We start from the raw sequence: 288,358 nt of genomic DNA on the forward strand, positions 1-288,358 counted from the left end.
TGTGTTTTGTGTTTCCCAGCTTGGCCCCAACCCCTATACTCGAATGGCTCTTCCGTCCCAGCCTCCCAAGTCCCTGGGACTATAGGCACACATAAGTACAGCAGCTCTTTTGGTCTTTGATGTGACCTAGCCTAGGCCAATATTTGTCCCAGATTCACACTATTCAAAAATGGGGGAAAACTGCCAGGGTCTGTGAGGTTCTATACCGGATGAAGCAGCTGCGGTGAGTGTGTGCACCAGCAAATACGACCTGCGCTGGAATTGCGCGGCCCATCTTCCTGAGCAACATCACACCGGTGTCTGCTCACCGAACAGTGTGTTTCCTCCATTCTGTGTGGTTTCCTCTGGGCACAGTTTCTTCTTTTCCTCATGAGACGCTGCTTCTGATCCTGCAGCTGCAGAGGGTGGACTTGGCTCATTGGCAGAACCGCAGCGTAGCGTCAGCAAAGGGGGGCTGTCTCCTGCCAGGGCACCAAGGAAATATTCCTGTCAGCTTGTGTTTGGAGTGCTCTGATTGCTGCCGGGCGAGGCAGCGTTTCAACTAGGGGCGGATTTCCAATTTTGCCGAATAGACATCTGGGTTTATTTTTAAGCCCAATCAATGGGTGCAAGCTGCACGATTTCCACAGAACCACAGCAAGGTTCCTTCTTTCACTCCTGTGGAGGGGGAGAGAAGTTACCCCCATAAAGTCTCGCTAACACGACTGCCCAAATGTGAGCTGAACAAATGGGACACCAAAAGATGTTTCGAACTGGATGGGGAAAAGCCTGTGAGACCTCAGCTCTTCACAAAGAACCATAGGCAACCCGGGAAAGCTGAGATGCAGAGAGGTGGCCCTCCCTAGGGAAGAGCACACCAATCGGTTGTCTAGTGCCTAATGGTCAGCCCTAAAAACAAACCTACAAGGAACACTATGTGGACACACAGGTTAGATTTAGGGATATACATGCATATACACATACATATATGCATGCAATAACAATGAGAAAAGAAGGCATGATTTGGAGAAGAATGGGGAGGGGTGCATACATGGGAGGGCTTGGGTGGGGGAAAGGGGAGGGAGGGATGTTGTGATCACATAATCTCAAAAACAAGTTGGGTGTGGCCAAAGCACCACCTGGAACCCCAGTGCTGGGTGGTGGGAGACAGAGACAGGAATCACTTGGTTTCTAGCCTAGTTCCTGGTGCGGTGAGAGCCCTGTAACAAAGGGGGTGATGGAGCAGGACGCCCAGCAGCAACCTCTGGCATCTGCACGCATGTGCACATGTGCACACATGTATGTGCAATTCCGCCTCCCCAGAAACCCACCCCCCACTCCCATAGATACAAAATTAAGAGCGTTCTCTTGTGGAGACTGCTGAGTCACCTCTGTGACTTTGTGGTTGCCACCGTCTGTGGGCAGGAGGTGCTTCTTACTGGTACTAAAGGTCCTGGGGCCAATAGAGTTTAGGGTAGTCTTTCTTTCTTTCTTTCTTTCTTCCTTCCTTCCTTCCTTTCTTTCTTTCTCTCTTTCTTTTTTCTTCCTTCCTTCCTTCCTTCCTTCCTTCCTTTCTTTCTTTCTCTCTTTCTCTCTTTCTTTTTTTCTGTGTGTAACAGCCCTAGAACTAGCTCTTATAGACCAGGTTGGCCTTGAACTCACAGAGATCCACCTACCTCTGCCTCCCAGCACTCAGGAGGCAGAGGCAAGCAGATCTCTGAATTCTAGGTCATCCTGGTCTACAAAGTGAATTCTAGGACAGTCAGGGCTTCAGAGGAACCCTTTGTTAAAAAACCCCAGTAAATAACAAGAACAATAATAATAATGTAACATACCCAGGCCCACAATGGAATATGTCCCCATTAATTCAAGAAGCTGACAGTTCTGGCCAAATTAAATGCCCTGGTTGCATGCTAAACCTCTTCGGTTTCTCATTTCTGATACAGATTCTGACTGGAACAGACCAACTCAGGTCCTCCCTGGGATTCCTGAGGCAGGCAGAATATCGGTGGGGAACAGATCTCTCCCAGCTTCCTGCTCCTGGGGAGCCAGAAAGGTCAAACAATTGGTTCCCACTTATCTGGGCTGCTGCTGCACAACCCAAGACCCCTTTTGTGGAACCTACCCTCCATGGGCTATGGTGGGGTAGGTGGTGGCTCAGAGCTGCTCTCCTCTGAACCAACAGGAAGCAAAGTTACCTGGGAGGCAACATCAGGGCCTCCTCTCCTGCTGGCCCACGGCCCACAGAGGATTTGGCAGGCCGCAGGACATGCTCCTCATTTCCCCTGTGCAGCTGAGCAGCAGCAGGCTCCAGCCGTACAGGCCTTAGACCTGGCAGCCACTGCGCTGCACTGTTCTCTCGGGGACCCGAGGGTCATGGGGGTCATCCAGGCAGACCGTGTTCTTGGAGTAGTTGGGCTCTTACTCAGGGTGTTGGGCTGGCTGCCTGGTACAGTCATCCCTCACAGAATTCACACTGGGGCTCACTTGGAAAGTCATCCAGGGACACAATGTCCTTCGCGGTACAGATCATGAGCAGAAACTGTATGTATTTCACAATGGAGGAGTCCAAGTTTGGGCCAGAATCCATCCTGGCCACCGAGCAGCGGACAAAATGGAAACAAGGGTTAGATACCGTTTTAGGGTGTCTATTGCTGTGAAGAGACACCGTGACCATGGCAACTCTTATAAAGGAAAACATTCAATTGGGATGGCTCATAGGTCAGAGGTTCAGTCCGTTATCATCATGGGGCAACATGTCAGCATGAAGGCAGAGATGGTGCTGGAAAAGTAGCTGAGGGGCTGGAGAGATGGCTCAGAGGTTAAGAGCTCTGCCTGCTCTTCCAGAGGACCTGAGTTCAATTCCCAGCAACTATCTGTAATGGCTCACAACCATCTGTAATGAGATCTAGGCCCTCTTCTGGTGTGTGGGCATACATGCCAGCAGCACATTGTATGCATAATAAATAAATAAATCTTTAAAAAAGAAAAAGAAGTCACGCGGGAGACTGGGGTTCGATTCCACGATGGGGAGCCAAAAAAAAAAAAAAAAAACAAAAACAAAAATAAAAGAAAAGTAGCTGAGGGTCCTAATCTTGCAGGCAACAGGCAGTGGACTGCCTCACCGGGCGTGGCTTGAGCATATGTGAGACAGCAAAGCCCGCCCCCACAGTGACACACTTCCTCCAACAAGGCCACACCCACTCCAACAAAGCTGCACCTCCTAATAGTGCCATTTCCTTTTGTAATTTTTTTTTCACTTTTTGGCTCTTTACTCTTTTGGGAAACCTGCCACCCAGCTCCCAAATAAATACATGAAGATTTATTCTTTCTTTTGAATGCCTGGTCTTAGTTTGGCTTATTTCTAGCCAGCTTTTCTTAACTTACATTAACCCATCTACCTTTGGCCTCTGGGTTTTTTCCTTTTCTTACTTCTGTATCTCTAACTTCCACTCTTACTCTGGGGCTGGCTGGGCGGCTGGTCCCTTCTTTTCTCGCTCCTTGATCCCTCTTGCTTTCTTATCCCTCTTTTCCTTCTATTTATTCTCTCTCCCTGCCAGCCCCACCTATCCCTCTCCTGCCCAGCTATTGGCCATTCCACTCTTTATTAGACCAATCAGATGTTTTAGACAGGCAAAGTGACACAGCTTCACAGAGTCAAACAAATGCAAGATAAAAGAATACAGTACATCTTTGCATCTCATTAAAACAAATGTAACACATCTTTACTGTTCTACAACACTCTTTGGGGGCCATTTTCTTTCAAATCACCACAGATTCCTCAAGAGCAAACTCAGATTCCCTAAATCCCAACATGGGGTGCAGCTGCACGGTCAGTTCACCTCAGGTTGTTTCTCCCCCTTATGGTATTGGCTCCCTGCCACACCTCTGTGGAGGACAGCTGGAAAGAAGACAGTCTTTGTGGCTGGATTCTCTGAGACAGTACAGACAGAACTCTGCAACCTCCCTGGTTGTCAATTGCTTTCATTCTTTGCTCTTTTGGCTCTTTGCTTTTTACTCTTTTGGGGGGCCTGCCACCCGGTTCCCAAATCATGACATAAGGAGGCTTATTCTTTTTTTTTTTGGAGGGGTGTTATTTGGCTTACACTTCCATATCACACTGTTCATCATCCAAGGAAGTCAGGACAGGAACTCAAACAGGGTAAGAACTTAGAGGCAGGAGCTGATGCAGAGGCCATGACGGTTGCTTCTTACTGGCTTGTTCTTCATGTCTTGCTCAGCCTGCATTATTACAGGGTGCAGGACCAGCGGCCCAGGGATGGCACCACCTTCAGTGGGCGGGTCCTATCCCATCAGTCATTAGTTAAGAACATGTTCTAAAGGCTTACCTACACCTCAACTAGGTGTATCAGTCTTACTGATTTTCTCAAAGAACCAACCCTCTGTTTCACTGATTCTTTGTGTTACTGTTTTTTGCTTCTGCCTTATTGATTACAGAGGCTTATTCTTCATTATAAATGCCTGGCCTTAGCTTGGCTTGTTTCTTGCCAACTTTATTTTTCTTTCTTTCTTTTTCTTTCTTTTCTGAACTTAAATTATCCCAACTACCTTTTGCCTCTGGGCTTTTTTTCCTTTTCTTCCTTCTCTATATCTTACTTTCTACTCTTACTCCATGGCTGGCTGAGTGGTTGGCCCCTAGTTTCCTCCTATCCTTATTCTCTTGTTCTTCCCCCCCCTTCCTCATTTCTTCTCTTATTAATTCTCTCTGCCTGCCAGCCCCACCCATCCTTTCCTCTGCTTGCTATTGGCCGTTCAGCTCTCTATTAGACCAAGCAGGTGTTTTAGGCAAAGAATCACAGCCTCACAGATTTAAACGAATGAAACATAAAAAAAACCAGCAATACATCTTTGAATCATCAAAACAAACATTCTACAGCATAAACAAATGTAACATGCCTTAAAATAATATTCCACAGTATTCCCTACTCTGTGCCTCAAAGACATTTGACTTCCTGGGTGTGATCCCTGCTGGCCACTCTAACGCTGAGGGGATCAGCCTGGAAATGACTTGAGGCATCCTGAGATGTAGGAAGGGAACAGGGTGCCAAGACATCCAGGATGGGCCAGGGACAGCAAAGACAGCTGCCAGCTTGCCAGGGCCGGGCTCCCTGCCAAGCACTTGGTTTAATCCTCAAAGTTAGTTCCCACCCTCAGCAGTTCACAGATGAGGGAATATGTTAATTTCAGAGTTCAGGGTGAATCTAGATCTCTGGGCTCCAAGCTCAAGGTTCATCTTGTGACGTGCAGCACATTAAACTCTTGTTGGAGGCCAGAGCCCTGAGGCTCCAACGCAGGGCAGAAACGGCCAACGCACTGCTGGAGGTAGGCACCTCTGGCCTGCTTCTGGACACCCAGAGGAAGAAAAGGCAGAGGAAATGGGTTGGGGGCAAGAAAGGAGCCACTGAAAAGGACAGAGGCATCAAAATGGATAAAATCCTTTCCCTTCATCGAGGCTGAGTATCAGCTCTGGTCCAATCCCAGTCTTGTTCAAGGTAAACATTTATTTTATGACCAAGGGGGTCCAGGGCCCAGAATGTTGGCATTGGATCTCTGTTAGATAAGCAAGCTTTGAAGACCCTGGGGTAGTAAGATTTCCTATTGGAAAATGAATAATATAAAATAGTATACAGTTAGGGGAAATAAGGGAAATCTCTGCTCTCTGTATTCTTAACCTCCCCGTTTTATTCTGCATATGTAGTGGTTGCTGGTTAAAGGTCAGGTGTAGAGTGCACACCTGTAATTCCAGTACTGATGTGGAGGCGGGAGGATCGGACATTTAAGGTCATCCTCAGCTACACAGCAGGTTCAAAGTCAGCCTGGACTAGATGAGACCCATTTCTCCAACCCTAATAGAAAAGGAAGTTTCCCAAGAGCAGTGGGTACCCCGACTTCAATCTCTCCTTTTCCAGATGTCCGAAAGAGCCAGTGGGTGCCTCTGTGTGAGAAGTATCTTTTGTGTATGTGATAAAGGGCATTAATTATTAAACAGACGTTATTAATCCCGTCGCGTAGGTTTAATGTTTAGTTTCGGGACTAAATATGAAAGTGTTGTTTCTCAACTTGGCTTGTGTTGCTTGGATGGGAAGGAAGGAAGGAAGGAAGGAGGGAGGGAGGGAGGGAGGGAGGGAGGGAAATGGTGGAAGTTTGGTTTGCTTTCATGACTGTATGATGCTTAGACCTGAGTCACCCCATTTGTGACAGACACTGCTCCCTATATTTCCCAGTTTCGGAAGATGAGTTGTTGATCCTTGAGAAGAGGAAGCTGAGTGAGAGACAGCGTGTAAACAAATCACCAGAATGGCTGGCAGAGGAGCAGGGAAAAACGGGGACAACCAAGGTGGCTTCCTGGAGGAGGCAGTCAGAAGCAAGGCCGAGGAGAGGTCAGTGTGGGAAAGGACAGCAGACAGAGGGCCTGGCCTTGAGTGGGCCTGGTTCTCCATCTCCTTCCCCACACCCCGAAACGGGGCTGGAGTCCCCGCCTCAGCTGTGGCCTGAGCTCTGGGGAGGTCCAACCTACTGCAGCTTTGAACTCTGCCCAGGAACAGGTCAAAGCCCAGGCAGGTTGGCCTCAGCCCTCCCCACAGCAGCCTGTCCTTCAGCCAGCTTTCCCGACACTACCTGCTCACAACAAACCCGTGAGTAGCCCAGGCTCCTCTCCCCTCTTCTCCGCAGCTGTGCGCCTGCCTGGGCGTGCCCAGGTAGCAGGCATCCCCCAGCTCTCCAAACAGGCTCCACAAGCTGCCCCCCCCCCAACCTTGCAGAGAGTGTGTCTGGGGAGATCCACTTAACCATCAGGTGTTTGGACAGAGTAGGAGACCTCTAAGGCTCGGAGAAGAGAGGGAACTGCAATGGGGAAAAGCGGATTCGGGGGGCTTTTATTTTCAGATGAGCTAAAATCGAAAAGCAGCATCACCGAAAAGGTGGATGTTGGGCTTGGAATGGGGAAGCCCAGGGGTAGGACTGGATTCAGCTATGTTTGCATCCAGGGGCTGGAACCAGGTGTTCAGGATGGATGAAATGAACACTTCATTCGCTGGCAATGGTTTTCACCTGTTGCAGGAAGCGATGGCCATTAGGGCCTCTTTTTGGGACAGTGTCCGTACCAGGTCCAGAAACCATTCCTTCTTTTCCTTCCTGGGACAGTTTACCATTTCTCCAGGAATACCCGGAACTTGCAAGGAGTTGCCTGTCAGAGGATCAGGCGTGAGGGCAGGAAGGGGGTCTCTCCCTCTCTCTGGTTCTTCTTGTCTCATTGGGCCCTCCCTTCAGCTTTGGAACCTTCCTGACGTCTTTGTGTTTCAGCTGAAGAGGCTGTCTCATGGCAGACGACACACCGAGGCAGAGAGAGTCCTTCTCTCTCACACCTGTGATGCACGGCCTGGAGAACATGGGGGCTGAGTTCTTGGAAAGGATGGTCTGTCCCCTCTCCCCATAGCACCTCCTCGGCTTGACCACCACTGATGGGTGGGGGGGCCTTGGTCTGCCTGCTTCCTTCCTTCTGCCCTGCTCACCTCACCCCCTCCCGGCACAGAGCACATCCTTGATTTCACTTCTCCACTGTGTCCTGAGTACCCACTGTGTGCTGCCCTGTCTGTCCTCACCCGAAAGGTTAGCAAAGGTCCCAGGAGGGGAGAACATCTGATCTACAAGAAGAGAGGGGCCAATGATAGAGTGGGGTGTCTGAGGGAGCCCCAGCTTACAAACAAGGCAGTCTTGCCTTGGTTCTCCAAAGGCCAAGCTGAGGACCACAGCTCCAACTGTGAAGCCTATTACAATACCCTCCATTGCCCCCCCCCCCACCCTTCCTAACCAGGCTCCCTCTCCTTTACTAAATGGCTTCCCACTCCCACAAATGACAACCTAGACAAGAGGCACCTTGGAGTGACGTGGTGGGTGAGTTGCCTGGGACTTTCCTTAGGTATTTCCTTCTGGCCTCCAGGAAGCCACAGTGTGTCTGTACATAGTAGATGCTCAATTCATGCTTACAGAGTTTAATTAAGTAGCCCCCATTGCGCATGGAGAAGTCCAGTCTCTACCCCTGTCCGCTCGTGAGGGTGCCTGTGCATGCACAGGGCAGGAGACAGGCAGTCTTTCCTATCTCCATGCTCTGGTGGCTGTCTCTGGTGGGAAGACTGGCCCTGACTGTACCTTGTTGGTTTTAGGAGGAAGGCCAGCTCCCCAGTAACTCAAGCCCTGTGGAGGATGGGGGCAGCAAGAATCAAGTAGCGTCAGAGCCCGGCTCCAGATGGTAGGTGATCTTCAGGAAAAGAGAATCAAGTCCATCCAAGGGAGGAGAAGGGGAAGCGAGGTTTGCAGGCCTCTGCCTCAGGGGCCAGGCAGGAAGGAAGCAGCCAGGAAGTTATGCCAGGAGGAAGCCCAATGCGTGCGTGCGTGGGGCTTCTTAGGCCTCTGCCACCTCCTTCTTCTGCTTACTCCATTCAGTTACGGAGCCATTTTGGGGACTCCAAGACTCCAAGTATTAATCTGTAATACTCCTGGCCTGGGCTAGACTTCCTGCTTTACTCAGAGTGGAAGGGACCAACCCACAGGGTCTGGTGTGAGCCTAGAGGGTCCTGGGTGGCCAAATTCAGCTCTGAACAGAGCAGGAAGGACAGCCCAAGGACAGGGTGTGGCAGTGAAGGGGGGGGGATCCTCTTGTTTCTTGAGGAAACTGGAGAAGACACCTTGTGTCCCCCCCCCCCCCCCCGGGTGGGGAACTCTTGCAACAGCAGTAGAGGGTTGAATTTTATGAGCAACGAGGTGCTTGGCTAACCTAGAGGGCCCTAGAGGAGATTTGGGTAGCAGCTGTTCCTCCAGGGACAGACAAGTGACCAATTGACCAGAGGACCAGTGTCCATTCTGGATGCCCAAGGCGGTGAGGGCGGCTGACTGTGTTTTTCCATGTCCTGTATCTGGAATAGGCACTGAGGACCCAGACAATAAATGTCCCTGTCCCAGGGGAACCGATACAGAGCTGAGAACCTCTCCGTCTCGCTCACTGAGCAGGGGGAAGCAGGAGGAGGTTGGGAAGTCATGGCTGTGCTTTTCTGAGTGCCCCAAAACCTCTGCCTATGGGTTGGTTCCCTCCATCATCCAAGAGCAGGGGTGGCCTTGAGTGGCCCCAAGTCTCCATATGTGCAGAACCATGGCTTGTGTCTTTAGACTGTGGTGGCTTTTCAGCCTGGTTGGGTAGCAAGGCCGGCCTGGGCTTCTCCCATGATTGCACTGGGCATATACCGGAGTAGCTTCTTCCTGTGGGTTTGGGGGCTCTCTGGTGGGGCGGAAGTTGGGGGCCACTTATGAACACTAGCGGTCCTCTCCTCAGGAGGAGTCTGCAGCTGACCGTGCGAGCAAGAAGCTTCTACAGGGAGCACAAGCAGCTGTTTGGATGGATCCTCACAGGCCTGCTCTGTACCGGTGGGTGGGGACCCAGTCTGCCCCATTGAGGGGACAGTCACTGCCCCTCTAGTCTCAACGTCACAAAGTGGGCTCATTCACTCAACCCATCAACTAATAAGGCTTGTGGAGCATCAGCTTGGCCAGCTCAAGATAGGAGCTCAGGTCTCCGTCAAGCCCAACTAGATCCTAGTCCCAAGTCCTTCCCCAGGAACAATGGGGAGGCCCATTGCTCATACAGGGCAACAAGCCACCTGGGAGGACGGTAGCCTTCAGGGCTATGGTCTTGACCAGCTAGGTAGAGGGGAGGGTAACAAGGGCTGAGACCCTCCCATACCCCACCCCTCAAAGAGCAAAGGTCAGGGAGCAAAGGCGAACAGCAGCAGGGTGTGGGCTTTGATAGTCTAAAGCGTGGCCAGAGGGTAAAGTTTCTGCAGGGTGTCCAGCCTGGGTCTCCCGAGGCTGGAGGACTCTGAAGGATGCTGCGGTTAGTAGCGAGGAAGGGAGTTGATCATTCAGGAACTTGAATTTGATTCTGAGGTCCAGAGACAGGCACAGAAGGATTTAAACTGATAGGTGTGCAGATGGATCTCACGCGGGGAGACCGGAAATGGCTACAGGAGAGACAGAGGACAGTGAGGCTTGAGTGTGGGTGAGGAGGAAGGAAAGGCAGATGGGGATGATTTGAGAATCCAGACGGTGATTGGTGCTTGCTGAACCTGGGACATAACCGTGTGTGCAGGGTGGAGGTGGTATCAGGTTAAGGCTGCCTTAGTTTCCTGCTTGGATGATGGACACACACACATACAAACACACACACAAATATACAAACACACACACACATACAAACACACACATATATAAACACACAGATACACACGACGGACACAGGGGTTCCTTCCACAGAGCACAGGGGGATGGGGTGATCTGTACGGGGAGGGAGAGATAGGAACCGTTTGCTAGGGTAGCACTCCTAAGCCATGGGCAGATGAAGTCATTTCCAGAGGATCTTTTTGTTTTGTTTTGTTTTGTTTTGTTTTGTTTTGTTTTGTTTTTTGAGACAGGGTTTCTCTGTAGCTTTGGTGCCCGTCCTGGAACTAGCTCTTGTAGACCAGGCTGGCCTTGAACTCCCAGAGATCCGCCTGCCTCTGCCTCCGGAGTGCTGGAATTAAAGGCGTGCGCCACCACCGCCCGGCCTCCAGAGGATCTTTGCAGAACGATTTGAGAAACGAGTTAGGGACAGAAAGTCTGGGACCAGCTACATAGAAAGTGCTTGCAGAAGCCAGGGGCTTCAAAGAGAGGAAAAACCAATGGTAATGTCTACAGAGGGTCAGCTATAAGGGCTGAGCAGTGTCCACTGAATTAGGGACAGCAATGGAAAGGTGGCTTTAGGGTTGTGGCGTGTACCTCTAATTCTAACCCTCAGAAAGCAGAGGCAGGCAGCTCTCTGTGAGTTCAAGGCCAGTCTGGCCTATGGAGTGAGTTCTAAGTCAGTCAGAGCTACACAGTGAGACCCTGCAGTGAAGAATAGGAATGGACAAGAGATCAGGCGAGAAAGACAGGAAGTACAGATGACCGGCTCTTTGGAGAAATATTTTTGTCTGTTTGTTTTTTAAGATAGAGTCTCACTTCGTAGCTTAGGCTAGCCTCCAGTTCACCATTTAGCACAGGCTAACCTTGAACTCACAGCAATCCTCCTGCCTTAGACTCCTGATAGCTGAAATTCTAGGCTTGAGACAGCATTCCCTGCTGAGAGAAAGAAGGAAGTACTAGAGGTCAGGGTGTGACCAAAGATTGAAGACAGCCAGGTGTGTGTGTCATCGACGATGTTGTGTCTTCTTCTTCTTCTTCTTCTTCTTCTTCTTCTTCTTCTTCTTCTTCTTCTTCTTCTTCTTCTTCTTCTTCTTCTTCTTCTTCTTCTTCTTCTTCTTCTTCTTCCTCCTCCTCCTCCTCCTCCTCCTCCTCCTCCTCCTCTTCCTCTTCTTCTCCTCCTCCCCCTCCTCCTCCTCTATCTTTATTTTTTTTTCAAGACAGTGTTTCTCTGTGTAACCCTGGTTGTCCTGGAACTAGCTCTGTAGACCGGGCTGGCATTGAACTCACAGAGATTGGGATTAAAGGTGTGCGCCACCCCTGCCCAGCTCAACCAAGTGTTCTTGACGGAAGACACTTTGAACCTATTTCTGAGCTAAGGAGACTTTTTAGAAAGAAGTTGGAAAAAAGCCATGCTGGTGCCTTAGAGTACTGGGAGGAAAGACCAACTCCATCTACATAGTGAATTGGAGGCCATTCTGGGCTACATTAGCCCCTTTGTCTCCAAAAATAGCTTGGTCAGGGAGATGGTGGCTCAGTGGCCAAACACACATGTCACACATGTCTGGGGACTTGAGTTATCTGTCTAACACCCAGGTAGGTGTCCAGGGAAAGCGCAGGCTCTCAAAAGTTGTCCTGACCTCCACACTGTGCCGTGGCACCTGCCTGGTACCACACGATAAATTCCAGTTTTCTTTTGAAGTGGTCTGGGGTTGCAGCTCACTTGGTAGGGAATCTCACCAGTGTGAGCAGAAGCCTGTGTTCAGTCCCAGCACTGCACAAAGCTGGGAATTGGTACGTCCTGGACTCTCAGCCCTCCAGAGGTGGAGGAGGCCAGGTCAGAATTCAAGGTCATCTTTGGCTGCGAGGTGAATTGTTTGCCCCCAAGGGCTATGAGGTCCTGGGCTTGTTGTTTGGGTTATAATTCAAGGTTGTCTTGAGTCTAGGAGGGAGAGAGGGAGGCAGGCTTGGCAGCTGGAAGGGGTGAGGAGAATCCTGCACTGTATGAGCTCCCTGGGGGAGAGGAACGAAGCTTCATTTGTACATTTTCTTGACATAAACTTCAATTCTGTTAACCCTTGAGTGACCGGAGCTTGATTTGGTGACTCTGGACTGTTCCCTCAGAACCCGTTCACCAGCAGGTCCTCATCACTACCGTTCACCCATCTCCTTCTGTGGCTGTCCTGGCTTCTCTCAGGGCAGGTGACTCTGGTGTCCCCTCCCCCCAGTGTGCACCTGCCCTGGCTCCCAACTCCCCCCATTTCTGCTGGGGTCTTTTCCAGAGCCCCTCTGTTTGCTGCAGTGTGCAGTACTCACGGGTTCTGCCTACCTAGACTCCACACCCAGCGTTCCTTGCGGAAGGCCTATGCCCTGTGGGACTCCTCTCAGGAAGCGAGGCCTGGGGTCCCTCCCTTTGCCATTGCCACAAAACCCTGGGCTTGGGCCAGTTTGTGAGGTCCACACCTCCATCTTCCCTCGGCCCAGAACGCTTGCTGTGTGGTAGATGAGGTGAGACTCATATTTGAACTGATTCACCTCACATTTATATCAGTGGCTAAGTCTTTTCCACTCTTCAAGAGCCCTGGATCTTGAAACTCAAAAACCAGGGAGAAGCATTCCCTTTCTGCTGTCGCCAGGTTCCTTTTCTGAGGTAAACACTCAGACTGGCTCAGTGGCCCACAGGAGAGCAAGGCTGAGGAAGAGGGGACTCCAGGAGCACAGTGTCATGGGTGAGGCTGGGAGATGTCTCCATCAGTAAAGTTCTTGACACATAAGCACAGGTCCCCAACATCCATGTGAAGAACTCCATCGTAGGAGATGTATTAGTAGCAAGTGATATGGGGTATGGTATTCACCAGAGAAGAGAACCTGTGTGCTCGGACATGGGTTCAAGCCAATAGAAAGTCTTTATTAGCCGGACAGCAACTACTCTGGGTGTTCGGGATCCCAGTGTAGCATTGAGCCTTTCTCAGAGTGAGCACAAAAACCGTGCCCTGGTTGACATACTCAGTTAGCAAGAACAGTTAGCCAGAAGTAGAACCAGAGAAGCCAAAAAGCAAGGCTAGTGCATTTTGAGACTTTCCCAGAACTTTGATGGATTGGGTCTTTGTTTCCATTTTGGCAGTGGTACTGTCTACTCGCTGAGTTTTATGGCCTGACATCATAGTGTCATTTCTTCATGAAGTCTGCTGTGCTAAGGTCTGGGGCTCTGTTCCAGTGGAGTTCTCAATACCGCGAGCAGGCGGCGTGGCAGGGACTGGATGAGTTCAGGCCCAGGAGACAGAGCAGTGGTTCTCAGCCTTCCTAATGCTGCTTCCTATCCGGTTCCTCATGTTGTGGCGACCCCCAACCAGAACATCGTTTTGTTGCTACTTCATAACTGTCATCTTGCTGCCGTTCTGAATCGTAATGTAAACATCTGATACGCGGGGTGTTGATGACCCACGGCTTGAGAACCACTGTCATAAGGGTTTCAGAGAGAGGAGGACAGTCACGAGCCGTAGTTAATGAGTAGTCAATGAAACGTGTCTGTAGTCAGGTTGCCTGGGCAGCTGGAGAAGGCGGAAGCTATCCTCCTTAGCCGCTGCAGGGTCACAGCAGGGGGCTTATCAGGTTCCCAGAGCCCAGTAACCCGAGCTTGCTGAACTCCTAGAAAGGAAGGTTACGGCCCCGCGGACCTAGTAGGGTGCCTGCCATCTCTTTCACAGCCCCAGTGAGGGCAGAGAGGAGGCTGTTACAGATCGCGCGCGCGCGCGCACACACACACACACACACACACACACACACACACGCACCCTTGGAGGGAGGAAAGCAGGGAGGGAGATCATTGATCAACAGTATTGGGTGGAGGGATAATCTACAGTCAAGGAGACACTGAGTCATCTTGCCTGGTCCTCTGCAGACCTAACATGGCTCAAGCCAGGAGCTCTGTTGACGCCACTATACTGTTTCTGCCACCATTTTCTAACAACGTGCAAGGGCCTTTTTCACACATTTGCCAGGGCCCTGGGCACGCCGGGCAAGCCTCCGCCACTGAGGTGGGCCCCCAGTCCCCTAATAACCTTTTGACACAGTAGGGGCAGGCGTTTTCGCTTCTAGATATGGAACGCAAGGCTGAACTGAGTTACTTTCCTGCCCCTAATGCTCTGGGTGAGCAAGGCAGAGCCAGGGTTTAGAGCAGTGGTCTCGCCCTGCTGATCCTGCCAATGACTCCTCCGGCAGCGTACGGTGCCTTCTTGATCATCGCCTGCCTCCGGAACTTCCAGAGGGCCCTGGCGCTGTTGGTCATCACCTGTGTGGTCCTCGTCTTCCTGGCCTATGATCTGCTGAAGAGGCTTCTGGGGCCCAGGCTGAGGAGGTGTGTGAAGTTTCAAGGCCATTCTCGCCTGAACCTCTGGCTGAAAAGGTGAGTGACCCCTCAGCCTCCGGCCTCCTGGAGGAATGTGCCCCACTCTGCTTGTCTCCTGGAGCCCTGGGCAGAGGTGCTGGGTGGCCTCAAAGCATTGGCCAGCTCTTGTGATACAACAGGTAGCTGAGGGCTAAAGCCAGGCTGGTGAGAGAGGTTTCCATATTCAAGAGCCTGGCCACTAAGCGTGGAGGCCTTTCCATGATGTTTCGTTAGGTGGATCACCTGGGGCTAGCTTATCATCCAGCTGCAGAGACCACAGATGCCTGGGAACACGCCCGGAGCCCAGTTCAAAAGGCTAGTAGCTTGGGCCAGGTGCCAACAGTTTAAATTAGCCCTCAGGGCATTCTGATATAATTAGCCATGTCCCTGAATTATAGTTTGGTGTTTGGTCCCTGGAGCCTGTGGTGGAAGGAGAGAACTCCCAAAAGTTGTCCTTTGACGTCCACATGTACACACACACACACACACACACACCAGTAATAAATCTTGTTGTATTTAGTATTTGTGTGGGTGTATGTGCGTGTGTATGCATATGAATAGTCATGCGTGGATGTGCTTGTGTGGAGGTCAAAAGATAACTTTTGGGAGTTGGTTCTCTCTTTCCACCATGGGGGGTTGAATTCAGGTCGTCAAGCTGGTGTGGCAAGCAATTTTATCTGATGCACCATCTTGCCAGCTCAAGATCTTAAATCTTCAGATTCCAGAATCACTTTTCACTCCTCCGTGTGCTGTCTCCTGGGCACCCTGGGGTGGCTGGACAGCTCAGCCCTGTGGCTCTGCTGGGCTCAGTCGACGGGGCTGTTCCCATGGGTCGGAACTGTACATGAATGTCTGTGTCTTTCCCAGGCTAAGGTTCTATGTTGCTCCTGGAGCCACTGTTCTGGGGCCTCCAGAGTGGTCTTATTTCTGCCATAGTCCTCTATACCTGCACCCCCTAGACTGCTCCCAGCATCCTTTGTAGTCTACTGGAAGAAGCAGGCCTTACAGTTCTTGCATCCTGCGTATCTGCAGAAGCAGTGCCATGTGGACAGCTTGGATTGGGTCAAGGTTATTATCTGTGCCTTCTACAGTGGTGGCACATTAAATGGAAATGCGGCAGTTACCCAGAGAGAAAACTCCAGAGAGCTACAAGATTTCTCTGGCATATCCAGATGAGTTCGGATTAGTGAATGCCTCTGATGAAACTATTCCAATGAACCACCCCAAAGCTGGGAGCAATTTGGTCTGGAATTGCCAAGAACCAGGAAGAGGGCCTGTTCCCAGCTGTCAGAATAAAGAACCGGCAACACACAGGACATTGTGAGGAGTACTAAGGAGGCTCTCTCTTTCCCTGGGTCCCTAAGGGTGTGTTTGTATATACGTGTGCAAATGTGTGAGCGTGTGTGTGCATGTGTGTGTGATGCTAAAGCTGATGGCTTTTTATCTCTCTCTCTCCTGCAGAGGTCTTGCCCTTGCTGCAGGCCTGGGCCTGATCTTGTGGCTATCTCTGGACACCGCCCAGCGGCCGGAACAGCTGGTGTCCTTCGCGGGGATCTGCGTGTTCCTTGTCCTTCTCTTTGCTGGTTCTAAGCATCACCGGGCTGTAAGTGTTCAGCGGGCTACTCAGGCTGGAAGCCAGTGGATGCTCCCTGTGGTCTGGGGCTGGAGCTGGGGCGAGATGGATGCTCCCGTTGGGAGAACACCTGAGGCTCAGCTGGGGAGGAACAATGTGTGCTGGGACACGTTCCCCATGCAGTTGTTGACTGGAGACCCAAAGTGAAAAGTTATCTAAGAAGTCCTTGAATCCCCCAGGGGACAGAAAACTCTCTGGGAGAGACGGCTGACCTCTCTCCAAACTCACAGACCACTGGGGGTATTTATTTCCTTAGTGACATGTTCCTCAGGTCTGTGGGCTCAGGAATCACTCTGCCCCAGAAATAGGGGACCCAAGCTTCCGGTTCTGTGGGAGAATCCAAGGGTATTCTGAAATCATTAGCTTACTGGGAAGGTCTCCTTCCCAGTCCAGGGGCCATAGTATCATCTCCTTGGAATGCATTAGAAAGACTAAATCTTAGGCTTGACGCCTTGACTATTGAGCTAAAAACTCCGCAGCAAGGCTGGCCCTCCAGGTGACTGGTACACAAAGGTCCCCGCTATCCTGATGGGTGGGCTCTTCTCTCATCGTCTCCACAGCGAAGCAGCCACGCCCCAGAATCTGGACCCCTGTGCCCTTCAGAGCATGGCTGCAAAAGTGTCTGAGGGAGGTGTCAAGGAGTCTTTCTGTGCTGAGTGGGAAAGCAGCCCTAAGGCCTGGCTCTCTTCTGTCGCATGGGCCATCAAGAGACCTGAGGTCAGGGTGCTGAGATCCCACAGAGGGTAGATGATGGCGGTCCAAGCAGACAGAAATCATACGCTAAGCTGGAGAGAAGCTGAGTCTGGACAGGCTCCTGCCTATATCCTAAGGCCAAAGTCTGAGAACTGAACTATGTCACGCTCGAGACCAGGCAAACTGCACATCAGTTTATAGACTATTGTACTTGCCCTGTCTCCCCGCTGCCAAGAGCCTGGCCTAGTCTGAATCCCGTGTGACCGTTGACAGCAACTGCAGGCAGGACAAAGCTCATGGTGTCCTCCCCACGGCCCTGCCACCACCCTGCACCCTGCCCTGGACCTGCGGATTCCCCAAGCTTCTGAGCTCACTGGGACCTTTCTGTTGGCTGACAGGTGTCATGGCGGACTGTGGCCTGGGGCCTGGGGCTACAGTTTGTGCTTGGCCTCTTTGTCATCAGAACAGAGCCGGGGTTTGTAGCGTTCCAGTGGCTAGGGGATCAGATCCAGGTGTGTATGTCGGGCCCTGCTTCCAGGGAGGTGGGGAGAGGCCATGTGATTTGGGGGAAGACAGATGTGGAAGTCCCAGAGATGGTTTGGGATCAGGAAGACGAGGGCCCCGTAGCTGGGGTGGGGATGGGGGTGCTGGCTAGGTGCTCGCAGGAGTCACCAGCCCAAGGACTTCTCATCCTTTCAGAGGCTGGGTCTGGTATTCAATGAATTTCCAGATGGTGAGGTTCTCAAGGTGTGCAGATGCCGGGCCATGCGACCTGCAGGGGTTTTCAGTGGCTTAGGATATGTATGAGTTCAAATTGCTAACAACAGAAATTACCCACTTGGCACTTGGGCTTAGAAATAATGTTTATTATGCCGGGTAGTGGTGGTGCACTCCTTTAATCCCAGCACTCAGGAGGCAGAGGCAGGCGGATCTCTGGGAGTTCGAGGCCACCCTGGTCTACAAGAGCTAGTTCCAGGACAGACTCCAAAGCTACAAAGAAACACTGTCTCAAAAAAAAAAAAAGTTTATTGAAGTCAAACTTGGTTTCATTTTTATTTTCTTTTCTGTTGCCTCTTTTTTTTTTTTCTATTTAGACAGGCTCTCATTATGTAGCCTTTGATGGTTTGAATCTCGCTCTGTAGACCAGGCTGGCTTCAGATTCACAAAGATCTGCCTACCTCTGCCTCCCAAGTGCCGGAATTCAAAGCGTGTGCCGTCTTGCCTGGCTTATATCATCTGGCTTTTTACTGTTTTGAGCTGTTCCATGTAAAAATTCTTGGAGCTGGCCTGGTTTAGCTTGTGTATGTGTGTATGCATGTCCTCGTGGTGTGTAGTTACAAGTGTACACGTATGTAAAGATCAGAGGACAGTCTTGGGTGTCCTCAGGCAGCATCTCTTGTGAGATAGCGTCTCTCACTGGCCTGCAGGTTGCCAAGTAAGACGGTGATCTGGAGATACTGAGGGCCCTGTGTCCACTTCCCCAGCACCGGGTTATAAGCACTTGCCCCAACACCTGGCTTTTTTAAAACTGTAGATTCTGGGGATCAAAGCCTAGGCCCTCGTTCCTACGAGCAAGCACTGTACCAAGTGAGTTCTCCCCTTCAACTTTAGGTTTGTTATTTGCTTGTTTTAGTTTTTGAGACAATCTCACTATGTAGGCCAGGCTGGCCTTGAACACCTGGCAATCCCCCTGCCTCAGTTTCCCAGCTGAGATTACAGGCATGAAATAATCTGTTTTGCTTTGACAGTGTCTCATGCTGTTCAGGTTAGCCTCGAATCCACTATGATAAAGTATATATAACATAAAACTTACCATTTTCGCTCTTCTATGCTTCAGTAAGTTAAATTAAACACTGTTGTGGGAGGCCGCACGGTGGGACTGTGCCCCAGGCTGGCACATCTCGAGGCAGGAAGGCCTGTGGCACCTGGGCTGGACCTACTCACTCCAGCCTGGTTTCCGGCCATGGTTCTCCCCCCATCTGTTCCTAGCCCCATCCCTGTGCTTGTGTTCCCTCTAGGTCTTCCTGAGCTACACGGAGGCTGGCTCCAGCTTTGTCTTCGGGGAGGCCCTGGTCAAGGATGTCTTTGCCTTTCAGGTCAGTGGACTCTTGGTCCAGCATGGGTGGGCAGTTGCTGTTCGGGTCCCGGCTGCGGGAGCCAGCTGGGCGGAGAGGCCTTGAACTCAGGTGATGAGGGCTCCAGTGTGCACAGGCTGGTCCCTAGGATGCGAATGAAGCCGAAACTCAGGGTGGGAAAGAACCCAGCAACCTGTTTAATGATATTTGGGCTACATTTTGTAAAATTTGGGGAAGTTTGCTGTTTCTGCATTGTCTCTCTGTCTTTCCTTCCTTCCTTCCTATCTTTGTTTTTTTGAGACAGGGTTTATCTGTGTATCTCTGGCTGTCCTGGAGCTCACTCTGTAGGCCAGGCTGGCCTCAAACTCACAGAGATCTGCCTGCCTCTGCCTCCCCAGTGCTGTGAGTTGTGCACCACCACTGCCCGGCTGCGTCATTTTTCTTAAGCACTAATCACAGAACTGCTAGAAGGCCGAGGGCAGGAAGTAGGGACCGAGAGATAGAGAGATAGCTCCCAGCTTGCTGTGGGGACACTGGCTCCATAGATGCAGTTTCCTGTCAGGCCCTCCTCCCCACCCCTCATGGCCAGCCTCCTCCACAGAAGCCTCCCACTCCTATTCCAGCCATAGACTGCAGCTCCCTCCTCTCCTTCCTCTTTCTTCCCCCCCTTCTCTCTCTCTCCCCTTCTTCTCCTTCCCTCTCAACATTTTATTGTACATCTATAGTCATGAAAAATATTATAGTAAAAATTAAGATTAAAGTTACTCTTCTGTTTTTAAGACTCCATTGTCTCATGGCAGAGGCCGTGACTAGAAAAACACAGAGCAGTTCCTGCTGGGGCCATTGCTAATGCAGTCCTCCTTGCTGTTCTGGAAGGAGCTGTTAATGTGTTTCTTTTCCCTCTGGTAACCTGGCCAAGCCTCTGAAATGCCTTGGTTAGCGAGGACTTTGGTATGATTCCCCCTTTGGTATAGCCTGGTTTACAGCCAAACTGTTCGGAGGTCAAGAAGCTGACTCCAGACTTACACTGCATTGCCAAAAGCCGGGCAGAGAGAGTGACAGTCTGGCCCCAGGGTTCTGCCTCTGGTGCCATAGCAACAAGGAGATGAATCATTGTTGCCTGTCTAGACCGCTAAGCCCCATGGAGGGGCTGCATAGATGATGTCAGTAGCTTCTGGAGTTGATGCCTTTGATAGCTGTTCCTGGAGCCTTTCTACACAGCTGGGGATGTTGAACCCAGGGGCTTCTAGCCTCACCTAGATTTCTGGGCTTGTGGTGAGCTAAAGTCCAGCCCTTTCTTCTAGGCCTGAACCCTGACCTTTTACCATTTTTCCTTGGGGCTCAGGGTCTGTTGTGCCAGTGACCCTGTGAGGAAGACCCAGCCTGTCCAAATAGTTTGAACGATGCAGGGTTACAAGGAAAGGGAGGGTCCCAGGTTCCTAGAGTCTGCCCGACCCTGGGCAGATTTGCCCCTTGAGATCCATTTTGTATAAAGACATTGGGAAAGCCTTGGCCATTCAACAATCTCACCTGAATACCATTCCTGTAGGGTGTGGAGACTGTTCTCTTCATATCTGCACAACCAAGTAGGGGGCACCCAAAGTTCCAGGGGAAGAGGTGAAGATCTGGTGCAGGTCACTTCTAGAAGGCACCTCGTGGTACAGCCCTGACAGCTTCTCAGCTCCAAACAACATATGATGGCCCTACCTACCTCAAGTGTGTGTGGTTCAAGTGACTGAGACAGTTGCAGGAGGGAGAATTTGTCACTAGGGATGCTGAGTGAGACTCTCTGAGGATATGGCGGAGTCCCGGGACACAGAAGATTGGGAGTTGGAAGCAGGAAGATTAAAGTAGTGTGGGTAGAGGCTAGAATGGAAGCTGAGAGGGAGCTGGGGCATCTGAGGTACAGGGCAAGGCATGGAAACATCTGGAGGGAAGCTTGAGACGGTCTTCAGTGAGTTCAGTGGGACTCTGGCTCGAAGGGTCTGAATGCCAGGCGGAGGCATCTGGGGATCTTTTGTTGAGATGTTACCCAAACTGGCCTCAAGCTTGCGATCCTTCTGAGTTCTGGGTTTGCAAGCCCATGCCACCATGCGTGCCTTGCGTCTGGGTTTTCTCCACTAACTGAGGAACCGTTAAAGAGTTCTGAGCAGTCCTGACTACGTTGGTTGGTTAACAAGTATGTCAACAGCAGATAAGACAGTAGGCAGGATGCTGGTGTGTGCGCCGGGAAGGGGCCCAGCAAAGACGATGCATTATTGCCTAGGGATGCCAGGTTGGGGACATGCATTGTTCCTCCCTCAGCTCCACATGCTGCTGTCGCAATAGCATTGGTCATTTGAGGACAGGGCTTGCTCTTACTTTGCATCCTTCATTCAGCCTTAAGCCTCACAAAGCCATGACCAGGGGCTCTGCTGTTTGCTGAATGAGGTCCTGGGAAGTCCCTCTGGGCCTGCTAGGAAGGTTGTGCAAGGGCACCAAGTCCCAGTGGCCGCGTGGCCCTGGAGTCATTTCCCTGTGGTCTAAGACAAATGGCTGAACTTCCTTTGTTTTTCAAGATAGGACTTCTCTGTGTATCCCTGGTTGTCCTGGAACTCTCTGTAGAGCAAAGTGGCCTCGAACTCACAGAGATCTGTCTGCCTCTGCCTCCCAAGTGCTGGTATAGGGTCTCATGTAGCCCAGGCTAGCCTTGACCTCATCACAGAGCTGAGTGTGAATTTAAATTCATGATCCTTCTACCAATACTGTGAAGCAACACTATGCCAGAGTCAAGGACCCTCCTCTCTAACTCCAGCAGGGCAGCCCAGGGCTTATCCCTCAAGGGCCAAACCCAGACTCTGAAGCAGTCCAGGGTTATTACAAACCACTCTGTCCCACCCAAGGCCGGATAATTCTAGTGGAAGAAAAAAAGAAAAGCTGAGGGGCGGGGGGTGGGACAGGGGTGGGGTGGGAGAAAGTCCTAATAGCTGCTCCAACTTACAGAGAGGAGATGATGTGGCTGGACAACGTCTTTTCTGTCTCACACCAACCCTTCAGAGAGAATGCAATCGTCCCCTTTATAGATGAGGGACCTGAGGCTCCATGTGGCTGTCGCTTGTGCAAAGTCAGAGGCCAGTGAGTTAAGATTGGAGCTCCAGCCCAGCGTTCTTGCTTTATAGTTTCTGTGCCCTGACATTGGAGCCCCTTTCTTAGGTGGCAAGAGCTCCCGGTCCTCCCGGCTTGTAAGAAATAGCATTCTTTGGGATTGTTGGTTGAGTGGGACAGAAATCACCACCCCCCCCCCAGCTTGCACCTCACTTCCCAGAGAGGAGGGGGGCTGGGCTGCTTCTTGGCTCACTGACTAGAAGGGCAGGTGGAGCAGGCAAAGGCCAGAATAGTAAGTGGCTCACCATTGAACAGCCTCAGCAGTTTGCAGTCCAGTTCTAGAAACTTCCTGGACTCTGGGAGGTCAGTCCTACACATAAATTCCTGGTCAGTGTGTTAGCCAATGGCAACCTTAGCAAGGTCAGGCCACAAACACACATACATAGACACACACATAGACACACACACACACACACCTTTCAACGTTGAGAGGACACACACACACCTTTCAACGTTGAGAGGACACACACACAGCTTTCAACATTGAGAGGACACACACACCTTTCAACACTGAGAGGACACGCGCACACGCACACGCACACACACACCTTTCAACATTGAGAGGACACACACACACACACACACACACACACGCATTTCAACACTGAGACTTGCCCTCAAGGTACGGTGGTTCTGTTGGATACTGAACGGAATTTGAGGCTCTTCCCATGAGCCTCCCAAATCTAGCCTAAGTCTCTGGCCAGTGTCCACTCCAGAGAAGCCTTCCCTGAGTGCCTGCAGATTTTTAGAACCCAGGCTGTCTCCTGCTGGGACCTTGTCCAAACGGTCTTGTGTCCAGGAAGTAGAATCACCCTGGGACCTCTTCAGCCTCCAGCTTCTCTGGGGCCCAGAGTTCTGCACGGTCCACGTGGTGTCCTGCTCCTGGCTGCATGTGCTTGCTTAGTCACCCTCTCACCCCGGTCCCCACCCCTGCTTTGGCTCCATCTCCCTTCTAGTAACTTTCCACCCAATCCCCCTGTTCCCCCCTCCTCACGTCCCCGGTTCCTGCTGGGTCTGGCTGACCCAAGATCATACACCCTCTCTCTCACACAGTGGATGGCTCCAGCCTCTGGCACAGGCCCCACCTCCTCTGCTAAGCAGTGTCTGTCCTTCAACGGCTCCCCCTGAGGAGCCCCTGAGGTGAAAGAGACTTTTTATCTCCCCAGAGTTTGAGGGTATCTGCCTAATGCAGACGCTAATCCCCTCAGGTTTTCAGAGAGGGGTTGGGATGAGAGCCAGGGACTGAAGGTCAGAAGGCTGAAAGGAAGGACGTGGGATGGCTGAGAAAAAACAGCCAGTTTGAACAGGTTTGACTTCCCAGCAGGATGAAGTTGGTTCCAAGGGTGTGGGCCTCTGGAGCAATGGTTCTCAGGGTATGGGATGCTGTGATTAAAAACTATAGGCAGGCTGGCTCACAGACAACAGGAATTCACTCTGTAATCCAGAGGCCAGGGAGGTGAGCAGAGTGCTCCCGTGGTCACGTCCTGATGAGGACTCTCTCTTCCTGGTCATAGTCACATGGTGGAAGACGGGGAACACTCCAGAGCCCTCTTGTATGTGGGGTGGCTGACTGCATCCATGAGAGCTACACCCGTGACCCAGTCACCTCCTTGGCCCTTCTAATCCTGTCGTCACCCAGGCTTTGGTCTTATGATGTGAGTCTGGGAGACTCAGGCTATCGCGGGGACATGGACTGCCCCTGAACACGGAGAGGCAAGCTTTCCCAGGGCAGATCCCTCAGCCGTGCAGGACTTTGGCAGCCTTCCTGGCAGAAGGCGGCCTCTGCCCGTTCTCAATTGTGTGACCTCAGACAGGCGGCTCACACCGCAGAGCCTCAGTGTACCCACTGGTTAGGCAGAGATGGCTACAAACATCTCAGTTGCTTTGAGGATCCACGAGCCACCATGTATCAGTGGATATCTGGCTCGTAGTAGGACTTCCCATCAGGCACATAGTAGGAGTTAATAGTTCTTCCTTCATCCTTCCTGATTGTCTGCCATCCCAGGCACTGTAGGTCCAAAGGTGGTTTTTGGGCTGTGAGGTCATGCTGGACATAGGGACATTATTACATACCCTACTTTAGAAAATCGGAGCCTGTCTGCCTTCCCCCTCCCCATCCTCTCCCCTTCTTTCTCCTCTCCTCTCCTCCCCCTCCCTTCCCCTCTTCTTCCCTTCTCTCCCCTTTATGCTTTTCTTCTATTATTTCTAGTGCTGGGGCTCCTTGGGTTCCAACCCAGGACCTCAAATGCTAGGCAAATGCTTTATCACTAAGCTACCCAAAGGCCACCCCTCTTCTCTTCCATTTCCCTTTCCCCCTTCCCTCTTTCTCCATTCACCACGTCACCCCAAAGGTGGCTTCTCTGTCACCAACAGCCCCCATCTGTAGTGAGAACAGGCCTTCTGATGCCCACTCTGCCAATCCTGGACGCATTTTCCTGCCTTGAGCCTGGGGTTGTAGCCAGCCTGTTAGCTGCCCTGGAGTCCCTCACATGACCATTCACACAGGCTGACTAGACAGTTGAAGATCTGGCTCCTGGGAGAGCAGAATGACGTCACCACCCTGGGCTATGGCTAGTTCAGCTCCATGCATTGGTAAGGTGGAGTTATAGGGCAGTACCTACGTTCCCTGCTGGGTTACAGCCCCAGCAGCAAGCATGCCAAAGTGTCGGAGAGGAAGAAGTCCAGAGAAGGCCAGTGATGCTGGTTGGGATGGGGGAGGGGAGCCCTCCGCCAGACTCCTCTTTCATCCCCAGCTGGGCTGCAGGAGCAGATCTTTGCTGCCACCTATGACCATCTGCTTGCTTTGGGAGATTGTGCAAGACTCTCGCCTTTCAAAACATAAATAACCAGCTCCTGCCCTTCAGCCTTCCCTGCCAGCTTGGCCTCCTGGAAATGCTGCCTGTCCTGGCCATCTCTGGGTGTCTTGTTCCTTCTCAGTGTTACTTGGCATCTGGTCTGTGTACATCCTTTCTCCGACACTGCTCGCCCCTAGCTAGGCTTCTTGCTAGTTTGACAGTCTGTCTTATCTTGGCTCCCTCCCAGTTGACTGGCCGGGCCTGGTTTTGGCCACCCTGCCTCTGAACGACCTCAGGTTCCTAGGCTCTTTATTCTCCTCTCACTTAGCAATGCAGACTCCAGGATTGGGCTCTGCCTCCTTCAGTCTGTGAGTGGCGTTTGCTCTGTCACGTCAGCTGGACCTCATCATCCTTTTTCCTTTTAAAATAACTTTTAATTAATTAATTGGGTATGTGTGTGTGTGTGTGTGTGTGTGCCACGTGTATGTGGAAGTCAGAGAACATCTCTCCTTCTGCATGTGGTTATTAGACTTGATGACAAGCCTTTACCTGCTGAGCCATCCTGAAGGCCTCAACTGAATTTCTTATGGACCAAGTCCCAAGTCTAGTCCTAGAGCAGGCTTTTTCTCTTGGGCTAACAACCAGCTCTCAAATCACGACATAGACTTCTTATTAGTTATGAGCGCTTGTATGTGGAGACTGTTCTTTAGTTTTCTGGCCACCCTGACCCAAACAATCACACAGAAACTGTATTAATTACAGCACTGTTTGGTCAATGGCTTAGGCGTATTCCTAGCTAGCTCTTACATCTTAAATTAACCCATTTCTATTATTTTATATTTTACCACAAGACTTGTGGTTTGTTATCTCTCGCTTCTTGGGCAGCTACACAGATGGCTACATGGCATCTGCCTGACTCCACCTTCTTTCTCCCTGCCTTCAGTTTAGTTTTCCTGCCTAGCTATATTCTGCCCTGCCATAGGCCAAAGCAGCTTCTTTATTAACCAATGGTAATAAAACATATTCATAGTATACAGAGGGGAATCCCACATCAAATGCTCGACCTAGGTTAGACTCATTTCTAGCTAGTCCTTTTAACTCAACCTGTTTCTTATTACCTACGTTTTGTCCTGGGGGCTTTCTACCTTTTCTTCCTGCATATCTTACTCTCCTGTTTTCTCTATGCCTGGCTGGTGGCTGCCTGACTTCTGGCCCTGGGCATCTCCTATGTCCTCTGCTCTCTTCTTTCTGGCCTCCTCCTCCTATTTATTCTCTCTGCCTGCCAGCTCTGCCTATACTTCTCCTGCCTAGCTACTGGCCACTCAGCTTGTTATTAAACCAATCAGGTGCCTTAGGCAGGCAAGGTAAAAAAACCTGCAACATATCTTTACATAATTAAACACACATTGTTACATCATTAAATAAATGCAGCATAACCAAATACAAGACATCTTTGTGCAGTTAAAGTAATATTCCACGGCATAAACAAATGTAATACATCTTTGCCAAGTTAAAACAATATTCCACAATAGTCCCCATCCAGTGTTCCTGCTCAGTCCTGGACCCTTTAACTAGTGGGCCATTCCACTTAGAGATTCTGGGGACCTCTCAAACACACCAAGTTCAAAAGTTTTTGTCTTTGGAGACAGGGTTCTCTGTGTAACAGTCCTGGTTGTTCTGTCTGTGTGGATTGCAGTGACAAGACGCAGTGATAAGCACCCTTTCTGGCTGAGCCATCTTGCTGGCTCCCTTCCCATGTCCATGTTTTAATATTCCAACTTTCCCACCTTTTGTTTTGTTTTTCAAGACAGGGTTTCTCTGTGTAGCCCTGGCTGTCCTGGAACTCACTCTGTAGACCAGGCTAGCTGCAAACCCAGAGACCTGCCTGCCTCTGCCTCCTGAGCGCTGGGATTAAAGGTGTGCGCCACCACTGTCCAGCTGACTTTCCCATTTTTTAATGAGAGTGTTCCCATATCATTAGTGTTATGATTTTTGCTGCGAGTCCCGACGTAGCTTGCTGCAGGGTCCCACAAACCAAGGTGGCTAGCCCCAGCCATGCGGCAGTGGGCAGATCCTGCAGACAGTGAGTCCCCTGGAAAGTGCAAGTTTCCAGCAGTGAGTGGTGTGGCGTGTGGGAGGCACACAGACAGACACACCGTACAGAATAGAATTGGATATTTATTAGTTGAATTATGGAATGGGAAGGAAAGAGGGGAGAGAGAAAGGGAAGAGAAAGAAGAGGACAGAGCAAGGGGGGGTGAGCAGGGAAAGGAACAGAGAGAAGCAAGATGGCGATGGAGGGAGGGCCTGCAGGGAGTGGGTGTGGCTTGTCTCTTAAAGTGACAATCATAACAATTAGCAACTCTGCAGGACTTTTGAACTCTTTGAAAAAGAAATTCAAGCCGGGTGGTGGTGGTGCTTGCCTTTAATCCCAGCACTCGGGAGGCAGAGGCAGGTGGATCTCTGTGAGTTCGAGACCAGCCTGGTCTACAAGAGCTAGTTCCAGGACAGGCTCCAAAACCACAGAGAAACCCTGTCTCGAAAAACCAAAAAAAAAAAAAAAAAAAAAAAGTTAAAAAAAAAAAGAAATTCATGGGTAGGACAAACACTTCAATGGGAACAAGAACCTAAGAGGTGCATGTCCCCTTGGCCACTTCCTTTCAGATGTCCCCTGCCACTGGTCAACCCTTTGAATGGTCCACATACACTTCTTGCCTTTCCATCCTGTAATAATACATTATAGGCCCATAGTAAGCCTCTCCTTTTCTCATTTAACAGCCTGGTTTTTGTTTGTTTTTCCAAGATAAGGTTTCCTGGCTGTCCTGAAACTTGCTGCACAGGATCCGCCCTGCCTCTGCCCCTCCTACGCTGGGACTAAAGGTGTGCGCCACCAAGCTCAGCTTGATAACCTGCCTTGAGAAGCCTCTCCCAAGCTCCCAGAGGGACTTCCTCCTACTCTCCTATTCCCCAGTTTTATTCTTAGCAGGAGCATTGAGGGAGCAAGAAGGGCTTAGGAAAAGACCATATACTCAAGATGTGGGTGCTAGCTTCTCAAGGGACTCCCAGAGCGTCCCCGTTCTCATTTCCTGACATTTAGTTCACTCTATGTGGCCATGCTGTGGACTATGAAGTCAGGCCTCTGTTCAAAGACATGCAAGTTCTGTTACTATAAATGGGTGGAAGTGGGGCTGGAGAGACGGCTTAGCAGCGAAGAACGCATGCAAGTTTGGTTCCTAGTACCTGCGTCAGGCATTTCACAGCCATCTGTGATTCCCGCCCCAGGGCATCTGATACCCGCTCTTGGCTTCTGCAGGCGCCCACACTCATGCACACGTACCACGTCCCCCCATCTACTATCATTAAAACAATAAAATAAATCTTTAAAAATAAATAAAAGAGCTGTAGCATGAGAGCCCCGGGGTGGGGCTGTGGACCTGGAAGGGAAGGAATGGATGTGAGGACCCTGGCATGACCAAAGAGGAAGCAGGGTGGCAGGATGAGGTGCTAATTGCAGGGCCAGGAGAAGTCTGCTCCAAGTTTGACGACCCTGAACAGAAGCAGAAAGCCACAATAAGGAGGGTTCCGCCATTCAGGCCCACAGTGCAGGTGGCCAATTGGGCCATGGACCAGAACTGAGCTCACAAAGAAGTAGGAGAGTCCATCAGAGTGCTAGAGCTGAGCCAGCACCTTTACCCCTCATGGCAATCCCAAGGATTCATCCTCGAGATGGAGATAAAGAAACGGGTGGTAAAAGCAGTCCCTACCCCCACAGCCCAGCACAGGCTCGGGTTGGGGAGAAGTGGGGGTCTTCGGTGGCCTTACTCAGAACGGGAGACAGGGACCTGAAATAAGCCCCTCCAGGGGTCATCTGGGACACCCACATTGACTTCAAGGCTTCTCCCTGCACCCGGAGGACCCCTGGGGGGCCAGGCTTTGGGGGTGTGGACCAGGGCCCCCACTGCGCACCTAACCGGGACCCCTGAGAGACAAGGCTTTGGGGGAGTGGACCAGGGCCCCCACCGCGCACCTAACTGGGACCCCTGAGAGACAAGGCTTTGGGGGAGTGGACCAGGGCCCCCGCCGTGCACCTAACCGGGACCCCTGAGAGACAAGGCTTTGGGGGAGTGGACCAGGGCCCCGCCGTGCACCTAACCGGGACCCCTGAAAGACAAGGCTTTGGGGGAGTGGACCAGGGCCCCGCCGTGCACCTAACCGGGACCCCTGAGAGACAAGGCTTTGGGGGAGTGGACCAGGGCCCCGCCGTGCACCTCTAAGCAGGGGCTTCTCCGTTTCCCCGTAGGTTCTGCCCATCATCGTCTTCTTCAGCTGCGTCATGTCGGTTCTCTACTACGTGGGCCTCATGCAGTGGGTGATTCTGAAGGTGAGTCCTCAGGCCTGTGCTTGGTTCTTCCGAGAGACCGGCTCTCAGGTTTACACCCTTCTAGAATCCTGTCATCCCAGGATGCCCCTGCCCTCAGCATAACGTACTCTCCCAGAATCCCATGGCTCAAGGTCTACCTCCCTACCCTAGAATTCCTTGCTTTCTGGATCTATACCTTCCCAGAATCCTCTGCTCCCAGGGTCCATACCCTCCCAGAATCTCTTGCTTTTGGAGGCCACGCCTTCCCAGAATCCTCTGTGCCCACATTTCACATTCTCTCCGAATCTATTGCTAATCAAACATCCCTTCAGAAGGTCTTTTGCCCTAACACTGGGGAAAAAATGGCATCAAAATTCAACGCAGTCTCTATGGGAAGGAGGGTGGGGAGTCTGTGAGGCAATACAGGCTTTAGAAGAAAATTTTGTTTATACCAAAATGATGTTGAGCGATGATAACATTAGGCCACGTTGGCCTTAGCTGGTATAAATGTGCTTACTTAGAAAAGCCTATTACATTTGTTACTTGTTTGTTTACTGCGTGTGCGCATATGCACATGCAGGCACGTATACATACCAGGCTACGCATGTGGAGGTCAGAAGACGCTTTGCAGGAGTTGATTTTCTCCTTCTGCCATACGGGACCTGGAGTTCAAACTCAGGCTGTCAGGCTTGGCAGCAAGCACCTTTACCTGCTGAGCCATCTTGGCAGCCCAAACGCGCTTAGGTTTGTGAGATCTGTATCACACCAGGATGCTGGAAATGCCTTGCACAGTGTCAGACCTGACAGAAAGTGCTGAGGGTTTAGCCGACAGAGCTCAGAATAAGTCAGCGCCTTTGGAGGGCAGCAAGAATAAAAAGTGACCTGTGGTTATGTCAAGAGCACAGCCGGCAGAATCCAGGGAGGGGACAATCCCTGAACCTGGAGAATGTGTTCAAGCGTGGACTTGGACACATGGTGCTGCTATGAGCCGCAAAGTGCAAGGCTTGAATCCATAGCAGCAGGGTCGGAGGGCCCGAGAATGATGGGCCTGGAAAAGAGGAAGAGAGGAGGGGATTTATTTCCAAACGCTTATGACAAGAGTCTGAACAAGGACAGGCTGCGAGGTGGCAGCAGAGCAGAAACGTTCTAAGGAAGAATTTTCTATACAGTGTGTCCCAAACCCCTTTCCACAGAGCTCTAGACCATGGCATGCTACCAAACACTACTTGGAAAAGGAAGTCTCTAATGAAGTAACTGAGGAAAGCTAGGCTAGACACTATGGTGAAGAAATTTAAATGTTATTTTGGAGACAGGGTCTTCCTATGTGGCTCCGGCAGCCCTAGAACTCGCTGTGTGGACGAGGCTGGCCTTGAACTCAGAGATCTGCCTGCCTCTGCCTCTTGAGTGCTAAAATTAAAAATGTGTGCCACCAAGCCCAACTAACAGTTTTTTTTTAATTATTTATCTGGGGGCTGTAGAGATGGATCAGCAACTAAGAATATGTCCTGTTCGTGCAGAGGACCTAGTAGGGTTCCCAGTGTTCACCTTGGCAGATCACAGCTCCCTGTAACTCCAGCCCCAGCAGATCTGATGCCTTTTCTGTAAGCCTCAGGCACATGCAGGCACATAAAACAAATACAAAAATAAAATCTCTGTTTTGTGTGTGTGTATGTGCCATAGACTTGTATAGTAGTCAGAGGAGGAGTTGGTTCTCTCTTTCCACTGTGTGGGACCTGGGGATCAACCTCGGTCATCAGGCTTGGTGACCAATGCCCTTACCTGATGTGCTAGTTGGCTGAGCCTTCCCCTTATTTTCTGAGGCAGGATCTCTCGCTGAACCTGGAGCTCACCAATGTGGCTAGGCTGGTTGGTTGGTGAGTCCCAGGGATCCCCCAGTCTCCGTCTTCCCAGCACTGGGATTCCAGGCGCATACGTTTTACACGGCAGCTGGAAGTCTGTACCTGACTGACTGAGCCATCATCTCCCCAGCTCCCTGCTCACCTCTTAATACTACCCCAGTGCTAATTAAATTTCAACATGAGTTTTGGAGAGGCCATTCAAACCACAGCAGGGCCCTGAGCTGGAAGGAAGACTTCTAAGTTACCTTTGTCCTCCAGTTCTTTGTGAGTCTGCGCTTGCCAATGTCCACTCACGAGCACTCTGTTTTCTTCCAGATTGCCTGGCTGATGCAGGTCACCATGGGCACCTCAGCCACTGAGACCCTGAGTGTGGCAGGAAACATCTTTGTGAGCCAGGTGGGTGCTGCAGCTACCCAAACCAGTCTGGAGGTGGGGCAGGGAGCCAATTTAATTCAAGGGAGAGCCATTTGAATCTGTCTCCAGGTCATCAGAGGCTCCTGCCCAGGGATGCTCAGTTTGGTGGCTGCATGCCCTGCCTGTGTCATGCCAAACCCAAACATGGCCCTTTCGGCACCTCTGCCACTCCATCCTAGGCTGTTGCCATCAGCTTAGAGACTCTCAGGCTTTAGATGGGGAAACTAAGGCCAGCAAGGTATGAATGGTTCAGCCGAGATACCCCAGAGATAAGTGACGACAACATTTAGCTTTTTTTTTGTTGTTGTTGTTTCCTGAGCAGGCTTCTTTCCACCATATCTTTTCTCTCCGCTTTCCTCTGTCTAAAATGTATTTTCAGAATAACTATGGCTCTGTAGGCACCAGGACTCCCAACTCTCTTCAGGCCCAACCTCCATGAGAAAGAAAACTGTGCAAGTCAGGGAGTCCCTGAGAGACAGCCATATCAAGCGGTTTAGGAAAATGCTGGCCTTTTTTTTTATTATGGTGCAAGCATGCTAATTTCAAAGGGTTTCATAGTTTGCATGTTTGGTGTTGCAGACAGATGTGGTTGCAGACAAGTTGTTCCCAAAACAAACTCCCACACACACACACTCTCTCTATCCGTCTCTGTCTCTCTTTTTAGGCTTTTGTTTGTTTTGTTTTGTATTTTGAGACAGGGTTTCCCGGTGCAGCCCCGGCTGTCCTGGAACTCCCTCTGTAGACCAAGCTGACCTTGAACTCAGAGATCCACCCGCCTCTTCCTTCTGAGTGCTGGGCTAAAGGCCTTCAGGGGCTGATCCTCTTGCTTTTATCTCTAGTTTGTATTCATCCTGGGCCCCAGCCTGTTGGATAATGCTGTCCACTTTCAGGTTTGGTGGGTCATCCCTCCTCAGTTAGAACTCTCTGAAAGCATCCTTACGGATGCCCCAAGAGGTGTGTTTCCATGGTGATTCTGAAGATTAGCCGTCATTCTCTTTATCTCCCTACCCTGCAGAGCAGTACTGAGACCCCAGTGGCTCCATAGCTGTACTGCACAGAGTGGCCCCAGACTTCCCCACAGGTCCCAGAGCAAATGCCCGTTGCTTACCCAGCTCCTCTCTTAGTGGTACTCCCCTTGGCATCCACAGACGTTCAGGCTTCTGTTTGCTCCCCTGGAAAAGGAGGGTCTTTTCTGTCTCAGATAGGAAGCCACGAGGAGGTGCCTGGGTTTGAGGCACATGGTATGTGTCAACACAGGGAGCATTGTGGTGTGGCGGTTCTTCCACAGAGCTGGGAGGACAGTGAGGTCCAGAGAGACCCAGCTGAATAGGACCCCACCCTTCTGTCTCATCCTCTGAGATTCCTCGTCGTGCACCGTGACCACCCCTTCAGGGGCAGGGGCGGTGAGGACGGGGCCCAGCCACCCCTGCTCATTGTCTTTGTCTGTCTTGTTTATAGACTGAAGCTCCCCTGCTCATCCGGCCCTACCTGGCAGACATGACACTCTCCGAAGTTCACGTTGTCATGACTGGAGGCTACGCCACTATTGCCGGCAGCCTCCTGGGCGCCTATATCTCTTTTGGGGTAGGTAGAACCTTCTGTTGTTTGGTTATGCCAAAGCCCTAGAATTGCCTTTCTAACACCCCCACACAGTCACAGCAGCTCGGGTTGTCCCCCCTCTGTCTCAAAGCCCAGCTTTTCCTGAGCAAGGAAGGCTTGTTGGGCTGAACCACTTGCTCAGGCTTTTCACATGGCTTTTGGGGCAGATTCCCAGAATTCCCTTCGCTAAGCTCTTCTGTTTGGGCACTATGCTGGTCTCTCTAATATCCCTATTTTCTAGATAAGCAAATTGAGGCTTTTGTGTGTCATGGAGGGAGGGGGTCATGTCTTTCCTTTGCTCCTAAATGATGATATATATCATAACGCTTTCATGGGTCAACCCAGTGGTGTGAATTGGGCCCTAGTTCACAGTGCGATAGCACGGGCAGAGAGGAGCTTCTGTCCCTGAGAGAGCACCTGACACTGATGCTCAGAGAAATGCAGTGAGCCTGCTTGTGATTTCACACTCAGCGCTCCGGTCTGATATCTTTTTCCCTTTGTAACTATCACAGTTATCTTTGTGTGTTGTGGGAGTAAACGAAGCATTTGTTGTGGGTTTGATGAATTTTGTTGTCGTTTGAGACAGCTCCTTGGCTGGCCTGGAGCTCACTCTGTAGACCAGGCTGGTCTCGAACTCACAGAGATCCGCCTGCTTCAGTTCTCTCAGTGTTGGGACTAAAGGTGTGCACCACCATACCCAGCTTGGTTTGATGTTTTGTTTGCTTGTTTTGAGACAGGATCTTTCTATTGTAGTCCTGGCTGTCCTGGAACTCGCTTTGTAGACCAGGCTAGCCTAGAACTCACAGAGATCAGCCTGCCTCTGCCTCCCAAGTGTTGAGATTGAAAGCGTGTATCATCCCCTCCCACCCTATCCCCATACATTTTTTAAAGAGCTGTAATCTTAGCACGTGTGAGGTACAGGCAAGAGGACCAGAAGTTCCAGGTCATTAGCTACATATAGATCTGGAGGTTATCCTGCCTCAAAAATCAAACACAGAAAAAACAAAACACAAAAACTGAAACCCCAAACTTTGTTCGTGGAACTGTTTCTCATAGCGACATATTGGACATACTATTTTCACAGGTGAAGGTCTTGAAATGTCTTACCTTGGCTCTGGGCGTCATGGTCAGTGTTAGGAATCAGTCCCATGTTCTTTCCAGCCACGTGAGCTTTGCAGAGGCCTCCAGTCGTTAGCTAGGACTTAAGAGACAAGAGATCTATCTCACAAGTAGCGTTTGCCGACATCTGAAAAGCCCTGAGTTCCACACTAAAAAAATAAAATACACCTATAATCACGACACTCCAGAAACTGAGACAGGAGGATTAAAAGTTCAGCGCCAGCCATGGTCACATAGTGAAACCCCACTTCAATAAAATAAAACAAAAAGAAAACTTAAGGACAGTTGGCTGTATTGGACTATGCCCAGTAAACACATCTACAAATGTATCGTAAGATGAAAATACATGGAATATGTCTACTCTGCTCCATTGGAGACATTATACTGTCAGCACCAAGCCTTCCCCCCGCCTGAATGTAGGGGCAGACCTGGATCTGGGGCTTGGCTGGCTGCTGCCACCAGCATTACCAGAAAGCATCCCACCACATTTGCTTAGCCTAGAAAAGATGACGATTCAAAATGCCAGGTGCAATTTCTACAAAAACGCTTATCACTCTAAGACGACCTCCATGTAAAAATGATCTGTTTGAGCCATTAAGGCAAAGACCATCCACACGGGAAGACCTTTATCCCTTTCCACCATCTGGCTTAAAACTCAGTTCCTTCCTCTCTTTTTCAGTCTCGAGTCCAGGTCTGTCTGGCCCCGGGGGACATTTTTCCTCCCAGCTGACAGCCTGGCTACCCCCTCCTCTGTAGCCCTACAGATGTGTGGGGGTTGCCACAGGGCTCCCCAGGGAAAGCCCCAGGCTGCAACCATAACAGGGGGAGGGAAAGGATGTAGCTGACCTTCTCCCTTCCCTCCCTCCCCCTCCTTTCCTCTTCCCTGCTCCACTCCTCCCCCTCCTTTCCTCTTCCCCCGCTCCACTCCTCCCCTCCAGGGCAGCAGAGAAGCTCTCTTCTGCCCCCACCTGCCCTTAGCAGGTCATTGCCTGGCCTCCTGCCCTATCCATGGAGACTCCCCCTTTTTGTCCAGCTGGGTTTCAAACGTGCCAGGCAAGTTGTTGAGCTACACTCCCAGTTCACAAATTCTTTTTTTTTTTTTTTTGCTGCTGTTATTGTTTGTGTATGAGCACAGGGACGCACATGTCAAAGGCATGTACATGGAGGAGGAAGACAACTTTGGGAGCTGGTTCTCTCCTTCCACCATGGGCTCTGGGCATTGAACTAAGGCTTGTTTTTTTTTGTTTGTTTGTTTTGTTTTTTAATTATTTATTTATTATGTATACAGTGTTCTGTCTGCATGCATGCCTGCAGGCCAGAAGAGGACACCAGATTCTCATAGATGGTTGTGAGCTACCATGTGGTTGCTGGGAATTGAACTCATGACCTCTGGAAGAGCAGTCAGTGCTCTTAACCGCTGAGCCAGCGCTCCAGCCCCCACTTTTTTTCTAAGGCTTGTTAAGACAAGTGCTCTCACCTGCTGAGCTGTCTCCCCGCAGTTCACACATTGTTCTTTGTGGCTCAGCTTCTGACCCTTCGCCCACATCCTTCCCATTGCAGGTATCTGGCTAGTTCTAGGACCTGGCCAACACGGTAGCTGGGAGCTGCTGAGCACTTGAAAACATGGCTGGTTTCCAAAGAGGTGTGCAAGAGGCTTTGCACAGAAAAAATTAAGATGTTTTATTAAATAAGTTTATTTTATTATGTGGGTGGAAAGAAAGACTTTGGAGATACACTGGGTTAATTAAAACACATTACAAATGAACTAGACCTCTCTCTCTCTCTCCTCCTCTTTCATTCTTTCTTCTGTGCTGTAGAGCGAACCCAGGGCCTCTATCCCAAATGCTAGGCAAATGCTGTACCACTGAGCTAAGGTTTCTTCCTTCCTTCCTTCCTTTGTTTTTTTTAAATAGTGTCTCACTAAGTTACTTTGACTGGCCTGGCCTGATGACCTCCTGCCTCAGCTTCCCAACTAGTGTTACCAACTTGCTCCTCCCAGGCCTGGTTTCCTTAGCACTTTAAAAGATGTGGCTGCTGGCCACAGTAAATGTGTCGGTGACGTCACATGTCTTAGAGGCCCGGCACCGGGGAGGTAGAGGAGAAAGATCACAAGTTCAAGGTTATCATCAACCGCACAGCAACTTTCGAGAGGAGCCTGAGGTACACGAGATCCTATGGAAAAGACACGGGACAGGTGTAAGAGTGTATTTGTGTTCTCCGTCATGTTTGTATTGGACAGCGGTGGCCTAGGTCTTCTCTTTGTCACACACTTGGATCATTCTACTGCAACCGCCACATCCATTTCTAACTGTGCCATTGTTCCAAAGGCTCTAGAGTAGATGCCAGCTTTTACTGCAGATCCAAGCAGGCGGGTCTCTTGGCGCAGGGGCCTCTGAACCCAAGCTGGTCGGGGGAACATTCAGGAGATGGCCACTCATGTTTCGTACTGAATTGTCCCCAAGTGGAACAGGGTCTTCAAGATCCTGAGTGGGCAACGTGACTCTGACGTTTCATCTCCACTCCTATAAAATGGGCAGCTGGACTTGCCGCCTGACCGCCGTAGGTGGACTGAAGATGGGCAGAAAACACGTAGCATGGTGCCGAAAAGGTGGTCAGCGTAAGATGGGAAACCTGCCCGGTAACTGGCTCCTTTGTTTCCTTTCTGAAAGGGGGTGTTGCCCTTGTCCCCTCTTTCCACGGGGGACACCGGGTAGAAGGCATTCTTGATTGAGCTCCTAGAGACAGGGCTGGGGGCAAGAGGCTCAGTAGGCTGGTGTGGGATGAAGCAGGGCCAGCTTCCTGACCTGCATGCAGGTCTCCGCCTCTGTGAAGAGCGGGAATGGTCACTGTGGGATTTGAGGCTGGGACTTCAATGCCTCTGGAATATGTGATCCCCACTAAGATCGAAGCTTGCCAACCGGTGGGCTCTTCAAGCTGAAGAATAGGTCAGGATCCATGCTGGCGAACAGAGAAGCCCCAGACTGCAGGTGTAATATTGTCTACACTGGAGCTGGGCAGTCAGGGAGGAGACCAGTGAATCCCTGAAAGTTCAAATCGCCCTTTCTTGGGGAAGGATTGGGGTCCTGGGCCTGCCATCCAGTGCTGGTGGCAGAGGAGTTGGGGCCGTCGCAGGTTCGTTTCATGGTGTGTGAGTGGGTTTTCTGTTTCTATGAAAAAGCACCCCAGAGAAACCCTGAAAATGAAGATTTAGCCTTTCAATTATCACGCCTGAAGAGGTTTCCGCTCATACTCACTGCGGGCTTGTGTGGAGATGGAACGACATGGCTGAGGTGCGGTAGAACAATACCCGGCCTACCTCCTGGCAGCCAGGGAAGCAGAGAGACAGAGAGGAGGCGTCTGGGCGCAAGATGTACCCTTAAAGGTGTGTCCCAGTGACCCACTCTTCCAACCAGGCTTTCCCTCGGATTCAGTGTGTTGATGGATTAGCCTGCTGGAGAAGCCAGCCCCTCCCTGCTATAAGTCAGTGGCTCCTTTGTTGCATCGGCTGAGGACCAAGCCTCAACACTTGAGCCTTTGTGAGCGACACTTCGTTTTCACACTCCGTGTGGTTTCTGCTTCTGGCTAAGGAGAAGCAAGCGGTTTGGAAAAAAGAAGGAGGATTTCGGAGCCTGCAGAGACCCTGAAGATCTTCAGGCCTTCTTCTGCCCCAGCACTTCCTGGCTGTTCCCTCAGAACTTCTGCCGTCTGCTTTAATTGGCCCATGCAAACTCACCCATCTCCTTCTCTCATCTCCTCTTCCTTCTCCATCTTTTGAGACAGGCTCTCATCATGTAGCTCCGACTGGTCTGGAATTTACTACATAGACCAGGCTGGTCTTGAACTCACCGAGGTCTACCTGCCTCTGCTGGGACTAAAGGCCAAGAAAAGGCCATAAGTTTTGAGCTGTCTGATGAGGGACTGGGAACTGAACTCAAGTCCTCTGTAAGAGCAGCAAACATTCTTAACAGTGGAAGCATCTTTCCAACCCATCATCCCCAGAGTACTAACATTACAGGACCACACCACCGTTTCCAGCTGGCCTGGTGCCAGGAAAGGAACCAGTGTATCATTTGTGTGCACATATGTGCGTGCGGGTGGAAGGCAGAGGACAACGTGCAGCAGTCGGTTCTCTTCCGCCATGTCCTTTCCAGGGATTGGACTCAGGTTTTCAGGCTTGACAGCAAGCGCCTTTACCTGCTCAGCCACCCCGTGGGCCCTTGCAGAAGTACTGGGAAAGCCTCAGAGCATAAAAGGGATTATTAATGACCGTGCCAGCAGTGAGATCATACTAATGGGGTAACTTTAGAACTTGTCCCTCTGCCACGTTTGTTCTGCCTGTCCCGCATAACCTCACGTCGTTTATTTATTTGTTTATATTTTGAGACAGGTTCTCAGGGAAACCTTGAACTCCACTGTGCAGCTGAGGATGACCTTGGCTTTCTGACCTTCCTCTTCCTACTTCCCGAGTGCTGGGATTACAGGCCTGCAACTCCACGTCTGGTTCTGTGATTCTAGAGATCAAATCCAGGGCTCTGTGCATGCTAGCCAGAGACTCTACTATTACCAGCCCTGGCTCACACTCTTGGTTGTTTCTGCAGATCGATGCCGCCTCCTTAATTGCTGCCTCCGTGATGGCGGCCCCTTGCGCTTTGGCCCTCTCCAAGCTGGTCTACCCCGAGGTGGAGGAGTCCAAGTTCCGGAGTGAGGAAGGGGTGAAGCTGACTTATGGGTGAGAGCAGCAGGGGGGCTATCGCAGAGGGCACGGGTGCTGGGTCGCAGATCAGGGGTAGCGAGGAACATGCTGTCCTTGCCTCATTTCCATCTCCCACGGAGCTCTCTCTCCCATCACTACCTTGGCTTCACATGCAAAAACAGACTCTTTTTTAAAAGAACTAATTGATTTATTTACTATGTATGAGCATTTGCTTGCATGCCTGTATCTGTACCGTGAGCTTGAGGAGGCCAGAAGAGGGTATGGAATCCCCTGGAACCGGAACCTCCATGTGGCTTAGGTTATGAGCCTCCATATGGGTTGGTTATGAGCCTCCATTCGGGTCCTGGAATTGAACTCGGGTCCTCTGGAAGTGCAGCCAGTTACTTCTAACCTGTGACCCATCTCTCCAACCCGAACACAGACTTGTTGAATGAGGTAGGAAAATGGCCAGCCTAACTACATAGCAAAGTCTGAACCAGCTTGGGCTCCATAGTGAGACTCATATCAACAGGACAAAACTAAGAAAAAAAAAACAAGTACTGAATGCATTTTTCAAGTCATAATCTGCTTCTGACCAGGAAGAAAAGAAGGACTGGTCAAGGTTCACGGAGTTCAAGCTCAGTTCAGAGTGGGGCTCAGTTCTTGATGAGGGCCAGTGTTGCTCCTTGCTACCGTCTCTGCACGCCTGAGCTCTGACCACCAGGTGGCAGCCTTACATTGACAAGTGGCGTGTCAGGTCCTAACAGGCCGTTGTCAGGGTCTTAGCCATCACCATTAGCCAATCCTTTAAAACTGGTGAAAAGACTCTGGGTGTGGTATCTTATGTCCGTGATCCCAGCACCTGGGAGATGGAAGCATTCCCGGCTAGCCTAGGCTCTGTGAGGCCCTGTCTCAACCCTCAGAAGTGTAAAAGACCCACGTGTGAATTACCTAAACTTTTTGTGTGTTATTCACACATCTTGAGGCTTTGGGGCTGCTCTCTCCTGGGAAATAGATTGTAACTTACCTCTATCATCCCCCCTCTTCCTCTTTCTCTTTCTCTTTCTCTTTTTCCTCTTCTCTTCTTCCTCCTGTCCATATGCCCCCCCCCCCTTTTGAGACGAGGTCTCAAGTACCCCATCTAGTCTCAAACTGGCTAGGTATCTGAGGATAACCTTGAACTTCTGACCTTTTGCCTCTAATGCCTGCATGTTGGGATTATAGGTGTACTATCACATCCAATTTATGGGGTGTTGGAGAATCGAACCCAGAGTCTTGTACCTGCTAGGCAAGCACTCTACCAGCTGAATTACATGCCTAACTTTTTTTATATATATTTTCTAGTAAACATCTTTATACACATGCATATTTACTGGCTTTTTTCTTTTTCTTTTATGTATATTATTGGTTTTGCCTGCATGTAAGTGTACTGCATGCATTCCTGGTGTCCTTGGAGAGCAGAAGGAAACAGATCCCCCAGTTAGCTAGAGTTAGGGACAGTTGTAAGCTGTCAGGGTCTGGGAACTAAACCTGAGTCCTCTATAAGCAGCAAGATCGATCTCCTCACCGTTGAGCCGTCTCTCCAGCCCCTTGACACCTTCTAACTGCATTTCCGTTATTGATCGTGTGTGTGCATGAGTGTGTTCATGTGTGTCACAGCACTTGTGTGGAGGCTCCGCGACATTCAGAGCACCCTCAGAGAAAGAAAAGAACCTCAAGAGGGAAAGGGGGCTGCTGGTCACAGAACCGAGACAAGATCAGGTTTCTGCAAAGGCAGAGTTGATAGCTCCATGTATCTCTAGCCTCTTGAAAGCAGGCTGGTCCCTGCCAACTCCCATGGGAGTTAACGCTCTGCTTCTACCATGTGGGTCCCAAGCATCAGACCCAGGTCATCAGCCTTGGCAGCAAGCATCTTTTTTAGACGTAGCTGGCTCGGAACTCACTATGTAGACCAAGCTGGCCTCAAACTTACAGAGATCTGCTGGGATTAAAGGTGTGTGCCCTCAAGCCTGGCTTCTGGTCGCTTTTTAAAAATAAAAAGAAACAGATGTTCTTAATAAGATATTTTGCTCTAACCAATATATCAAAAATATTTTCATTCCATCAGGTGACCCATAAAAATAATAAGAGACCAGGCATGGTGGTGCAGGTCTTTAATCTCAGCACTTGAGAGGCAAGTGGATCTCTATGAGTTCTAGGCCAGCTTGGTCTACATCATGAGTTCCAGGATAACCAGGGCTACATAGAGAGACCTTGTCTCAACAAAATAAAACAAAAGCTAAAATATTTTTTGCCTCCCTACCTTGTCTCAGATTCTCAAAATGTGAGTGGAATATTGAATTTACAGCACAGTGTGGTTGGGGCCAGCCTGCTTGCAAGTGACCAAAGGCACTGAATTATCAACTGTCCTGCACTGCAGCCCAGAACCTGGGCGTTTTCCTCATTCTTTTTTTTTTTTTTTTTTTTGGAGGGACATTTTATTTATTTATTTATTTATTTATTTATTTATTTATTTATTTATTTATTTTTGTTTTCCTCATTCCTTGACAGCAGTTTCCCCTTTCCTTCTCTTATTTCTGTGTTGAAGTTCTTTTCTCTCCCGGTCTCGGGTCTCGGAAAGAAAACAAGCCTCCTTGGTTCTGAAGCCCTCTGTCCAAGGTCCCTCTTTGGACCTATAACGTGGGTGGGGGAGCTTTCCTGTTTCTGGGGAATACTAGTAATGACACCTATTGATCCCAACGGTAGAGACGCTCGGAACCTCGTGGAAGCAGCCAGCTCTGGGGCTGCCATCTCAGTGAAGGTCGTCGCCAACATTGCTGCCAACCTGATTGCCATCCTGGCTGTCCTGGCCTTCATCAACGCTGCCCTTTCCTGGCTGGGGGACATGGTGGATATCCAGGGACTCAGCTTCCAGGTGTGCCTGTGGTGGAGGGGAGGGTCTCGGGATAGGAAACGACGGATGGAGACCCTGTCTGACCCAGATCTCTTTATCCGCAGCTCATCTGCTCCTACATCCTGCGGCCTGTGGCCTTCTTGATGGGCGTGGCCTGGGAGGACTGTCCGGTGGTGGCTGAGCTGCTGGGCGTCAAACTGTTTCTGAATGAGTTTGTGGCCTATCAGGAGCTTTCCCAGTACAAACAGCGCCGCCTGGCAGGGGCTGAGGAGTGGATCGGTGACCAGAAACAGTGGATCTCTGTGAGTGCCCCATTCCTTCCTGGCAGCACGGGGATGGCCCAGCATTCCCTGGGGCCCCTGGCAACTGTTTTTGTGTTTCTCTGGGCCTGCCTGAGACACACTGGGGTGACGCTTAAGCACCCATATCCTGCTCTCCTGGAAGACCAGACAGACATCGGGGCTGCACTGTGAGCTCCCAAAAGAGATTTGTCTGAGACCAAATTCCAGATGGGCCACTGCTAGCTTTGGCCTTGGGTGAGCTGCTGTGTTGTGCCTCTCTTTTGGAAAACAGGGATGTAACGCCTGCCACCTCTCCTCCAAAGGGGCATGTGGGATTCCCCAGTGAGCTAAAGAACGAGTGAGCTGGGAGACCCTCCACCTCAGTCCCTGGTGATACACACGGTGTAGGGCTTGGCTTATTTCCTTGGCATTTATTCTAAAAACACCACCATGAACAAAATGACACAAGACCTATGACAGCCTTTCTGCAAGAATACAAAGTCAGAACATAATGTTGGGAATTACAGGTACGAGCCTCCACGAGAACATCTTTTTTTTTCTCCTAAGACAGAATTCACAGTTACTATAGGCCTACAGCGTAGCCAGCTTTCTCCCTCATCTTTAAGACGTATGTAGATTTTTATTTTCTTTGTAGTAATATGGAGCTGCGGCGGGGCTGCGTCCCCAACACCCCAGCCGCCTGCTCGGCTAGCTTATGCCCCGAAATAATTACACAGACACTGTATTCTTTTAATCACTGCTTGGCCCTTAGCTCTAGCCCTTACTGGCTAATTCTGATATCCCAATCAACCCATCTCTAAAAATCTGTGAGCACCAGTCTTACCGGGAAGATTCTAGGTCAGAGCTTCATCGCGTGTGTCTGCCCGGGATCGGGGCATGGCGCCTCTGCTGAGGCGTCTGCTCCCGAGAGGAGAGCTGTCGAGTCTGACCTCACTTCCTCTTCCTCCCAGCGTTTTGTTCTGTTTACTCCTCCCACCTATCTTCTAACCAATGAAATGGGCCAACGCAGTTCCTTTATTAGCCAATGACCTTCCTCCATCAATTTTCAGTGTTGGAGATGGAACCAGGCCCTTGTTGTGCATACTAAACACTGAGTTACACATTTGAAATTTATGTCCCCTCCCCCGTTTTTTTTTTTAAGAGACAGGTCTTTTCTGTGTAGCCTTGGCTGTTCTGAAATTCCCCCTGTAGACCAGGCTAGTCTTATAGTCTTTGCCTCCTGAGTGCTGAGATTAAAGGTATTTGCCACCATGCCCTGATCCAAAATTCCATGTATCTTTAAATTATTTGATACTAGTTATTTCAGTGTGTGTGTGTGTGTGTGTGTTGCACACATGGAAGCCAGGGAACAACTTGGAGGAGTTGATTGACAGTTGACTGTCAGCCTTAACAGCAAGCATTTCCCCCTAGCATTTCCCATCTCACAGGCTCAAATGTGAGGGTCTCACCATCTTTACCGGTCTTGTGCTGTTGGGTCATTCATTTGAACTCCTTATTTGGCTGTGTGTATGGCAATGTTGAAATGACTCTCAGTGTGTAGAACTGTCCCTGCCCCCTGGGTCATTTCTTCAGGAGCTTCCTCAGAGGTCGGGGAGCAGGATTCCACACAGAGCAACTTTCCTAACTAGTGGTTAAACGCCGCCTCATCGGGCTCACTGCTGTCACCACTGGAAAGAAAGCAGCAGCGTTGGAAGTCTGTACTTCAGAGCAAGCTTGGGGGCTGAGGGTGTAGCTCAGTTGGTAGAATGCTTGCCTGGCCATACACAAAGCCCAGGGTTCCATCCCCAGCACCATACAAACTGGGCGTGGTAGTGTATGTTGGTTAGGAGTTCAAGGTCATCCTCAGTTATAATTATCTTGAGACCAGTTTAAGACTATTTGAAGCCCTGTCTCCCAAACCAAAGGTGGGCACTTAGGACACAGGCCGAAGGACAGCTGAGAGAGGGGTTGGGTCTTTGAGGCAGTAAAGTGTGAGCTCCCTTAAAGTGGGAGAATGAGACTAGCAAAGGAGCCTCCTGAAGGGCCCCAAGGCCATAAAGGAATTGAGTGAATTAAAATTAGGGAGGGAGAGATGGTTCAGTGGCTAAGAGCACTGGCTGCACTTCCAGAGGTCCTGAGTTCAATTCCCAGCACCCACCTGGTGGCTCACAACCATCTGTAATGGGATCTGAGGCCCTCTCCTGGCACAAAGGTGTACATGCAAAAAGAGCATGCATAAACATAAAATAAATAAATCTTTTTTTTTTTAAAGGACTAGGGAGGCTTCATCACCTGGGGTGAGGCCTCTTTGTAATCTGTATTTCCAGGTTAGAGCAGAAGTCCTGACGACGTACGCCCTCTGCGGATTCTCCAACTTGAGCTCCATCGGCATCATGCTCGGAGGCTTGGGTGAGTCCCTGGCCTTGAAGCAGCCAGGAGCCAGGAGGACTCATAAGGGGTGGCTGGAAAGGGTTGATGGGGACAGTGGGCAGTGTAAAGGGAGGAAGGGTATAGGTCGATGACGGACACCCTCACCCTGGCCCCTTCCTGCTCCCCCACTTTCTTCCCTCTCAGTGTGAGTCTTCTGGCTCATCTCTGCTTCACACCGTGCCCTCACAGCCTGGGAGAGGAAGGCCTCTCATGAGTGTGGCTCAGCTCAGATGGGCACAGCTGCCTTCAGGGTGCAGTTGGCCTGGCTTAGAGACAGTAAAACTTTGCGTTGGAGAAGTGAAGTGATCATCAGGGAATGGCTGGGCCTGTGTTTAGTCAGTATGCTGCCACACCCCAAACCCATCTTCCTAGCTGGGCATGGTAGCATACATCTATAATCCCAGCATTCAGGAGGCTGAAACTGGAGAATCATGACTTCAAACCCAGCCTCAGCTGTATGAAACCTTGTCACAAAACAAAACAAACGACAACATACATACCCAAGGGCTGGTGATGTCGCTCAGTTGCTAGAGTGCTTACTTTGCATGCTGGAGACTGTGTTTAACCTCCAGTACCAGATCAGTGGGGTACAGTGGCTCATGCCTGAAATCTCTACATTGGGGAGCCAGGAAGATCAGGAGTTCAAGGCCAGTCTGGGCTGTGTGAGACCCTGTCTCATAAAAAGAGAAAGAGAAACCAACTTCTTTCCCTCCTCCTGCTACAGTGCATGGGGTGAAGGGGACATTATTATTTTTGTTTTTCGAGACAGGGTTTCTCTGTGGCTTTGGAGCCTGTCCTGGGAACTAGCTCTGTAGACCAGGCTGGTCTCGAACTCACAGAGATCCGCCTGCCTCTGCCTCCCGAGTGCTGGGATTAAAGGCGTGCGCCACCATCGCCCGGCTTGAATTGGACATTATTGAAAGCTTCTTGATAGGTCAGGGGACAATGAAGGGCCACATCTGCCCTCTTCTACTCAGCAGAGGAGGACGGTGCCAGAGCTTCAGGAGGTGGGCAGAGGGGTGGGGTGGGTGGCTTCCTTGGCTCTCTTGCCCCTCTGCAGGCTCTCTGGTGCCCCAGCGGAGGAGTGACTTCTCCCAGATTGTTGTCAGGGCACTGATCACCGGGGGCTTTGTGTCCCTGGTGAATGCCTGTGTAGCAGGTGAGTGCTGCGGGTCCACCTGGCTCAGAACCCTGCTTCCGGTTTCTACTAGGAGGACAGGGTGGGCGACAGGGCCACGCCTTCAAGCTGTTTCCCTACACAGGGATCCTCTACGTGCCCAGAGGGCTCGAGGTGGACTGTGTATCTCTTCTGAACGAGACCCTCAGCAGCAGCAGCTTTGAGGTGTACCAGTGCTGTGGCCAGGTCTTCCAGGGGTGAGCGCCTGGGCTGTGGGTGATGGCTAATCTGGGCTTTCCAGTCACAGAGCCCAAGACTGAAGCAGCCTCCGTGCTTTCGTGCTTTCGGCACTAGGGGGCGGGGTAGGAGGACTGTTCGGGCTGCAGCTGTTGTGACCGGCGGGAGTGGCGGGGTGGAGTGCGTGGGGCGTGGGCGGGAGCAGGGAATGAAGGCTTAAAGACCAAGGCTGTGGTGGAAAGGTGGACCAGAGATATGGAGCGACTTTTTCAGGGCTGCACAGTCTATGAACTGCCGCAGAAGTGGCCTGGATGTCCTACTGTGGCTTTCGCTTTCTTCTCAGCACCAGCTTGGAGTTCGGCCCAGAGGCCCTGGACAACTGCTGTCGGTTTTACAATCGCACGATCTGCACATAGCTGGAACTGAACATCTTCCTACCCTCAGGGGTCATTCAGCCCGGGAAGTGTCTGTCCTCAAGGAGGCCGTGGGACTCATCAGTACTTCCAGTCTACAACCGGGCAAGAGTGCCAGCAAATGAACCCTCCCTCACCCCCCTCACCCCCAGCCCCACCCCCACTCCCGGTCACATCACTGCTCCTCCATGCCCTGCCTCTTCAAGTGTGAGTTCCCGATGTTTCTTCTGCTCCCGTGTGCTCTGTGGGCTAACATTCAGGTACTCTCTACCCCTCTTTTCTTAGTGTCCTCATGTGCACCTGCCCCAGGCCTCCTCCCTGCTCCCTCCCAAGCCTCAGACTTCAGTTCCCAGAGCGCTTTCCAAACCCGCGTCCTGTGAGACAACACTGCAGCAGGTGCGATGGTCCCAGGGTCCCGAGACCCACTAAGTTTGGAGCGCTGAGCTAAATAAAGTTAGACAGGGTTAGTTTGTTTTGGTTTTTAGGTGGGGTCTCATGTAGCTCATTCTGTAGCTGGGAATCCCGATCCTCCTGCTGTCCAGTACAGGTGTGCCCACCATACCCGACCCTTAAGAACTTGTTATTTGAGCTGTCAAGAGGCCTCAGCTGGTAAAGGCATCTGCTGCTAAACTCGATGGAACTGATTCCCGTAGTAAAAGAGAATGACTTAGGCGTGTTGTCCTCTGACCGCGACGTGTGTGCTATGGCAATGCCCCCACACCCTCCCGACTAAAAATAACAAAATGCAGTCGGGCAGTGGTGGTGCACACCTTTAATCCCAGCACTCAGGAGGCAGAGGCAGGTGGAGCTCTGAGTTTGAGGCCAGGCTGGTCCCACAGAGAGTTTCAGGAGAGTCAAGGGTACACAGAGAAACCTATCTTGGAAAACCAATAATAATAATAATATATAATTTTAAAACTTTATTATTTGTGTGTGTGTGTGTGTGTGTGTGTGTGTGTGTGTGCACATGCCACCGCACACACGGGAGACCAGAGAGCAACCTTTGAGAGTTGGTCTTTTCCTTCCACCTTTGTATGTTATGGATTCTGAGGATCAAACTCGAGTCTTGTCTTCAGACTTGCATGGCAGGCTCTTTACCTGAGGAGCCATCTGTCAGCCCAAGAAGTTTCTTTGTTTTGTTCTTTTTTGCTTGTCTGTTTGTTTGTGACAGGTTCTTACTGTGCAGCCCTGGTTGTCCTGGAACTCACTGTATAGATCAAGCTGGCCTCGAACTTGCTTAATTACCCCCACCTGTCTCCTGAATGCTGGGATTAAAGGCGGGTACCACCACTCTCAGCTCCGGGAACTTTTCTTGAAGGGAGTATCTTTTTGAAGGTGTCACAGAATACAGTTGGGCAAATACCTCAGAGTAATTGCTTTATTTTCCCTCATTGTGGTACTGGCAAATGCTCGCACAGACTGGGATCAGGCAGGACTCTCAGTGCTTTATAGGGTTTTCTTTAAGTCCTTGCGCCAATCCTGTGAGGTTGGCACTATTGTTATTCCTAGTTGGCAAGTCAGAGCCCCAGAGAGGTTAAGTAACTTGCCCAATGAAACATAGTTGGAAAGAAAGAGAGGCAGGCTTTAAACCCAGGGCATTAGAAAGTTCTGTCAGCAGTGATGTGTTTACTTCTCTGCGAGGCCACCAGTGTTGGCAGCACTCTGCTGGGTAACTAGATAGCTCCTTCCTGCTTCTTTTCCTCATGCCCTGCCCTGAGCCCATTAGGTCAGGTTTTGATGTTTGTTTCCAAATATCCAAAGACCCCTGAGCTGGTTAGTCTATGCCTCCGCTGGCCTGTGGGCAAGTCTGTGGATCATTCTCCTGATTTTGTGTTGATATGGGAGGGCCCAGCCCACTATGGGCGGTGCTACCCCTAGGCAGGTGGTCCTGGGTTGTATTTGAAACCAAACTGAACAAGACTTGAACAAGTCTGTAAGCCTCGTTCCTCTGTGGTCCCTACTTCAGCTCCTGCCTCAGCTTCCATAGGTAATGGCCTATGCTTGAGATATGTAAATCAAATAAATTCTTTCCTCCTGAGCTGGTTTTGGTCAGTTTTATCACAGCGGTGAAAGGAAACTCATGAGATTGGGACCGGAGAGAAGAGTTTTATGGGTTTTGGAGAGGATTGTGGATGCCCTTGGGACTTTGGAAACATTTTTTGAGTGCTTAAAACTTAATGGGCTGTTCTGTGGGAACTTGGAAGACAAGAATCCTGAGAGAAATGCAGATGATGGAGAGCTGGCTTATGAAGCTTCAGAGCCCCTCAAAGACTAGCAAGGCTACTTGTATGAAATTTTGAGTCCATGGAAGTGAAACCTTTAGTTTATTGGGACAATCAATGCTGGTGAGCTGGCATGAGAAATTAGCTGTGATTAACATGAACCCAGAATTATTGAGGCAAAAATCTTCTGGGAAGCATTTCCTCAAGATCAGCATACAGAAAGGGTGGCCTGCTGGCATGTCAAGGCCATGCATCAAGCTGGCAGCAGAATATGGCAACCTGAAAGAGACTGGCACGTCGTACTGGTATTGAAGGCCTGAAGGGGTCATGGAGAACAGCAAGGAGTCCCTGAGGCTTGGCACGGTGTAGAACTAGGAGGGACCATTGGTGAAGGTGCTCTCAGTTCCAGTGGCAACTCTAGGACTGCAGGGGTCATGGAGAGAAGCTGAGGCACAGCACCATGTGCCAGGGTCAGCGCTCCTGAAGATTCCAGGAGAGGACACTGGCATAGGTGTGGCCTCAGCTGCAGTGAAGACCCCAGCATATGGGAGATGCCAGGACTGTGGGATGACCACCCAGAACAGCAGTAGGGATGGAGTGGAGCTGGCCTGAGTCTATGAGACTAGCTGTGCGTGTTAGAAATGGCGGAGCTGGGAAAATGGGACCCTCAAACCCTTTGGAGCCCAGAAGATCATGAGTGAGTCCCAGAGATTTGCAAACTGTTGAGTTTGATATGGTTGTGATTGTGCCCTGGTTCTTCCTTTTGGAACAAGAAAGTATATAATTTATTTTGGATTTTATAGGAATCTGCAGTTAAGAGACTTAGAATATTTAAATTTGTTTATTTTTATTGCATTTGTGTGTAAGGTGTATGTTTGTGGGCACACATATTTACTACAGTGTGTGTGTGTGTGTGCACATGTGTATGCCTACCAACAGACAACCTTGTGCAGTCTGTTTTCTCCTTTCACCTTTATGTGTGTTCCAGGGATTGAACTCAGGTCATCAGACCTACATGCCAAGCTCTTTATCCATGGAGCCATTTTACTGGCTTTGACTTTGGTTGTGTTTAAAATAATTTATTTTTATCTTACGTGTACCAGTGTTTATGTGCATGTATTATGTGTACTATGAATGTGTCTGGTGCCCTCAGAGGTCAGAAGAGGGTGTCAGATCCTTTGTAACTGGAGTTAGAGACAGCTGTGGATGCTGGGAACCTAGGTCCTCTATAAGAACAGCGAGTACTTTTAACCTCTGAGCCATCTCTCCAGCCCCAAGTTTATTTTAAAGAGATATTGAACTTTTAAGTGATAGAATTTTTTAAAGATTTTGGAACTTAGGGGAGAGAGGGGGACTGTGGTTTGTATGTAAAATGAATAAAAAAATCAGAAAAAGAATGTGGGACTTTTAAAAGTTGGACCACACTTTTTTTTTTATCGTAATATTTGCATGAGATCTTGGAAACAAAAAAACCTTAAAGGTTCTGGCTTAATAGTGATGTATTTATGTGTCAGGTTGACCAGGGGTCATTTGTGTTGACTGGTCTTTATCAACTTGACACAATTTAGAGTAACCAGGGACAAGAACCTCAGCCGAGGAATTATCATCAGATTAGTCTGTGGGAATGTCTTTAGGGCATTTTCTTGATTGCTAACTGATATGGAAGGGCTAAGCCCACTGTGGGCAGCACCAGCCCTAGGCAAGCAGTCTTGGGCTGTATAAAAATACAAGATGAACAAGCAAATAAGCAGAATTCCTCCATGGCCTTTGCTACAGCTCCTGCCTTGGGTTCTGGCTGGACCCATCAACCATGGACTGTGTTTGGGACATGTAAACCAAGCAAACCCTTTCTTCCCCACGCTGATCTTGGCAGTGTCTTCTCACAGCAGGAAGAGCAGCCTGGAACACCTGCCCTTGCTTCTGCAGTTCGTCTCAGGTGCACCCTCCCCTGTCCCTCCTTTCTAGGCTCCTCTCTCAATATTCATTGGCTTCAGGGACCTTCATGCACCTGCTTCTTCACCTCTACCTGCCACCTCCAACCTCCTTCCCAGTACAGACTGTACTTGCCTGAGGCAGAGGGAACTTGGAGCCCTGTGTGGCAGCTACTGGCTCTACCACAATGATCTGGGTCCTGTTGTCTTGGCCATGTATTTTTGTTCCAAGGGCACCTTCCTTACCCTGTAGGCCCCCTAGCAGACCTGAGTCCCAGTCCTCTGCAGCCTTAGCTATGCAGTGTGGAAGCTTAGCTTGACTCTTGTACCCCGTGGCTATGGCCCTGGCCTTTTCTAACTCCAAAACCCTCCTCCCACAGCCCTTGAACTATTAGCGGGACTCCGCTGAAGTTGTGTGCACAGCTGCCTTCCAAGGTCAAACCTCCACCCCTTTCTCACTTCTCTGAGGGGTCTAACTGTCCTTGTCCTGATGTTCTGGGCTCACTACATGGCGAGTGATGTTCCTGAGGAAATGGCAATTCCTTGGACATGGGCTTCACAGTGTTTCTGGTTTTCTCCCAAAGTAACGAGCATGGTGCTGGACGTAGGTTTGTGGAAATGAGTAACAATTCACTGAGAGTCCTTTGTGGAGACAGCACTGCTGATCTGATCTGGGCTTGAGCACAGGATTCAGGGCTTCATGGTCACAGAGCAGTGGGCTTTTGTCATCTGGCACTCACAGAAGCTAGGTGTCCCTTAAGGATGGGGCTACACGTATGTATTGCTTAGAGGAGTCATGATTGTTGGCACCCACTGTCCGTGTTTCACGGCATTCTAGGCAAAAGCTTCTCGGCAGAGTATGACGGTCTGTGCCTATGATACCAGCTTTTGGGAGCAGGAAGCAGAAAGGTCAGGAATTCGGGTATATAATGAGTTAAATGCCAGCCTAGGCTACACAAGTTCCTGTCTCAAAAAACCAGAACAACAACAACAAAACCAAACGAAAAATAGATAACATCTTTTAAGCCAGGGTGGCACAGGTGCCTCCACCTGCCCCTCCAACAGACAGGACAGGCATTGCTAATCGATCTCAGCTCTTCTCTCACCCTTCTAGAAGGCTCACTGCTACAAGAGCCCACCACCAAGTAGTTCAAAGTTCCATTTCAGAAGAAAAAAAATGTTTTACCTCAGTGCAAAAATAAAAAATAAAACAACAACTAAAACTTGCCACCAAGGATGTGGAATTTTAGCAAAGAATCTAGAAATTACAGGCAACCTAAAAAGGGGGCTTCCTACAAAAGAAGGGGTCCACGTAGGTGATCTGTCTATGCCACACCAATGAATTGTGTGTCCTATAGATATGTTGACATTGTAACCTCTGAGGTGACATTAGGAGATGGGGCCTTAGGAGGTGATAAAGTCATGAGGGTGGAACCCTCATAAAATAGACTCCCCTTGTTGTGAGATTAGGGTCAGAAGTTAGCATTCTGTGAGCCAGAGTGGGGTCCTTATGAGAATTCAGCAGTGCTGGCACCTTCCAGTCTCAAAACCTGTGTGAAATGAATTCCTGTTGTATATAAACCACCCTGGTCATAGTGTTTGTAATGGAGACTGATGTAAGTAAGACAGAGGAGCCCCACCCTCATGATCTCATCTGAACCTAATGACCATCGACAAGCCCAAAATCCATCACACTGGGAGCCAGGGCTTCATCACAAGAGCTGACGGGATAGAACCCTGTGCACAGCGCCTGTTATGCACCCGACTCTGAGCAGAGCTCATGGGAACAGCAGGGCCCAGACCCTACAGGAAGCCAAAGGACTGGATTCTTCCTTAGAGAGGAGGGAGTTGCCTCCACCTCCCTCCCAAGTGCTTGGTTTACAGATGTGTGCCACTAGGCCTTGAGCCAATGCCAAGCTTTTTCTTGTTGTTGATTTGAGACAAGGTTTCTCTGTGTAGCTCTGACCATCCTGAAGACCCGCCTGCCTCTGCCTCCCAAGTGTTGGGATTAAAGGCGTGCGTGCACCACCACCACTACCACCCAGCTCATACTCTAATTTTGTTTTTAATTAATTTTATGTGTATGGTGTCTGAATGTATGTCTGTGCTCCACTTGAGTGCCTGGTGTCTGCAGGGTCCAGAAGACGGCATTGGATCCCCTGGAACTGGAGTTACAGATGACTGTGAGCCACCAGGTGGGTGCTGGGACTCAAACCCTGTTCTTCTGGAAGACCAGCCAGTGCTCTTAACTGCTAAGATATCGCTCCAGCCCGGGCACACTTATTTATTTTTTTGAGACTGTTTCTCCATTACAAAGAAGAAATAATATCAAATGGGTTGTTTGAATTCATTTATATCAAGGGCTATCTATTTTGTTGTTGTTATTGCTGTTTTCAAGACAGGATTTCTCTGTGTAACAGCTCTGGTTGAGCTGGAATTTGTTCTGTAGACCAGGCGGCCTTGAACTCACAGAGATCTGCCTGCCTTTGCCTCCTGAGTGCTGGGATTAGAGGCATATGCCCAGCTTAGGCTACAACATTTGTATGTCTGTGGTTCTGGGGATCCCTGGCTCTGTGGCTGTGAGGCAAGCACTCCTGCTAACTGAGCTACAGCCCCTTTCATGCGAGAAAACCGAGCAGAATTTCAAAGACAATGGGAGACATCTGAATCATTTATACAAACATGTCTCCTGGGGACAGTAGCTTGACTGCCGTCTCTTTAAGCGTGGGAGACACTTAGAGATGTGGTTCCACAGAGCACAGAGTGGAGATAGAGGAAGTAAGAAAGGAAGTTTGCAGGAGAGAGGCCTCCTAGGTATGGTTAACACCAGCAGAGAGGGGCCTGGTGGCACCCACTCTGGGAGCGGGGCTGAGAATGACCCTTCTCCTCTGTGGTCTCGCTCCCTCAACCTAGAACCTCAAGTCTAAACACAGGGAAAACATTGAACAAACTCAAACCATGACATACTCTACAAAGTATTTAACCACGATGCCACAGAATTGTCAGAGCCTTCGCCCACAAGGAAAACCTGCCCAGTGGAACCTAAGGAGACGGGGGTGACTAAGTGTGATATTGTAGTGGTTAAATTGTGTTCTTCCCCCACCCCACCGCCAGAGCTCAAGCCCTAATCCCCAGCAGCTATGAGCTCACCCTTATTTGGAAGCAGAGTGCTGTAGTTCCAGTCTAGAGTATCCCCCAAAGGTGATGTGTTAGAGGCTTGGTCCCCAGGCTGGGAGATGCTGAGGATGGGCCTAGTGGAAAGAAGGTAGTTCCTTGGGGAGATATTTCCCTGGAGAAGAGATCAGAACCCTACTTCCTTTCTGTTTCTCTTCTTTGCTTCCTGATCACCTTGCATTGACCTAAACAACAGAGCCAAATGACCACAGACCAAAACCTCTACAGCCATGGTCCAAAGGAGGCCTTGTTCCTAACAAGTGGGTTATCCCAGACGGTGCTGTCATCGTGACAGGAAACTGACTAACGCATTGGTCCTGCAGGTGTAAATTAGGGATCCAGGATGAGATCGTCCTGGATTTCGGTATGACAGGGGATGGCAGGTAGAAGAAGAAGGACAGGGACATCTGAGACTCTCAGACCCAGAGATGCACACAGAAGAAAGCCATGTGAAAATTGAAGGAGATGAGAGTCCTGCTCCTACAAACTGGGAAGGACGGAGCCAGCAGGAGCTGCGGGTGGAGAAGGAGCCTCCCTTCCCTATGGAGCTTAGCTGGGCCTGACAGACACAGCTGCCAACATCTGCGCTCCAGACCCCTGAGGATAAATCTCTGTTGTAGGCCAACAACTTTATGGCACTCAGTTAAGGCAGCCTCAGGAGATGGATATGAACATCTTGGGAAGAAAAAGGACCTCAGTGTAGGGGGGGTCCCTGCGACCAACATAGCAGTGATCAAAGGGAGGTTCGACCAAGTAGCCAGTGTTGGTTCAAATTTCAGGAGACTGACTCTGAGAAGTTCATTTTAGGCATGTTTAAGCACAGCGCAATTTGGTGAAAGATTTCCTGGTGATAATTAACTCAATCCCATGTGCACAGTAAAGTTTAAGATGTAGCCAGGTAGTGGTGGCACACACCTTTAATTCCAGTGCTTGGGAGGCAGAGGCAAGTGGATCTCTGTGAGTTTGAGACCAGCCTGGTCTACAAGAGCTAGTTCCAGGACAGGCTCCAAAGCCACAGAGAAACCCTGTCTCGAAAAACCAAAAAAAAAAAAAAAAAAAAATCCACGTGATTCCTTCTATAAGATGGGTTCTATAGACTGACAAGCTCACAACAAGAGTCTGTGGAAGGATAGTGCAAAGGTCACCACACTATTGGTCGCCTCGGTTTTGGGGCAGATAACAGGTTATGCATCCCTCCCTTTGAAAGGACAAGCCTGTCTGTTTCCTCTAGTGCTTATCTATGACCACAAGGACCTGAACATCCGGGAAATAATGAAGTCCAAATCAAATATGGAGTTTGGCTCTCAGAGCATCGTTGTTCCAATGAACCACACGGTCTCGTTCTCCTTGGGACACCATAACAAAACAAACACAAACCGCATGGCTCAGTTTTCTCTCACCGTTCTGGAGACTGAAATCCAAGATCAGATCCAGCATCCTGCTGTGTCCTTGCATGGTAGAAAAAGCCAGAGTCTAACTCAGGCCTCTTATAAGCTCTTGTAGACCAGGCTGGCCTCGAACTCACAGAGATCTGCCTGCCTCTGCCTCCCGAGTGCTGGGATTAAAGGCGTGCGCCACCACCGCCTGGCTCAGGCCTCTTATAAGGACATCAACCCATTTATGGAGCATCTGCCTCCATAAATTACGTGACCACCTCCCAAAGGCCCCGCTCTGACATGATCACCTTGGAGGCATAAAATGCAGTCCAGGACATAGTAGAGCCTGACACTAACAATGGGGGAAACTGGGTGTGGGGCGCATGGGAACTCTGGATTATTTCCAAAACCTTTCTGTCAATATAAACGTCTAAAATGTAAAAGCTTGGGCTGGAGAGATGGCTCAGAGGTTAAGAGCACTGACTGTTCTTCCAGAGGTCCTGAGTTCAATTCCCAGCAACCACATGGTGGCTCACAGCCATCTGTAATGAGATCTGGTGCCCTCTTCTGGCCAGCAAGCATACAGACAGACAGAACACTATATACATAATAAATAAATCTTTAAAAAAAAAAAATAAAATGTAAAAGCTTGCTTTACTGAATCTTTTTTGACATTTTGTTTTGTATGTGCACGTGTATGGGTGCAGGTGCCTGAAGGTCAGAGGGCATCTTGCTGAAGTCAATCGGTTCTTTCCTTCTACGGTGTGGGTCCCATACATCAAACTCAGGTCCTCGGGCATGGTGGCCAGTTTTTAGACCTGCTGAGCCATCTTGCTGGCCTCTATTTTATATGCTTGAGAGACTCTCACTGTCCAGTCCAGACTTCAAACTCAATCCTTTTGTCTTGCCTTCCTGAGTGCTGGGTTTGCAGCTGTGTGTCACCATTCCCAGCTCCTAAAAGTCCATTAAAAAAAAAAAGAGTTGTGGAAGGGAACCCCAGTGTGGACAACTTGTAATTTAGCCTGGAGTATCTCTGCCCCTGACAGTGATACTCCGGGTCAGCATCGGGGTCTTTCTGTCCTTCTTCCTAGAGCCCTGTTCTCACCTCTGCTTCCCCTCACTGACTCTGCCTTCAGCCGAATATGAGTGAGATCTGACCTCTTTCCAACCATGTGGCAAACATCATCGGCATGACATTACCCATGAGTCACAACTAGTGAGCCCCAAGTTTTTAGACAGGACCTTAAACATCATTTTGAGGGTGACCACACCCCCTCCCTTGCCTCCAAGTATTTCTGAGAAATTTTACACCCGTGACATGGAGGGTGTCTGTCACCACACTTTGTTTTTGGTTTTGTTTTGTATGTTAATGGTAAGACTCCACTCCTAGGAGTGATTCACTGATGGAGCAGGACTGAACGCCTGACCCAGGAAGAGCCAAATCCATATTTTTGCCAATGGCCTTTCAGATTTGTGAAAAAGAATATGAATTATAAAACCCAGAGGCAGAGCTGGGAGCTGAGTCACCACCACGGGGCTGTCTGTGAGCTGAGCTCACCCCTATCCTGCTGCACGGGGGCTATCTGTGAGCTGAGCTCACCCCTATCCTGCTGCATGGGGGGCTGTCTGTAAGCTGAGCTCACCCCTATCCTGCTGCACGGGGGCTGTCTGTGAGCTGAGCTCACCCCTATCCTGCTGCAGGGGCTGTCTGTGAGCTGAGCTCACCCTATCCTGCTGCACGGGGGCTGTCTGTGAGCTGAGCTCACCCCTATCCTGCTGCACGGGGGCTGTCTGTGAGCTGAGCTCACTCCATCCTTCCTGCAGTTCACTTGCTCAGCTTTGCTTTGAGGGTGAGGAGAGCCGAATTGTTGCTTAGGTTTTGTTTTTGAGACAAATTCTCCCTTTCTATCTAACCTGGAAGGCTGAAGTCTCTACAGAAATTCCCTTTAAGCTGGGTAAATGGGAGAAGACTTTGTAATGGGAAGGGCATTGCTTAGAGCATTTGCTTGATTAGTCGTCCCTTGTGCTGCTGGGAACCACAGGGCTACCTAGTCTTTCCTTGAATCCCATCAGAGACAAGCCCCTCTAGGCGCAGCCCGTTCCACACTGGAGAACTCTGCGTCTTAAGACATTCTGGGGTTTTGATTTCTCATCAAGAAATGTTCTGTTTTGATCTGTCTTGCTGTTCTGGTTTTCTCAAGAGGGAGTTTCATCTCCTGGCTGTAACTAATGTTCTTTTTATCTAGTTCCCAAAGTAAAAGTTTGTTCATTAATCTGTTTTGTATAATTTTTTTCATTTAAATTTTTAAAATTTCCTGTTACTTGCCTGTGTGTGAGGGTGTGTGTAAGGCACACGTGGAGGCCAGAAGACAACTTGTAGGAGATGGTCGTCTCCTTCCACCACGTGGATCCCAGGGACATCAAGTCATCAGGCATGGCAGCAGGCAGAGCTTAGCCATCTCGTCGCTGAGTCCCCTCCAACCATTTAAAGAGGGTGACCATCCAGGTTTCCCTTCTCTGAGGCAGGGATCTTTAGTTCTTTCAATTCTTCCTCAAGCAACGCATGGACAATGTGATTTTAGCTGTCCTGCGTCCCAATGCAGGCAGCCTATGAGTCACGAGCACATGAGGATGAAGCCAGGGCATAGCGTGGTAAAGATGGCCTCATGGGTGTAACCAAGATGATGTAATGGGGCTAACGACTGGATACAGCCTTAGCAGGGTTCTCAAAAGAGTTGGCTTCTTAGGAAGGGTGCAGGTTGAGAGGCTGGGATAGCTTCTGAAATTCTCAACCCTGGGGGCTTGCATGTTGAAGGGGAAACTCAGGAAGGACTATCACTGTAGGATAAAGTTCCGGCTTAGCTTATACAGGGGGCTGGAGATACGACGGTGCAGGAATGGAGTGGATGGAACCTTATATATCAGGATGTTCTGCTGGCTTGGCTACCATTCCAGACCATAACCAATACCTAATTTACCTGGTCGTCACTTTAAGCTCCCAGAGGTGACTGTCACTTTGGACAAGTTCTGATGACGATGTGGAACAGTTTTATTCTTGATTCCGATTATGCATGTATGTGTGTCTGTGTACGGATATGGGAACATGGAGGCATGTGCCTGCAAATGCCAGAAGAGGGCTTTGAGTCCACTGGCGCTGGTGCTATGGGCACTTTGAGTCACCTGATCTGGTTTCTGGGCACTGAAAACTCAAGTCCCCTGCAAGAGCGGTGAATGAATTGCTGAGCCACCCTTCCCCGAGCCCCCAAGGGAGACTCAAGGCCTGGAGAAAGAGGAGAGACCAGCATAGGGAGGTCCTTACTCCATGCTTGAGAATACAGCTTTCGCGGAGGACATTGGAAGAGAAGCCCCTCAGCAGCGTTCCTCTGTGGTCTCTTTCCAGGTTCCTGGAAAGTCTAAGATGAAATAAACTCTTTCCTCCCCAAGTTGCTTTTGGTTAGAAGAGTTAACCAGAGCAACAGAGAAGCTCACCAGGCAACCAATCAAATATCTGTCATCTCCTGGCAGGGATCAGCAAGATGTCACCAGGAGGAGAGGCTCAGTTCCCTCAAGAATCCCTCCCACCTGCCAGCCCGTGCAAATTACGTTCAGAGCCACGAGAACAACAAAGAGAAAGACAGCTCCCCGAGAACTGTTTGGAACAGGGTTCAAATCCCCACACAGTCATTCTGTTGTCCGACTCCACACAAACACCTTTCCTGTCTTTGCAAGGTAGGACTCCTCATTTCTCCTTCGCACGTAAGACAGGTGCTGTCCACAGATCAGGGCTGCTCCTTGCCGCACCCGAAGCTGCAGACTCCAGGAAATACCTGGCGTACAATGACTCAGCCTGGGCAAACAAATGAGTGTGGTCCCCAGGTGAGAGAGCCTCCCTCAGACTGTTCGGGCCGCTCAGCTCCAGCTGACGTCAAGATGGTTTCCCCTGCACAGTTTCTTTTTCTTTCCTGGAAAGACAGAAGTGCTTTAGGAGCGGAAATCGGAGCCTGACGTGGAAGTTCATGCCCGCAACCCCGGCACTCAGGAAGCTGAGTCCGCAGGCCAGTTTAAACTCTCTATTGTGCAGGCTATGGTGTGTGAAACCATCTAAAAACAAGGAGAGGGTTCCCACCTCTGGGCCTGAAGCTGAGTTTGATGTGAGGACTGCCTTGGTGGAGGAAGGAATCTGTTCGTGGGGGGGGGGGACTGTCCTTAACTTCCTCATTTGCGCGGTGAGTTTGGCTTTTATTTCTTGAGACGCCTGCCTGTCTTACTAAGATCCTGTTGTACTTTTAGAGGAAGCACTTGTTTTTATTCTCACCCAGCTTTGTTTTGTTTTGTTTGTTTTTCAAGACAGGGTTTCTCTGTGTAACTGGTCTGGCTGTCCTGGATGGGTAGACCAGGCTGGCCTTGAACTCAGAGACCCACCTGCCTCTGCTTCCCAAGTGCTGGGATTAACAGCGTGCGCCACCACAGCCCGGCTCTCACCCAATTTTCTTTTTACTTTTTTTTTTTTTTTTTGCCAGTGGGCTCAATTAGAGAAGAAACACACTGTATCAAAGCGTGCTACTTCCAAGGGAGCTGCTCTTGGGCAGTGCCTGGAGGGCAGAGAGCTCTAATCTGCTGTGTTTGTGCCTTCATTTTCACAGCAACTGCCCTGAGCCAGAGTGTGGCCCTAGGGTATGAACAGAAGCCAGAGGTTAGGGTCTGTGACTGCGGGGTATGGAAGAAGCTAGCGAACAGTTCGCCAGTCCGCTAAAGCAGGAATGAGTTTGCAGAAGTTTGGTTCGGTAGCTTTGACCATGCTAGAGGGTGTCACTAGTTAGAATGGGGTCACAGGTCATTCATTGTCTTCCTTATGAGAAGAGCAGGCTGTGCCCTGCCCTGTCACTCCAGGTCATAGAGATCAGCAGCCATTAAGCCATGCCTTGCCCTGTGAGATACTAGTTTACAAACAAGTTTGCTCCATCCTGAGGGCAAGAGCCAAGGTGCAAGGACTTTGCATGTAGATTTTGTAATTAAACATTTGTAATTAAATGTTCAATTTTGTAATTAAACATTTCTTCAGCACAGCCACAAGGCCCAGATCCTAACTTAGTTATACAAATAAAAATTACCAAGTTAAATAAGATACGTGCACCATATCGAATGCATGAGGGCTTAGACTCCATCCTAGCACTGCAAGGCAAACAAAAATGCTTGCTTATAGCTAGGCGGTGGCGGCTATAAGCCTGTACTTGGGAGGCAGAGGCAGGCAGATCTCTGTGAGTTCGAGGCCAGTCTCGTCTACAGAGCGAGTTCCAAGGCAGTCAAGGCTACACAAAGAGACCCTGTCTCGAAAACCAAAAACAAAACAAACAAAAAAATGTTTGCTCGCAGAAAGCAATCCTCCAGCCTCAGTCTTTGTGGCCTTCCCCTCCACTACTCTTTTGTTTAATTGGTTTGATTTCATCAGCTCTTCATGCTGGGCACCTTCTTCAAATGTGCAGTGACATTTTGGTTTTGTATATATCCAACAATGCGTCCCTGGGGGTTGTTGGGGTCCTGGGGGGTGCAGCATGGAGAAGGGTAAGGTTCAGTGACTAGTTACTAGTGAATCTCCCTATCAGGGTAATTGGGCTGGGACCATTCCTTTCACCAGAGAGGAGGGGTCCCCCTGATGCCAACACCTATAGGTGTCTTTTGTAGGGTTCTTTTGTTTCTTCAGCGGAAGAGTCTTCCACTTGAGTGGAAACTTAGGGAGGAGAGATTTCGGACTCTTTAAAATGTATTACATTTATTTGTGTGTGTGTGCGCGCGTGTGTGTGCACGTGTGTGTGAGCATATACACTCACACACTAGTGCAGTACAGGCACACGCACAGATGTCAGAGGACAACATTAGGGGTTGGTTTCTTCCTTCTACCATGTGGACCCTAGGGACTGAACGTGGCAGCAAGCACCTTTACCTGTTGAGGCATCTTGCCAGCCTCAAGCATTGATTATTAATCCCTTGCATAGGAAACAGAAACAGTCCTCCAAGGGCCTTCTGTCCCCTACTATATAGCTGATTCCCTTGAGGTCTGATGCCTAGCTGTCACCCCGGCTCTTGAAATGCATTGGAAGGAGGATGTAGTGGCCTGCAGGGTCCGTCACCTCTGCCTGGAGCCCTCTCAAGAACGCACAGTCCGGGGCTGGAGAGATGGCTCAGTGGTTAAGAGCGCTGGCTGCTCTTCCAGAGGTCCTGAGTTCAAATCCCAGAAACCACATGGTGGCTCACAACCATCTGTAATGAGATCTGGCGCCCTCCTCTGGCGTGTGGGCATACATGGAGGCAGAACGTTGTATACATAATAAAGAAATAAATCTAAAAAAAAAAAAAAAAAAAAAAAAAAAGAACGCACAGTCCTCTCCGCCACCGCCAGGCATCTCTGCTTCCACCCCTACAGGAAAGACACTGCAGTTTCCTGCTGGAGACAGGAAGACAGAGCCAGGCAGTTACCTGGCATGGGGGGGTGTGTGCTCTCAGCTGAGCTGTTTCTAGCATTCCTTGGGCAGTAAGCAGCAACAGTTACCTCCATTTCGGAGCTGCGGCGTTCGGCTTTCTCAGCTCTGCCTCCTCCCGGCTCTTTCCATCTCTCAGAGTGTTACCGCGTCTAACCTGCACCATCAGCTCTTCTTCTCTTTGCCTTTACTGGTTTATGAATTTTTGTCTTTAATCTTTTTTTAAAGTGGGGTGTTGAGAGACAATATTTAGGCTAAATGTTTATGTTTGATTTGCTGTTAAACTGGCAGGCCCAGAATCTCCCTTGCAGGAATAGAAGAGAGGGGGAGGGAATGAGGTTCAGAGCCAGATGGAGCTAGGTTGTATGAACTGATGGCCTGGCCACTTCATGGTATGGTTAAGGGAAGGTTTTTATTGTAGATATGACAGAGAGAACATCCAGGGGCATCTGGAGGAGTCCAGAGCAGAGGAAGAAAGTAGACTGGGCGTGGACAACAAACTGGACCTGGCCATGAGGAGCAGAGCAGAGAGAGACACAGAGAGAAAATAGCCAATATAGCAGGGTTACAGGGAGAATGAGTTGTGGGATACTTGGATCTCACTCTGACACTCCAAGGCTGCCAATAAAGTTAAACCTTGAATCAGAGGGCAGAGTCAACATTCCGCGGGCCATAATTAACCATAGAGCTTTTGGCCTATCCAGATTAGACTAGAGAGACCCAGGAAGGAATAGGGAGGGGCTTAGAAAGACTCGATGGCCTTTTCCATCTGGGAAGATGGAGAGATAGGGTCTCGGTTGCTCTGTGGATCTATCAGGTTTATACCCCAATAGCTGACTTCTGAGGTTTATTTAATAATAGAACAATAAAAGTAATCCCTTCATTGAGTCGCTGGGGGTGGGAAGCCCATGAGCAGGAGGGATATTAGGGTAGGGGAGGAGGTGAGAAGAACCAGGCCAGCACTTGCTTTAGTATGCTAATAGGCACCACCACAGCCATTCATCCCTCCACCTTTGGAATTTGGGGGAATGGACTTTCTTTGGGACCTGACAGAGGTGAGCTCCAGTCTTACTTGCTTCTGTATATCATTGGGTAAGAACATGAACTCTGAGCCTCCCCTCTAAATTGGGGGGACTACTACCTTCAAAGGTGCTGCCACATGGGCTCTGGTAAAGCAGGAGGATTTTCTCAGCTTAATCAGTGCAAGGCCATGTTCTGCATCATCAACCGAATCCGCTTCAAAGACCAGCATGGCTCCCAAAGATGCTGCGCTACCCTCCTTCTGAATCCAAGGACAAAGGTAAGGTGTCCAACACAGTCGCAGCCACCCTGGCTGACTTAGGTTGTTCGTGAGATTGCATGGCTTTGACAGTGAAAGTTGACCACAGTCTGCTACTCCGGGAAGACGCCTGGGGTGAGAAAGTCCCAAGGCCACCAGGTGACTTTGACGGGTGAGAGTGCCAGGAAGTGTATGAGTTGACTACAGATCCTGTGACATTACGAGACACTTCCTTCGTCCCATGGCAGAGGCAAGATGACTTATGGAGACACTAACTGGTTCTCAAATGCTTCCTAATTCTTCTTCCCCCAGCTCTTGTCAGCGGAGTCAATCCCTAGGTATTTCCTTTCCTTGCTTATTTTCTGTGGCCAGAAACCACAATTGGTGAATCTTTCTGACTTCAGTAACAACCCCGACTCTATGTTCTATGAGGTGTCCCCGAGGGAGAAAGACCAAAGTGTGGTCTTTGAGAGCAGCAAGAGGGAGTGAGATTTTGCCACCGGAGAAGGAAGGATAGAGAGCGACTCTAGCTGGAAACGAAAGGAGAAGCTTCCGGCCTCTGCTTCTAGGCAGGGTCGGAAAGAAAGGCCTGTGTGGTCCACCTTCAGAGGTTGGACTTCAGCAAGGAGTTTGTGTCCTCCTCTGGAATTCCCACATCTCTAGGAGGACTCCAGGTCGGGGAACCACGTCCTTCTCGAGGGTGACCAACTTGTTCCACTTTGCCTGGGACTTTGTTGGTTTTAGCACAGAAAGGCCTGAAGGCTGGGAAGTTGTTCATTCCTGGGCAAATCAGCTGACTTGGTCACATTCATCTCTTCTGGCTAAACTGGGCATGTGCTAGACACTATCTGGGCTCCACGAAGTGGAAGCCACGTGTCACGGTCTCTGTGGGTGTGGTACACAAGTATATGTGAGTATCGTTCATTCTGATTGTTTCTATGCAGATCTCCAATTACGTTGCTTATCTATATAAAACTAAGCCTGTGGAAGCTTCTGTCATTCAGAGTGTCTACCACAAGTTGCTGTCATGGTTCCTGGTTCACACAGAAGTGTCATTAAATCCTGCCCAGGTTGGGTGCTGGGGTGCTTGGGTGCTCTGATCCTGGGATACTGGGCTGCTTGGATGCTGGGGTGCTTGGATGCTGGGGTGCTTGGGTATTGGAGTGCTGGGGTGTTTGAATGCTAGGGTGCTGGTATGCTTGGATGATGGGGTGCTGGGGTGCTTGGGTGTTGGGGTACTGGGGTGTTTGAATGCTGGGGTGTTCAGGTACTAGGATGTTGGGGTGCTGTATACTTGGGTGCTGGGTTACTTGAGTGCTGGGATTTGCCTTGTTATGCTTTGAGTTAGGTATGTTTGGGGAGAAGGTGTTAGTCTTGAAATTATAACTCTTTTACAGTGTTACCTTGAGGGACTGCACTCCAGGGCATCTTGGGGCTGACATTATGGTTTGGTTTCTGCCTTCACCTGGCCAAAGGTTTAGCTGCTGTGTTGAACACTGGGCAGAATGTTTGCTGTAATGTAATTTCAAAGTTCCGGGCTCTTGGGCTGGAGAGATGGTTCAGAGGTTAGAGCACTGACTGTTCTTACAGAGGTCCTGAGTTCAATTCCCAGTAACTACATGGTGGCTCACAACCATCTATTATGAGATCTGATGCCAGCACTATATACATAATAAATAAATAAAAATAAAAAAATTTAAAAAAAAGTTTCTGGCTCTTAAAGGGATGGCAAGGGCTCTGACATTTCCTTCCCAGCAACTCAGCTACTTCCTGATTGTTTATGTCTGAACTACACACAAAGCACCAGACAAATGGCAAAATGATGGACACAAAGTCCAGAGAGAAAGAGGAAGTTAAATCCTAGAAACAGTTGCATAAGCCTAACTCCCTAAGAGACCTGGTACCAGACAGCGTAGCTGGCAGCGGTAGGGTATAAGTCTTGCTGCTATGGGAACTTCTCTCCGAGCCACTCCAGTGGGGAACCTACAAGACCCAGGGGTGTTACATCATGCCCCAAGGGGCTGTTCTTTCTAACAAAGCGTCCCTGTTCCTGGAAATACTGGGCCCAGGTGCACCTGGGAAACTCAAGAGCTCTTGGGTTTATGGATGAGTGTGCATGGGGGTAGGGAGGGGAGGGCTGCCAGATCTGGGCATGAGTCTGGGGTCAGAGGTCTGTGCTGAAGGGAGGCGGAGTTCAGTGAGCCTGGGAGGCAGCACTTCCTATTGGCCCTGGTGTCATGTGGCAGGAGGTCCAAATAGCACATACCAAATGAGGGTGAGGACCCAGAGCAACTAGCAACTAGCATAGACCAAGAAGAAGCGCTCTCTCTCTCTCTCTCTCTCTCTCTCTCTCTCCCTCCCTCCTCCTCCCTCTCTTTCCCTCCTCCTCTCCTCTCCCTCTCTCCCCTCCCTCCATCTCCGAACAGGGTCTCATGTAGCCCAGGCTAGCCTCAAGCTCATTATGTAGCTGAGGATGTCTTTGAACTCACGATTCTCCTGATTCCCCTTCTAAGTGCAGGGATTACATGCCGCTGTCTAGTGCAGGGGATCAGCGTTACAGTCCTAGCTTAGCTTAATAAGGGGGTTTCTGAAGTACACAGCCTCAGGGGCTTCCATTACTGCAAATCTTGGTTCACTGCAAATCTTGGTAGGAAGCTTCAGTTTCTATACCCGTGTCTCTGTCATGCGGTGGCTGCTTCCACCAGAGCGTGGGAGAGGGAGAGGACGGGGTGAAAGCCACAGGCCTTCTGTGCCCTACCCATCTTGTGGACTACCACATTCACGACCGTGATAGCTGCTGAACATCTGGTGCAGATGTTCAGAATTCTCAGAAGTCCTCTGTATAGCAACACATGTAGCCCTTGGTATCCTGATACTTCCTTCTGGAAAGTTCCTTCTCTTACTAAAGTAGCTGAATATGGGTTCCGTTTGACATAGACACTAAGCCCCTAACAGATCAGTGGGGGAATCCCAGACTGTCTGCCTTCTTAAGAGACAAGGGAAAGGGGCCTCCTAGCCTGAACCTCGCAAACAGAACCCTGTCTTTTAGGGTTTAAGAGCAAGCACTGTGAGGAAAAGGAGTATTTTATATGTAGTGATATTATTTCATTTGTATTTTAATAAATAAAGATTATTATCTGAAGATCAGAACACAAAACAGCCACACTAGTCAGTCATACAGGCCGGGCAGTGGTGGCACACACCTTTAATCCCAGCAGCCACACTAGCTTGCCTTATAGGCCAGGTGATGGTGGTGCACGCCTTTAATCCCAGCACTAGAGAGGAATATAAGGTGGGATAAGACAGGGACTCGCTTTTTTTTTTCAGTCTGAAGATTTCATAGAGGTAAGAACTCTCTAGTGATTTAGCTGCTTTGTTTTTCTGATCTTCAGATTGAACCCCGATATCTGTCTCTGGGTTTTTATTATTCGTGCTACAATTGGTGCCCAACGTTTGGGGTATGAATTCATGAAAAAGCCATTTATTTCTCTGTGACTTTTTAGCCACCAGCACAGGTCAGATCTCTGTGTAGGGCTCCAGCCTCTCCTGGCTAGGCTTTCTTTTCTTTTTTTCCCAAGCTTCTGAGTGAGTTTGGGATTTTCCTGTTGTAGCCTCTCTGAAACAGTTTCCAGCTGCCACCCAAACTCCAGGAGCACCTGGGCTCCAAACGCTACAGGATTCACCCACCCTAGCTAAACTGGCTGGTTCTGCCTTCAGGCAGCAACCCCCACCCCACCCCCCACCCCTGCCCACACCACCACCTGTGTTTTTTCTGAACACTCCCCTGTGCATGTTTAAGACAGTTCTCTCTCTGTCTCTCTCCCCACCATGGGTTGCCGGTTCTCACTGAACCCCCTTCTCAGGCTGCTGCTGAACTAGGTGCTGCCTGGAAATCCAGTCAGGCCTTTACTCTTCTATGCAGCAGCCACAAGTCTCACGTCTTCATTCATCACTATTGTAGGTAGATTTGGTAAGACAACTGGGGATTTTTTAAAGGGAGGAATTAGTTAAAAGAGAGTTTTTTTTTCCCACATTAAAAACTGGGAGAAACCATTACAATGGAGGAATTTGGGTCTCTGTTTATGCTAGGCAGTTTGACAATGGAATGATGAAATGAGAGGATATCTAATTTAGATGGGATTTATGTAATGTCAATTGTAAACATTATCAGTTTTATCATTTTTGTCTTATCACTGAAAAAATTGGTTAATCTGAGTGCTAAGATACAGGCCTTAGGAAAAATCCTAATAAAACAGATCACAGAGATATTCAAATCTAAACAGAGGAATTTAATGGAGAGCCAATTTCAGTGTTGCATTGTAAGAATAGAGAGAAACAGTCTAAGATTTTCAGACAACCAACCTTAATATATCCAGTAACCTTGCAGGAATTGCCAAATGGCAGAGGCTCTCTTACAGCTAACTGGACTCCTGTGCCAATGTTAGATTTAAGGAGATTAAGGAAGCAATGGTCCCCTATGACATGCATTCACCTTTTGTGAAGCAAATGTTAAACTCATGGTCAGTTTGTAACAGAATTATCCCTAAAGATTGGATAGAGTTGGTTAAAGGTGTTTTAGGGCCTCGTCCATAATTACAATGGAGTACCCGGTTCAGAGAAGAAAACTAGAGGTATGAAAATCTCTCAAGATCAAGTTCTTGGAGAAGGAAATTATGCTATGTAGAAAGGCAATCTGTATATGATAGTTACATTCTGGCTTTATGCCGTGCAGCAGCTTTGAATGCTTGGGACAGAACTGGAGAAATAAGAAAGAAAATTGAGTCACTTACTACAGTTATACAGGGCCTTTAGAAAGGAAGCCTTTACGGATTTTACAAAGATTGACTTCAGCGGTAAACAAATTGATACCAAATTCAGAATCTAGACAAATAATAATTGAAATTCTGACTTTTGAAAATGCCAGTTCTTTATGCAAAAGGATAATTAGGCCACTAAAGGCAAGGTCAGCATCTTTGGAGGAATGGATTAGAGATACAATTAATATTGAATCTCAGGACCATGGTGATGCATGGATAGGAGAGGTGATTTCCAGAGGTTTGAGAAAAAAAATTAAAATGTCAAATGTTATAATTGTGTCAAACAAAGTCACCTTAAAAAGGGGCTGTAGACAGGGCGTTCCTAGAAACAATGGTTTTTTTTTCTAAGACTAATCTGTTGAGACAGGCGGTCATGGTACACACCTTTAATCCCAGCACTAGAGAGGAATATAAGGTGGGATAAGACAGGGCCCTGATTTTGTTTTCAGTCTGAAGATTTCACAGAGGAAAGAGCTCTCTAGTGGCTTGGCTGCTTTGCTTTTTCTGATCTTCGGGTTGAAGATCCGTCTCTGGGTTTTTGTTGCTCTTGCTACATTTATACACGCTTTCACATATGTAAGCAGTCATAATTAGAAAGCGCTTAACTCATGGTATGACCGACACCTCTGCCTGCCACTGGGGCTGGCTGTGGCTGGGCCTCAGCACAGGCTCACGGTCCTTCTCAGGCCTCTCCCTTGTGAGACTCCCTGCTTAACTCCGAGGTTGGGCAAATTCCTCCCTGACCCTGCTGCTGCTTGAATGGCTAAGCCACAAAGAAACTCTGCAAGGCTGGGAGTGTGAGCCAGAAGAATGTTGAAGGTACACAAAGTCTGGTCTCCTACCAAAAGTTAGGGCAGAAAAATCAGGATTCCCGGGGCCTCCGTTGCCTGCGTGTGGGCACTGGCAAATGTCCACCTTTCCAAAGGCAGAGACGCCTTTTGAACTCATCCCCTTCTGATCTTCCACATCAGCTGCAGCTGGGGCACAGTTGCTGGGTGGCCGCGAGCTCCTGGCAGCACCGTGGCTGGTCAGCGGGGTAATTATGAGCTGGGAAGGCTGTGCCCTGCCCCCTTCCGAGCTGGGTCCCAAGGGCACACACATACAGGGCCAGGACGGAACATGACGGAGGATCACGTTCGGTTCATTGCTAGCTTGCCTGCAGCTCAGAGAAGCAGTAGGTGGAGGAGAAAGCGAAGCATTGTTTAGAAATCAGGCTATAATAAGAAATATAGAAATAAGCGTTGTTTAGCAATGCTCTCCAGCATTGTGTACGAGGAGCTCGGGCAAAGACTGGAGTGCGCCATCCTTTCCCCTGGCTGAGCCTCATTTTCCGTCTTGGAAAAGAGAACGCATCGAATCACAAGGTGGCACACGTGAAGAGTATCCAGGAATCTGTCTGGTGGCTTTAGATGTCAAGTAGAACATTTCTGGGGACAGGTAAACAGCCCCAACTAATTAGTTTGAGCCACAAGCGCATGTTTTACCACACAGCAAGGCGTTCAGAGGCTGGGTGGCTTGACGGTTGGTCGATTTCGCAGCTCTGTGGTTACCTATGGGGCGGGATGGCCCAGGTTCATGCAAGATTTCCACTTGGTCTTCCTCAGGTGTGGGCAGACCCCTATCACGGGGGCCAGGTTTCTGAAATAGCTCCAGGTTGCTGAGAAAATGGCACCCTCCCTTCCTCCCTCCCTTTCTCAGCAACCCCTCTTCACACCACTCCCAGGCAAACTCACATCTCCGTGACCGGAACTGTGGCACACGCACAAGGCTGAGCCAATCCCTGACATGGGGACAGGAGTGGGGGTGTTTAGCTGAGAGCAATCAACCCTCGCACCTCAGGTGTAGGACGGGTCCATAAGCGAAGGGGGAACATAACATGGGAAGTTAGTGAGGGGTGGACGTCACTGACCACTGACACAGCTTCCTTTTATACACCGGACTGAGGTTGAGAGTTCTTTCTCGGAGCCGTGTCCCACAGGTTTGGCGGCAGCTGCGAATGCGCTTCTGCCTTTCAGACAAGCAGTTTTGCCACAGCTTGTTGCTTTCGGTCTCAGTGATCCCCAGCCTGGAACTAAACATTTGATTTTCTGTGAAGATTTTTCTTTCACTACCACCCTAAGTCCGTAGCTAGCTAGCCTGTGCAAGGGGAGGCAGTTGCGCGGCGGCGGGGGAGGTCTCTTCAAGAGCAGAGTGGTTTCCTACGTGCCTCATTCACTGCCAGCAGGTCCATCAGAACTCACTCTGACAGATGATGGTAGCGATGCCCTTGGTTGATAAGGAGCCCAGATCACCAGTGGCCAGCGAGAAAAGGAATCCCACAGGAGAGATTTCAAGCAGAGTAATCTAAAGAAAGGAATTGGTCCCCAAAGTGTTGGAAAGCCAGGAGGAAAGAGCATGGAAAGATGTCACCCAGTGATCAGGAAGCTGTCTGTCCCAGGAGCCTACACACCTCATGGCTGAGCTGTTGGCAGTCACCAGAATTCTCACCTCACACTACCCCTGCTCTCCTACTGAGCTGGAGCATCTTAGTCCACCTGTGTAAGGAGGGATGATGGGTGAGATGCGGATCTCAGGGCAGGGCTATGAAGGCTCAAGAAGACTGTCACTACAAAGAACTTTAGCAAATGCCTAGCAGCTTTGGAGGGGTTCAAAAACAGAATTAGGGTTAGATTCACTATCACCAGCACATCGTCACCATTACCACCCTCATCATCACCAACCCGTCACCATCACCCCACCTGTATCACCGCCAACTTCATATTGTCACCTTTGTCATCGCCATCACAACCACTGTCACCCTACACCCCAGCAGCAGGAGCAGTACAGCATCATCGTCGCCATGGTCACCACTGAAATCACCATCACTCCCAGCAGCAGCAGTCACCCCATGCCACAGCTTCTGCAGCAAGTCCCCAGCCCCTTTGCAGCAGGACAGACAGGGCTCCCACAGCTCTTTTACCGGGACCCCCTCTGACTTTCTCCAAAGCTCTCCCCGAGGACAGCCATGCTTCCTGTCTTATGACTGAGAAACAAGACAGCAGCCCCCATGAACTCCAGCGGACCTTTGAATGACCTCATTCGCTGTGTTACTTACAGGCTACAGATTCCTCAAAGGGCTGTCCCCCAGCCTGGGGCCACTTCCTTCAGCTGGGGATAATGTCCTTGCTTGGGACTAGATCCTCAGAGTTCTGAGGCCAGAGGCTCTGCCAGGCTGACAAGAACCCAGAGTCTGACTGTGTCACTGCCCATCTCTGCCACCTCCATGTGGTCACTTAAAGCCATGCTCCCTCCCTCTCTTCCTCCCTCCCTTCTGGTGAGGGTTCACTGTGTTTCCCAGGCAGGCCTGCAATCCTTAGACAGACCCTCCCAGCTCGGCCTCTGATGCAGCTGTGACTACAGGCATGCGCCATCACACACAGCACCATGTTTTCCTTTGGCAGACACGCATCCAGCTGCTCCTTCAGCTCCTCCCTCCCACCGCACCGTCTTTGTAACCTTGCTCACCCCTTCCTGGAGTGGGCTGGAGTGTTCTTCCGCTCATATACACTCATCTATATCATTACGTGACTCACCCTTCTGGGACAGATAGTTTGGGTTGTAGTGGATCAAAACTCAGACCCAAAATGATGTTAGCAAACCAGAAGCGACGGGTCATCACAGCTGAAAGATCCAAGCTCAGCTCTGACTTCAGGTATGGCTTGATCAGGAACTCAATCCCTGACATCCATACTTGTTGCCTGGATTGGCTCATGGGCCCATCTTAACCAACTGCTGTGGTCAGGGAAGTGGTGACACTAAACCTTCTACCAAAATAATTTGAGCTGATACTCAAGGTAACTGTGGCTTCCCAGAGGAAAACCAGGTGCAATTTTAAGAAAGGTAAGGGGGTATGAAGGAAAAAATGCTATATCTTGTGTCTCACCTCAGGACAGGGCTTCTGGATGCTCAGTCTCACCCTGTCCAAGATGAAGTCCTCTCCTCTTGGGGCACACACTTAGAGCTTACCTCATGCCACGGCACCCATAGCCCTCATGACGTTAGGTGATACCTGCCTCCCCCACCACGTTCTGCACTCCCAGGAGGCTGGGTTTCTCTGGTTGTCCCGTGTTCCCCATGTGGGGGCTGGTGCCGGCAGGCAACAGTCACTCCACGAGGCATCCCTGTGTGCAGGGATAAATCTAGAACCCTCCTAACTAGGCCCTTCTGCGGTCCGACTTTCCAGTTGTGCTGATTTGATGATTTACTTTCCACGTCTTACAAAGCAGGCTTGGGGATCATACACACAGGGCACGCGTTCCCAGAGATGTGACAGACTTCTCGGGAGACCTGGCAGTCCCCAGTCCCAGGACCCAGAGAAGGGAGAGTTGATAAATCAGGAAAGGAGCCAGGAGGGAAAGGAGGTTGCTTTGGATTAAGAGCTTTGAAAATAGTGATTCATGATCGTTGCGGCTGGCATTTCAAAAGCCCCACATACTTCTGGTAACCGGCTTTGCATTCGCCCGGGGAACAGAGCAGCCCACAGTCGCTCTGGGGTGTATCGTATTGCACTGCTTGCCTCCCAAGCCTCAGTGATGTTTGACTCCTCAGCTGCCCATATTTAGCTTATTATTCTAGGGTTTACTTTTACAGAAGCTCTCCTACTGTACAGGGGACACATTCGGCTCCAGCGTCAGATACGTTAGAGTGGGCAGCTTGCTTTTGCCCTCTGCTGTGTGACTGAGGATGGGTTCCTTAACTTTCTCTGAGGCCCTGTTCCCTGTCCAGTGATGTGAGGACACTATGGTTTTATGGAGCACTAGAAGGGACTTACATGGGGGTGTGTCTGTGTAGTATGACCGTAAGGTTTCTGCCTTAGCTCTGATGCCATGGGGGAAGGAAGGAGTCGGAAGAAGGGAGCGTCGGTGTGAGGCCAGAGTGTAGATTCCCTCTCTCCTACCATGGCGTGGGCTTGGACCTGGGTCCCCAGGAGAAGGTTTGGGAACAAAGCTGGGAGGGTTGCTTGCCAAGATGCAAACTTTGTAAAACATAGAATTTCCTGTCCAAGGGAACAATGTGGATGTGTGTTGCGTGTGCTCTGTGTGTTGTATGTGTGTGTTGTATGCGTGTGTATGTTGTGTGTGTTTCATGTGTGTTGTATGTGTGTGTTGTGTGTATGTTGTGTGTTGCATGTGTGTTGTGTGTGTGTGTGCATATTGTGTTGGGGGAAAGGGTTGTGAAGGGGGTGAAAGGTGGCCAATCAGCTTGGGTTACCCAGGTCTACAGGGTTTTCCATATACATGTGAGATTGTCAGTGAGTTTTGGTTCATTTGTCACCAGCCACCCTGTGAGTGTGCTTTCCCCTGCTTGTGCCTGGACCCCTAAGCTGCAGTCCCCTCAAGCCTCAGGACTGTGGCTTTCCCAGTACCCAGAGTCAGTGCTTAGGGCCTGGCTACCAGCCTGGTGCAGGCCACCAGGGGCAGAGGGGACCATGTCCCAAAACAACAGGCTGGAGCTTTGTAGAGGAGGGAGGCCTAGTCAGTGAGTAGGGGAAGAGCCAGGCTAAGAAGGTTCCAGACAAGCAAGCAAGCAAGCAAGCACCCAGTACCTGGCACTCACTGCTTTTTATTCCTCTCTCTCTCTCTCTCTCTCTCTCTCTCTCTCTCTCTCTCTCTCTCTCTCTCTCTCTCTTTCCCCTGAGGCAGAATCTTGCTCTAGCCCAGGCTGGCCTCATCCTTGAGATCTTCCTGCCTTAGCTTCAAGTGTTGAGATCACAGGCACAAATTGCCAGGACCAGCTCTCACTCTGATTTTTTTTTTACCATTGCATTTTCCAATTTTTTTCTAATATCTAACAATATAATTTTACCTTGAATCTGGACACACTAGAGAAATATTTCTTCTTAGTAACAACTGAATTGCTTTTTTAGAATCTTGGCTATAAAGCTGGGTCCTCTGCTGTGATGATCAGTATGGTCTCAGACATCCCCAAATACACCCTAGTGGGTGAAGGCGCTTGTGGTCGAGACTGACAACCTGACCACCTGCGTTTGACCCCCAGGTCCCCATGGTAGGAGAAAACTGACCTCTATAAGTTGCCCTCCGATCTTCACGTATGTTATGGTATGCCCACGAGCTCTCCCTCTCTTGTGCCCTCTCTCTCTCTGTTCCCCCCCACCCCTGCCACAAACACACAGACAGGGGAGGGAGGGGCAGATGGAGGGAGGGAGGCAGGGAAGGAAAGTTATAATTAAAAAGAGAAAGATGTCAAATGCCACTGTTGTCCTGGTTCATCCTGGGTTCATTTTGGCACACGGCTTCCCTTCTCTAAGGTGGGAGACCCACTGTCTTGGGGACCGTGGACCCCCAGACCCTGAATTTCCTATGACCCCTTGCCTGTTGGAGTAAACAACTTGTTTTCCTGTGTTTGCAGCTGCTCTGAGCATGAGACCCTCAGGAGTTCCTGATGTCAGGGGAGTGGTTTCTGGTGGGCTTGCAGCTGAGAGCGCAGGGATCTTTTTGAAAAAAAAAAAAAAAGAGGGATGATGGGATAATAGATTTGTAATTATGAGTTACTGTTTTTAGACAAATATATTGGTATAGATTCTTGTATATTGATACAAAGTTAAATTATATTGACTATTGTATGCATGCATGTTTCTACCTCTGTTTAAAACATTTTTTATGTATTGACATATATTGTATTGATATATATATATATTATATATATTTACCATATTGCAGTGTACATTTCTACCTCTGATTAAGATACTTATATAATGTTTGTGTATTGATATATATTTACCCACTGCAATGTATATTTGTACATTGTTTATATTTGGAGGTCATTGTCCTCATTTGTTTAACAGTAGTTTATTTTCTTAGTCTTTAAGTTAGATAGATATTGAGAATTATATAGATTAATAGTCATCTAAGTTTGTCATTTATAATTAGACTAATCAGGTTCTCTAGATATATAGAGATTATACTCAGTATAGATAGATAATCTTCAACTTCTTCAAAGAGCTATAGAAAATGGCCTTTAATCTAACTCAGAGTTTTGTGGTAGTGAGACACAATTGCTCCTGGCAACACCGCTCTATTCCCGAGAGAATGTTGAGCACCAAAGACACTCCACCTGGAGCCTTTCTTTTTAGCAGAACTGGCCTTTGGGCAAAGAAATGCCCATACCTCAACCACTGACAGAGATACAGAGCATGCATCAATGGATAAAACAGCTGAGAGCTAGGGTGTGGCCATTGGTCAAGGAGAGCCTATATAAGCTGCCCTGGACCACACTAAAGGGGACATTCTTGGTGTGTGTGTGTTTGTTTCAATCTCCAGCCCCTTGCCCGACTTGCGAGCCGTACCATAACACCTAGAGCAGGCGTGGCGCTACTCCACTGCGTCTCTCCTCAGACATCTCTGGCCAGCAGAGCTCCCACCCAGAGGCCAAACCTATTTCAGGTAGAGTGGGGCACAGCCTGGGCAGTTGCAAAGCGGGAAGATTGGGATGGAGACAGTGGGAAAGAGTGGGTCTTGCCTTCATCTCTCTTTTTTTAATTTTTTAAGATTTATTTATTTATTATGTATACAGTATTCTTAGTATTCTGCACGTATGCCTGCAGGCCAGAAGAGGGCACCGAATCTTATTACAGATGGTTGTGAGTCACCATGTGGTTGCTGGGAATTGAACTCAGGACCTTTGGAAGAACAAGCAGTGCTCTTAACCCACTGAGCCATCTCTCCAGCCCTGCCTTCATCTCTTTTATGGACTGTCCTGTGTCACGCTTTACTTCTGGTGCGAGCCGGGCAGTGGTGGCGCACGCCTTTAATCCCAGCACTCGGGAGGCAGAGGCAGGCGGATCTCTGTGAGTTTGAGGCCAACCTGGTCTACAGGAGCTAGTTCCAGGACAGGAACCAAAAGCTACGGAGAAACCCTGTCTTGAAAAAAAAAAGTCCTACTTATAGTGCCAGCCTCCTGGGGTGGGGTTCTGAAGTCCCTCCCACTAAGGGAGGCACAGGACTGAGCTAAGGTCAGGACAGGCTCCAGCAGAATGAGGGGAGGATTCTCATTATTGATTACAATATGACCTGCCTGAGAAGACTTTGGAATGACGCCTGGGTGACCAGAGCATTTGCCCCATTATCCGTGCTTCTTCTCTGTGCATACCTGAGCAGAACACTGAGAGGGCATGGATAGGACTAGCCACATAATATATGGGGACCAGGGGAAGCCACAGTTACCTTGAGTATCAGCTCAAATTATTTTGGTAGACGGTTTAGTGTTGCCACTTCCCTGACCACAGCAGTTGGTTAAGATGGGCCCATGAGCCAATCCAGGCAACAAGTATGGATGTCAGGGATTGAGTTCCTGATCAAGCCATACCTGAAGTCAGAGCTGAGCTTGGATCTTTCAGCTGTGATGACCTGTCACTTCTGGTTTGCTAGCATCATTTTGGGTCTGAGTTTTGATCCACTACAACCCAAACTATCTGTCCCAGAAGGGTGAGTCACGTAATGATATAGATGAGTGTATATGAGCGGAAGAACACTCCAGCCCACTCCAGGAAGGGGTGAGCAAGGTTACAAAGACGGTGCAGTGGGAGGGAGGAGCTGAAGGAGCAGCTGGATGCGTGTCTGCCAAAGGAAAACATGGTGCTGTGTGTGATGGCGCATGCCTGTAGTCACAGCTGCATCAGAGGCCGAGCTGGGAGGGTCTGTCTAAGGATTGCAGGCCTGCCTGGGAAACACAGTGAACCCTCACCAGAAGGGAGGGAGGAAGAGAGAGGGAGAGGGGGGAGGGGAAGAGAGGGGAGGGAGCATGGCTTTAAGTGACCACATGGAGGTGGCAGAGATGGGCAGTGACACAGTCAGACTCTGGGTTCTTGTCAGCCTGGCAGAGTCTCTGGCCTCAGAACTCTGAGGATCTAGTCCCAAGCAAGGACATTATCCCCAGCTGAAGGAAGTGGCCCCAGGCTGGGGGACAGCCCTTTGAGGAATCTGTAGCCTGTAAGTAACACAGTGAATGAGGTCATTCAAAGGTCCGCTGGAGTTCATGGGGGCTGCTGTCTTGTTTCTCAGTCATAAGACAGGAAGCATGGCTGTCCTCGGGGAGAGCTTTGGAGAAAGTCAGAGGGGGTCCCGGTAAAAGAGCTGTGGGAGCCCTGTCTGTCCTGCTGCAAGGGGGCTGGGGACTTGCTGCAGAAGCTGTGGCATGGGGTGACTGCTGCTGCTGGGAGTGATGGTGATTTCAGTGGTGACCATGGCGACGATGATGCTGTACTGCTCCTGTTGCTGGGCTGTAGGGTGACAGTGGTTGTGATGGCGGTGATGATATGGTGAAGTTGGTGGTGATGGTGGTGATGGTGGCAATGATAATCAGGGCAGGGGTGGTTACCCCAGAGATAACTCTGCTCGATAACTCTAAAGAATTTTAGTGGGGTAAGGAAATGTACGCCAGTACACTCCGCACTCAAGAGATTGAGGCAGGAAGGTTCACAGTACCAGCCTGGCTTGGGCTGCACTGACAGACGGCAGGAAAGCAGATGGCTCAGTCTGTAAAGTGCTTTCCTTGTAATTATGAGGACCTGAGCTCCCTTCTCTAGAACTCACCATAACCCTGGTGCTGGAGAGGTGGAGACAGGAAGATCCTGGGGCTTGCTGGCTTGCCTAGCCAATCGGTGAGCTCCAGATGTGGCGAGAGAGGCCCACCCCAAAAACATATGGTGGTGAGTGATTGAGGAAGACACCCAACATTGACCTCTGATCTCCACGTGCATACTTATCTGCACATGTAGCTGAGCACACACACATATATATGTTTTGTTTTGTTCTAGAAGAAGAGAAGAGAAAAAGTCTATGGTGGAGAGGGCGATGGTTGATTTTGTCAACTGGAAGAAGTTAGAATCAACCGAGGGGACAACCTCAGGGTCCGTCTGTGAGTGTCTCCAGAGGGTTAGCTGAAGAGGAAAGACCTATGTTGAATTGGGGGGGGGTCTTCATCCCGCGGGACTGGAATCCCAGATTAGATAAAGAGGTGAGAACAAGCTCAGTATTGGCGCGGAGCTAGCTGTGTTTCCCCACGGCAGCTAACCAAGCGGGCTACCTCACACTCTGGTTTCCAGTATCCCCGCATCCTCCGTCAGACTGTGAGCTAAAAGAAACTCTCCTTCCTTTCCAATGCCTTTGTCCCGTTGTCCTAACTTGCTTTTCTCTGAGTGCGATAAATGCCGTGACCGGAAGCAAGTTGGGCGAAGGAAGGAAGGGTTTGTTTTCTGTCACAACTCTTAGCACTCAGGGCACTGGAGACAGGGACTGAGGCAGGCACCCTGGAGGAGCGCTGCTCATGGACTGGCTCCGAGGTTCACACCCAGCTACTTTTCTTTCTCTTCATTCTTAAAAAAAAGCCTGATTTATTTTACGTGTTTGAGGGTGTTGCCTGCATGTTCATATGTATGTGTACCATAGGCAAGCCTGATGCTGCGGAGGGGAGAAGAGGGCATCAAACCCCTTGGGAATGGAGTTATAGATGGTCGCGGGACACCATGTGTGTGCTGGGAATTAAACCCAGGTCCTCTGTATGAATGAGCGCTCTTAACCGCTGAGCCGGCTCTCCAGCCCTCAGACCCAGATCCACTGCTTAAGGATAGTACTGTTCACAGTGGGTTGGGCCCTCCTAGATCAACAAGCAATCAAAGAAATCCTCCAGAGATGTGCCACAGGCTAGTTTGATGACAGTTCCTTAACTGAGATTACCTCTTCCCAGGGGTGTCAAGTTGACAGCCAAGATCAGCTGTCACACGGGTATTTAGCCACAGCGATGACAAAGGTAACTAATACAGAGATATAGGACTATATTGACCCAGACAGAAACCTGCGAAGTACCTGTGACCACACAGGTCTAGGCATAGGGACAGATACCCCCTGGAACACCACACATTAAGACCTTCGGGCAAAGAAGTCAGGCATGGCAGTGAAGGCCTGGAATCTCCTTACTTGGGAGGTAGAAGCAGGGGCATCAGGAATGCAAAGTCATTCTTGACCACATATCAAGTTTGAGGCCAGCCTGGATTACCAGAGGCCCTGTCTCAAACAACAGCAATGTAAGAAACCAAACTAAACAGAACCTGGGTCAAGGGCTCCCAAACTGGGGTGAAAATCATAGGTTCTGGGACTGAGCAGATGGAGGCTGCGGATTCCTGAGGCTACACAGGAAATGTTTTCTAGGTAATCAAGGTGTCAGAAGGGTGAACAAGTTTTGGTGGCTTCTGGTCTTCAGTGGTACACCCCCTTGCTCTCCCTGGGTTGGGTGTGAGCCCTTGGCCCCTCAGCACTTCCCTCACAGGACAATGTTCAGAACAGTTGCTTCTCATCTAGTAGATGAAAGAGGGGTGGAGTCTCTGCAGGAAGGGGTGGATGGAATCACATGGTCACGCATGGGGGTGAGCGCTGGGAGCCGGAGACTTCCTAAACCGTGACATCGATAGGCCCATTTTGAGAAAAGGAGCCCACACTGAGTTGTCACACCAGGGCCCCCGGTTGATGACAAGAACCAAGCCAAACTGAAGGGGGGACCACCGCAGCACAATGGAGTCCTGCACGTAGAGGACCAGAACCTCGGAGGTTTTATGCCTCCACCATTCTGGCCTCCAGAGGGCGCTCCACCCTTCTTGTGGCTTCTCACTGAAGGTGGTCATCCTTTTAGTCTCTTATCTAAGAAAGGCTGGGATAGTCAGGGAATAAAATACCAGGCAGGGGCTAGCAAAGAAACAAATATGAATCTGGAGAGGCTCAGAAAGGCCTGATTCAGGGGCTGGCGGGGAAGGTGGCCAGCGTGTTTCCTGTCTCAGTGGCAGCCAGGGCTGAATGTCTTTGATCTCATTTCCCTTCACCCCTTCTGGAGCAAGGGAGCAGGCGACAGACTTTTAGATAAATCATTACCACAAAGCCTTTTAAGTGATGTCCACCGCATCCTTCTTTGTAGTATTGTATTGGGTGTGCTACATACACACATGTAATGTTCAATGTTGAGATGGGTCTAGCAAACTGCTAATAGTTATGTTTGGAGAAGGGAAGTACCTTTCTTTTTTCTTTCTGTGAGGCAGGCATTCTCATTTTATAGCTCTGAGGAGCCTGCAACTCACTATGTAGCCCAGGCTGGCTTCAAATTCAGAGAGATCTGCCTGTCTCTGCCTATATATAAAGTGCTAGAATTAAGGGCACTGTGCCTGGCTTTTCTTCCCCCTACTTTTTTTCTTCTGTATGTTATATACCTCTGCTTGGTTCAAATGCTTTACTATTTTTTCAGGATGTATTTGCATATAAATTTATAGAATGTACAATTGAAAACAATGATAATTTGAGAGAAACTTTCTTAACAACCAAGGAAAACCAGTGTAATTATGCAAGGTTTTGAAAGGTGGGGATGGGGGAGTTGATAAAGTAGAAGCCGTACTACTTTTTTGGTAAATTGCTTGGGAAATTCCATTTCTTCCTATAGGTGTGTGCGTGCGTGCATGTGTGTGTGTGTGTGTGCGTGTGTGTATGTGTAGTACTAGGACTGAAGGCAGTGCTGGGTGAACGTCAGAACTGAAACGGATGTTCAATTCCCAGAGGAAAGTGGACGCTAAGGGACACAGCAGTTATTATAGGCATTTGACATCAGCGGTCCCATCTAATCTCTGAGAGGAAGATATCTTTAATCCCAGATTTACAGCAGAGAAAATCAGCTCACAGGAGTAAAGTTGGTCGTCCAAGGTCCAGGAAAGGGCAAGTCACGTCTCAAGTTGTCAGAAAGCTCCTTCCTCCATCAGCCAAGTTCAGTGGGGAAAGGCCCGAGCAGAGCCCTGGGGACCGCTCTGCCAGCGGTAGTCTTTGAAGACAGCCAGCCCCTGGGTGGAGAAGGAAGTAAAGCCCTGAGGGAGGAGAACTGGCTGGCTAAGCGGGAGCAGCTTTTGGAGAAGCAGGGAAACAATAGGCAGCTCTTGCACCACAGGCACTGAAGCTCCTCTCCCCCAGCCCCCAGGAGTGGAGTCTCCTTGAGAATGGCTGACTGCAGAAACTGCAGCCCCAGGAAGGAGATCGAGCTGAGATCCGGAGGTCATCCTCCGCTCAGCCCACTGAACCTCACGCTGAGTCCTGGGAGTCAGAAATGGATATTCAACTACAAGTCTGAGTCACCCTTGTCAGGGTTCCTATGTCAGGACTGTGGGTAGATTTTACTCCTGCTAGTGAGGTTCCTGCTGGCCAGCACTGTTGGGGGCAGGGCATCCTCTCTGTGTAGGACTCAGATAAATTCTCTGAGACTCTTGGGTTTTTTTTTTTTAAAGTTTTTTTAGATTTTTAAAAAATTGTGTGTGTCCTGCCTGAATGTATGTATGTGTACATGAATGCCTGGTGTCTCTGGAGTTCAGAAGGGGGCATCCAATCCCCTGTACCTGGAGTTGCAGAAGGTTGTGAGCCACTATGGGGGGGTGTCAGGAACCCAAGAGCAGCAAGTGCTTTTAGCTACCGAGCCAACTCTGTAGCCTCCCCCCTTTTCTTTCTTCAGTTTTATACAGGGACTTGTCATATAGATCTGGCTGGCCTCAAACACATGGTAAGCCTTCTGCCTCAGTCTTGTGGAGACTGGGCATGGGCCACTACTCCCAGAACTGGTGTTTTTTTTTTTTAAACTTTATTTTGCACACGCTGCATGTGTGTCTGTGTGCATGAGTGCAGGACAGAAGAGGGAGTGTAGTCACATCCCCTGGAGCTGGAGTAAAGCGGCTGGCTATAGGCACCTGGCATGGGAGCTGGGACTTCTCTGCATGAGCAGTGCCCGCTCATAACCACCGAGCCATCTCTCCAGCCCTGAGTGAGTTTCTTCACCAGCCCTGAACCCCCTGGGTGATGGACTGGGTGCCACACATCAGGAAGGTTTACTCTTTGAGGCCGGCAGAACCTCTGGTTTCACAGGTTGTTTTCAAAGATCTGCAGGTGCAGATTCTAGCCTGAGAAGGGATGGGATGGCTTACTCTCCACAGTTCCAACAGTGACCCAGAAGTGAACAGATGGCTCCAGTCTGCCTGAGTGTCCTTCACTCAGGTTTCCAGATCTGTGGAACCCTAAATTGCAGGGCGGGAGGTCAGTTTTGAGATTAGAGACAGTAAGCAACCAAGTCAGGATGGTGGAGGGGGAGGAGGGTAAGGAACCAGCAGTCTTTGGTCTCCAGATGAGCCCCTTTTCCTCAGCCCCACCCTGTTATTGACTTGAAGCTCAAGGATCCCCAAGACAAAGCAGGAACGCTGAGAGCCAGCCTGTGTGGGGAGGGCCAGGAGGGCTGGGGCTTCCTGGAGCTTCACAAGCAAGGTCAGTGTGAAGTTCTCAAGGCCAGACTTCTGGTGGGCGGGGAGAAGAGCCTTAGATTTGCGAGAGCCTCTGTGGCTAAAGGCATTTTTTCAAGGGATCCAGATGCCAGCTGAAAAAACTACCCTCTAAGGTTGCTAGTCAAAAACACTACAATTTGGGTGGAATACTACATTCCCTCCTGTTTTTTCAAGACACCTCCACGGAGCCAGTGAGACTTAAGACAGAGCGCTTTAACTTGGCAAAGGAGCCACGTGCCAATGGCCAGAGCTGCTCCAGCCGTATCCGCTCCCGAAGCCTCCACGCGCCCTCCATACATCTGGAAGATCGATGCTCAAGGACGTCGGAGCTGCGACAGAAATGAAGCACCTGTGTCCGTCTCAGCGGGGTAGCAGGGACCTGAGCCCGGAGCACATCTCCGGGTCTTAACAGTAGCCAGCCCGCGGGCCGGGAGCCTGGGCTTCTCAGGGTCGCTCCCGGGTGCGGGTAGGAAAGGTGTGGACAGGGGAAAGGAAGCTACAGCCCCGCTGGGGTCCCGGCGGACCTGGAGAGCAAGGAAGGGCGGGAGGGCCCCCGAAATGACTGGCTCTGGGTACCAGATGCACACCCAGGGGCGTCGCCCTGCAGCTTCAGCCACAGGCTAAGAGACTCATCCGGAGTCACGCAGCTAGGCTGGCAGCCTGTGAGGGTTACAGTTCTGACATCTTATCCGGGGGTCCTCACAGGCCTGATCCCTGCTGGACGGGCGCGCACCCCTTCCCTTGGTTCTGATTCCTGGGGCTGTTGAACCTGGAACTGTCATTTGGTTAAGAGGACCGGCCTTCCACGTACTGTAGCTTCGAAGCCTCGCAGTCGTACCGATCCCGGTGCACCCAGACGCGTGCCGTGCCAGGTCTCGGGGCAAGGGCTGCTGCCCCGGGTAATAACGTCTGGGACCTGGAGTGTGGTGCCCCCGTGGCCTTCTGGTCACCTCGCAATGAAATCCTTGCAACCGGCCTCGTAACGGATGCTCGAGCTCCGAGTCTGAAACACAGCGATGTGTGACAGTGAACGAGGCGGGTGGCCCCCGAAGCAGCATTGCTGTGTCTTCGAGCAAGTCCCTTCCCCTCTCTCTGGGCAGGCTGGCTGGGCGCCCCTGCGGTCGCGGCCGCGCATGCTCTTGGACGGGCGGTCCCGGGAGCAGGCGGCGGGCGCCCCAGCTGCTTTGCATTGACGCCAGCAGCCGCTGGAGGTCACCGCTGGGGGCTGGGCGCGGCGCGTTGCCCGCAAGACGCGGTCCGGAGCGCGGAGCGGAAGGCTCGGCCGCGCAAGTCCCGGCTGGCTCCTGCCGCCGCCTCGGCGCGCTTCTCGACGGCGCGGCCCGAGCGGAACTTAGCCGCTCGCTCCCTCGGCGCGCCGGTTCCCCCGTGCAGCTCGCAGCGCGGGGTCAGAGGGCGAGGCTTCCTACACGGTCGCCCCTACTAGGGGGCGCTTTTTTGCCGGGCGCCGCCAGGCGAGCGCCGGTTCCTCGAGAGTCGGACGAGGCGAGGGCGGCGGGGCTAACGCCGGCGCGGGCTCGCGGCTCCCGGTGGCGAGAGCGCTAATCTCCTCCCCCGACTTTCCCCGGAAGCGCGGTGGCCGAGGCGCGCGCGGCGATGTGAGGGAGACGGCGGCGGCTCCCGCCTCAGGAAGGGCATGTTCGGAGGGGCGTCCGCGGCGCGCCTCCCGCCCCAGCGACCCCTCCCCACGGCCGCCGTCGCCGCGCCCGCAGCGCGCTAGAAGAGGTGGCCGCGCTTCCTGCCGCGAGCCCCGCGCTCGCCACCGCCCGCCCGTCCGCCCGCTCAGGCCGCGATGACACGGCGCCCGCGGCGGCCCCGAGGCGCCGGGCTGGCCGTTTGCTGACCGGATCGCTGCTGCCCGCCAGCCTGTCCTCGGCGTCGCCGCCAGCATGGGCTGCGCCCCGAGCATCCGCATTTTCGACCACCGAGCGGAGGGCCGGGACGCGCACGCGTCGGGCCCCGTGCCGCGGTCTAGACAGCGACGGTCGACCGCGCCCGGCTCCAGCCGCGCCAGGCTGGTGGAGCCTCAGCCTCCCGACGGCGGCACCTCGAAGGTGAGCAGCACCGGGAGCGGGGCAGACGCGGTGCGGTCGGCGGGGTCCTCTAGGTGGCCGCCGTGGCGTTGACCGACGCCGCTCGTCGCCGGCTCTGCGGGCTTGTCGCGGACCGAGGCTTTCAACGTCCGTTGGTTCCCTGGCCGGGTGGGACGCCTCGAGTCAGTTCCCTGCCGAGGGTGGGGGTGGGTGGGGGTGGGCCCGAGATAGTCTGGCAAGGCACTGAGACAGTAAAACCAAGGTGCACTTTGCACTTGCGGTTCTCAGAGCAGAAAGGGGTGGGCCATCAGCTCTTGGAAGGGTCTTGGGCGTGACAACTCCCCACACCCCGTGCCTCGTTTATCCCAACCTCTGTCCCCTCTTTGCACAAGCAGTTTCACTTTTCCACTTCGTTGGGGCTGTTGAAATGTGACCTGGAACATCGGTTTGGCTTCACTGCACATGCTATCTGAAGTTCAGGTTTAATAGCGTACGTGTGGTAGTTAAAGCCTATGTAATTAGAAAATAACTCCTGGAGACGTGATCTTTGAAGGATCCAGCAGGGCAGAGTTAATCTTTGATGGAGGCCGTCGGACTGGGACTCCCAGGGTTTTCGCGTTGTTTTTTCATTGCGTGTCTTCCCCCAGCGCCTTTCGCCTCAGCTTTTATCGTGAGTTTCGAGGGCTAATGTTTTCCGAAGGGAAGATAAAAAGTTCACCGAGGCGGCTTTCCGCTTACCTGTGGGATTTTAGATCGACACCTCCTGCGTCGGGTTTTGTTTCCTTAAGTAAATCAATCCCTGGTGTGCTTGGCTGCAGAGTTTGACCATAGACCCCTCGTTACTAGCAAGTTTTTTAATTAAATTGCTTACTAAGTTCTGCGGAACCTCCCAAATTTGAAGGATGCAGTTGACCTGCTTAGCCGTCTTTAATATCCAGCTATCATCATGGTACTACTTCTATATGAAAGGGAAGACCATGTCCAGCTTTTCGTGCTGGAGTGAGTGGTTGCCCCGCCCTACCAGAACTCTTGAGTGAAAATTCAGCCTTGTGCCGATCATCCAAAGTTAAGTTCTTTCTGCTGTGGTTTCTTTAAAGAAACCCGTGACAGTTAAGAGTTTAGGCTGTAGAACAAACTGCTTTTGATGAGAAACTTATCTATTAAGCCCAACAGACTTACAAACTAGACACTACAGATGAAGTAGAACGTGGGAAGCATTAACTGTCGTAGTTTGAACCCAAATCTAACATTGTTTTTTTTTTTCATTAGCCAATATTAAATTTCAAAGTCATCCTTTCAGTGAGACACCTTACTTCATACAGGCCTTTTTTGTGGTGGCATGGTGGTCTTAAAATTTCTATTACGCATCTTGTGAACCTCTCCGGGGTAGCAACTTACTCTCCTGCCTTCCTCTGGTTTCTGGGTTTTAGAGTTCTTGTGCCTATTACTCTGTGCCCACAGACCTTTGCCCGTGTTACGGCCTAGACAGTGCGTTCATCCTTACAGTGGCTAGCCCCGCGGGATGCATATAATAGGTGCCAAATAGGTGTTGTGTTTATTTTTTATTGTTTACTCAACAATACTTCTGTCACTGCAGTTTTGTCTATAAAACACTTAAGATAGGCTTAAAAATAAACACACACAGAGGAGGAGACGAATTACAAATTACAGTAACATTACCAATAGAAAGGAAAGCTCCTCTTATGGTTTATTCCTGAGTGGTCCCTTCTGCTACCACATCTCAGTGACAGATAGCTAGTTTAGGCATATCAGGTAATAGAGCAGAAGTAATCACAGCTTGTCTTCAGCTCAGCATTTTTCTCTTAAAATTCAGATTTAACTGTACTCTGGAAATTGAAAAAATACATGTTAGAGAGGAAAAGCTTTAGCAAGATCAAATTACACGTAATTTGTTAATATCATAAGAGCCCATTCTAGTTCATTAAAAAAGAATTCTTGGAGCAGGGAGCTTGGATGTAGCTTAGATGGCTGAGGGCCTGTCAGGTAAGAATGAAAACCTGGGTTCAGATCCCCAGCACCCACACAGAAGCTGGGCATTCACCTTAACCTGGTGCTGCGGCTGGAGTGGGGTGGAGACAGGGATTCCCCTGAGCTTGCTGTCCGGGTGGCCCAGCCACTCAGTGGGCTGGCTTCAGCAAGAGTCCTTGTCTCAGAAACAAAGCAGACAACCATAGAGGTGGCCCTCTGGCCTCCGCATGCAGGCTTACGGGCACATGGGCACAAACTTGCACACTTGCATGCGCTCATGGCTGTACTCATTCTTTAAACTGAGGATTCAGGGTATATTTCAGTTTAAACAAGGAATTCAATGGAGAAAGTTTTATATTCCTACAGCATACAGTAAATAGTTCCCCAGAGTTACCCCAAGACTGATTAAATACATTTCAGATTGAACAGTGTGGTTTACACTGTGCTGTATTTCATATGTAATTCCGTGCGGCAGTCTGTGGACAGTTAGCAAGTATCACACAAAGAAAGGGTTCTGTGATCGTCAGTTTGAGGAACACTGACTCAGAAAGTTCAGCAGAGTTCCCTCCTTCCCTCCCCCCACTTCTATTCCTGCTTTCCCTTTTCTCTTTCTGACAGTGTTTTGGTGTGGTACCCACAGTGCCCTGGAACTTTGGGGTCCTGCTGCTTTAGCTTCCCACCTTCCTGGTATACTATATGTGCATGCCCCTAAAACTTGCTTGAGCCAGGTTTGGTTTTTTTTGTTTTGTTTTTGTGTGCAGGACTTGTCAGAGTCAACTACTTCAGATATCTGTGATCTTCCAAAGGGTGTTTAGAGTTGCATTTCCTAGACCTCTTTGATATCCAGCCTCTTTCTTAAGTTTCTGTCTTAGGCAAGCCACAAGAGGCTCTGATTCCTGCCGTGAGATTATAGTAGTCAGAGAACAAGAAACATGCCTAACAGAAGGACTCAGCCAATGTGGGTTAGTTCTTAATGGTTGCAGAGGCACTTTAAGATCTGCAATGCATTGGAGGGGAGTGTGTGAACCTCCTTGAGTATCACTGAAAATACTCAGGGTGTTTGTTTATCTGGGAGTTCTAGAGCCGGTATGGTCACAGATCATGAATGCCGCATTCAGCTTGAACACTCAACACTTTTATTCTTTTTTTTTTTTTTTTGATTTTTCGAGACAGGGTTTCTCCGTAGCTTTTGGTTCCTGTCCTGGAACTAGCTCTTGTAGACCAGGCTGGCCTCGAACTCCCAGAGATTCACCTGCCTCTGCCTCCCGAGTGCTGGGATTAAAGGCATGTGCCACCACCACCCGGCAACACTTTTATTCTTAACCAGTGTGCGCGTCAGCTGTAACATTTCAATATTGTCTTGTCAGTTTTCAGATTGAATCTGTTTCCCTTTCCCTCAGTGGGGACTTGAGGTACCCTTGGGACATTTGTGCGTCTCAAACACCCAACGGACCACTGGCGGCTGGTGCCCTCGGCTCTCAGCCCTCCTCATCAGCTCTGTGAGGTGGGCAGTCATATCTACTTTTACGGTCTCCCTTAGGCCTGGCACACAGTAGGCCCTCCATAAACAGTAGCTGAATTGTGTGAAACAGACTGTGGAAGTGCAAAATCTCTCGTTCCTATAAAGGAGAAACAGACAGGGGTTTTAGCTAGAGTGGAGGCTGTGAAGCTCAGACTGCTTTTGTGGGAGCCCCTGGGTGTTGCTCCCCAGAGAACTGTACCCAGGGGATAAGATAGATTCATCCTAGTGAGCTTTGTTGTTTGTGGGTTTTTTGTTTGTTTGTTTTGTGAGACCAGATCTCATTACATAGCTCTGGCTGTCCTAGACTGGCCTCGAACTCACAGAGATCCTCCTGCCTCTACCTACTGAATGCTGGGATAAAGGCGTGCGCCCCAGCTTCTGCTTCGTGTTGGCTCTTTTGTAAAGTTGTACGGCTTCGTGGGCAGTCTACAGCAGGACTTGTAACCAAGTGCTGGTGTCCCCATCAGACTCTCTCAGGGCCCGCAGAGGCTCCCAGTGCTGTTCCCCCCTTGCCCCTCTAATTCTCTCCTCCTCCTCTTGCTTTGCTCCGACCTTTCACTGTCTTCCTCCCCCTCTTCCCAGTCTTCCTCCTTGCTTCTTCCGACCAACTTCCTTTCTCCAAAGAACTGGACAAACCAACCATTTTTGTCAACCACAATAAACTGACCCTTGAGCTCTAGAATAATTATTACTATTTATATTAGAATAATATTGGTTGCCTGATGTTAATTTATAAAAAAAAATCAATTGTATCTTTGCTTGTTAAATTAAGCAATTTTCTCTTGGTGTGCGTCAGCTGGTTTTGTCTTTCCACCGAAATTTACCTACAGTTTCCCTCTGCAGGTGTAGGTGAGCAAACACGCTCTAACTCTGCTCCTACTGTGATGTGGTAGTGTGTGTGTGCTCCTACTGTGATGTGGTAGTGTGTGTGTGCTCCTACTGTGATGTGGTAGTGTTAGTGTGTGTGTGCTCCTACTGTGATGTGGTAGTGTTAGTGTATGTGTGCTCCTACTGTGATGTGGTAGTGTGTGTGTGCTCCTACTGTGATGTGGTAGTGTGTGTGTGCTCCTACTGTGATGTGGTAGTGTGTGTGTGCTCCTACTGTGATGTGGTAGTGTTAGTGTGTGTGTGCTCCTACTGTGATGTGGTATAGTGTGTGTGTGCTCCTACTGTGATGTGGTAGTGTTAGTGTGTGTGCTCCTACTGTGATGTGGTAGTGTGTGTGTGTGCTCCTACTGTGATGTGGTAGTGTTAGTGTGTGTGTGCTCCTACTGTGATGTGTTAGTGTGTGTGTGCTCCTACTGTGATGTGGTAGTGTTAGTGTGTGTGTGCTCCTACTGTGATGTGGTAGTGTTAGTGTGTGTGTGCTCCTACTGTGATGTGGTAGTGTGTGTGTGCTCCTACTGTGATGTGGTAGTGTGTGTGTGCTCCTACTGTGATGTGGTAGTGTTAGTGTGTGTGTGTGCTCCTACTGTGATGTGGTAGTGTTAGTGTGTGTGCTCCTACTGTGATGTGTTAGTGTGTGTGTGCTCCTACTGTGATGTGGTAGTGTATCTGTGCTCCTACTGTGATGTGGTAGTGTGTGTGTGCTCCTACTGTGATGTGGTAGTGTTAGTGTGTGTGCTCCTACTGTGATGTGTTAGTGTGTGTGTGCTCCTACTGTGATGTGGTAGTGTATCTGTGCCCCTACTGTGATGTGGTAGTGTGTGTGTGCTCCTACTGTGATGTGGTAGTGTATGTGTGCTCCTACTGTGATGTGGTAGTGTTAGTGTGTGTGTGCTCCTACTGTGATGTGGTAGTGTGTGTGTGCTCCTACTGTGATGTGGTAGTGTATGTGTGCTCCTACTGTGATGTGGTAGTGTGTGTGTGCTCCTACTGTGATGTGGTAGTGTTAGTGTATGTGTGCTCCTACTGTGATGTGGTAGTATGTGTGTGCTCCTACTGTGATGTGGTAGTGTGTGTGTGCTCCTACTGTGAGGTGGTAGTGTGTGTGTGCTCCTACTGTGAGGTGGTAGTGTGTGTGTGCTCCTACTGTGATGTGGTAGTGTTAGTGTGTGTGTGCTCCTACTGTGATGTGGTATAGTGTGTGTGTGCTCCTACTGTGATGTGGTAGTGTGTGTGTGCTCCTACTGTGATGTGGTAGTGTGTATGTGCTCCTACTGTGAGGTGGTAGTGTGTGTGTGCTCCTACTGTGAGGTGGTAGTGTGTGTGTGCTCCTACTGTGAGGTGGTAGTGTGTGTGTGCTCCTACTGTGAGGTGGTAGTGTATCTCAGGAGGGCAGGACAGTGAGCTGCACACTATTGTGTTCATGGCTTTTCATGTATAGAGTCTTTTGCCAGGCTTCGCTATGAAGAATTTAAAAAATTTTCTGGAGCTCTTGCTAGATACGTGAAATTCTTTGCATTGATAACCACCTATATCATAATATTTCAAAAATATTTCCCGCTCTCAGAGACACTCAGTAACTTGGCAGAGTAACATCAGATAACACATGAAGACAGATTGCTTTAATTTAGGCAAACATAAACACATGAAAATTAAGATCAGGGAACAACCCTTACTCTAAAATATATATTTACCTCACCAAGCAACCATAATACGTGTATATATAAACCCAATACTCAGTGTCATTACCACCATAAATTCAACTGTGAATCTTAAGAATGATATCTCAGAATTCCATCACCTGCTCTGGGTCAACCTTGATCTTTTCCATTCTGAAGTGAAGTTTCTGAAGGGGCCCATGGTCCCTTCAGGCATTTATGCTCCGTCTGAAGTGGCTTGAGGACACTGGTTCTCCTCATATGGCTTGCCCATTTAGATTGAGTTCTTAAACAGGGCGAGTTTCATGATGGGGGGGCTGAGGTCTCAGAATAACCTAAAATGCTTTAGGACAGATTATTTCAGAAAGTTAAAACAGAAAGTAGAATTAAAAAGCAGAGGGAGAAGTGAGGCTCGGAGCAGGGCCTGAGCCTGGCCCAGGCCAAGGCTGGCGTTTCTCCGCTGGCGGATAATACGGGACAGTGGGCATGTTCACGGAGTGCAGACTGTCTCTATCAGCAGCTCTTGCCGTTTCTTGAATGTGCTCTACTCTGTAAGCCTTGTGCTTGTACTAGATGTGTTGCAGATGGTATCTCCTGAGTCTTCACAACCTTGTAGGGTGGTGATGTCATTTTCTCTTGCAGATAAGGCACCGGTGGTTTGGGTCTCACCCAGGGCCACATCATCCAGCTAGGGTCAGAACACATTATTCCTGGCTCTTACCCTCCAGACTGTTGCTCTCATAACTGCCTGTTTCAGCCCCCTCCCGTGGATTGGCCTTCCATTAGGCCAGTGCTTCTCAGCCTTTGGGTCTGGGGGCTGGGCTTTCACAGGGCTCACCTAAGATCATTGGAAAACATGGATATTTACACTACGACTCATAACAGCAGCAAAATTACAGTTATGAAGTAGCAACAAAATAGTTTATGGTTGAGGGTCAAGACAACACGAGGAGCTGTATTAAAGGGTCGCATCATTGGGGAGGTTGAGGATCTCTGCACTAGGCTACAAATGAATTAAGTCATCAGGGCTTTTGTCTGTTTGTTTGCATTGGTGTGAAGGTGTCAGATCCCCTGGAACTAGAGTTCCAGAACAGTTGTGAGCTGCCACGTGAGTGCTGGGAATTGAACACAGGTCCTCTGGAAGAGCAGCCAATGCTCTTAACCACTGAGCCATCTCTCCAGCCCTCTCATTTATTTATTTAATGTGCCTGAGTGTTTGTCTGTGCACCATACTCATGCAGTGCCCAGAGAGGCCAGAAGAACAGATCCCCTGGAACTAGAGTTACTTGGAGTTGTGAACCACAGATACGGGTGCTAGGAACTGAACTGGATCCTTTGAAAGAGCAGCCAGTGCTCATAAACACCGAGCCATGTCTCCAGCCCTAGTCACCTGAGTTTTAATGGGGTGTCCTGAATTCGTATTTCTTTTTAATTAATTAATTAATTAAGTTGTTGCTGGGACAGGGTTTCTCTGTAGAACTAGCCCATGTAGACCAGGCTGGCCTCGAACTCACAGAGATCCACCTGCCTCTGCCTCCCAAGTACAGGGATTTAAGGCGTGTGCCACCACCTCCCAGCTCTGAATTTGTATTTCTTTGATGTTGTTAGGTCTTCACTCATTGAGGAAATTGGTTATGGCCCTGTTTTAAGTTCCTGTGTTTGTGGAAGTTATAGCTAACTTCCACAAAGGAAGTTCAGTCCTGTCCCAGTTATCCACAAAATTAACTATCCTTTCTCTAGTCTGTCCTCTTTGCTGTCTGAAACCAGCTGGTGAATCCTAGGAACCTTACCCCTCCTCAGGCTCCAGACTGGCTTCCTTAGCTTGGCTCTCCAGGAGCTGCGTGTTCCCTTTGACTTTTGCCTGGTGTACTCCTTCCCGAGTGCTTGCATGTAGGCATCCTCCCAGAGTTACTCAAGGTCCAACCAAAAGCTTTCTTGAGCCCTGGCAAGGCTTGCACTTTAGAGGCCTAGAGTTGCTTCTTGAGGCCTCTGCCTTCTGGAGTGTAGGCTGCTTGAGGACAAGGACCGTGTCTTAGTTTCATGGCAGCTCCCGTGTGCTGGGCACACTCTAAAGCATTTGATAAACAAGCCCGGCTTTAGTCTGGGAGGGCTTTGTACTCACATTCGCCAGGTCTATCTCCTCTCCTTTAAAGTTAGTGAAAATGGTTAGGGTGTGTTGCACGTGTCTTAACAAAAAGCCAAAATACCCTTGAGCCAGTGATTAATCTGTCGGTTATTAGTAAACTTTTGTCTACAGTTTTGGCCATGTTTAAGCTGAGCAATGTTTCTGGGTCCCCTCCTTCTGCTCTCCTTTTGTTCTGCTCTGTGTGCTAGGAAGCGGTGGAATATCATGTTAGAGCGCTGTTTTGACAAGTTTTATGCTGCTGCTCCTCAGCCACAAGCATGAAATGTAGTCTGCCCATCCACACGGACAGGAAGGATGTTGCGAATTTCCCTGAACTTTGGTATGACTTCAGAGGAGTGAGAGACGCAGGACTCGCCAGGACTTTTCCTCTGTCTGGCTTGGGAGCAGACTTTCCTGTGTCTTGAGCTCGCCTGCATTCACTCTATCCGTCCTGCATGACTGCTTCAGCTCCCTTCTCACCGCTAGGGACAGCCCAGAGCTGTCCCCGCGCTGTCCTCAGGTGTTTGGAGCTGACGGCAGCTCCCCAGTGAGGTGCCGTGGACAGAGTAGGAAACTAGAATACCTGCCTTATGGCGAGACACTTAAGTGTCTTTAAAAGTGTTTCAGTATAGCATGTAAGGATTGACCATGTTCATTTCCCCCTCTGTCAGTCTGGGATGTAGGTTTTTTTTTTGTTTTTATTTTTTATTTTTTTATTTTTTTATTTTCGAGACAGGGTTTCTCTGTAGCTTTTTGGTTCCTGTCTTAGTTCCTGGAACTAGCTCTTGTAGACCAGGCTGGCCTTGAACTCACAGAGATCTGCCTGCCTCTGCCTCCCAAGTGTTGGGATCAAAGGCGTGCGCCACCACTGCCCGGCTTCCCCTCTGTCAGTCTGGTGAGCAAACCCAGGACTTTGTGAATGCTAGGACAGACCCCTTTCTTTTTACACATTTTAAAACTTACTTTGTGTGTGTGCTTGTTCACACTGTAGTGTGCATGTCAAGGTCAGAGGACAGTTTATGGGCATTGATGTCCCTCCACTACATGAATCTCGGGGACTAAACTCAGGTAGTCAGACTTGGCAGCAAGAACTTTTACCCACTGAGCTACAGAGGCAGATGAATCCCCCCAACATATCTCTTCCTTTTCTCTTCTCCCTTCTTCCCTTCCTCCCTCCCTCCCTTCCTCCTCCCCTCCCTCCCTCCCTCCTTCCCTTCTTCCCTCTCCATCTTTCAAGATTTATTTAGGCTGAAAGTGGTGATGCGCACCTTTAATTGCAGCACTTAGGAAGCAGAAGCAGAGGCAGGCAGATCTCTGTGAGTTCAAGGCTAGACCAGTCTACATAGTGAGTTCCAGGACAGCCAGTGCTATATACTAAGACCCTGTGTCAGAAATTTAAAACAAAAACCGTGAGTGTGTATGTGTGTGCACCTGAGTGCAGGTATCAGAGCAGCCAGAGGCATTGGATCCTCTGCAGTGGTGATAACAGGCAACTGTGAGCTACCGGACATAAATGCTGGAACCAAACTTGGGCCCTTACAAGAGCAATCCTCACTCTTAGTTTCTGAGCCATTTCACCAGCCCCAAAGGATACCTTTCTTTAAGACATATATTCTTTTTTTTTTGTTTTTTTGTTTTTTCGAGACAGGGTTTCTCTGTGGCTTTGGAGCCTGTCCTGGAACTAGCTCTGTAGACCAGGCTGGTCTCGAACTCACAGAGATCCGCCTGCCTCTGCCTCCCAAGTGCTGGGATTAAAGGCGTGCGCCACCACCGCCCGGCAAGACATATATTCTTTAAAAAATAATTTTTATTTTCATTTTTGTGTGTAGGTATTTTGCCAGCATATATGTATATGCACCATGTACATGCAGTGACTGCAGATGCTAGAAGAAGGTGTTAGATCTCTTGGAACTAGAGTTAACTGGCAGTTCTTAGCCACTGTGTGGGTGCTGGGAATTGAACCTGTGTCATATATATAGTGTGTGTTTTCAGGTAGGGAAGGTCTCAGAAAGCAAGTTCCATAAGGCATTTATGATAAAGGAAAAGTTGCAAACTAAGTTAAAAATGCAGATCTTATCAAAAGAGAATGAGAAGCAATGCCACTGACTCAAAAATATTTGCAATGTATATCAATAAAGGATCAGTACTCAGAATACATATGGTTCTTCCAATTCAATAAGAAAAAGACAGCCCTTTGAAAAATGGACAGATTGGAGGGATATGTCACTAAAAATGGAAATTAAGCCAGCAGTGGTGGTGCACATCTTCTAATCCCAGCACTTGGGAGGCAGAAGCAGGTGGATCTCTGTGAGTTCAAGGCCAGCCTGGTCTATAAGTCGAGTTACAGGACAGCCAAGGCTGCGTTAAAAAAAAAACAAAACAACCCTATCAAAAAAGAAAAAAAGGCTTCTTTCCTTTCTGTTTCCTTGGCGTGCGCACGTGTCTCTCTGTCTCTCTCTCTTTTATCTCTTTTCTCTCCCTCCCCCCCCGCCAATAAATGTTTTATGGCAAAAGAAAAAAGAAAAAAAGGAGGAGACTAAATTGCTAACAAATCTACAAAGGGGTTTCAGTGTTGTTTGGGAAATGTAAATATAAGCACAGTGAAGTAAGAGTTTTAGGCATTTTTAGACCCATTGTGTTATCAACCATTTAAAAATCTGAGAGTGTTTGAGGAACTCCTGGATACTGTATAGAGCATACAAGGGGGCTGGCCTGAAAATCAGGATAAGGAGTGAAAACCAGGATAAGGAGTTTGAAGTCCATTTAACAGACCTCATAGAGCTCCGAAGGCTTTTTCATTTCCAGAAGAGTGGTTCAGTGATAAACAACACAAAGGTTGTTTCAGGCAGAAGTTACAGTGGTGGGCACTGTCCAGGTTCTGTTGTGTTCCAGGCCTAAGATAGAATCAGGTGTAACTAACATTTGTACAGTGGTTTGGGAGAGAATGAGCAAAGGAAAATCTGATAGGCTCAGGACAGACTGGATTTGGGGAATGAAAGGAAAGGAAGTGGGGGTGACTCAGAGGTTGGGGTTTACCAGCCTGGAGGGACTGTGATAACATGCCACAATCTGTACAGTATTCTATGGTTTGCCGGTGCCTTTTTTGCACCCTATTTAATGTTCTCCAAGCCCCCGTGAAGTAGAATGGAGGATTTTATTTCCCTTGTTTATGCAGAAAGAAGCAGGCATTAAAACAGACAGAATGGCTTGTCCAGCTTGGTGATGACCGGTTACAGAAGCAGGTTCTCTGTATCAGCATAGGGTAGATGCCAGTGCAGAGAGAGCTCAGGCAAGCTCTTGTGTTCCATAAAAGCCATTCTTGGCTCTTGTTTCTTTGTTCATTCTATAAAAGTGCACTTCTGCTTTTTTTCTCATTTAAGTTCTGTTTATTGCAGGGAACTTGAAAAATATACAAAATAACAGGGATCATTTAAATCGCAAAATCGCTTAACCTGCACCCAAGCACTAGATAATAGGTTCTGTGTTCTCTTTTATTATGGAAGCAGTGCTTCTGCATTATAGAAAAGAAGCAAATGCTACAGTGTAGTTTTCACTGTCTTAAAATTATTTGCTGCAACGTATTAGTATGTATATTCATTTTTCATTGAAATTGGATCATATAGAACATAACTGTAGTTCATTTATGCTAGAGTGGGGACCTAGGGCCTTGTGTGTTCCGGGAAAGTACTTTGCCACTGAGCTACACTCTGCTTATATTTAAAAGCTAATTACGGGCTGGAGAGATGTCTTGGTGATTAAGAGCACATACCGCTTGTGTAGAGCACCCAGGTCTGTTCCTAAAACCCAGCCCAGGGAGGCTCACAACCACCTGTAACTCCAGTTCTAGAGGATCTGATTCCTAGGGGACTCTGGCCTTCTTGTACATCTGCACCCCTGCTCCCACAGATACACACATAATTAAAAATGATGATGAACACATTTATGATTTTAACAGCTTTAGATGTACAGTTTTCCCTAGTGTCAGGTCCATTCACAGAGCTGTGCAGCCATTGACACACAGCCAGCTCTGAGACGTCTCCTTCCTGTAAAACCGAAATGCCAGGCATCCCAAACAGTACTTGCTACGTCTGCTCTCTGCCCTGGAAAACTCCATTTTACTTTCTGTCTCTATTAATTTGACTACTCCAGATGCAGATTTTTGTCTTCTCGGGGCTTGTTTCACATAGCATAATGTACTCAAAGCTCATTTCTCTTTAGTATAATCAGAAATGAATTCCTTTTTAAGGTTGAATAATATTCTATTGTATATCACATTGTTTTTTTACCCATTGATGAACACTTTGATTGCCTCTATCTTTTGGCAGTTTGAATAATGTTGATATAAATATCTATTTGAGCCCTTGCTTTCAGTTCTTGGGTGTACACCTATAAATGGAATTGCTGGATTGTATGGTAACTCACCTTAATTTTTAAAGGTACCGCCTTTAAATAAATACATATAATTTTGCAGCGTAGATTTTTCATCTAATCTGCACATTTTCATTTCATTAATTTATAAAAATAATATTTACTGCCTGCATTATAGCTTACTAGTGTCCTTTATCATGTTGTGAATGTCCTGCGTTGTATCGTCTTGTGGTCCTTTACTTCTTTAATCTGAAGCATACAGGTTCTCATGCCCAGACTTGCTTCCCTGAGCTATCATTTAGCTCTCATTCTCTCTTCTGTAATGCTTCTTTTAGAATGTGTAGTATATGTACGTGTGTGTGTGTGTGTGTGTGTGTGTGTGTGTGTGTGTGTGAGCCGAAGCCAGAGGAGGGTGTCAGGTCTTCTCTGACCACCTTCTGAGTTATTCCATCCAGGAAAGGTCTCTCCCTGAACCCGGGCTTGCGTTTTTTTAGCTAGACTGGCAACCAACCATTAAGTCCCAGTAATCCTCCTATCCCTGGCCCTACAGTGCTGGGGTTACAGGCACATGTGAGATCATCTCTAGCTTAGCGTGGGTGCTGAATTCAGATCCCCATAGCTGCACAGTAAGTTTTGTCAACCACTGAGTCGTCTTTTTAGTCCCATACTTCTGCTTTTTTTTTTTTTTTACAAATTAGAAGTTGTATCTAAAATAAACTCATGTTAAATATTGTGTCTAGACTATATTGTTGGTGATTGATGAATTGTATCAGAAGACAAAGTTTGATTGGGCTGCTATTACAGATGCTCGGGTTGAATGGGTCAGGATGACTGCTATCTCCCCTGCTTGAGCCTTGCTCCTGTTACAGTCTGGATGACTGTCCCTAAAGACAGATGTGTTCAACACTTGGTCATTGGTGTCTGGTGCTGTTGGAAAGTGATGGGACCATCAGGCTTAGGAGGAGAAAGGTAAGGCATGAAGGACATGCCCTTGAAAGAGATATTGGACCCTCAACCCTTTTTCTATTCTTTTCTTTTTGCCTTTTGGCTTCCAAGAGGTGAACAGTTTGCTCTTCCTCTGCCGCCATGATGTACTTACTGCCTTCTCCCTAACCCAAAGGCAGTAGTGCCAACTGGCTATGAATGGAAACCTTTCAAACCATAGCCAAAATAAATCTTTCCACCTCATGAGTTGTTTATTTCAAGCATTTTGTCACAGTGGCACTTGGCACCATATGAATGTTCTTCATCAGCTGTTCATCTATGCCTTTTTCCTTTTTTTAAAGAAGGAACTGATAGCTATTATCTAAAATAATGCTGATTAGAATTTATGAATGATGTTTTCTTACCTCAGCTCCTTTTCTATGTGGAGCTCTTTTTTTTTCACATTTATTTCTGTGTGTATATTACAGATAATATTCATCTTAGTAATACCATTTTTCCTATGTGTGCATAGACATTTTTGATGATGATAATGCTGTATTGATGCCAGGAAGGTTTTAAGCACACCACCTCTGAGCTGTATCACCAGACCTAAATGTAAAATTGTAGTAAATGCTTATGCATGGCTTTATGTCTTGGCTTTAACACTTAACGGTAAGTTTCAACTGTTTCCCGTACCACTGAGTTTCCCCCAGAGTCACTTCCATTACTGATGCTGTCATGTGTGTCCTCCTTATCACGAGTCTTCTCACGTCCGTAGTCCTTCTCTTGGATTTAGTCTTAGAAGTTTGAATCTATCTTAATTTAAAAATCAATTCTGTTATGTCAAATTTTAAAGCATTTTGGTACAGTCTAATGAAAAACATATATTAACATAATCTTCATTGTGTTCTAACTTCACCTCTGGTTTTGCAAACTTTCACATAGTAAATAAATTCCTTATTATCTTCTTACTCATTCAACATACATTTTCCCCTAATGTACTGAGGACTGTCCTAGGTCTTTTTCCTAGGACAGTAACAAACTCAGAGGTGGACAGGTTTGCCTCTCCCCAGCCCGATTCTGCACTGCGTATTCAGAAATCGGAACATACGGTTGTATGTATGAAGTGGTGTTGGAGACTTAGGCTTGAGTTCTGGCTTTGGCTTATTTAGCTGTAGGTTGGACAAAAATCCTGTAATAAATCTTTGTGAGCTATAGTTCCTCCCCTTACAGTTATCTAGGGGCTTTTCATAATCAGCTCGCTGACATAAATTCAGGTGAAAGGGGCTTGTTATGAATAACACAAAGCATTTCCTATACCTTCATTTTTATTTTTAATGGTACCAAATTGGGACACACATTCTTCTCCCAGGCTGGTCTTTAATTTAGATCTCCCACCTCAGCTTCCTAGGGCTGGGATTATAGGTCTTTGTTGCCATGTCTAACTTTCTGCCTTTGCCTTTATTTTCCTGGAGCTTCTCCAGGGCTGCTAGAGGACAGAAGACCAAATATTATAACAAACGGCATGCTGTGGGCCAGGGGCTGCGTTTAGCTCTCATTATGTCACGGCTGCACTTTGCTATGTCTGTATTTTTCATTTGTTTATTTTAGAGCTTTGTGAGATATCACGGACATTTTTTTTTTGCCTCATTTTGAGCCTGTTTCTGGATCACGGTCACCTCTCATTATGAACTGCGTTGGTTCTAAGACCTTAGATAGCAGCTCTTGTGGGTGTATCCCCTCATACACGTGAAGTCATTCTTAGGTGACTTCCGTCTAACACAGCGTAAGTGCTGTGCAAACGGTTGTTACTTGGCTAGGGAGTAATGACGAGAGAGGTCTGCATGTGTTTAGTGAAGGCTCATTTCCCACATGTCCTATGTCCGTGGTCGTTTCGGTCTGCAGTCCAGATGGGGTTAATGGCACCCTTTAATATGATTTTTTCTCTTCCTTTTAAAAGTTTACACAGTGATTTCTCTCTGAATTGAATGGTATGGAGTTCTCTTTTCCTTTTACTGGGTCTTCATCTAGCCTAGGCTGCCCTCAAGCTCAGTGTGTCACTGAGGATGACCTTGAACTTCTGATCCTCTTATGTCTATCTCCCCAGTGCTAGCATGACAGGCATGTGCCTCCGTCCACGGCACCTGGCTTGTAAGGTGCTAGAGGTTCAACCCAAGGCTTCATGCATGCTAGGTAAACGATCTACCAACTGAGCTACATCCTCTGCCCAAATGAGTGGAATGTAGTCATATATTCATTTGTTTTAGCAACTCCTCTGAAGCTTGCCTTTTTTTCTTCTTCTTTAAAACATGCTCTTACTTTTGTAGCCCAGGCTGTCCCCTGCAGTTGGTCCTCTAGCCTCTGCCTCCCAAATGACATTCCTTGCTTATCTTTTCATCCAGCAGGTATATAAAATACACATTGCAGAATGTATTTGGTGTATAGTTGTTTATTGTATAGGTGTATAGGTTTAAAAGTTTTGGGTTGCCTGTTCTAAGCTCTTTTGAATAGATTTTGGTATTTGTGGGTTTTATAGCACATCTAACTTGAGAACGCCACCTGATATTCTGAAAGAACAGGGGCAGAGTTCTGTGGCGTTCATTACGGCCATTGGAAATAAACTGGTAAGTATTTAGGGGCTGTTGCTCAAGAAGCTTGTTTGCACAGTGCACAGACACCTCATCCACCTGTGGTGACAAGTGTAAATGCTGGCCGTCCAGCCTGACTCACGGCTGTCAGAATGTGGAGGGCAGCAGAGGGGCGAGGTCCTCAGTGTGGAACTGCCCTGCCTTCCTTGGTTTCAAAAAGAATTTGAAGCAACTTCAAGACGATGTAGAGAGACAGAGAAGGGGATCAGGGCCAAGAGAGCACAGAGGTGGACGATGAGTTAGGTCAGGAGCCAGGGCAGTATGTGGAAATGCAGCCACAGGGACATGCATGGTTGCCTGGGGCTGGGTCACACATTTGGCTCTGAGCTTCCCACAGCTTCACCAAATAGGAAAAGTAGGAGTAACTCAGAAATACAGTTACTGGGCCGAGGACCGAAGAAATTGCTTTCCAGAGCTCGTTTGGAGGGACAGGGATCTTGGGAAGGTTTCCTGATCAGTGTGCTGGTGTGTGCATGAGGATCTGAGGAGAGGGAGCTGAAGCCCTGTTGTGGGAGGCTGTGCACTGAGCCGCTGTTCCACAAGCTTGTGTGATGTCTTTCTTCAGCAGGGCTTGGCCACCCTTGTGTTCTCTTTGCCTAGTTGGATTTAGAGCTAGAGGTTTGCATTTAATGGAATGTCTGTTAGCTAACTGTGGAGATGGCAGATGGGTGAGTCTGATAGAAGTGACAGACGGAACAGGAGTCTGGGGAGCAGGTGAGGTAAGGACCGGTAAGCATCATGTAAAGGGCACAGATGGCTGCCTGCTTGAGATGTACAGTGCCCTAAAAGGTGCGGCCACACAGTACTGGTAATGGCACGTGCGGCAGTGCAGCCTGTGCCATAGATGCTGCATATGCAGTGTGCTGGGGGTGAGGTGGGATGCGCAGGTCTTAAGTTGCTTCTCCACCTGGGTGCTGGCTTCACGGTGGAGTGGAGTGAAGTGAAATAGTGTACCTTTTGGTTACATACAACTTGTTCTTAAATCCCAGTTTTACCACTTTGTACTTGTGGGACCTTGGGCAAATTACGTAGCCCGTCTATGCCCTAGATTTTAGTTCAGACAGAAAACAGACAGACAAACGTCATCTACGTCAGAGGAGTGCTATGAGGATTGAATAAACTGATATTTGTCCAGCACATTGAGCGATGCCTAGTACCTACTGAATACTCCTTAGGTTATTACCTGATGCTAGCTACATTTATCCAAACTGGTTATTATTAATGAGAATATATATGTATATATGTTGTATACATATACACAAATACATACACACACATGGTCTGAAATTGTTTGGAGACATTTTGCTTGGTGACATCCTGAGTGTGGCTGTGCAGTGGGACCTGTGTGGGTGGAATTGGGCTACAGGCCACATAATTAAAGGGAAGGAACTGTGAGGGAGTGGTGTTGCCATATGAACCCTGACATTGTCTGGGTAGAACTTGGGCTGGGGAAGGCTAAGCATGAGGTGCTGAGATCTTTTCTTTTTTTAATTTTTTTTTTTTGGTACTGAGATTGTTAATGACACCGAGGTCCTCGAGGTCAAAAGAAGGTGGCAAGGCTGACCCTGCCTGGTGATATAGCCTTAGAAGGCTGGGATAGAGGGTTGTCTGAGACCCGCAGTGGGGTAACAACAGCTCTGTGGAGTAGGGCGGTCTGGAAGAGGTAGCTCTGTAGAGTCCTTTTCCAGAACTCTCCTGTAGCTTACGTATGCAGTAGCCTGGTCACTGTGTTGTGACATTGTGGACAGCTAGGTTCTTTGACCCCTCCTTTCTCCTTGAACCTTGGCTGGACCTGCTTTCCTCTTCCAGACACTTGTCCAGTTATCTTCCTCTCCCTCCACTCCCAGTCCATCTGGAGGGAGTTAGGGTCCTCCCAGCTCCACACTCTGGGCCTTGGCCCATTCCTAGTAACTACCTTGTGGCCGTGCACACATTCCCATCTGAACCTCTGCAGCCTTACCCTTCTGAATGCCCGTCATCTCTGCACACCCGAGGTTGTCTTTGTGTGTTTTGCTAACAAATTTTCTGACCCTAGACCCGAAGGATGAGATCCTGTCACCAGATGTGGACTTCTTCCCTTTTCCTGACTCTCGTGCTTGAATCCTAAACTTCTGCCTTCCTCCCACCCCAACCTGTTGCCTGCTAAGACACTGGCCTTTGCTGACTCTCCCTGAGGCCTGTTAGTCCCATTGTCTCTTGAGATCTCGCCTCCCTTCTCTTGTTCAAGTAATTAAGTACCTTCCCACTTCTGTGAGCCTGTGAGACTTCTCGGCATGTCCCCCTGTCCAGCGTGCCCTCCCTCTTCAGAATCTGTTCCCTAACAGTGAAGACATGGGAGAAACAGAGTCAGAAAGATGGGTCAGCAGGTAAGGGTGCTCACCACCATATTTGATGACCTGAGCTTGATCCCTAGAGCCCACATGGCAGGAGAGAGCCAACTCCAAGTTATCCTGTGAACTCCACACAAGTGCTGTGGCACGCATGCACATGTGCACTCCCTCCCAAGTATACATTAAAGTGTTTTTTAAGAGGAGAAGAAGGAAATGTTCTCCACATAACTTCGTTCTTTCTCCTCCTTCTTCCTGATGTGTTAGCTTGTGTGTGTGTGATGTTTAGTTAGCATTGCTGAGCATATTCAAAGTAAAAAAGGGTAAGTGAGGTGAAGCTAATTTTTATTTTATTTCTAAGGCAAAGGAAATCTACTCTAGTTCTCTTACCTTCTCATATAAAAGAAGTGGCATAAGAGCAAGCTCTCTTTTCTTCTTCTTCTTCTGTTTGTTTTTTTTGAGACAGGGTTTCTCTGGGTAGCCCCGGTTGTCCTGGAACTCGCTCTGTATAGGCTGGTCTCAAACTCACACAGAGATCTGCCTGCCTCTGCCGCCTGAGTGCTGGGATTAAAGGTGTGCGCCACCACCGCCTGGCCTGCAAGCTCTCTTTTCTTGTGAGAATGACTGTTGGAAAGTTCTTGGGCTGTAGGTGACATAAAAGATAGACCGCTTCTATGGGTGTTCCCTGTGGTCTAGAAGCAATGCAGTGGCAGATGTCGCTTTAATAGCTCACACACTGTGTGGCTTAGGGACTTTGGGAGGCAACTATGGGATCCACGTAAGGACTCAAGGCTAGACAAGGACCGCTGGCCAGTTTTCATCAGCACTCTGGTTGTTCTCCAGACTGAGTGGTCATCTTGTCTGCAGAGAAGATGCTGTCTGCAGATGGTAGGAATACATGTAGGTGAAATTTCTTAGGAAAACCGTTGGCATTACTTAATGAACTTCAGCACAATCGTTTTCTCTCACCCACCCATTCTCTTTCTAGGCATGTAGCTAAGAGACGTGTGAATATGCTCACTACGGAAATTACATACTAGAATGTTATTGCAGATCATTCACACTAGCTAGTGACTAGAAATAACACACGATGAAATTCCTTGCAACAGTGGGAATGAAAGAACCCTAGTTACACGCAAAGGCATGGATGGATTTCATAAGCAATGTTGACAGACGGAGGCTAGCCAGCACATTGTGTAGTACATGATTTGGTTTATACGTGCTTCAAAACCTGGCAGGTAGGTTTTGCAGCCATGAGGGTACTGACTCTGGGAAGGAGAAGAGGGAGTGATTTGGGAAACTTGCAAAGGCTTCTGGGTTCTGATAATGTTCTATTTCTTGACATAGTGGTGGTCATGAGGTCACCTAAACTATAATTTAGGACATACTTCTTGCTGTTCTGTTGAAACCTTGCAGTGGATACAGCCGAGCAGTTTTCACCCATACATCCCCCCATTCTCAGGCTGGTCTCAGTCTTAATCGATTTTGTGCGGTTCCCACTCTCCCCTGGGGAAACATTCCTGGTGAGCTGCCCTTCCCATTCCCACTGGGTCGCGTTTCCCTGCTATCTGTTCTGTTGACACTGGCACCCCTCTGGCACCTGCCTGTGTGAAAGCAGTTGATTGCTGGCTTCCTGATCTGTGTGCTCCAGGAGAGCAGAGGCTGGATGGGCTTATGCCAGCCATTGTGTCTCCTGGTGATGCCAAGGTACTCGTTGACACTCATCAGTGGAGGGACAGCAAGCAGTGTTTCCTCCACCTTCAGCTTTTAGTACGGGGAGCACAGGTTTGAAGGGGCATAAGCTGGAAGCCCGATGGAGTTGCCTCTGTGGATTTGAGAATATAGTAATTTTAATAGCCTTAAAATGTGACCTATAGGAAGATTCAGTTGGAAGCGGGAAACAGGTCTGCATTATCAGTGTTCCTTAACATAGGCTGTGCCTACCAGGCCTGCTCCTGTGAAAGAATAGTTTACATATGATGACTTCATTTCTTCTGCCTTTTCATATGACAGTTCTAAGGTCAAGGCTATTTTAAGCTTGAGAAATATGTCATGGAAGTCAGCTCCAGAGTAGTTATTTCCTTTTTATTTAATACTGAAGTCTTGGCTGTCCTTCCCAAATCCTGAAAAACATTGTAAGTATCATAAATTTCCACTATTTGAAGTTTTTTTTTGAACTTAGGTTTTCTTTTTCAAATTAGATCTAGGAAAATGGCACATTCTCATTTACTGCTCTCACTTAAGAGAATTAGGCGGAAAGAATGTCCCAGCTAGTGCAGTAGGGAGAAGAAGGCAGACATTTACACTTAGTTGCTTTCTTGGGTGGCTTGTGATGAGCTGTAAGGCCTGGGACCAGGCGGTATTAGGCCATCTCCGTCCTGCCACTCCCTGCTTTTTGACTTTTGGCACGTCACATAACTCCAGCTTTCTTATTTGTAAAATCAGATAGTTATTCAGATCCCCTGAATCTACTGTAAACGGTCTGTTCAGTGTGTAAAAACTGTAACAATTTAATAGCAGTAACCTAAGAGGAAAGTTGAGACTGTATTGTTATTTAAACAAATGATCCAGCTTGTAGTATAGGGCTGCAGAGCCGGCTCAGTGGTTAGCAGCGTTACTGCTCCGGCAGAGCCCCTGGGTGTGGTTCCCAGAACCCACTCAGTTGCTTACGATTTGTCCATAACTCCAGTTCCAGGGCCTCCGGTGCCCTCTCATAGTTCACTACTGAGAGTGAAGAACCCAATTCACTTTAATAAACACTTCCCGAAGAGCAGACCCGTCCAGAGTTGCAGCCAAATCGGAGGGTATTCAATGGAGCCTTGAGTTCTTATCAGTTTCTCATTTCTTCAACAATTTCTGGCTGGGCAGTGGTGGCGCACGCCTTTAATCCCAGCACTCCGGAGGCAGAGGCAGGCGGATCTCTGTGAGTTCGAGGCTAGCCTGGTCTACAGAGCTAGTTCCAGGACAGGAACCAAAAGCTACAGAGAAACCCTGTCTCGAAAAAAAAAAAACCCCAACAATTTCTTACAGTTTTGCCTTGATATTAAAGACTACACTAAATAGCCTTGCATTTTTCAGTGAGAAAAGGGTAAATAACGTTGTTTTTCTAAGGATGGGAAATGATAGTTACATACAACTCTGGTCTTAAAGGACATGAAGGATAAATAAGGATAAATAAGGATAAATATTTTTTTTGGATTTTCGAGACAGGGTTTCTCTGTAGCTTTTGGTTCCTGTCCTGGAACTAGCGCTGGTAGACCAGGCTGGCCTCGAACTCACCAGAAGGGTTTTAAAGTGTATCTTTAATTTATTAGTGGCAGTGGGTGACAAATGGCGGTATTCTGTGTCTTTCTGTTTGAATACTGACTGTGCTGTACGAAGAACTTCTTCTTTTAACTGTGGTAGGCTTGAATAACCTAGGCAGAGTAAATGTCTTTTTTTTTTTTTTTTTGGTTTTTCGAGACAGGGTTTCTCTGTGGTTTTGGAACTAGCTCTTGTAGACCAGGCTGGTCTCGAACTCACAGAGATCCGAGTGCTGGGATTAAAGGCGTGCGCCACCACCACCTGGCGTAAATGTCTTTTCTTGACACGATTTACCAGTTCTTAGGAGAATGATTTGGTTCTTTAGCATCATCCTAAGGTGATCAGTTAAAAATAAAAGTGAATTTTAAATTACTATTCTGGTAGCTGTGGATGTAGCTGAGTTGACTGAGTACTTGCCTAGAGCGTGGGCTAGTTTTGTGTCGACTTGATACAAGCTGGGGCATTGGGGAAGAAAGAGTTTTAATAGAGAAAGTGCCTCCATAGGATTGGCCTATGTGTAAGTCTGTTGGACGCTTTCTTTATTGGTGATGGATGTGGTAGTGCCACCTTTAGGCAGGTGCTCCTGGAAAGTGTAACAGAACAGACCGAGCAAGCCACGAGGAAAAAGCCAGTAAGCAGTGTTTCTCCATGGCCTCTGCCTCCAGGTTTCCTGCCCTGAGTTCCTGTCCTCACTTCCCTGGACCATGGACTCCATGCTGTAAGGGGAAATAAACCTTTTTCTCCCCAAGTTGCTTTTTGGTCATGTGTTTATCACAGCAATATAAACCCTACTAAGAACATGTAACACACATAAAGGCCAGGGCTCACTCCCTAGCACGACATAACCAGGTATGGTGTCTCAGCAGCTGGGAGGTGGAGGCCTGAGGATTAGAAAGTCAGTGCTCTCTTGGGTAACAAGAGAGTTGGATTTCAGCTCAGGCTATGTGAGACTCACCTCATTTTATAAAAAGGAGAGTTGTGTCAGGTGATGGTTGTGCACGCCTTTAATCCCAGCACTAAGAAGGCAGAGGTAGGCGGATCTCTGTGAGTTTGAGGCCAGCCTGGTCTACAAAGCAAGTTTCAGGACAGCCAGAGCTATATTAAACAGAGAAACCCTGTCTGAAGAAAAAAAAAACTTAAAAGGGCGAGTTATTTGGTTATTATGGCCTCAAGGATTTTAACATATACTTGAATTTATCACACTTACTAGTCATACTGACGCTCATATATTTATATCTCATTTTTATCCTCATACTCACAACCTTCCTGCCTCAGCCTCTCCAGTGCTGGAACGGCTGTTCCATCTTGTTTGGCTTATATTCATTTAGAGAAATGGTAGCATTTGTAATATTCTTGTTTTGCTTTTCTCACTCAGCTGTTTATCCTTGAGATCCATAGGTGCAGGAATTCATTATTTAGAAAAAAACCTCAGGATATAATTCAAATAATCCTCTTTTATTGATTTATGTGCTGGCGATGCAGCTCAAGGCTTTGCACTGCCAGGCGAGCGCTGTACCGACTGCGTCCCAGCCCTGGCCACTCTCCTAATTATAGCCTGGTCGTGTTTGGCATATTCATGGAGCTGTGCAACCGCAGCCCTGGTCCTAGTATGTTTTTGTCAAAGACTCTCCCGCCTCCCTGCTTGCTCTCAGGCCTCGGCACCGCTAATCTGCTTTTTGTCTCCAGATTAGATAATGGATATTTAATTTAAATAGATTTGTCTGATTTTTTGGCTTTTATGTCTGTCTCCTTTCACTTAGCACAAGTTTTCAAGGCTCATCCTTACTGTCCTTAGAATTACTTCCTCATTCTTTGTCTGGGTAACTAGTCTAATGTACTGGGTAACTAGTACCTTACTGGGTTAATCTATCTACATCCTAGTCAACCAGCCCAAATCGGTGAATATTTGAGTTAAAGATCACTTGTAATCTTGTTTTCTGTGAATCTCCTGTTTCTGTCTTAGACTGTTTCTCCAAAGGGAATGTTTTCTTACAATTTTGGTTTCTTTTTCTGTATTGGAAATTGGAGACAGGGTCTCTCAAGTACTCCAGACTGGCCCTGAGTTTCTGTAGCCAAGGGTGACCTTGCACTTCTGGTCTTCCTGCCTCTACTCCGAGAGTGATTGGATCACTCCACCTTTTATGTGGTGCTGGGTGTGGGTCTTCAAGTGAGCCTTCCACCAGCTCCCCCTTTGACGTTTAAAGTGACTTGTTATGCAAATTTATGTATGTATCTATTTTAAGATGGTGTCATTCTGTAGCTCAGGGTTGCCTGGAATTCATCACCACATCAGCTAAGGAATTTTTAATTAATTTTTTAAAAAAAATTATGTTTGAATGTGGGTTCCCATAGAGGCTAGAAGAGTGTTCGATCCCCTGGAGTTCTAGGTGGTTGTCGCCCCCGCCATGGTTGCTAGAACCTGAACTCAAGGTATGTGTCTCCTAGATTATCCTAAATCCAGTCAAGTGAAACGATGATCAGCTGTCCTAGCACTATGAACAGATTTGTATGCGAAAGAGAGTCACAGCGGAGAAAGAAGTTGATGAATGGTGGGCATAGATACAGGATTAGCTCTGAACAAGAGGAAGGATCTTTGCTTTTTTTTTTTTCAAGACCTTGTAAGGAAGAAAGTGAGCACCATTATTTTATAGGTTATGTGTGTTTGGTTTAATCTTAAGAAAAGCTGCTCTGCTCACACAAAGAACTCCAATCAAACCAGATTAGACCAAATTAAAATGCCCATGTTTAATAAATGCTGCACTCTCAGGTGGTCTGAGACAGCATGGCGGGGAGAGGAGCCCATGCAAACCGAAACCCACGTGTTCTGTGTTCCTTTTTCTGGCAGGAGCCTAAATACCCTATGGGAGGGGTCAGCACTTGGCAGGCTGGGAGGTGGAGTCCAGACCAAAGCAACTCCCAGGCCAGGGGCTGGAGTGATACCTTGGATATAGGGGTGTTAGAGGGCTGGGATCTCACTTTCAATCAGACAGTGTGTAAGTGCAAATTTAAAGAAGTTGCCTCACCTTAATTTTCTTTGTCATGTAGGAGTGAGATCACACCTTAAGAGTTGAGGAAGTTGAGACCCTGAGGCCACTATTGGCTAAGGAAGGAGTTGTGAGAAATAACTTGTTTGGGGCACATTGGAGGATTTTCAGACGGCTGATGGAAGAGACCATGGATTTTTGGTGGCCCCTTTAAAGGCTGTGTGAGTTTCTCCAGCAGCTCGGTGTAGAAGCAGAGGAAATGCAGGTAATTGGATGAGGGGTGGATGGCTTTGGCACACACAGTGTGTGCTTGTTAGTTGTTTTCTCAGCTTGATATAAGCTGGAGTCATCTGTTGAGACGGAATCTTCACTGAGAAAACGCCTCCATCAGATTGGTCTGTAGGTGAGTTTGTTTCCTGATTAATGGTATATGGGAGGTTCCAGCCCACTGTGTGTGGTGCCGTCCCTGGGCTGGTGGTCCTACGTTGTATAAGAAAGCAGACTGAACAAGCCATTGGAAAGCAAGCCCAGTAAGCAGTACCTCTCCATGGCTTCTGCCTCAGTTTCTGTCTCCAGGCTCTTGCCCAGTCTGAGTTACTGTTGTGGCTTCCCACAGTAATGGACTGAAGCCTATAGGTCAGATAAACACTTTCCTCTGTTGATTTTGGTCATACTGTTTTATCACAGCAGTGGGAAGCAACCTAAGACGTGTAAAGTCAGAGAAATGGAGAGAAGGCAGAACAAGGGAGGTTTGAATAGTGACTCATGGTTCAAGATCCCATGGTTTATAGGGGATGGGAAAATGGAACAGGAGAGAGAACAGACGCAGGAAAGACTGGAAGTCAGATCATTAATAGAGGAGGGATAGGGTTCAGGATCAATGGCAGATAGGTATTGTAGTAGGAGGCCGCTTGTTCATTTTCTGGCTGCCCAGACTCCCGAAATAATCACACAGAAACTATATTATTTGCAATACTGTTTGGCCAATAGCTTAAGAGTATTTCTAGCCAACTCCTTTTTTTAAATTTATTTATTTTAATATTTATTTATTTATTATGTATACAGTGTTCTGTCTGCATATATACCTGCAGGCCAGAAGAGGGCACCAGATCTAATTACAGATGGTTTTGAGCCACCATGTGGTTGCTGGGAATTGAACTCAGGACCTTTGGAAGAGCAGGCAATACTCTTAACCGCTGAGCCATCTCTCCATCCCCTCTAGACAACTCTTACATATTAAATTAACCCATTTCTATTATTTTATATTTTACCGCAAAGCTTGTGGCCAGCTGGCAGCTTGTGTCTTTCCCCTCTGGCAGCTACATATTGACTCCGCCTTCTTTCTCCCAGCATTCCAGTTTAGTTTTCCCTGCCTACCTCTATTCTGTCCTGCACAGGCCCAAGACAGTTTCTTTATTAACCAATGGTAATCACAGCATACAGAGGAGAATCCCACATCAAGGTGTGTTGATCAGAGAGTAGAGCATCGAAGTTTAGTATTTTCAGCCTGAAACCCTTTTGGATTAGGTTTGAGGCAGTTGTGTGAAGTTGCTGGGTGAGTTGTTCACATGAACACAGACAATACTAACTTGGTGTCAGAGCATTGGTAGAATAGCTGCCTGTATCTCAAAAGTATTCAGAGGGAGTTAAGTAGAGTGGAATGCAGATAAATGGTAAGAACCACCTTCAGAAGAGGTGGTATTTTGGGCTTCCAGGGGATCAAGGGTTGAAGTTTGCTTAAACCACTGTCTATAGCCTTTAGCTAATGGAGGGTGGAACAAAAGATATGATTTCTTCTTCTTGTGGTCCTTCCCTTCCCTCCCCTTCCCTTCCCCTGCCTCCCCTCCCATCCCCTTCATTCCCCTTCCCTTCCTTTCCTTTCCCTACTCCCTTCCCTTACCTCCCTTCTCCTCCCTCCCCCCACCCTCACATTCCCTCCCCTCCCATTCCCTCTTGCCTCCCCTCCCCTCGCTTTCCTTCCTTTCTTTTCCCTACTCCCCTCCTCTCCCTTCCCTCCCTTTCCTCCCTCCCTTTCCCCATCCTCACATTCCCTCCCCTCCCCTCCCCTTCCTTTCCCTCCTCTTCTCTCCTCTGCATGTCTCACTTTCTCTGCTTGGCTTACCCTTGCTAGCCCTGCAGGAATGAGCTACAAGATTACCTCTTTTAGAAATTCTTTCCTTTGAAACTTGTGATTTGTTTTTCTATTCCCAATTACTCCCTGGGTTTCCTGCTGATTTAAAAGGATGCATACTCTATTGTCACCATCTACTGTCCTTCCCGAGAGACTTGATAATTGTATTTCTGTATTATGTTGTATGAAGTTTTCATGTAGAAAGTAAATTTGGTCTCATTAATCTCCCCTAATAGTTGACCTTCCTTTGTCAATTCTGAAGTTAAAGCCTCTTTTTAGTTTGGCCTTAGTCCTAAATTCCATGTAGATGAATGAAGCTGTTTCTTAGTTACCAGCATATGTCCTGTGGACCACAGCCATCTATTCATTCTGGTTAGGTTTTGCTGGGCTGATGGCCCATCTGCTTTTCTCTATACTTGGTAGAAGACTTCAAAGGAAACTACCTTGTAATTAGTCTTCTCTAGCTGCCAAAAGTTGTTCAGTCATCTTTTAGTTAAAAATGTTTGGAGAATGAATTTCATACGGAGTCCTGTATTTACATCATTGCCATCCCTCTCCCGTGTTAACACACATATAAATGCTGCTGAGTTCATTAATATTGCTCCTGTGTGTGTATGTGTGTTTAGTGATAACCACTTGGGCCTGGATAACCTCCTGGGACTTGTCCCCAGAGAGACTGAGTCTTCCTTTCTTAGCATTAATTTCTTAGCATTGATTGCCTGTAACTCTTTATCTGTGAGTGGGACCTTGTACATTTCTCCTGTCTGTGTTGTCAGTATGCAGATCTATATTGTTGATTTCATGGCTACAGCTTTCATGTCATATATAAAAGACATTGTCTCACAGCAGACTTCCTTGTCCTCTTCTGCCCCTCTTCTTCCATGATGTTCTCTGAGCCTTAGGCATAGGGGTTATGTTGTAAATGTATCAATTAGAGCTGGGTATACCATGGTCTGTTGTTGTCTGTGTTTTGGCCAGTTGTGTATTTCTGTAGGAGTCCCCATCTAATGCAAAAAGAAGTTTCTTTCATGAGAGGTGAGAAGTATTTAGAATGCAGTTTGAGAGTATGCTGGTTTAGGAAATTGGCAGTGTAATGGTTTAAGTAAAATGCTGCAGGTCCCCGAGTGGCGGCAGTGGGCAGCAGGCCACGAGACCATGCCACAGGTCCCCGAAGTGCAGCCAGCCCCATGCAGGGAGCTGCATGGTGGGTGAGAGGACTTCTACGGGACAGCCAGTCCTATGAGGAGAGACAGACAGATGGGCATGCCACGAGACCATGCCGCAGGCCTCCAAAGGTGGCTGGTCTCTGACAGGGAGCCATGCGGTGGGCGAGAGACCTATGGGGATAGGCAAGCCATGCAGAGTGAGGTTGGATATTTATTTAGTGGGTTATGGAGGGGAAGGGGAGAAGGGGAGAAGGGCATAGAGAGAGAGAGAGAGAAATGGAGTGGGGGGAGGAGAGGAGCCACAGCAGAAGCTACCTCTCTGGGAGAGAGACAGAAAAGGGGAGGATTCAGACTGGAAGCTGAAGATCAGCTTGCCTTGGGGGGGGGGAGTAGGCATGGCTTGTCTCTTAAAGGGACAGGACAGATCATTATACTCATCACTGGGGTTCTTGTTAGTCTGTGGGCTTTTGAAGGGAGCATTATTACCCTACGTGTTATAATGTCATTTAAATTACATATATATGCCTATACAAATATATCTTTAAGTAAGCATAAAGAATATATTTTCTATGAATTTTTCCTTGGTATTTATCTCTCCTTTGTCTCTCCCTTTGTATTACTTCCCCTGTTGTTCCCAATTCCCCCTTCATACCACTTGTGTCTGTGTCTGATCTCCCCATCGCTAAAGCATCTGCTCCATGGTCCCTTACTTTCCTGGTATCTAGGCACTCCAGGTTCTAGACTCATATCTAAAGATTCAGAGATAGCATCCACAAATAAGCGAGAATGTTGGGGGCTTGAGAGATGGCTCAGAGCTGCTTCTCTTCCAGAGGTTTTGAGTTCAATTCCTAGTAATAACATGGCTAAGGACCATCTGTAATGAGATCTGGTGCCCTCTTCTGGCATGCAGGTATACATGCAGGCAGGACACTGTATACATTAATAATTAGATCTTGAGAGAGGAGGGAGAAATATGTGACATTTGTTTTTCAGGGTGGGTTATCTCATTTAATATATTATTTTCTTGTTCTACTTTTCTACCTGCAAATTCCATGCTTTTGTTTTTCTTTACAAGTAAATAGAATTCTGATTTGTATGAGTGTCACATGTTTATTTTGCGTTCATCAGTTCAAGGACGTTTATTTCCCACCTCCTAGTTATTATAAATAGAGCAGCAGTGGACAAGTGTTGTGAAGTTGAATGTTGAGTCCTTTGGGCATATGCCAAGGGCTGGGTGGTATACCTGGGTCATGCAGGAGATAGGTTCTTTGTACTGATTTTCGTTGTGTCTCCACTAGTTTGCTTCATCAGTAGTGAACTGAGGATTCTCCTTTCCCCAAATCCTCACCAGCTTTTGCGTTCAGTTGTTTGTCTATGAAGTTCACCCCTCTTTTGATTCCCTTTTCTGACTTCAGTGTTTTTTGTTTTCTTTTGTTTTTCTTGTTTCCAGAACTGGGTCTCACTATGTAGCCTAGGCTGGCCTGGAATGGTACCCCCTTTCTTCCTCCTCCTTGCTGTCTCCAGGGTCTCGTGTAGCCGTGTAGCCTAGGCTGGCCTTGAACTCACTGTGGAGCTGAGGGTAACCTTGAACTTCTGATCCTCTCCCCTTCAGCTCTCAGTATTTGGGGTTTCTGTGATGCTGGAAGTCAAGCCTAGGGTTTCAGGCATACTTCTCAAGCATTGTGTCAGCTGACCTTCACCCTCTGGCCCCAGTGTCTCTAGGGTGTCTCTTGGTGGACTCTGTTGGCTTAAACGTGGCAGTGCAGATACTTCTGCTATTGTTGTCAGTCACTCTTTGGGCATTGATTGTAGCTTATTAATTGCACCAGGTGGCTTCTACAGACCTAATGCTCCACATGTGTCAGCCACTGGAGAGGACCTTGAGCAACAAACAGTACATCCAGATAAAAATCAAAGACATGAGACTTAGTCGATGTCATAGCCGACATTTTTTCCATGGTGACGGTTGGGATTAACATGCCTTGGTAAAGTCAGGTTTGTTCTTGTCAGTGTAGGCTTTTGGAGTGGATTCCCACTCCCCCTTCCTCATCAGTGTCCCCCCTGCCCCCGATCTCAAACTCGGAACTGTTTGTTCTTTTGCATTTAGCAATGTAACATGAATGCATTCTTCGCATCCCAGCTCTGCTGTACTGTACCTCCTGGATGAGACCTCTTTCCTTTGAAGTGACCTGAACTCTGACTTAGGCTTCTTTTTAGCCCCGATAGCCACAGCCTTTCTGAATCAAGCCTTCCATTTTAGGGAGACTTTGCCTTTTAGGTCAGGTCCCCCAGATGCCCTGCTTTCAGGAGGAGCTTGCTTGAAGAGTTTCCTCTTCCTTGGAGGGCTTTCCTTGGTGCCCCCACTTCCAGGATGCCCTTCTGGGAGTCCAGCCATGAATTTCCTCTTTGTCCTCAGTGCTGGTTCCTTATTTATTAGCTCGACTAGTGACATTTAAAGACAGAAACTCCAGTGAATCAGTTGCACTTAAGTTCTCTGCATCTCCCAGAAATGCTTGTGTACACTTTCCACTTTCTTTAGATTCTGCTAATCCTTAACAGGTCAATCTGAGTTTATATTTAGATGAAAGTTATCAATTAACAGAAAAACCTGATGCTGTAGACAGGGCTGACTGCCTCTAAGTGGTTAGAGGTCAGCTTTCAGACCAGAAAGTCTTTGGCAAGAAACTATACAGGGATGTGGGCTATCCTTAGGAGGCCAGAGGTTCCTTGAAACGCAGGCTATCTGTGCTGCAGAGCTGGATCCCAGTGTGCCCCAGCCATTTTAATGCCGATAATGCACGTGACAAAACACCTCCTGGCCTGCTTTACCCCACACCACCTGTTCTGTTTATTCCCGTGAAAATCTTTGACCATCTGAATATGGAGGCTGTGGGAACTATGGATGCTGAGTACTAGGCTCCAAATACTGAATTAATGTCTTTTAAACCAATGTTTGTTAAACTGCCCTTTTGAGGGCCAAAACATCAATTTATCAGGTTACATCTAGCACTGTTGTTTTGGTTACTATCCCAGTGAAATGAACTACATTAAACTTAGCGATATTAAGCAATTGCCATTAGCCAGTCAGTGGTGGTGCACACCTTTAATCCCAGCACTCGGGGCAGAGACAGGTAGATCTCTTTGAGTTTGAGACCAAGCTGGTCTACAAAGCAAGTTCCAGGACAATCAGGGCTGTTATGCAGAAAAGCCCCGTTTCAAACAAAAATAAAGTAAAATAAAAACAAAACAAACAAAAAACCAATAAAAACCCAAACAAACAAAAACCCACCACCAACAAAAAACCAATTGCCATTTATTAATCTCACAGATGCAGTGGGTCAGAAATATGGGCAGATCCCGGGAGGGGGTGGCTTATCTCTGCTCTGTGGTTGCCTTTGGTTGGAAATGTTGGAAGTCTCTCTCTCATATTTTGCTGGTGCCTGGGCTACTTGTAGACTGGTTTTATCAGCTAGTACTGATGACTACCGTGGGGGTAGTCTTTCCATGTGGTTGGAACTTCTCACAGCATGGTTGAGTTCCAAGAGAGTTTCGTAGAAGAAACCTTCAGAGAGCCAGTGTTGTAAGAACAGAAGGTGGATACTGGCATAACACTCAATAGCTTTGGCATCATTTCTGCTGTTCTTGACAGATACGGTTGTAGAGAAAGGTGCATGGGTCTTCTGCTTTCATGGTAGGAATCAAAACAGCTCTTTGAAAACCTGCTCCTGCTTTGTTTTAGAAGTAGCGGTGAGTGTGGGAGGACTCAGGGTTTATAACTCAGTGTATGTAACTGAAGTGTGCTTCAGGTATAATGTGTATTCCACGTTGTTCTTGCTGTAGGCTACAAGAACTTTGTAAACATTCCTTAGTTATAGCTAATTTGGTAAATTAATACCAAATTTTATCTATTAATACTTAGTACATTTCTACTATGTGGTCCCCGGGTATAAAAATGAAAACTGAAGGAACTGATTATCATTACTTAGAAAAAGATAGAAGGAAGGCCTTTACTCTGTAAACTCATTTTCTCACCCACCAGGAGCTCGAAGGCCGTATTTAGGATAGTCCTTGCATTGCGGGGCTGTGGTCCAGACGCACAGTCAGAACTAAAAACGAGGTCTCGTCTTGGCCAGTTTCCTAAAAGAGTATCAAGATGTGAAATGAAGAGGCTGTGCTACGTTTTGTTTTGTTTTGTCTTTTTGAGGTGGGCTATCAGTACACAGGCCTGGATCTCCACCTCAGAGGTCCACCTCCCTCTGCTGGCCATAACTTCATTCTTTATGGCTGAAAAAATATTCCATTGTATAAACATGCCACAGTTTTCTTTATCCATCCTGTGTTGAAGGACACAGGTTGATTTTTTCCTTAGCTATTATGAGCAGTGCTGGGATCAATACTGATGTGCAAGTTGTCTCTGTGATGTGCTGGCTGAGGAAGGGTTAATCTGAGTCACGTGACAGGTCTATCTCTGGTTTTCTGAGGAACTTCCATACTGCTACTGTGGTGGCTGGATCAGTTTACATCCCTGATAGCTGTACACAAGGATTTTTTTTTTTTTTTTGGTATATAATCTGGCCAACATTTATTGTTTCATTTTGGGTTTTTTTTTTCTTTTGGCTTTTTTGAGACAGGGTTTCTCTGTAGCTTTGGAGCCTGTCCTGGAACTAGCTCTTGTAGACCAGGCTGGCCTCGAACTCACAGAGATCCGCCTGCCTCTGCCTCCCGAGTGCTGGGATTAAAGGCGTGCACCACTGGCGCCTGGCCATTTATTTTTGTAATGACTGCCATTCTGGCTGGGATAAAATGGAATCTCATTGTAGTTTACATTTCTCTGCTTGCTGGTGAGTTTGGACATTTTTCATGTGTTTATTAGCCACTTGGGAGAAACCTGCTTTTAAACTTAGCTGGACACTTTCCATACCAATAGTATACTTGCATTATTGTGAACCCTTTGTGTTTTTATCTTCTGTAGAATAGTTATTTAGACACAGCATTACTGACAACGTTTAGCTATAAATAGTGCTGTGGTAAACATCCATATAACTCTTTAGTCCATACTACAATTATTCTTAAATATTTTGTTTTTAAATATGTAATATGTACATGGGACAAAATTTGATCTTTTTTTGGGAGTTGTGTAACTTGAACTGCTAAGCCAGAGTGAATATTTAAAAAGGCTTGTGCAAAATTGTCCTTTACAAAAGTCCCAGTTCATACTGCTGCCTAGGTGTTATTTGTTCCTAGTATTTCCCAATCGAATAGAGAAATCAAAACTCATTCTTTGCTTGCTAACTTGTGTCATTTATTGTACTGTAACCTTCTCTTCCACACTTTTCCCTCTCAAAATCCTGCTTGCCCTTCAGGCCCTATCTGAGCTGGGTGGTGGTGGCGCACACCTTTAGTCCCAGCACTTGGGAGGCAGAGGCAGGTGGATCTCAGTGAGTTCCAGGACAGCCAGGACTGTTTCACAGAGAAACCCTGTCTCAGAAAACCAGAAAAGACCTTTGGCCGCTCTCTGAGACATCACCACTCACACTTTCCAGCACACGGTGAAGACTTCCCTTCTGTTCTGCAGTGAAGACTTCCCTTCTGTTCTGCAGTGAAGACTTCCCTTCTGTTCTGCCTTGCGTTTCGTTTTGTTTTTCTCATCTACAAGTTAACCGTAGTTTCCTCAACAGAGCTAAGCAAATCTCAGCCAGGAATGGGGGCTCAAATCTGTGGTCGAAGCAGTGGGGGGCTGAGACTTGAGGATCCTCTTAAATTCAAGCCTACCTGGGTACTACCCAGCAAACCCTGGGCAGTGGCTAACAAAGAAAAAAACCATTGCATTTTACAGATTTTCTCTCTCTCTCTCTCTCTCTCTCTCTCTCTCTCTCTCTCTCTCTCTCTCTCTCTCTCTGTCTCTGTCTTCTTTGATATGTAGGAACTTTGACATGTTTAAACTTAGTAAATACTGAGGTAAATTGGAGTGTGTCAAGTTCATAACAACATAAAGCAGCCTGGTCTACAGAGTGAGTTCCAGGGCAGCCATAGAGAAACTCTGTCTCGAAAAAACAGAAGCAATAAACAAAGAAGAATTTTGATTTGGAGGTTATTATTATTTTTTTCCTTTCTATTTCCTTTCCCTCACACACTATTCTCTTCAAACTTCCAGATCTCGTCTGTCGTCATGAGCCTTGCCTCTTCCCTCCTTTCCCTTCTCTTCTTCCTTCTGCCCTTTCTGTTTCTCTCCAGCTGTCTGTATTTTCCTCCCCTCTACTATGTAGCCCGGGTTGGCCGTGAACCGTGGCTCTCTCAAGTGTTGGGATAATGAGTGTGTGCCGCTGTGCTGTTCATAACTTTAATTTTAATGTTATTCACATACTTACAGAAATGATACTTTTACTTTATCTTTTTAACCAAAGGCTCTTCTTTATAATACAGCTTGTGTTCGTTCACCTCTTTTACAAATATATGGCATTTTAATTCCATTTATTCATTTTCCCCATTGGACGTGTGTGTGTGTGTGTGTGTGTGTGTGTGTATTGCTTAGTGAAAATGTGAGGTTCCTTACTAGCACAAGCCCATGAAATGTCAGACTTTTTCTGGTGCCTCACTTACCTAGCTTTTGCCAGGGGCTTTGAAGCTGTGCATTTTGTCATTGCTGAGCCCTGAGAGCTAGACAGTCAGGGCTCCAGCTGTAAGAACATTCACTATACTAGGGCTGCTGAATCTCCCTGGCCCTAGAATAACTTCTCTTTCTGTGGCTGTGAGGCAGGAGCTCATGTATTCCCATGACAGTGCCTGGCAGGCCGGAAAGGACACACTCTTCGTCTAGCAGGAAGGAAGAAACTCTCCCCCGATAACTATGCCATGTTCCAGAGGAGGGATGAGCCGGTGAATCTGCTAGTGCCCTTCCTGCCTTCAAAGGAGGGCACAGGGCTAGCGTGCCTGCTGGTAACGGCACCTCAGCTCTTTGAGAATAGCTCTGCCTCTCCCTGAGTTTGCCTCCTGCTGGCAATGTCTTCAGCTCCTTGATCCTGTGGTGTGGCTTTATCTTGTCCCCGCTGATTCGACCTTACTGCCTCTGTCTTCTGCCCCCTCTGTAGCCTCACCAACCCCTCTTCCCCATTTGCTGTTCCTGAACCCGCCAGTTGGGTTTATCCTCTCATGCCCTTGTACATGTTTCCTCTTTCTAGAATGCTCTGAAAACTTGTGTGCCCCCCATCCACCCCCGCAACTTGGGTAGAGTTAATCAGTCACTTTTCAGTCACACTCTGTACAAGTTCTTGTGGTTAAACATTTACAAAATGTTGTAATTGTCTGTTTGTATTTGTCTAGCCTTCTGTGTTTAGCTTCTGGAAGATAGGATCCATGTTCTTAATTCCCTATTAGTAAATTGGGCCGTGGTGGCGCACACATGCCTTTAATCCCAGCACTTGGGAGGCAGAGGCAGGTGGATCTCTGTGAGTTCGAGGCCAGCCTGGTCTACAAGAGCTAGTTCCAGGACAGGCTCCAAAACTACAGAGAAACCCTGTCTCAAAAAACCAAAACAAAACCAAAACCAAAACCAAAACAAAACATAACAAAATTCCTATTAGTACCTGAAGATTTAGCACATAAAAGGTTCTCTGTAAATGTTAGAAGTGAATGAATGAGTGGTGATTTCACAGTTGACCCAGCTGACACTTTTGCCCTTATGATAGCAAGTCCATGTATTAAAAGATTAGAATTTGTAAACTGAACCCTACAGTCTGTACATTCCTTCCTGGGCGGGGGGTGGGGGGGGTGGGGTGCTAATACAACCCAGTCTTCTAGATTTTTGTCTCAGACTTGTCTACCGTTTTCTCTGAAGGTTTGTAGTTAGCGGCTCCTGTGTGGTGGGCAGAGCCTTGCCTTTGCTCTCCTTCCTTTGCTGCATGCTTGTGCACACATGAACCTTTCTCGGCCTCTCTACTTGGCCAGAGTCTTGCCTGCCATTCCAGCCCAAATTGCATCCTCCTCTGTGTTTCTTTATCTGTTGTAGCATATGAGGCAATACAGTATAGTAACTGAGTTTCTGTCTTGCGAGACATACAGGCTTAGGTCCAGTTTTCACACCTACTTAGGAGCAGTGTGATTGATGATCAGATGAATGTCTTAGACTCGGTTTCCTAATCTGTAAGAAGGAGTAGTAACGACAGCTCTTTTTAGGGTTGATTAAGGTTTTCGGATTAAGGTGTACTGAGATGTACCAACTACTCAGGTGTTGCAGGCTGGTAGTATTGTTGGTGGCAGCTGGTAGGTCATGGTGGCTGTTTCCTGACCTCGCTGGAGCTGTTCTGTGGCTGACTTCCTTGCAGAAAGAAGCTATGCAGTTTTGTAAGGAGCACATTCTGAGCCTACAGGCTGCCCTCAAGTGCTTGTTGGAATATTTTTGTAAATAGTATTAATTTACAATTTTATTCCTTGACATACGTCAGTGCTTTGCCATCTGGAGGTTTGTTCTTTTGTGTAGAGGATGTCTCTTTGAAAAAGTGTTCCTGAGGTCTGCTTTGAGCAGGGACAGGATGTTTCCTCTCTGTTTCATAGATAGAACCAGCTTTGAGCTTCAGTGTTGGTACAGCTCCAAGTCTTTACTAATTAAAGAAATGGATTAGATAAGACAGTTTAATGAAAACTCACGGGCTGTAAGCAGTTTGCACATATTCTCTTGCTTGACATCATAGTATCAGTACATCTGTTATGTAAAAGAGCAGCCTGATTCTTTTCACTCTTTCTGATCGATAACACATGGAGAACACTTGGATCATTTTGCTGCTTTATAAATGAGAAAATGTGAAAATACACTTTATTACACATGTGGCAAAGGTCAGAGAAACTAACTTTAAAAAAGAACCCATCATTACCTAGCTTTTAAAGACCTATGCATGTTTTATTTCCAAATGCTTCTGGAAGAAACACCTCTTTTTGTCTGATTTTTCAAGGAAACTAAAATGTGGAAAATTTGATCTTTAAGGGGCATAGTTTATGATATTTTTATCTTTAAGTTTAAGTATTTTAGTATCTCACAATATACTTGGTTCATGTAGCTATTAAAATGTATAATTTAGATCTATATTTGCAAAGAAGGACTTGCTTTACTTGAAAGATTTTGTTTTATTTTATTTTTAATCGTGTGTCCATGTGTATGCCTGTGATGGGTATGTGTGCATGAGTGCAGGTGCCCATTGGGGCCAGAAGGTGTGGGATCCCCTGGAGGAGGAGTTATAGGAGACTTCAAGCTGCCTGATAGGGATGCTAAGAACCAAATTTGGGTCCTCTGCAAGAACAGCCAGTGCTCATAACTTCTGAGCGACCTCTCCAGTCCAAGAGTCACTTTTAAAGTGTTGGGGGGGGGAGGCATGGGCTTTCACATAACGGGATGCTTTTGACCACAATGAAATCTCAGGTAGTAGCTTCTAAAATGTTCTCTCGTGCCTCACTGTCTAGGTTTTCTAATGAGTATTATTGACTTAGAGTCAAAATATTTTAAGGCATTTGGTTTTGGAGTTGAAAACATTAGAAAAATATTTGAAAATGGTAAAGCTGTCCTTTCTTCTCCTTGCCAGGGAAATTTCCCTGAGTAATGAGAAGAGAACAGAAACAAGTGAAAATTCTCTCTTTGAAGAAACAAGGAATGTCTGAAAATCCAGGCCAGAAAATGGGCCGTTTTTGAAAGGTTGGGGTTAGGAGTAGGAAAGGAAGTAGACAAGACACTTAAGGCTACAGAATTCAGGAAAAGAGAAACAGTAAAACAAAACAAGATTCCATCTGACTCAAAAGTGTTTTCCATAGTGAGAGGTGTGCCCATGGACTGAAAACCAAAGCTCTCCACTTGTAACAGTGAAAAGGAGCTCATGAGCCAGTGGCTTCTCAGGACCCATCTTGATTGCCAATGCAGACAGAGGTGGCCAATGGGGTCTTTCACAGGCAGCACTTAGAGTCTGATGTGCAGCAGTAAGAAGGGACAGTGCACAGCCACCGGCCCGCCTGGCTGGGGGCTTCAGCTTGGGAGGGAGGAGAACAGCTCAGGAATAGTCCCTCCTGTGCGCGCGTACACACACAACCATGCTGCCTGAACCATTGCGGAGCTCAGCCAGTAGAGGCACCTGCCACCAAACCTGATGACTTCATTTTGACCCCCGGGATCAGATGGTAAAAGGAGAGAATTTACTTCCAGAAGTTGCCATCTGACTTCATGCATATGCTGAGCCAAGTTTTAGTAATTGGTAGAACAAAGCCCAGGACCTTTCATAACCACAAATATAAGTGAGTGGGGGTCACATGACGGCACCCACCGGTGTATTGGTTTTCATGACTGTGGTCAGAGTAACTTAAAGTGGGGAAAGACTGGTTCAAACCCATGACGTCAGGGTTCAGTTCATCATTTCTTGGTCCCATGTACTTGGGCAGGACATGACAAGACTGTAGAGTAGAGGGCAGAGTTCATTTCTTGGCGGAGATGGGAAGCAGCCAGGGATACACCAACTTTCACCACCTCCTCTCCCTAGTCACCTCCTTTCTCTAGCTCAGCCCCATCCCCTTTCTACAGTCTCCCAAAATAGTGCTGCTTCCTGGGGGAGCAGGCATTTAAATCACGAGTCTATGGAGGACAGTGCATATCAAACCCTAGGAACCACTGTCACCATGTCATAGCATATATTCCACTACAGTTCCCTGTGAAGGAGCAGCTCAGAGCGTGCAGGACGCCACCTCACCTCTGCATTCTCCTTAAACATCCCGACTCGGCCAGCTACAGCGCATATGCTTAGTGTCTGGCTTAAGGTAAGCAGTTTTGCTTCAAAGAAGTTAAAAACTCTAGGCCGGGCAATGGTGGCGCATGCCTTTAATCCCAGCACTTGGGAGGCAGAGGCAGGCGGATCTCTGTGAGTTCGAGACCAGCCTGGTCTACAGAGCGAGTTCCAGGGACAGGCTCCAAAGCCACAAAGAAACCCTGTCTCGAAAAACTAAAAAAAAAAAAACAAAAACAAAAACAACAAAAAAAAAAACCTCGCCGGGCGGTGGTGGCGCACGCCTTTAATCCCAGCACTCGGGAGGCAGAGGCAGGTGGATCTCTGTGAGTTCGAGGCCAGCCTGGTCTACAAGAGCTAGTTCCAGGACCAGAACCAAAAGCTATGGAGAAACCCTGTCTCGAAAAATCAAAAAAAAAAAACAAAACCTCAAAACTAATAAGCGAATGAAACAGTCACAAAAGGCTGAATTATAATCTATCTTGAAGAGTTATGTTGGGAGTTTGGTGGAATTCTTTTCTCTGAGATACCACTAGGAGACTGGAGAACAGGAGTGTTTTAATTTTGGAAGCTCTTGGACAATATTTATTTATTTGTGGTGGTGGTGGTGGTGGGGATGGTGGGGGTGTGAGCTCACCACCCACACATGTGGTGGTCGGAGCACAGTGGCAGGAGTAAATTCTCTCCTCCTACCATGCGGGTCCTGGGGATCGAACTTAAGGTTTGTCAGGCTGGGTAGCAAGTAACTTAACCCTGAGCCACCTTGTCGGCCCATAGATCTTGGAATGTAAACAGGCCATCTTCCTGAAGTGTCAAGAAATATTTGGTCTGGAATTGTGTATGTTTAACAACATTCTTTGTTTTACCCTCAGAACCTTATTTGGTCTTTGGTTTTGTGGAAGTGACGCATGCACATGTGTCCCAAGGATTCAAGCAGGATGCACTTGTGCCCTAAGGACTCTGGGTTAAAGGACATATACCAATTGCTAAAGCCACCTTGGCAAATTGGGGACTTGATTGAAGTTGAAAACCCAAAAAAATAAAACATAGACCTACGGGAGCACTCCTTAGCTGCTGTTAGAACTGGACTAAAAACATTTTAAGCCAGGCCGTGGCGGCACATGCTTTAGTACCAGAAGCAGAGGCAGGAGGGTCTTTATGATCTTTAGGCCAGCCTGGTCTACAGAGCGAGTTTCAGGACAGAAAGGACTATACAGAAACCCTGTTTTGAAAACTAGAAAAAAGAATTAGAAAAACATTTTACATCAGGACCATCATCACCCTGACCACACAAAAGATAATAAGGAGATTGTTGTCTTCTTGCTTCTTGTGTTTCACACCTTCGTAAGCCCTGGTAGCCATTCGGGTTCCTTTGCTCATGTTGAGTGGTACTTTCAACGGCAGCCAGATACTGCGTTTTTCTTCCCTCTTCTCATAGCCTATTGCTTCTTCATATCTGTTCAAAGACTCTATCTCTCAGCAGACACCAAAGCAGTGAGTGCAGCTGCCTTCTTAGCTGACCTCCTGAAGGTGGGGAGTGGACAGGAAGCAACCCAGTGGCTGGCTGTGTCAGAGACACTTAAGAACAAAGAACTTGGGGGCTGGAGAGATGGCTCAGTGGTTAAGAGCACAAAGGTCCTGAGTTCAATTCCCAACACTCACATGGTGGTTCACAGTCATCTGTAATGAGATTTGGTGCCCTCTTCTGGCCTACAAGCAGATATGCAGGCAAAACACTGTATACATAATAAATAAATAAATCTTAAAAAAAAAAAAGAACAAAGAACTCAAGCCAGGCAGGCACAGACATTACCCTAAAACCCATAGACTTGAACCTGCGTGCATCAACACCACACGTGCTCACGCACACCCCCTATGTAGCAGTTGTCTGTGAGCACACACACTTGGCTCTGGTGTGTGCTGGATTCACACAGACAGTTAATCTGGGGCTCTTATGAAGAAGTTCTGCCTAGGATGTTAGTGCTATTAACAGTGAGCTGTCTCTCGAATCCCCTGGAGAGGTTTAAAGTAGTAAATCACTTAAATATTTCAAACCCTTCGAAGTCTTTGTTTATCCAGCCCACCAATCATTGAGGCAGACTGTTGGCTTGGCTAACTTGAATACTGGACCCTGAGCGCTCACTCTCCAGAAGGGCAGTGGGTCTAAAGCCAGATTTGTTTTGTCTGTTGCTACTTACTGCCTAGCTCTTTTTTCCCTCAGTGAGTCAAAGTACATTCTCCTCTGCAGTGGGGGAAGTTCTCTGCCCTTGCACCCACTGAGGGCCAAATGCTGCCAAGTGATTGCTCTGCCTTGGAGCAGTGGGGCAAGTCAAAGTTAAAAGGTTATAAAAAACAAAACAAAAACAAAACAACGCACATCCAGACCTCTTCTCTTCGGTTCAGTCTTTTTTCAGATTCCCTCTGATAAAGGGAGTCCGCCTAGTGTGCCTGCCTTACCCGAGTGTCCTTTCGTGGAGAAATGTAGGAATCCGTGTGCATCCCCATTTCCTCTGGCCACCGTTCACAGAAAGCTACTTAGCAAAAATTAACATGTAGTAAGTAAAAACAGCCCCTACACAGGCGGTCCGCCCTAATCCCACTTTCTGAGGACAATTATAATCTCACATTTTAGGTTTATTACTCATGTCTACCATGTATGTTCAATCCTCTATTCTTTTTTTTTTTACGAGACAGGGTTTCTCTGTAGCTTTGGAGCCTGTCCTGGAGCTAGCTCTTGTAGACCAGGCTGGCCTCGAACTCACAGAGATCCGCCTGCCTCTGCCTCCTGAGTGCTGGGATTAAAGGCATGCGCCACCACCGCCCGGCCTCAATCCTCTATCCTAATAATTCCTAAGTGGGGACATTTCTTTTCTTTTTTCTTTTTTTTCTTGTGCTTTTTATTTTTATTTATTTACTTATTTTTTGAGACAGTTTCTCTGTGTAGCAGCCCTGGCTGGCTATCCTGGAGCTAATTCTTATAGTCCAGGCTGGCCTTGAACTCACAGAGATCTGCCTGTCTCTGCCTCCCGAGTGCTGGGATTAAAGGTGTGCACCACCACCGCTCAGCTTAAGTGGGGACATTTCTGATGGCTATTAAGTCAGCATCATGAAATAAAAAGTATACTTTAGCTTTATGTATTTTAAAGATAACTTTAAAGAGTGTGTGTGTGCTCGCATGTGTGCCTATATGTGAGAATGTTAATGTGGGTACACTTGTGCCATGGTGTGCATTTGACAGTCAGAGACAACTTTTGGGAGTTTGTACTTGCCTTCTACTTTGTTGAAGCAGGGTATCTCTTGTTGATTCTCCTTCTGCACTGTGTATTTCAAACTAGCTGGTCAGGGAGTTTCTGGGTAGCTACCCTGCCTCTACCTTCTGTGTCTGCTGCAGGAGTGCTGGAGGGACAGACGTGCATGGTTGCCTGGCTTTCTGCAGAGGTCCCAGGGATTGGACTCTGGTGTCAGGCCAGTGTAGTTAGTGCTTTTCCCCACAGACACCTTCCTAGCCGCAGGGCTTGTCTCTTAATGATATCTGAAGTATGTTTTAGATACACATTCATATTTTATTACTAATCCCCAAAATATTTTTGCTTTACTTTGTTATTGATCTTAAACTTTCTCCTATAAAATTGCGACATTATCTTAACACATAGATGTAAAACTCTCACCTTTTATTGAACTGGAGGGCTAACATTTTTGTATCGTTTTGTTTTTCCAGTCATGTATTTCCAACCAGCACTGTCTTTCACTTATGGGTTATAATTTAAATGGAAAACAGCCTTTTAAAGGGAATTTTAGCACTTTCTGATCTCTGCATAAAACTCGGCAGAAAATAACAATTAATACAGGAAGCCAAAATGCCCAAAAAATTGAAATAAGATAAAAATCTAATCAAGCAAAGTGCCACCTCCCTGGCACTGCAGGATGTTTACTTTAAAGGGCAGGCAAAATGGCTCAGCAGTCAAAGGCGCTTGCTGCCAAACCTGATGATCTGATAATTTGATCCCCAGGACCCACATATGGAAGGAGAGAGTTGACTCCAAGTTGTCCTCTGACCTACACACCTGTGTGCGCGTGCACATACACATGCTGTCTCTCTAAATAAATAAATGAATGTAATTAAAAATAAATTTACTTTAGAAACATCTTCAAAGCCTGGGGAAAATGTTAGGGACTTCAGTTTTTCAAGCATTGATTCATTCTGTCAGTAGCGTGAGTCAGGGACACAACTCCAAGCTGTGGCTGTGGTACTTGGAAGTGTTCTTTCCAGAGAGGTCTTACAGAGGGGCCAGGAAGGAATTTATTAAGAAGAGATTTTAACATAGGTTTATCTGTGGAGTTAACAGGAAAAGGACAAGGAGAGCGGAAGAGCCTTCAAGGTAGCCAGGTGTGATTTTATTGGCTATTGATGTTATGTCTCACAGGGCTGCTAAGGAACTTTCTCAATAAATGCAATCATAGGGTGTTTCCTGATGTACACGGGATAGGATTACAGCTGAGAAGTTAAAACCATAGGTTAAATGGTTGTGGGAATTTAAGACTTTTTTTCCTGTAAAGGAAAGTTTGCTTTGAAGATGTTCTTTACCATGCAGTATCAAGTATTCAACCAAGATTTAATTCATCTAAAAATAAACAGGCACATACATCTCAGAAAAACAAACAAAAAATACATGTTTATCATCTTGTCTGTAGGATTCCCAGACAATTTCAGGTTTGCGTCTAGGAAAGGAGCAAGGCCAGGAATGCTGAGACTCTGGGATGGTTCACTTCTGTTTAAACATTCTTTTCTGAAATACCTCCGTATCACTCCTAGAACTGTTGACTCTCAGCTGGCAAGGGACTTAAATGAGACTCCCACGAGAGTCTCCTTTTCCTTCCCACGTCACCTTCGTTTCCCCTGGCTTTCTGTCTTGCCCCAGTTCAGCACAGTTAGTGAGCATGGTCCTGGGAGTTCTGGTTTTGTGCAAGAGAATAAAACTCAAGAAAAAGGGCAATTTGTGATCAGAATTCCACTACAGTGATGGCCGCCCTGGGAACACAGAGGAATAGCCGCTCACACTGGAGCGGGGACATGGATGGCGTAGGTATAGGAGATCTCTCCTACATGTGAGACCTGAAGGTTGAGAAGGAATTAGGGGAGAAGAGAAGAAAACAGGAGTTTGCCAGGCCTGTGGTAAGACCACAGGGCCTTCAAGGAGCTGTAAGTGGTTTGTTTGGAGAAGGTGAAATCCAAGCTTCCAGGAATCCTGAGCTTTAAATGCCACGTCCTGTCATCTGGGCTCTACCAGGGCCGTGTGGAGTCCGTGCTGCATAGCATTCTGATGGGCTGTGCCTTGTGTTAGTCCCGCCAGGGGTTCTCCGTCGTCCTTTGTTGAATTCAGGTGACACTGAAGAGGAAAACAGATGGGATCGACCTGTCTTGCTTTCAGATGCAAGGGAATGCTTAACTGGCCTAGAGGAACTGCAAAGATTCCCCTGGCTTGTCTTGGTCTTCCCCGTCAGTGTTTTTGTATGTCGTATAGAAATAGGTCACTCCCTGTATTTTCAGGCACTTGTGGGACTGGGGTATAAATTTCCTTTTAGAACTTGCGTTGGATGCATTATTACTAATTATTGCTGCAGTAAAGAGGAAATGAAATCAGCAGATGTACGGAGCTTCTATTCACACTGAACACACTCACTATTCACTTAAACAAAAAGATCATTTCTCAATTGAAATCGGAATATTCTAATTTAAGGCCTAAGTCAGTTGTGTCATAATCTTTATGGAAACAAAGCTTTCTACTGTGTAGTAGTTGCATAAGTAACTCATTTCCCCTTGTAGATACACAAGTTGTCAACGCTAATTCTTTCTCCATTTTTCTCTTAAGAACTCTCTCTAAAATAGACTTTTTCACCAGTGACATTTGCTTATATGTTTTATGAAATCTAATATTTCCATTCAGATTTCCTGCTTACAGGCATTCTTTATTGTAACTTTCTTTTTTTATTTATTATTTGTGTCTTTCACATCATGGCTTTTCTAGCTCCTGCTCCCTGGCATCCGCCCTCTGCCCCTGCAACCTCCCCCACCCCAAATAAAATGAAAAATATTTTAAGACAAAAAGGGAGGGGGGGAGAAAGGGAAAATCTCGTCATGGAAGCTGCAGTGTGACACACACACAGTGAACCCCTTTATCCATGCATCTGTACATGCAGGCGTTCGTTGCAAATAATCATTGGTTTAGTTCAAGGATCCTGGTCTCTGCTACACTGTTGACACTAGGCCCTCACTGGGACTCTTCCTGGACATCCTGTTGCTGCCCTACCCTGTGTCATGGAGATCCTGCAGCCCTGGGTCCAGTCATCGTCCTCCCCCCGCCCCCCGCTCCAGCAGACCACAGATAGAGCGGATGTTGGGGCGGGCCTACACTTTACCCCTGTTCTAGGCGTGGGTAGTTGCAGGATTGTTCAGCCTGCCAGCTCTCCCCTGTCCTAACAACCAGGGCGAGCTCTCCAGCCCTGCCCTGGCTAGTTCACCCCTTACAGCCATGAACAAGGGATGGGGACAGTTCTCCCGCTTTCACATCCTCAGGGCCAGTCCTCCCACACCTGCACATCTTCAGGGCCAGCTCTGCTGTGTTGCCCAGTCAGGAGTAGGGGCTGCTCTCCTGGGTGCTGCAGCTGATGATGGGCAGGGACAGCTCTCCATCTGCCTCAGGTGTTGATGGGGGGATCTCCTTCCTGCCCGCATCCCCACATGATAGACAAGTGGTGGAGACAGCTCTCCCAGACTCACAACTTCGGGGTTGGCTCACTTCCACCTCCACCACAGAGCTGGCTCCGTTGTGCTGCCCAGGCAAGATACAAGGCTTGTTCTCCCAAGTGCTGCAGTGGTGGGGTGCAGGGGCGGCTCTCCTGCTCTCAGGATCACAGTTCTCCCACCTGCCTTAGACACTTCTTGGGGGTGGGGGTGGTGCCCATGCCTCCATATGGCTGATGAGGGATGGAGCTAGGTCTACCCGTGCTCCCGTTCTCAGGGTGTGCTCACCTGTGCCTTCATCAACAGAGTCAGCTCTGCTGTGCTGCCCACACAGGGATTAGGGCCTGCTTTCTCGACTGCTGTAGTTGCTAAGGGGCAGGGTGGGCCTATGTTTTCTCCCCAAGTCTTGGGCAGGCCCGCCTGTGGGTCTCTTGGCCCCGCTCAGTCCGTCATGGCCTACAGACAAAATTCTTACACATTTGGTAAAACTTGAAAGTTATTGAGAAACCAACTGTTTTGCATCAAATGAAGTATTCTGTGTAGCAAAGAAATGAGTGAAGAGATGGAAGCTGAAGAATGGAAGAAATATTTACAAATCATAGATGGGATGAGGAACTAATATCCAAAATATACCAGAAACTCAAGCTGCTCAATAGCAAGAAAAGAAACAATCCGGTTAGAAGATTGGCTAAGGACCTGATCGGACGTTTCTCAAAAAGAGATACTGGCTACAGATATGCTACAAACAAACAAACAAAACCAATGCTAGCTGTAAGGTGTATGCACACCTTTAGTCCCAGCACTGGGAGGCAGAGGCAGGCAGATCTATGTGAGTTTGAGGCCAATACGATCTGTATAGTAAGTTCTAGGACCTCCAAGACTACACAGAGGGAACCTGTTTCAAAAATAAATAACTTAAAATAAATAAAAAGCAAACAAAAAAGCTGAACACATTGAATTGTCAGGGAAATGCAGCCATCGTGAGCTATTATTAGACTGGCTGTTACCCAAAGGATGAGTGATAACAAATGTTAGTGAAATTTGGAGGAAAGGTTATCAAGTGGTATTATGTTACTAATCTCATTTTTTCCTTTTTTTTTACACGGCAGTTGTTTTTGAGGTCCACCAAATCATGCTACCCCCAGCTAACTAGACTTCAAATGCCACAACTTGTTACCGACATCCATAACCTTGAATAGACATTTTTTCATGGTCCCTTTTGTGAATTAGCATAAGCTTACTACTTCTGGGTCATAGTTTGGCAATACAAGTACAAGCATTTTTGGTTCATCTTTAGTAATTGGTTCTTAAATGTTTTCTTATTGAAATTTTTTTTTTCTTTTTTTTTTTTTGGTTTTTTCGAGACAAGGTTTCTCTGTGGTTTTGGAGCCTGTCCTGGAATTAGCTTTTGTAGACCAGGCTGGTCTCGAACTCACAGAGATCCGCCTGCCTCTGCCTCCCTAGTGCTGGGATTACAGGCGTGCGCCACCACCGCCCGGCCCTTATTGAAAATTTTAACCAGGAGCCATTTAATATCTTTTTAAGGGAAAACCAATTCATTGTAAGTTACCTCAAAATCTTTACCTTAGTTTCTACAGCAGGATAGCCGTGTGTGTAAATAGTAAATGGGATGTAGAGTGCTTAAAACATCATTTCCTATTTGCGATATGGCTCTTAACCACTGGTTTCTCTGACTGCACTGAAGGAAGTCTGTCTGCTCTCTCAGGCCTGCCCGGAGGGGGGCAGCGCCCCATGGAGGATGGCCCTAGGTGCAGCACCGTATGAGATACACACGTCTTTTGATAACACATGCTTTTCAGACTCTTCATGCAGTTATGACTCCCGTGATCTTCTAGTGAGTATACTCGAAACGTCCTGTCTGTCGTTCTGTTTAATATAATATATATCGACTTCTAGAGAATATAAATATTCATTTTTCCCACTAGATAACATTTGACCAAGGGAAGAAGTGGCCTTGGGAAGAGACACCTCCCTCGGGAGAGTTTTAGGTTTCTTCCTCATAGAACCCAGGCTGTGCTGCTCTTTGCAGCGACAGAGCCCCAGATGGCGATAATGCAAGGCCAGTGCCTCACATTCACACCTGTTCCCACCCCTGCCTGTGACCATAAGGTCCTCCTTGTTCCAGCTCTGCTGATGCTGATTTGTTTTTGTATATGCTCCCTCTCTTTGCTATAGTTTTTTTCTCTGAAACCCAAAGTTCCAGCCTAATGTAAGAAAATGGTTTCTTCTTTGATATTTCCATAACAAATTGAAATTTAGAACTAGAGAAAATAGTAGTAGAAATAGTATAAAAATATGCTTTAAAAGCCGGGCGGTGGTGGCGCACGCCTTTAATCCCAGTACTCGGGAGGCAGAGGCAGGCGGATTTATGTGAGTTCGAGGCCAGCCTGGTCTACAAGAGCTAGTTCCAGGACAGGCCCCAAAACCACAGAGAAACCCTGTCTCGAAAAACCAAAAAAAAAAAAAAAAAAAAAAAAAAAAAAAAACCAAACAAAACCAAAAAAAAAAAAATGCTTTAAAGAAACCAATGTTGTTCTGTAGAAGTGGCATAGGCCAATCACTGAGAATGTTTGTGTAGCTCTCCTAAAAGAAGACTAAGGAAGAGATACAGCAGAGCCTCAGCCAGGGGTCTGCAGTCAGCGTGGGCAGCTTAACAGGAAGTAATGGGACTGAGCATCCGGGATAGTCTGAAAACCGACTTAACATTTTTTATTACACGTCTTTAGTTGTGTGTGTGTGTGTGTGTGTGGGTGGGTGAGTGTAAACATGCTGCGTTGTGTGTGTGGAGCTCAGAGGACAGCATCTAGGGTCTGTTCTGTCCTCCCATCATATAGGCGCTGGGCTGAGCTCAGGCAGACAGACCTGGAGCATTTCATAGGCCCTGAACTTTTGACCAGAACCTGTAATGATGTAAAGGTTTCTCTTTTTATAGTGCTTAACTTCAGCTGTCTGCTTGGGATCTAGAACCATCTGGTAGGCCTGGTTGTGTTAACTGGGGCGGGGGCACCAAGTTCTGGCTCAGACCCTGGACTGCGTGAATGCAGAAAGTCGGTCGAGCACATTCTCATCTGCTTCCAGATGTGGATTGTTGCACCCTCGTCAGCTCTACACAGGCTGGGGCTTCCAGATGTGGATATGTGGTACCTTACTTTGTCAGCTTGACACAGGCTGGGGCTTTCAGATGTGGATTGTTGCACCCTGCCTCGTCAGCTCGACACAGGCTGGGGCTTCCAGATGTGGATATGTGGTACCTTACTTTGTTAGCTCGACACAGGCTGTGGCTTCCAGATGTGGATGTTTCGCATCCTGCTCTGTCAGTTTGACACAGGCCAGGGTCATCTGAGAAAGAGGAACCTCAACTGAGAAAATGCCTCCATAAGGCATTTTCTTGATTGATGGTTGATGTGGCAGGCCCAGCCCTCTATGGGAGGTACTGTCTCTGGATGGGTGGTTCTGAGGTTTGTAAGAGAGCAAACCATGAGGATCAAACCAGGAAGCCACTTTTCTTGGTGGCTTTTGCTTCAGTTCTTGCCCTCGGGTCCCTGCATTGAGCTCCTGTCCTGACTTTCCTCCGTGATGGAGTGGGACCTGAGAGTGTACAATAAAATAAACCCTTTTCTCCTCAAGTTGCTTTAGCCATGGTGTTTACCACAGCACTAGGGACCCTAAGATGCGGCATAACTGGCTTCTTCAAGCTCCTGCCACACTGGCCACCCACCGTGCTGAACTGTTACCTGGAACTTGGGAGCTAGAATAAGCCTTTCCCCCCTTACACTGCTTTCATCATGGCATTTTACTACAGCAACAAAGGACAAGCCAACCAACTGAAACTTAGACACCTCCGCTGCTCAAAGGTTTCTTTTCTCTCTAGAGCCAAAGTGGGACTGTTTGTATCCCCTTCCACACTGTGGCTGCACACGAAAGGGCACTGGACTGTGTGCCCTGATCAGAGAGCGAGCTGTGTATCTGCTAGCTCACGCGTTTTCAGAGCCGCTGAGCAGCTGAGTAAAGAAATGATCGCCTAAAGGCAATGCGGTTTACCCGGCAGGAGTCAGAATTGAACACCATCTGCTGAGCCTTCGCAGACTGGTGAGGAAAGCTATTGGGGTGAGCGTAGATGATCCTGTGTGGGCTCTCATTGAGGCTTACGAGCTGGCCTAGAAAGACCCGGATTTCCCTTTACAGTCAGGATGCTAGAAGCGATCAGGTAGGCAGACAGCCACTGTAGATCTTTGTGAGCAAGGCTCCCTGATGCCTGTGCAGTGTGTTTCTTAAATACTGACCGGCAGGTGTAAATATGCCTGAAAAAGATTCATTCCAGAGACAGAAAATCTGCTTATTGGTTTTTGGTTTGCTTGTTTACATTGTTACCCTTCTTTCTACTGTTCTGAGACAAGGTCCTTAAAACAGTGTGTGTCTCAGATTGGCCTTGAATTCACAGTTATTCTCCTGCCTCGCCATCACATGCTGGGATTGCAAGCTTGCACCATCACACCCGGTACTGATTTGTTAACTGATGGTTGGGAATATGCTCCTTCAGTATCCAGACCATCATCTCTGCTGTGTTCTGTTTCCCTCGGGGAGAAATCTGTGAATAGCAGGGTTCTCACCTCTGTCTCCTCTCTCTGGGGTGGCCCAGATTCTCCTTGTTGATCTAACAGGTCAATAGCCAATGGCCACTTTGTCCTTTTGAGGGGGTCATGGGTAGATTCTAAGGTGCACTTCAGGATATCGCATCTCCGGTTTCCACCATTGGATTTGAGGGTTCTCAGGTTAAACTGTCGTGGATCTGGTTCTCCCCCAATAGACTGTTCCCATTTTTGCTGTGTTGGCTTGTTTTTAAAGATTTGTTCATCTTATTTGTATAGGTGTTTTGCCTGTGCGTATGTTTGTGCTCTGTGTGTAGGCCTGGTGTTCGCAAGGTTGGGGTATGGCTTTGGTGCCCCTAGAACTGGAGTTAGGATTGTTTGTGAGTCACTATTTGGGGTCTAGGATCTGAATGTGAGTCTTCTGCAAATCAGTAATTGATCCTAACTGCTGTGCCATTTCTCCAGCCCTGTTCCCATTTTTTATAGGTTAATTCTTATTAGAGAAATTTATTCTCAAAACTAATTTTATTTCTGGAAAGCTTTCAGTTGTCCCTTATAACAAATGCATTAACATGTATCTAAGAGTGAGATTCCACTTTGTCTAGTATTTCACATTATGAACGTCATGGCTTTTATTAGAAGTTATGGCCTTAATGCTCTAAAGCAATTATCTCTCTAGGAAAGTACTGTTTTTAAAATGCCTTATAATGTGTGTGTATAAAGAATTAATTATAGTGCATAGCCAAAATTCCTTAGAAATTCCTTGCTGTAGATATTGAGTTACTCATTATCAGCACTGTTAAGTCCAGCAGTAACTTATTTAATACAGACACCAGTGTTTGCTCAGCACTGTGGGGTTTGGGGGAAAGAATCTAAATGGCTTCACTCTAGCGTGAAGTTCTTTAGGTAGCAAATGGGGTGGCATAAAAGGCTTGCAGTTTGCTGTTTAAATTTATTGAAAGGGAAAGTAACCACCAGTAAATGGAGGAGAAGCAAGGAATTAGGATAATGGTTAGGCTGTCAAGTGTGGGAGAAGGTCCTGGGACAGCCTCCTAGGAGCTTTGCCTCAGGGTCCTTCTTGTGCCATCTTGTGGGTGGATCTGGCAAGGACCAAGGAAACTCCTCTACTGAGCAGAACCTCCAATCTCCACATTTCATTGATATCAAACAGCAAGGTGGGTGTCAGAACTTTGTTCTAGGAACCAGATCGTGTATGTTCATTGGCAGGTCTCCAAACACACCTCAGATCCATGTGCTCATCTCCAGGACAGCTGTTAGGACAGGCCTCTACCCCCTCTCACTGAGAATAATGCACAGCCTTCCTTTCTGCTCTCCTCTCTGTTCTTACCTCCCACGGCCTGTTCTCCTCAGACAATCAAAAGGGATTTTATTTTATTTTATTCAGACTATACCAGGGAAGGGCAAAGATTATGATCAAAATATACTGTAAGAAAAATATTTTTTAATATAAACAGATCTGACTATATCACTACTTTATATAACACCCTGTTGCTTTACATGAAATTTCTTGGCTTACAAAGCTCTTTATGATCTGACCTCATCACATGACCTCTTCCCTTTTTTTCCTCCAGCGCCCCACCTGGTTCTCATGAGTCCTTTCTTGGTACTCCTTGTTGGCTGGCTCTTTGCCATTCAGTTCTCACTCCTGTATTTGTTCTCTGAAGAGAGGCCTTCCTCAACCTCTCATTTATCCTAGCAGCCAAGTTCCTCCCAATCCACTTCTCCCTGTTGTTAAGTAGACGTATCATTGGCCATGTCTTTGTTGACCTCCAAAGTCTAGGAAAACCACTTAGCACAACGAAGATGCTCAGTTAAGATTTGTCAAATGGGTAAGGACTGTTTGCCAGTTTTTTGACCTTAATTCATCTGGATATAGATTAGAGCAGGTGATTTAGATCTTGCCCACTAGAACATAAAAGAGCTACAGAAATTAAATACAGACAGGATTGAGTTTTGTTCCTGCAATTGCTGCTTCTCAGTTACTTGATTATTCTGTTCTGAGCTTCATTTTCCTCCTTGCTAATTTAAGTTAATAAGTTAATGGACTTAACTTTCAGAGTAAGAATCTGGGGGAGATGTGCTGTACTTGCCTAACAGTTCTGTCTTCAACATTGATAACCCAAGCAGTTTTGAGGTGTTGAAGCAGGAGAATCAGAAGCCCAGGGTTATCTTTGGCTACATACTATGTTCCAAATACACATTTCCCAATGGTGATTGGGAGCTAAAAAGGGAAATAATAGTAGGAAAGGGAGGCAGGGAAAGCTGGAGGAGTATGACTTCAAATAGGTTGATTGTTTATGTCCTCTCTCCTCCCTCTCCCTTCCGTCTTCAGGATCTTGCTGTGTAGCCCAGCCTGGCTGCAGACTTTGGGCAATCCTCCTGAAGCCTCCCAAGTGCTGGGATTACAGACGTGTGCCCCCATCCCTAGCTAATAACTTCCTTTCCTACCCCAGGCCTTCAACTCGTAACAGCTGATTTTTTCTTCTAGTGTCACATGTAACCAGTATTCAGTCAGTCAGATAATCAAAAAAACATCTGATACGGTTCTTCAGAACTAAAATTTTTGTCATTTCTAATCATATTTGTCAAAATATTTTAAGCTGCTATGATACAAATATACAACTTTATTTTCTGATATTCTAATGTTACAATCTTCATCCATTCATTCATTTGGAAACGGTCTGTTATTATGTAGCCTTGGCTGTCCTGGAACACGCAGAGAGCTGCCTGCTGCTTCCTAAGTGCCAGGGTTAAAGGCATGTGCCCACTACATAGTCATAAAATTTAATTATGTGTATTTATATGGCATGCCATCCATGTGGAGGTCAAAGGACAAATTAGTAGATTCAGTGTTCTCTTTCAGTCTCGTGGGTGGTTCTACCCCTGAGGCCCTGGTCCTGGGTGGTGGAGAGCTAGCCATGGAGGAAGTCTGTAAATGGCATCCCCTCCTACAGCCTCTCTCTCTGCTTGAGCTCCTATCCTGACTTTCCTTCATGATGAACTGAACTCTTTCCCCACAAAGTGTTTTGGTCATAGTTTTTGTCTGAGGATTAAAACACAAATTAGGCTGGGTGGTGGCAGCACATGCCTTTAATCCCAGCACTCTGGAGGTAGAGGCAGGCGGATCTCTGTGAGTTCAAGGCCAGCCTGGTCTACAAGAGCTAGTTCCAGGACGGGCCCCAAAACTACAGAGAAATCCTGTCTCGCACAACCAAACAAACAAATTAGAGTTGTGACTCTTTTTTGTTGTTTTTTTTTTCCTGTTGTTTTGTGATTAGTTTGGTTGGTTGATTTTTGTTTTGAAACCAGGTTTTTTTGAATAGTCCTGGCTGTCCTGGAGCCTGCTCTGTAGATCAGGCTGGCCTCAAACTCACAGATAATTGCCTGCCTCTGCCTCCTGAGTGCTGGGATTAAAGGCATGGGCCACTACCTCCAGGTCTGGTTTTTTTTTTTTTTTTTTTTGGAGAGACAGGATTTTTCTTTATGGCTCTGGCTGTCCTGGAACTTGCGCTCTGTAGACCAGGCTGGCCTCAAACTCAAAGATAATCCGCCTGCCTGTCTCGCAAATGCTGGAATTAAAGGCATGTGCCACCACCACTCTGCTGGATACAATTCTTGAACATACTGTTGTTTCTATATTATCTAAAAACGATCTGAAAATGTTGGCTACATTTGAAGCTGAAAGATAAATGAAAGCTATGTTATTAAAATTGATTTGAAAATGAATATTTTATTATAAATAATAATGTAAAAACTAAAGGGGCCATGAGCTGAAGTTTGATTTTGATGGTGAAGCATGAGCAAAGGGGGTAGATGCAGAAGCCCCAGTGGTCCTCTGCCCATTCCTAGAGCAGACGGAACGCTGTTTACTCTGAGGATCTGAAAGGGTGGATGCAGAAGCCCCAGTGGTCCTCTGCCCATTCCTAGAGCAGACGGACGCTGTTTACTCTGAGGATCTGAAAGGGTGGATGCAGAAACCCCAGTGGTCCCCTCCCCATTCCCAGAGCAGACGGACGCTGTTTACTCTGAGGACCTGTTGCTCACGCCAGCCAGTTCACTGAGTGATGTCATCAGATTTCCTGGCGGTGGCTATTTTTTGCGGGGATGGTAGGGGTGGGGTGGGCATAGTGCTAGGTGGTTGACTGTCCAACTGGACTAATACTCTGATCACAGAGGCCCCAAGGTCCGGATATTCCCTGTGACAGGATGTTCGGCTAAATGCTGTCTAGCTAAGTAAACAGAGTGTCCAGTGGTCTATTACACCACTTGCTGAAGCATGAACCTTTTAAAATAATATTGCTGAAACTTTACAGAGTGTCTGAAATTTGGTGTTAAATCTTTTTTTAGGAAGAACATACACTTTCTTTTATTTTTCAAAATTAATCTAGTAGTTGGGTCATTTTTAGAAATTGAGATTTTAAAGTTAAGGTGTCTTTCCTAAAAATTATCTCACCAACTTTTTCAGATATTAAAAAACGTTGTGTGTGTGTGTCTGTCTGTCTGTGTCTATGTGTGTTTATGCGTATCACATTTATGCAGGAGCCCACAGAGGCTGGAAGACAGTGTCAGATCCTCTGCAATTGGAATTAGAGGCAATTGTGAGCTGCTATGTGCTATGTGCTAGGAACTAAATCTAGGTCCTCAGCAAGAGCAGTAAGCACTGTTAGCCACTGAGTCATGTTCTCTCCAGCTCCCTATCTCACCAACTTTTTGTTTGTTTGCCTACTTGGTTTTTGTTTTGTCCTGGAACTTGCTCTATAGACCAGGTTAGCTTTGAACTCAGAGACCTGCTGCCTCTGCCTCCTGAGTGCTGGTCACTAACATCTGAGGTGGACCATGTACGTGGTGTTATTTACTTTCATGCTGTAATCTTGCCCACAGTTTGAGTGAACACTGTAAATTTTATTTTATCTTATTCTGTGTATTTCTGAGATAGGATCCAACTATGTAGGCTAGGCTGACTTAAACTCAGAACCCTACCTCAGCCTCCTAGGTATTAGGGTTATAGATATGTCATCAGACCCAGCTATGTGTTTTATTGATGCAGTTTTCTCTAGTCATTAGCACTTAAACATTTTGTTACTTATTAACTTTGGTTTTCTTCTTAGAATTTTCTTAACCAGTCTTACCAGTTTTTGGTTACTGGATGCACATTGAGTCGTTTTCTTAGCTTTATAACAGTCTAGCGAAAGACAGTACCAGAGGTCAGATACATTTTCTTTCTTTCCTATTTTTTCAGAATCTACAGCTTAAAAAGTATCCTCAGGCCGGGCGATGGTGGCGCACGCCTTTAATCCCAGCACTCGGGAGGCAGAGGCAGGCGGATCTCTGTGAGTTCGAGACCAGCCTGGTCTACAAGAGCTAGTTCCAGGACAGGCTCCAAAGCCACAGAGAAACCCTGTCTCGAAAAACAAAAACAAACAAACAAAAAAAAAAGTATCCTCAGTTGGGTGATGGTGGCGCACACACCTTTAATCCTAGCACTCGGGAGGCAGAGACAGGCAGCTCTTTGAATTTGAGGCCAGCTTGGTCTTCAGAGTGAGTTCCAGGACAGTTAGTCTACACAGAGAAACCCCGTCTCTGGGGGCGGGAATACACACACACACGCATATATACATACATATATATATATGTATATACGCATATATAGCTCCTCTGTGTGTATGTGGGGGGGAGGGATGGAGAGAGGGGGGAGGGAAAGTGCTGTCACATGTAGAAGTGGGATGAGTACCTTGCAAAGTTAGTTCTTTTCTTCTACCTTTATGTGGGTTCAGGGATCAAATTTGCGTTGTTAGGCTGGTGTAGCAAGTGCCATCACTCACCGACCTATCTCACCAGTCCTCCACCTTATTTTTGTGAGCAATAGTTCTCACTGTATCTAGAGCACATGATTCAGCTAAACTGGCTGGCCAGTGAGCACCAGCATTTGCCTTTCTCCATCTCCCAGTGCTGGCATTGTAGACGCACTCAGGCACGTCCAGCTTTTATGTAGGTTCTGAAGATCTCAGGTTCACTTTTTTTTTTTTTTTTTGCAGCAAGCACTTTGCTAACTGAACTATCTTCCCAGCCCTGATGCTATGTGTATTAGTGTCAAGTGTTTAATGTCAGCTTCTCTTATGGTTAAGCATGTATTAACCAAGGCTGTTATGTTCCTTGGTAAAAGGCAAGGTCTCTCTGACTGACATCCATTGTTCTGAGTGCTAGATTGCATTATTCACATGTCATTTTGGATGTAAGATTTTGTTACCCATCAGGAAAAGGTGGGAGCAGTCTATAGGGACTGCCAATATATAGTGTCTACTCTTTAGACGGTCTTTGTATTATAATCTTAATTGATCTGTGTAACGAATGAGAAACTGCAGCTGAGGAAGGATGAGTAATTCTCTTAAAGTTATAGAGAACAGAAACAGACAGCCACCCTGTGATCAACACGTTTTCATTCTTCTTTCCTATTCTCATTTCTCCTGGGGTTTAAGGTGGGTGGTTGCAATTCCTCTTGCTTGTCTAATATTTGTGTAGTTTTTACTGTGGATATTTTATTGTTGTCTGTGACTCTGCATAGAGAGATAAAAATATAACCAAATCTCTTTCTTACAGGTATCAGTAACCGACGTGCAATTTGGCCCGATGAGATTTCATCAAGACCAACTTCAGGTACTAGGCTGTGATGATCATATTTCAATTTTCTTTAGTGAGGAGGGGTTAAAACTATACATTTAAGATATGTGTTCTTCTGTTTAGCTACTAGCTCTTGGTCATAGTTACGTTTCTTGGACTTGGTAACAATGTTATAACTGTTTTTTTTTAGAAATACCTGCTGAGGTTAAAATTTAGGGTTGCAGTAAAGAAAGGGGGAGTGTATAATTGTGCATACACTCACATGTGTATATACATTGAGAGGAAGCAAGACCAAAGTGGCAAAAGGGCTGATTAATCTAGAGAAAGAATTTTTAAGGCATTATCATTTACAACGTCTCTGTAAGTTTGAATTTTTCCAAAATGAAAAGTTAAAAACATAGCCTTTTACATCGCATCCGGTTTGTTTTTATTTTGGGGACAAGGTCTCATGTAGCCCATGCTGGCATCAGGGGGCTAGAGAAATGGCTTAGTGGTTAAGAGCCCCTGTCGCTCTTGCAGAGGACTTAGGTTCAGTTCCAAGTGCTCACATGACAGCTGTCTGTAACTCCAGTGCCACAGGGTCTGACACTCTCTTCTGGAACTCCGCGGGTGCTTTTCACATGTGGTGCACATGCATGCATGCATACATACATACATACATACATACATACACACACATACATACATGCAGCTGAAACACCTGTCCCCACACAATAAAAATGAACGGGTCTTTGAAAAGTGATAAAATATAGCCAAGCTATTGGAAGCTTCCTGCACACGAACAATGTTTGCTATTGTATTTTAGTCTTGTGAACGAGGCAGACACAGGTGTGTATTCTTGATGTTTTTGCATTTGTGGTATTTGAACAGTTGGGCAGACGTTTAAGGAGGTAAAGGACTTCTTTCAGTTTTGAAGTCAACCTCTGTCTGCCAGGCTGCTCGTTGCCGTACAGCCTCTGTAGTCTCTCGAGTCTCACGCTGACGGGTGCAGCAGAGGTGTTTGAACTTGATTTGACTGGGAGGCCTGGTTGAATTAGGGAGGAGGCAGTAGATACAGGATTATGTGGTACGGCCGGGCACCAAGACAACAATTATTGGCCGACCATCGACACAGATGCTACCTACATTGCCTAGGCTCTGTGCCCACGCTGCTTGCTGAGCAGGCTTTAAAATACAAAGTGTAGTCTTCACATCTTCTCCCTCATATTCATAATGAATGACTTTTTAACTTGGAGGCATTACATAAAATTTGAGTCAAGTCAGGCAGTGGTGGTGTACACCTTTAATCCCAGCACTTGGGAGGCAGAGACAGCAGATCTCTGTGAGTTTGAGGCCAGCCTGGTCTACAGAGTGAGTTCCAGAAAGGCTCCAAAGCTACAGAGAAACTCTGTCTTGAAAAGAAAATTTTTTTTTTTTGAGTCAAAGCATGTCAAGTACATGATTTAAGAAGTATGTGTCTCAAGAGTTTCACTAAATGCCAGCATTTGCCAACTGAGGTATTTCCCTAAAACACCAGCATTGCCATACTCAGTTAAATTCCTGTGTGTTTTGTTTCTATTTTAAAATAAGATGTTCTGTCAGGTCTGTATTGAGTCCTTACAGTGGGTTGTCAGCAAAAGAAGGAAGCATATGTCCCAAGCACTTGGACTTAGAAAGTGCGTTGGCTTGTGGACGTGAACGCTGGTACCCCTGAGCTGCCCGAAAGAAAAGAATACGTGTTTACAGATGCTGCGCTCACACCTTGTGTCTTCACCTGGACATTTGATAACTTTCTGGGCCTTATTTTAAAATGACAATTAAAGCAAGATTTTTTTTTAAATGTATTTGTCGTCTTTTGGTCCAGGTACTGTTAGTGTTTACCAGAGAAGATTACCAGTGTAATGGATTCTACAGGGCATGTGAGAAGGCCGGGTTTAAGTGCACGGTCACCAAGGAGGTGCAGGCTGTCCTTCCCTGTTTCCTGGACAAACTCCATGACATCATCATCATAGACCATCGAAACCCCCGACAGCTGGATGCAGAGGCACTGTGCAAGTAAGCCGGAGGCCCGCTTCAGAGTCCATGAGCCTTTGTGGCCTTTCTAATGCCCTTATGTGTTTTGATTGTGCCAAGTCATCTCTTTCCTAGTTCCATGAATTCTAAAGCAAGGGTATTAGTTTTTAAGGCGATTGTTCCTCATGTAAGGTCTGTCCCTGACATTCTTGTTTCTAGGCAGTTTTTCTTTTCACCTGAGAAAGTCAAGTGCATACTTCTATCTTTATGTAGGGTTTAGCACTGCTTTGATGGGCTTGTCACTAGGTGGACATGGTCCTCTCCTCTGCTTCTTCTGTGACACAGTGCCCCTTGCTTGTTTCTCCAGCAATGGGCAGGTTGGTCAGAGCTCCTCCTGATAATCATTTGCACACTGCCCACTTCCCACCAGATTACCACTAAAGCACTATAAACTTATTTGAAGTGGCTGGCTGGCAACTTAAGCCCCCCTTTCTTCGTTCTCCATACCTTTGAGGATGACGGGTGTTGTGGAAACATGTAAGAACAGATGCGGTGTCCCCAAAGTCGCAGGAGCAGCATGCACGAGTCCATGCTCCTCCTTCAGCCCTGGAGATGAGAATCAGCATGAGTATTAGTTACCAGGAGCACGCTGGCTTTGTGCAGTGAGGGTGTGCTGTACCAGTGGCCCTTCTAGGCCTGACTGACCCTCCCTGGCCTTTGTCTCCAGCCTGACTCTGGTCTTCTCTGGGCAGGAAGACCAGAGTTGGACCCCTAGCCCGCAAGCCCTACAGTGACCTGTTTGGGAATCCTTTTCAGTAGAGCTTCACAGTGCCTTTAGGTCAGCTTCTATGGGGAAGAAGGGCAGGTGAGAGCTAGAGGAGTCCAGTGGACACTGGGAAAAGAGGAATATTGAGAAAGTGGGGAGATGAGCGGTGGCCCATGAGTGAGATTAGCTGGACTCTGGAGCTGCGTTTCATTCCTGAGCAGCTCTCCTTGAGGACCACTCTCTGTCCTTAGACCCTAAACCTTCCTCAGCATCAGACCCACAGGAACCTGCTGTCTGCATGCCCTAAGGTAAGCATTAGCAAAGGGTAAAGGTTTGCTTTCTGTGATCACACTCATGCTCCGAGGGTAGTGATGATGTTGTAGGTTCATTTCTGTTGGTGTGATAAAATAGCCTGACTCAGCTATTTTAGTAGCTTAGAGGGGAAAGGTTTATTTTGCTTCACACTTCCATGTTAGGGTCCATCGCTGTGGGGAACTCGAGGTGACAGGAACTTGAGACAGCTAGACTACACCCACAGTGGGAAGCAGAGAGAAATGTGTGCAGACATGCATGCTCAGTTGCTTGTATTGCGCTCAGCACAGTTTCTCCACGTTTAGCACAGTTCAGGACCTCCTGCCTAGGGAATGGTGCTACTCACAGTGGACTGGATCTTCCATACCAGCTAACTTAACTAAGACCACCCTTACAGACATGTCTGGAGGCCAACACAGTGCAGACAGTCCCTCCTTGAGATTCTTTCCAGGACATTATGGTAATGTCATGCTGCCAATTAAAGTGAATCGTCACCAATAGGTAACTGGGACAGAATCCACAGGGATACTTAAGGCCTGCAAATCTTAAAATAGTTAACTCTCTGGCTCTTTATAGAAAAGTGTGCCAGGACCAAGGCATCCCCTGTATGTGGTAATTCTCTTGTAGACAGCTAGAGTAGCTGTGTTATGTACCATCTCTGCGGGAATTCGGAAGTAGCCACTCAAATCATTTTTGTGTTCTGTGATTCAGAAGTGGCTCTTTTTTAAAGCTAATATATCTGAAGTCATGTGGTCAGCTTTGGCTGGTCTGTGTCCCTTCCTGAACACATCCTCCAAGAGACTAGCATAGTTCTCCTTTGACTAGGACAGTCTGTATGGTCCTGCTCATGGCTTCCATCTAAAGCCCTCTCCTTCCTGGATGCAGTGGCTGCTTTCTTCTTAGCTCTACCTTCCCCTCATGGAAGCTGAGCTCAGAGCTGTTGCTCCTCCACAGAGCGATCCTTGTTTTTGTCCACTCTTTTGCATCTTGTGTACGTCTTCCCTCTGATCTCTTGGCTATGTTGTCACCACTCATGGTCCCCATCGCTGCTTCCCCTGAGGGTTGTGTTCCTGGTTGGGTGGAGAGCCTCACATTCCTTGGGTGATGTCCTGATCCCCACAGTCTGCATGGGAAATGCAGGAAGGAGCCCGCTCCTGCTGGCCCTGATCCCCACAGTCTGCATGGGCGGAGCCTTGGGAGATGCAAGGACAGCTGCATTTCCTTCACAGAAAGAGACATGAGCCCAGTGTAGGGGAGATTGTCCCCCCAAACTAACCCAGGTAAATGCATAGAGTGCAGCACCTTAGCTATTTCATTTGAGCATGTAATTGTCACGGTTATCACAGGCACTAGTTAGGAGTTTATCACCTGAGGGAAGATGAAGAAGGTGAATCTGGAGTGCCAAGGGAGTTCGTCCCTCTCGTCTCCCTCCCCAACTGTAACTACACAACTAAAACTAAGAAAATATATCTAATTTTAAGAATTTTTTATATTTAAATATTATTTTATACTTACCATTTACATTTTTGTTTTTTTTAAAGGTCTATCAGATCATCGAAACTCTCAGAAAATACAGTTATTGTTGGTGTAGTACGCAGGTAAACTTTTTTTTTTTAATGTTGGAATTCAGGTGTCAATGTAATGTTATTAACTTTGGTAAACAAGGGCTGACCTGTGGCAGGAGAACCTGTTTGAAGTCTGGCCTTCTTTACTCCTTAGCATTTTACTTCCTCTCCTTTGCTGCTCTCGGGGTTAGTTTTCTGATTTTGAACAACCCTTTACAGGCAAACTGTAAGAGAATTCCATTCTCTAAGGGTGAAGGTTTTCAGATGTGTCTTTCTAGGGCCTTGAGCATTTGGGTGACGTATCAATGTAGGACATCTTCTCAAGTTGGAGCAAGGAGGATAGCAAATACTTAAACAGTGCTATTCATATATCAGTATAGACAGAATGCTTCTGTGTCCTGTAATCTTCCACAAGTGGAAGACAAGAGAATTTAATAGTTCTAATATGTGTACTTTTATATAGTAAATAGATACCCGGACACTACTCAGTTGTGAATATAACCATTGTATCTACAGCAGTGCCAGGCACCTGTAGTCCAGGGTATTCAGGAGGTCCAGGGAAAAGGATTTATGGTTGAGCCTAGGAGTTTGAGGCCAGCCTGAGTAAGACAGCAAGTCCCATTCCCCCAAACAAATTATAATACCCTTCTAGAAGACAAAAGATGAAATTGAAACTGGAAAGGCTTTTCAAATTCATATGCACACATCTAATTCATTGAAGGTACTTGTTATGTGACCGTTGAAGATATATAAATTAGTGAACATTGCCTAACTCTTAACGTCTTCCTTTGAAGGGGGGACAGAGAGGAGATGTCGCTAATGCCCTTCATTGCTGCTGGCTTCACAAGGGTATGTGCCTACTTCTTAGTTTTACAAGTATAATTCAGTGTGAAAAATTTTTTTATCTCAATTTCGTGTCCAGCAAATTTTTAAAATTATTTTGAAGAAAAAAATTGTTTCTGTTTTGTGTTGGTTTGTTTTGACTTTGTAATCTGCTGATCTGTAATAATTCACTCAAAACTATACCGGCCCAAAGTCGTCCAAATAGAATAAAATGTGCTCTACTAAAACACTCATTTACAAATCTGTTAGAAAATGTGCTTCTACAATGCTTCCGTGTGTAGCTGAAATCCCTGGAGTCAGTTTGGTGACTCTGGAAATGGGGAAACCCACACACGGGCTCCTCTCTCTCTGCTTCTCTCTGCTTCCACCATCTGTTGTTTCTCTTAAACCTAAAGGCTTCTCGGGATATTAGTCAGCTGATTGTAGGCGAGGCCACAGGAGTCGGGGCATAAGTGAGTGGAAGAATACTTTCTTAGGATGTAGAAGGCCCTGGGTTTGATCCCCTACCCCAAAACACAAACAAAATCCAAAGGCGCTTGGGAGATGGGTGTAGAGGTGCATACCTATGATCCCAGCACATCGAGGGAAAAAGAATTTGGTAGATATGTAAAATCTTTATCCGGTGAACAACCTGGCTGCAGAGGAGGCTGTTTTTGAAGTGGATAAACAGACATGACTCTTTATCCCAAGATCTCACTGCAGAGCAGTCAGTGATCCCAGTCTGTCTCAAGGCCTCCACCCCATCGGATGGAATGGCAGAAGCACTGTAGCCAGAACTCTCTCCTTGCTGTCCCTGGCTAGTCAGCAGGAGGCACCTGCATGTCTGTGCAGCCATCTAGAGGATTCCCTGGAGTCCTGGCTGCTATGGGCAGATGGTTCAGTGCTCTGCATCCCTGTCAGGAATGAGCGCTAGAAAGAAAGTCATCTCTGACTTTCGAGTGCGAAGGGCTTGGCACATTTTACTGATTTAGCCCTGGCCTAAGTCCTTCCCTGCTGGGATTGCACTAGCTTTGGTTTACTTTTTAAACTATTTTTAAAATTTTAATTTAATTAATTTATTTATTTGGTTTTTCTAGACAAGGTTTCTCTGTCCTGGAACTAGCTCTTGTAGACCAGGCTGGCCTCAAACTCACAGAGATCCACCTGCCTCTGCCTCCCGAGTGCTGGGATTAAAGGCGTGCGCCACCACCACCCGGCTAACCTTTTTTTTTTTTTTTTAAATCTCTGTATTATGGGTATTTTTGCCCGCATGTGTGTCTGTGCATGTATGCGTACTAGGTGCCAGCAGAGCAGAAAGTGGGTGTCAGACTCCCCTGGAAATAGACTTAGAGATGTTAGACTCCATATACCTGTTGGGAATCAAAGCTGGGTCCTCTGGAAGCTCCACCAGTCCTTGTAACCATGGAGCCAGCGCTGTAACCCCACCACCTGATCTTTTCATTCCTGTAACTGTAGACTGAACGCTTCCTCCTGCCGTCTGTCTTCATGGAGGTCTGCAGCGGGTAGGAACAGCATTGCTTCTCTTGTTTGTAAGCGAGGAGGCAAGCTCAGGAAGTGTCTCTTTAGGATCACACAGCTTTGAAAGCTTGGACCTGGCATGTCCACATGAACCGAGATTGCTCGTCACTCACAGAAGACACTGATGATGGACATCTGCCACCACTTTGATAGTAGAGGAGCCTCCTCAAATGGCCCATAGCCCATACTGATCCGGCTGGGTCCCATGATGGTCTGCCGAGGCTCTGCCCTCAGGCCTCAGTTTCCTCCTCAGTCAGAGTTACTGCACATTTATCGTGCAGGTAAGAGCGAAGAGCTCTTTTCAGAAACAGGAATGAGCCAGCGTTCCTAAGTGTTTGCTGTCAGAATGAAGCTACAGATGAACCTCTAGCCACGAGTCTCCGTTAGCCAGTTCTGTATCAGTAGGCGTTTTCTATTGTAGACCCATAGTATCCAGGAGAGAACATTCCACATGGGAACATGTATGGACGTTTTCTATTGTAGACCCATAGTATCCAGGAGAGAACATTCCACATGGGAACATGTATGGACGTTTTCTATTGTAGACCACAGTATCCAGGAGAGAACATTCCACATGGGAACATGTATGGACGTTTTCTATTGTAGACCCATAGTATCCAGGAGAGAACATTCCATATGGGAACATGTATGGACGTTTTCTATATTGTTCCCAACATAATACAGTATAACAACTGTTTCTATACATTTCCCTGTGTTTCTAGAGGTCACTAACGTATGCAGGAAGATAGCATATTTATATGTAAGCACTATGTCATTTTATATAAGGGAGTTGTACAATTTCTACAGATACCCTGAGACTGCTGTGTGTGGCAGCATAGTGACTTCTAAGATACCAGCGTAAAATTTGTTATTCGGTGGTAGCATTGGTCCATTTTCTGTAACTATGCTATTTGCTTTGTGTGGGACATCCATGATGTAAAGGTTGTCGAACACAACGCTTAGTGTCCACAGCTGTAAGAGACGCTGGGCAAACCCATGCCTTCTCCTGGTTCCTTGCTTGCAGAGTGATCGCCAGCCAGCCTCTTTTGCAGTTAGTGGGAAATAGTTCCCAGTAGGAGTTCCCCCCCAGAGCCACAGGTGTGGGTAGAGGTGCAAGCATGCCTTGTGTATGAGGAGCTCTTCTGACTGTGAGGACAAAATATTACTTCAGAAAGTGCTTGAAAGCCCAATATCAACTTTCTGCAGTCTCTCCTCCACTTTGGAGGTAATAGGTGGATAAGCAGAGAACCTTAGTATTTATATTTTTAATTTAAAGTTACTTTGGTACATTTAAATCTCATCTGTTGTCTGTTGTACATGAATGATTACGAAGCAGTTTTTAATTTCAGTAGCCAAATTGAAAGGTTTGTGCAGACTTTGTTTTGCAGCATCCATCAGAGGATCTTCATCTACAAAGCTCCCTTTCTGTTTGTAGAGGTATATAGAAAACCCCAGCCTCATGGCCTGTTACAATGAGCTGCTCCAGCTGGCATTTGGAGAGGTGCGATCACAGCTGAAACTCAGGTAACCGTGTCCCTGCTGAAAAGCCCTGCAGACCCCAGGGGAAGTTGCAGACAAAGGTCTTTTGTCTGGATTATTGAATCCACGAGTCAGTCTCCCTACAGTTAGCCCTGGCTTCTTCTTGTCTGGTTTTCACGGTGAAATAACATGTACTCCCATTTGTGTTTTGTCTTGCAATATTCCACTAAGTTCAAGGTGACGTCCAGACTCCCAGATGTGGCTCCCGAGACTGTCCTGATGCACATTAGACAAAGGAAAAGAGAAACCACGAAGGGAAAGGGAAATGTGGGAAACCTGTTCTGCTAGGAAGCTGTGCAAAGTCCCAGGCTAGAATGTAGAGTCTGGAAACAGGCCTGAGTGTACTTAGAGCCTGGGGCCTTAGCAGCGTGGCTGCTCAGATCAGCACCGAAAGTGAGCTTTTCAGTGTCTGGGAGCATGGCAGCTGTTACTTAGTGGAAAAGAAATTAATGTACGCCAGTTTCCCTGCCCCTCACCCCAAGTAGCCACCGCTAAACTAAGGCTTAAATGTAGAGCCGCGTATTTTGCTCAAAAATAAGCAAAATATTTGATTGGATGATGAAGTCTTTTTAAAATCAGCATGGCCTAAAGGCTGAATTCCACAAAGGGAGAGAAACCAGTCACCCAAGAGGAAAACATTATGTTTCTGTATACTCGAAAAGAAACCCAAACTCTGAGGTAATGTTAAAATTACAGAAAACGGAATGGAAACATTGGTTTGCTGCGTATCCAACGGGCATTAGGTTAGTCCCTAAATAAGGAGCTTTGGTGAATCAGATAATGAAATACTCTGAAAGATATGCACAGGCGACTCACGAGTCAGAAAACATGAAAAGAAGTTCGGCCAAGCTAGGAATCCAAGAAGTGACCATGAGAAAGTATAGCGTTTCCCAGTTTGCAGTTCTGCTCTGGCTGAAGGAGAATGAGGGACCCAGTGGGCCTTCTGCAGGCCTGGGTCCTCTAAGTTGCTTCTGTCATGTGTGGGGCTTCTCTTTGGGTTTGTTGTTGATTGTGGGATTTTGAGGCCTTGGCTGACCTAGAACTCACTAGGTAGACCAGGCTGGCCTGGAACTCACTGGGTAGATCAGGTTGACCTGATCTGCCTGTTTCTGTCTCCCAAAAGTACGTTTTGCCAATTGAGCTGTCTCACCAGCCAATCTTTTATTTTTAATTATGTGCACGTGGGGGTATGTCTACAGCGGCATCAGATTCCCCTAGCTGGGGTTGCAGGCAGTTATGAGCTGTCTGACATGGGTGTTGGGAACTGAACTCATTTTACTGACGTGATTATGAGTGCTAAGCCATCTCTCTAGCCCTGTACATTTTTTAAAAGATTAATTTTTAAATTAGGCGTATGTGTGGATGTCAGGGGGCATTATGCATGCATGCAGGTGTCCCCTGCATTCAGAGGAGACTGTTAGATCCCACCGAGCTGCAGTGACAGGCCATTGTGAGCTGCTGACGTGGCACTGGGAACCAAACCCAGGTCCTCTGGAAGAGCAGTAAGTGCTCTTAACCACCGAGCATCTCTCCAGCTTCCCGTTTCTAAGTTTTATTTTTTAAGGGAATACTTATTTACTTTGTGGGTTTGTGTCTGTGGGTGGGGGCACACACAGCTCAGGAAGTCGGTTCTGTCTCCCTAACTACATGAGCCCTGGCGGCTGTCCTCAGGTTGTCTAGCAGAGCCTTGTTGTTAAATCACAGCTTCATTGAGCAGGAGGCATGGGAAAGCAGAGTAGCTTTACAGTCACCGTCTGTCCACCCTGTGCATAAGCAGACACTTACGGTCTTAGTCTCGTGAGGACACAGGGCCTTCTGGGGTTGGGGGTGTCCCTTATCTAAGGCAAAAGCCTGGAAGCAGCCCATGTGCGTCATCACGGGGATTTGTCGAACATATCTTGGTATAACCTTATAATAAAATACAATATGGTGATTAGATGTGGTGACAGAACTGTAATTATTGATATGTGTTCAGTGAGAAAAGGAAATGATAAACCCTAAGAATGAGTATGTTTTTATAAATACATGTTGGCTTGTGTGTTCATGAAAAAAACTTCTAGAGTATCTAGTGTTGATATATCTAAGCTTTGGGGCGTCAGATGGTCTGACCTCATTTGTTTCTGAACTTTATTGGAATATACTTCATGTACCGTATCATTTATCTATTTAAGGTACACACTTAGTGATGTTTATCATACCCCAGGGTTGTGCACTTATCACCACAATCCTAGGACATTTTCATTAACCCTGGGCCACACCCTTACTTTACTTTCTGTGTCTGGATTTGCCTATTTTTTATACATTTCATATAAATTGGAATCATACAGTATATGATCCTCTGTAACTGACTTCTTGCATTTAAATATAATGTTTTCAAGGTAGATAGGATATACATAGACTATATAGCAGAACTTCATTGGTGTTTATGTCTATATAATGTTCCAGCTTATGTATATAGTACATTTTACTTATTCATTCTTCACTGGTGGACATTTGGGCTGTCTCTTCTTGCCAACTGTTATGTATGAGTTTTTGTGTCAACAGATTTTTTTGTTTTCATTAAGTACATAATTGATAGTAGATATAGCTGGATCATATAATGATCCTATGTTTAACCATTTGAAGAGTTTTTAGACTGTTTTTCAAAATGGGAGCAGCACCAATTTTACATTCATACCAATAATGTATGAGGTTATCACTAATATTTACTACCCATCTTATTCTCATAGTGGAGCCATAGCTAGCTCGTTTATATTTTCTAAGTTTTGTCAATAAACATTTGTTACCTGTATAATCAGGTAAGCATTGCAAACATGAAAGGTGTGGGGATACGCTCACAGTAAGACTAAGTGAAGAAAGGGGACAGCACAGATGCCCCAATACTGTGAGGCTCTGTGCAGCAGTCTAGACTCTCTTCCCCTCACTTAGTCTTTGTGAAGTTTCTCTAGTGCTGAGAAAGGCCACCATAGGCGCTCAGGGTTCCCCCACTGCACTGGTGTGTGACCATCCTGGTGTGCGAACAGGACCCTGAGGATAAGGGCCGCAGAAAGTCTTCTCTGTTTTTAAAGATTTCCCCTTCCTCTTTCTGAGCACACGTTAACCTCGATAAGCTGCTATAATACCCTGAGGTTGCGTTAGATCTAGTAATCATGATTAGCACAAATATGTTCACCAGTCCTCTTGTTTCTGTCCGTAAAGGGCTTGCAACGCAGTATTCACTGCCTTGGAGAAAAGCCAAGAAGCGATTGAAATTACGAGTGAAACCCACATCATACAGGTTTGTTCTTCTGGAGATTTATGCTTACAGCTCCATTTTGTTTGTTCTCAGCTTTAGGATGGTAGCCCTACAGTTTGGTTTTTCTTTTTGAATACAAGAGGCCTTTTTTTCCCCCTTGAGATGATTGTAAGAGCAAAATCAATAAAATACATAATTTAAAATAAACTCTGTAGATAAGAAAAGAGAATGATTACTTACAGTGCTCAGACATGCAGAAACGCCAGACCTTCCCTTGTTACCTCTCCGGGGTTTGTGGCTGGGCCCAACCGGGAGAGACTCAGGAGTGCTGCCAGCTGCCACACCGCTTTCTTCACTGTGCTTACTCCCTTTCCTCCGGGCTTTTGGAGGCAGGTGAAATTTACAGAAATTGACTAAAAACAGTTAAAATGAAGACATAAAAATCAGACTAGACTACCATTATTAGCAAAACTGGCTTCTATAAGATAGATGTCTATAAAGTTAACATGGCTGTTACTAAAAGATGCAGCTGTCCGGAGGAAGTGTTGCTTTAGTCTGGGAATGAACTCCACTCTGATTTCGGGTCACGGGGTCTGACTTATTATTTTGCTATTGTTATTGGTGGTGGCATTTGGGAGTTGGTGCTAAGAGGCCACACAGGCCAGGAGTCGAGGGCACAGGCTTCTGTCTGCCTCAGCCATGCATCTTTGGGCAAGTTACTTTCTGTAACTGAATCTGCTTTCTCTGACAAATGGGCGTGACAGTAACTGCAGCCACCAGCCTTTCCTAAGTGTTGAGGGCTACCCGGGCTCGTGTGTGGGAAGAGCTTACTCCCTTGATAACCACTGCCAGTCTCTGTTCTGCCATTTCTGTCTCATCGTCACCAGCACATGCTCAGCGCTCTCCTCCATTTCCCCTGTCTTATGTGTTTGAGACTTATGGTCAAACGTCTCATTTACAAACACTTCCTAGTTGGTAGCCTGCTTTCCACACCTTACTCCTTTGAGTCACACCAGAGAGGCATGTTGTCATTCTCCCCATCCAGGTGAGCCCGGGTGGATGAAGTGACTTGCAGGGGTCCAGAGGGCAGAGCCTGGTACTTTATTTCACTATAGCACCATCCGGGTAGCTCTGGCGTGGCAACCTGGGTCTGTCCTGAGACTAGGCCTTCCTTTGTCTTCATTGAGGGTGGAGTGGGCCTGCTGCCTTCCTGGAGCCCCAGACACAGCAGGAAGCCCAGCCATGTGCCTTCTAAGCAGAAGCTTCCCTGGATACAAAGTTCTTGTGGCTTTAGAACATTCAGGATGAAGCCCAAGTGGCTGAGTTTTGGGGGGCAGGGTAGTGCTTAGGTGGAAGGCCTTTGTTTTTTCAAAACATCCTTTAAATTCACTTCTTTTTTTTCTTTTGTCTCTTTCCAGTATGCAAACCCTGCGTTTGAAACAACGATGGGTTATCAGTCAGGTGAACTGATAGGGAAGGAGTTAGCACAAGTGCCCATAAATGAAAAGAAAGGGGACTTGCTTGACGCCATAAACTCGTGTATCACGATAGGCAAGGTAAGTGGAATGTTAGTACTGTTATCACCTCCAGGTAAGAGGGAGGACACCGCGTGGAACAGGTGACCTCAGCCCTACCCTCTCCCCAGATGCAGAAACTAAAGCCAAGAATGCTGTATGATTAACCAATACACGGAGTCCCTGGCATTGACCTTCAAATCATTGTTGTTATCTGGGTGGTGGCTGAATAAGTGGTGTTTCTAATAGCTGGACTTTTAGGTGGTAGACACTAGCACGTGGTTCTGGGTGAGGGTCGCCAGGAGGGAGCACTCCCTCAGAGCGCGTGAGCCTCAGTCATTCACGAGCAATTTTCAGACGCCTGCTGTGTGCCAAGCGCTGTGCTAAATTCTCCCTAGGACGATCACAACAAGCACGTTTCCCTCAGAGAACCCGTTTTCTACAACTGGGAACAGATGGAATCGTGGTTGCATGGATGAGAGGTCATGAGCACAGTGCTAAAGGAACAGGCAGGAGGCTCCCCTGTGGCCAGTCCGCGCCGGGGCTGTGATGAGGAACCCTGTCTCAAATTAAATAATCAAAGCCCAGAAGAACACAGAAAGAACAGGCTGCATGCAAGGGCTCAGTACCAGGACTCAGGGTTAGCTAGGCGCTGCTTGAACTCTCCTGTCTTCTGCCTTCATATTTTAAGATCAGGGTGCTGTTTGTCTTACTGGGAGTGGGCAGTCTTCTGGGGAGAGAGGAACAAGAATGCTCTGATGCGCTGTTAGATGATGTGCTCTCCCATGGCCATCCTGGTCTGTCATTTTGGTCCTTTGGTGATACTTGGAGTCAGAGGGTTTGTTGTTGTTTGAGACAGGGTCTCTCTGTGTAGATCAGGCTGCCCTCAACTCAAGAGATCTGCCAGCTTCTCCTTCCCCAGTACTGGAATTTAAGGTGTGTACCAGCATGCCTGGCCTTTATTTTTTTTTAAGCCAGTGGTTTTATTGTTGGATATCAACTAGTCTGAACCCTTGCCAGGCATGCTGGATCCTCTTACCGTGCAGAGGAGAGCGAAGGACCCCAGGGCATGCGGGCAGTGCATCAGGTGTGTGTACACAGCACCTCATTTCTGCTGGACTGACACTGCTGGGGACTGGTGCAGAAAGCCTCACACCTCAACAGCAGACACGGTCATGAGCAAAGTTCGGAAAGGCTGAGTGTCACCGGCCCTGAAAGGAGTCTGGCCGTTTGTCTAGGGCGTTTCAGAGCTTTTGGGGAGTGTGGAACAGTATTGCTATCCATTGTCAGTAACTGCTGGTTCCCTGAGGTGAGAAGGCAGACAGTGTGTCGGTTACCAGTCTCTACAGGGGGAGGGCTATTGGGTCAGAGGCTTTGTGGAGCCATCATGCTCTGGTCAGCAAGGAGAGCTCAAGTATCCACTGGGGCCCAGTCTGGCAGAAGAGAAGACTCAGAAAATGATCAGATGGCCAGAGCCGTAGGCATCATGATGTCACATGACAGGTGTGGAATAATCAATTTGGAAACCCTGGGCCAGAGGAGAAATCCCCGTGCTGTTGACGCAGAGGGTTGCAGACCCCATCATGAGAAATCCCGTGCTGTTGGCGCAGAGAGTTGCAGACCCCATCATGAGAAATCCCGTGCTGTTGGCGCAGAGAGTTGCAGACCCCATCATGAGAAATCCCGTGCTGTTGGCGCAGAGAGTTGCAGACCCCATCATGAGAAATCCCGTGCTGTTGGCGCAGAGAGTTACAGACCCCATCATGAGAAATCCCGTGCTGTTGGCACAGAGGGTTACAGACCCCATCATGAGAAATCCCGTGCTGTTGGCGCAGAGAGTTACAGACCCCATCATGAGAAATCCCGTGCTGTTGGCGCAGAGGGTTACAGACCCCATCATGAGAAATCCCGTGCTGTTGGCACAGAGGGTTACAGACCCCATCATGAGAAATCCCGTGCTGTTGACACAGAGGGTTGCAGACCCCATCATGAGAAATCCCGTGCTGTTGACACAGAGGGTTGCAGACCCCATCATGAGAAATCCCGTGCTGTTGACACAGAGGGTTGCAGACCCCATCATGAGAAATCCCGTGCTGTTGACACAGAGGGTTGCAGACCCCATCATGAGAAATCCCGTGCTGTTGACACAGAGGGTTACAGACCCCATCATGAGAAATCCCGTGCTGTTGACACAGAGGGTTGCAGACCCCATCATGAGAAATCCTGTGCTGTTGGCGCAGAGGGTTGCAGACGCCATCATGAGAAATCCCGTGCTGTTGACACAGAGGGTTGCAGACCCCATCATGAGAAATCCCGTGCTGTTGGCGCAGAGGGTTACAGACCCCATCATGAGAAATCCCGTGCTGTTGACACAGAGGGTTACAGACACCATCAGGCCACAGACCCTTCTATCGTTGCTCTCTTCGGGGTAGATAGAGATGCTGACTTGATTTTTTCAGGTTCACTTGTGTGCCTCCATGTATCCTTTTTCCTTCTTTCCCATAACTGCCTTGGGGGGGGGGCGTGGCTTATAATTTCCCATCTTCCAGGTAGCTAAGCTTTACATGGCCTTACCCTGTCTAGACATCTTGACTTTTCCCTTTTGTGGCCCCACTCCTCCCCCAGGATACAATCAATCTCTCTCTCCCTCTCCCTCTCTCTCTCTCTCTCTCTCTCTCTCTCTCTCTCTCTCTCTCTCTCTCTCTCTCTTTCCCTCCCTCCCTCCCTCCCCCCCTCATATATATATGCAGGATGCCTGTTAGTGCTGATGTGTGGCCTCAGGACCGACCCTCTGACCTTCCTTATTTTCTGTGATCTTCCTTCCTCACTGACAAACTCCACTTCCCTTCTGTTTCCTCTGACTATTACCTGGGCTCTGACCTTTGCCCCCTTGCTTTTGCCCCTCAGTACCCTGTTGTCACTTCAACTGTCCAACAATGAATGAAATCCCCAGAGTGTCTTCTAGTCTGTCCCTGTTGATAGGCTGTCCTCCCAGTTACTTGTTCTAGATCCCTGGAATAAACTGATCCCCGCTGTCTTGCCTCCTTCAAGTCTGTCAGCAATCCCGCTGGCTGCAACTCCTTTGCTCTGGGTGTGCACTGTTCGCCCCTGACCTGCTCCAGGGCTTCCTCACACCCCTGCAATCACAGAAGCCAAAGCCCTTCACCCCATACCGTGAAGATACCCTTTTATCATGTTGCCCCCTTAGTATGGTGTTCAGATTGTTTAGCCTAATGACCAAGATTCTGTGGTTGACCTCAGTCACTGTGAACAAAAGCCTCATGTGTTCTTTGGTTGTTTACCATGGGTAAGCATTGTGCCAGCCCTGGGACAGGACGGCTGGATGACAATGACTTAATTTTATGACAATGCTTGCCCAAGGGGATTACATCAATAGTCATAGAAGCCCAGCCTGGTATGTAGCTTGTGCCAGACAGCAGCAGGGAAGCTTGGGTGTGCAACGGGAGCTCAAGTGGGGACAGGACTGTGCAAAATCACCTGAGCCCCAAACAGACTGGCCACTGAACTCACCAGGTGTTGGCCTTACTAACTGTAAATCTCTGACCACGTTCTAAGGTAGTATGCTTCCTCCCAGGAATTCAGATTCATAATGATACATAATAAATGTCTTTGCATTTGTAATTAGTAAATATGATTCATGCTAAATACATTTTTTTGTTTACATTGGTGACTGGAAAACTTAGATTTGACATCGTTCCCCCAGCCAAGTCACTAGCTTGATCATCTGCTTTGGGGGCTGTAATACTGGCATGGCCTGTGAGACCGTGTCTGGGGGGGTCTGTCAATTGTCTTAGTTTATTCAGATAGAGCTAAAGAATATACTGGATATATTTTTCAATGTGCCAATGTCTTGGCCCTATTGACCTGCTGTTTCTTTCTCTTTCCTTCCTTTCTCTTTTTTCCATATAATGTGACAGTTCTATTGAGATGTAATTCTCACACGATACAATTCACTCACTGAAAATGTACAACTCATAGCAAGGCAAGGGATCACTGCAAGTCTGAGACCAGTCTAGTCTGTATAGCCAGTCCCAGGCCAGTCAATGCCGCACAGTGCGAACCCACCTCAAACAAGCAGACAAAACTACACATTCAGTGATGTATGTCCATTGTAGTTGTGCAAACATCAAGACAGCGTCCCACTTACCTTTGGGAGTACTCTTAGGGCTATTTCCAAGGTGACCCCATGGGTTGTGGAGATGAGGACCGCCTTCCTGCTTGGGGATCCCTCCTTAGTCTTTGCTGGTTTGGGGCCCAGCCTGTTTCTGGGCTGGCTGCACTCAGAACTGAGCTGTCTGTGGCCTGTTCTGTTGAGTGCTAGGCTAGCTACAGACAGAACTAGCTGGTTTTGACACTGTCTTAAAAAAGTGATTGTTTTCAGAGTTATGCCATCCAATAATCAATGTCTACCCGAGTACGTTAGAGCTCCACAACCGTGCCCTTTCCTGTTGAAAAGGTCCCCTGGCTGTTGTTATGTGAACTATTAAAAATCACAGCCCCATGGTTTCAGCTTCACCTTCTTGTTCTCCTGCTGCCTGAGCTCAAGCCTAGCTGTTGGGTCATCTCACCCTGCAGAGGGACTGAAACCCCCAAATTCCAGAAGGGCTAAAGCCGTGCAGAGTAAGAAACCAGTAGCAGCCATAGTACCACATTACCACAGTCATGGCCACAAACTTCTCTTCTGTGCCCCAGTCCTGAGGTTTCTACTGCACTATGTACTAAGGCAAAGTGCTAACTCCCTTCTGTTGTATATGGCCAGCCACTTGTTTGTCCCCAGCTGCTCAGCCCTGAAATAATCACACATATTATTTGCAATACTGTTTGACCGATAGCTTAAGAGTATTTCTGGTTAACTCATATTTTAAATTAACCCATCTCCATTAATCTGTGTATCACCATGAGGCTTACCAGGTAAAGTTCCAGTGTCTGTCTCCAGTGGGGCCACATGGCTTCTCTCTGACTCCACCTTCTTCCTCCCAGCATTCAGTTTAGTTTCCTCTGCCTGGCTAAGTCCTGCCTTGCTATAGGTCCAAGACAATTTCTTTATTTATCAATGGTAATCACATCATACAGAGGGAAATCCCATATCACCCTCTTCACTGCAGCCAGTGGGAGTGGAAAGAGGTGGCATCAGTGCATTGAAGTGGGGGGTTTCTCTCTTGCCAACAGATGACCAGGGGACATGTGATCACTTACACTGAGGTGACTTGAGAGGGTGAGGGAAGATCATCAGGTTACTTGAATTGCACTTGGAATTGGGATCATTTTCTATCATAAGTTCTTCCAAGGTGATTAATGAATTAGATCTAAAATGGAAGATGTTCCTGGGTTTATGTCTTAAACCCGAAGTGTAATGATGCTTACTTTCTACTTCTAGGAGTGGCAAGGAGTTTACCATACAGAAAAGAAAAATGGAGATAATATACAACAAAATGTGAAGATAATACCTGTCATTGGGCAGGGAGGGTAAGTGGAAAAAGCATTCTGCAATCAGCAGTCCATGTTTTGAATTTTCTTTGAATACTTAAATAAATTCAGACCTGTCCAGAGAAGTGTCAGAGGCCTAGAGCAGGTCCAAGTGTCTCACAGGATGGCTTCTAGGGGGCTGGTTCCTTGAAGGCCTTCCACTTGCCTTAGGACAGTCTTCACGATGGTAGATTTGCAGAAGACCTCAGTGTTTACATTCAAACCACAGTTTACCTCTGTGTTTATAAGCTTTTTATTTCACGGGGAGCAGTTATTTTTGCAAAGGCCTTTCACATTAGAGAAAAATGTTTTGAGTGCTAGCAGACGTGTTAGGACTGGAGCGCTCTCCCTGGGAAATGCGCTTGCTGTGCAGGCCTGAGAATCTGAGTTCTGATCTGTAGCACCCCCTAAAAAGCCGGTGTGGACTCACGCCTGAAACCTTATCATTGGGGGGTGGAGATCCTGGGGCCTCGCTGGCTAGCCAGTCCAGCTGTGAGATGGTGAGATCCAAGTCCAGAAGAATTAATAATGACAAAGTGTAGAGGCACTTGAGGAAGACATCACAGTGGCAGCTTCTGTCTCCACACATGGCCCCACAGGCCAGCATGCATGTGCTCACATACGCACATTGTGAACCGCAAATATATATGTCAAGAGCCTAAACTTTTCAGATGCCTTGTCTCAGAACCTATTCAAAATAACAGAGAAAGTTTCTAGAAAATCCTGAGTATGAATTATAGAATACCCAACAGTAAAATAGACACTTGTGTAAATGGAAAATTAAGTTGTGCGGAAACTCTTACTGTACTAGTAAATGGAGAATATAAAGTCAGCCCCAGTATGTGGTGCATTCCCAGAAGGGAAGGAGGTGAGAGGAGGAAGTGAGTCCCAGCTCCCTGCAGGTCCCTCTCCAGCCAGGCTGCTGGCTAGTGGGAGAGGCCGTCCCTTTTCTCTCTAAGTGAGCTCTGCTAGCACTGCACACAGTGGTGGCTCCACTTTACACGTGAGGAAACCGAGTCATAGAGAGGTTGGCTTCCCGGCCCAGCCCTGCCTGCCATGTGTGAGGTGCCTGGTGCAGCCCTCAGTGCCGACGGCACCGCTCACGTGCTGTGTCAGCAGACTCCGCTGCCAGTCGGCGGTTGCCTCGGGCAGATCTGTGGGCTCTCTGTTCTACGCTGCTCTTTTATGTCCCTTCCAAATCTTCCCGTGATAAGTATATAGGGATCTGATTCTGGGGGTGGGGTGAGGAAAACTGAGGGGACAATAAATAAATGGGACACGTCAGCGGCTTCCGTGCTCAGCCCTCGGCGTTGGCTAACCCAGGCTGCAGGAACTCAGCCTGTGTGGCCTGCTGCTGCCTCCACGAGTGACTGTAAGCAGACGCTGGAATTCGGAGCATCTGCATCGACACTTGTCAGAACGGCGTCGGGCACCGAAGGCTAGCATGCGGCACACTGCTAGCAGCATATGTGTTACTGTATTGTCTGTGTCGTAACTGGGGAAGGAAAAGACTGCCGGAGTGGCTTCCTTTCTCCCAAAGTCATAAGGGGGTGTTTGTAAAGTGCTGTTCATTTATTGGCAGCCTTGGCCACACACACACTTGGAAGAAGAAATGCTTTCAAAGTATTTTATATATTGCTAAAGGGAAATATTCTTTTCATGATAAAACATTAACTATGTTTACTCCAAATTAGAGTCAGGAGGAAAATAACGCATTGTTTTCTACTTACAGAAAAATTAGACACTATGTGTCCATTATCCGAATGTGCAATGGCAACAGTAAGGTAGGCAAGGCGCCCCAGGACCTGAGCGTTCCGAGCAGGGATTCTAGATGATGAAAACTAATGGCTTGTAAATTTATTTCTAGGTTGAGACAGTGACTGAGTCTGTCCAGACTAACAGTCAAACAGGTATGAGGCCCCGTATTCATTCTTAAGGCTGAGGGTTTGGGGGAGCTCACTGCCTTGTGCAGTGGTGGGACCGTGTTCCAGCGCCAACACTGCCCCCGTGTGTGGATTGAGCTGGAGGACCTGAATGCTGCGGGTGTCTCGACAAGTGTCTGGGCTGGGTGCTGGCCTGGGTGGGAGAAGGGACAGATCCAATCAATGATGACTCTTGTGTGTATGATGAATGAAGTATGAGTTTATAACCTGAGCTGAGCTTTAAGAGGCTACAGGGTTGAGTGGCATGCCGAAGTATGCTGGCCGGAACGTCGTCTGTGCTGATAGTGGTCACTGCCATCCCATAGTTGGACATGGGGCCGCCAGGCTCGCTTCATGTCCTGTCTTCTAATTATGCCTCAGACACCATTTGTCCACTGCAAAGGCCTTTTTCTATGGCCTGGAGTCCTTGTTTCCTGCAAACAGAAGTCATGGCTTTTGCCCTCACAGACTTAAGGGGATAGGCGCTGGAGCAAAGGAAAGTGTTGCCCGGCCCCAGGAGGAGGACAGTAAATGAGGACTGGCAGAGTAAGTCAGCATGAGGGGTTTGAGCTAATGCTGGTCCTTAAAGGCCAGGGAGGAGTCAGGCCTTTGACTGAGAGGGATCGGAGTCTATTGTGTCACAGCCGTTCACAGAGAAGGATGCGGTGGTCACACTGTGACGAGAGGAGAGCAGACACTGGCCAGGGAAGTGAGGTGACAGGAAGAAGGGTAGTGAGGACAAAAGTGATGGTGTCGGACTAGGAAGTCAAAAAGATCCCACCTGAGCCTGGAGATTCAGGGCATGGTCAGTACTGGAGACATGGACATCCTGTGTGGTCCTGTTTACTGCTGTACAGATCTTGATTTAACAGCTGCCGGTTCCTGGTTCCTGCGCTCTTTAAAGGGGTAAGAACCTGAGAAGCAGATGTTTCTGACCAGAAAAGTGTCTGCAAGTGATAGAGTCATGGAACTGCTGAGACAGGGTGTGTGGGGAAGTAGGAGCGTCAAGATTACTGTGTAGTGACAGTGGAGGTGTGAGGTAAATCCCTGTGAGTTCCTGAGAGAAGGGAACAAGAGAGTCACCACAGCAGCTGAGGGCAGGGAAGGTGCTGCGTAGGCAGGGCTGGATGGCGCAGAGGTGCAGGACATAGGGGTCACCCGGGCAGGTATGCAGGGACTTTGACTTACACCTAAGAGCTACTGAGAGCTATCAGTGTTCGGGCTCAGAGGAGAGTGAGGCAGAAGCCACGCTGCTGGAAACTGTGGGGTCAAAATAGAAGTGGCAGACAGAGCCTGCCACGGCAGGAGCTCTGTGCTGCAGGCTCATGGGGCACATTGCTTGGTTTTTTTGCTAGTGGTATTTTGTTGGTTTTAGTTCTTCAGAATAGCCCTGCAAAGTGGACATGACTGTTATTAACCCTCCTTTATTACAGAAGAAGAAACAAGAGTGAAGAAAGTTAAATGACAGCCTAGAGCTAGGCAGCTAGGAAATGACAGAGCAGGGATGGGCGGTCATCAGTGATGGTCGGAAGCACAGGCAAGGTAGGAATCTGCCCAGCCTCATGGTGCGGCTCCATTTGTACCGACAACTGCTGCCTTAGGAGCTGCTGCTGTCACCCACATGAGCCACCCACCTAATCCGTGCATCTCTGGGCAGCAGAAATGTTCTGTACCTGACGGTTTGGGGCTGTTTTGTCTCAGTGGGGCAGGTGGGACTGTCAGGCCGTGGACGGCAGAAGTGGGGCTTCTTGGAAGGAAATAGAGCTCCTCACAGATTGGGCCAGAGTTAGGAGCCCAGGGAGGCCGGGCAGCTGTCCCCTCTAATCAGGACATGCCGCAGGAACACCAAAGCTGGCACCACTGGCTCTGGCGAGATCCAGGTTCAAGGTCTTGCTTCTTGTCTCACTCGCTGCTCCAAAGCAGACTCTGGAAAGGCCACCTGCTACTTAGGTGTGGGGTGAGGGAGCCCCTGGTCTCCTCCCTTCTGTAAAGGGAGGTCCTGGAACTCTCCCCAGTCAAGAGAAAGACATTGAGAGTCTGGAGCTTAGAAAAGTATTAAAGTCCACACGTTACAGTTCTGCTAGCCTGTGTGTGATTTTCAGGTGCTGCTGTACCTCACTGGAGACACAAAATGGTTGTAGTGATGGGGTATAAAGTAATTGTTCTGACTTGACAAAACACGGTAAGCTTTGGTTTAGGCAGAAGAGGGTAGGCCAAGGCCTTAGGTACTTCACAGGTCTTCTCATGGCCTGCCAGGGCTGGGACCATTGCTTATAGAGGTCATGTGACAGTTCTCTGAAGAGATACAGAGAGCCTTCTCAGGAAGAGTGGCAAGTACCATTGTGTAAGACTGGAGGTAGCCAGGGAGCTTGGGGCTGGCAGGTAAGCATGGCTCCCAGGCCTGTATTGCCCAGTGCCTGAGAAGCATTCCCGACAGGGTTTTTGGGAGCACAGGATCTAGGATTTACATACATCTTCTTGGCCAGAGATAGCCCAGATGATCTCTTCCTCACCTCCATCCTCACCCTCACTTTGACCCCGTGCCCTGCTGCCTAGCTCTCAGAGCCAACCCTCAAGAACCATGTAGGGAGCACGTGAGAAGGTGTGACACCCACAGAACAAAGCAGCGTCCTGAATGGGAGCGGAAATCTCTAACACAGGGGCCTTCGAGGGATTGCCAGGATCTAAACCACAGCCCGGCTTAGGTGTTGCCACAGGGCAAGTGCTCGGTAAATACTGCTTGAGTGGCTGAGAGGGAGCAGATAGGTCACAGCCCACTCACTAGACAGCCCTGAGAAAGGAAACACTCACCACTGCGTGTGGGTGAGAGGCAGTGCCCCTTGAAGGAGTGAGCAGGCCGTGGAGGTATCTCCCGGAGGATTTTGGGTTCCACACAACAGACCTTTCGTTTGCACACGTCCTTCTGCAGGTGGCGAGCGGAGCAGACGTGCAGTTACCGGGCATCTGCGGTGCGCTGGCTTTGTTGCCGGCCTCCCAGGAAACACTGCTCTGCTCCCAGATTGTTGGCAGTTGTCTTGACGGGCAATAGTAAAGCCAGTTGTCTGCACGGATGGGTTGGGATGAGGAGACATACGGGAAGGTTTCCTGACGTTTACGGTACCCACGTTGCATCTTCCCAGAGAAGCAGAGTTAACTAGGGAAAGGAGGCAACATGAGAAATGTGCGTTCTTATGTAAGTAGTTTGTCGCAGAGTGTAGGGGTTTGAGGGATGAACTGATACAATATAGACTTCATGGGAGAAGGGCTTCATATAGAGAGTAGGGCTGGCTGTAGGAAATTGACTGTGTCTAATGCCTGGGGGTGAAAAGCAGAGTTAGAAAGGACGAGTTAATGACTTAATTTGCAATAACTGGAAAGTATCCAAACGGAGATGACCAATGGCCCTTCAAGATGTGAGTCAGGGATTCAGGAGAGGATGAGGTAAAATGGCCACGTGGGAATTAGAGCTGCAGGAGGCAATGAGGGTTTTTGTTTTTTTGTAAAGAAGGTTGTGTTTGCTTAAAAGAGAAGGGAGTAGGGCTAGAACCTAAGAAGCCAGTCTTAGGAAGTGCTAGGTGGACAGAGAGCCAGGGGAGTATGGTTTCTATAAACAGAAGTGGCCAGAAAGAGGGCTCACTTGTGCCTAGCAAGATGTTAGCCACAAACAGGTCCCCAGTGGCCTTTGCGAGTTTACACGCGAGCACAGAGACGAGACTCCTGTAGAGCTGCGCATGCGGCTCAGGGGTAGAGTGCTCACCTAGCTCACTCAAGGCCCCAAGTTCCATTTCCCGCACTGCAAACCAAACCAGGGAAAGAGCCTTCTCTGTGGTGCGGAGGAGCACTTGGGGCCTGCACTGGAACTGTGCCTCGGCAGAGGAAGAAGAATCAGGCAAGAGGACCAAGAGAGGCAGGGATGCTCCTACCTCTGGGGAGGACTGGACTCGGGGCCTGCCCTGCCGCTTCATGCATCCGCCCGCTGATGGCTCCCTGTTTCCTCTTGTGTAAGATGGGGACATAAGTTGTTCACTCAGCCATTGGCACCACTCTGGGCCCCCACAGGGACACAGAGAGCGGGCAGGAAGGTCAGGCTCGCTTTGTCAGTGGACAGATGGGGAAGGGCTGGCCAGGAGCCCAGAAAAGCAGAATTGGGGAGAAAGGCACATTATCCTTATACTGTACCCCAAACTGTGCTGCACATTGTGTGACCCTAGGAAAGAAGAACATTCTCCTAGGATGTTGCAGAGAAAATTAGTTTTTTGTTTGTTGTTTTTTCCCCTTTGAGACAGGGTATATGAGAATAAAATCCCTCTTTCATTTAACAATAGGAGAACCTCTCCTAAGTTGTTTCTTCATGGTTTTGAGAAAATGAAGCCCCTCAAAACCGAGGTGTGTATGTGTGGTCTGTTTCTGTGGTGTCTCAGATGATGTTCAAGTTGTTTGACTCCTCAGACTTAGCTTGGTGTCTGTTCTAATATGTCACGAACATCTCTGTAAAGGAATGGTTTATACTTTTCTTGTTTTCACAGATAATCAGGCAGGCAAACACAAAGACAGGAGGAAGAATTCAGTAGACGCCAAAGCAGTCTCCTCTAGAACGAGTGAAGGTGAGTGGCAGACGGATTGTGTGGGCCTCGAGCACAGGACCCTGCCCCCACAGCTCGGCTTCCTGGTGATTATGCACTGTGCGTTCACGAGAGGAGCAGGCCCCACGCCACCCTCCACACAGATCGGCTCCATTCTGGCTTTTGAAGTGAGCCAATAACAAGGAACAAAAAACGGGTGCTAGGTATTCTGTGTGATTTTCCCGACTCTTTACCAATAGACTCGCCTATCAGTCTGCCGTTGCGATGTGAGTCATACACACATTTGGTAGTTCTGAAGAACTGACTGTGGAAACTTACCCTTCGGAAGTGGTAGGCTTAATTTGGAGATTATAATACTCTCACTAAGAAAATATTATTTAAGTTCAGATGGAAATATAATTTGTTTTTTGCTTGTTTGTTTTTGCTTTTGAGACAGCCCTAGTCGTCCTGGACCTCACTCTGTATACCAAGCTAGCCTTGAACTCACAGAGGTCCTCCTTCCTCTGCCTCAGTGCTGGGACTAAAGGCATGCACCACCATGATTATTTTTAAAGCAGGGTCTCATATAGCCTAGGCTGACTTCAAACAACCTTCTGCCTCTACCTCCCAAGTGCTAGGGTTACAGGTGTGTGCCATCTTGCTCAGCTGAAATAAAATATTAAGACCATGGAGATGCATGCTAATCAGCATTTTTTTTTTGGTTTTTATTTTTTTCATGCAGTCACCATGTCTCTCTCCCAACTTTACATCCTCCTTTTAATTACCTCCTGTGTTCTCTTAGTGCTGCCTGTGTTTCTATGGACCAGTCTCTGAGGCATAGGCCACCTTCCAGAGGCCACATTCCCCGAGAAGTCACTAACTGACAATAGCTCCTCACTAGGGGTAGGCCTGTGGACCCCTCCTGTGTTGGCTGGGGTTTCTGACCCACCAGTCCTGAAACCATTCAGTCCCAAAGAAACACACAGAGGCCTACATTAATTATAAACCAGTTGGCCTATTAGCTTAAGCTTCTTATTAATTAATTATAATTCTTATATCATAAATTAGCTCATTATTCTTGTCTATGTTAGCCACGTGGCTTGGTACCTTTTACCAGCGAGACATTCTCATCTTGCTTCCTCTGTGACTAGGTGACGATAACAGACTCAGCCTTTCCTCTTCCCAGAATTCTCTTGTTCTTGTTGCCCCACCTCTACTTCCTGCCTGGCTACTGACCAATCAGCACTTTATTAAAGCAATAGAGCTGACAGATCTTTACAGGGTACAAGATCATCGTCCCACATTCTCCTGCACAGAACTCTAGATGGTATTTTAACAGGTCTCACTTCCACTTCTAACGGGGCGTTAGTACAGAGACATGCATTGGGTTTAGGGTACTGACCTCTTCCCCAGTGACTTGGGTAGGCATACTGACTGCCTGTAAGACTAGAATAGTGAGTGTATTTGCAGATTCTTCAGGGCATCTCTGTAACACACAGAAAAATTTGCATTTCTTAACTCATTGCACTTACGCTATTTGGTTTTTCACATTATTTTTAAAATAAAAATTTCAGAATTGTGTCTGTTTATCATAGACAACATGCTGTTTTAGAATGTGTTTACATTGTGAAATGACTAAATTGAGCTAATTAACAAATTTTAGTTTGCATCCTTAGAAACCTACCTTAGAAATTCTCAAGAGTGCAGTGCGTCCTGTCAACAGCTCTGTTACATCCTTGAATAAGAGCAAATCCTTTTCTGATCGTGATAAGACAGTGGGGACTTTGTTTAGTGCCTTTATTGTGTAAGATGTAAAGTCGGCAGCCATATGCCGATCACTAACATTAGATTTGAGTTTTGTTGGCCCCCCAAACTGAGGGCATTTGAGGCTTGCTGGCCTGGTTAACCTTAGACAGTACCTCTCTTTAAGGCTTAGTTTCTCTAAAGGCAAGTTGAGCCTGAGGCATTGTCTTGATGGACATTCTCTCCTCCTCTCTGGCTGTTGGTACTCCTAGCAGTGTGGTGTTCACAGAGACACAGCACTCTGGGACATTCTTTTCCTGCCTGTGCACTGTCTGGGCTTCTCTCGGCTCAGCAGCGCCGTGCCCGGATATGAACAACAGATTCTTACTTGTAACGTAGTTGCCTGGTTAGCCTAAAATAAACACACCAGAGGACAGCACTAGGCAGAACCTGGAAATCTGGACCAGAAATTGATTGATTTTAGTAAGTGGTAAAGCTTAATCGATTGCTCCCACCTTCCATGGACCAAAGGGTGTAAGGAGCGGTCTTCCAGAGCATCTTGACCCTGGAGAGCAGCAAGAGGGGTAACTAAAGCCTTATTGTTGTACACACCAAAGAAAGGTAGTTTGGCCTTGACTTGCTAAATTGTTCCATCCCGCTTCTCTCTGACTCATGACATCAGGTCATGGGGTCATGCGTGCATCCAGCACTTAGAACGGAGCTGGCAGTACAGTCAGGGAAGGAGGGAAGGCTCAGTCTGGGTGCGGTTACTCCGGTGCCTTTGTGTGGGAAGGGAGGGTATGAAGCCCATGACTGGACGCACCCTGATTTCTCACCCCTTTCTCCACAGTTTCCAATCAGAGAAGACATTCCTCTCTGGCCCGGATACACTCGATGATGATTGAGGCGCCCATCACTAAGGTTGGTCTTCACTGGGTATGCAAGTCCCTGGCAGTCCCAGTGAATTGCTTCCCTGACAAAAAGAAAAAAATGGGCACCTGCAGGAAATAAGAGTGCTCTTTCAGTTGTATGAGGTCACCTCTGAGACACCGTATCTAACAGAACGTAGTGGCGTAATTACAGACTATTACCAGCTCCACTCTGGATTGCTCTCGGATGGTTTTTTTTTTTTTTTTTTTTGGTTTTTCGAGACAGGGTTTCTCTGTGGCTTTGGAGCTGTCCTGGAACTAGCGCTGTAGACCAGGCTGGTTCTCGGATGGTTTTTAAGGTGACAAAGCTGTCTTTTGTTTCCATGGTGTAGGTAATCAATATTATCAACGCTGCCCAGGAAAGCAGCCCCACCCCCGTGACGGAAGCCTTGGACCGAGTGCTGGAGATTCTGAGGACCACCGAGTTGTATTCACCACAGTTTAATGCCGAGGATGACCCTCACGCCACCGACCTCGTTGGGGGCTTAATGTCTGTAAGTCTGTTTGCCCAGGCTACTGGCAGTGGGCTCCTGTGTGCTTTCTCAGAGGTCATATGAACAGGGCTCTAGAAGGCAAGCAGGGGGAGGCTGTGTAGGGCTCGGTAAAGGCTGCTTCCCCTCCATGGTTTGTGTCCAGTTATGCTGGGCCTGGTTGCCTGCTGCTCCCCTCCCAGGGAGCCTCAGCTGGGAGCAGGAGAGAGATGCCGATCCTGCTCACCAGTGTCACTTAGGGGTTACAGGCATTTATTTAAATAAGACATTTTCAGCTGTAGTGAAGTATTTTTTTATATTTTGTTTTGTTGTTATTTCATTTTGAGGCAGGCTCTCACTATATAGCCCTTGCTGAACTTGAATTTGCTAGGAAGACCAGACTGGCCTTGAACTCACGGCGAGCTGCCTGTTTCTGACTCTCGAGTGCTAAGATTAAGGGTGTACACCTCCACACCCTATTGTTGGACTTCCTTTTGGGTCCGCCAGTCCCCAGTAATGACACAGAGACCCATGAATTATGAAAGTTTGTCCTTAGCTTGTTCTCAACCAGCTCTTGTAACTCAACCCATTTATATTAATCTACTTTCTGCCACATAGCTGTTACCTCTCCTCCATTCTGTACCTCCAGCTCCCTCCGTGTTTCACAGACTTCTCTGGCATACCTAGATTCATCTCAAGTTCCCTCTCTCCCCAGGAGTCCTGCCTATTCTCTCCTGCCTAGCTATTGGTTATTCAGCCCTGTATTAAACCAATCAGAAGATGCCTTGGCATAGACATATCTTCACAGTGTACAAAAAGACTATCCCACTTCAACACCCAGCTTATTTTTAAAGATTTTAAAAGTTGAGAAAAAGAAAAACTATCAAATGTTTCGTGTTAGTGGAAGGAGCGTCACTCAGTGGTAGAGTGCCTGTCTATCATTTACAGAGCCTTGCCTTCCATCCCCAGCACCAAAAAGAAACGGCAAAACAGACAGAGCATCACACCTTAAACTCAAAGCTACATGACAAGTTACAAAACAGAGCTGTCTCCTGCACATATGCTTTAAAAAGTGCCAGCGTGTGGGGCATAGTTTCACCTCCAAAGCTTCCCCCACAGCCTTTGGGTATCTTCGCAGCAACGAAGGCATTAAGGCCTTTCAGACTCTTGAGGAGCCCTGGACCCCAACCACCTCAGCCTGTCCAGCGCAGAGCTCCCACAAGGAAGACAGACTATGCCTGCGTTCTGTCAGCTGTCTTAGTTAGAAGTAAAATTTATTCCTTCCCAATTCCTGCTATCTGAAGTCACTAGATTTCAAAAAAAAAGTAAGGTTTGGACAGTAAATTCTAGAAGGTAGGGTGATTGCCAGCGGTAGCCTCTAACTGTGGCCTGTAGGTCAGGGGTGAGTGTGGGGAGGGTGGGGGGTGGATGAGAGAGGGTGGGACTGGAGCATAAGAGGGTGGGGTGCTGAGTGATTGGTGTGGTACTCAAGGAACAAGACAAGGTGCAAAAAAAGAACCTGGGCATGGTGGCACACACCTTTAATCCCAGCAGAGGCAGGCGGATCTCTGTGAGTTTGAGGCTTGCCTAGTCTACAGAGCGAGTTTCAGGATAGCTAGAGCTATACAGAGAGATCTTGTCTCAAAATGCTCCCTACCCCCTCTTCCCCCCAAAAAAAGGTGAGAAAGAAACGTGGGCAGCCTGCTGGACTGGGCAGCCTTGGAGTGATTGCCTGGATTACCCTCTGGGGCTGACTACCCAGGCTACCTAGGGGGAAAGAAGAAGAGCTATAACCAGGCCTTTTCTTGTTTCCTTGATTTCCACCAGGATGGCTTACGAAGATTTTCAGGAAATGAGTATGTTCTTGCAGCAAAACGTAAGTTCTGTTTTTACCCCGTTAGAGCACTGTAACAATGCAATCCAGGCTACAGGATTGTTCTCACCAGTAAGTTCTGGGTGTGCCGTAACGCCCCAGAAACAAAGCCGCCATTTCCAGTACACCAGATACACAAACCTGCTAATGTTGTTCTCCAAATCACGTCACATTGCAGACCTGCAGCCGATTCTAAGCGATGTCTCCACCCCTGTCGCCCTTCATGATGTCCCACCGCGGATTGCCCTGGCCGTAGAAAATGAAGAAAACTGGGACTTCGACATTTTTGAGCTGGAAGCAGCTACTCAGAAAAGGTGTGTTGAGCTGGTTTCCCAGGGCCTGGACAGGGAGCCGCCCGAGCAGCACTGGTGTGGGTGGAGACAGAGGCTGAGGAAGGAGTAGTGGGGTTTGCCTAGCTGTGATGGCTTCCTCAGGTAACAGTTTTCCTGTGACATGGGTTTCTAATTCCTCTAGTGTGTGGTACTATATGAGGTAGCAACAAAGAATCCCCTGCCCCAAAGCCTAGAACAAATATTCTTAGTTACACTTCTGATAAGCTAGTCTCGGATCTTGGTTGCCATGTTGGTGGCCCACCCAGGGACACTCCACCGTAGTTACACTCATCGGCTTACGGTTGCAGAGTGGGAGTTTGGGTTTTGCCAAGTAAAAGCTGTTAACCACAGGGGTCTTGGCACATAGGACTGGACGTCCACAGCCAGTGTCAGTTAGGAGTGTGGTCTGGTTTGGGGAGAGATGGCTCCCAGGTCTCATCCCACTGGGCAAGCTGTCGGTACTGAGGCCCCACTTGGCACAACCAAGCAGAGTGGACAGGTGTGACCCCATGACAAGGGAGCCTCAGAGCCCTTAGTTCACATACCAGAACCATTACATCTGTGAAAATTGTGTTATGGCTGAGCAAGTTGAGTCCTGTAATGACCTCTGAGATGGCTTCCACGGGACAGATTTCTTAACCTTCCAAGCCAAGCCAGTAAATCAATGTGCCATCTAAGGAAGGGCCTTACCTGCTCGTAGCTTCTCAGAGAAGACTCCTTTAGACTCTAACACCTACTTCGGATTGTTGGGGTGGTCAGGCATCTGACATGTGGCTGTGTCCAGTCTGTAGTCACGGGTCACGGTGGTTATTTTCCTCTAGATGGGGCATCAGTAGTAACATGTGGGGACAGGAGTCTGGGAAAGGGATGGTTCTGGAGACTCCACTGATGCAAGCAGGGTATTCTGAGTATTCTGCAGTTGGCTTGGATTTGCTTGTTGGTCCCGAATCTCTTCAAGCTCAGGACCCTGGTTCTTCGGTTTGTTTTATATCGCGGATATTTTTCGTTGTAGGCCTTTGATTTATCTAGGTCTCAAAACGTTTGCTCGTTTTGGAATCTGCGAGTTCTTACGATGCTCCGAGGTGATGCTGAGGTCGTGGTTTCAGATCATTGAAGCCAACTACCATGCGTCTAACCCCTACCACAACTCCACACATGCGGCTGACGTGCTCCACGCCACTGCGTATTTCCTGTCCAGAGACAAGATAAAGGTGAGCCAGTGTTTGCGCTCCGCCTTAGCAGCAACTGTAGGGAGAGTCTAGCGCTTCTGCTTCCGTGTGTGCAGCTTGGCATGCGAAGGAAGCCAACCGGGAGATTCATCTGCAGGCTCAGCCGGTCCATGAGAGTGTAAGAAGCAACATGCAGCCTCTGGGGACAAAGTCAACAGACAGGGCAGGCCAGCCAGAATCACCACCTCAGCCCCTCCCTGTCTGACCATCTGACCTCAGACAGAGCTCCTTCTCATTTTCCTACCCAGTGAGGTCCATCACACTTCTCTCGTGGCCCCTCTGGAGCATCCCCACAGTGCTGCCATTGCGTTCTTTCCAAGTCAGCACACCTGACTGTGACCACCGTGCTGAGCTGTCTTACCTGCTCCTGAATATCTTTTTAAAAATTACTTTGAGTGCTCTATCTAAATGTATAACTTTATGCCAGGAGAGGGCATCAGATCCCACTGTAGATGGTTGTGAGCCACCATGTGGGTGCTGAGCATGGAACTCGGGTCCTCTGGAAGAGCAGCCATCTCCCCAGTCCCACCCCTGAATCTCTCATACTGGGCATAATGTTTTGAAGCTCAGTTTATAGCGGTAGATGCTGAATCACAACAGAACTAGAACTTAACAGTTAGTGTCTGTCAATCACTACACATGCAAAATTGCTGAGAAAACTCAGATCCATAGAGAAGTAAAACCACAAGGACAGATGTTTTGAAATTTTCTTTTTTTAATAATTTATTTTATGTGCTTGGTGTTTTGCCTGCATGTATGTCTTTCTGCATGAGAGTGTCAGACCTTGGAGTTACAGACAGTTGTGAGCTGCTATGTGTGTGCTGGGAATTGACTCCTCTGGAAGAGGAGTCAGTGCTCCTAACCACTGAGCCATCTCTCCAGCCCTGTTAAATAGCTCTTGACAATTTTTTAAACTATATATAAACCTTTTTAGAGCCCTGAAGAGGTGAAGAAATTCCAGATCATTTTACCAAATCCATAAGACCTTATGTTAGCTAAAAATATAGTTCAGAAAAAGATTGGAAAGGTAGGGCAGCTCCCAACTAAGATAAGCCATGTTTATTTTTGAAGTTATTATTTATCTTGACTTGCATACTATGGCTCTGGACTGGTTTGCAGTGGGTCTGGAGAAGGCTGGCCGTGTCTCACCTGTGCTTGGCATGATCTGGGCGAGCCGGGATCCAGTAGCCGTGAGCAGAGACAGGCTGCTTCAGAGCAGAGGAGGGAACAAGATCTGCTCAGACAATGTGGTTCCCTTGGGAATCAGAGGAGCCTCATTGAAGGCTTGTTCCGGTGTCACGCACACTGGTTTTCAAGAGTTCTTGTTTGCAGGAAACTTTAGATCCAATTGACGAGGTTGCCGCCCTCATCGCTGCCACCATTCACGACGTGGATCACCCTGGGCGAACCAACTCATTCCTCTGCAACGCAGGCAATGAGCTGGCCGTGCTGTACAATGACACCGCTGTGCTGGAGAGCCACCACGCAGCTCTGGCCTTCCAGCTGACCCTTGAAAACGACAAGTGCAATATCTTTAAAAACATGGACAGGTGAGAGCGGGCTGCTGCCGAGACGCCAATGCTGTGCCTGCAGTGTGACCTGGGGCACCCCCGCTGTCCTCAGCACCATCCTAAAACAGGCGCAGCACCCTCTCCACCCTCAAACCCGGGACCAGGCTCTCCTCAGTCAGCCCCCACCGCTGCTCCTCCACGCAGCCCATGCTGGGCTGAACCTGGCACACCCCTCTTTGCCTCCTGCACACAGCACACTTTTTGTCATTGTGCACACGTCACTCCCCTGAGGAAGCATTCTCTGACCCTCATGCTAACCGGAACTCAAAATTTCTCAGTCCCAAGTCCATTGTATAGCCCTGTCACATTACCAGATGCCTCAAAGTCTCAGTGTCACGGATCTTTTTCATGAGTAACTCTGCATCTAGCTCAGTGCCTGATACATAGTAGAGCTCAAATAGGAAAAAAAGTGTCATGGGAAATACTTTAATTTGGATTTTTAAGGAAAATTTTATATAGAATTTTTAAAAAGAGTGTCCTGACTTCACAAAACTCTGTTGTACCATGTCTAATATTAGGCCCACCTCTGAGATTCTAAGTTTTACTCACATCTGTTAGTGAGCACATAGTCTTCAGAGACTCCGTAAGATCTAGGGTTTCCAGTGCTGTGGTAAAACCTACGACCAAAGCACCTTGGGGAGAACAGGGTTTGTTTGATCCTGCACGTCCAGATAGCTGTCAAATCCTCTGAGGGAAATCTCAGGAACCTGGGACAGGAACTGCCCAGAGGCCGTGGAGGAACAGTGTTGATGACTTGTAAACTAGGGCTAATGGAAGGGCCATCCGAGTTCTCTGCGTCTCCGGTTCCTCCATGCAGGGCACACTGTCAGTGAATATGGAGATGGTGGCTCTTGCCTGGTGTAGTGGCACACGTCTGTAACCCTAGCCTTAAAAGGTCGTGGTTTGAGGCCATCCTGGACTACACAATGAGACTGTCTTCAGAGAGGAGGGAGAAAGACGGGGAAAGGGCTTTGCTCGTCCCAGCTAGAACCTATCTTGTCCTGAGAACTGTGTGCACCGTGCCCCAGTTAACCCCTGTGATAGGAAGCTATAGCATTCTGTCCGTTAGCTGATCTCTAACCCCTTTTTGGTGATGCAGGCAAGTCTAACTTGAAGGGTACTGGACTGATAGCTGGGGAACAGATTGTAGCCCGCCAGCCTGAATCAGTAGTAACCTATAGCATCCTCTCTGTCTGAAACAGGAACGACTACCGGACACTACGCCAGGGTATTATCGACATGGTCCTGGCCACGGAAATGACAAAGCACTTCGAACATGTCAACAAATTTATCAACAGCATTACCAAGCCCTTGTCAGCACAAGGAGATGAGGTGAAAGAAATTCATCCTGAGGCTGCACGTGGGCTTCACACTCACCAGCACATGGAGAACTCAGACCCAGCAGGGCCTTTGCTGGGCACGATGAATTTGGCTTTCCATTTTTCTTACTTTTTAAATTTGTTTTATTTATTTGCCTGCCTGCCTGCCTAGAGACTCTGTAGCCCAGACTGGCCTAGAACTCAGTGACCCTTCTACCTCAGCCTCAGGTGCTGGGATTAGAGGAGTGAGCCAAGGCACCTGTTTGAATTTTGTTTTTCATTGGTTAAAAAAAAATCATTTAACATGCAGATATCTGGTAGGAGAACATGGTAGATCATGAAAATAGACGTGAAAACAAGTGCAGTCTCAAAATGTTTCCTCCTTTCTGAACATTCTAGGCCAGTTGGAACCCTAGAGGACTCTTTTGTTTGTTTGTTTTAAAAACACAAAACAAAGCAAACAAAAAAACAGGTTCTAATTATGTAACCCTTGCTAGCCTGGAATTTAATAAGTAGACCAGGCTGGGCTCAATCTCATAGAAATCTGCTCGTCTCTGACTCCCGAACGCTGGGATTGAAGGTGCTTTATCCCCAGCTCCTAGAGGGCTTTTAGTGGCCGCTCTCCGTGTGTGTATTTTACGGTGGCAGCAGCTGTCCTTGCAGGAGAAGGGCTATAAGGGTCCTCTGCTGGGATCACCAAAGTGACGGTATTGTCACCCTCATTTCTGGATTCGGGATATGGAGGCCACTGCTGCCTAGCAAGGGTGACGCTGACATCTGGCCAGAGCTGCCCAGTGTGGAGCAGGTGTCAGCTCCTGTCAATACAATCTCCGTGTCCAGACAAAGGGGACGGTAGACCTCAAGTCAGAGGACAGTGTGGACGTAGGGACGCTCTGGATGAGTCCCCTCATCCCGACCCCTCCCCAGTTAGCAATTATAATGTAATGACACTTCCCACAGTTCCTACACTCGTTGTGAATCCAGATCAAAAGAAACGGTCTTTGTGTCCTTTGAATGTCACAGATACTAAAGCAGTATGAGGGACCGTCACTTAACGTGATCTGGGTTCACTGAAGGCTGGTTCTCAAAACCCCTGTCGTGGAGCTGGGGTGGTTGGCCTCAGAGCTCTTTCGTCCTGAGAAGTAAATATCCTAAAAAGATAAAATCCAACCTTTGAGTTCTTACCAATGGGGTGGGGGGAGGGGACACCAGAAAGACTGAGGAAAAAAAAAAAAGAGAAGAAGGGCAGATTTGCCAGTCACCAAGCTGCCTGGGTATAGCACAGATTCTGATTGGTTTTTATAATAAAAACCCAGAGTCAGACATTAGTGAAAGCTGAAAGACCAGAGGCGCAGAGTAGCCAGCCACTAGAGAACTCTTACCTCTACGGAATCCTCAAACCGAATGTGGGGTATCCTGTCTCTACAAGTTCTCAGACTGTAGCTCTGTCTTGAGCTCCTGTCTCCTCCTGCCTCACATTCCTCTCCCCCCCCAGCCACATCCCTTCCTGTTTTCTCCTCCCTAGTGGTGGGGTTAAAGGCATGTGACTCCCACCAAAGAGATTAAAGGTGTGAGCCACCACTGCCTGGCTCTCATTCTCTTTTTAGACTAGATCAATCTTGTGTAGCCCAGGGTGGCTTTGAAGTCATAGAGATCCCTCTGCCTCTGTCTCCCGAGTGCTGGGATTAAAGCCGTGTGCCACCATCGCCTGGCCTCTACTACTAACGAGTGACTAGCTCCACTCTCTGATCATCAGGCAATCACCACATTGATCCTGCTGAACTCCCACTGGGCCGTGCTTCCTCTGTAGAACTTTGTAGATCACAGACCCTAGGTAAGGTGGCTGGGCATGAAGGGCCTGTTTTGATTGCTTTGATTTCACTATGGTTCAGGAAACTGACAAAAACGAGGACTCCATAAACACTATGCTCAGGACTCCAGAGAACCGGGCCCTCATCAAACGGATGATGATCAAGTGTGCCGACGTGTCCAACCCCTGCCGGCCCCTGGAGTACTGCATCGAGTGGGCCGCACGCATCTCAGAGGAGTATTTTTCTCAGGTGAGAGGCTACACCTTGATTCCTTCCACACAAACATGTGCACACACTCAAGCTGAGAATGGAAGAACACCGTGAGACTGTAGACTTAAACTTAGAAGAGAGAACTCTAAAGAAGTTCCATCTTAGAACTTCTCTTTTCTAAGTTTAAGTCAATCTTTGTTTTTTTTTTTTTTGTTTGTTTTTGTTTTTCGAGACAGGGTTTCTCTGTAGCTTTGGAGCCTGTCCTGGAACTAGCTCTGTAGACCAGGCTGGTCTCGAACTCACAGAGATCCGCCTGCCTCTGCCTCCCGAGTGCTGGGATTAAAGGGGTGCACCACCATAGCCAGGCTTAAGTCAATCTTTGAAAAGTTCTATCTTTGAAGAACTTACTTTGTACATTTGTTGATAACAAATTGTTTTCTTTGTCTGAAAATGTGATACTTTGTCTTCATTATTTGGACATCTTTAGATTTCTCCTAAAAGCAGTGTCCCTCACATCTCCCTGGGAGAGAAGGAAAATAGTGCTAAAATGCTTGCAGATTTGTGAGCAGACATATGCACATAGATCAGAGGGGTCCAACAAGGGCCTGAATGGTGCATGCCTGTAATCTTAGGAGGCAGAGGCAGGCAGATCTCCGTGAGTTTGAGGCCAGCCTGGTCTGCATTAGAGAGTTCTAGGCTAGCCAGGGTTACATCTGAGGCCAGAAGACACTGAAACAACATGTTTAAGCTGCTATTAGAAGAAAACTGTCAACCCAAAACTCTGTATCTAGTGAAATAGTCTTCAAGGGTCAGGGCAAGATAAACTCGTTCTCAGATAAGGGGAAACTAGGAGAATTCATCACTGGTAAACCTACACTGTAAGAAATGCTGCATGGAGTTCTCGGGAGTGGAAAGGAAGTGATCCAGATGCAAACCCAGGCATCTGTAGAGCCACGGCCATACCTGGGCGTCTATAGAAGACATGGCCATTCCCGGATGTCTATAGAGGAAATGGTTATTTTAAGCAAAGGTTCTCGTGTTGATTGTTGGGTCTGTACTGTAAATAATAAGATAGAAAAAGGATATAGGACTGAATGGCCTTACACGGTCTAAGATGTCTGCTGAGCTCAACACCGAGACCAAATGCAGGGCCTCATCCGCAGTTGACATAGCTCAATAGGAAGTAAATAACCGCATTATTACATTCAATTCCATTAAATAAAAGACCATTCGTCAGAACAGATGAGGTGGGGCATGGTGATACATACCTGTAATCTCAGCACGTGGAAGACTAAGGCGAGAGAGGACCAAGAGCTCAGGACAGTGCACCTTAGGGACACTGCACCTCCAAAACCAAGCAAAACAAAAACAAAAGTTCAACTACGGGCAGACCAGAAAAGAGACTGTCAATATAAAGACTGGAAAGATGGTGCAGGCCCAGGCAGGTATAATGTGCAGATTATACACATAAGACAGCAAGACAGGGCACTGCATTTCCTAATGAGAAAAGGGCCCATAGCCATAGCGCATGTGCACTTAATATTGGCAGAATCACAAGTCACCTATAGTCAGCAGCTTAAGATATTGAAGATAGGATCCGAACACGTGTGGCAGAAACAATGGCAGCCGTAGAGATTATGTGAGAAGGGAAAGAGCCAGGAACACCTCCCGCTCATCTTGAGGCTGTTCTTACCCATTGTCAACACCATGCGACATCACAGTTTCTCAAGACTATGAATGTAGAGAAACTGAGTCCATCAGCATAAAGGGGCTGTGTCATCACCCAGCAGGCCGCTCACTCTAGTGATCCACCACAGGCCTGGAGGAGCAGAGCAGATGTCAGCATAGCTGTGGGAGTGGTAACCAGAAGAGCCAGCTCTGCTGTACCAACCACAGCAGCCCACGATTTGCCTGTCTCTATTAACACTGTAGGTGGGCACTAAACTCAGTCTTGCTGCTTTCTGAGTGTCACCCCAGCCCGTGCTGACCTCCCTGGTATCTGAGGCCGACCCTCCTGTCCTCTTGAGTACTGGGCTTATAGGCACCATGTTGTTGGAGGCTGCTTGTTCATTTCCTGGCTGCCCAGACTCCTGAAATAATCACACAGAAACTATATTATTTACAATACTACTTGGCCAATAGCTTAAGTGTATTGCTAGCTAGCTCTTATGTCTAGAATTAACCATTTCCATTATTTTAGATTTTAACGTGAGTGCCGCTGCCTATCCACACGATTTCAGCTGGCATCTCACGTCTTTCCTCTCTGATGCCTACATGGCATCTCTAAATTCTACCTTCCTTCTCCCAGTATTCAGCTTAGTTTTCCCTATCATAGGCCAAGACAATTTCTTTATTAACTAATGGTATTCACAGCATACAGAGGGGAATCCCACATTATCTCCTCTTTTCTGTTTAAATAAAAAGGTTTTATTTATTTGTTTTTCGAGACAGGGTTTCTCTGTGGCTTTGGAGCCTGTCCTGGAACTAGCTCTGTAGACCAGGCTGGTCTCGAACTCACAGAGATCCGCCTGCCTCTGCCTCCCAAGTGCTGGGATTAAAGGCATGCGCCACCACCACCCAGCTAAAAAGGTTTTAATTTTAACATAGTAAAATTACACATAACAAAACAGGTAGCTAGTGCTACAGAGGCAGCCTGTGGCAGGGTGGGATTCTGAGCTCACGGGGTGTTCCATTTTGCAGACTGATGAAGAGAAACAGCTGGACTTGCCTGTGGTGATGCCGGTTTTTGACAGAAACACCTGCAGCATTCCCAAGTCTCAGATCTCTTTCATTGACTACTTCATCACAGACATGTTTGACGCCTGGGATGGTAAGGAATCCAGCACCCTCAAGGAGGGACTTGCTAGTTAGTTGGTTAAGTAGCGTAGACTTCCCAGGTGGAACTGAGAGAAAGAAGCCACCCTGGAGGGCGAAGAGCCTGTCAGGTAAGAGGTACCCAGAGAGGTTCCCGAGGGTGTCCCCAGCTCTCTGAGCCCCGAGGGCTTCTCTGGGGGAGGGGTGCAGAGCTGATGCCTGCAGGTCAGGGGCGGGTCTACTCTCCCCGGAGTTTGCTATCACATTACTGCTGACTTCCTTGCCCTTCTTAAAATGCTGGGACAGGGCATAGCTCTGTGGTAGAAGGCCCAAGTTCTGCTCCCAGAAAGAAAATAAGCCCGAACCCATAAATAAAGCCGCGTGAAGACACTGCGTCCCATTCTCTCCCCAGCTTTTGTTGACCTACCTGACCTCATGCAGCACCTGGATGACAACTTCAAGTACTGGAAAGAACTGGATGAGAAGAAGCTGCGCAGCCTCCGTCCCCCTCCAGAATAGAGTGGGCTGTACATCTGGTCTGGGCTCTGTCCCTCCTGCCTTCTGCAGCGTGTTAGGCAGAAGCATTGCCTCATCTGCAGGGCCTGCGAAAGGACACGGGGACATCAGCCCTCTGTAGCCACCACCTGATGTCATGTCGCTGCAAGGCTCCTTAGTAAGGCACCCGAGAACGCTGGCTTGTATCAGCTCTATGTTACCACAGGCCCGAGGGCCCTGCAGAGGTGACCCATGGCAGGGCAGTGACCTTCAGCGGACAGGACAGCAGTGGGACGTGTCTCGGATCTCAGGAGGGCAGCTGCTCGTTTTGGAACACTACTGGAAGTGACTTCTCCCTTAAATCGACTAGCAAATGAGACAAAGAAACTTAAGGTTGATTATCCCAATTATTAAATGTTTTATTTATTTTATTAGAAGTTTGACATTTTCTACGAATTTAAAAATACTTCAAAGCCAAAGCCACCTTCGGATGCCACAACCAAATTCACGATTCATTCTCATTGTTTATGAGTTGGTGCACAGACTTATTTTCATAATGCAGATTAGAATATAAATGATACATTTTATCACACTATAGAAATGTTAAACCCCTGTTGTTGATGTTAGAGGGGAGGGATTTTTGCTGGTGGGTCTCACTCTAGCATGCAACAGAGCGGCCACACCCGCAGACCTGGTTCTGAGCTGCAGCTGTGATCTCAGGAGTTGGCAGGTGTGCCTTGTCAGAGAGAAAGTTGGATGTGACCATTTTGTCCTAAAATTTTATAATTGCATTTCCAAGAGCCTGCCTTATTTTATACCATTTCTATAAAATATGTCCCAGAAAAACAAAGCAAACCGGGACACTTAGTGGTTGATATTTTATAACTAACATGGGGTATTTGATTCTAGAAATGTATAAAGGTGATATCTCTTCATGGTTTTAATGAGCATAATACTATAAACACTTAATGAGATGTCAGAGTGTTAGTTTCATCTTAAACCTGTATTTTTTCTGGATGAAATTAAACTATTTGTTTTTAAGAAGTCGTTTGCTGCCATTTCTCTGGTACTGTCTAATTGATAATATTTCTATTGTCTAATAATAATCTTTCTAAATTAGGAATAGACGTTTCCTTCATAGGACAAACGAGCAACTGAACAACTCTCTAGGGTCCTGTGGACAGTTCTTCAGTGTGACCGGGGAGTCCTCCATGGAGGAGAACTGGCCCTTTATCCTACACGAAGATAATGGACCTAAGACAACTAGGAAGAAGCATCGTTATCTTCCTTCCTAGTGCCAAGGAAGGAGAGGAAATGAACACCACAAGCGGCCTCTGCCACCATGGGCTGAGAGACAGCAGAACAGGGGATTTTCACCACAAAAGCTGCTAATAAGAGAGGAGAATGAGGGCCCAGCACTTCTGAAGATCTAATTACAAAGTGAATACAATGTTGTTTAAAGCAACAGATCTGAAAAGACCCACATGAGACATTCTAGCCCAGTGGTTCTTAACCTTCCCAATGCTGCAACCCTTTAAATACAGTTCCTCACGCTGTGGTGACCCCCAACCACATGAGATCCAGGATGAAGAGCAAGGCTCCAAGCAAGGCCTGAACTTGGATGATTTGACAGCTGCAGTCCTCGGAATTAAAGGGCACCCTGAATCCTGAGTAGAACACGCGCTGTTGGGCTTTCCATGACCTTAACAAACGTCTGAAACAAGGGAATCTGTTAAAAGATTGTCTGGGCTCACTGTTTTGGAAGTTTCAGTCCACACCTACTGGGCACTCAGTGGGGACTGAATGTGGAAGGAGGTAGAGTCCTATGGTGCTCTTTTGGAACACGTCCCCCTCCAAGCCAAAGTCGCTACTACCTCCCAACAGCGCCAGACTGGGAACTAAGCCTTTAAGATGTGGCTTTTTACTTGTGATTCCCCCCCCCCCCCCAAAACAGGGTTTCTATGTAGCTTTGGAGTCTGTCCTAGAACTAGCTCTTGTAGACCAGACTGCCCTTAAACTCACACAGACCCCTCTGCCCTCTGTCTCCTAAGTGCCTGGATTAAAAGCATGCACCACCACCGCCCAACTAAGACCCTAAACTACAGCAACACATAAGACAAATCCACGCACGGCCAGCTCTAGACCATGACACTCAAGAGAAAAAAAAAAAGACCTGGAGATTGCCACTGGGGGGGTCTCAGCTGCCAAAACATCAAAGGAAGCTCCCAACCTAGACTCGCTTAGTTAGCTACACCAGTATTCAAAAGTGACCACAGGTAACTTCAGATGTGGAGACACAACACAGTTCATTAGAGCCTCCCTGAAAAGGCCAGAGATGCCCTCCAGGAAGGGGACAAACATCCCAGCAAAGATAGCCAATGAGTGTGAGTGTGTGTCTGTGTGTATGAGAGAGACAGAGACACACACACAGAGAAAATGGGGGTGTGTGGGCGGTAGCAGTGACAACCAGGGATGGAGAAAACAGGTACACAAAAGATAAGCTAATTGTTAAAGAGGTCAAGATAGAATTGTCCTTGACTATCGCTAGGAAAGCCTGCAGAAGTTGTCAGAGGATTCAGGACAGAACTCAGAATGACCAAGAGGAGAGCAAGGATAAGCCATGAACGACACAGCCATTAGAAGACAGGGTGGGGTGGGACATAGACTAGAAAAGGTAATAGGCGCGTGCATACAAATAACGGGCGCAGAACTCTGGAGAAATGTGTAAAGACACTTTCTGACATGAAAATGTAGAAAGTCAGGGGCTGGAGAGGTGGCTCAGAGGTTGAGAGCACTGGCTGCTCTTCCAGAGGTCCCCAGTTCAATTCCCAGCAACCACATGGCTGCTCATGACCATCTGCAATGAGATTTGGTGCCCTCTTCAGGCCAGCAGGCAGACATGCAGGCAGAACTATGCATATATAATTAATAAACCTTTTTTTAAAAATGTAGAAAGTCTTAAAATTATACCAGAAGCTTGAGAAATCACAAAGGAAATATCCATAAAAGTTATAAATTCTAAGAAAGATGTAAGATTTGGACGTGACCCACAGAAGTCAGAGGTTATGGAATATTATGGTACGTGACTACACATCACAAAGGCCCTTTGGATTAGCACGCTCTAGAACAGACCGCAGCCACCAGATATGAGAAAACAAACTTCTCACACATCAGCAGTGGAAACTGGGCTGTCACCACCACTTTGGAGAGCAGTCTGGAAAAAAATATAAATCCTAACTCAGCAACTTGGGATCTTAGACTTTCCGATGCTCGCTAGGAGATATGTTCAAAGGATATTCTTCTGCCTGCGGTCCTGTCGTGCTGCAAAGCTAGCAGCGGTCTGGATGTCCTCGGGAGAATAAGGAAATGATGGTGTTGTATACGAATTATGGTATTTTGGCTTCTAAAGCTCCCCAATGACAGTCCTGCTGCCCGATGTTCACAGCTCTGGCCAGGATCTGATGACTTCCTTCTAACCATGAGAATATGGCAGAAGAGATGGGCGCCGGCTGCTTCCGGGATCTGGCTGCGACTTGTTTCCAAGGGCTGCTGCGGGCTCTTGAGGTGACTGCCAGCAATCCTGATTTGTCCCTTGTTGGTCAATTTATCGTTTCAGTCTTTGTGTCTACTATATTCCCTGTGTCTGTGTCCCCTCATCTCACAAGGACACCAGTCACTGTACTCAAGAACCACCCCAAACTGAAGGCGCATCTCACAATTCTTACATGAGGTTGCATTCTGAGGGCACCGCCCCCGGTTCCTTGCTTAGTCTAACAAAGCAGCTATAACATCTCCGGCTAGGCCCCTGGGGATAGGAACATCAGAGCATAGCTGACAGCCAGCAAGAACCGAATCCTGGAGTCAGCTCTCCCAGAAACACCTCAGTACAGATCAGAGACTATCAAAGCTCCGTTCCTCACCCAAGTAAACCAAGGCAGCTAAGCGCTGTTGTTTTGGTCTTTTTGTTTGGTTTGGTTTCGATTTTCAAGACAGGGCTTTCTCTGTGTAGTCTGGCTGTCCTAGAACTCACTGTAGACCAGGCTGGCCTCAAACTCATAGAGATCCACCTGCCTCTGCCTCCAGAGGTTGGGATTAAAGGCGTGCGCCGCCACTCAGCTGGCGGTTAAGGGTTTTAAGCCAGTAAGTTTTGAATTTGTTTTTTTTTTCTTCTGTCTTCCCCAAAGCAATATAGTCTCCATACCAACTATATTAAGCATTCAGAAAAATGAGTTAGGGCTCTGGTGTCGTCTGGGGGAAACTTCAAGAACAATAGAGTGAGGAGTCAAAGAAGCGCTGTGATACCCTTTGCAGAAAGAAATGTCTTCTGATTTCAAAATCAAACCACGGTTGGTGCTGTAAAAACTAGTTAAGTGTTTGAACTATAAAGGAAGTTTACAGATCCTGTGAATTGACATGTGTACCAGTGGCCTCCAGACATACTAACTAGCCCAGCAGAATGTTCAACATACAAAAATCTGTCCATGTAATCCACCACATAAACAAACAAGGAAAAAAAATGTGATCATCTCATCAGATGCTGAAAAGGCCTTTACAAAGTCCAACACCCCTTCATGATAAAAGTCTTGGAGAGATCATGGATACAAGGAACATACCTAAACATAATAAAGGCAATATACAGCAAGCCGACAGCCAACCTCAAACTAAATGGAGAGAAACTCACAGTGATCTCACTGAAACCAGGAACAAGACAAGGCTGTCCACTCTCCATTTCTACTCAATACAGTAGTTGAAATTTCAGCTAGAACAATAAGACAACTAAGGTCAAGGGGCTACAAATTGGAAAGGAAGAAGTCAAAGTATGACTATTTGCAGATGATATGATAGCATACATAAGTGACCCCAAAATTCCATCAGAACCCCATACAGCTGATAAACACCTTTAGTGAAGTGGCTGGATACAAGATCAAGTAAAAAAAAATCAGTAGCCCTCCTATATACAAATGACAAATGGTCTGAGAAAGAAATCAGGGAAACAACACCCTTCACAGTAGCCACAAGTAATATATCTTGGGGTATTCACCAAGCAAGTGAAATAACTCTATGACAAGATCTTCAAGTCTTTACAGAAACTGGAGAAGATATCAGAGGATGGAAAGATCTCCCATGCTCATGGGTCAGTAAGATTAACATAGTAAAAATGGCCATTTACCAAAAGTAACATACAGATTCAATAAAATCCCCATTAAAATCCCAACACAGTTCCTTACAGACCATGAAAGAACAATACTCAACTTCATATGGAAAAACAAAAACCCAAGACAGCTAAAAACAATCCTGTTTAATAAAAGAACTTCCAGAGGTATCACCATCCCTGATTTCAAGCTTTGCGACAGAACTGTAGTAACAAAAACTACATATTGGCGAAGACCCAGACGTAAATCTGCACCCCTATATCCCAGCACTCGGGAGGCAGAGGCAGGTAGATCTCTGTGAGTTTAAGGCCAGCCTGGTTGACAAAGCGAGTTCCAGGACAGCCAGCGCAACCCATGATAATAAATGTTGAACTGGACTTTCTACTCTGAAATACATCAGGAGCGAAAAGACCCAGAGGAAACAGCATTGCAAAAGACACATCTGAGAAAGGACTGTAGGGTCATTTTAAAACGTGACAAAGGCGTCCAGTTGACCGGCATACAACAACGATACCACACGTGCTAGGAAAATGCTGCCTGACACGATGGCAGATTGGGACGTGATCTAGCACAGTCTGCACCGAACACCACCAGATGCTAACAGGAATACAGCGAGTCGCACAATTGGAGAAGCCCAAAATGGTACAGCCATGTCTAAAGATAACTTGGTAGTTTAAAAACAAACTTATTTTTAAAGGTGTGTGTGTGTGTGTGTGTGTGTGTGTAGGAGCCCAAGGAGACGAGGACACTGGGTCCCCTGGAACCAAAGTCACAAGTAGTTGTGAGCCACCACGTGGGTGCTGGGAGCTGAACTCAGGTCCTCTCCAAGACCAGTGGGCTCTTAACTGCTGAGCCATCTCTCTAACCCCAGAAAACAATTTTTACAACAAGATCTGGCAAGCACAACCATTGATATTTGCCCAAAGGGCTGAAACTACATCCACATAAAATCCCCTGGACGTTTAGGTGGGGGCTTGACCACTGAGCTAAGTCCCCAAGCCCAATATTCTTTTTTTGTTGTTGTTGTTGTTTGAGGTAGGTTCTTACTGGTAAACCAGGCTGGTCTGAATTTACAGAGATCCTCCTGCCTCTACATCCCCCAGTTCTAGGATTAGTAGACCAGGTTGGCCTGGATCTTGGAGATCCATCCATTTGCCTCTGCTTCCCAAGGGCTGAGATTAAAGGTGCGTTCCATCGCCTCCCAGCTCGAATAAAATCTTAATATGTTAATGCTTTATAAGTGGAAAACAGACATGTAAGGCATGGCATAAGCCCTAGAAAACTAAAGAAAAACTGGAGATGTCACTTGTCACTTGTTTAAAAGGAAAGGAAGAAGGGAGGGAGGGAAGGGAGAGAGAGGAGAGAGAGGGAGAGGGGAGGGAGAGGAGAGGAGAGGAGAGGAGAGGAGAGGAGAGGAGAGGAGAGGAGAGGAGAGGAGAGGAGAGGAGAGGAGAGGAGAGGAGAGGAGCAGAAAGCTTGCTTCCTACTTTCTTCAAAGAGGCAGCTGCTGGAAGAAGTGGCACTGAGTCACAAGGTTGCCTTTTCCCTGGTGGGCCCCGAAACAATGGGCCGGGAGTGGAGCCCCAGCAGCTCACACAAGCCAGGAAGAGGCTGAATCAAACTTAACAATTGTCTCATCCTGCTGTGCCCAGAGGAAACCTCAGGCCTCACAACTGTCCCGCATGTGGCCACGCAGCCTGTGAGCCGGTCCTGAAGGAAAGACTCCATGAAAACAAAGTCCTCCAGCCACAAAGGTCTGAGCCTGTGGCTGTGGCACCCCAGGGAAGGCGCCGGCCTCCCCGCAGAAGGAACAGCGCCCAGCGCCAGCGGGACGTGTTTCCACTCGCCACCCTTCCCGTTTCCTCCAGCCCCGCTGCGCCACTGCCTCCAACCCCACCTGCAAGGCCAGGCTGGTGGAGCAGGGCCCTGTTTAATCTAGAAGGATGTACACTCAGCCGCCAGGAAGCAATAGCATTAGCCCAGGGGCCAAGAACAGCACTGTGGGAGAACAACGTGGGAAGGTCCAGGGCAGATCAAGGCTCTCTTATTGTCCGGGAGAGAAAGGGGAGCCGAGTGGAAATTATATAGATGGAGGGAGGGGAAGAAGCTTTCTAAACATAGGGGTAGAGGTTGGAAAATAGCTTGGTGGTCAAGGGCACACTGCCCTTCAGGGATCAGAACTGAGTTGGCAGCGCCCACAACCACCTCTAACTCCACCTCCAGGGGCTCTGGCGCCCTCTTCTGGACTCCAAACTCATGTACACCTACCCTTCCACATGTACACAAATAAAAATAGGGGTAACTGTTTAACATGTCCAAGGAGAGAAGGCCAATTTTTGTTGTTGTTGTTGTTGTTTTTGCTTTTTGAGACAGGGTTTCTCCGTAGCTTTGGAGTCTGTCCTGGAACTAGCTCTTGTAGACCAGGCTGGCCTCAAACTCAGAGAGATCCGCCTGTCTCTGCCTCCCAAGTGCTGGGATTAAAGCCTGACCAAAAATAAATTTTTGGGAGAGGGAGAGTCCTTACTCTTGTAAGGACTCTCGTCAACAAACACTCCTGAAAGGAAGCTGTGTTTACAGAGAATGACGGACTGATTCGTTTCGGTCCTGTGGGGAGAATCTTGTGGGTCCAGAGGCTAGTCATCTATTTCAGGCTAGTTCAAGTCTCAGAATAGCCGTCCCTTGTCCATCTGTGTCAGAACTAATATCTGACTAACAGACAGAAACATTTCAGAAAGCTGTGCGGTGGTGATGCATGCCCGTAATCCCAGCACTCAGAGGCAGGAGGATTTCTGAATTTGAGGCCAGCCTGATCTACATACAGAGGGAGTTCCGGGACAGCCAGGGCTGCACAGAGAAACCCTGTCTCAAAGCAAAGCAAAACAAACACAGCTACCTTTTAGAATCTACTCACTTAGCACACCGCTAGCTCCCACCATCCCAAGCTCGGCACTGGGAGGATCTTGGGCCCCCCCCCCGTCTCACTGTACCTCTCTGATGTGATGTACCCCCATGTATTTTAAACTTGCCTTGATTTATGACTTCTGTAAAACTATTAAAAACCTTCATGAACCTGCCTCCACGTGGGAACGTGGGATCTAAGGTAAGCTACACCTGTGTTCCCAGGCTGTGGTCACTCAAAGGGGCTCCAGAACAAACGACCTCTTGCTCCCTTTAAGATGAGAGCCCAGTAGGCTTTTTGTCTGTGCTCTGCAGGTGAGAACATCTGCAGGAGCGTGAGCATGGAGTTCGGATCCCAGACCCCGTGGAAACGTGGGCGGGCAGGTGAGCGGCCTGCCTGCAATCCTCACGCGGGGAAACAGAGCGAGCTGCGGGCCAGGTTAGCCTAAATGGTTCTAGGAGAAACCCTAGCTCCATACACAAGGTTGAGAGCAATGGGGGAAGACAGCTAACGAACCTCGAGCTTCGCACTCACTTGTGCACCAGTGCCCTCCCCCATCCCGTGTGTGCATCCACAGTTATAAAGGTTGATCTATTTTATGTGTTTGCGGGTTCTGTCTTCACGCTCACCAGAAGGGGGCATCTCATCCCACCATAGAGGATTATGAGCCCCCATGCGGGTGCCAGGAACTGGGCTCAGTCAGTGTTCTAACCAGCCCTCCATTTCTTTTTTTTCTCTTTTCTAGAGATGGGATCTCACTATATAGTCTTGGCTGGCCTGGCCTTGACTCACAGGGATACAGGATAAAGATGTGCATTCTCAAGCCCAACTCCAGGGCTGGGATTGTGACTCTGCTCTCCCTACGTTCCAGGGAAGCACGATATCAACGAAGCCACAGCCCAATGGCCTTTTGGTTCTTCGGTTTTTGTTTTTGTTTTTTTTTTTTAAACAGAGTCTGCTGCAGCTGAGGCTGCCCTTGGACTCCCGACTTCCAGCTCGCAAAGGCTGGGGTCCCAGGTTTATGCCACCACACCCAGCTTTGAACTTGGTTTTAGTCACTGTTTATAGATGGGGTGGAACTTTCAACAGAAAAAGACTTTAGGAAAGGACCATTCTCCTTTCTGGTGACTCTATGAGGGGGCAGACTTGGGAGTTCCTTAAAGAATATTAATATCCGAAACATCTCTTTTAACATAAATTATTCTGCTGGGTGGTGGTGCACGCCTTTAATCCCAGCACTCAGGAGGCAGAGGCAGGTAGGTCTCTGTGGGTTCTGGCCAGCCTGGTCTACAGAGTGAGTTCGAAGCTAGCCTGGACTACACAGAGAAACCCAGTCTCAAAAATCAACCAAACAACCACCAAACATTTCCCCCAAAACCACTGTAGGAGGCCTTTCTTGTCGGACTTTCTTTGGGCCGTCAGCCCTCAAATAATGACACGGAGACGAAGAATGCTAAGCTTCAGTTCTTATTACTTAAATTAACCAGAATCTATTAATCTACGTGTCCCATGAGGCCCTTTCCCTCTCCTGCATTCTGCATGGCTGACTCCCTCCACGCCTCCCGGGTGAGATTCACACACCTTGACTCATCCCGAGCTCCCCTTTCCATCCAGAAGTTCTGCCTAACCTCTCCTGCCTAGCCATTGGCCACTTAGCTTTTATTAAACCAATCACAACAAGGCATCTTTATAGAGTGTACAAATGTCCCACAATATAACATAGTCCACAGAATTACATACGAAGTTAGAGGAAACACGATTATTCAAGGATAAAGCCTGCTAGCATGTACCATGAGTACAGGAAGAGGACAGCCACTTTAGCTCGGGGTTCCCTAGCTGCCAAAGCGGAAACAACGTTGAGCCAGTTGGCAGTGACAAGATAAGCCAGCAGTCCCCTACTTTGGTCTTGGTGGAGATTTGAGAAAATTTCTCCTATGGGAGACTGTAACAAATTATATTGTAACCGTCATATGCTGTTGGGCTTGTTGAGAACAAGATGGGCTAATCTTGTCACAGACTCAAGCGTGTTTAATTCGAGTGTCTTCCAAGAATCCCTGGCCTGGGCAGGCTGCCCCATTCCTGTGACAGAGAAATGAGAAGAGCAGGCTATCCTGGCCCTGTGATAGGGAGAAAGGAGAGCAGGCTATCCCGGCCCTGTGATAGGGAGAAAAGAGAAGAGCAGGCTATCCCGGCCCTGTGATAGGGAGAAAAGAGAAGAGCAGGCTATCCCGGCTCTGAGATAAGGAGAGAGGAGAAGAGCAGGCTATCCCGGCCCTGTGATAGGGAGAAAGGAGAGCAGGCTGCCTCGGCCCTGTGATAGGGAGAAAGGAGAGCAGGCTATCCCGGCTCTGAGATAGGGAGGAAGGGGAAGAGCAGGCTATCCGGGCCCTGAGATAGGGAGAAAGGGGAAGAGCAGGCTATCCCGGCCCTGTGACAGGGAGAAAGAAGAGCAGGCTATCCCGGCCCTGTGATAGGGAGAAAAGAGAAGAGCAGGCTATCCTGGCTCTGAGATAAGGAGAGAGGAGAAGAGCAGGCTATCCCGGTCCTGTGATAGGGAGAAAGGAGAGCAGGCTATCCCGGCCCTGTGATAGGGAGAAAGGAGAGCAGGCTGCCTTGGCCCTGTGATAGGGAGAAAGGAGAGTAGGCTATCCCGGCCCTGTGATAGGGAGAAAGGAGAGCAGGCTATCCCGGCCCTGTAATAGGGAGAAAGGAGAGCAGGCTATCCCGGCCCTGTGATAGGGAGAAAGGAGAGCAGGCTATCCCGGCCCTGTAATAGGGAGAAAGGAGAGCAGGCTGCCTCGGCCCTGTGATAAAGCAAACAACTAATGATCGGGATCACACTGAACCCTTGACAACAGCCTGAAGGTGAACCACTTTCAACAGAGGCCATGCCAGTCCACACCAGGGTATCAAAGCACTATGGTGGGACAGCCAGAAGCTCATCCAGCGGGCACTCAGTACCACTGCGTCAGCAGTTTCCCAGCCTTTGGTAGCCATCGCTGCTGGATGAAGGAGGCACCTGAGTTAATGCTTTATCTATCTGTTGCTTGCTACTGTTCTGCATTGGAAGCCCCTCCTGAGGGAAACACTTGCCCTGCCTGCCACGGACTCTCTCAGTTGGAATCTCGGGATGGCTGCCTTCACGGAGCTTTTCGGTGCCTGGATCGAGAAAGCCACGTATCTGCTGCTTGCTATTCCTTTATTTTCACTTGCTTAATAAACTCAGTCATTCAAAACGGAAAGCACAGCTAACCCAGATCGTTCTCTGGGTAAAATCAAGACTCCAAGGCGGCCCTGAGACACAACCAAACTCTGCTTGTACAGAGACATCAGGTTTCTTAGGCAGGAAGCACTTACAGCACTTGGGAGGCAGGTCTCTGTGAGTCTGGGGCCAGGCTGGTCTACAGAGTGAGTTCTAGGACAGTCAGGAATACACTGTCTCCAAAACACCAAAAACATAAAACACCAAAAAGAGGCTTGTGTTAATTTGTTATAAGACATTAATTATAATGTCTAGAACAATCTTTAAGAAAACAACTCAGGGGCTAGACAGCTCAGCAGTTAAGAGCATTGGCAACCCCCAAAAATCACCTGTAATTCCAGTTCCAAAGGATCTGGTGCCCTCTTCTGGCTTCCGCAGACACTGCACCTACACTCATGCAGCCTAAACACATTTAAATTCTCTCTCTCTCTCTCTCTCTCTCTCTCTCTCTCTCTCTCTCTCTCTCTCTCTCTCTCTCTCTCTCTCTCAAGGAGAACCCCAAAGGGATATAGCAATGGAAATGACCAGGTAAACGCTAGGATGCTGTGCACTAGCTGGAGTAATAGCATGGACGGCAGTACGGACACAAATATCAAGTGTAAGGCCCAGCCCAGACTACAGAACAATAGGAAACCCTGAGAAATGAGCAGCTCAACAGCTTCACGGTATCAGGAATTTTCTTAAGTATAAATGAATTAGAAATGGTTTAAGCATCCAATTGCAGATAGGGATCATCAGAATGCCATTTACAACTTAGAGCAATGCTCTCTACAAAAGATATTTTTGATTCAAACATACAAAAGTTAAAACTAAAAGGATTAAAAAACAAACCCCACCATCCAGGCAGTGACAGAGGGAATAAGAGGGAATAGATGTGACTACGTGAACCAGGTGAAACTTGACATTTTAAAGAAAAATTGATAGGTTTGGTGATACATACCTGTAATCCCAGAACTCAGGAGATGAGGCAGAAGGATGAAGAAATCAAGGTTATCTATCCTTGGCTCCGGAGCTGGTTCCAGGCCAGTGCAGGCTACACAAGGCCCTGTCTCAAGAAACTGATAGAAACTGAACTCCTCAAGTCAGCTCCACTTGAGACTTAGCAAACACGGATCTAATAGCGCTGAGTGTCAGGCACACTCCAGGACAGACCACATCTTACGCTCGCAATTCTCAAAAGATGAACTCGGTTCATACTGAGTGTGTTCTCCGACCAACACAGGAACAGAATTAGACAAGAGGAAAATCTGGACATACGCAAACATATGAAATGGCACACAGCTAACAACTACACACGTGTGAGTCCACAGCTAACAGCTACACACGTGTGAGTCCACAGCTAACAGCTACACACGTGTGAGTCCACAGCTAACAGCTACACACGTGAGTCCACAGCTAACAGCTACACACATGTGTGAGTCCACAGCTAACAACTACACATGTGTGAGTCCACAGCTCACAGCTACACACTGCACGGGAGCGCACAGCTCACAGCTATACACTGCATGTGAGTCCACAGCTAACAGCTACACACTGCATGTGTGAGTCCACAGCTAACAGCTACACACTACATGTGTGAGTCCACAGCTAACAGCTACACACTACATGTGTGAGTCCACAGCTAACAGCTATACACTGCATGTGTGAGTCCACAGCTAACAGCTACACACGTGTGAGTCCACAGCTAACAACTACACACTGCATGTGTGAGTCCACAGCTAACAGCTACACACTACACGTGAGTCCACAGCTAACAGCTACACACTACACGTGAGTCCACAGCTAACAGCTACACACTGCATGTGTGAGTCCACAGCTAACAGCTACACACTACATGTGTGAGTCCACAGCTCACAGCTACACACTACACGTGAGTCCACAGCTAACAACTACACACTGCATGTGTGAGTCCACAGCTAACAGCTACACACTACACGTGAGTCCACAGCTAACAGCTACACACTGCATGTGTGAGTCCACAGCTAACAGCTACACACTGCATGTGTGAGTCCACAGCTAACAGCTACACACTACATGTGTGAGTCCACAGCTAACAACTACACACTGCATGTGTGAGTCCACAGCTAACAGCTACACACTACACGTGAGTCCACAGCTAACAGCTACACACTGCATGTGTGAGTCCACAGCTAACAGCTACACACTACATGTGTGAGTCCACAGCTAACAGCTACACACTACATGTGTGAGTCCACAGCTCACAGCTACACACTGCATGTGTGAGTCCACAGCTAACAGCTACACACTACACGTGAGTCCACAGCTCACAACTACACATTACATGGGAGTCCACAGCTAACAACTACACACTACATGTGTGAGTCCACAGCTCACAACTACACACATGTGAGTCCACAGCTCACAGCTACACACGTGTGAGTCCACAGCTCACAGCTACACACGTGTGAGTCCACAGCTCACAGCTACACACACGTGAGTCCACAGCTAACAACTACACACTACATGTGTGAGTCCACAGCTCACAGCTACACACTGCATGTGTGAGTCCACAGCTCACAGCTACACACTGCATGTGTGAGTCCACAGCTCACAGCTACACACATGTGTGAGTCCACAGCTAACAGCTACACACTACACGTGAGTCCACAGCTAACAGCTACACACTACATGGGAGTCCACAGCTAACAACTACACACTACACGTGAGTCCACAGCTAACAGCTACACACTACACGTGAGTCCACAGCTAACAACTACACACTACACGTGAGTCCACAGCTAACAACTACACACTACACGTGAGTCCACAGCTAACAGCTACACACTACATGGGAGTCCACAGCTAACAACTACACACTACATGTGTGAGTCCACAGCTCACAGCTACACACTACACGTGAGTCCACAGCTAACAGCTACACACTACACGTGAGTCCACAGCTAACAGCTACACACTACATGGGAGTCCACAGCTAACAACTACACACTACACGTGAGTCCACAGCTAACAGCTACACACTACACGTGAGTCCACAGCTAACAACTACACACTACACGTGAGTCCACAGCTAACAACTACACACTACACGTGAGTCCACAGCTAACAGCTACACACTACATGGGAGTCCACAGCTAACAACTACACACTACATGTGTGAGTCCACAGCTCACAGCTACACACTGCATGTGTGAGTCCACAGCTCACAGCTACACACTACATGGGAGTCCACAGCTAACAACTACACACTACACGTGAGTCCACAGCTAACAACTACACACTACATGGGAGTCCACAGCTCACAGCTACACACTGCATGTGTGAGTCCACAGCTCACAGCTACACACTGCATGTGTGAGTCCACAGCTCACAGGTACACACTACATGTGTGAGTCCACAGCTCACAGCTACACACTGCATGTGTGAGTCCACAGCTCACAGCTACACACTGCATGTGTGAGTCCACAGCTAACAGCTACACACTACACACGTGAGTCCACACAGCTAGCACACTTGACAGTGAAAAGCTGGGTGTGGTAGCACACACCTGAGATCTCGGCACTTAGGAGTGACCAGGAATTCAGGACCATCCTTGGATATACAGTGGACTACCAGAGGCCCCGTCTCAAATAAAAACAAGTGAACTCATTCCCTTAAATCAGGACCAAGGCAAGGATGCCAGCACGGAGGATCTCTGAGTTTGAGGCTAGCCTAGTCTCCTAGTCTACAGAGTGACCCTCAGGACAAGCCAGGGCTACGAAAGAAACCCTGTCTCAAAAAATAACCAAGCCTGGCAAAAAAAAAAAAAGCAAAAAAACCCCCCAAAAAAATGGGGGGGGGGGAGAAATTAAGAATGAAAACAGAGGGGGCTGGAGAGATGGCTCAGAGGTTAAGAGCATTGCCTGCTCTTCCAAAGGTCCTGAGTTCAATTCCTGGCAACCACATGGTGGCTCACAACCATCTCTAATGAGGTCTGGTGCCCTCGTCTGGCCTGCAGGCATACAGACAGAAAAACACTGTATACACAATAAGTAAATAAATAAATATTTAAATAAATAAATAATTAAAAAAAAAGAATGAGAACAGATTTTGCCACACATGGCAGAGCATGCTCTCACACTTGGAAGGCAGAGGCAGGAAGATTTCTGTGATTTTGAGGCCAGCCTGGTCTACAAAACAAATTCCAGGATAGCCAGGGCTCTGTTACTCAGAGAAATCCTGTCTCAAAAAAAAGAAAGAAAGAAAGAAAGAAAGAAAGGAAGAAAGAAAGAAAGAAAGAAAGAAAAGCAGAGAGAGAGAGAAAGAAAGAAGAAAGGAAGGAAGGAAGGAAGGAAGGAAGAAAGAAAGAAAGAGGAAAGAAAAAAGAAGAGCTGGGCACTGGTGGCACACGCCTTTAATCCCAGCACTCGAGAGGTGAAGACAGGCAGATCTCTGTGAGTTCAAGGCCAGCCGGGTCTACAAGAGCTAGTTCCAGGACAGGCTCCAAAGCCACAGAGAAACTCTGTCTCGAAAACCAAAACAAACAAAAACAAGAAAAGAAAGAGAGAAAGAAAGAAAAAGAGGCCCTACAGTCTTGCCTACAGTCCAATCTTACGGAGCCATTTTCTCTACTGAGACTCCCTCCTCTCTGATGACTCTCGCTGTGTTAAGTTGACTTAAGATTAGCCAGCACAAGCGACCTCTTATGGATTTGGACAGAAACACATCACTGCTAAAGTCAACCATTCCTTTCTTGTTCATCCCCAAGAGCACACATTAATATGAACATCAAGACATAAAATAGTCCAAGTCTTAAAAGTCCTGTAGTCATTTCAAATTCAAACACTTTAAAATTCAGTCTCTTTAAAAATTCAAAGTAGGGGCTGGAGAGACGGCTCAGAGGTTAAGAGCACTGGCTGCTCTTCCAGAGGACCCAGGTTCAATTCCCAGAACCCACGTGGCAGCTCACAGCTGTCTGTTATCTCCAGTTCCAAGGGATCTGACACCCTCACACAGACATACATGCAGAAAAAAATCCAAAGTCTCTTTAAAATTCATTGTCACTGTGGGCTCCTATAAAATCAAAAATACTTACTTCAAGAGGGGAGAACCAGGACAGCCACAATCAAATCGATCAAATCAAAACCAACCTCCAACTGTGTAAGTAGCTTAGTATCCAATGTCTGTGATGCACTCAGCCGTCTTCCAGGCTCCTCCAGAGGGGTGAGGTCACTTCTCTGGCTCCACCCCACTGCTGCTGCTCTTCTTGGTGGTGATCCCATGGTCCCCTGCAGCAAGTGGGCTGCACTTTCACCAACAGCCTCCTGGGTTCTCTTCAGGGACTGGGAATCCAGCCCTCAGCAGTTCCAAGACTCAGCTGCTCTCCATGACCCCTCCATGCCTTCAAACCACCACCACCTGGTGAATATCAAGCTTGGCTGCTTCTGGAATAGTTTCTGCGTGCTGACATCACAGATCCTTCCCACAAAGCTTCCCTTTGAGACTTCACAAGCCAGGCCTCCATCATCTCCGAACATTAACAGCCTCTGAGTTAACACTCCAAGGCTTTTCTAGCCCAAAGTTCTCACAGTCCTTCCACAACCCTCCCCAAACAGTCGGGTCTGTGACAGCAAGGCCCCAGGATCCTGGTACCGACTTGTCTTAGGTAGGGTACCTATTGCTGTGATGAAACACCATGGCCAAAGCAACTTGGGGAGGAAAGGCTTATTTGGCTCACACATTCACATCATAGCTCACCATCAAAGGAGTCAGGGCAGAAACCTGGAGACAGGAGCTGACAGAGGTCAGGGAAGGGTGCTGCTTACTGACTTGCTCAGTCTTTCTTAGAGAACCCAGGAAGAACACCAGGACCTCCCACCCAGGGATGGCACCACCCACCACGGGCTGGGCCCTCCCCCACCCATCACTAAGGAAAATGCCTACAGGCTTGCCTATACCCAGACCTTATGGAGGGATTCTCAATTGAGGCCCTCAGCAGCTTTCAAGCCCTTGGGGGTAGGGGTGACATAGCAGGTATTTATAACTCATAACAGTATCAAAATTATTTAGTAGCAACAAAAATAACTTTATGTTCGCTGGGGGGGGGGGTTTCACAACCTAAGGCTAAAGGGTCGCAGCATTAGGAAGGTTGAGAACCACAGCTAGCTTGTGTCAAGTTGACAAACTAGTCAGGACAGTCCAGAATACCTTTAATGCCAGCTAGAGACTGCACACGTGTACCAAGTAGAAATGGGCCAGGTGTGATGGCATGCGCCTTTAACTCTAGCACCTGGGAAGCAGATAGGGTTCTGTGAGTAGCGGAGCAGCCAGGGCTACAACCGAAGACAGACCCTGTCAAAACAACCACCTACCTACCCCAGCATTAAGTACAGCAGAGTATCTGAGGAATTGACTCATAGTTCACATGAAGCTACTTTAAAGGCAAAATACGGCAGTGATAAGGGGTAGATTCAACGTTTTTTTGTTTTTGAAAGATCAATATATGGGTGTTTTTCCACAGGTTATGCACCACCTGTGGAAGCCTCAGATCCCCTGAAGTGTAGTTACAGATGGCTGTGAGCTGCAATATGGGTGTTAAGATTTGTTAGGAACTATAAAACTTTCTTTTAAAAAAAAATCAAGATCAGGCCATTTTATTAGTGATGTGGGTGAGGGGCAGTTTATTATGGTGTAAGTAGGCTGAGCAAGACGAGGGAGACAAAGCAGAAAGCAGCAGCTCCCCACCAGCTCCTGCCTCCAGGTTTCATCCTGACTTCCTTGAGTGAACTACAAAGTACAAGCCAAATGAACATGAACCCTTTCCTTCCCTACTTGCTTTGCAACGTGATTACATATTCATTACTACAAGCAGCCCCTTCACCACCTCTTCACAAGCCTGTAGTCAACTCCACAGCTTCAAGGATACATGTAGTACACTCATCCCGACAACACTGTCCCCCTCCAATCTATCATGTTTTTTGAGGTGTATGGTACCTTCCTTGCTTCCCAACTTTTTAAAGACTGTCTCTGGGTCCTGATTACCAGGGAGCCCAGCCTGTGGTCCCACTCCAGTCTTCTTGCTTCCACACCCAGCATTCTACTAGTCAGCTGCCTGCCCAACTCATTTTTTTGGAGATGCGGGTGGTAAGTTATTTTAAAGCAGAGTCTCACTTTGTAGCCCTGGCTAGCCCGAAACTCCCTATATAGACCAGGCTGGCCTCATCCAACTGTCTCTCCCAAGTACTGGATCTCAATTATGGCTGACGAACTTGAGGTCGAAAGCCCTCCCCTTGTGGAAGGTTCTAGTAAAAGGGATTATCAACAGATGCCAAATGTTAAGGAGGGACAGGTTAGCTTCAAACACTCAAAGCTACTATTACCAAGGGCAACAATTTTCACACTGAATTCTAGGGCTCAAAGTAAAAATTAAAAACCTAAATTCTGTGCTAACAGCATCCCGTGGTATTCATGCAGGAAGTGTCCTGCCCTACCAAATAGCATCCACAAAATAACAGGCATACCTATCCTACCCTGGGCGACACCACTACCCTCCAAATGGGCACGCTGGTCCCAAACTCTAGTACCCGAGACTGAGGGGAGCATCTGCCACATCCCGGGCACACTAGGATCTCCCCAAATCCTAGGCTACGTTTGCTCGTGCAGGCACGTTAGTGTTCAGTGCCTGGCTGCCTTAGTCCTGAGAACTCGTGACTCAGCCTCCTACCCGAACAGCAGCAAGGACAACAAAGGCAAAGTTATTTTCAGATTTATTGAAAATGACAGAACAGACTCAAACGGCTCCACGCGGTGTTTTGAAATTCATCCCCACTGTAGGCTGAGTGACCTGCAGGTTGGAAAGACTGCCGAAGTCCTACAACAAAACAAGACTCGTAGTGAGTGGTGCAGGGGTAATCTGTGGTTAGTACCAGCCCCCTCCAGATTGGGGTGTGGATCAAAGTCAGCCAAGGGGCTTGCCACCCCCAGGAGGGGCTGTTGAACTTATAACATACTCGACTAAACACAGCTGTCTAGACTTTCATCCACCCACCAAGCTTCAGCACACACTCCCTAGCCACTAGCAAAACACCAGTAAACCCAGGCCTGCCTTCCACACCCAAGGATTCAACATTCTCTAGCTAAAGCTTAACCGCCTGTAAGCATTTTCTATCAGACTCTAAGGCAGCAAGCACACTACTGCTCAGGCCACACCATGGTCGGAGGGGCTTGGGGTGGTCCCTGTCAAGAGGTATCACAATTCACCCAAAGTCCGAGAGGGAACCAGATGTACAAGGTACCAAGAGTGGAGTTCTGATCAGGTCTATCCCTAAGCACATTCAGCACCCAGGAGCCCAGCAGATCCACAGCAAGCTTCAGCTGCCACACGGTTTCACGAAAACCAGGTGTGGGTATATGGGGAGAGTATTTTGTTAGCGACCCATACTGCGCAGAATCACTAACAGCAGTTGGGATCTGAAGCCCACATTAGCATCACACGGTTATGAAAAAGGGCTAAGAGAAGCCACACCAAAGACACCTGTCAACTGTCTTAAGTGGTGCCTGACTATTCTGAAAATAAGACCAGAGATCATTTCTCAAGTTAGACTCTGGAGTCTCCAAGGAAAGCAGGTAACAGAGCCAGAGCTGAATCGAAGGGGTAGGAGGACAATTTAGGAGCCAGCCCCAAAACAAAGAAAATGCACAGGACTCAGACAGTGATATCCCGCAATCCTGAAATCAACACACACAGAACAAGCAGCCACAAGCATTTTTAAAGCGGGGCAAGACAAAGCCACGTTGTGGCCCTCAACTAGAAATCACAACACTCACCAGAAGCTTCAGCATCTCCTTGGTGTCAGGATCTACCTCAATGATCTCCTGATCCAGGGCTGAGACCTAGAAGGGAAAGAATCAAGTCCAAGTTACGAATGAGTTATTTTCCACTTCCTCTGCTCTCAAGATTAGGCCTCGCTATCTGACCTTGGCAAACCTCAGGGATGTCTGCCAATGGCTCCCCAGTGCTGGGGTTAAAAAGCACGAACCACCAGTTTTTGTTCGGATGCCACCAAGATGAACAAGATCACTTCTGCCTTTTTTGGAAAGAGGCTGTTCTGGAACCCAGAGATCCATCCGCCTTTGCCTTCCGTGGACTGGGATTTAAGGGGTGCACCTGGACTGCTTTATTCTTCTGCCAGAATTAGCTAGTGAGTGTCCAGAAAGCCTTAAGATCCAGTTCACAGTGAAGACGTATGTTCAGGGTGTCCGGGTCAGGAGACACGGTCACCAGGCTCCCATGTGGAAAAGAGTTGACTTAACTTGGATGGGGCAGAAAGGCTAACAGACACCCGCAGCCAGCAAACAAGTCAGGAGGCAGGAGGAGCTCTATTAATTTGGGGAGATCCTGTTCTACACAATGAGACCCCGTATCAAAACACCTTAGGCTAGGACCTCTCACTGCGTTTCATTGCAAAGGAGCACCCCCCCCACCCCGAACTCCCATGACCACTTGGACAGGAGCTAGAGGTTCAGAGAAAGACCCACGAAGTTTACCTCAGGGACGTAATTATCCCTCCTTTCTCGCTCTTCCTCCTGCAGTTTGATCGAGATACCCCTGACAGGGCCTCTCTGAATCCTCTTCATCAGATGCGTGACATAGCTACAAGCACACAAGCCAGGAGTTACAGTGACCACACCAGCTTCCCGCTGGCGCCCAGAGCACCTGGGTACAGAACCCACTCGGTGTGCACATTAACAGAGCCTCCCAAACACACACGACACCGTAACGCACACAGCCACCCCTACACATTCCTGTCCCCTCTTCGTTTCCCACACCCCTTAAAGATTATCAGCGCCCCCGCCAGCACTGCCTCCTTCCGGTACAGCACGGCCACAGTGGTGACTATTAGCAGCAGATGCCGAGCCATCGGGTTTCCAGGCCGGGGCTGAGCCGTCACCGCAAACGCACAGCTCCGGCCCCCGCCCCGGGCAGCCCGCGAGGAGGCGCCCACTCACCCGGCTATCTTGTTGCGGAGCTTCTTGCTGGGGATGATAGCGATCTCCTCGCACACGCGCTTGTTGGTGTGGAAGTCATTGCCCAGGCGCGTGTAGTACTTCTCGATGATGACCCGGGCCGCCTTCTTCACGGTCTTGGTGCGGACGCGGCCCTGCGGGTGGAGGGCAAAAGTCACCAGCGAGCCCGCGGCTTTCCGCGGAAGCGCGCCAGGCCGACGGGCACCGCGTGGGCCCGGCCGACCGCTTCCCGCTGCGGGCTGGGAGCCGCGCCTGGCGGAGGATGGACGCGGATTGGAAAGGACAGAGGCCGAGGAGCCAAACACCTACCATGTTGACGGGTCCCGGTAAAAGAGGAAACAGGAAGCACAAGCGAGACCTATAAAGCGCAGGCCAGAGAGCCGCTTCCGCCCGGCTGGGGCGGCGCGCAGCGCGCGGACGTACCGTAGCGCCCCCGGGAGGGCTGGAGTGGCGGTGTCTGGCGGCGGGCGGAGCGAGTGTCTGCGCGTGCGCACGCAGGTAGCCGGGCCGCCTGAGTCTCCGCTCCGTGTAGTTCCGGGCTTGATAAGCTTCTCTTCCACTGTAGCGTAGTCTAGGGGAGGCTCCGAGGCTTGGAGACCGGGCAGACAGGAAGCGCGCGCCCTGGAAAGTGTAGCAGTAGAGGCAGCCCTTCCTGACTTCCACCTGTGTGACTCAGGTCAGAGCTTTCTCGGCTCTAGCCTGATTGGAGACTCCTCTCACTTACTGCAAACTCGCTTCACCAGGGGGCTTTTCTTCACACCCCAGCACAGCATTGCATTGGAGTTGCTCATAAACGTATTGCATTGCCATGTCATGTGACTTTTCTGTTTTTTTTTTCTTTTTTTAGGGAATAAGCTAAACAGGAAGGCTAACTTCCAATGCTTAAAACAGTGGCGGGTTCACAGAAGGCTCTCAAACGTTTTGGTTTTGTTTTTTTCTGAGACAAGGTTTCTCTGTGAAAGTCTTGGCTGGCCTTGAACTCAGATTCACCTGCCTCTGCCAAGTGGTGGGATTAAAGGCGTGTGCCGCCACCGCAGGACACTCTCAAACATTTTTGTGAACAAATTTAGATCTCAGTTCGCTCTACTGCTCCCACCCAGTTAAGACACTATCTCCAAGCACAATTCATGTTTGCCGAGTTCCTTTTACTCCTCTTATTTCTAGAACAATAGGAATTGAACCTATACCTAAGAATCCAAAATTCAACTTCTTCTGGCTGTTCTGCCATACCCAAAGCAGGCTTTTAAGTGTCCTCATCAGCCTAGGAAGGGCCTTTCCTCTGTTTCCTGGGAGGATGGGGTCCTAGACTCAAACATGAGACTGTGCCAGCCACGTAGGATGTATCCAGGGGACCACCGCTGTGCCTCAACCTTCAACTCATCCACATCACTCTGGTCAGATGGTGAAGCTCAAGAAACCCTTACCTGAAAGTAGCTCACAGAGGGAGGAAAAAGAGATGCCATTATCTAAGGAACAGGAAGAGACTAAAGAGATGAAGGGGTTAATGTGCGCTCAGTGTTGCACAAGCTTACTTTTACCGGTGAAATGCTAATGAAGTGGCTGCCAGGCTTCAAATGGATTTGAGACCCTATAGTACAGAAATCCTGATCAGTAGGGAGTTTCTGTACCGTACAGGAGGGATGCTTTAGTACATAGGAGTCCGTCAACCTCAGGCTAGAGTTTCCCAAAGCAGTTCAGCAGGCTGGTTCACAACTTCTCTACCTGAAAACCATCATCACCCTGTCGTAACAAAAACTCTAGTGTAAGGGCTGGCAAGAAAATCCAAAGTGCTGCTGGGGATAGTGGTGCACACCTTTAATCCCATCCCTTAGGATGCCTGCTTCACTGGCAGACTTTTGTTGAGTTTGAAGCTAGGCTGGATTGTAGAAGGAGTTCCCACACAAGGACACAAAGACCCAGAAAGGACTACAGCAGCACACGTGAGTCTCAGAGAAGAAACATGCCAGAACTCACAGGAGAGCAGGGTACAAGTGGCTCTGACACCTTGGTGGTTGTGCCTGTGGGCATTCTTCTTGATGGCCAAGGAACTGAAACAAGGTCTGTTGTTTCAGACTGTAATCACCCAGCTACTGGACAGATCTCTCCAAAGTTGGCTGACCAGGATGTAACAAGTGCCACATATGGGCAGTTTTCACACACTCATACTATTACCCTGCAATCTTATTGCAGAAAATCCAAGAAAGGAGGACTCTTCTCTGGAATCTTACCTGCTTGCTATACACACCCCAGACACTGAGACAAAAGCACAACTCTGCTGCAACGTGTTTATTATGTGCCAAAAAAAGTACACCACAGCTTACTCCACACATCTGTAGAGAGTGCAGTCTTGCCTGCATATACAACAATGAGGTAGAGACTTCACACACAGCTTCACAAAACCCACAGAGTAGCTGGGATATGAACAATGCAACATCAGCTCAGCAGGAGGGAGGGGATGACACTGGTTCTTTGGCACACAGCTTCCCTAAGAGGGGCAAGTAGTAGTTAAAAAGAAAAAGTCAAGTTTTCAAAATCCAGTAGCATTTTTGTGTCAACTCTGTTGATTCATACATTCTTCAGATAAAAGATGTAAGGAAGGGTACTTGCCCCTCTAAGAGAAAGGGCTCCTGTGAGCCTTCAACTGCCCCCACCAAAAAGCAGCCCTTTTTTTTTAAATTTTTTAAGCTCAGTTACAAAAGAAAAAACCCTGTGACTGTGATTAAAAACTTCTACCAACCCTCCCCCCACGTAAGTGCAACGTAAGAAGGTGCGACAAACCATTTAAAACTATATACAGCAGCTGCTCAGACCTAATTTTCTTTCCCTCCGGTCCAGTTTTAAATAAAATAATTTTTCCCTTGGTTACAAATGCTTTGATTTGCAACTGTGACCAGCAGTCCCCCAGACACAAATTTGCTATAATGTTAAAAGCTGCCAGAAAAGAAAAAAAAATTTATTGTTCCAAATGACTTAAAAACTGTTTTAAGGAGTGTAAAAAGGAACCAGTAAAAACCCTCGAGCGTAAACTATGAAATATGATTTGGTTTAAATGAAGAGCAAAGTCTCCTTGTTTGTTTACAGTAAAAAACACCAGCTGAACACTCAATTTATGCCGTTCAGGTGGGGGTTAAATAAATGGAAAGGCACTGTATGGCAACTGCAAGAATGAACCAATGAGACCTGCGCATCACCACCGTCAGTATTGCAAGGAATGTAAAAAGCGCTTTAATAAATAAACTTAGGTGTAGGCTTCTGTGTCAATACCTTCTGGACACACAGTTTGTTGTTGTTTTTCTTTTCATTTGCAAAACGAGGAACTAGAATCTGGGAAAACTACATTTGCTTGAGGGTGAGCCAGAGGGTCCTTGCTCTGGCACACCCCTGAAAACAAAACCTGACAAAACTCATTGTGCATTAATTAGTGCAGAAACAAAGACAGATTTAGCAAGTACAAAAGTGACTACAATTTTCCCTTGTCTGCAGAAAGCTAGCTCCTTGGGCGCCAGTGCAGGGTACAGGCCTGATTTGCCAGCCTTGGGCAACACAGGCCACTGGGCAAGGTCAGCTTCTCTAGATGGAATCTCAGTTCTTCTGGTTCCTCATCAGGGGGCTGTGGTGGCGCAGGCCTTCCATGCTGTGTCGCCAGTGCCAGCAGCTTCGGCAAAAATACTTGAAGCACACCTAGGTTAGGAAAACAGAGGTTAGCACTAAATATAAAGGTTCTATTTCAAGAGGAGATGGAAGCCTCCTGGTTTCTGTGGGGCTAGAAAAGATACTTCCTGTTAGCCCTCTCATGGTAACAGCTGCAACTGACTAAAGTAAATGCTATCCTTTTTCATGTGTACCCTTATGCAAACATTTTAGGCTCCTGGTGTGTAGACAGACCATGCAGCTTCCCAATTCCCCACCCTTCTCACCTAGGGTTGAGTATCATGGCTGCCAACATGAAAGAATGTTTGAAGAACTGGTTACAGATTTAAGTATAAGGAGACATGCCTTTCTCTTAGTGAGAAGTGACTGGTTTTGCTAGCTGAATAACCTAAGCAAGTCATAACTTCCTACCAAGAATGTGAAACAGGATCCACTGTGAACATGATTTAGAAAGATACTTGTTTTCAGGCTTACTTACTCTGAGCTCCCTTGAGAGACTGTGTATCTACAGCCTTCGTGCAAACAGCAGCATTACTGTAAGCCAACTAAACATGGATGAATTGCTAGAGTTTGAAAGTTGTGCCTACACAAGATCAACCCAAAGAATGTTCCAGCACTAACAGGAAGAAGGTTCACAAGCCACTACTCCTAGCTGAGAGCTGCTGACAGCTTATAGCTTCTGGAAGAAAGTCAGTTTTCTTTAAGGGTTTATCCCTTAGTAGATGGACTACCAAGAGTATATGAGTAGCACAGTGAGACTAGGCTTGTTACTTCTTCTTCTTTTTTTTTTTTAAAACAAAGAGGCTGGGCATGGCAGTACAGGCCTTTGATTCTTCTAGAACTGGGAAAGCAAAGGCAGGTCGATCTTTGAGTTTGAGGCCAGCCTGGTTTACATAGTTTACAGGTTGACCAGAGGTACAAGGTGAAACCCTGTCTCAAAAAACAAACAAAACCAACCAGACCAAACAGCAACAGCATCAAAGAAAAACAAAAAGATAAGGTTGAGAGGGAATAGATGGAAAGGAATTAGGAGAAGTAGGGTTAAATGTGATCAAAATATACTGTATGCACGAAAACATATTTTAATGTGTTTTTTTAAAAAAAAAGATCATTCAAAAACAGCAACACAAACACCACTCAGCAGATTCTCATTTCAACAAAGTTGATGTGTATATACATTCAAGTCAGAAAGCACTGACTGCCAAACACGCCCAGGTTCATCCATGTTCCACCACCCAGAGACTCCCAATACAAAGTTTCCATGTAGCTTTCCCCCCTGACAACTATGGTTAGAACCCAGATACAAACACCAAAGTAGTCTAGAAGTTCAGAAATAAAGTAGGGAAAAACTCAGTCCCAGCAAGGTGTGCCTATCCTTCTGGCATTGCAACACAATGTTGATTCACGCTGGAGAACCACACAACCCAGATATAAAACCAAACCAATACTTCACAAGGTGGGGGGTAAAAATGTCCTAAAATTACATTTTTAGGTTGGGTAGCATTCATAACTATCCTGAGGCAAATAGTATCAAAGACTGCAGCTGGATAAGCTTGTCAGACTTAAAAAATGTATCAGTAGCACTTGATACTATTCAATGCTTGTAGACTATTCAATGTCTACAGAACCACTATCTGGGTATGGTAACACATGCCAATGATACCAAGGCTCTGGTAGGGCAGTGGGAAAGAAGATTTGTTGCAAGCTCAAGGCTAGCTTAATTACATGAGTCCCAAGCCAGTCAGGACTATACAGTAAGACAATTAAAAACAAAAAACATAACACCAAAAAGCACCTACCATCATCACCAATGGCCATTTTGTACAGCAGTAGCCTAGGAAGGGAAAGGAAATCCAACAAGCACCCTGACACTCCCAGACTGTAAATCTGTAGTGTACCTTCTTGACTACTGTCTCTATGCTTTCAGGCATTACAAGTCACATGAGAACTCTAATACTCAACATCATAAATATGCCTTAACACATTTTTTAACTGTGGTAAAATTAGACATTTCTAGTGCCCAGGAAACTTACCTGATCACGGCAGAAGAAAGGGCCAGGCTGTGAACCGCAGATAAGACACAGAGAATCTTCTAGATAGGGGTCAATTTGAACCTGAGGAATAGCAACATAGGGAGATAAAATGGCTCTATGGGTCAGGTGAACTTTAGGAGCATGTTATGGGTACACAGGTTGCAGTATGTCTGTCTGTTCTAATGGAACCTAGACAGAATTGTGGGCCAGGGCCAAATATGGATCTTAGTGCATAGACTCATATTGTACAGAGACAGAACTGGTTGCTTCTAACATTTAACAACCACAAGGCTTTATTGCTTGCTCTTCTCAGCAAAATGAACCCTGGTTTTCCATCAAGGAGCAGCAAGGAAGTACTCAGAGGATTCAGTTAAGGTTGATAAAGACAGTCAATCTACTCAACTTCAGACAAATACCAAAACGAGGGAACTTCTCCCCACCCACACCCACTCAGGCAGCTGACAGTCTAGGTCCTTTTCTCCCGAGTCCCCAGAGACAAAGGCCCCCTCAACCCCTGCAGGTTAGCTCTGTAGTGGAGCACATCACCTTACCCTTGGAACTATGCTGTTTTTGAAACTGACCCAAGTCTCTCTCAGTAAGGGCATAACCAGACACTCACCTTCTTGGTAAACTTGGTGGTTTTGATCTCCACAAAAGCAGCGCTGACTGCTTTCAGGTAACTACGTTGGTTATTGAAAGTCACACGACCAGACCCTAAGAAAACCCGGCAGAAGCTTACACATTCTGTTCAAATTCTCTTAAACGCTCAAGAAACCCTATTTCTATACCAGTGCCGTCTGACATAAATATAAGTATTCATGCAATTCCTAATTTAGTGGTTGTCAAAGCAAAATAGAAAGTAGTGAAAGTTTAATAATATATTTTACATGTTCATGATTTTTTTTCCTCCCAGAAACAGGGTTCCTCTGTGTTGCCCTGGCTGTCCTGGAACTCACTCTGTAGACCAGGCTGGCCTTGAACTCACAGAGATCCACCTGCCTCTGCCTCCTGAATGCTGGGACTAAAGGCATGTGCCACTACCACCGCACTGTGTTCCAGATATTTTAACACATGTACTCACCACCTTTTGGTGGTGGCTCTCACATTAGACAGTAATGACATAAGACAAGTTAGTAAGAGGAAAAAGGGAAGGGGCTCCTCCTGTGCAGGTACATTCACAGAGAAGGAGAAAGGGCTCAGGTGGAAACTATGCTGCAGACTAAATTCTCTAAGGGGTAGAAATAGCAATCAAACCTAGCCTGACCCAGAGGTACCTTAGAGAACTAGGAATGAGCAGACGAATTCCCCCTCCTGCCAAGTGCAGCCCCTCCCCTACAGCCTCTGAAGTCCTGGTTCTCCATCTGCATCACAGAACTGACACAGTGCTTGTTCCTGATCAGATTCAGTGTGGGTGGATAGACCAGGCATCTGAGAAGGTGGGTTAAGTATATAAGCCTTGATCAGAGAGTTCAGGTCGGTTCCACTTTCAAACGCAATCACTGAGATTACTGTACCAAGTCTGTAACTAACCTCCTTTCTCAGAAAGGATTAAAACTCAGTGGTCAAGACACAGACTACCTTAAGGTAGAACAGCTCAATAGTTGTAATAGTTGTCCCAGTTTTTGAGTTATCCAGAAAGCACCTTTGATCTGATCTTGTCTCTTACTCTAGACAACATCAAAGATGTAAAAATAAAACAAATTTTCCTTCCTTCCCTTTCTCCCCTCTTCTGTCCTGACAAGGTCTCACTGTGTGTGTAGCCCTGACTGTCCTGGAACTCATTCTGTAGACCAGGCTGGCTTTGAACTGAGATCTTCCCACCTCTGTCTCCCAAGGGCTGGAACAACAGGTATCTGCCACCATGTCTGGCAAGAATTTTTAATAAAGGAGCCTGGCAAGTTCTCGGTACAGTCTTTTAATGCAACACTTTTATATTTTGTCCTAAGCTGTTTGGCTGTGTACTTTGAGAATCCCAACAAACTCCTTTCTTCATTTTCACCAATATTATCATAGATCCTACTACACTCACTCTTTCCCCATGTGGGAACCAGGAGTAGAAGCAAGATGGGCCAGTACTGGTAACTTCTGGAGGAAAAGATGATCTGCAAACCTGGGTCAGTTCTCTCTCCATTCTCAAGGGCAGGTATTATAGTCTTAATTTACTCCCAGGGGCACCAAGCCTTCCCACACAGAAGTAGGACACTCACCAATGGGGTACTTGTGTTTATCTGTGTCAATCCCAGCATACACCACTCCACCAAATAGGTCATTCAAGATGGCAGCCAGAGCCTCAGCATTGAGCATTCCGTGCAAGGCACCAACAAACACCGTCCTGCTGGGATCCAGTCTCTGAGATGGGCTCCAGACAAAGTTGCTGTCAGCCAAGACCCAAGGGATTACCTGCACCTGAAAATCCCCCCAAAGGTTTATCAGCTGGCAGCTTCAGAGAGCGTCCTGTATGGTAGGACACGTGATCTCTATCATAACTGCAGTTGCTGAGGCCATGTGGGGTGAAAGGGCACTGTCATCCATCTGAGGCACACAGGCTTTCAGCAAGGCAACCTTATCCAATACAACTTGAGTTGAATTTCCTGTGTTCATAATGGTAAGAGAAAATACAACAGAAATTGCTCGTTCTGCAGAGTAAGCAAAAGTAGCAAACTGACAGGCCCACACTTCTATACTTCCAACTAAGGGCCACAGGAACGAACAGAGCATGAGTTCTCAAGAAAGTGAACAAGAGCCCTATGAAAGGTAGAACTAATAGAGCATTTAAAAGCTAGAAGCATTAAGAATAAAAAGGTGGAAATACTTATATCATTGAGATGGTTACTGGTCTAAACCTAGGTATTTAGAGGGCTTTGTGCCAGCAACAGTGGGAACACACTCTCTCCCACCCCACTGCCCCCTGCCCTGTGTGTATGTAAAGTTATGCACAAAGATCTGAGGTATTAAAAAAAAGCTCAGTATCACTGGGGAAAGTGTGATATCCTCTGTCCTCTGATTTCTTGACTCCCAGAATCAAACCTAGTCTAGCAGGCAGAGGGCATTACAATGAAGCAGACTTACAAATGCCAGTAACTATTTTTGGAAAATTAGTCTGTGAAGATCTTTTAAAATGTTTTGAAGTAGAAAGAGAACTGAAGCTGACCTAAGGAGGTAAAAACAATTCAACGAAGACCTAAAGAAGGCTGGTGGTAATGGTTACAGGGACAAGTAAAGATATTGTTCAATGGAAGTCTGTAGAGGTCAGACTTCTCAAGGGGGTGAGCAAGACCTAGACTTACAAGGCTTGAGGTTTGGAGAGCCTGGGAGAAGGTACCAGGAAAGTCAAAAGCTCTACAAATTCATGAAAAAGGCTACTTTTGCACACAGTGCAATATAGAGTTACAGGATATATCAAAGAATACAGGGTCTACATAGGACAGAAGGTTAGACAGACGAATCTGTGTCTAAAAAGAGCAGAAATGTATAAATTATCTGAGATAGAAGCGATAGTAAGAGAGTCAAATACTGTACTGATGATAGTGGACAACATTCGGGACATACAAAGAAAACAGTCACAGAAGTGAGAGAGCTGGGACAGCCTGGAGCTGGTGCATCAAAGGGAGACTCAATCTCTGCTAGGTGGTAAGAAATGGGTATCATCAGGGGCATAAGGCAGACTGACTGTCCTGTAGCTGCGACAGTCTGTGTGTGAAAGCAAGGGATAAAGGAGGAAAGCGTACATGAATTAATCTTAGATACGATGAGCTCCAGCTTGCTGTCTGAGGGCCAATCAAATGAGGAGAGAAGGGAACCTGGGTCACTGTGGGAAACAGAGAATGACCAATTGTCAGACTGAACAACAAAAACACAGAAGAACTTCTATAAAGCAAAGAACCAGATTAGTCAATGGATTATTTAAAAGTGCTGTGACCATCCTAAGGGGCTTTTTACCCTTTAAGATACAGATTAAAAAATAGACTTTCCTTTCTAACAGTTGATTTAGGTTCATAGCAAACCCCACTAACGAACATTTTCCACACACACTGTCCCACACAGACCTCAACTAGCAGCATTCTGCACTAGAAAGTACATCTTTTCTAGCTGATGACCCTGTACTGACAATCACCACTGGGTTTTCCTCATGTTCACTCTGAATTACTGGTCTAGAGGAAATGTGTGACGACTTTTACACACTGCAATGGTAGCTGCATGTCATCTCATAGCCCCCAAATCCTCTGTGCTCTGCCCAGTCATGTCTGCTCCCCTGGAAAGCACTGATCTTTTTAACTAGAGGTATTTTCAACTTCCTAGGGAGCAATAAACTTCACAGTAGTTTAATGTCACAAAAGTGAAGTTCTTTGGAATCAGCCTAATAAAAACAGCACCACCCCAATTCCCGAACTCAAAACAAGTGGTTCTCACAACTCTATCCGCTAGTACCAACTGGGGAGTCTGATTACTCCCCAAATGAGTTAGAGATTCCTAAACTCCACCCGAACAAGTCAGTAAGCCTGAGGTAAGAATCTGCAATGAGTTCCCCAATGTGAAATCAGTATGATGTTCAGGATACAGACTTATGCCAAGAATTATAAAAAAAACCCCAACATATTGATAATGCTATGTAATAAACTCCCAAGAGGGAAGGGAAGTAGCCATTGCTGGACTTGTGCTAAAGAAGAATTTACTCACCCGCTACATATTACAGGGTCAGAGGCACAGTATGAGAACCAGGAGAATGTATCTGTAGATTTTATCAGTTTCGTCCAAGTAGAGAAAGTTGCTGCTTCCGGTTTTATCTCTATGTTGAGGTTTAGAATTTAAATGTAGAGTAGAGAGGCTGGAAAAGCTTGATCCACTGGTTCTAGGATTGTTTGTGCACACTGTACACACCTCCCCTTTACCTCCCTTTTAACAAGGCCCAACAGTTGGCTTTTTTAAAAAATGAAATGTATGCATTTACCATGGACAAGAAAAGCAGACTTCCTGTCACAGTAAGAATAACGGTCAGCCTGGTTCTAAGAAAACTAGTGCCATACCATGCCAATTATCCTGACACAGGAAGTCTATGTGGAGGTTTGAATGAGATATGTCTCCCAAAGTCTTGGGCATTTGAACTTGGTCCCCAGTAGGTGGTGCTGTTTGAAAAGTTTTTGATGGTATAGCCTTGCTATAGGAATTGGGTCAGTGGGCTCTGAGATTAAAATCTTCTTGCCACTTCTAACTTGTTCTCACTGTTTTGTGCTTATGATGCAGGATATGAACTCTTAGCATTTTGTTCCTGCCATAATAAAGTGTTTTTTTTGTTTTTTTCCCGAGGCAGGGTTTCTCTGTGTATCCCTGGCTGTCCTAGAACTCACTTTGTAGACTGGGTTAGCCTTGAACTCAGAGATCAGCTTGCCTCTGCCTCCCAAGCGCTGGGATTAAAGGTGTGTGCCACTGTGTTGAACTCTTATCCTTCAGGACTCAGAAACCCAAATTATTCTTTTGTAAATTGTCTGGCTGTAGTATTTTAATCACAATGACTGTTGTTAGTTTACATGAGAATAGCCTTCATAGGCAACACATTTGAATGCTTGGTCCTTGGTGGGCCTATTTGGGAAGGATTAGGAGCTGTGGTTTTGTTGGAGGTGGTGTGTCACTAGGGGCAGACTTTGAGGTTTAAAAATACTCGTGCTATTTATTCCAAATGCGCTCTCAGCCTCACGCCTGAGGTTTAGAGATGTGATCTCTCCACGGGGTTCCTGCTGCTAGGCCTTCACTTTACCATCATAAACTCTAACCCTCTGAAACTGTAAACCCAACTAAGACTGTTTTCTTTTTATAAGCTACCTTGGTCAGAGTGCTTTATCACAGCAATAGAAACAGAACTACTACAGCAAAAGTAACTAACATAGGACACTAGGCTAACTCACCTCTTTGCAGCGCATCCTTCGGCTGGACATCTTGAAATAATATTCACTCAGGCCATCTGGGCTCATCGGGTCATGAGAACAAGCCTGAAGCAAGGCCCGGACAGACTTCTCTAGTTCAAACACCAAATACACATACCCTACCCAACAAAAGGAAAAGACACTTTACTACTCCTTGGGTGGTATTTAATGTCCTCTATGGTGGCCGAAGAGCCATGGCTTTGGAGCAGGGAGTTTCTTCTAAGGGAGGAAGTCTCAAGTACAGGACATTTTTTGGAGGGAGGTAGATGCTGGGGATTGAACCTATAGTCTGTGCATGCTAAGCAAGTACTCTACTGCTGAACCAATCTTTCACCCCAAAGTACCTTTTTGTTCTACTCCTGAAAAGGTTTGTCAAATGAAGTACTTACTATGTCTTATGCCCAGGCTAAGGGAAAGAGATGCATATCCTATTTCACTAAGGAAGGAACTGTCAGGCCAAAACAGTAGACCCCATCCATTACTACACAGCTTTCTACCCCAGAACACAGAGAATGCTCGGTTAAGCAAAGCCAAGAAGAGTAGCAGTTTGTCAGGGGATGAAGGTATTGCTTTAAACGTCTAATTAAACCATTGGTTCAATTTCAATGAAGATGGAGCAGAGAGAAAATAGCACCTGCTCCTTTCTACAGGGCAGGATCTCATTTTAGACCAGTGAGGAATCAGATAGTTGGTCCTCATTCCTAACAACTCCAAAGGGAATCTCAGAACTGGGTCAGATGATAAGCCTCTGAGGCAGCAAAGGCACACTCTTGAAATGCCTTATTCAAGAGGAAAGGTGGGGTTCAGCTTTGGAGGGAAGTGCACAGGAAGGGGTCTGGGGGCAACTCCCTACAGCACTGCAAGTTTGGACAGATGGACAAAAGAAACGTGCAAAACTGAAGAGGATGTGCTGAGTGCACCCTGGAGTGCCTGCCTTACCAGCATGCTTCTGTGACATCCCAACACCACGTGGTACAGTGTGTGTGAGGGAGGGCAAAAAAAAAAATTCCTACCATGTCTGTATTACCTTTAGGCATATTACCTTTGGGAGGACACCGGGGGTGCTTGCCATCCTTACCAGGCCACTCCACACTCAGAGAACCAAAAACACGGAAGGTGTTAACCAATCCAGCTGCACAGTGGGCAAGAGCAGAAACCAAGAAACAGTTTACTCAGGAAAGATACACACACACAGGACCCCACCCCCACCCCCCCAGCACTCCTCCCAAGGTTCACTGCTCCTGACAAGCAGCTCAGAATCGACTTTTGGTCTCATGGGTAAGCAGACAAGCAGAATCATTTTGAAAGCTTATGAAGTATACCCTCCCCTCAGCTGCTCCTGTAACACTCTGCTAAGGCAGAAGTTCATGCCCTAAACAGGAGCCTAGGGCTCACACTCCTTAAAGATATGCCCCACCTTCAACTCTTGTAAGAGATCTCAGAGGCAGCTCACCTTCCGTAATATCCCAAGGAACACCTCCTAGGAACACCTTGCAGGAGTAGATGGGGTTCTTATAGTTTCGGGGAGGAAGCTGGCCACTCCAGGTACAGGTAGCTTCATTCACAGCTTTGGAAAGGAGCAAAGAGAAAAGAGTTCAATCAACAAGTCACTACCCTTCTCTGATATGGACTTATTGACAAGAAATACAGCAGTCACTATTCCAACCTGGCTGCCCGGAAGAAGACTATGCATGGTTATTCTGAAAGACAGAAACTCTCTCAGCTATTTAAAGTAAGTTTGATAATCCTACCTCAGCAGCTTTGCTTGCAAAGTAACTGAAAGGAATAGCAGAAGTGCAGGGTAAAAATGATCACAACGTAAACAATTTCAACTATATAACCAATAAACTAACAACAAAGCAGTTTTATCTTGCTATTGTTTATAGTACTAAGTAGATTTATAAATAGTTTATAAAAAAAGAGTAGACAGAACAATTTTATATGCAATTCTCTTTAAGTTTCTGTCTTCTCTGAGGTAAAAACTCTACATTTCCCCATCTTGTCTCTGGACCACACAAGTCAGGACACTGTCAGTAGAAAACACAACTCAACAGAGTAAGAACATTACCATGCCCCATAAACGCACGCACAAGCACCTGAGTGGGCACTGAGCTTCCCTGCTGCCTACACTGTACGATGATGGATTTCTGTCCACACCCTCAGCTTCCTACTTATGCTGTGTATGTTTGGAACTCTCTTAAGACTGGCCTGTCCTATAACTTCCAGAAGTCTGCTCTTGGCAATTAGTTCAGGCCTTTCACAAAGGAAGGTAATCTAGGTGAGGACTGGTTACTCTTCAACATATTACCCTTCTCCTTCAGTACTGAGGAACACATTCAAGGAGATGAGCCATTATTCCCTCCTGGATACCAGGCCATTACCCAACGTGTACAAGACTAATGTGTTACTGTGACAAGAAATGGGGCACTGTGGCCAGGTGGTGTCAATGAACACCTTTAGTCACAGAACTTCGGGAGGCAGAGACAGGTGCATCTCTGTGAGTTCGAGGCCAGCCTGGTCTACAAGAGCTAGTTCCAGGACAGGCTCCAAAGCAACAAAGAGAAACCCTGTCTCGAAAAGAAAAAAACAAAACAAAAAATAAAGCAAAGCAAAACAAGCAAACAAACAAAAGGAATGTGGCAATGCTAGCAATACTCCATGCAAAACTGAGAAGCCTCCAGAAAGCACACCATACAATGGCTACATAGTAAGCACGAACATGAGCTATCAGAACCACCAAACAGACAAACACCATTGGGGAGAATGAGATAGGGATGTTCATTCAGTCAGGTACCTCAGAACCATGATATAAGTGGAAAACCCTGAAACACTAGCAGTTAATGATGTAAGTAGCTCATTTATTTCCAAGCTCAGAGGTAATGTGCAAAACAGATTTAATGCACACTTAACATTATGCACCTCGCCAGGCAGTGGTGGCGCATGTCTTTATTCCTAGCACTCATGAGGCAGAAAACCTGTCTTTGAAAACCCAAACCAAACAAACCAATAAAATAAAAATTTAATTTTCCAGTTGTGGTGGCGCCTGCTGGTAGGATTTGCTGAAGGTGGCAGAGGCAGGAGGATCATGAGTTTAAGGGCAGCCTGGTCTACAGAGTGAGTTTCAGGACAGCCAGGGCTACACAGAGAAACCCCGTCTCAAAAAACAAAACAAAAAAACAACAAAAACTCAAATTTAATTTATTTTTGTGTTATGTACATAGGTGTCTTGCTTGCATGCATGTCTGTGTGCTGTGAGCACACCTGAGACCTGCAGAGGTCAGGAGAGGGTTTTGGACCCCTGGGACTAGAACTACAAACAGTTGTTAGTGTAGGTGGTGGGAACTGAACCCAGGTTCTCTGAAGAGAAGCCAGGACTCTTTATGCACTGAGCTGTCTCTTCAACCTTCACTTATCACTTAAATGATAAAAACTAAAGAATTTCAAAGAGATTAGATCAGATATCAGAGCATCTGGTAACATCTCATACCTTAGAGGCTAATAGCCTGAATGTAATCAGAAAATATCAGGGCAGAAGAAAGCCAGCAAATGAATTGTGACTGCCATGACTCTGAATTAGAAACAGAAAAGGCAGACAAAACTGTAGGCATCATTTTTAAGACTTTATCTTTCTCATGCAACAATCAAAAGCAAGGGTAGGGCACAGCCAATTTTCACAGAAGCTCACAGTAGGAGGTGGAGCCAGCCATTTTCTGTGTGCCAGGCTATCTGCCTCTTTCAACTCAGTCTCAAGGTTGTCCTTTATTCTACAAAGTATGTGGTTTTATACAGACCTGAAAACCTTACCACACTAACAAACCCTCCTCCAGAAGAGTTCACTATTGTGTAAGCAAAGGTCAATTGTCTCTAAAATGAGGCCTCAGGCCTCAGTCTACCCAGAATCAAGCTGCACTCACCTGCAGCCTGCCGGTGTAATCTAGCTTCTCTCTCTATGCTGAAAGGGTCTTTAGGAGCTTCGAGAAGGTCCCAGGATGGCCACACAGAAGCTCCTGGCCATCTTTTTGAAGCACTGGTTGGAGAGGGAGTAACTGCAGCAAGAGCAGCTTGTTCTTGGTCCATTCGGGACCCAACTCCCATCTTTAGAGGGTCTCTGGGACCATTCCCCGTCATAGAAAGGAAGGGCAGAGGAGGGGAAATGCGAAGGCTTGACTAGAGGAGGAAAAAGGAAGACACGAGTTTTAAAAGACAGTTTTGTTATAAAGTAATAATCATAACAAAATCTTAGAAGTATTTAACATTTATAACTTAATATATGTTCTATTATGTCTTCCTATCCATTTTTAAGATTAGTTATAGACTATAATATAACTAAAATTCCATCTCTCCACATAGACCTTTTTTCTTGCCAGAGAGTTCTCATAACAATTTTAATGAATTTATCACATTTTATTCAGGAGACAAACAACAGCCTACTGATCCAGTTCCCTATGGTTAAACGACTTTTTCTCTGATGGCTCTATGCTCTATTAGAAATGTATTTATTTGAACATGTTATACTATATATTTATACTAAATAGTGAAATTCTAAGTGTCAAAGAATATATTAAAATTTGTTGACAGAATATTTTCTGTAAATACAAAAACTTTTATTTCCTCTTTTGTGTTAGCTTTGTCTCTTTCCAAATTAATTCTTAGGTGGGTATCTGAAAAAAAAATTGTATTTGTCAGTCATGAGGTAAATTCTCAAGATGAGTACTATCTAAGAACAAGCACCTCATGTGAACCAATCTTACAGGGAAGTAAAGGAGCTGACTGAAGCTGTCTTTCTAGAAACTAGTCTGGACAGATTACATGAGTAGGCAATGGGAATACTAATGCCAGTGTTCGTAGTCCAGGACAGTGCAAAAAGAAGATAGGGTGGGTTCTAAAAGCCAGGAATGGGAAACCACAGAGATAAGAAGATAAGAAATTTTGCTTAGAGCATTTGGTGACAGAAAAGCAAGGTTGGGATGGCACCTTAAAAGTTGGATCTTATTTCAGAAAATTGTTTCATTGCCTCTTCCCCCTTGAAGACTCTCATGTAATTACTTCTACCGTCTAACTATACTGTCTATGCTCGTCTATATATGCCATTATACCATCCTCCCCACCCACTCTAATCCATGTTCTGACTAATTAGCATGGAGACTACACATATCACACATGGCTGTAGGTAAGGAACACAGGAGATATAAATTTGATGATAGTTTCAGACTGAGTTGGCATGGATCAGTGTACAAATATAGGAGCTCAAGTCAAATTCTGTTTAAAATCCCAGTGTTCACTATTAATTGTGAATTAAGATCATTTATTAAAATACCACTTATAAAATTTGGGATATTATACACAGAGGTATATAAGGAATATCGTTTAAAAGCTAAAAAGGAAGCATTCATGTATTTCAAGAAATAAAACACTGCCAAGATGTTCTTGTTTACAACTGTTCTCTAATAGCTCTTGGAGTAACAAGTCCTAAAATGTATTGTTCACGGACATTCAAAGTGCCCTTGAATTTGCTAAGGATGAATGGCTATAAAGAGGGTGCCTTATGATCTTCTCGCTCGCATGCATCCTGGTGGACGGGTACTGTTTCAAGCTCTAGACAGACACTGCAGCATCTTTCCCCCTAGGACACACAAACAACTCCACCTCCACACCCCCCCATTCCTGAGCATGTTACATACAATCAAATCTGAGAGATGATCTGATCCAGAGCTGAAGCCACTCGTGTCTGAGTCAGAGGGGCTGCTAGAACGGGAGTCCAGGATGGGCCGGGTGTCCAGGCGAGATCCTCTAACTGAGGGTGCTGGGAACTTGTCCAAGTCAGACCCAAGGGGATCCAGAGACAGGAAGCTCAAGGGGGTTTTTCCTAGGACATTTCCCAGTGGATTTTGGAGCATGCTTAATACTAGGATGACAAAAAAAATAAATAAAAATAAAAAACCAAAAAAGACAAAGAGAGAAAAGAAAAAAAGAAAAAGGAATGCTCATGACCTCTTAATTTTATTTCCAGACAAGAGCCCTTTCCTTTTCTCCTATAGTCACCCAAGGCAGGATCAACTGCTGAGACCATTTCAGAAACACAGACCATAATGTACAAATAACTGGTGGTTTGGGAGGCCTGGCCACCCAGTTCTAAATAGAAATTACAGGATGACGGAACTCCAGAGCTCCTGCTGCTAAAGTAGCAGCAAAACTGTTCTCTCTCTGACACCAGGCTTAAGGAACAGTACTATCACCTGAGATTTTTGTCATTGGGGACCCTGGGTACAGCTGCTGTTAATGACTGGATACACCTGTAGTACAACTTAAGAAGTCAAAATCATATTCCTTTACTGGCTAGAGTGTGTTTTTTAGAGTCCCACCCTTTCTAGTAAACAAAGAATTACATGTAACCCACCATAGACTAATATAGCAAACATTAGCATGTCCCATCTGAGAAGTTCTCTTCTGAGAACTTCTAACATGTACAAATTTTCTATGCAGCCCCAAATTTCAAGTATTTAGGATGGAAGCAAACTGATTTCAAAGTCCACTATCTGAGGAAACAAACCTGGTATGAAAACCCTGGTCTGAAAATCCCTTCAGATGGTTGTTAACCATGAGAAGCTCACCTGGAGGGTTCTTTCTTCTCACTGGCATCTTGGGTGAAATACCAACTATTTCACAACAGTGCTCCCCGGGGTCAATAGTCAGACAGCAGATGAAAAGTGCTCAGCAAAAATTCCCAACACAATAAACAAATACCTAACATCAAAAAATAAAATAAAATAAAATAAAATAAAATAAAAAGCCTGATGTGGCACAGCACACCTGAGAGCTCCAGGACAGCCTGGGATATGGCCTCAAAAAAAAAATAAGAAAGGAAGGAAGGGAGGGAGGGAGGGAGAAGGGGAGGGAGGGAGGGACGGAGGGGGAGGGGAGGGGAGGAAGAGAGGAAGGGAGGGGAGGAAGGAAGGGGGCGAGGAAGGAAGGGAGGGAGGGAGGGAGGGAGGGAGGGAAGGAGAAAGAGATGAGAAAAAGAGAAAGGAAGGAAAAGTAATGAGGGACCAGAAAGAAATACATTCTTTATCCACAAGAACAAAAAATAAAAGGGCTTCACTATGAAGTTTGGACTCATCAATAGGAAGAGAGAAGTTTTAATTCGACTTTTTACTCATATGAAGAATAAAGACAACATGTTTTAGATGACAGAGTAGAGACAACAAGCAGCAGACAACTAGAGCAGCAGCCAACTCTCAAGCCACAAGCAATAGAGAGAGCTAAATGGAGTGAAGTCTTCTGAAACCTCAAAGCCCAGCCAAGTGGCATACTTCTTCCAGCAAGGTTGCACATCCTAATCCTCCTCAAGCAGCCAAATTAGGGTATTCAAACCAATTCAAGTACCAGAGACTTCTGGGGCTATCTCACTCAAACCACCACACCATCCATCTCTCAAGATGAACCCAAATAACAGAAGTGCTCAATAAACAGTGAGTATAACTGCCCCACTTCAGCTCTGACTGGGAATGAATGAAAACAGGCCATCCAAAGCTGGTTTCTTCCCAGACCTTCAAGTGGCAGGAACAAACCCCTGCAAGTCTGGAATCCAAGTCAAGACATCACTTGGGGGTACTAGACAACTGTCATTTGTGACAGAACATGCACACAAGATTCAAAACAGTATTATCCTGATTGGGCTGACCTACTATCCTCAGATATACATATGACTTGTTTTCACCCTAGAAAAAGACATAGTGAGTGTGTGTATTCTAAGTCTCTTATTTCCTAAATGCAAGCAATATTGTGGATGTATTTATCCAACTGTTATTCTATAATGGTAAAAATGCTTATATTTAAAAATGTCATTCCCCTCAGCAGTGACAGGTCCTTTCACATCTTAACCAATACCAGTCTTTTTTTCTTTTTGTTTTTCAAAACAGGGTTTCTCTGTGTAGCAGTCCTGGCTGTCCTGGAACTCTCTCTATATACAATTGTCTTTTAATACTACTATTGTTACTGTTATTGCTAGGGTATATGTATTATGTGATATATGAGGGGGGACACATGCTGTGTGTGACAAATGGTAGTGTATGTGTGTGTATGATGTACATGTGGGTACACATGCCATGACATCTAAGAACAACTTTGTGGTTCTCTCCTTCCAACTTTATGTGGATTCTAAGGATCGATTTCAGGACACCAGGCTTGGGTGACAAGTGCCTTTACCCTTAGACACCTCACCAGTCTCTGGTCAGTCGTTCTTATTTTAGTACGTGTACCATCTATGGTTCTCAGGGAGTCAAACATAATTTCACAAAGGAGCTAGTTTATTATTTTGCTTTTCAGGGGAACATTCTCTCACCTTAGGCCTTTCAAAGTGGTTTTCAAGTACTATATCACTTTAACTGTATACTGGAACTAAATGTCTCAAAATGCTTAGATTCTGACACCATCACAAAAAAATCCTTGATAAACTTCACGTAATCTTTGTCTTATCAAACTCCTGTTTGAAATAACTGAAAGTCATCCAAGTTCCTGAGTCTATGCTTCAAATTAGCAAGAGACAAGCAAATTTTAGCTTTTTCCCTGGTCTTGCAAAGCCTGGCAAAATAATATTGTTAAATTTACAGATCATTATGCTTCTCAGTTACTGAAATGGTATTAATGCCCCCACAGCCATGGTTCTCAGTCTCCCTAATGCTGCATCCCTTATAATACAGGTCTTCATGTTGGGGTAATTCCAGTCATAAGATTAGTTTTGTTGCTACTTCATAATTGCAATTTTGCTATTGTTATGAATTGTAAGGTAAATATCTGTGTCTTCTGATGGTACTAGGTGACCCCAGTGCAATGGTTGTTTAATTTCTAAAGGGGCTGTAACAGAGGTTGAGAACTGTTGCCCTAGAGGGCCACTTCCTTCTTCACATTTTACAAAAACAAGCTTAGGGTGTCAACAATGAGTGGACAATCAAATATATATATATATATATATATAAAAGAGGGGTTGGCAGATGACTTGAAGTTAAGCACTGGCTGCTCTTGCAGAAGACCTAGGTTCAGTTCCCAGGACCCATCTGTAACTCCAGTTCCAGGGGATCTGATAGCTTTTTCTGACCTCTGTGGACACCAAACATGGATGTAATACACATATATGCATGCAGGAAAAATACACATATAAAATAAAAAAATCATAAAAGAGCCAACTATGATAATAAAAACAACTTGGTTCTTCCTGGTGTTGAAAGAATCTGAGTCGGGGAAGTATGTCCAAGTAGACAAGGAGGAAGGAAAGAATGATGCTGAGTAAGTGAGGGGAGAAAATAACTAGGTGCTGCCTGGCAAAAAAGTACCTTAAAAGTTTCAGATCAACCCCTCCCTAAGGATTTATGTGCAATTGATAGAGGAGTAACATTTTCTTCAGCAATGGAACCACTGGTAAACTAAGGTGGCCATATCCTGTAAACTATCCTAATGGAACGTATTAGGTGTCTATCTGTCTGTCTCTGTCTCTCTCACACACACAAATCTTTTTTAAATTTTTTTTATTTTTTTATAAATAAATCATAAAATAATTTGGGGTTGTGCAAAAAGCCTCTGGCTTCCACTATCCCCAAAGGCTAAGAATGTCATCAGGTAACATCTAAAGTCTGTAGCAGACAACTTTTGGCTCTGCTATAATTTGTCTACCTAGCATTTCAACCAGTTCATTTATTTATTTATTTGAGACAAGGTCTCAACTATGTAGCACTGGCTGGCTTGGAACTGTCCAAGTATATATGGCTGGCCTCAAACTAGTGATCTTCCTGTCTCTGATGGACAAGTGTTCAGATTAAAGCATGTATCACTACAACTGGCTATCACTGGTGTGTCTTTAAGGTGCCTTAACTTATGACTTTCTTTTGTTTTGATGATATAAAAATTTCATCAGAATGTTACCAGAGAATGTATTTGGGGTGACCTGAATCTGCATTCCCAAACCATAGTCATTCATTCATACTGGGCTCTAAAATACCTCTATTTCCTTTGAGGTCAGACCTGTTATTGCATCATCATATAGCACAAAGCAATATGCACAGGAAGGAAGGAAGGAAGGAAGGAAGGAAGGAAGGAAGGAAGGAGGGAGGGAGGGAGGGAGGGAGGGAGGGAGGGAGGGCGGGCGGGCAGGCAGGCAGGCAGGCAGGCAGGCAAGACTGGAGAGATGTCTCAGCAGTTAAGAACATTGACTGCTCTCCCAGATGACCTGGATTCAATTCCCAGCATCCACATGGCAGCTCACAACTGTCTGTAACCCAGTTGCAGGGGATGTGATATCTCAACACAGACAAACATGTAGGCAAAACATTAATGACATAAAATAAATTTAAAAATGTCCACGAGAATGGCTGGACTAATGGGGTCATATCTAGAGACACTAAGGACAAGAATTGGCTATGGGAGCTATGCATTTACCTAAAGTGATTTTGTTTTGTTTTTTAAATGGATGGGAAAGAATCAAAAACCAACATGGTAGCCATTAAAAGTGACTACTCATTCACTCCAGTTTATATTCACTTGTATTGACACATGTTTCACTAGCTACAAATTCTATCTATCTCAGCTAACAAACGGTCTGTTGGTATCTTGGTGCTCTTGCAAATTAACATATCAACAACAGGAATTGTACCTATGGAAATCTATAGAGATCTACCACGAGGACTGGCGTGGTGGCATATTCCTTTAATCCCAGTCCTTGGAGCCCAGGCAGGTCCATTTCTCTGGGTTCAAGGACAGTTTGATCTACAAGCAAGCTCTAAGCCAGTCAAAGCTATACAGTGAGACCCAGTCTAAAACAACAACAACACAGAAATCCTCCACTATGTAACAAGCCTATCTGAATAGAAAACGGCCTACCACACTAGTGAACTCCACTTTCTCCAGAGATGGTCAGTCGTCTATTTTATGATCTGGACCAAGTTCAGTCAAGTTCTTACTAATAGCAACTTTTCCATGTACTGAAAAATTAACCACATGTCAGAAGTATGGGTAGCTATGAATCTTTGCCTAAATTCTAAAATGTATTAGCCCATCTTAACAAAGAAAACTAGTTTTGAGGTTAGCAATGCACATGTATACAGTGGCAGAACAAAGTCTGATATTTCTGACTCCCAAGTTCCATCTTCTGAAGTGCATCACTCACTAACTACGTTATAAGGCATTGTCAGGACCTCATGTCTCCTTATTTTCATGTCCTTGGCACACCTCCTTTTTGTTCAAATCATTTAAGATCATTAACCACAGATGGGCAATCTCACTTACCAGAAGTGCAGGGGACCTAAAAGAGAGGTCTCAAGACTTAGTTATGGTCATTGTAAGAACTCACTAAAATGCATCTTAGATACTACTTGAGGTCTGAATCAGAAACTGCAGTTTAACAAGATGCCTGTAAGATCTGCATATATACATTAAAGCTTTGAAAACTGCAAAGAAAAAAAAACAGGTTTCTTACTTTAAGTTTCTAATTCCTCCCCTTACTACACCCAAACATGCTTCATAAGAAATAATTTTACCTTAAAGATTGGAGCTTATAAATAAAACTCTTACAGCATAACTGGAGACTAACACTGAAGGACGTAGGAAGCCAAAGTGACTATACAGGACATTTCACAAAGAGTCTAATTTCTAAAAGCACTGTGTGGGAGTGGAGGAAGAATCAGAGAGGCAGAGAAACACAGTACCATGAACAATAAAGAATATTTTAAAAAATGACAAGGAATAAAATACTTTTAGGAAAGTAATGGCCAGAACTAGCTGCATGTTGTAAAAAGCTCACACTGAACAGAAACAAAGAGAGCTAAGGCCTACTGCTTCAGGTAGATAAGTTTAAAAAAGGCAAGACAGGTGCTGCAAAAGACAGCTCAGACATTACAGAATAAGGTTGCACATACACAAAAAGGCATTATTGTATCACTGGGCAAAGGACAAATCTATAATATAAAAACAGTTTAATTAAGTGAATAAATCTGCTTTAAACTGCCCAAAGTTCATTACTATTTTGTTATAGACAAATCTAGGTAAACACACTTATATTTTTTTTATTTTTTCAAGACAGGGTTTCTCTGTGGCTTTGGAGCCTGTCCTGGAGCTAGCTCGGTAGACCAGGCTGGTCTCGAACTCACAGAGATCTGCCTGCCTCTGCCTCCCGAGTGCTGGGATTAAAGGCGTGCGCCACCATCACCCGGCCACACTTATATTTTTAATGGAGCAAATGCACAGCTGATGAAGCAATGGGGATAGAACGAATGTAAATAATAGGCAAGAATCTGAATTGAGCTGGTTTGAGGTCTCTTTTAGGCCACAGAATGAGCCAAGTTTCTGGAAACTGTGACCCAAAGTCAGATGCCCTTAAGTAACCTGACTGTCCCTTTACAACCCATTCTGGCAGAAGGTTCCAACTCATTAATGCCATTTCAGAGAAGAGACTAAATCAGCAGTAATATTTTTAGACTGATTTTTAACTTTCCCCACTTTCAACCTTCTCTCTATGCCAGGTCCCTGGATTTTCAGCTGAGTCATTGTTGGAATTTCTGAAGCCTCACTCTCTAAGAGTCTAAAAGTGCCCAGATCTAATGGCAGCACTGGAACAGCAGCAGGGACTGGCACTGGATGCCTGTATAGCAAGACATACCTTTCAGCTCAAGCTCACAGCTGAAGTGGGATTGGGTTCAGGACGTCATCATCAAATGCTTTTTATCTGGTTAAGAGTAGTCACAGATAATCTAGACCAGGAGCCATTTTTTCCAACCTAAAACAAAGCTGGTGTACTGGAAGTCTTTCCTAATGTACCCTTAGTTCTAAAGACTGCTTGTAGAGAACTCAAGCAGATTTGAACCCAGAAAGTCCATCTTCCACATAGAAGCCTAACCCATTTTTGAACGCTGCCTCATAAACACTGTTAAAAAAAGGTTGGGAGAGCAGAGAAAAATGCCAAAGACATTTGCGCCATCTCAGGCTGATCTAACTAGTGGATCATTGGGGAGGTCTGTAAATGACACAACACAGGGAACATTCCATTCAGCTCCTTAACAGTACAGAAACTAAAGATGGTGACCAGGTTTAATCCCATGAGACTTCTAAAAGAGAATCAGAATAGACAGGACATGTCCTCTGGCATCCTTAGGCTGAGCATCTCACTTGCCCACTGGGCTTCTGTACAAAGTGGTCATTAAGAGTTCTTTTCTCAGGCCCTCAGGTAGATTCAAAGTCATTCACTCTCCTGCTGAACACTGCTGCACAGAGGAGTCATAGGGGACGACAGAAAGACAAATCCAGTGGGTGGCTAAGCAGGTGGGAACTGTCTGTCGGGCAACCTCACCTTAAGAGATTTCATCAAGAGAGCACGTCACCTTTGGCTACATAGCCCCTGCACTACATGAGGTTAAAGTCTGATGTCTAACATAGTAAGGTTCTTGTTACAAGAACGGGGTTTCACAAGAAGAACATGAGTTTCAGAACAAAAGACACCAGGTTTGGGATGCTGAGCCTACTAATAGGTAGGTCACTTTGGGCATTTTGCAACTTCTGTGAGCCTTTCTCATCATCTGTGCAAGCATTAAAATCATGTGGTGTGCTAGCATTAAAAAAAAAAATCAATATAAGGTAGCTATTTGTTACTCCATTCCCTATCCCAGGATACCAAGGAAGCATCTGCAACTGTGACATTCTATTAAAGGACTTATCCTTTGATAGTCATGGTAATTTTCTTTTAAAAAATTTTCAAATTCCATTTATTTCTTCTACATGTGTGTGTAGGTCAGAAAACAACTTTTGGGAGTTGGCTCTCTTCTTCTACGATGTGGGTCCCGGGGATTAAGCTCAGTTGTCAGGCTTGGTGGCAAGCACCCTTTCCTGCTGAGCCAACTTATCAGCCCTAGAGATTCTTAATGACAGTGATTTTATCCTATCCATTGATGCAGCTTCAGTGCCCTAAACAGGTCCTGGTATACAGCTGGTGCTTAATGTCTACTGAGTGAATTTATACTCGAGATTTTCTGTCATGAGCCCTACTCTCCAACCTTGCCCAATGCACTGTCAAATACTTCAAAGTGGTAAAGTCTGTGAGTTTTGAGGCTAAAACTTAGTGGAGAAAGTAAAACTGACCAGAATCTAAGCAATAAGCTTACACCCAGGTTCCACACAGATACAGTAGGATACCAAGCTGCTTTCAAGTATAACTACGATTTCCTAAAGCTACTGAACTATCTCCTCCCTGCCTCAAGAAACTGAGTAGTCGGCTTTCAGAAGGGAAGGCAGTGTGGGCACTGGAATGTGGGCTGAGTGTTCCTGCATTACTGGCAAGGGTGCACGATCTGGAACTGCAGCTGGTTGGTGGGAGTGCTCCATCCTACTCTAGGAGATGGCACCCTCATATGGGCTTTCCACGAAGGCACAAAGCTTAGGGAAAGCAGGCTACCATCACAGCTCCTAAAGGAAAACACAGCACGGAGATGAGGGATGGGTGTGTCTTTGAGCCCCAGAAAGCAAGAGATTACTCATGGTAACCTTGCCCTCACAGGCAGAACATTATACTGGGGCCAGTCTCAGATCTTCAAAAATTCAGAAGTTCAGACTGCATTCCTTCCCCGATTCACAAAATGATGTAATATTTATCACTAAAGTGCTGAGATGGAAAGTGAAGAAAACACCCCCCCCTGAGACCAACAGCTGTAAGACGAGGTTCTTTAGAGAGTAGGAAAGCTGAGAGAACTATGCCTAGACCCAACTTTTCTTCTTTTCTTGCTTTCATGAGACAAGGTCCTGCAGTTACACTGCGCAGCTCATTCCTGAGCAATCACCTCACTGTTTAGTTGTTAGAGCAGGCTCTAAAAGTCTCAAGATGGACACATCTAAACTTCTATGGGCCTGAAGTTTTATTTCAGAAGCTAATTTTGCAGCTAAGAGAAATAAGAGCCAAAGAAGGGCCACACCCCAATCTGATGCCAGCACAAATCAGACACTGATGACCACACACAGGTGCTCATCTCTCCTGTGAGTTCTTCTTTTGCTCAGATCCTGTGGGAGTAAAGAAAGGACAAGGCTTGTTTCAAAGAACAGATAAAGAAACATAATGTGGCCTCTAAAGCAAAGGACACTGAATGGTGACACATGTCCTGGTCTAGGAGACAGGATAGTGATCAACCTTTCCAAAAAAGCTGGCGTTAGATAAAAAACAGGTGGCACTCAAGATAACTCTACCTTCAAGAGATCCTACCCACAAGCCAATTAAAAGAAAAAAAAAAAATCAACCTTCCTCTTCTCCAAAGCATTTTACCAAAGTAAATGGGCATTAAAATGTCTAACAGATATTAAGAGTCCCAGACTCTGCAAAGCATTGTAAAAACAAAACAAAACCAAAAGGGGAAAAAAAACCCCAAACAAACAAAAAACACCTGCATCAAATAGGGTGGAGGCCAGAGAAATCAACATAGCAGCACCTTGCTGTCAGGACTGCTGGTCCTAGACTGGGGAGAGGTTATCCGAAAGGACAGCAGCTTAGTGTGCGCCACTGCCAGCAGCAACGGCAGTGCCTACAGGTACCCCAGTCCCCCATTTCCCCTTTTCCTACAGAAGCTGCTAATACTTTTGTATTATTACACAATTTAAAGTAAAATATATTAATCTTGAGTAATACTGTAGCATTTAAGTTTGCGATTCTTCCTGGACAATCTTAAGGTTTTCATCAGGTCAATATTCCCCTATGTATCACAAGAAGGGAATAAACATGCAATGGGAAGGTCTCACCAGAAGTAGTTCAAAGGTATGTCAAGAACTCCCTGTAATCCGTTCTCAATAATTCGAAACCCAGAAGACAAGGGATACTAAAGGGAAGTGGCCCCTCATCTATTAGTAACCTTCAACAAACAGACAAGGCAGGGCTGGAGGAGAGGAGAAGACCACCTACCTCCTCCTCTTCTCTATAAATGGGAGTTACCCTACCCTCTTCCTAGTCAGCCCCTTTCCAGGATTGATGCTCTTAACCTAATGTTAATGCAATCCTAATATTAATTCAAATAAAATTGCTCAGATAATCATCTTTGCTATGACTCAGGGCTACCCAACTGTCACATATAGCTCTCCAGTTTTAAAACCACTGAACAGAATCTGGTCATCCAGCCATCAGTCTCTTAAGTCCCCTCCCCCACCTAAAAGTGTTTTGCTTCATCATCTCTAAGAGGCCTGGGCACCAGGGGCTTAGATGGATCATATCTGCAAAAGGCTGTAACCTTGGAGACCCTTGTCAGGGCCACCTCAGGTGTAGACTAATAACTCCAGGGAATTTGCCAGGGCAAGTTAGAAAAGCTGCATCTGCCTTTGCCAGCAGCGATCTGTCTTGCAACACTCACAGCTACCATCACTTGCAAAATAGCGTGTATATAGGGGAGTGATGCAAAGGGGGAACAGAACAACTGTTGCTTTGGTATCTTAGCTCACTACCCCACTTGCCCCCCTCCTCCAGCCAGTCGTCCCATTCCCTTGCACTCACCCGACTGTGTGCTGCTCTGGACTGAAGAGTCAGAGTCCTGAGTGCTCCAGGGTCGGTCCCAGCCAGTCAGACTGAGTGACTGCAGGCCAAGGCACAAGCCATTTGCATCTGGAAGGCCACGGGAAGATTCTTGCGCAGAGGTGGGAAAAAGCATCCTGCTTGTAACTGCTTCTTCAGAGTCCTGGAAGTCTGCTTTGGAGAGAACAGCAAAACAAACCCCTAGAGTTAAGGGTTGTTTCCTCTCAACACTATCAACAATAAATATCACCAATAATAGTTTCCCCCAGGTTCAGAGGCAAGACATCCAAGCTGGCTGGATGCTGCAGCTGCTGCCTCTGTACTTCTGCAGGCGTTCAAACAAGAATAGTTGCCATATAGCCCCTTCCCCCCACCCCCCCACCCCATCCCATCTGCATTACAGACTAGGTAGCATGTGATCAGGCTGCTGATGCTTCCCGCTGCCAGTGACATCAGTCGGCAGAATCAGTCGGCAGAGCCTAGCGATGGAGAACCGCATCATCTCTCACAGAACGGGGGAGGAGCAGGAGGGGACTGGGAGGAGACTTGCCTCCAAGGGAAAGAGAGAACGGGAGCTACTTGGAATAGTCCGATGCAATATGGTTAATTCAAGGCAGCGCCCTCCCTCCAGTCTCGGCAATGGTGGCCAGGTGGTCCTCTAGCACAGCTGAAGTCTACTCTGCTGATAGCAAAGCTAAAGGCAAAGCAATGTAGATTGCTTGCTTGTACTGTTCTGCCCTCCTGCCACTCCCTGTCTCCCTCTGCTCTCCACCCCAAATCCCCAAACACTCCAGTCCTGGACTCTCTCCAGCTGCTGGCTCAAACCCTGGCTTTGCAGCCCAATATGAAGCTTCCGAATTCTGCTAACAAAAATAAATAAGTAAATAAATAGGATCTATGTGCTCCAAGTGGCCTCTGAGCAGCACCCTGACATAGCAGTGTTTACAACTGAGGAATGAGATAACCATCAGAAAAACAATGTATATTTGGACCCTGGGGAACAACACCTGGTGCTCTGGGATTGTCTGGAGCAGCTTATCACAGATAAAAGGGGACAGCTTGGGGAGGGAGGGGGTCGTGGTTTATCAGGCAGTTCCAGGTACAGCTCACAGGGTCTGGCCCATAGCTCACTTATCAGAGGGCGATCTGGATAATCTATTTTACCAACAGGATAATCTATTATACACCAACAGGATAGATACTAGCCACAGTGGACATTAGGGCCCAGCTCTTCCTTTCTCCCTTGCAACTAAAGGAACAAACAGAGGAAACACTCCCGAAGTAGTATCCGACAAATCACAGTAAGAAAAACAATCTCAGAACCATTTTTTTTTTAATTTTTAATTTTCGAGACAGGGTTTCTCCGTAGCTTTTGGTTCCTGACCTGGAACTAGCTCTTGTAGACCAGGCTGGCCTCGAACTCACATCGATTCGCCTGCCTCTGCCTCCAGAGTGCTGGGATTAAAGGCAAGTGCTACCACTGCCTGGCTACTGTTATAGAACTATTGTTCTGCTCAATCAGTAGTCAACACTCAAGAGTTCACATCACCTGGTCTTTTCAGGATCCCTCATGGTGATGGCAAGCTATGAGTATCACTGACATCCTTAACTGCTGTGCTTTCTTCAGAGGTGCTGCCCAGGATGAAGAACCCATCTCAATGACCCCCTGAGCTCTACCAGCTATCCCAACAAAATTAAGTTATTTGAGCTTCTGTCATTTCCTCTTTCCCAATGTATCCATCCTCCCACATCAGTATTTTCCCAATGTCTTCTTTCTCAGAAGGGTCAAAGCTGCTTCCCCCTCTGTAAGGCTGGCTGGCAGCACTCCATTTGCTTATTCTTTCCCGTGTTGCACAGAAAAAGTAAGCAGGTAGTAGGAAACATCCCAACTTGGCACTGGTCCTGGCAGATTCTGAGGCAGTTAGGACAGGGGGTTAGTTAACACAGCAGATGCCTGGTGACAGCCTTCTGCAGCACACTCTGCGTGTACTTAGGCTAAGGCCTGTGGGAGGGACTCCTTCCTTTGGAAGATTCTTTATACAGCTGTGCTGCTGTGTCACCCATCCACATTATTCCTGTCTGGCTGTAGATATCCTGCTTGTTTCCTGTGTCTATGTGTCAAAGCTGTATTCTCATCACTGTACATACTGACACACACTAGAGCTGTTCCCACTCCAAACACTAGCCTCTGGTTCCCCATGTCTACCCTTCCCTCGAGCTAAGGCTGTACTTTTAAATTAACTCATGTTTTAATTACAAAAATAAAATTTTTCCTTTTAAGCCAGCTACACTTGGGTCAATGAGATGGCTCAATGGATAAAAGCAACTGCCACCAAACCTGATGACCCAGGTTCAATTTCCAAGACCTACAAAGTAGAAAGAGAGAACTGACTCACACAGTTGTCCTCTGATCTCCACATGTATGCCATTATTATATGTGATATACACATACATATATGATAAAGGTACAAACTGACTTCAAGAAAATACCAGATTGGGTTTATTCTGAAGATACTCTAATATGGTTAAATCAGTGAATACTATAAATTACATAATAATCACCTAGTCACCCCAATGGATGAAGAAAAGGAATTTGACAATATTCAACATCCCTTCATGTTAACAGTCCCAAAGAAACTCAGAGCACTAGGAAAGGCAGAGGCAGGCAGACCTGAGTTTGAGACCAGCATGATCTACAGAGTGAGGTCCAGGACAGTCAGGGCTACACAAAGCAACCCTGCCTCAAAAAACAGAGACAGACAGACACAGAGAGAGACCAAGTGAGCTAAAAGTAGAAAGAACATAGCTCAGCGTAATACGACAAACCTATAGCCAACATTATGTGAAATGGGGGAAAACCCACGCATGTCCACTGAAATCAGGAACAAGAGAAGGATGTTTAACTGCTTTGTTCTCATCCAGTGCAGTGCTAGCAGTCTTAGCTAGAGCAGAAGACAAGGAAATAAAGGGGACAAAATAGGAAGAAGTCAAAGCAGCACCACTTGTAGATGTTAAGCTTCCATATGAGATCCTAAAGACTCCACCAGAAAACTCTTAGATCTGACAAATAGTTGCAGCAGAGTGGTAATATACAAAATTAACACACAAAATCATCAGTCTTCCTAGATACCAATGAAAATGGAAAGGCAAAGGGGAATAATCTAATTCATGATAATCTTTAAAAAATAACTTGATAGCCAAGCATGGTGGCACACACCTTTAATCCTAGCACTCAGAAGCAGAAGCAGGTGGATCTTTGTGAGTTTGAGGCCAGCCTGGTCTACAAAGGGAGTTCCAGGACAGCCAGGACTACACAGATTAAACCCTGCCTTGAAAAACAAAGAAATAACAATAACAGTAACAATAACAACAACAAAAAACTTGTTAGAAACCTATCAAGAATATAAAAGTCATCTCTCTCCTCCCTACCTCACATAAATAAAAACTGTAAAACTCTGAAAGAAATTGAGGAAGAATCAGAAGATGGAAACATATCCCATGCTCATGAACTAGAAAAAAAAATCAATGTTGTGAAAATGGCTTACTTACTAAAAGAAACCTATAGATGGACAGCAATTCCAATAAAAAAATCTAGTGGCATTCTTCACAAAAATAGAGCAATCTTTAAGTTCATGTGGAATCACAAGAGATCCTAGAGAGGAAAAACAAGCCTGAGCAAAAAATAATGCTGCTAAAGGATTATCATCATCCTGATCTCATCATACTACAGAGCCACAGTAATCAAAGGACATATTGATCAACAAAAAATAATACAGGACACAGATACAAGGCCACCTGATTTTTTATAAAGATGCCAAAAATACACACTAGAGAAAAGATACCATCTTCAAAAATGGCACTGGGAAAAATGAATCTATACATGTAAAAGAACAAAAGCAACTACAAATGGATCAAGAACCTCAACTTAAGATCAAAAGCTGCAAGAGGAAAAAGCATAGAATACACTTTTAAGGGTTTTCAGGATAGAACGGTGATTGCTCAAGAAATACAGTCATGTAATCAACAATTAATTCAAACTTCATGAAACTCACCAGTTTTTGTTTATCAAAGGAAACTCTCATTTAAGTGAAGAGTCAGCCCAGAGAATGCCAGCTATGTATCTGATAGAAGAAGATTAAGTATTTAGAACACATAAAGAACTCAAGAAATGAAACACCAAGAAAACAACTCAATCAAAAAAATGGGTCATAGAACTGAACAGAGATCTCAAAGAAGAAATACAAATGGTTAATACACATTTCTGTGTTTTATAATATTTTGGTTTATCTTTGTTTGATTTTTGGGACAGGGTCTCACTGTACAGCCCTGGCTGGCTTGGAACTTGCTTGTAGATGAAGCTCAAACTCACCAAGGTTAACCTGTCTCTACCCCCAAGTGATAGAATTAAAGTCGTATGACACTGCACCCATCATCTAATAAGTATTTTTTAAAAATGTTCAACATACTTTCTTCATCCATTCTTCCACTGAAGGGCATCTAGGTTGTTTCCAGGCTCTGGCTATTACAAACAATGCTGCTATGAACATAGTTGAGCATATACTTTTGTTGTATGATAGGGCATCTCTTGGGTATATTCCCAAGAGTGGTACTGCTGGGTCCAGGGGTAGGTTGATCCCGAATTTCCTGAGAAACCACCACACTGCTTTCCAAAGTGGTTGCACACGTTTGCATTCCCACCAGCAATGGATGAGTGTACCCCTTTCTCCACAACCTCTCCAACAAAGGCTATCATTGGTGTTTTTTATTTTAGCCATTCTGACAGGTGTAAGATGGTATCTTAAAGTTGTCTTGATTTGCATTTCCCTGATCGCTAAGGAAGTTGAGCATGACCTTAAGTGTCTTTGGGCCATTTGAAGTTCTTCTGTTGAGAATTCTGTTCAGCTCAGTGCCCCATTTTATAATTGGGTTGATTAGCCTTTTATGGTCTAGTTTCTTGAGTTCTTTATATATTTTGGAGATATGGAATATATACATATTAGAGTACTACTCAGCAGTAAAAAACAATGACTTCTTGAATTTTGCATGCAAATGGACAGAAATAGAAAACACTATCCTGAGTGAGGTAAGCCAGACCCAAAAAGAGGAACATGGGATGTACTCACTCATATTTGGTTTCTAGCCATAAATAAAGGACATTGAGCCTATAATTTGCCATCCTAGAGAAGCTAAATAAGAAGGTGAACCCAAAGAAAAACATATAGGCATCCTCCTGAATATTAACCTTCATCAGGCGATGAAAGGAGACAGAGACAGAGACCCAAATTGGAGCACTGGACTGAAATCTCAAGGTCCAAATCAGGAGCAGAAGGAGAGAGAGCACGAGCAAGGAACTCAGGACCTCGAGGGGTGCACCCACACACTGAGACAATGGGGATGTTCTATTGGGAACTCACCAAGGCCAGCTGGCCTGGGTCTGAAAAAGCATGGGATAACACCGGACTTGCTAAACATAGCGGACAATGAGGACTACTGAGAACTCTAGAACAATGGCAATGGCTTTTTGATCCTACTGCACGTACTGGCTTTGTGGGAGCCTAGGCAGTTTGGATGCTCACCTTACTAGACCTGGATGGAGGTGGGTGGGCCTTGGACTTCCCACAGGGCAGGGAACCCTGATTGCTCTTTGGGCTGATGAGGGAGGGGGACTTGATTGGGGAAGGGGGAGGGAAATGGGAGGCGATGGTGGGGAGGAGACAGAAATCTTTAATAAATAAATAAAAAATAAAAAAGATAAAAAAGAAAAAATAAAATAAAAATGTTCAACATCATTAGTCACCAGGGAAACACAAATTAAAACTACTTTGAAATTCTGTCTAACTCCAGCCAGAATGACTATCACCAAGAAATGAAGTAAGTGCTGACAAAGATGTGGGAAAAGGGAACACTTATGTGTTTAGGTGGAAGCTCTACTGCTGTCCATATATACCCAACAAAGGTTAGGATGTTGGAATTTCCCATTCCAAATTCTACCCTTGAAAAAGCTCGCCAGTGTTTGATGGACTAAGACACCGTCCCCCACTGAAAGGTTGCTGTAAACACCCCCAAAAATTACTTTGCCCAACAAACAGGAGGAAGCAGTTTGGAGAGAACTATGCCCATATTCCCAAATATTGTTTATAAATGTTTGTTTATATTTAAAGAGGGATATGCTATAGAGATTTTCACTAGTATGGATCTTGCTCTATAGATACAAATTTAGGGTCAATTTTGTTACATGTATTTCTGATCTTGATTAAGGTATTATGTTTGTCCAGCTCATTTAGAAATATAATATATAATTAAGACATATAGGTTAATAGATACTTATTTACAATAGTCAGGCTTGTAGTCATGTTAGGTTTTCTAGATATATATAGAGATTTCAGGTAGATAATCTTCAAACCTTTCAAAGACTACATAATATGGCATTTAAAATGTTTAAGAACTTAGGACTTTTCATGACAGTGAGACACATCTGCTCCTGGCAGCACCAACTACTTCAATAAGATAATGGGCATTGAAGAGGATCCTTATGCCTGGACTGCTTGATGAACTGGACATGCAGGACCCACAGAAAAATGACTGCTGAAGTTGCCTAAAGAAGGTGAGACATCCTTCAGGGTTCCTGCTTCATGAAAGAGACTGCCAGACATTCTACAGGACACAGAACAAAAGTGAATGACAAACTGCCAATATGGGCTGAAATGTCTTTGAAATTTTCTGCTTTACAAAAAAGTCTGCAGGATACTATGGGCCTGTAGACTGAAGATAGATGCCCCAATGGTACAGAAGAATTTTGGGTGACTGTCTAGGCAGCAAGAAGTAAGTCTCTGTCAATTCTAGAGTTTTGGAAGTTGTTTACAGTGCACTTCCTGTTTACTTAGGTAACATTATATCCTTCTGGAGTCTTTGATAGAGTTGAAGAATAGTTATAGTTTTCCTCAATTATGATAAAAAAGTAGATGTAAATGTTGTAACTATAATTCTTACTTGATACCTGTTTTGTTATGTGTAATTTTACTATGTTAAAGTTAAAGCCTTCCTTTTTGTTTAAAAAGAAAAGGGGAAATGGTGTGGGAGAGGTCCTTCTGTGTGTTGCTTTTATTGGTTTATGAATAAAGAAACTGGCTTGGCCTAGAGCAAGGTAGAACTTAGGCGGGGAAAACTAGGCTGAATGTTGAGAGAAAGGAGGTGGAGTCAAAGAGAAGCCATGTAGCCATCCCCCACCTCCAGACAGATGCCAGACAGAACTTTACCCGGTAAGCCCCAGCCATGTGGCAATACACAGATTAATAGAGATGGATTAGTTTAGGATGTGAGTTAGCCAGAAATACACTTAAGCTATTGACCAAAAAGTATTGCAAATAATATGGTTTCTGTGTGAGCAGTCGGGAAATAAACAAGCGACCTCCTTACAACACATCATGACCAAGGCAACTCTTATAAAAGAAAGCATTTAATTGAGGGCTTGCTTACAGGTTTAGTTAGTCCATTATTATCATGGCAGAAAGCATGGCATCAGGCAGGAGTATGCTGTAGAAACAGCTAAGGATAGCATCTAATAATCCTGATCCACAGGAATAAAAAGAGAGACACTGGGCCTGGCTTGGGCTTTTGAAGCAAACAAGGCCACACCTCTTTATCTTTTTTTTTAATTTTAATTTATACTGATTTATGAGTGTTCTGCATGTATACTTATATGCCAAAAGAAGGCACCAGATTATATTATAGATTGTTGTGAGCCACCATGTAGTTGCTGGGAATTAACTCAGGACCTCTGGAAGAGCAGACAGTGCTCTTAACCACTGTGTCATCTCTCCAGCTCCTCCTAATCTTTCTAATCCTTTCAAACTGTTCTACTCTCTGGTGACAAAATATTCAAATTTATGGGCCTATGAAGGTCATTCTTATTAAAATCATCACATTTCTTTAAGATTTTATTTTATGTGTATGGGTATTTTGTATGCCCATTTGGATGCTTGGTACCACAAGAGGCCAGAAGAGAGCATGAGAGCCTCTGGAACTGGAGTTATGGTTTGTTTTTCCATATGTGGGTGCTGGGACTCAAACACAAATCATTTGGAAGAGTAGACAGTGTGCTATGAGCCATCTCTCCACTCTTGGGAACACACTGCTTTGTAAACTAAATTTAAAATGTAATATAAAAATAAGGAGTTGGAACACATGGGTAGACTATGCATCTACTAGAAGACATGAGTTATTAAATGAAAATTTTAGTGCTAGTTTCAACACTTTCTTACCAGTTATTGGTTAAATAGGCTCCCAAAACAACACAGGTTTTTGTTTGTTTTTTTAACCACTGCTCTTGGTTAGCCACCTTATCTAGCTAATAATACTCTTTCTTGCTGGAGATACAACACACTTTGGTTGTAGCAGTACAGAAGTCAAGCTGGAACTGACCTAAAAACTTCTCACTGGCTAGTCCTCAAAGTACTTAATGTTGCTATCCAAGTCACTAGGGGAGAAAATTCATCCATGGTCTTACCCAGTGGTGAACCCTGAATGTTGTAATACTAACCTGCCAAGCAAGACATACCCATTGGTAAAATAGGAGCACAGAGGTTACATAGATATTGGAAGGGGTAACCAAAACTAAGAATGTATGATAAACTCTTACAGAAACCTAGTATTTTGTAAGATAAGACACTTGTCTTAGCCACTGTTCTACTCTTGTAAAGAGACACCATGACTGTGGCAGCTCTCATAAAGCATTTAATTGGGAACTTGCTTATGTTACAGAGATTCAGTCCATTATCATCATGGGGGAGAGCATAGTGGCATGCAGTCAGACATGGTAGCTGAGAGCTCTATATCTGCATCTGAAGACAGCAGAAGAGACACTGGGCTTGGCTTGAGCTTTTGAAACTCCAAAGCTGACCCCCAATGACACACTTCCTCCATCAAAGTTTCACCTCCTAATCCCTCTCAAGTAGCACCACTTCCTAATGATCATAAATTTAAAGCCTATGGGGGCCATTACTATTCAAACCACCACATGGGGTAACCAATCACTTTCTGATTGGATCCAATGTCTGTGCCATAGGCGGGAATTCATGCCTGGTACTCTAAACCTGTTCTGAAGCTCATGGTTCGAGAAGTCATGGGCTCTAGGAGGAAATCCACTAACGTTGCTCAATGGACATGCTGTCAAACTGCTTTCTAAATGTTATGTTTATAGAGCTACTCTCAACCTTAACCAGAGAAACTTCAGTAGTGTGCAGAAGTTGATGCAAGGGTCCAAATGCTAGGCCCTCAATGGAATATCTACATCAATATCTCCTTCTCAAGGCTCAGGAACACCAAAGAAAGAATATAAGTCAGAAAATAGAGAGGAGTACTGTGCTGGACATGACAACTGACTAATGAACTCACTATAATTAAGGCTAATCATACAAGATCAAGCCAACAAGACCAGTTACTATTTCAACAGGCAGCACTAATTAGACTCTGGTTTACAGGAAGGGAAAAAAGCAAAAAACAAGAAAGTATGAAGGGGATGTGTTGGGGCATGTCTTGGAGGTGTAGGAAGGAGTTTGTCTTGAATATGTACATACATATATAAAGAAAACTTCAAAACACAAAATAAGCCAGGCATGATGATGCAATCCTTTAATCCCACACTCAGGAGGGCAGAGGTGAGTGGATGTGTTTGAGACTGGCCTGGTCTACGTAGTGAGTTCCAGGACAGACAGGGCTACCCTTTCTCAAAAACAAACAAAAACCCTAAATAAAATATAATCAACCTTTAAGAACAATTCACATTAAAATACCTATTCTTGTCTCTATCCCTCTCTACCCTAATTGAAAGGCATCTACTGTCCAGAAGCAGCCATTCTCTTTCCATGTCTAAAATTAGAGAATCTATGTATAGATAGATACTTTGCATCTCAGGCAAGGATATGTATTCAGCAGCTATGCTCTTGCTACTCAGTACGGTGGGTCAGTAATTTCAGCAAACCTATACTATCAGAAATATTAGGAACCTGTTTAAATACTAAATTTCAGGACCCACCTGAAATCTATGGAATGAAAATCTGGGCAATACTGATCAATAGAACTACTTATTCCCCACCCAAAAAGACCTCAGCCATGAGCAACAGGTCCTGCAAAACCACCAAAGGTCCTAAGAGTTATATGAACCCAGAGTATGGAGAGCTACACGTGGCAAACTTTTAACCCCATCCCTAGAAGTCTCACTTTTATTCAAACACTCATTAACTCATGGTTTCTTCCACATAAGTTTTACTGCCTGTGGTAGTTTGGATGTAAATTGGCCCCCATAAGTTCACAGTGAGTGGCCCTATTAGAGGAATGGCTTTGTTGGAGTAGATGTGGACTTGTTAGAAGAAGTGTGTCACTGTAGGGGTGGGTTTGGAGGTCTCCTTTGCTCAAGTTACACTCAGTGTGAGGTTCAGTTCACTTCCTGTCTCCTGCAGATTAAGATATAGGACTCTCAACTCCTCCAGCACCATGTCTGCCTACATGCTGCCATATCCTGCCATGATGATAATGGACTAAATAAACCTCTGAACTGTAAGACACTCCAATTAAATATTTCCCATAAGAGTTGCTGTGGTCATGATATCTCTTCACAGCAATAGGAACCCTAACTATGATACTACCACTATAGAATTTTTTTACTAGATTAAGAAAATGAAGGCTAAACCATGTGTGGTAATGCATAAACTTAATCCCAGCACTAGAGAAGCAGAGGCAGGTGGATCCCTGAGTTTAAGGCCAACCTGGTCTACAGACCAAGTTCTAGGACAGTTAGGATTACACAGAAAAATTCCATTTTGAAAAGAAAAAATGGAGGTCATACCCAGAAATCAAGCAACTCTGGCGGACTGACAGATCTTGCCTGGTCATCAGGTCTACCACCATGTGACCTTATCAAAACTCTTTCAGAATACTGTTCTGTAAAGTGGTAAGAGCAGCTATCCTTTCAGATGTTTTGTGCAAACCAAAGAAATTATCTAGTACAGTGTCTAGCACAAAGCATTTGACCCCTACAAGGACCATATAGCTGATTACCCACATCAGGGCACTTAAAAGGGAAATGGAGATATTAATACTACTATGACTATGACTTTCAAAATGATTTGTGTGAGATAAATTGAGAGACATGGTCACTCTACTAACATTTTACTTAGAAAGCTCTTTCCTAGCTGCTCACTAATCTTGTCTCTGGAAATGTACCTATTCTACTACAACTCTTCATCTCATACTAAGAAGAAAGCTAAGAACCTAGGACCATGTTGATGCCCTGGAGGCCATGCTGCTGTGGGCCTTGGGGTACTGATCTGAGGGGCCTGTGCTGCCACCAGGGTCATGATGGCATCTGGATCCAAGCTACTGCCAAGGGCCATGTTTGGTCTGATGTGATGTCCACGGCCGGTATTAGCACAGGGAACACTGGAACCAGGATGTGCTGAGTTAGCCCTTCCCTTCACTGGTCCTGCCCCTTGCTGGATACTGTAAAAAGTCAGCTGGCCCTACCTATATCAGAAGAGAGCTCACGCCCCCTATTCCTCACTATAGGTGTCTACCTCATCTGGGAAGCACACTAGAGTTGACCTTGTAGTCAGGGACACAGGTGAGCCATCCCTGAGCGCATGAGAGCAGGGGAGTTGAACCCCATTCCCCTTGTCTGCCATGTGGTGGCATGGGTGAGGGAAAGACGCCATCCTCTGTCACTTGGGATCACAAGAGCAGGTGAGTTAGTCCTGACTCTCATTGACTGTAGTGCATGAGAAAGGAGCCTCTGTTTCCTGTCTAGGTAGCACACTAGAGCTGACCTGTTCAGGGACGCAGGTGAACCAACCCTGAGGACATGAGAGCAGAAGAACTGACTCCACCACCTCCCTCCCTGTATGCCACCTACAACGATCAGGAGGGAGGGCCCTGCACCGTGCCTGGGCAAAACAGTAGAGCTGGTCCTGGAGATAAGAGTGAGTGGGACAGGATCTGAGGGACCAAGGGCAGGAGAACTTGCCCAGTTCTTTGCTGTAGGCTGCATTGGGTGAGCTAGCAAAGGCAGTGCTGCAGAGTTCATCTGGGCCGTGACCATGAGGGAAAGCTGGCAACCTGCCCAACCCAGCTACCACCCAGGCCCAGAACCAGGGCTATGAGTTAGCCCACCCCAACATCCACCTCATCTACAAACTGCTGGAGCATGTGTAGGGGATGAACTTACAAATCCAAAACAGCGGATTTCCATGACAAAGGACAACAAAAGGATAACTAAGAGGAGCCCTAGTGAGAGCCCAATAACGGTGGTGTAGCAGACACCAGAGGCCTGGAGCCAGACCAATGACTCATAACAGTGAACATTTACAAGTAAAGATGTATGGATTAAAGGGTGAACTGTGTGACTCATGAGGCCACACTAAAGCTTCCATGAAAAGATTCTTCTCTATTGTCTTTATTGTGTTTTTGTTTTGTTAGGCTTTTGGTTTTTCTTTTGAATTTGGTTTTGTTTTTTTGGGGGGGGGGTTACAAGGGCAGAGGGCACATTTGAGAAACAGGGAGATAAAAGTGGGATCAAAATGAATGATGTGAAATCCACAAGGAATCAATAAAAGTTAAGAAAGAGGAAAACTGAGAAGTAAACACATAGCAGAAGCTACCACATAAAGTATCAAAAGAACTGATGAGCAAAGATTAATTTTAATGAACATAAGATCAATTAAGCCTCTCAAATTTATATCTGAAGCCACACAGGCACCTGGACCTTTTTTATTAGAGGATAGTCTTCATAATCTGTTAAGAGCCACTTAAGTATTGAAAAGACATTGAACAGTGGTGCCCAGCAGACCGAAGTTATTCCTACTCTAGCAATGTTCTGAACTATCTCAAATGGTTTCTCCTAGAAGTTTCTTTATATACAAAACTTCTCCCAGTAGATGGGTTTTATTATCTATACAAAGCTTCCAATAAAGCTTAAGTCAATTCAAATTTAAAATATTGTTTCCCTTTAAAAATCTTTTCCAGGGGCTGGTAAGGTGATTAAGAGCAGTGACTATTCGTGGAGAGGTCCTGGATTCAGTTCCCAGTTCCCACAAAGAAGCTCACAACCATTTGTAATTCCAGTTCCAGGGTATCAGATGCCTCTTCTGACCTCTCAGCTACTTCATTCATAGTTTCTCTCTCTCTCTGTCTCTCTCTGTCTCTCATACACTTACTTACTTACTTACTTACTTACTTATTTATTTATTAGTTTGGTTTTTTTGAGACAGGGTTTCTCTATAGCTTTAGAGTATGTCCTGGAACTAGCTCTTGTAGACCAGGCTGGCTTTGAACTCACACAGACACACAGATCCACCTCTCTCTGCCTCCCAAGTGCTGGGACGAAAGGAGTGTGCCACCACTGCCCGGCTTTAAAAAGACTGATAACTTTCTGTAGTTTTCCTCCCAATTTCCTGAACAACTGAGTACATTCAGGAAATAAACTAATTCAAAGTTGGCTATAGTCTGGCTATGGTTTCAATGTGTCCCCAGAAGTTCATGTATTAGAATCTAATTCCAGCCAGGCTTGGTATTACACGCCTTTAATCCAGCACTGGGGAGGCAGAGGCAGGTAGATCTCTGAGTTTAAGGCCCACCTGGTTTCTACAGAGTGAAGTTCCAGGACAGCCAGGACTGAACAGAGAAAACATGTCTCAAAAAAACCAAATAAACAAATGAAATGTAACCCCTAAATTTCTATCTTGAGCTAGAGGATGCCAACAGGCTCCCTAGGTGAATATGTAAGAGGAAAAGACTCTGTAGCTAGTGCATCCTTGGCACCCTGTTATACTACGGACATCAGGTATTGACACCAGATGTTGGCACCAACCTCAGATTTCCCCTCTTGAGAACTGTAAGCCAAGTAAACATTTTATAAATTACATGTACTTTTTGATGAGGATGCATGCATACATGCATGCGGTCAGAGGACAAGATCTGGGGGTTGATTCTCTTGCGTCACCATGTGGGTCCTAGGGATCAAACTCAGGAAAGCATTTGGAAGCGAGTATTTTTACCCACTAAGCTATCTCAACAGCCTAACTTCTATTCATTTACAAGGGTTTTCACCTTTATTTTTTATGTGTATGGATATTTTGCCTACACGCATGCCTGTGCATCACATGCTTGCCTATGTCTGCAGAAGCCAAATGAGTATGTCTGATCCCCCAGTACTGGAGTTATAGGATTATGAGCTGCTATGTGGGCGCTGAGAATTAAACTTGCATTCTCTGGAAGAGTAGCCAGTTTTAAACAGCTGAGCTATCTCTCCAACTCCAATTTCTGTTCTTTTTTTAAAAAATATTTATTTATTTATTATGTATACACTATTCTGTCTGTGTGTATGCTTGCAGGCCAGAAGAGGGCACCAGACCTCATTACAGATGGTTGTGAGCCACCATGTGGTTGCTGGGAATTGAACTCAGGACCTTTGGAAGAGCAGGCAGTGCTCTTAACCTCTGAGCCATCTCTCCAGCCCTCTCTGTTCTTTTTTTTTTTTTTTTTTTTTTTTTGGTTTTTCGAGACAGGGTTTCTCTGCAGCTTTGGAGCCTGTCCTGGCACTAGCTCTTGTAGACCAGGCTGGCCTCGAACTCACAGAGATCCACCTGCCTCTGCCTCCCGAGTGCTGGGATTAAAGGCGTGCGCCACCACCGCCCGGCCTCTCTGTTCTTTTTGTTTTTCCCTCTGTTCTTTATAATAAAAATTACAGCCTCAGATGCTCAAATCACAGCAACAAAAAAATGTAGAGATGTTCCTAAAGTAGAACATCCCTTCGCAGATGTAAGCACAGACACACTGGGTCCCAAGGCTCCTGGCACCACAGTTACAGCTCTGCTCTTTTCCAGCCTCAGCATGAGAACCTGTCTCCCATAGTTCCTCTACTAAAAGAAACTCAGCATCAAATTGCTTAGAGTCCACCACAAGTAACATTCTTAGGTCTCTGTCAAGCAGAAGAAAAGAACAGTGCTTTAATGCCTTAGAGGTTCTCCTTTTTGACATCATTAAGGCTGAATGTTATAAAGATTCTCTGCTTTCACAGCTAAGAGAAACAGAGAGAAGGCTATGGATACTAAAACAAATGGAAGAGGAACCAGGTTGAAAACAAACAATGTACCCAGAGTGCTGGTATTAAAGACGTGTGCCACTACCGCCCAGCGGCTGAGATTACTTTTTAACCTCCTCTCTCACACTGTTAACCAATCATCAAAGACTAAAGTGAGTTAACTGCAACTCCCTAGAAATTCATGGCATCTACACCACAATTATAGTAATAATAACAATAACAAAAATCTGTGCTCTTTGTCTTTTCAGTACTTAAACTCTGACTTGTCAATTGTACTCGTAGATTATTGCATCTCTCAACCTTCATCTGAGAAGCCTTTTTGTGCAGTATATGGCGATCAACACAGATCTGCAAACGACTGATGCATAGAGGAAAAAGACTGAAGAATTCTCAATCCTAAACAAGACATCTATAACACATCTCTTCATCCCAAGGCTCAAGGATCCTTGTGGAAGAGGGTATGTAAGAGCCAGAGGTAGCTGATAACTGTAACTGCTTTATGAACACAGAAGGGCAATTGGCTCCAAGGATTGACAAAAGTTAAGATAGCATGAACAAGACTCCACAGGCTCAGGACAGACAAAATTCCAGTGTGGACAGATGAGATGGATATGAAGTCCCACCTCTAGCAGAGGAGCTACTAGCAACTGATAGCTGCCTAGGAGATGGCTAGTTAGTTTTAAGAGTGAACTCCCTGGCAGGGTAAACTCCCTTTAGCAAAGTCCACACACAGAAGAGCTTATGGGCAGTAAAATAGTACTTGTTGGCTACTTTAAAGGTGGGCAGCTGGGTGGACTGAAGAAAGAGATTGGATCTGAGAGATGTCAAGAGGTGACCAAAATACACTGCACAAAAAATTCTCAAAAAATAAAAATTATTTAAAAAATTTCTATAAGCTAATACAGTTTATTTTTAAGAACTTATTTGGCTCTTTTGAGTTGGGTCTAGTTGGGTCAACTTAGGCTGGTCCCAGGGCTCACAAAGAGCCTCCCAATTTAATTAAACTTCTGGGGCTATATGTTTATGTCACAAGGCTGGACCTAAGGTCTGCATCTATAACTAACACTGAAGGGTTATCAGTGCTTTTGGTCTGCTAACCACAATTTGAGTAGGTTTTCTAGTAATGCCACTCTAAATTTGATTCGCAGGGCAGGTGAGATGGCTCAGTGGGATAAATTGGATTTGCTTTTAATGTCAATCCAAGATTCTTGCTCCTCAGTAATTCACCCTATCCTTACTTTACTATCTCTTTTTGTTTCATGGTAGTCAAGGTCCCAAATAATATTCTCAATGACTCACTAAGATCAAAATCAATCATCAGGTTCTGATTACCCTTTTTTATATTTATTTATTTATTTATTTGGTTTTTCGAGACAAGGTTTCTCTGTAGCTTTGGAGCCTGTCCTGAAACTAGCTCTTGTAAACCAGGTTAGCCTCAAATTTACAGAGATCCACCAGCCTCTGCCTCCTGAATGCTGGGATTAAAAGCTCAGCAGCTCAGATTACTTTTTAACCTTCTCTCTCACACTGTTAACCAATCATAAAAGGCTAAAGTGAGTTAACTGCAACTCCCTAGAAATTCATACTCTAGAGAAGAATTTGTTGTTAATTTGAGTGCTAACAGGTAGAAGAGTTCAAAATACAGACAATGCATGATAGCTAGGACATTTAAAGTACTGCCTTCTACATTAAGCTATACACTAATCTATGCCATTAGGGATCAGGTGCAACAAGCATATTAAGCTCCTTTTGCATTTCCCATAATTAAAAATACTATCATTGAATTACTTTAATCAACTACTCTTAATAATCTTCAATAAATTTTGTAAATTATTTCAAACTAGTTTCTATTAACAGTCTTTAAAATAAACATTAATATGTTTAGATTTTACATTTTTGTCCCATTTTAGTAAATCTCAAATATATTATACTGTCTAGGGTAAAATATACATGTGTTTACACCACAGCACATGTATGAAGTATGAGGACGACGTCAAGTTTTGGCTCTCACCTTCTACTTTGGGAAAGGTCTCTCTGCTCACTGAAGCATATGATAGACTAGCTGACCTGCACGCTCTACCGATACAAAGACCTTTGCCTCCCATCTCCCAATAGCAGCATCTGAGATTGGTTTTTATGTGAGTTCTGTGGATTTGAATGAACTAAGGTTTTCAGACTTACATAGCAAACATTTCCTCCACCAAGCCATCTCTCTAGCCCATGATCTTTTCATTCTTGATCCACAATTCACCAGTCTGTGCCCTAATGTCAGTGAATTCCACCTTTTTTGATGATATAAACCAAAATTTTCTATAGTTGCCACATACCTCAGATGCCCAATATATGGATCTGCAAAATTTAATTCTATTATGTCAGGGCTCACCCTTGGTGTCATCATTCATGTAGACATATTTATAAAATTTTAAGACTTCCTTATAAAACCTAGGGTCAAAGTCTGGTCCACATTGAATTTCCTTTTTAAAATATTCCTTAAAAGGTTTGACTTGTGCAAACAAAGGCTGCCTTCACTGCCTGAGTGGGTATTCTCACAATGTCTCCAAGTGTGATATGTGATGTGAAGAAGCACTTTGGGTTCCTAACTAGCTTTTTCCTAATTATCATTGTCCTTCTTGTGGGTAACAAGTTCATAGACCTTTGTGGTTTTCATCTTATTGTGTTTTTCTTTGCCTGTTCTATGCCAATACCAGGCTGTTTTCAGTACTGTAGCTCTGGAGTAGAGTTTGAAGTCAAGTATTGTGATGCCTCCAAAAGTTCTTTTATTGTACAGGATTGTTTTGGCCATCCTGGGTCTTTTGCTTTTCCATATGAAGTTGAGTACCGTTCTTTTGAGGTCTGTAAAGAATTTTGCTGGGATTTTGATGGGCATTGCATTGAATCTGTAGATTGCTTTGGTTAGATTGCCATTTTTACTAATGTTGATTCTACCTACCCAAGAGCATGGGAGATCTTTAAATTTTCTTGTGTCTTCTTCAATTTCTTTCTTCAAAGATTTAAAGTTCTTGTCTTACAAGTCTTCCACTTGTTTGGCTAGAGTTACTCTGAGATACTTTATGCTATTTGTGGCTATTGTGAAGGGTGATGTTTGATTTCTCTCTCAGCCCATTTATCATCTGTGTAAAGGAGAGCTACTGATTTTTTTGAGTTAATCTTGTATCCTGCTACATTACTGAAAATGTTTATGAGTTGTAGAAGTTCCTTGGTAGAATTTTTGGGGTAGCTTATATAAACTATCATATCATCCAAATTGTGAAAGTTTGACTTCTTCTTTTTCAATTTGTATCCCCTTGATCTCTTTTTGTTGTTGTATTGCTCTAGATAGGACCTCAAGAACTATATTGAATACGTATAGAGCGAGTGGACAACCTTGTTTTGTTCGCTGTGAGTTTCTCTCCATTTAGTTTGATGTTGTTCTTTGCCAGTTCTAATCTTACAAAAGCGAAAACCATCTTGTCTCCCCATGATTTTGAATCTTTCTCACGTCAGGAACCTTACTGGGTATGTCATATATCCTATGCATACCTCATCTGATTATTTATAACAATTTCAGGTCCCACTTTTGAGTTCAAGGTACCAATAGGGTTTCACTAGTCATTAAACATTCACTTGAACCATATTTAGTTTAAAATCTCTATACCAACATGCCTTAGGACTAGTTGCAGAGGGAGGAGGGAGTCCAATTAGTGCCAAAATATGCTACTGTAGAGGAGAGATACATCAACAACAGCAATGTTTTAGTACCACAGAAGAACTTTTGAAGCACATGTGGATGCCAGGCACTAAGATAAAGTATGTAGGAAAATCAGTGAGGAGAGGTTTTTATTCATACTTTAGGGTAGTAAAGTGAGTCTGGAGTTGATTATTATTCAAGTCATCACTCTCTGAAGCATCTAAGTCATATCTGCAGAATTAAAAAAACCTCTCTAGGTACAACATCCAAGATTTATATAAAATAAAGTACTTTTCTAATGCTTCTAGAGGTTGACACCTTAATCCTTTAGGGATACAGTGGATAGTAACTGCTGTCAATATGATTCAGACCACATGGATAGTACCTCTGAGACTGCCTAAAGCAGACTTACGAGGGAGCAAAATGTAGTGTTGCTTTATAGTCTATTGCTCCTTTAGGACATGGACTTTAAACCAGGAGATACTGAGATTATGAATATTTAATCAAACAGTGTCACTTCACTTATCGTCAAAGTCAGCATGTTTACACAGCATAAACATAAACCACTTAAAATTGGATAATGAAATAAATTCAGAAACAATGTTAAAATATTTGCAGAGCAAGTTCATGGAATATGCTGACAGATGCTAGAGGATTTGATTGTGTGCTTGAAGTGAAGCCTGGATCAGCTGGACCCCAAAGATGAAGTGGAGGCCAAGGATGAAATAGCAACATATCCTTATGACTACAATCATCACATACATAAATCATTCCTAGCAAAGCACATGGAATCTTGCAGATTGAGGAAACTGGGCTATATCAAAGAAGACGAATTGAGCTTATAATTAGTGATCCTAGAGAAGCTAAATAAGGAGAACCCAAAGAAAAACATATAGGCATCCTCCTGAATATTAACCTTCAGCAAGAGATGAAAGGAGACAGAGACAGAGACCCAAATTGGAGCACTGGACTGAAATCTCAAGGTCCAAATCAGGAGCAGAAGGAGAGAGAGCACGAGCATGGAACTCAGGACCGCGAGGGGTGCACCCACACACTGAGACAATGGGGATGTTCTATTGGGAACTCACCAAGGCCAGCTGGCCTGGGTCTGGAAAAGCCTGGGATAAATCCGGACTCTCTGAACATAGCGGACAATGAGGACTACTGAGAACTCAAGAACAATGACAATGGGTTTCTGATCCTACTGCACGCACTGGCTTTGTGGGAGTCTAGGCAGTTTGGATGCTCAACTTACTAGACCTGGATGGAGGTGGGGGTTCCTTGGACTTCCCACAGGACAGGGAACCCTGATTGCTTTTCGGGCTGGGGGGAGACTTAATTGGGGGAGGGGGAGGGAAATGGGAGGCGGTGGCGGGGAAGAGACAGAAATCTTTAATAAATAAATAAATTAATAAAAAAATTTAAAAAAAAAAGAAGACGAATATATAATCCTGTTTCATTTTCCTTTTTCTATGAGAAGAATAAAGTTACTTTGGATAAAGATTCAGTTCCAGACAATTAAAAAAATTACAACTGAAGTTGGAAAAGTCAGTGATTATTATAGTTAAATAATCAGACTACATCAGAATAAAAATATATTCTTCAGTGCCCGTTGAAGTTCCTCTGAACCACAAATGGTCTGTCTGTGACTTGCTTCTTGCCCTTCATGATTTTGTCATTGAAGAGACAGAAAAATAGCACTCTGGTTCTCTAGTTGTTGAAAGTGACAGTGATTTGTCTGTAGACTTTGCTGCTAAAGTCAATCAAGATAATAGCCAAAAAGTTGAATAATCTTACCTGAAATCCCTGCAGAAGTGAAAGATAAAAGAAGACACTGGTCCTAGAGAGCTAAGAATGGAACCAAAAAGATTACATGCTGAGGTAAGCTGGAATGTGGTAAAGCGCACATGGGAAGAAGTCAGTAACTGTTTGCAAAAAGAATGGTAAAAAGCAGAGGATGATGCTAAAAAAAAAAAAAGGCCGTCAGTAGTAGATTTACGACCATCTGGTAGGATTCATTTGGCTAGTTAGATGTTGACAGATTATGACATAGTAGAGTTCTCAGTAAAAGCCCACACAAATGAAAAGGAAATAAAGATAAAAATTCTGAGTCAAGAAGACAGTGATGAGAAAGACAAAACATAGTCATAAAATAAAGCAAAAAATATTAACAAAATATTTGTGAATGCATTAATTATGCTTATAGTATAACCAGTATGCGAATGGTTTAATTATCTTTACATAAGAGAATGGCTATTATCTTGATAATAATGCTCATTATTATAACAAATATGTTTCAAAAATTTTTCTAGTAAAATATGTAAGTTAAAAAGCATTTTTGGAACCTATGATGAGAAGATGTTAAAAAGATAACAAGACTCTTTGGCTCTTACAGTAGTTGAGAAGTAATCCTATCCTTTAAGTCAATGGTAAAAGGATCCCAGAAAACAGTATCCTTGGGTGGTCTCTGCGCTGAAAATGGTGAACATGGATTTTATCGTAACAAGAAATATATTGTTAAGAAGATGCACATAGACAAAATAATGTCACAAACGATACACATCATGAGAATGACTGAAGTGGGAAATTGGCAGTTCTTACTTATTTTGCAATTAGTAACAAGAAAAGACCACTTCCTAAGGGTGTCTGGCACAAATGGAAATGAGAGCATGTAGTTAAGATGAAGACTGTTGTTTATTAGACAAAGAGAAAAGTTGAAAGATTCTGAAGCTGAGCTCCAACTGTGCAATGATCAAATGAAAGCTAAGTACAGCAAAAAAGAATTAGATGAAAAAAACGTCAGTTTCAGGAAGAGAAAGCAACCCTGAGGCCTGACAACATTATTCAGAACAAGAAAGACTAAGAATGCCTTTTAAAGTCCATGGGCTGGCGCTGTGTGGCAGTTGCAGGGTTTGTTGACTCTGACTAATCTGTACTGTCTTTATTCTAAGCAGTGAATTTAAGGTCATGCTCAACCTCCTTAGCGATCAGGGAAATGCAAATCAAAACAACTTTGAGATATCATCTTACACCAGTCAGAATGGCTAAAATCAAAAACACCAATGATAGCCTTTGCTGGAGAAGTTGTGGAGGAAGGGGTACCCTCGTCCACTGCTGGTGGGAATGCAAACTTGTGCAACCACTTTGGAAATCAGTGTGGCGGTTTCTCAGGAAATTCGGGATCAACCTACCCCTGGACCCAGCAATGCCACTCTTGGGAATATACCCAAGAGATGCCCGATCATATGACAAGGGCATTTGTTCAACTATGTTCATAGCAGCATTATTTGTAATAGCCAGAACCTGGAAACAACCTAGATGTCCTTCAATGGAAGAATAGATGAAGAAAGTGTGAAATATATACACATTAGAGTACTACTCAGTGGTAAAAAACAATGACTTCTCGATTTTTGCATGCAAATGGATGGAAATAGAAAACACTATCCTGAGTGAGGTAACCCAGACCCAAAAAGATGAACATGGGATGTACTCACTCATAATTGGGTTCTAGCCACAAATAAAGGTCAGTGAGTCTATAATATGATATCCTAAAGAAGCTAAATAAGAAGGTGAACCCAAAGAAAAACATATAGCAATCCTCCTGGTTATGGGAAGTAGACAAGATTGCCGGGCAAAAAATTGGGATCTTGGGGGTGGATTGGGAGGGGGGTAAAGGGAGATGGGGAGAGAAAGTGAGAAGGGGAGGATGGGGGGAACTTGGGGAAACGGGATGATTGGGATAAAGGAAAGTTGGATAGGAGAGCAGGGAAGCACATATCTTAATTAAGGGAGCCATCTTAGGGTTGGCAAGAGACTTGGACCTAGAGGGGCTCCCAGGTGCCCAGGGCAATGTCCCCAGTTAGTTCCTGGGGCAGCTGTGGATAGGGAACCTGAAATGACCCTATCCTATAACCATACTGATGAATATCTTGCATATCACCATAGAACCTTCATCTGGCGATGGATGGAGATAGAGACAGAGACCCACACTGGAGCACCGGACTGAGCTCCCAATGTCCCAATGAGGAGCAGAAGGAGGGAGAAGATGAGCAAAGAAGTCAGGACCACAAGGGGTGCACCCACCCACTGAGACAGTGGGGCTGATCTATTGGGAGCTCACCAAGGCCAGCTGGACTGTGACTGAAAAAGCATGGGATAAAACCGGACTCTCTGAATATGGCGGAAATGAGGGTTGCTGAGAAGCCAAGGACAATGGCACTGGGTCTTGATCCTACTTCATGTTCTGGCTTTGTGGGAGCCTAGCCAGTTTAGATGTTCACCTTCCTAGACCAGGATGGAGGGGGGAGGACTTTGGACTTTCCACAGGGCAGGGAACCCTGACTGCTCTTCAGACTGGAGAGGGAGGGGGAGAGAAGTGGGGGGAGGGGGAGAGGAGTGGGAGGAAGGGGAGGGAAATGGGAGGCTGGGAGGAGGCGGAAATTTTTTTTCTTCAATAAAAATAAATAATAATAATAAAAAAAGCATGACAAATCATTTTGCTGTTCTTGATGGCAATGAAGGTGCTTGGAAATACCCAGGGTGTTGAGTACTTAGAAAGTTAACAGCTCTAAGTAGGTACTTTTCTATATTCTCTTGCTTGTTTGCTGGCTTTTGGCTTTTTGGTTGTTCTTGTTTGTTTGTTTGTTTTATTTTTTAAAATCAAACAAAATTTAATTCAAGAGAATATTTTACTGTTGTATAACAATGTTCTGGTGGTTTGGTCGTTTACAAAATAGTCTAAAATAAAAGGACTCTTATTTTATTTTATTAAACTAAATGAAAGTTTTCATTTAGGAAAATTTTCATAAATATGAAGCAAACTATAGTTCTTCTCTATGATTGTAATACAAAAGTTCCTTCAATGAAACATATAAAATAATGTAATTTACAAAAGCTGATCTTGGCTTTTTTTTACATTTCCATTGTTTAAAAATACAATTGGAAAAAAGTTCAAGTTTTCATGGTACCTAGAACTTTTATGTAACAGTATTTTGTTTGCTTGTTTTAGATCCTTTATATATTATTCTCATTTATTTCCTCCTTTAACCACATAGATATTTTCCATATATTGATCCTGGTAAAATATAATATAGAGCCAAAAAAGAAAGCTCTTTAATTCCTCTTCTTACACATTGCTTAGTAGTCAGGAAATCACATTAGTAAACTTTTTTTTTTTAAAAATTGGGATGTTAACAGCCTGTCTTGCTTTTACTTATGTTGTTTATTTTACTAAAAATGAGGATTGTAAACTACTGAAGAGAAAAAAATCATTATTCTCTATTTTGCAGTACTCATATCTATTGTGGTCTATGTTTTTCTTGCTTGTAACCTATGAGAAAAATCACATAATAATGTTTATATACCACCTTTACATACTGATGATTCTATATTGTCAAAAAGTTATTTCCCACCTAATTAGTAGTCAGAATAGTCATAGATCCCTGTCTGCTTGTCTGTAACTCAGTGGCAAAAAGATTTCTTACAAATGGGCATGGAAAGCCGGCGGTGATGGTGCACACCTTTAATCCCAGCACTCAGGAGGCAGAGACAGGCGGATCTCTGTGAGTTCGAGACCAGCCTGGTCTAAAAGAGCTAGTTCCAGGACAGGCTCCAAAGCTACAGAGAAACCCTGTCTTAAAAAAGAAAAAAAAACAAATGGGCATGGAAAAATGAGCCTAGATGTCCTGTATCTACAGGCAAAAATGCATAGTGAAACTATGAACCTGGTAGGTGCTGGGCTGGGGCCTTTGGAGATGGAAACTTTTTTTTCCTTTCCAATTTGCACAGTGCTGGATTGAGCCCAGGGTTCACACATGTTAGGCAAGCATTCTACCACTGAACTCTATCTCCAGTCCAAAGACATGGAAGTCATAGAATAAAACGATCATTTGAGAAGTTTTGGTAAATTATCAAAATCAAACATCTCTGATCAAGACACAAGGAAATAAATAGGCAAACCACAAAATATTAAAAATATCTATAACTTTAACGAATAGCTAATGTATGGAGTATAGAAGGAATTTCAGAGGTAAAGTTTCCTAATTTTTAAAATGGCACCAGATCTGCAAAGCTCTCCAGAAGGATTATAAACAGCCAAGAAAACCTTAAAAGAAATACTCAGTATCATGAACAATCAAAGCAATTCAAGTCACACAATGGATCACGAGGACACACCTACCACACTATTCAGCTGAGAAAAGCATATATTGCCAGCATTTGGTTATTACCTACCAGAATTAACATTCTAGAAACAGCCACTCTGGAAAAGGGTGGCAACTTCTTATAAGATTAAATACACATACTCAGAAAATTCTATTTAGAAACTCAACTAAAAAGAATAAAACGTTTATATACCTCTGTAGTGATATTTTGTTTATGTTTTAACAAATAAAGCTTGCCTGAAGATCCGAATGCAGAGCTAAGCCACCAGAGGCCAGGAAGTGGTGGCACACACCTTTAATCCCAGGACTTGGGAGACAAGGAAAGGGATCTCTGTTAGTTCAAGGCCACCATGGGCTAAAGGAGATTGAATCTGTCTAAAAGAGAAACAGAGGGCACACAAAGGGGATGGGATCCCACACCTTAATCCCAGCACTACAGAGTGGAGATAGGAGTGATATGGCTGGGCAGAGAGAGGAGTATGAGGCAGGCGGAGACAAGTGCAGTGCAGTCTGAGGTTTGGTGGAGACAGTTGCAGCCTGAGCATGAAGTCTGAGGACAGGATCACCCTTTAGGTCTGAGGATTCAGTAGTGGTAAAAGGTCTCTGTAGTGGATGGCTGGTCTGCTTTCTGATCTCTCAGCTTTCACCCCCTAATATCTGACTCAGGGTTTTTATTAGGATCAATTAGAACTTGAGTTGCATTCCTCTAACTGTACAGAATGGTAACAGCTTTACCTATAACTTCCCAAACATGGATATAGTCCAAGTGAAAATAAAACAAAATGTAGTATTTTAATATAGTGCAATATTGTTTACTTATAAAGGTATATAATGCTGACATATAAAACAACATTTATAAATTTATAAATGATGAACAGTTAACAGTGGTTACTGAATATTCAAGGGTAAGCTATACCCATGTAGTAATAAGAGCGGCGGGGCTGCATCCCCAGCACCCTGGCCTCCTGCTAGCTTATGCCCGAAATAACAACACACAAACTGTATTCATTTAAACACTGCTTGGCCCATTTCTATCTAGCCTCTTCTAGGCTAACTCTCGCACCTGGACTAGCCCATTTCTTATAATCTGTGTAGCCCACGAGGTAGCTTACCAGGGAGATTCTAGCCTACGTCCATCCTGGGTCGGGGCTTCATCAAGTGCATCTAGCGGGGCGAGGGGAGCATGGCGTCTCTGCTCCTGAGAGCAGAGCTGTCGAGTCTGAGCTCACTTCCTCTTCCTCCCAGCATTCTGTTCTGTTTACTCCACCCACCTATGTTCTAAGCTATGAGGCCAAGCAGTTTGTTTATTACTTAATCAATGAAATCAACAGATTGATATATGACACTCACATCATACCCATACTATAGTTACTTTGGACTGAATCATAAAAACAAAACATACTCAAATGGCTAGAGGAGTAAACAGCTGCATAATTAAAATGAGTATGATAAAATGCTTATCAATTCTTGATGGTAGATATTTCACTCACTCCTTTTGTAATTCTTTCTACCTTTTTGCTGTGATCAAAATATTCAGAGTAAAATGCCAAGAAAGTCTAAACTAATTAGCTTAACAGTAAGAATTGACTTTACTAATAAAGTTTTATTGTAGATGGTTTCTGCAGAATACATTAAAATCTATAGCTCACAAGTTTTGATAAAATCTACTTAATCTGAGTGATTAAGATCATTTTAAACTTTATAATGGCTAAGGTGTATTTTCAATTCCCCCAACTCTTTAGATGTATTGAGTGAAAAGATAAACAGAGTCATCTGAAATTTCAAAACAACATTTTGGCATACTTTCAAGAAAATGAGTTAACATCAGAAGATGGAAAGATCTCCTATGTTCATGTATCAGTAGGATTAATATTATGAAAATGGCCATCCCACCAGTAGCAACTCAGATTGAACCCAATCCCTATCCATCACAATTCTTTCCCAAACTTGAAAGGATGATGTTGTGCAACAGTTTACTCCAAGATTGAAACCTTCCATCCAGTAGGGCAGCTCCTTGAACACGAAGGTAGACAACTATAATAGCTTCAGGAAGTCCCTAAAACTAATCAGATTCACTAGGCCTTCCCTTTCAGAGTAAGCAATACAAACGGAGAGTCTGTACTCTTAGAAGAGCAGAACCAAGCTGCAAAGATGACTCAAAGACCAGACCAACCGTCTTGAAGAAGAAACCTGGCAGAGGTTTTACTGAGTCACTTGGAAAGAATTCTCTCAACCTGTTAAGCTGCCTGCGGGCTGTGCAGTACGTTCAAGTTTCCCAGCTTTTGTGAGCTGTCAGCCATGGCTGGGATTAGCTTTGGTGATGCAGTCATCTTTGAATCATTTCTTCTCCTATAAGCAATGCCCCATCCACATTCCTGTAAGAAAGCAATCCTAATAAAACTCATTGTTCACCAAGTTGGACTTGGTGTTCCTGATACTTTGGGCTGTCATGGGCTCTCTACTTAGGGTGAGTAGATGTGTCTTCAATCTCCCCAGGAGAAGTTTTGTCACACAAGTTTTCAGCTTCATATGAAAGCTCACACACAGACCCTCAGGAGAACTAAAGCAAGAGTGGATAGTAACTGCTGGAGGTACTGCACCCCAGATTTTAGTTGTACTACAGAGCCGTATATATATACATAGAATGATACTGGCATAAAAACAGGTGTGTTGCCAGGTGGTGGTGACACGTGCCTTTAATCCCAGCACTCTGGAATTAGAAGCAGGTGGATCTCTGAGTTCAAGGCCATCCTGGTCTACAGAGTGAGTTCCAGGACAGCCAGGTCTGTTATACAGAGAAACCTGGTCTCAAAAACCCACCCACCCACCCACCCATCCATCCATCCATCCATCCATCCATCCATCCATCCATCCATCCATCCATCCATCCCAGACCCAGACATGTTGATCAATGAAAATGAATTAAAGACCCAGACATAAGTCCACATACCTGTGGACACCTGATTTTTGACAAACACAAACACATACACACACACCCCGGGGGGGGGGAGACAGCATCTTCAATAAATGTGCTAGTCAGATTGATTGGATGGCTGCATACAAGGTGCTGGTCAGACTGGTTGGCTGCTGCATGGAGACAAATGCAAATATCAGCCTGTACAAAACTCAACTCTGAACAGATCAGGGACCTCAACTTAAGGTCAGATAACCAAGAATATAACAGCAAAGAAAGTGGGGAACAAACTTCCTGAAGAGGACACCAACAGCACAGTCATGAAGACCAACAGTTAATAAATGGGACCTCCCAAAACTGAAAAGCTTCTATATGGTAAAGGACATAGTCATTCAGAAAAAGTAACAGACTACAAGATGAGAAAAGATCTTTACCAATTATACATCCAATAAATGGTTACTATCTAAAACATAATATATAAGAACTAAAAAGAACAAATTGACATAAAGAAAACAACCCACCAAGTGGTAGTGGCATATGCTGCTGGTCACAGTACTTGGCAGACAGAGGTAGGCAGATCTTCTAGTTCAAAGCCAGTCTGGTTTACAAAATGAGTTCCAGGACAGCCTGTGCTATATAGAACCTACCTGTTTTGAAACTACCCTCACAAAATCAAACTAAAATGAAAATCCAATTAAAAAACTAGATACAGAACTTAGCAGAGAGTTCTCAAAAGATGAAACACTAATGACTGAGGAAGACTTAAAGAAATGTTCAACATTCTTGTCATTAGGGAAATAAAAATTTAAACTACTGAGATTTTATCCTTCATCAGTCAGAATAACCAAGATCAATAAAACAAATGACAGCTCCTGCAGACAAGAATATAGGAGAGGGAACACATTTATTGCTGGTGGGAGCGTGAACTTGTACAGCCACTATGGAAATTGGTGTGACAGTTCCTCAGGAAGCTGGGAATAGATCTACTTTCAAGATAGCAGTACCATATTCTTAGGCATATTCCCAAAGGACTCTACAACACCCCACTCCACAGACACATGCTCAGCCACATTCACTGTTGCTCTATAATATCTAGGAAATATAAATGACCTATTTTGCGACAATGCGTGGATAATGAAAATGTGGTACATATACACTATGAAATACTATTTAGCTATTTTACTGGTAAATTGGTGGAACTAGAAAAGATCATATTGAGTGAGGTAACTAAGACCCAAAAGGACAGACATTATGTGTTGCTGTGGGACAATGGTCTGTTCCCTGTCACTTGTATTTTAAATAAATGCTGATAGGCCAGTAGCCAGGCAGGAAGTATAGGCGGAACAACCAGACAGGAAGTATAGGCAGGGCCATGAGAACAGAAATCTGGGAAGAGGAAAGAGTGAGCCTGCAGTTGTCACCTAGACACAGAGGAAGCCAGACACAGAGCAAGGAAGATGTGACTGCCTTGCTGAAAAAGGTAATGAGAGGCTGTGGATTCATTCTGGATTAAGAAAAATAAGGTTTAATCAAGGAAGACCCCCTGAGAAATCTTCGCTAGGAGCGGATGGTCCAGATGTCTGAGTTCTACATCTAGAACAGTTTCAAGACTGCTGGCTGAAATGATCAAGCCTCACAGAATATCCCATTCAGGACTTGATCATAATTAAAATTTTTTTCTAGGTCCCCATAAGATTATCAGCACCTCCAATCAGCAGGAAATATCCTGGAAAACTTTGTCCACATTCCCAAAAATTGAATTATGAGTGTTTGCCTTTGTTTAGAGTGTTGGTTACAAGTTGTTATGGATAATGGTCAGGAAGAAAGCTAAACAAGGGAGATTAGATTCAGAGTTCTTGTTTTGAAAAAGAGGGGGGGTGCTGTGGGACAACGGTTTTATCCTGTAAAGATTTGTTTCTTGTACTTGTTTAATAAAATCCGATAGCAGCAATGGCCCAGATGACCCAACATTTCAGGAGACCTCTGCTGGAGTTTCCTCTGGGTTCTATATTCAGAACAGGTTCAAGACTGCTAACTGAGATAAACAAGCCTCACAAAATATTCCAGTCAGGACTTGACTGTAATTCCAAATTTTCTTTAGGTCCCTGTAAGATTATCAGTGCCTCCAATCAGCAGGAAGTATCTTAGAAAACTATGTCCACATTCCCCCCAAAATGGATTATGGATGTTTGCCTTTGTTTAGAATGTTGGTTACAAGTTGTTAATGGATAATGCTCAGGAGAAAAGCTAAACAAAGGAGATTCAATTCAGAGTTCCTGAATTTTTGCTTTTAGTTTTTTAAAAGGGGGGGGTGCTATGGGACATGGTCTGTAATCTGTTACTTGTATTTTAAATAAACTCTGATTGGCCAGTAGCCAGGCAGTAAGTATAGGCGGGGCAACCAGGCAGGTAGCATAGGTGGGGCCATGAGAACAGAATTCTGGGAAGAGGAAAGAGTCAGTCTGCAGTCATTATCCAGACACAAAGGAAGCAAGATGTGAATGCCTCGCCAAAAAAGGTACCAAGCCACATGGCTAACACAGACAAAAATTATGGACTAATATAAGTTATAAGAGTTAATAAGAAGTCTGAGATAATACGCCAATCAGTTTATAATTAACGTAGACCTCTGTGCGTTTATTTGGGACTGAACTGCTGTGTTGCTGGGTGGGACAGAAACCTCGGCCAACTATGTGTTTTCTATTATATATGTATAAAAGCTTTTGAGCTTTGATATGTGTGCTATAATTCAAATAATCACAGCTAAGTTATCTCCAGTAAGGGAGTTGGGGAGAAGAGAGGATCTTCCAAGGAAGGGGAAATAGACTGTACTGTTGTGGAGAAAGAACAGGGGGAACTAGATTGAGAGAATTAAATATGCAAGGGAATAAAGAATAGTTGAGGAGGGGATATGGGGAGGAACAACTAACAACAAAAAACATTTGAAAAATCATATGGAAACCCACTATTGTAAGAAGCTTCCTAAAATATATACATATATAAGAGATGTCTAAATGAAGTCACCAAATAATAGAATAGACAATGTCCCAACCAGACATCTTATGCCACAAAATAAAACCTCCAGTTACATCTTCTCGAGTTTGTTGGCCAAAGGGGCCCTATGAAAAATCCCAAGCACAAAAGGTTCTTGCCAAGGATATTGGCTATTCTCTAAGCCTGATGGTAAGGCCCTATTGCTGAAAGAATATGTTCACTTATGTTATGGAATATGGAGAAGTCCAGTTGGTACCTAAATGGAAGTTTATATGTTCGTGTGCATGTGGGGTAAACATGTGGAAGGCAGAGGTTGACAATGGCATCTTCAATCACTCCACACCCTTATTTTTTAGAACTTCTTATTGAACTTGGCTGGTACTCACTAACTGGGCTAGCATGGCTGGCTAGTGAAGTCTAGGGGTTTTTCCTCTCTGCCTGCTTAGTACAGTCACACCTCTACTGCATCTTACTTTTTGAGTGTGGTGGGGATTAAATATAGGTCCTCATGTCTTCAAGCATTTAACCTATGGAGCTATCCCCTAAGTACCAATCTTTTTTATGGTGTGCATATGTGTGTATATGCATAGGTAGACTGTAAGTCCAGAAGAGAACATCAGATCCCTTGGAGCTGGAATTAGAGACTGCTGTGAGCCATCTGACATCTACAAGAGCAGATGTGCTTTAACATTAAACAATCTCCAGGCCTCTTCCTCAGGCCTCATATGTGCTAAGAACACCACATTCTAAGTTACTAAGCTACATACTAAGCAACATATATACATACTACAAAGCTACACCTCCAACCATTTTTTAAACAGATAGGTTTCCAATATATTATCTCAAATCCAATGGATGAATTTTCACCAAGTTAAATGTACAAGGGTATTCTGTATTAGAAATTTTTATTGTGGTAAAATATACCCAGTATAAAACTTAAATACTTCAACCATTTTAAATGTATGAGCTATCTTTTTAGTTTGCAGAATTTTTTCATTCTATGTAAAAATCTGTATCTTTTAACAATAGTTTACTACTAACCTCTCCTAGGGTTTTGAGAGCTGCTATTTTACTATCTTCACTCTTATGAATGTCATGTCCATGAGCGGAATCATAAAAGCTATTCCTTGAATCTAAAAATTAAGGTCCTTTCATAAAAACTGATCAACCAAGCAAACAGTACATACAGATCAAAAATCTCTGGGAATCAAAGCCCTTAAAGTTCTAGGACCAGGCAACAGAGACAAAGGGGTAAGTACTACAAGAACTGAAACACCTCCTGGACAAATGTCCTCTTCACTGGAGAGAACAAACAAGGCCCAGAGTAAACAGAAAAGACAGTGCTACCAAAGGTAGAGGTAGAATCCAGGTCTAGAGCTGTTGGCACCAGTCAATCCAATCTCCAGCACATGCTCCTGGCTCCTAGTCTGTGGCACTTTCTACGGCTCAGGGCCATTCTCCTAACAGATCCTGGTCATATCTATTTTATTAGGGTTTTAGCAGCAGTTTTCTCTTCTTCACTTAGGTCTCCATGGAGCTTTGCGTTGAATCTATCCTGTCCTACCAAGAATTCAATTAGTTTTAAGGTTTATTTTATTCATGTATATAATGCTCCTATAATGCATCTATTTACATAGCTGAATGTCATACAAACTTCAAAATTAATTACAGAAAAAGGAAGAGAAATAGGGAATTTAATGCACAGTACAGTCTGAAAGATTCCATGTAGATAAAATCTGTATGTTAGAGAAATACTGGGAGACAGTAGTAGTTACTTAGATGTCTTTCGATTTTTGGTCTATTTTAAACAAAAACTTTAACAATCAACATTACTAAAGAATTTCTTACTAAACAGGGTAAGATGCTCAGATTTAACACCCTCTAAGTAAAACTGAATTTTCCTTTCAGCATTTGCAAAAAAGTCCATATTAAAATGAGATATTAAATTTTACATGAGATGTAAATGACAAAATGAAATTAGGATCACAATAAAAATTTGATTACACTAAATTTCAAACAAAAAATAAAACTTTTTAACTCTGTAATTTTCCCTGATAACATGCCTCAGAAAGCATTTTCTCCTTTCCTGCCTTGGTCTTATCTCTGAGATGTAGCTTTCCTAAGTACCTGGTGATTCTGATTGTCTGTTCATAATTAACATCAAAGTGATTGACTTGTGGGATAAATGGGCTTTTTACAGCATAATCTGTCAACTAGAGGTTTTTACTTTAGGCCTGTCACTCTTTTATGAGGTTTATCTGACTAAAGAAATCTCAATGACTAGAGCAATGAATAAACTAGTTTTCTCTTAAACATAATACTTCAGAATAGCTGAGCTGTCCTTTGGACTCACAAAATAAGATATGGAGTATTTTCTATGAATTAGTCAAGTGCAAATGAACAAGAAAATGTCAATGTGTTTACTGCCTTTATATACTGTATATAATTATTATACTTATTGTATAGTTTTTATTAGTCCTTTTTATTTTAGACAAAAGGGGTAATATAGTGATGTTTTAATTAATAAAGCTTGCTGAATTCCATGAATGAACTATCTTAGATGGTTTGCAAGTTTGATATTAAAACCTCACTCCACAGGAAAGCAGAACAAAGCCTAGAAAAATAAGCAGCTCTGCTGGGAAGAAATCTAGAAGCTGCAGCCATCTCTCCAGTTAACACATGGTTACTCTAAGCTGTAGCAGAGTTTGGGAAATGTAGGCTCTCTATTAGTGTATGTAGACTCAGTCCTGTTATCCTTCTTATTGCATCTTGGGAAGACAGAAAAAAAATACACTATTCTCAAAACAGAAAGTAGATCACTCAAGGCAGAATGCAAAGATTTCCCAGTTTTCTAATGTTTTAGCTCTTGATAACAAGAAATCAAGTTCATGCTTTTATCCCAATTAACACAATTTTTGTGAAATGGGTTAAAAAGGAGAGGCATATCCTTATTTTGTAAATGAGGGGATAAAAATCCACTGAGAAGAAAATGAGTAAGAAGAAATTGAGTGGTATCCCCCAGGGATCCAAGTACTAAAGTCCTATTTCACGATGCTCCAAATATAGTAAGTACTCCAAGAACTGGGGGTTCAGTGGCCCTGGGAAATGTGTCCTGGACATGATTAGAATCACCATCATTTACTGAAAGTCTAAGACATACTGAACTTGACAGTAGTCCTCATTAGCTTTTTGTTGTTGTTTTTTGTTTGTTTGTTTGTTTTTTGGTCAACTTGACACAAACTAAACACAAATGATAAAATGCTTCCATCTGATTGCCTGTAGTGCATTTTCTTAAGTCATTGATGTGGGAAACCCAACCCGTTGTTGGTGATACCACTCCTGGGTCTTGGATGTCAGAAGAAAGCAAGTTGAGTATGTCAATGAGCTGTACTCTTCCATGGCCTTTGCTTCATTTCCTACGCCCAAGGTTCCCACCTTGAGTTCCTTCCCTGAGACTCCCTCAGCGATGGTGTGTGACCTAGGGTTGTGTAAGCTGATAGAAAACAAACCTTTTCCTCCCCACGGTTTGCTTTTGGTTACAGTGGTTTTTCACAGTTCTAACTAAGATGGCAGGCATTTGACCGAAAGAGGAATGCTTCCAGGTTCTTGCTTACAGAGGTCACTCTCCCAAGTCGGGGCACCCTTTTCTAGGTGTTCTCAGATGTTGTTTACTCCATTTGGGCCAACAGGTTTTCTTTTGAGATCTCAGATACTCAATCCTTTCCCCCTACCTAAGAATGCCTCTTGGCAACATCCTAAAAAACTCACAGGCTTACAGATGACCACTTAACAAGTAGAGGAAAAAGTCCCTAAATATGTTTTGTGGAGATCCTAACTGAACATCTGATCTGAGACTAAAGGGTGGAAAAAAGAGTACCAAGCCAGGTTTTTGGTTAAACAAACTAACTGGTTTGACTCTGTGCCCTTAATCATTTTAGGATCCAAGTCTCCAACAGTAATCCTTCCTGTCCCAGAAGCAAAAGATATTCCACTCATTTAAACACTAATTTTTATCCTTCAGAATAATTTCTTCATAGATAACACATTTATGTGTCTGTTTCTAAGGTCTTGCCCTAGAGCATAGAATAATTTTTCATTTAAATTTCTATCATTACGATGAAGAAAACTATCCTTGTTTTACACTTATTTTGTGCCTCAAACTCAGAGATACACCAGTGTCTGCCTCCCGAGTGCTGGGATTAACAGATGCCACCACTGTCTGACATACTAATTTTTTTGAGACAGGGTCTATATAGACCAGGCTGGCCTCTACACCTACAGAGATCCACCTGCTTCTGCCACTCAAGTGCTGAGATTAAAGGTGTGCTCTACCATATCCACTCTTGTAATAATTTCCTATAGATTTTCTGAATCCTCTAGAAATTAAGTATCCTCTCAAAAATGTACTAAATTGCCCAACAAATAGGAAAAACCTTAAATACCATGCTTAGTACTGACTTGAAGCTTTCACTCTTACCCCTCTGCATGGCCTCCTCATCTATAACTGCACTCATTCATTCTTCAAATGAAGTAAAAGATCTATTGTTCAAAACTGGTACACAAGTAATTCAAAAGTGATTAAGGCATGATCAAGTTTTTGTAGTGCACAACTTTCATAGTCCAGCAGATGGTGATGGTGCCACACCGACCAAGGTTTTAGAAATGAAATAAAAAAAAAATCAGTCTTCAGTTTCATAAATGAGGGGAAAAAAGAACAAAAAAACCTGCTGGGCGATGGTGGCACACGCCTTTAATCCCAGCACTCGGGAGGCAGAGGCAGGCGGATCTCTGTGAGTTCAAGACCAGCCTGGTCTACAAGAGCTAGTTCCAGGACAGGAACCAAAAACTACGGAGAAACCTTGTCTCGAAAAACCAAAAAAACAAAACAAAACAAAAAACCCCACAAAAAACCTAACTTTGTAGGTTTAAGAGGAATAAAGAACTTACAAACCCATGGAGAAGATATCTTATTTTTTTTTCTTTTTTGGTTTTGTGTATTAGGCATTAGGAAAGCAAATGGACTGAGGAAAAACAGCTTCAAGTCTTGATTTCACTGATTTACAAGTTCTATGGTAGAGACAAACCAAACCGTCACACAAATGAAGTGAAGTGTTAGAAGAGACAAGAAACTAGAGAAGGAACACAGAGAGTTCTTGGACTAGAATAAAGGGGGTTCAAATTCTCTAGGTAAGCATGTTTTTCAGATATCCTGTTAGTGTAATTTATCCTGCTCTTGATTATGAAATGGTCAAAATATTGTTTTTTTTCCAAATAGAATACAACAACAGCCAGGAGCCATACTCTTTGCCCTATTTTCTTTAATCATGAATTTTAATCTTATATCCTTTCATTTACAGCAAAGTCAGCATTTACTGTCCTCTGTAAAGAATGAGCACTACACTCAAAACTTACACCTCAAAACAACTTAATTATATTTCCTCAGTACTAGCAATATTTAAAACTGTAGAACTATTATTTGTATAAGTTCTTAGTATACTGGCTTTATTATACAGTTATTAATAATTTCTCTGGGTGTTTAGTTGGAACAAAGTTACTTCAGTAACATTTTGTTCAGAGTACCAGAATGCTGTGAGACAAAAAAAAAACTCAATCTACATAAAACTGAATTCTACAATTTACAGCTTTGAATTTTTCTGTTCATTAGGAAAGAAACTAAAGATACTGGTTCAAACTGGTTTCATAGTTATTCTAAATGAGAGGTATGCTTGTGAGCACATCTTTATACTTAGGGACAGAATAATACAAGTATTAATACACAATTATCATTCCTAGCCAGAATTTGTGTGTTAAAAAAGTTCAATTTATCAGTAAAAGACATATGGTTATGTAAGCTGGCTTTGCAGCAGTTTTCTAGAGTATCTTACTTATTGGGAATTAGGTAACAAATTAAAATCTGTCTATCTCTTAATTTCTTAAACAAAAGAAGCGATCACAAGAATTTTTAAGGCTTTTTTTTTTCAGATGGCCTGGTGGCTTTCCTGCGCCAAGGGAAGAGACTGAAAAGACCAAAAGCTTAAAGAAAGTTGCTCCACTTATTAAGGAAATGAAAATCAAAATGAGAACTTTACTTTATCAAGATGTAAAAATTATAGTTCCAACATTCAGTGGTGAAGAGTCATTTGATAATTTTCTTCACTACATATGTGTTGAGGCGGCACCATCAAACTGTGGAAGGGACAGAAAAGATAACATTTCAGTAAATGTTTAGAATTTGAAAAAAAATTTGAAGCTGCTTGAAGTGGTGATGCACATCTTCAATCCTAGTATTTAGTAAAGGCAGATGCATCTCTGTGGGTTCAAGGCCAGGCTGATCTACAGAGCAAGTTCCAGAACAGCTAGGGCTACACAGAGAAACCCTGTCTTTTGGAGGCGGAGGAGAGAAACAGCGTAACCTTAACACAGTAGTTGCAATACTATAATCTCTTGCAGGGTTCAGGGTATGGTTCAGTAATAGAGTCAGTTCTAACTCCCTATCTCCAGCAGTACACCACCCAAATAAAAAACAAACATTCATTCCTAAATAAACTCAAACGCTAACAATAATTCACCTAAAACGATGTTTGTCACAATATGATCAAAGGTGAAAAACTGAAGTAATTATTTCCCTTAAAATGGTTTTCATCACCAAATACATGCTAACTGGAAGCTTGCTGTTTTGCCCTCATCCTTGTCTAAGAACAGTCTCTAGCTGGACATAATGTCATATGTCTATGATCCCAGAACACTGAAGGTTACGGCAGGAGCATCATGAGTTTCAGACCAGCTTGGGCTAACAGTGAATTACAGGCCAATCTAGCTATACAGTGAGATTCTGTCTCAATCTCAACAAAATGCGTCTTTACAAGACTGAACTTGTCACCCTGGTAATCACCTCAAATGTCACTTTCTCAGAGCTGGGCGAGGGGGTTCTTCCCTGAATTCATCCATCCCAACCTGTGCAGATGATATAATTACTGAACCTCTGTCCCAGTCTGGCCCCACTGTTAAATTTTCAAACTATTTGGAATAATCTGAAAGGTCTTGTTTGTACCACCCTCTCTACCAGCCTTCTGAACCCACACACATCCTATTCATAGCTTTTCTCCAAGAGCGCAGATGCTGTGCTATCTGTTCACATCTGTAGTCACAGCATCCAGAACAACTTGATTATTATGTGTCAACTAAAGAATTGTCTCTTCGTGTGTTTTTAAACATGGTTGTTAGTCTTATTCTCAAGAACACTTCTGTAATTTAAGAAAGTTGGTGGCCCTCTGAAGTACACTGTAATTATTTTTTTTCCTTTTTAGTCACATTGATCCATTTCTGTTACACAATTAATCCGGGCATGGTAACCTACTCCTGATGTACTCCTACTTGGAAGGATCACCTGACCCCACAATTTCAAATCAGTCTGGGAAACACGGAGAACCATTTCAAAAAATTTACATATATACACTAAAATGAACAAGCTTGTTAAACAAGTCAGTGGTTTTTAATATATCCAGAGTGTCATAATACTAAATTAAAAAAAACATTCTATCATTCTCAAAAGAAACTGTCTGCAAGTTCTTCCTATTCCCCTATGTCCTCTCCTATCCCTGAGCAGTCACTAGTCAAGTCAAATAAATCAATCCAGCCTCTACTGGACACTCACAAAAATGGAACCCTACAATATATGGCCTTTTAAGTCAGGCGGTGGTGTCGCCCGCCTTTCATGCTAGCACTTAGAAGGCAGGCAGGCAGATCCGAGTTCAAGGTCAGTCTGGTCAGTCTAGTCTACAGAGCAAGTTCCTGGACAGACAAAAAAAACCCTGTCTCAAAAAAACAAAAACAACCAACCAAATAAAAAGAAAATTACATGGCCCTTAATAAGTTTGTTTTCCTTAGAATGTTTTCAAGGCACATACATATTGCAGTATCAATTAGAACTTCATTTTTCTTTATTGCTCAGTAATGTGGTCCACTGTATCAACACCTTTTGTCTATCCACTCCCTGATTGTCCCTACATCTGAAACAGTATGAAAAATGCTATGCAAAAAGTCCATTTACAAGCTTTTACCTAGAGCTATGATGAATTCTTTACAATGCTTGGGACTGAGTCCAATGTCTCACACATGCGAGCAAGCAGCCTTGCCACCAAACTAAGTAAGTCTCTAGTCCTGGAACCTAAATTTGCTTTTAAAGATTTTTCAAAAAGATTCACTTTTAAAATTGTGTGTGTGTGTGTGTGTGTGTGTGTGTATATACATACGCACATGCATGTGTATACATGTACATGCATGTGTATGCATATGCATTCAAGGGCCTATAAAGGCATTGATTGGATCCCCTGATTCTGTAAGCCATTCAGTGTGGGTGCTGGAACTGAACGTGGGTCCTCTGAAAGAACAGTAGGTGCTCTTGACTACTGAGAAACCTCTTCAGTCCCTATTTTTATTTACGATATAGACTGAAGTCAATTTTTAGGTCTTTTGATAACTTACATTTGACCTTTTGACTACTTCTATATAGTTTTCCAAATCACATGAAACATTCTACATTAGGAATAAATGAGAATTCCACTTATTCTACATCTTAATGGATTTTCAAAAATTAGTCACTCTACTAAATATGAAGAAAATCAGCTATTCAAGGATAGGACCACGTGGACAAAAATGGGTAATTGCAATGGATCAAGACACATCCAAACACATTGAATTCATTAGGCCATGATGAAACTAGAAAACACACTGGTCAACTTTGGAGAAATTAGCTCAGTATTATGAAAGAAAGTAAACAAGAATAATCAACCATTTAACTGTCTTTCCTAAGTGATTATTTTTAGGTTAACCAATCAGTTAGTGAAAGCTTATTTTTACAACATACATCAGTAAACGAAGGAGAAGGAGAGGAAACTGATGTTAATCCATAATATATTGATACATCCAGGTATGGTCAACACTGGTTGCTGACACAAGTGTTAAAATATCAACTATGTTTTGGTTGTGAGTCTAGCCTTTAACAGCTGAGCCATCTCTCCAGTGCTGGCTGCTCTCCCACAGTTCAATTCTCAGCAACCACATGGTGGCTCACAACCATGTATAATGTGATCTGGTGCCCTCCTCTGGTGTGCAGGGATATATGCAGGTAAACACTTGTGCATGTAAAATAAATAAATCTTTTAAAAAATTAAAAAACAGCAACTATAAAATACTTTTTCTTTAAGAAAGTCAAACTTACAGCGTGAGTTACAGGATAGTGATGTGGGAGTGTCTTCTATCTATCTGTTGCTTTCATTGGTTAATTAATAAAGAAAACTGCTTGGCCTGATAGGGCAGAATTTAGATAGGGGGAGTAGACCGAACAGAATGCTGGGAGGAAGAAGGCAGTAAGACAGACGCTATAGCTCTCCTCTCCAAGATGGACGCAGGTTAAGATCTTCCTGGTAAGCTACCACTTCGTGGTGCTACACAGATTATTAGAAATGGATTAATCAAGATGTGAGAATTAGCCAACAAGAGGCTAGAGCTAATGGGACAAGCAGTGTTTAAAAGAATACAATTTGTGTGGTGTTATTTTGGGTGTAAAGCTAACTGGGTGGCAGGACACAGCCCGCCGCTCTTACTACAGGATAGGACTGTTTAACAGAGAAACCCTGTCTCAAAAAACAAAACAAAACAAAGAAAATTTTGAGAGGAGACCCAAGTGATCGACCTGCCAAGAAGCAGTGAGCAACCAGAACAGTGACCCTACCTCCACCTCAAGGAGTGACCATCTGAGCCTTGGGCCTGCTTGCACCTGAAGGACTGATCACTAGAGGTCTGCTCTTCCTGTATCTGAAGGAACTTCAACAGAGCCACTCAGCTACACCAATTGGAGGAAGAAGGACCCCCTGAAGCACAGGCTCCATCTATACTGACTGGAAGAAGGGGTGGGTAGACAACAAGGCAAGAATACATTCAACAACACAAAGAGCAATACAGTACTACCAGAAACTAGTGGTTCTAAACAGCAGGTTCTAAACATCCCAACCCAGAAGAAGCAGAAGAAAATGACTAAGGTCCTTAAAGAGGAAATGAAAAATTTACTTAAAGTGGAGGAAAAGACAAAAGCTGGAAGAAATCATCAAAACCCTTAAAGAAAACCAAGAAAAAACAAACAGATGAAAGAAATGACTTGAGATTTGAAAACCGAAATAGAGACATTACAAAATCACAAACCAAGGGAATTCTGACAATGAAAAATTTGTTTAAATGATCAGGAACCACAAATTCAAGCATAAACAACAAAATACAAGAGATGGAAGAGAGAATTTCGGGCATTGAAGATAAAACGAAGGAAACAGATTCATCAAAGAAAATGCTAAATCCAACAAAAGCTTAATATTAGTATCCAGGATATATGGAACACCATGAAAAGACCAAACCTAAAAATAATAGGGATAGAAGGAGAAGTCCAAATCAAAGGCACAGAAAATATATTCAACAAAATCATAGAAGAAAACTTTCCCAAACTAAAGAAGGATATGCCTATGAAAATACAAGCAGCTTACAGAACACCAAATAGACTGGATGTCCCCCCAAAAGTCCCCTTGCCACATAATAAAACACAAAATATACAGAGTAAACAAAGACTATTTAGAGTTGCAATGGAAAAGTGGTACTCAGATACACATGCAGGCTTAGTTGGGGTGTCTATTGCTGTGAAGAAACATGACCAGAGCAACTCTTACAAAGGAGAGCATATAATTGGGACTGGCTTATAGATTCAGAGGTTTAGTCCATTATTTTCATGGTGGGAAGTATTGCAGCACACAGGAAGACATGGTGCTGAAGAAGGAGCTGAGAGTTCTACATCCGGATAGGCATGCAGCAGGAAAGAGAGATACTAGGTCTCACTTGAGCATTTGAAACCCAGCAGTCCATTCCCAGTGACACTTACTCCAACAAGGACACACCTCCTAAGAGTGTCATTTCCTAATTCAAATATATGAGGAGCCTATGGAGGCCATTCCTATTCAAACCACCAACCCAGGCAAAATACTCCTATTCCTAAGATAAAAATACTTTATATAAAATACGTTCACCAGTTTCTGCTATCTGTGGGCTGGGGCTAGTGGTTTAAATTCTGAAACTTCAATGTGGCACTGTTGGAAGGAGGTATAACAGTTGGCTCTCTTTATCCATGGGTTTCACATTTGCACACTCAAACCAATTACTGTGAAAGGGTGAAAGAGAACAGGGGCTCTTCCATCTTGAAGCCATTTCAAGTTTAACTAGAGTTTGAGCTTTTTAATGGAGAATCTTGTAGAAAATTACCTAACTCTTAATCTAGAAGTTGATGTCAAGATGCCCCAGCTACCTTATCGTTTCTGTTAAACTGCTTGGTTGTTAAAACCTTCCTCTGCAGCTGCAAAGCAAGAAACCAGGATGTGACTTTTGCCTTTAAAAGCCTCTTGTTCTAACACTGGGTTCCCAAACACCTGAGGGTCATCACACTTGGCTGGAATAAGGACTTCTGATTGACTATAAACTGTGAGTGGTCATCACCAGTGAGATTCCCAGAGACTGGACCCTGACCCTTCTGGGTCTTAGAACCCCAAAAGCAGGGAAGTGTGCACCAGCTGGAGAGGACTCTTAGGGGGTGTGCATCTTGAGATCTTCTAGGACCCCAGAAAAATCCTCTCTTATCACTAGTAAGTGCTCTGGGGCACCCTAACACCTCTACCCAAAAGAAAACAAAGATAAATCAAAAGTTGTCTGGTTTCATCAGAAGTGAGTTTGGTTTCTAAGAGGCGCCATCTGGTTAGGACACAAGAGGGAAGGGAAGACATGACCACAGATCCTATGTCTGGGATCTGTATGAGACATCACACGATCCCCTGTTCTGTTTGGGTATATGAATCTGTGGTGGCCATCCCTGGTTATCTTTACTATGTGTCTGTATGACTGTGTCTTCCTGTGTTTCTGCTGGTTAGAGAAACAGATCCAAAATGGAAGGAGGAATAAGGGGTGTGTGTGCGTGCTGGGTGATTAGAAGAAGTTTAATTTCTTCCCCATTCATGGTTTATGACTTTCTACCAGTGACTTGTATAATTTGAAGGCCCCCAAACCCTCCATTTTCTTAGAAGTTTCAGGCCCTCATCAGCCTGTTGGAAGTTATTTTATGGTAAGAGGACACTAGATGCCTTTTTGGCCAATCATTATTGGAGGAATTAAAAGTGGCTAAAAGTAGCAGTCATAAAACCTACCAATGTATCCCAGGTAGGCATGCCAGGTTACTTAAGGACTTCATGCATCATCCACTAGGTTTCTGGAAAAGCTCTGTGGGGCAGGTTGGCTATTAACTCCCATAGGCCCAAATGCCCCTCCCCCAAATCAACAAGCCATTACTGTTGCCTTTGTTGTATGTATAGTCAGCCCCAGACACAAAGAGAAAAATTCAGAAGTCACAAGGATTTGAAGGGATGAGTTTATCTCAGCTTTCGGAAACTGCTCAGAAAGCTAACAACAGCTGGGATTCAGCCAAAGAAAGACAGGCGACTCTAAGAGGTGGCTGTTCCTCTGGGAAAACAGACAAGAGAGAAGGGAGGAGAAATAAACTAGGAGAAGGAGCTCAGGGACTCACCAGGGGTACACAGCCTTTGGAATGAACTGAAACTTGAGTAGAGGGCCTTCAAGGTCTTGAAAAAAGCCCTGCTGTCCACACCAGTCCTGGCTGTCCCAAACATTACAACAAACTCATTCCACTTGTACAAAGATGAGGCCATGGGATCCTCATGAAAGCCCTGAGACCCAGGAAAAGACCAGTGGCATATCTGCTTAAGAGACTTAATCTGGTCACAGCTGCATGGTCAGTATATATAAGAGCCACAGCTGCCACTGCCCTGCTGGTACAAAGAGCTGTCAAATTTAACTTTTGGTCATGAACTGTTCCTGACGGCCCCTTACTCTGTTGAGGCCTTCTTGAGGGGAGCACCTGAGAGATGGATAGCTAACTCCTGGGTGATCTAATACTAAGCCCTGCTCCTGGATCTACCCTGCATTTGGTTCCAAAAGACATCAGCCCTCTCAACCCTGCCAGTTCCTGCCAGATGATGACTCCGAGGGTCCCTTACATGACTGTCTGTCTTGAGGTGACTGACCTGACCTAGTTTACTAGGCACGATCTGAATGACATCCCATTGGTGACATTAAATGAGGTATTATCAAATGAGCACAGTTTCATCCAAGATGGGATCAGGTATGCAGGGGCAGCAGCAGTGATTCACAAAAAAGCATAATCTTTAAGTGGGGTAACTTCAACTTTAGGAGCTGAGTTTTAACTTTGATTAAAGTACTCAGTTGGGGGAAAGACAAGGTTACGACACTGACTGCCAATATGCTTTCACCATGGCCCATGTCCATGGGGCTCTATACAGGGAAAGTGGATTACTAACCTTAGCAGGAAAAGAAATAAAACATAGAGAAGACATCAGCCCTTTTGGAAGCTATCTGGTTACTCAAGAGGGTGGCCATTATCCATTGCAAATCACACCAAAAAGGAGATTCCCAAAAGCCAGACCAAAAGAGAAGCTGACCTGGCAACCCAGGAAGTGGGCTCTGTCCAAGTCTTGGTAACCCTACCAGAGCACTGTTTACTGGACTGCCTGGAATGTACCCCATGACAGAGAAACAAGACTGGCCACAAAGGATGGTGGATGCTGCCAGATGCAGATCCTTCTTTCCTGCAAGTCTGGAAAGGTTACTGGTTACCCATCTGCACAAAGCCACCCACCTAGGGGCCAAAGACACTGTAGATCCAGATATTATGTTACAAATTTGGAAATAACACCTCTTTTAGATGCGCCACCTGTGGTCAGGTAAACCCCAAAGAGGAAAGAAAAAATTTACAATAGGAAATGGGCTTGGGGAGCACTGGGAGGTGGACTTTACTGAAATCTGGCCTAGTGCTTTGGGCTACAAACATTTGCCTGTGTTTGCAGATTCCATCTCAGGATGAGTGGAGGCCTACCCTACCTGAAGAGACTGTGCCAATAGTTACTAAGGAACTTCTTCAGAAAATAATTCCTACATTTGGACTGGCCCTAGTTTTCGAGTTTGGCAATGGCCCAGCGTCCATGGCCAAAATGTCTCAAAATCTGACAAAGGTTTTAAGTATTAATTATAAATTACTCTGTGCATATAGGCCACAGAGCTCAGGTCAGATAGAAAGGATGTATAGAACTCTTAAGGAGACTGAGCAAACTGGTCCTGGAAACTAGTGGAAAATTGTGTTGCTCCTCTCTTTGTCCTTCTCAGAACCCATAGTACTTGTTACTGGAAGTGGCTTACTCCTTTTGAAATTATGTTTGGGAGACCACCTCCTATCCTCCCCACTTTGAGCTATTTCAACTGTCTTCTACCTTCTCAAGTCAAGCTTGTCAGGCCACTGACTGGACTATGAAAGGAATCCTGCCCATCTCCCACCTCTGAACCATTCTGCTTGGACCCTGGAACGTGTCTGGAAGCAACCCTACCCACTCATCTTCACTCTCCCAAATAGTGTCAAAGTAGATGGTATCATCCTTTTTAAAAAGGCCACTGAGGATGATGACAGATGGACAATCACTTGGATCTTGGACCCCTTAAAGATATAGAGTTTGCTAGCCTGTGATACACATGCCCCAACAGCCCGAAACTTGGACATGAGAATTCAGAAAAAACAACTATGGGAAGCTATCTTTCAGGTGAACCTGTTCTCTTTTGCCCCCATCCAGGGCAGAACAATATGGCTCTCAGTAAAAGAGGTTGTGAAGAAGACTGGCTAGAAATGCATCTTCAGGAATTACAATTTTATGAATGCCCTGCCAGTGGTAAGTCATTCTGCCAAAGACAAGGTACCTGCAACATGTCCTCAAATTACTGCTTGTCTGGATTAACAGTTTAACTAAAACTGTGTCACCTCTGATGCTCCCAGACATACTTAGTTCTAGGCAGTTTGGAGAATTCTATTTCCAGGCTGAAGAGCCAAGTTGGCTCCCTCGTAGACAGTTTAATAGAACTGGAAGAAGTTAGACCTTTTTACAAAATAGGAAAGATTTTGCATGACCTTAGGAGAAACTTGCTTTTTCTATGCCAACCAAGTCAGTGGTAATCAGGGAAACTTTGCCATGGTCAGAGAAAACCTCAAAGAAAAGGAGACAACTTACAGTCTCATTCTGAGATTCCTGGAGACAGGTTCTCCATTCTGTATAAGCTTTTGTTAGATTTAATATTTTCTTTGACCGATGAATCTATTTCCTCTATCATATCTTCAATGCCTGAGATTTTTTCTAACCAAGGTAGAGGGTTAATGTAGTTCAGGTCAGTCTTTAACTCTTGATTTTCCTGTCTCAACCTCCCAAGTGTTGGGATTATAGAAGTACAACACCACCATGCCCAGCTCACATGAAAATTTATATTAAATGGCTGGGTGGCAGTGGCACATACCTTTAATCCCAGCACTAGAGGGAGGCCAGCAAGAGATAGTTCCAGGCTCAAAGCTACAGAAAAACTGTCTTGAATAAAGAAAAACAAAACAAAATTTATATTAAACAACCTCTGCCAGAGCCAGCAAGCAAGAAAGGTCTGATCACTTGGCCCAACCTCTGCTCCTGCCTAGTGACATCCCTCATGACCAGAACTGTGGACCCAACTCCCTGAGAAGCAACCATGTGAACCTAGGATCCACTGGTGCCTAGAGGACTGATCACCGGAGACACAACCCCAACTACACCAATTGGAGGAAAAAATGGGTAGACAACAAGGTAAGAATACACTGAAGAACACAAAGAGCAACACGGCACCACCAGAAACAAGTGGCTCTACAGCAGCAAGACTTGAACACCCAAAACAGATAAAGCAAAAGACAACATAAAAAAATGACTTCAGGAAAATGTTTGAGGCCCTTAAAGAGAAAATGAAAAACTTCCTCAAATAAGTGGAGGAAAAGACAAACAAAAATTGGAATTAACAAAACCCTTAAAGAAAACCAAGAAAAAGCAATCAAACAGGTGATCCAAGACTTGAAAACCGAAATAGAGACAATAAAGAAAACAAACTGAGCGAATTCTGGAAATGGAAATTATTGGTAAAAAAAAAATCAGGAACTACAAACACAATCATAAACAGAAAAATACAAGAGATGGAAGAAAGAACCTCAGGCATTGAAGATATGATAGAGAAACTGAATATTCATCGGTCAAAAAAATGTTAAATCTAACAAAAGCTTAATACAAAATATCCAGGAAAGCTGGGACACCATGAAAAGATGTCCAACTCAAAGGCACAAAAAATATATTCAACAAAATCATTGAAGAAAAAGTTCCCAAACTAAAGAATATGCCTATGAAGATACAAGCTTACAAAACATCAAACTGGACCAAAACAAAAAAAAGTCCCCTTGCCACATACTAATCAAAACACTAAACATACAGAATAAAGAAAGAATATTAAAAGCTGCAAAGGAAAAGGCAACATATAAAGGCAGACCTATCAGAATTACACCAGACTTCTTAAGGGAAACAATGAAAACCAGAAGGTCCTGGTCAAGCGTTATGTAGACATTAAGAGATCATGGATGTAAGGCCAGACTACCATACCCAGAAAAACTTTCAATCACTACAGATGGAGAAAACAAGCTATTCCATGACAGAGCCAGATTTACACAATATCTAGCCTCAAACTCAGCCCTACACAAAGTACTAAAAGGAAAACTGCAACCCAAGAAAGTCAGCTACATCCACAAAAACAAAGACAATAGATGATCGCTCAGCAGTAAACTCCAAAGAAGGGAAGAACACACACAATCACATCACCTGTAACAAAAACTAAAATGACAGAAACTAGCAATTACTGGTCATTATTATTCCTTAATGTAAATGGACTCATCTATAAAAAGACACAGGCTAAGAGACTGGATACAAAAACAGAACCCTTTCTTCTGTTGCATACAAAAAAAACACACCCTGACCTCAAAGACAGACATCACCTCAGAGTCAAGGGTTGGGAAAAAGTTTTGCAATCAAATGGACCTAAGAAACAAGTTGGGGCAGCTATCCTATTATCTAACAAAATAGACTTCAAACTACAAAAAAAAGGAATAAAGGACATTTCATATTCATCACAGGAAAAAAATCCATCAAGAGAAAAACTCAACACTGAACATCTATGCCCCAAATACAATGGCACCCTCATATATAAAAGAAACATTACTAAAGTTTAAATCACACATTAAGTCCCACACACTAATAGTGGAAAGGTCTGCCAGACAGAAACTTAACAGACAAATAAGGAAACTAACAGATGCTATGACTCTAATGGACTTAACAGACATCTATAGGACATTCCACCCAAACATAAAAAAATGTACCTTCTTCTCAGCACCTCATGAAACCTTCTCGAAAATTGACCACAAACTCGGTAACAAAGTAAACCTTGACATATAACAAAAAATTGGAATAACTACATGTATCATATCAGATCACCCATGGCTTAAAGTTAGAATTCAACACCAACACTAATTTCAGAAAGCCCACAAACACATGGAAATTGAACAGTGCTAATTGAATTACCAATAGGTCAAGGAAGAAATAAAGAAAGAAATTAAAGATTGTCTAAAATTCAATGAAAATGACCACACAACATACCCAAACTTATGGGACAAGATCAAAGCAGTGTTAAGAGGAAAGTTCATAGCACTAAATGAACATAATGAAGCTGGAAAAATCCCACACTAGCGAGTTAACAGAACACCCGAAAGATCTAAAACAAAAAGAAGCATGCTCACCCAGAAGGAGTAGACAGCAGGAAATAATTTGAGGGCAGAAATCAATAAAACAGAAACAAAAAAAATAGTTCAAAGAATCAATGACACAAAGAGTTGGTTCTTCAAAAAAAAAAAAAATCAAGATTGACAAACCTCTATCTAAACTAACCAAAAGGCAAAGAATATCCAAATTAATAAAATCATTAATGAAAAGGGGGACATAACAGACACTGAGAAAATTCAGAGAATCATCAGGTCATACTTCAAAAAGCTATACTCCATAAAAATCAAAAAATTTAAAGGAAATGGCCAATTCTCTGGATAAGTACCACATATCAAAATTAAATCAAGACCAGATAAATAAATTAAATAGATCTATAACCCATAAATAGAAAACAGTCATCAAAAGCCACCAAAAAAAAAAGCCCAAGGCCAGATGGTTTCAATGCAGAACTCTACAAGATTTTCAAAGAATACCAATACTCCTCAAATTGTTCCACACAATAAAAAGAGAAGAAAAATTGCCAAACTCTTTTTATAGGAGGCTACAGTTACACTGGTACCCAAACCACACAAAGACACTAATGACTAAGAAAGAGAATTACAGACCAATCTCACTTATGAACAATGATGCAAAAATACTCAATAAAATACTAACTTATGAAACTACAATTACCCTGATACACAAACTACACAAAGACATTACTAAGAAAGAATTATAGACCAATCTGTCATTAAATTCATGCAAAAATATTGGCAAACTGAATCCAAGAACACATCAGAAAAATCATCCACCATGATCAAGTCAGCTTCAACCCAGAAATGCAAGGTTGGTTCAACATATAAAAATCTGTCAACGTAATCCACCATATAAACAAACTGAAAAAAAAATAACCACATGATCATCTCATTAGATGCTGAACCTTTGACAAAATGCAACATCCCTTCAGGATAAAGGTCTTGGAGAAAGCAGGAATACAAGGAACACACCTAAACATAATAAAGGTAATATACAGCAACCCACCAGCCAACATCAAACTAAATGGAGAGAAACTAAAAGTGATCCCACTTAAATTAGGGACAAGACAAGGCTGTCCACTCTCTCTATATCTATTCAATATAGTACCTGAGGTTCTAGCTAGAGCAATAAGACAACAAATGGAGATCAAGGGGATACAAGATGGAAAAGAAGTCAACTCTCACTATTTGCTGATATGATAGTTCATGTAAGTGACCCCAAAAGTTCTACCAAAGAACTTGTACAACTCAAACACTTTCAGTAATGTAGCAGGATACAAGATTAACTCAAAAAAATCAGTAGCCCTCCTTTATACAGATGATAAATGGGCTAAGAAATCAGAGAAACATCACCCTTCACAATAGCCACAAATAGCATAAAATATCTCAGAGTAACTCTAACCAAGCAAGTGGAAGACTTGTAAGACAAGAACTTTAAATCTTTGAAGAAAGAAATTGAAGAAGACACAAGAAAATTTAAAAATCTCCCATGCTTTTGGGTAGGCAGAATTAACATAGTAAAAATGGCAATCTTACCAAAAGCAAGCTACAGATTCAATGCAATGCCCATCAAAATCCCAGCAAAATTCTTCACAGACCTCGAAAGAACAATACTCAACCTTCATGTTGAAAAGTAAAAAGCCCAGGATAGCCAAAACAATCCTATACAATAAAAGAACTTCTGGAGGCGTCACAATCCCTGACTTCAAACTCTACTACTGAACTACAGTACTGAAAACAGCCTGGTATTGGCATAAAAAGTGACAAGAGTACCAATGGAATCAAATCAAAGACCCAGATATCAATCCACATATCTACAAACACCTAATCTTTGACAAAGAAGCTAAAAAATGTAAGATGAAAAAAGTAAGCATATTCAACAAATGGTGCTGGCATAACTGTGTATCAACATGTTAGAAGAAAGAAAATAGAGTCATAATTATTGCCATGCACAAAACTCAAGTCCATTTGGATCACAGACCTCAACATAAAGCCACCCCCACTGAACCTCACAGAAGAGAGTGGAAAGCACACTTGAACTCATTGGCACAAGAGACCACTTCCTAAATATAACCCCAGTAGCACACATACTCAGAGTAACAATAAATGGGACCTCCTGAAACTAGGATGCTTCTGTAAAGCAAAGGACACAGTCAACAAGAGAAAATGGCAGCCTACAGATTGGGAAATGACCTTTACCAACCCCACACTGGACAGAGGACTGATCTCCAGTATACAAATAACTCAAGAAATCTGACATCAAAAGAACAAATAATCCAATAAAAAAAATGGGTACAGACCTAAATAGAGAACTCTCAACAGAGGAATCTAAATAACTGAAAGACACAGAAATGATCAACATCCTTAGCCATCAAAGAAATGCAAATCAAAACAACTTTGAGATTCCATCTTACACCTGTCAGAATGGCTAAGATCAAAAACACTGATGGCATCCTATGCTGGAGAGGATGTGGAGTAAGGGGAATGCTCTTCCATTGCTGGTGGGAGTGCAGCCACTTTGGGAATCAGTATGGCGATTTTTCAGAAAATTGGAAAAAATCTACCTCAAGATCCAGCAATACCCCAAAGTCACTCAACCATACCACAAAGACATGTGCCCAACTATGCTCATAGCAGCATTATTTGTCATAGATAGAACCTGGAAACAACCTAGATGCCCCTCAACCAATGAATGGATAAAGAAAATGTGGTCCGTTTACATAATGGAATACTACACAGCAGTAAAAAAATAATGACATCTTGAAATTTGTAGGCAAATGGATGTGTCTAGAAAAAAAAAGACATATTAAGTGAGACCCAGAAAGACAAATATATATGTGCTCACTCATAAGTGGCTTTTATACATAGAGCAAAGAAAAACACACCTATAAGTCTCAACCCCAGAGAAACTAGACAACGAAGAGAAACATAAGACAGACATACATGACTCTACATAAGGTGAAAAAGACAAATCTCCTGAGTAAATTGGGAGTGTGGGAGTCACAGGAGAGAAGGGGAGGAAGGAAAAAGAGAGGGAGTGAAAAAAATGTATAGCTCAATAAAAACAATAAAAAATGTATATGAAAAAAGAAAAGAAAGGAGACATAGATCAGATACTTGGCATCAGTCTCTGTTTACCTGATTCCCATGGCTGACCACCTTGTTGTCAGTGCTAGTCAAACTGTTGATTCTTTTTCTGATCAGGCTAATGGTGAAACCTGCATCCTCAACTGCATGGCAAACTACATCAGATAGAGGATAAACCCAGTTAAGCTAATGGCCCTTAGGACCAACTGTGCTCCCTCCAGAACAGGAAAAGTCAATTATTTGACTCACGCCCATAGAACCAGCAATGAATCTGACAGGGAAAGAGAGTGCAGAGGTTCCTCCATCTTGTATTCTTGCTGAGGCCATTCCAGGTTTAATTAGAATTTGATCTCCTTGATAGAGAATCCTGTGTAAAATTACCCAACTCTATTCTAGGACCTTAAGTCAAGATGTCCCAGCAAACTTATTTGTTTTAAACTTCCTGCTTGTTCAAACCTTCCCTTCCAGCTAACCACTTACCTTAGCTTCTGTTAAACTGAAACTTACAGCTGCAAAGTGAGATATCAGGATGTGTTTTGCCTTTAAAAGTCTCTTGCTCTAAATGCTTGGGTCCACATTTGGGTCTCCATAGAATACCTGAATGTACTTCTAGCCAGGTGGAATAAAGACTTCCAGTTAGCTATAAATTGGATGTCTGAGTGGTCATCTTCGGTAGGCTCCCCATAACACCACAAATGGAAAACACTCCAAAACTAAAAACTGTATCTAAATATCTTTCCAGCATTGAAAATATCTTGAGTTGTAGCAAGCCTGGGCTGCCAAGAGAGAGAGAGAGCGAGCAAGGGAGGGAAGGAGGCAGGCACCAGACACACACACACACACACAAAAAAAAAAAATCCACAAAGGAAGAATAAAAAACAAAACACTTTCAATGTGATCCAGCTATAGCACTCCAAATCCCACCCCACCTCAAATCAAAGTTAGCTTATTATAGAGAGATCTGCACTCACGTCTGTTGCTGCACTGTTCATGATAACCAGATTATTAAGTGCCCATGAATATATAAATGGAAAAAGAAAATGTAACTATACACAATAGGGTCTTATTTCATCATTAAAAAAATAAAATGCTATTTGAAGAAAAATGGGATAGAACTGGGTTCATCACATTAACTGAAATCAAAGCATCACATGCTTTGTCTGTGAAATCCAGGGAAGAAAATGAGGCATGAAAATAAAAGGGACATGTCTTGGTCACTGTTCTATTGTTGTGAAGAGACACCATGACCATGGCAACTGTTATAAAAGAAAGCATTTAATTGGGGTGGCTTGAAGTTTCAGAGGTTTATCCCATCATCATCGTGGTGGGTAGGTAGCATGGCAGAATGCAGGCAGACATGGTGCTATAGAAGTCCTACATCTGGATGCACAGGCAGTGAGCCACTAGGCCTAGCCTAGATTGGACTTTTAAAACCCTCAAAGCCCATCTCCTAATACTTTCAAATACTTCCACTCCCTGGTGTTCAAGCATTCAAATCTATGAGCTTATGGGGGTTTTTCTCATTCAAACCATAGGAGACTATTGGAACTGTGAAGAAAAAAAAGAGCGACAGGGGATGAATAAGATCTAAGTATACCATATGTATATATAGAAATGTCAAAATGAAACCCCTTACTCTAAAAACTTTTTAAGGGATGGATCTGGAAGTAGTTAGTAAAAGGAGTAAGGAATGAATAGATACAAATACACTGTATTCATGCATGCAATTCTCAAATATATTGTATTTAAAATTTTTAAATTATTTTGATAGAAATATGAGGACTCCTAGTAATGGGGATATGGAACCTGAACCTTACATCTTTTGTAATCAGGCAAGGCTTCCAGTGGTGGGACTGGGACACCATCCTAGCCACAAAACCTTTGACCTATCCTGTCTGCAAGATGTGCTGGGGCAATGGTGGCACAGAATTTGTGGGAGTGGTCAACCAATGACTGATATAACTAGAGCCCCATTCCATGAGGGGAAGCCCATGTCCAACACTGCCTAGATCGTCAGGAACTGGAGGATAGAGAGTCCAGAGTCATAGAATAGAACCAAACACAATACTCTGTTATACTCATAGAAGGGTACATAGCCCAATCTTTTATCAGAGAGGCTTCATCCGGCAACTGATGGAAGCAGATACAGAGACCCACAGCCAAACATTAGACAGAGCTCAGGGAAATTCTTCAGAAGAGCGGGAGGAAAGATGGTAGCAATCAGAGGGTTCAAGAACACCAGGAGAACACAGCCCACAGAATCAACTAAGCAGGGCTCATAGGGGCTTACAGAGACTAAAGCTGCAATCATGGGGTCTGTTTGAGTCTGCACGAGGTCCTCTACATATATACTGTGGTTGTACATGATGTTCTTATGAAACGCCTAACAGTAGGAGTGTGTGGAGGGTGTCTCTGACTCGCTTGCTCTTGGGATACTTTTTCTTCTACTGGATTGTCTTGTCCAGCCTCAATATGAGGGTTTGTACTTAGTTACTGTATCATGTTATGTTCAGTTGACATCCCTGGGGGGCCTGCTCTTTTCTCAATGCAAACGTAAGAGGAGTGGCTCTGGGGGAGAAGGGAAGTAGAGGGAGGGAGTGAAGGGCAGGAGGGGGCACAAACTGCATGATGTATTGCATGAGAGAGGAATAAATTTTTAAAACTTTTTTAAATATTAAAAAATGTACTAAGCTGGGTGGTAGTAGTGCAAGCCTTTAATCCCAGCACTCAGGAGGCAGAGGCAGGCAGACTCTGTAAATTCGAGGCCATCCTAGTCTGCAGAGCTAGTTTCAGGACAGGCTCCAAAGCTGCAGAGAGAGAAACCCTGTCTCAAAAAACCAAAAATAAATAAAAAGTACTAGGTCCAAAGAAAGCATTAAAAACATTAGGCATAAAAAAAATGAGAAACTCAATGATGTTCAAAGCAATGATCTCCCTCCTATGGCCCATGGGAGTGAAGCCAGAGCCGTGCACACTTTACCACTAATCTGTACCCCAGCATCCCTTGCAACACACACAATAACTGCACAATAGAAATGGGAAACCAAAGCTGAGATCTTATTTTAAAATTCTGACAAAAAGTCAGGGAAACATTTAATAATATCAAGAATATTAATAATTCAAAAGATTAAAAGAAGCTATTACATAAAAATTTATATCAATAAATTGACTATGTAAAGGAAATGGAGACATTCCTAAAAAAATACAGCTTACCAAAACTTAGAATACAGAGTATAATATTTCTGTATCTATTTTTAAAATGCAATTATAACTTTAAAAATTTACCTTAGAAAACAAAAAGCATTTCATATCCAGAAGGCTTCACCAGTGAATTTCATCAAAACTTAAGCAGTAACATCAGTTTTTATACAAACTTAGAACAGGAAATAAAAGGAAGTTTCTAATATGCTTCAAGAGGCTAGCATGACTGACATCCAGTATACATTAAAGGTAACTGCAAGACAGTTTCTAAAGTGGACACAAAAATCCTAAGGAAAACATGTCTCCAACTCCAAGAGACAAAAGAAAGAAAGAAAAAGACAGAAGAAGGATAGGAGGGAAGGAGAAACAGGGAAGGGGAAGCAGAAGGAAGGGAAGGAAAGAAAACAGGGCTTTAAGATGGCTCTTAGGTCAAAAGTTCTTACTGTTCTTACTAAGAACCAGAGTTTGTTTCCCAGCACCCACATCTGGCAGCTCACAACTACCTTGTAACTTCAGCTACAGGGAATTCAACACCTCTGGCTTCTATGAATACTTGTACCCGATGGTGTACACACACACACACACACACACACACATTTTAAAATAAAATAAAAACCAACAACAAATGCTAACTAGGACGTAGACAAAAGGTAACTCCTTCTACAGTGCTGATGAGAATATAATCAAGCCACTACGGAAATCAGTATGGAGGTTCCTCAAAAACAAACCAACAACTTGATTGGGGGAGGGGGAGGGGGAGGGAAATGGGAGGCGGCAGGGAAGAGACAGAAATCTTTAATAAATAAATAAATTAAAAAAAAGAAAGAAAAGGAAGCTAAGATGATTATATATATATATATATATATATATATATATATATATATATAACAAAAACAAACCAACAAAAAATTTACCACATGACCCAGATATATCAGTCATGAGAGGTCTGAAAGCTGGCTCTCCCTCCCAGTTGTTATCTGCAAACTCAGAAAGACCAGAGTAACAAAGAAAAAATTTCTTTTATTCTCCTAGGCAGTTTTGCTTCTACTTTCATGTCATATATGCACACATTATTTTATGTACATATACAAAATTCTAGGGTCTATGTATGAAATAAAAGATATGTCTTGCTGAGACTGGATTAATTCACTTAGTATGTTCATCTTCATTTGTACAAGTTTTCCTACTTAAACAACATAACTTAAAGCACCTGCTTAAAGCACCTTCTGATTGGTTTAATAAAGAGCCAGGCACAAGAGGCTAGGATGGACTTCTGGGAAGATAGGAACTCTGGAAAAGAATCTGAGGCAACGGAGGTTCACCAGCCAGACATGGAGTACGTATAGTACTGAGAAGTTAGTCACTTGTTAGTCACGTGGCTGAACAGAGATTAATATACATGGGCTAATTTAAGTTTTAAGAGCTATTTGGGAACAAGCCTAAGCTAAGGTCAAACTTTCATAATTAATAAAAACTCTGTGTTATTATTTAGGATCTGGAGGTCCAAAGACAGGCTATTACAAAAATGTATTCTTTCTTCTAAAATGACTTAAACATTCCATCAACATTCTTAAGACATGTTCCAACTCCTTCAAAAGACTATGAAATGCTGTTAAGGCATCCATACTTTCTTGACAAGAGCTATCTTAAGAAGCTGCCCCTCCCGTACTGATCAGCAGTCTCCTACATGGGAAAATTTCATGTCTGTTGGCCTGCACCATGCAACACAATTGGTACCAGTTACATGTGGTTACTCTATGTAACTAATCAACTATGATGAATTCACTTCACTCTCAAAGTCAGTACTAATAAGAGAGAGCTGAGCTGGGGAGATGGTTTTGTGGGTAAGAAAGATTGCTGCACAGGCTTAAGAACCTGAGTTCTTCCATACAAGAAGCTATAGGTGGCCATATGTGGCTATAATGTTAGCACTAGGGAAGGGTAGAAACAGGATTGTTGGGTACTGTTAGCTACCAGTCTACCAGGAAGTTGGGGGTGAGGACACCAAAATACAGTGAGTTCTATGCTTGGTGAAAGAAAAGACCCTATGCTCAGAGGAATAGAACAGAGAGTGATGGAGTAGAAACACAGCTTAGTAGGCCATTTTTATACTGGTTATATGTTGACAAAGAGTACTTTATGTATGTTGAACTAAATAATAAATCTATTTCAACTCTAACTTTTTTAAGGGTTTATTTTTATGTATATTATGTGAGTGCTTAGATATAAGTATATGCACCATGTGTGCCTGGTGCCCTGAGGGACCAGATAGGATGTCAAATTCCCTGGAATTGCAGTTACAGGTGTTGCAAGCATCCTGATGTTGGTGCCAGGAACCAAACCCAGATCCTCTGAAAGAGCAGCAAGTACTCTTAACAACTGAGACATGTCTCCAGATCCACAATTTAAATAGCTACTCCAAGTCTTTAACAATATGGCTCACATTATACTCCTTTGTGGTCCTGGGGCTCAAACCCAGACTAACATTTGGGTCTTGCTAGTTACCTCACGCTGACCTTGAAATTACTATGTAGTCCAGGTGGTCCCCAAACTTTTATTTCTCCTTGTCTCCACATCCTAAGAAGCTGGAATTACGGGTCTGCACCACCCCCACTCCACACATAAATATGGCTTTCAGTCTTTCTAAATCAACTCTTCCTGTACATTACATAAAACAGATTATCTTTATTCTAATCACAGGCAGTCTCCACATACAAAGGGGTCCAATCCATAATGTAAATCATGAAATGGGGCAAGTACTGCCAGACACCCAGTATATTCTTAGTAGGCTTCTCAATGAAGACCTTTAGAACACACTACTTAGCAGTAGTTTCAGACTAGCCTAGTGCATCCCATTTTTCAAATCTCAATTACCTCGATCATGAATTCCTCGATTTATGGGTGTTGTGCAGACTTTACTGAAGTCCAGTGAATCATCCAAAATGGCATTTATCCTTCGAAAAATATTGGCATTGCTACATGTAGACAATGCAGGAACTTCCTGGTTGTCCCAGCAATCTTTTATCCTTCCTGTTTCTTCTTCCTAGACATGAGAAAACATGCTTAGGTTTTCTGTACTTATATAGAATGATAAACAGACTTGACTCTATTATTTTAAACAATACCATGAATTTAAAAATGTAACAAGGACTTCAGTTTATTGCCTACATATCAAAGCAT

General features: G+C 45.7%; 4 protein-coding genes and 1 pseudogene across 15 annotated transcripts in view; 3 read left to right on the plus strand and 2 right to left on the minus strand.

The window, feature by feature from the left end:
- Positions 1–7,318: 7,318 nt before the first annotated feature.
- Positions 7,319–46,677, plus strand: Slc28a1 (solute carrier family 28 member 1). 2 transcript variants are annotated; one of them, XM_075952506.1, is made up of 17 exons: positions 7,319–7,414; positions 8,163–8,248; positions 9,326–9,417; positions 14,428–14,611; positions 16,055–16,196; positions 17,318–17,431; positions 18,938–19,015; positions 29,234–29,314; positions 31,468–31,548; positions 33,025–33,150; positions 38,883–39,013; positions 41,723–41,891; positions 41,975–42,172; positions 44,479–44,560; positions 45,642–45,740; positions 45,844–45,955; positions 46,279–46,677. In XM_075952506.1, exons 1-17 carry the CDS (start codon positions 7,319–7,321, stop codon positions 46,349–46,351), a joined length of 1,944 nt encoding a protein of 647 aa, XP_075808621.1. In that variant the 3' UTR covers positions 46,352–46,677. The 2 variants fall into 2 exon arrangements, with proteins under 2 accessions (XP_075808621.1, XP_075808622.1); XM_075952507.1 differs by lacking the exons at positions 38,883–39,013; positions 41,723–41,891; positions 41,975–42,172.
- Positions 46,678–83,874: 37,197 nt separating this feature from the next.
- Positions 83,875–181,885, plus strand: Pde8a (phosphodiesterase 8A). The gene is made up of 22 exons (XM_075953053.1): positions 83,875–84,039; positions 140,770–140,826; positions 142,634–142,824; positions 145,402–145,458; positions 146,220–146,274; positions 149,222–149,310; positions 152,524–152,602; positions 153,979–154,116; positions 159,473–159,561; positions 161,294–161,345; positions 161,429–161,471; positions 166,010–166,087; positions 168,639–168,709; positions 169,050–169,211; positions 171,015–171,063; positions 171,239–171,374; positions 172,405–172,603; positions 173,954–174,171; positions 175,395–175,524; positions 177,404–177,571; positions 180,233–180,362; positions 180,759–181,885. Exons 1-22 carry the CDS (start codon positions 83,875–83,877, stop codon positions 180,863–180,865), a joined length of 2,463 nt encoding a protein of 820 aa, XP_075809168.1. The 3' UTR covers positions 180,866–181,885.
- A 17,977-nt stretch (positions 181,886–199,862) lies between these two features.
- On the minus strand, positions 199,863–202,796 carry Rps17 (ribosomal protein S17). Its single transcript, XM_075952858.1, has 5 exons — positions 202,449–202,796; positions 202,122–202,273; positions 201,660–201,765; positions 200,940–201,005; positions 199,863–199,983 (listed from the first exon to the last, which is right to left on the minus strand). The coding sequence occupies exons 1-5, from the start codon at positions 202,449–202,451 to the stop codon at positions 199,903–199,905; spliced, it is 408 nt and encodes a 135-aa protein (XP_075808973.1). The 5' UTR covers positions 202,452–202,796; the 3' UTR covers positions 199,863–199,902.
- A 1,614-nt stretch (positions 202,797–204,410) lies between these two features.
- The window catches only part of Cpeb1 (cytoplasmic polyadenylation element binding protein 1), a 104,855-nt gene continuing 20,907 nt past the window's right edge, over positions 204,411–288,358 (minus strand). For 5 of the 11 annotated variants that reach the window (XM_075953330.1, XM_075953328.1, XM_075953329.1 and 2 more), the window contains exons 2-12: positions 288,053–288,221; positions 230,240–230,428; positions 219,423–219,646; positions 217,656–217,908; positions 215,195–215,308; positions 214,784–214,873; positions 213,724–213,860; positions 210,031–210,229; positions 208,443–208,537; positions 207,824–207,904; positions 204,411–205,820 (exon numbers count right to left, since the gene is read on the minus strand). In XM_075953330.1, the coding sequence (XP_075809445.1) occupies positions 205,722–205,820; positions 207,824–207,904; positions 208,443–208,537; positions 210,031–210,229; positions 213,724–213,860; positions 214,784–214,873; positions 215,195–215,308; positions 217,656–217,908; positions 219,423–219,646; positions 230,240–230,393 (1,446 nt within the window). In that variant the 5' untranslated portion in view covers positions 230,394–230,428; positions 288,053–288,221 and the 3' untranslated portion in view covers positions 204,411–205,721. Of the gene's footprint in view, positions 205,821–207,823; positions 207,905–208,442; positions 208,538–210,030; positions 210,230–213,723; positions 213,861–214,768; positions 214,874–215,194; positions 215,309–217,655; positions 217,909–219,422; positions 219,647–230,239; positions 230,432–230,662; positions 230,780–288,052; positions 288,222–288,358 lie in introns of those variants that run through there. The other 6 variants (XM_075953326.1, XM_075953327.1, XM_075953322.1 and 3 more) reach the window with 3 other exon arrangements.
- On the plus strand, positions 241,944–254,834 carry LOC142837818 (U11/U12 small nuclear ribonucleoprotein 48 kDa protein-like; annotated as a pseudogene).

The sequence above is a fragment of the Microtus pennsylvanicus genome, chromosome 18 (assembly GCF_037038515.1).
Source record: "Microtus pennsylvanicus isolate mMicPen1 chromosome 18, mMicPen1.hap1, whole genome shotgun sequence".
Lineage (NCBI taxonomy): Eukaryota > Metazoa > Chordata > Mammalia > Rodentia > Cricetidae > Microtus > Microtus pennsylvanicus.

What these genes read in the sequence shown, in the direction of transcription:
- Slc28a1 (XM_075952506.1), top strand. Translation starts at nt 7,319, where the DNA reads ATGGCAGACGACACACCGAGGCAGAGAGAGTCCTTCTCTCTCACACCT. An exon ending in AGGATGTCTTTGCCTTTCAG is followed by an intron (nt 19,016 to 29,233) that starts GTCAGTGGACTC and finishes GTTTCCCCGTAG; the next exon opens with GTTCTGCCCATCATCGTCTT. An exon ending in TGCAGTGGGTGATTCTGAAG is followed by an intron (nt 29,315 to 31,467) that starts GTGAGTCCTCAG and finishes GTTTTCTTCCAG; the next exon opens with ATTGCCTGGCTGATGCAGGT.
- Pde8a (XM_075953053.1), top strand. Translation starts at nt 83,875, where the DNA reads ATGGGCTGCGCCCCGAGCATCCGCATTTTCGACCACCGAGCGGAGGGC. An exon ending in CTCCTCTAGAACGAGTGAAG is followed by an intron (nt 166,088 to 168,638) that starts GTGAGTGGCAGA and finishes CTTTCTCCACAG; the next exon opens with TTTCCAATCAGAGAAGACAT. An exon ending in ATCTTTAAAAACATGGACAG is followed by an intron (nt 174,172 to 175,394) that starts GTGAGAGCGGGC and finishes TGTCTGAAACAG; the next exon opens with GAACGACTACCGGACACTAC.
- Rps17 (XM_075952858.1), bottom strand. An exon ending in GGGATAATTACGTCCCTGAG is followed by an intron (nt 201,006 to 201,659) that starts GTAAACTTCGTG and finishes TTTCCCTTCTAG; the next exon opens with GTCTCAGCCCTGGATCAGGA. An exon ending in AGGAGATGCTGAAGCTTCTG is followed by an intron (nt 199,984 to 200,939) that starts GTGAGTGTTGTG and finishes GTTTTGTTGTAG; the next exon opens with GACTTCGGCAGTCTTTCCAA.